This window comes from Bufo gargarizans, chromosome 4, assembly GCF_014858855.1.
Source record: "Bufo gargarizans isolate SCDJY-AF-19 chromosome 4, ASM1485885v1, whole genome shotgun sequence".
Taxonomy (NCBI): Eukaryota; Metazoa; Chordata; class Amphibia; order Anura; family Bufonidae; genus Bufo; species Bufo gargarizans.
The window spans coordinates 432,860,952-433,149,309 of record NC_058083.1 but is presented as its reverse complement, the minus strand read 5'-3'; the positions used below and the strand labels follow the sequence as shown (position 1 = coordinate 433,149,309).

The 288,358-nt window shown below is 43.8% G+C and overlaps 2 protein-coding genes across 2 annotated transcripts; both read left to right on the top strand.

Annotated features, from left to right (window-relative positions):
* The first annotated feature begins 60,903 nt into the window (after nt 1–60,903).
* LOC122936209 (visual system homeobox 1-like) lies at nt 60,904–63,694 on the top strand. The gene is made up of 5 exons (XM_044292300.1): nt 60,904–61,285; nt 61,932–62,010; nt 62,453–62,576; nt 62,807–62,987; nt 63,426–63,694. Exons 1-5 carry the CDS (start codon nt 60,904–60,906, stop codon nt 63,692–63,694), a joined length of 1,035 nt encoding a protein of 344 aa, XP_044148235.1.
* Nucleotides 63,695–132,798: 69,104 nt separating this feature from the next.
* On the top strand, nt 132,799–242,843 carry LOC122934184 (acetyl-coenzyme A synthetase 2-like, mitochondrial). Its single transcript, XM_044289458.1, has 14 exons — nt 132,799–133,422; nt 148,351–148,447; nt 173,614–173,813; nt 178,865–179,040; nt 181,726–181,878; nt 181,979–182,126; nt 183,585–183,722; nt 189,842–189,934; nt 209,316–209,428; nt 209,891–210,017; nt 216,118–216,245; nt 219,739–219,802; nt 239,692–239,813; nt 240,310–242,843. Exons 1-14 carry the CDS (start codon nt 133,047–133,049, stop codon nt 240,484–240,486), a joined length of 2,112 nt encoding a protein of 703 aa, XP_044145393.1. The 5' UTR covers nt 132,799–133,046; the 3' UTR covers nt 240,487–242,843.
* The last annotated feature ends 45,515 nt before the right edge of the window (nt 242,844–288,358 follow it).

Genomic DNA, 288,358 nt, shown 5'->3' with positions numbered 1-288,358 from the left:
CTTGACATAGCATGGGAGGATCTGCAAAGGACAATGGCAAAAAAATCTCCAAATCCAGGTGTGAAAATCTTGTGGCATCATACCCAAGAAGACTGGAGGCTGTAATCACAGTCAAAGGTGCTTCAACTAAGTACTGAGTTCAGGCTACTGCAGTGCTGGCAACTATACAGTGTACGATGCTGGAGGCAGACAGCGCTATACTCTGTGTTTTGGTGGTGCTGGGGTGCTGCAGCTCAGCTCCCATTCAAGTAAATGGGAACTGAGCTGCACCCGCACCAGAGACCACATAGTGTATGAAGTCTTCTGCTCGGTACACTGTTAGCTTCTGGGACTATGGCACCCTGAAACAGCTGATCGGTGCCAGATGTTGGACCCCAACCAATCTGGGAGTAAACTCTGATCCTAGACCTTTAACCCTTTCCCACTTTGTGTCTTTCCTGTTAGCTGTGGATGTTTGACTGGAAAACATGGGGGGTGCAGCCAATAGCAGTCCACGAAGGTGACCAGCCTCCCTAGCTTCACCCACGATGCAGGTTGGGGAGATGCAGCGGCGGCCATGCAGGGATCCAGAGAGACGCGTGTTCTGGGGAGCAGGTAAGTATGCTCTAGAGGAGGGGCCCGGGCATTCTGGGAGTTATTATAGGGATTCGATGACCCCTTTAATTTTATACCACTTGATGATAGTTTAAAGTAAAAGTATGTAATGGGAGTGAAAAAAAATTGGGATTATAAAAATATGCACAAAATAAAAAAAAACATATACAAATAAGTAAATGGATTAACAAAACAACAATCTTTTTTCATGCACTTATCCATTAACCACTTCCAGACCGGGCCATTTTCTCCCTTCCTGACCAGGACTATTTTTGCAAATCCACCATTTGTGGTAATATCTTTGGAACACTTTTACTTATTCGAGTTATTCAGGGATTGTTTTCTCGTGATACATTGTACATCATGTTAATGGTAAATTTGAGTCAATATGTTTTACCTTTATTTATAAAGAAAATCCGCATATGCTGTGAAGATACAAGATGTGCAGCACCTGAAACTACGGATACTGGAAGCCTGTGCTAGCATTTCTCCTGCGGTGTTGCTATCAGTGTGTGGAGTGGGAGAAGAGGGTTGCATTGACAATCCACACAATGGGCAGCACATTGAACACATTTTATAAGTGGTCAGAAACGTGTAAATAACTCATGAAAGAATAAAGTTACATTAAAACCAAGCACACCATTGTTTTTCTTGTGAAATTCCCAATAAGTTTGATGTGTCACATGACCCTCTTCCTATTTCTGTTTTCCTTTTTTTATTTTTAGACATTTATTGCTGTATCTAAAAAAGTTTTTTTTTGTTTCCAAAATGTGGTTCTTTTTTATTTTTAGACATTTAAAAACTTGCTGTACTTCAAACTTTAGAAATTTAGCAAAAAATAAAATAAAAATAATGTCTAATGTTGGTAAATTAACATCTGCATTAACTGCAATCAGGTCTTTTATCATTATAAAAAGATTCAACTTTTTATTGGTGGCATTGTTTTAAAACTTATACAAAAGAAATGTAACTTGTAGCATAGTAGTAATTGTAATCTCCCCCGGTCAGACCATAGCAGTTGGCTGCAGCTTTCACATGGAGATATTTCACTTATTTGAGTTTTTATTTAGTTTTAATGAAAGCTTCTCTCTAATTGACTTGATGATTTCTGTTTAATTAGCACATTTTGGAGGGTAGATCAAAACATAATAAGCTAAGGTAATCAGACAAGCATTCTGCAATAAAATATTAGAGCTTTTGTGGGGGATAATCAGAGTGGACAGTCTTTCTGCTAGTTTATGGCTGGTCACAGTTGGAGTTCTTCTACCCAACTCTGTCTAGTGCCCAAACTTTTCCAGGCAGGCAGTTCCACAGACATAGCTGATGCAGTCATATCAATTAGCCTTAATGAGCTTTAAGCCAGCCTAACTAATAAACCGCGACGCTCAAGCCAATTTGTCTTTCTTTTACAAGATTCCAGCATAGTGTATGTTCCCCTGGGTGTTTAGTAGCCTACATAAGGAGTGTAATCGTCTTTCTACAAATGTTAGTTTTGGGGATAAAGTAGACAATGTAGTCTGCTAAAGTTTAGGATTGTCACTTGTGTTTTAATTGGAACCCTGGGAAATAGAGTTTTGAACTGTTAGTTGATTGTTGATGATATAGACTATATTTTAATAACTAATTATATACTGCATTTTGTTACCTTTCTTCTTGTTTTATGATACACTTACACACGTTGACAAAATTGTTAGTACCCTTCCATTAAAGAAAGAAAGAAAAATCCACAATGGTCGCTGAAATAACTAATATTAATGTCTGAAAATCAGACATTGATTATGAATTGTGTTTCAACAGGAGAGTCTTCTTAACTTACCGTAATATTTTGTTGCACAATCTTTTGAGGCAATCACTGCAATCAAGCGATTTCTGTAACCCTCAATGAGACTTCTTCACCTGTTCACAGGTATTTTGGCCCACTCCTCATGAGCAAACTGCTCCAGCTGTCTTAGGTTTGAAGGGTGCCTTCTCCAGACTGTACGTTTTAGCTCCTTCCACAGATGTTCAATAGGATTTAGATCACAGGGCTCATAGAAGGCCACTTCAAAATAGTCCAATGCGTCCTCCATCTTTCACAGTAGGTACAATGTTCTTTTCTTTGTATGCTTCATTTTTGCATCTGTGAATATAGAGTTGATGTGACTTGTCAAAAAGCTTCAGTTTTGTCTCATCTGTCGAAAGGACATTCTCCCAGAATACTTGTGGCTTGTCTATATACATTTTGGCAGATTCTAGTTTAGATTTTTTTATGATTTGCTTTCAACAGCGGTCTCCTCTTCGATCGTCTTCCATTAAATCCACTTTGGCTAAGATAGTGAAGGATGGTGCAATCTGACACTGATGTAGAACCTACAAAAAAGCTGCCAGACCGCATGAAAATACAATAACAATGTATTGAGAATGATTCAAAGGACAGTACATCGTAAAACAAACAAAACAAGTGCAGGGACAAGGCGATATCACAAGAGGAGAGCACACTGGCAACAATAAATACTGTTCCACATGATGATAAAAAGATTAAGTGCAAGTGCATATGTATCAATATAATAACTCATCAAGGCAGAATATATTACCCATGCTGTGCCTCCGGGTCGGCGCATTTCGGCGAACCTTCGTTTGGAGGTGGCGTCTTCACCGCGAGACTTACAATAAATACCCCCACCAACCAATCCTAGCACTGGTTACATTAACGTGCACACCTGGACCAAATATGCAAATGACATTGCGGGCCTCCACTTTGTGACATGAAGCATCACGTGACAAACAAGTCACGCAGTGGCGCACCTACAGGGGGAGTCCAGCGGGTCTGGACCCCCCCCCCCCCCTAGAACAACCAGGCAAATTTTTTTTTTTTTTAATCCTTCAGGGCCGCACCGCCGATCCCCACAGGCGGCGCGGCCCTGGATGTAATTGCAGTAGGAGATCAGCGCTTCCATTGTGGAACCGCTCATCTCCATATCTGTGCTGCGGCAGGGGAGGGAGAGGTGTGTCCCTCCCCTGTTCTTCTGATAGGCCGCAGGCACTAATGCCTGCAGCCTATCAGAGGCCGGCTCTGGCGGCGCAATGATGTCATCATCGCACCGCCTGAGCCGGGCAGCACACAGCAGGGACACGGGCCGGAAGAGGCTGCATCGCATCGCTGCTGGTAAATATCGGTGTATTTATTTATTTATTTATTTTTGAGGGGGGAGCTGGCACTATGGGGGCACTAAAGGGGAGAACTGCACTATGGGGGCACTAAAGGGGAGAACTGCACTATGGGGGCACTAAAGGGAAGAACTGCACTATGGGGGCACTAAAGGGGAGAACTGCACTATGGGGGCACTAAAGGGGAGAACTGCACTATGGGGGCACTAAAGGGGAGAACTGCACTATGGGGGCACTAAAGGGGAGAACTGTACGATGGGGGCACTAAAGGGGAGAACTGCACGATGGGGGCACTAAAGGGGAGAACGGCACTATGGGGGGCAGTAAAGGGGAGAACGGCACTATGGGGGGCTGTAAAGGGGAGAACGGCACTATGGGGGGCAGTAAAGGGGAGAACGGCACTATGGGGGGCAGTAAAGAGGAGAACGGCACTATGGGGGGCAGTAAAGGGGAGAACGGCACTATGGGGGGCAGTAAAGGGAAGAACGGCACTATAGGGGCACTAAAGGGGAGAACGGCACTATGGGGGGCAGTAAAGGGGAGAACGGCACTATGGGGGGCAGTAAAGGGGAGAACGGCACTATGGGGGGCAGTAAAGGGGAGAACGGCACTATGGGGGCACTAAAGGGGAGAACGGCACTATGGGGGCATTATTTGGGGGGCACCATGGGGGAGAGGAGCACTATGGGGGCTCTAAAGGGGCTTTTTTTTTTACACATTATGGGGGGCACTATAGGGGAGAATGGCACTATGGGGCATCTGGTGGCACTATAGGGGCATTATTTGGGGGCACTAAGGGGAAGTGGGGGCTCTAAAGGGGCCTTTATTCCTTTTGGCACATTATGGGGGCATTATTGCATCTGGTGGCACTAAGGGGGCATTTTTTTACTGGCACATTATGGTAGGCACTATGGGGGAAAGGAGCACTATTTGGGCATATGGTGGCACTTAGAAGGGGCATTTTTTACTGGCATATTATGGGCGACACTATGGGGAAGGGGAGAGGAGCACTATGAGGGCATTTACTGGGGCACTATATAGGGGTATTTTATACTGGCATACATTATGGGGACATTAGCTCAACAGCCGGTACTAAGCGGGGGTACAATAATTTTTGGATGACATTATCTTTATACTATTAGTGTCTGGGCGCAGTTATTTTTTTAGAGCACTGTGTGCCAATAATTGTTGAAGGGGGCACTATCTGTGTGGTAGCAGTATTTCCAGGGGGACTGTTTCTGAAGTATAGTATTGGGGGCACAGCGGGCACAGTATTGGGGCACTATCTGTGTGGTAGTAGTATTTCCAGGGGGACTTTTTCTGCAGTATAGTATTGGGGGCACAGCGGGCACAGTATTGGGGCACTATCTGTGCGGTAGTAGTATTTCCAGGGGGACTGTTTCAGCAGTATTGTATTGGGGGCACAGCGGGCACAGTATTGGGGGTGGCAGGAAAGGGGGTCCAGAAGATGTGAAGATGATGGAAATGTGAGAAACTAATGTCTGTTTGGTAATCTCTGCAGAGATGGGAGATGGCTGAAAAATCAGAAGATGAGGAAAGAGAACGTCTACAACAAAGGTGACATCACTGGATGTAAGAGGTATGGGGCGCTATGTAGGAGAGGAGATGCTCCGGCTCCTCCCCTGCCATTTGCAGAAGGAGGATTTAGAGCTGGGTGAGGACAGCCAAAGGGGGCAGCAGGCAGATGGTGGGGGGGGGGGGGGGAACCACAGGCCTTGAGCAGGATTTGGGGAGGGAGGAGAGCGGAGGAGCTTCCTGGCTGCAGCCTGCTGTCTATTGTATGATGTGAAGCAGGCAGTGCAGCCAGGACAGACCTCCCCCTCTCTCCGTATGATGTGTAGAGACAGGCCGCAACTATAGAATGTCAGCTGTACAGTGTTTGTTGGGAGTGGCCTATTATATGTAGGAGGGGCTTTTAATAATGGGCGGGGCCCAAAAAAAATATTTTCCTGCATAGCTTTTAGAATCGCCAAGTAAAAGAATCAGCGCAACACGCTACACCCCCGTCCCTGCAGTTTTAAATATAAAGGGGGCTTTGAAAAATTGAATTAGTACAGCGCACTACACATGCCACATTTTTTTTGCCTTTCGGACCCCCCCTAGACAAAATTTCTGGGTGCTCCCCTGAAGTCACGTGATCTACATCGGGTCACATGATGGCGCCGACACATCCCTCGAGATTATGGAGAAAGTGTCAATGTCACCACAAAAAATAAATAAAAAATGGCGCATGCGCCAGCCTGAGCAAATAAGAAAAGAAAACAATTGAAAAAGGGGGACAAGAGTGAACATAATATACACATCACATCACAGACAAAGCAATTAGTGAAACTTAATGAATGTGTTGACAAAAGTTGTTCTGGCCTATTTGGTTACCATTGTCTCTTACCATTATCAGTCTCTTCAATTTGTCAGTTTTTCTCTTACAGCCACATCCAGGGAGGTTGGCTACAGTCCTATACACCTTAATTCTTTCAGGACCCTGCCATTTTTCACCTTAACCCCTTAAGGACTCAGCCCTATTTCACCTTAAGGACTTGGCCATTTTTTGCAAATCTGACCAGTGTCACTTTAAGTGCTCATAACTTTAAAACGCTTTGACCTACCCAGGCCGTTCTGAGATTGTTTTTTTTGTCACATATTGTACTTCATGACACTGCTAAAAAAGGGTCAAAAAAGTTAATTTTTTTGCATAAAAAAAAAAAATTTTACCGAAAATTTCGAAAAATTAGCAAATTTCTAAGTTTCAGTTTCTCTACCTATGTAATACATAGTAATACCCCCAAAAATTGTGATGACTTTACATTCCCCATATGTCTACTTCATGTTTGTAGTATTTTGGGAATGATATTTTATTTTTTGGGGATGTTACAAGGCTTAGAAGTTTAGAAGCAAATTTGGAAATTTTTCAGAAATCTTCAAAATCCCACTTTTTATGGACCACTTCAGGTTTGAAGTCATATTGTGAGGCTTAGATAATAGAAACCTCCCAAAAATGACCCCATTCTAGAAACTACACCCCTCAAGGTATTCAAAACAGTTTTTTCAAACTTTATTAACCCTTTAGGTCTTCCACAAGAGTTAATGGCAGATTGAGAAACAATTTTGAAATTTCTATTTTCTGGAAAATTTTCCAATATAATAAATTTTTTCCAGGAATAAAACAAGGGTTAACTGCCAAACAAAACTCAAATTGGGTTGCCCCGATTCTGTAGTTTGTAGAAACACCCCATATGTGGTCGTAAACTACTGTTTGGCCAAACGGGAGCACATAGAAGGAGGGGAGCACCATATGGGTTTTGGAAGGCAGATTTTGCAGGACTGGTTTTGTTTATACCATGTCCCATTTGAAGCCCCCTGTTGCACCCCTAGAATAGAAATTTCAAAAAAGTGACTCCATCTAAGAAAGTACACCCCTCAAGGTATTCAAAACTGGGTTTACAAACTTTGTTAACCCTTTAGGTGTTCCACAAGAGTTAATGGCAGATAGAGAAACAATTTTGAAATTTCAATTTATTGGAACATTTTCCATTTTAACCCTTACTTTATTACTGGAAAAAATGGGTTAACAGCCAAACAAAACTCAAAATGGGTTGCCCTGATTCTGTAGTTTGCAGAAACACCCCATATGTGGTTGTAAACTACTATTTGGCTAAATGGCAGGACATAGAAGAAGGGGAACGTCATATGGTTTTTGGAAGGCAGATTTTGCTGGACAGGTTTATTTACACCATGTACCCTTTCAAGCCCCCTGATGCACACCTAGAGTAGAAACTCCATAAAAGTGACCCCATCTAGGAAACTACGGGATAAGGTGGTTGTTGTTTTGGGACTATTTTAGGGGTAAATATGATTTTTGGTTGCTCTTATATTGCTATTTAGTTTTGTGGAACACCTAAAGGGTTAACATAGTTTGTAAAGTAACTTTTGAATACCTTGAGGGGTGTAGTTTCTTAGATGGGGTCACTTTTTTGGAGTTTCTAGTCTAGGCTACATCAGGGGGGGGCTTCTAATGGGACATGGTGTCAAAAATAAAACTGTCCATCAAAATCTGCCTTCCAGAAACCGCATGGAGTTCCCTTCATTCTATGCCCTGCCATGCGGCTATATAGCCATTTACGACCACATATGGGGTGTTTCTGCAAAAACTACAGAATGGGGGCAATAAATATTTAGTTTTGTTTGGCTGTTAACCCTTGCTTTATTACCGGCAAAAAGGATTCAAATGGAAATTTTGCCCAAAAATGGGTGTTTTGGCACCGTTTTTATTTAATATTTTTAACACTGTTCATCCGAGGTGTTTGGTCAAAAGTTATTTTTATAGGGACGACTTTTACGCACGCGACGATGCCCAATATGTATGGTTCTCAGACTTTGGAGACACTAAGCAGGCATCCTAAAACTGCGGCCCTCCAGATGTTGTAAAACTACAATTCCCACCATGCCCTGCTAATGGCTGTAGGTTTTCTGGGCATGCTGGGAGTTATAGTTTTACAACATCTGGAGGGCCGCAGTTTGAGGATGCCTGCACTAAAACTAATATTTTTTTGGGAAAAAAAATTTGTTTCCGTGTCTCCAAAGTCTGAGAGCCATAGTTTTTTATGTTCTCTAGTGGACTGTTGGGGATTATAAAAATTTAGTACTCCATGGAAGTGTGATACTCCCTGAAGCAATCGATAACACAGAGGCCCGGATGATCGGGGCACGTGTCGCACTGAGTGGTGGTGTCCTTCCGTATCCCCCTCCTGCGACACACTCTGCACTTTTTTTGGGTTCGTCCCTTCTTTCCAGTATGGGGGACCACACCTGGAAAGTGTTGGCCAGGGACGATCCGGGTGCCTCCAGTTCCCAAGGTACTCTGGCCTGCTCTTTCCCGGTCCGAAAAGATCAGGTCCTTGAGGACTGCCTCATAGAATTGGAGGAATGTCCCTGTGCTGCCAGCGCTTCGGGATAGTACAAAATAGTTGTACATGGCAACCTGCACCAAGTAGACCGCAACTTTTTTGTACCATGCCCAGGTTTTGCGCATGACGTTATATGGCGTGAGGACTTGATCAGAGAGATCAACTCCTCCCATATACCGATTGTAGTCGACGATACAATCGGGCTTGAGGACGGTTGCCGCGGTACCTCGCACAGGGACAGGGGTGGTGCTGTTACCGTGGATTGTGGACAGCATAAGGACATCGCTCTTGTCCTTATACCTGACCAGCAACAGGTTTCCACTGGTAAGGGCACGGGTCTCACCCCTGGGGATAGGTACCTGGAGGGGGTAGGCAGGGAGGCTGCATTGATTTTTCCGCACGGTCCCACAAGCGAACGTGGATCTGGCGGCAAGGGACCTGAACAAGGGAATGCTGGTATAAAAGTTGTCCACGTACAAGTGGTAACCGTTATCCAGCAGTGGGTACATAAGGTCCCACACGAGTTTCCCGGTAACACCCAGAGTGGGGGGACATTCTGGGGGTTGAATCCGGGAATCTCGCCCCTCGTACACACAAAATTTGTAAGTGTACCCTGAGGTACTCTCACAAATTTTGTATAGCTTCACGCCATACCTCGCCCGCTTTGTGGGAATATATTGGCGGAAACTGAGTCTCCCCTTAAACGCAACGAGAGACTCATCAACCGCGACCTCCCTTCCAGGTACGTAGGCCTGCTGAAATGTGGCCCCAAAGTGATCGATGACCGTCCGTATCTTATACAGACGGTCATAGGCAGGATCACCTTGGGGTGGACATGCTGCATTATCGGAATAATGCAGACATTTCCGGATGGCCTCAAACCGGGGACGTGTCATGACCATACTGTACAGTGGGGTCTGGTATAGGACGTCCACTCCAGTATTGCCTGACACTGGGTTTTTGGACTAGACCCATATGCAGCACGAGGCCTCAAAATGTCCTCATCTCGGCTGCACTGACCAGCGTCCAGCCACCGGGTCTAGCCAAAAATGAGTGGTGGGGGGCAAGTGGCAGGGGTCTGAGGTCTGATAGATGGATCAAAGAAAGTTTTGAATAAAAGTGTTGTTTTTTTTTTTTCCTAACTAACTTTTCCCTTCTTTCCCTGCCTAACGGTGCCTCTCCCTCACTGACCCTAACCTACCTGGGTGGCGATGGGTGCAGGAGGGTGATGGATGGCGATTAGGGGGGACTCAGGAGCTGGTGCTGGACGATGCTGCCGGGTGCTCGTGCAGAACAGGAAGAGGAGGGGAGAGAGGAGCGCAGGAAGTTTGAATCTCGCGCCTCTCTCCCCTGCACCAATCAGCACCCTGGACAGCAGTGTTCAGCACCAGGGCTAGCACCGCCTCTCCAAATCCTCGGATTGCGATTGGTGGTGTATAATTACGCCACCGATCTCAGTCTTTTTCCGGTTCATCGGATCACAGGACACCCGAATGGACCGGAAATGCAGAAAACCGCAGGTCTGAATTGACCTGCGGTTTTCTGCGATCGTCGATGCGGGGGGGTCAAATGACCCCCCCCCTGCATTGTTACGGGATGCCGGCTGAATGATTTCAGCCGAAATCCCGTTCCGATTAACCCCTGGGGCCCCGGAATACCGATTTCAAGTTAGGACGTACCGGTATGCCCTGAGTCCTTAACCCCTTAAGGACACAGCCTTTTTACACCTTAGGACCAGGCCATTTTTTGCAAATCTGATCAGTGTCACTATAAGTGCTGATAACTTTAAAACGCTTTGACTTATCCAGGCCGTTCTGAGATTGTTATTTCGTCACATATTGTACTTCATGACACTGGTAAAATGAAGTTAAAAAAAATATTTTTTTCTGCACCAAAAAATACCTAATTTAACAAAAATTTGGAAAAATTTGCAAATTTCAAAGTTTCAGTTTCTCTACTTCTGTAATACATAGTAATACCCCTAAAAATTGTGATGCCTTTACATTCCCCATATGTCTACTTCATGTTTGAATTCTTTTGGGAATGATATTTTATTTTTTGGGGATGTTACAAGGCTTAGAAGTTTAGAAGCAAATCTTGAAATTTTTCTGAAATTTACAAAAACCCAATTTTTAGGGACCACTACAGCTCTGAAGTCACTTTGCGAGGCTTACATAATAGAAACCACCCAAAAATGACCCCATTCTATAAACTACACCCCTCAAGGTATTCAAAACTGATTTTACAAACTTCGTTAACCCTTTAGGTGTTGCACAAGAGTTATTGGCAAATGGGGATGAAATTTGAGAATTTCATTTTTTGGGCTAATTTTCCATTTTAACCCATTTTTTCCACTAACAAAGCAAGGGTTAACAGCCAAACAAGACTGTATCTTTATTGCCCTGACTCTGCCATTTACAGAAACACCCCATATGTGGCCGTAAACTACTGTACGGCCACACAGCGGGGCGTAGAGTGAAAGGTACGCCGTATGGTTTTTGGAAGGCAGGTTTTGCTGGACTGTTTTTTTGACACCATGTCCCATTTGAAGCCCCCTGATGCACCCCTAGAGTAGTAACTCCATAAAAGTGACCCCATCTAAGAAACTACACCCCTCAAGGTATTCAAAACAGATTTTACTAACTTAATTAACCCTTTAGGTGTTGCACAAGAGTTATTGGCAAATGGGGATGAAATTTGAGAATTTCATTTTTTTGCCTAATTTTCCATTTTAACCCATTTTTTCCACTAACAAAGCAAGGGTTAACAGCCAAACAAGACTGTATCTTTATTGCCCTGACTCTGCCGTTTACAGAAACACCCCATATGTGGCCGTAAACTACTGTACGGCCACACAGCGGGGCGTAGAGTGAAAGGTGCGCCGTATGGTTTTTGGAAGGCAGGTTTTGCTGGACAGTTTTTTTGACACCATGTCCCATTTGAAGCCCCCCTGATGCACCCCTAGAGTAGAAACTCCAAAAAAGTGACCCCATCTAAGAAACTACACCCCTCAAGGTATTCAAAACTGATTTTACAAAGTTTGTTAACCCTTTAGGTGTTGCACAAGATTTAATGGAAAATAGAGATACAATTTCAAAATTTCACTTTTTTGGCAGATTTTCCATTTTAATATTTTTTTTCCAGTTACAAAGCAAGGGTTAACAGCCAAACAAAACTCATTATTTATGGCCCTGATTCTGTAGTTTACAGAAACACCCCATATGTGGTCGTAAACTGCTGTACGGGCACACGGCAGGGCGCAGAAGGAAAGGAATGCCATACGGTTTTTGAAAGGCAGATTTTGCTGGACTGGTTTTATTGACACTATGTCCCATTTGAAACCCCCTGATGCACCCCTAGAGTAGAAACTCCAAAAAAGTGACCCCATCTAAGAAACTACACCCCTCAAGGTATTCAAAACTGATTTTACAAAGTTTGTTAACCCTTTAGGTGTTGCACAAGATTTAATGGAAAATAGAGATACAATTTCAAAATTTCACTTTTTTGGCAGATTTTCCATTTTAATATTTTTTTTCCAGTTACAAAGCAAGGATTAACAGCCAAACAAAACTCATTATTTATGGCCCTGATTCTGTAGTTTACAGAAACACCCCATATGTGGTCGTAAACTGCTGTACGGGCACACGACAGGGCGCAGAAGGAAAGGAATGCCATACGGTTTTTGAAAGGCAGATTTTGCTGGACTGGTTTTATTGACACCATGTCCCATTTGAAGCCCCCCTGATGCACCCCTAGAGTATAAACTCCATAAAAGGGACCCCATCTAAGAAACTACACCCCTCAAGGTATTCAAAACTGATTTTACAAAGTTTGTTAACCCTTTAGGTGTTGCACAAGATTTAATGGAAAATAGAGATACAATTTCAAAATTTCACTTTTTTGGCAGATTTTCCATTTTAATATTTTTTTTCCAGTTACAAAGCAAGGATTAACAGACAAACAAAACTCATTATTTATGGCCCTGATTCTGTAGTTTACAGAAACACCCCATATGTGGTCGTAAACTGCTGTACGGGCACACGACAGGACGCAGAAGGAAAGGAATGCCATACGGTTTTTGGAAGGCAGATTTTGCTGGACTGGTTTTATTGACACCATGTCCCATTTGAAGCCCCCCTGATGCACCCCTAGAGTAGAAACTCCAAAAAAGTGACCCCATTTTAGAAACTACGGGATAAGGTGGCAGTTTTGTTAGTACTAGTTTAGGGTACATATGATTTTTGGTTGCTCTATATTACACTTTTTGTGCGGCAAGGTAACAAGAAATAGCTTTTTTGGCACCGTTTTTTTTGTTATTTACAACATTCATCTGACAGGTTAGATCATGTGGTAATTTTATAGAGCAGGTTGTCACGGACGCGGCGATACCTAATATGTATACAATTATTTTATTTATGTAAGTTTTACACAATGAATTAATTTTTAAAACAAAAAAAGGTTTTAGTGTCTCCATAGTCTAAGAGCCATAGTTTTTTTAGTTTTTGGGCGATTATCTCAAGTAGGGTCTCATTTTTTGCGGGATGAGATTACGGTTTTATTGGCACTATTTTGGGGTGCATATGACTTTTTGATCGCTTGCTGTTACACTTTTTGTGAAGTAAGATGACAAAAAATTGCTTTTTTTTACACCGTTTTTTTTTTTTTACGGTGGTCACCTGAGGGGTTAGGTCATGTGATATTTTTATAGAGCCGGTCGATACGGACACGGCGATACCCAATATGTATACTTTTTTTATTTATGTAAGTTTTACACAATGATTTCATTTTTGAAACAAAAAAAATCATGTTTTAGTGTTTCCATAGTCTAAGAGCCATAGTTTTTTCAGTTTTGGGGCGATTATCTTGGGTAGGGTATGATTTTTGCGGGATGAGATGACGGTTTGATTGTTACAATTTTGGAGTACATACAACTTTTTTGATCACTTTTATTAACTTTTTGGGGAAGTAAGGTGGGCAAAATTTCAATTTCATCATAGTTTTTAATTTTTTATTTTTATGGCGTTCACCGTTTGGGTAAAGTAACATGACCGTTTTATAGATCAGGTCGTTACGGACGCAGCGATACCAAACATGTGTAGGGAATTTCATTTTTTTTTTTAATCAGTGATAAATGTGTTTTTTGATTTTTACTTTATTTTCACTTTTTTTCACTTTCTTTTTGACCCAGACCCACTTGGTTCTTGAAGATCCAGTGGGTCTGATGTCTGTATAATACAGTACAGTACAATATATAGTACTGTACTGTATTTTACACTTTGTCTGAACAGATCTATGCCTTTCAGCACAGACCTGTTCAGCACCATGGACAGCAGGACGCCTGAGAAGGCGTCCTGTTGCCATGGGAACCTTCCCCGTCTGCTCAGTTATGGTCAGAACTGCGCAGACGGGGAAGGGTAAGGACGGGGCTTGGGGGGCTGCCTGGGAGCTCTCTCCCTCTCCATTCGGAGGGGCTGCAAAGGCACAGCAGCCCCCCGATGGGAGAGGGAGGGAGCTCCCTGCACTGTTAATCTTTTCCATACAGCGGTCCGTACGGACCGCTGTATGGAAAGGGTTAAACGGCTGACATCGCATCACCGATGTCAGCCGTTTATACCAGGGTGCCAGCAATGTGCTGGCACCCTGGTATACCCACTAGACGCCAACGATTAGGCAATGGGAGGCGGGCGGGGGATCGCGATCCCGCCTGCCGCACCGCCCGCCTCCCACACCGCCCGCACCGCCCGCAACCCTCCCCCTGCACCTCCCAACCGGCAAAAATCACTAAGGGGTGCAGGGGGGGGGATACAGATGCATTTTAGGAATACTAAAGTTTCTGATCCCCACGGTCAGGGACCGCGGGGATCAGAAACTGCAGAAATCGCAGCAAACCGCAGGTCTGAATTGACCTGCGGTTTGCCGCGATCGCCGACATGGGGGGGTCACGGGACCCCCCGGCGCATTTAGCCTAGGTGCCTGCTCAATGATTTGAGCAGGCACCGGGTTCCGATCACTGCCAGCCGCACGGCAGTGATCAGAAATACACAGGGCGTACATGTACGCCCTGTGTCCTTAAGTACCAGGGCACAAGGGCGTACCTGTACGCCCTATGTCCTTAAGAGGTTAAGGACTCGGGAAATAGGGCGTACCGATACGCCCTGCGTCCTTAAGGGGTTAAGGACCAGGCCATTTTTTGGAAATTTGACAAATGTCAATTTATGTGGTAATAACTTTGTAACGATTTTACTTATCCAAGCCATTCTGGGATTGTTTTCTTGTGACACATTGTACTTCATGATAGTGGTAAATTTCACTCCATATTTTTCATTTTTATTGTTTTTTAAAGTAGCAAATTTACAAATTTCAAAACAGATTTTTGAAATTTAAAACACATAGTGATACATCATCTAACAGTTATTACTTTACATTTCTCATATGTCTACTTTATGTTTGGATAATTTTGTGAATGCCATTTTATTTTTTGGGGACGTTAGAAGGCTTAGAAGTTTAGAAGCAAATCTTAATTTTTCAGAAAATTTCCAAAACCCACTTTTTAAGGACCAGTTCAGGTCCTAAGTCACTTTGTGGGGCTTACATAATAGAAACCACCCAAAAGTGACCCTTTTTTTTAGAAACTACACCACTTAAGGTATTCAAAACTGATTTTACAAACTTTGTTAACCCTTTAGGTGTTCCTCAAGAATTAAAGGAAAATGTAGATGAAATTTCAGAATTTCACTTTTTTGTTAGATTTTTTTCTGGTAACAAAGCAAGGGTTAAAAGCCAAACAAAACTCAATATTTCTTAGGCCTCATGCACATGACTGTTCTGTTTTTTGCGGTCTGCAAACTACAGATCTGCAAAAAATGGAAGCGCCTGTGTGCCTTTCGCAATTTGCGGAACATGTGGCCCATTGTAGAAATGCCTACTCTTGTCCGCAAAACGGACAAGAATAGAACATGCTATATTTTTTTTGCGGGGCCACGGAACGGAGCAACGGATCTTTTGCAGCCCCATTAAAGTGAATGGGTCCGCACCCGAGCTGCAAAAAATGTGGTTCGGATGCGAACCACAACAACGGTCATGTGTAAGGGGCCTTACCCTGATTCTGTAGTTTACAGACATTTGTGATGGTAAACTGCTGTACGGGCACACGGCAGGGCGCAGAAGGAAAGGAATGCCATATTGTTTTTGGAGGGCAAATTTCACTGGGATAATTTTAAGTTGCCATGTCTCATTTAAAGACCCCCTAATGCACCCCTAGAGTAACTCCAAAAAGTGACCCCATTTTGGAAACTACACTCCTCTAGGTATTCAAAACATATTTTACAAACTTTTTTTAACCCTTTAGGTGTTCCAATCGAAAATAGAGATGAAATTTCCGAATTTCACTTTTTTGGCAGATTTAGTATTTTAATCCATTTTTTTCAGTAACAAAGCAAGGGTTAACAGCCAAACAAAACTCAATGTTTATTACCTTGATTCTGTAGTTTACAGAAACACCCCATTTGTGATCATAAACTGCTGTATGGGCACATGGCAGGACGCAGAAGAAAAGGAGCGCTATGTGGTTTTTGGAGGGCAGATTTCACTGGGATAATTTTAAGTTGCTATGTCCCATTTGAAGCCCCCCTGATGCATCCCTAGAGTAGAAACTCCAGAAAAGTCACCCCATTTTGGAAACTACGGGATAAGATGGCAGTTTTATTGGTACTATTTTAGGGTACATAGGATTTTTGGTTGCTCTATATTACACTTTTTGTAAGGCTAGGTAACAAAAAATGACTGTTTTGACACCGTTATTTATTGTTATTTACAATGTTTATCTGACAGGTTAGATCATGTGCTATTTTTATAAGGTAGGTTGTTACTAGTGATGAGCGGGAGGTGCCATATTAGATTTCGCGATATTTTGCGAATATTCGATTGAATATTCGTATTATATTTGTCGAAATCGAATATTCGTCATTATTTTATTTATCTCGAATAATATGCGATTTCAGTTTTCGCATATTGCGATTTTCTTTAAACTGTATAAGGCAACTTTCATATTGGTTGGCTAATATGTGTATTTTACGTATATTCGCTGTATTGCTATAACTTTGTTTTTTAGAATATTACGAATATTCTAAAATACAAAGTTATAGCAATATATTGAATGTTCATAGACTACACATAATTTAGCTAATATAGTGCTACAATTTTTTTTATAGTCTAATATTTTTGTCTCTTCTGAACTTACACAAAAAAAAAATACTACTACACTATATTAGCTAAATTGCAGTCTATGTGTGTATATTACGAATATTCGCTATATTGCTATAACTTAGATTTTTTTAAACAAAGTTATAGCAATATAGCAAATATTCGTAATATACACATATAGACTGCAATTTAGCTAATATAGTGCTGTACATAAAGAGGATAATTATAAATCAGTAATGAGAATCGTTACTGATTTATAATTTCCCTCTTTATGTAGGATAGTTTATGTTATGCGACAAATAGGCAATTACATATGTATGGGAGAATTGCAAAGGCTCTACTGTCTTGTAAAACACGGCTAGGTGCTCTCTCCAAATAAGGCAGTACCAATTGCCAAATGTTTGATAGGATATAGTATATAAAAGATGGAGGGCACTCAGATGTCTGTATATATAGAGAAAGAAAACAATTGTAGTAAGGTATATCTCTTTTATTTATTGCTTCTAAAGTTATACCTTTCTGTAAAAATATCAATATATCAATGGATAAATATTTTTCAAGGATAGTAGGACATAGAGGAGTAAAATCTTAATTCACAACGATACAGATTTCTCAGCTTGTGTTAGGAACAATATGGTCCTTCCTTTTATGACAGAGTAATATCAAATATAATATTTAAAATGCTTGGGATAAATAAAATAGATATAAGTCCTTATATGACTAAAAACTAACTCCTGCAGATGATCAGTCTGCGTGTGGGAGTCATATATCCTATATAACAAATCCTGGGGTAATAGGTCCGCTTAAATCCTGGGAATGTATTTACTTTTGGTAAAGCGCCGGAACAGTCTTACCCCATATGAGTGTATTCCAAGGTGCAGCTGCAGGGAGATCTCCTTACTGTGTTGTCCGGTCCTCTGTGGTGTGTAGCGGTGGTGCGCACGTGTTCTTCGGCGTCTTCTGCGTCTTCTTCTCTGATCGCTCTGTTCCTCTCCGCTGGGCCGGAAGTGATGTCAGGAGAGGAACAGAGCGATCAGAGAAGAAGACGCAGAAGACGCCGAAGAACACGTGCGCACCACCGCTACACACCACAGAGGACCGGACAACACAGTAAGGAGATCTCCCTGCAGCTGCACCTTGGAATACACTCATATGGGGTAAGACTGTTCCGGCGCTTTACCAAAAGTAAATACATTCCCAGGATTTAAGCGGACCTATTACCCCAGGATTTGTTATATAGGATATATGACTCCCACACGCAGACTGATCATCTGCAGGAGTTAGTTTTTAGTCATATAAGGACTTATATCTATTTTATTTATCCCAAGCATTTTAAATATTATATTTGATATTACTCTGTCATAAAAGGAAGGGCCATATTGTTCCTAACACAAGCTGAGAAATCTGTATCGTTGTGAATTAAGATTTTACTCCTCTATGTCCTACTATCCTTGAAAAATATTTATCCATTGATATATTGATATTTTTACAGAAAGGTATAACTTTAGAAGCAATAAATAAAAGAGATATACCTTACTACAATTGTTTTCTTTCTCTATATATACAGACATCTGAGTGCCCTCCATCTTTTATATACTATAGGCAATTACATATGTCAGTATATCGGGTCGCATAAGGGCTGTGTGCTATTGGGTTGGCTTGGTCGAATAGACGAAGATAGAGAATATAGAGCTATATTCGCTATATTCGACAATTCTACCAAGCCAACCGTAAGTAACTGTTGGCTTGGTAGAATTGTTGAATGTCGAATATAGCAAATATAGCGCTATATTCTCTATCTTCGTCTATTCGACAAAGCCAACCCAACAGCATTCAGCCCTTATGCGACGCGATTCACTCGCATATTTAATTGCCGATTTATTGCATAACATTTACATGAAGAGGAAAATTATAAATCTGTAATGAGAATTGTTACTGATTTATAATTTTCCTCTTCATGTAAGATAGTTTATGTTATGCGATAAATCGGCAATTAAATATGCGAGTGAATCGGGTCGCATAAGGGCTGAATGCTGTTGGGTTGGCTTGGTCGAATAGACGAAGATAGAGAATATAGTGCTATATTCGACAATTCTACCAAGCCAACCCATTAGTGATAGTAGTAATTTTTACTATCACAAAATTTGTGATCCTAAATTACTAGCACTAATTTGGTGATATTAAAGTAAATTACTAATATGACTAATGGGTTCAGATCGAAAAAAACGAATATTCGTTATAACGAATATATTTTAATATATTCAAAATATTCGCAAATTTACGAAGTTGTAATATTCGTATGAATATTTCGCTATTCGAATATTCGCGCTCATCCCTAGTTGTTACGGACGTGACAATACCAAATATGACTTTTGGTTGTTTATTTTAGTTTTACATAATAAAGCATTTTTGAAAAAACAAAATTTCTGTATCTTCATATTCTGAAAGCCATATTTATTTTTTTTGTCTTATGTAGGGGCTAATTTTTCTTGGGATGAGATGACGGCTAGATTGGTATTATTTTAGGGTGCATATGACTTTTTGATCGCTTGGTATTACAGTTTTTGTGATGTAAGGCTTTTTTGACACAGTTTTTTTTTTTTTTTATGTTCTTCACCTGAGGGGTTATCTCATGTGATATTTTTATACAGCAGGTTGTTTTTCGGATGCAGTAATACCTAATGTATTATTTTTTCTTTTATTTCAGTTTTACACAATAAAAGCATTTAAAAAATAAATAAATCATGTTTTAGTGTCTCCATATTCTGAGAGCCATAGTTTTTTAATTTTTTTTGGGAGATTGTCTTAGGTAGGGTCTCATTTTTTGCGGGATGAGATGACGGTTTGATTGGTACTATTTTGGAGTGCATGACTTTTTTATCGCTTAGTATTACACCTTTTGTGATGGAAGGTGACCCAAAAAGTCTTTTTTTTCCCTGCAGTTTTCACCTGAGGTCATGTGATATTTTAATATACCTGGTTGTTACGGACACGGAGATACCTAATATGTCTTCTTTTTTTCACTTTTACCACAATAAATAAATAATGTTTTAGTGTCTTCAGTATGTAATGTTGGCGTGCAGTTGCACGAACAGGTAGGCGCATCTACCTGTTCGTGCAACTGCACGCCAACATTACCCACTGAGCGCAGCCTTTTCTACTACACATCTCCATCTTCTACATAGCGGCAGCAGTTTGATAAAGGCCATACCCGGCCGAAACGTTACTGTATGCTAAAGCCGCACTTCAAATAAACGATTCATCTATTTTGCAACACAACTGCTGGAGTTCTCTTCTTTATTATACGAGGGGTGGGAACCTGACTCCAAGCGTGTACTGGCAGAGTGCCACAAAGTTCTACACCATAATTGATCCTTCCATATTTTGAGAGCCATATTTCTAGTATTTTTTGCCTGGGATGAGGTGACGGTTTTATTGGTACTATTTTGGGGGGTATACGCCTTTTTGATCGCTTGGTGTTGAACTTTTTGTGATGTAAGGTGACCAAAAAATTATTGTTTTAGCAGTTTTTATTTTATTTTTTCTACGGCCTTCAGTTGAGGGGTGAATCATGTGATATTTTTGTAGAGCCAGTCGTTACCGATGCGGAAATACCCAGAGAAGAATTATTAGGAACACCTGTTCTATTTCTCATTAATGCGATTAACTAGTCAACCAATCACATGGCAGTTGCTTCAATGCATGTAGGGTTGTGGTCCTGGTCAAGACAATCTCCTGAACTCCAAACTGAATGTCAGAATAAGACAGAAAGGTGGGCTACAACAGCAGAAGACCCCACCGGGTACCACTCATCTCCACTACAAATAGGAAAAAGAGGCTACAATTTGCACGAGCTCACCAAAATTGGACTGTTGAAGACTGGAAAAATGTTGCCTGGTCTAAAGAGACTCGATTTCTGTTGAGACATTCAAATGGTAGAGTCCGAATTTGGCGTAAACAGAATGAGAACTTGTATCCATCATGCCTTGTTACCACTGTGCAGGCTGGTGGTGGTGGTGTAATGGTGTGGGGGATGTTTTCTGGGCACACTTTAGGCCCCCTAGTGGCAATTGGCCATCGTTTAAATGCCACGGGCTACCTGAGCATTGTTTCTGACCATGTCCATCCCTTCATGACCACCATGTACCCATCCTCTGATGGCTACTTCCAGCAGGATAATGCACCATGTCACAAAGCTCGAATCATTTCAAATTGGTTTCTTGAACATGACAATGAGTTCACTGTACTAAAATGGCCCCCACAGTCACCAGATCTCAACCCAATAGAGCATCTTTGGGACATGGTGGAACGGGAGCTTCGTGCCCTGGATGTGCATCCCTCAAATCTCCATCAACTGCAAGATGCTATCCTATCAATATAGGCCAACATTTCTAAAGAATGCTATCAGCACCTTGTTGAATCAATGCCACGTAGAATTAAGGCAGTTCTGAAGGCAAAAGGGGGTCCAACACTGTATTAGTATGGTGTTCCTAATAATTCTTTAGGCGAGTGTACACGATAACTGCATATAGATTAAAGGTCAAGCCCTGTAAGTACTACACAACTCCTCAAAATAGACCTTGGCTTATTATGTTAAAACATAACTTTTACTAATTATAGTTAAAAAATATCCCATAAAGTGCTCAAAACAACGGTGAAAAAAGATTAAAAGACAATTAGAAACGCTACACGGTAGAGAATAACCGGTAATAAATGAAATGGTCTTACCAGTTCTCTGATGATATATTCAGGTGGATATCTACCTTTCAATCGACCTTAGTGGTTAGGCGATTGCCAAACAAGGGAGCGGGGTCTGTATCAATGCTGTAATTCTTCAGGGGACAAAAAGCTAAATAGCCCTCAAATATAGTACCTTAAAAAGATTGGTTGAGATAGGGGCTATGACGTCCCTGCCTAGCAGAAATACGAAGCACCCGCCCGATAGAGGCGATCCTGTCTGGAACCTGTCCCTTATAGGTGCCTAATCCTTAGCCATGTCCCTCTCATGTCCCGACATGACATGTTTCATCCCTTCTGGGGATTCATCAGGGGATAAATATGCAGATAAATAAAGAACAAACCAAAAGAAAACTATACTAATACAATACAGTGCCGAGGCTCACATCAGAGCCTTTTGTTAGCACGCCGGCTCTCACACTAGAGGAGTGCGGCTTAGGCAGGCGCTTTAGTATTAATCTTTGGTGCTAAATACATGTGCTCCTGAGGAAGTGCACAAACAGAACGCACAGAAACACGTTGAGCACTTTGAAGTTGTACACTCTCGCCTGTTAGTGCTGGTGTTTGGCTGTATATGAGCCATATCAGCTTTTCATCATACAAGCTTGAGTGAATGCACTAATGAATAGGGGTCCTCAGCTATTGGCAAAGTGCACGGCCATAGTCTGACTGACTCTAATTGTATCTATCTGCAACATTGTTGCTCTGACTGAGCCTGTTTGTGGATACTAGTGTTGCTGGAAGATTGATTGTATTTGACTGACAATCCTCAATAGATGCGCAGTACAAGCTTATACAATGCGCAGTACAAGCTTATACGACATCAATGCAGTCTAGTGTGGGCTCACACTATCAATCATTACCTCCAGCAATGTATTGCGTATCTATTTGCACTATCGTTTTGACAGAGTTTGCAAATAGACACCTAAAGGATTAGTTCACTTTACTGATACATTTAGAAGTAGTATGCAGCACGAAGCTGTTCGACATCTACGCAGTCACACGTGAATAAGTGTATATTAGTTATCTTTTAATCTTTTTCACCGTTGTTTTGAACACTTTGTGGGATATTTTTTTTAACCATAAGTAGTAAAAGTTATGTTTTAACATAATAAGCCAAGGTCTATTTTGAGGAGTTGTGTAGTACTTTTTTTTTTTTACTTTTTTTTTTTGTCCCACTCTGGGACTTCAACTTCTGGGGTCTGATCCCCTCTGCAATACATTACAATACAATCTGTATTATAATGCATTGGCTGTGAGCTTTTATGCTTGCCATAGAAGGCAAGCCCTGATGTCTATAGAAGGCATCGGGCTTGCCTTCTCTGCTATCGGGTCTCCGTCACTGCAGTGAGGGGATTCGATGGGGAAGCAGAGGGCACCCATACACTCCGCAAAGCCTCTGCATGCCACGCTCAGCTTTGACCGTGGCATAGAAGGGGTTAATACGCTGGCATCTGTGTTTTCACCCATGCCAGCTCATGCAGCAGGTGCCCGGCTGTCAGTGAATGCCGGGTCCGTACTGCTGATCGGGCGGGCGCAGCTCCTGCACCAGCCTGATCAGCTCGCCAAACATGTACGGCGCTGATCCATAAGTCACGTCCACCAGCGCAATACATGTATGGCGAGGGTCCTCTACGGGTTAAAGGGGATTTCCAAGATTTTATTACTGATCACCTATCCTCAGGATAGGTCATCAGTATCTGATCAGTGGGGTTCCGACACCAAGGACCCCCACCGATCAGCTGTTTGAGAAGTCACCGACACTTCTATAAGTTGTGGGTTACATTTGGTGAGGTGGTTGTCCCTTCTTAGTGTTCCAAAATTCTCCCCCAAAATATGCAAGCTTGCAACTTGCATGAAAGGTCCACATTTTCTTGCGAGTCCCTACACTAAAGGTTCCCATACACATTAGTCTATAGTTGATCAAAACGGATGATTTCAAACAAATTGATCGTTCAACAACAACAAAACATAGATTTTAGCAAATCAATGGCAGACGATCTTCATCTGAAAAGAAGTCAGCTGCATCTGAAATTTTTGTTCAATAGTCAGAAGAAAGAACATATCCAGAAAAATGGTTTGTCCGTCGCCCTGTTTTATTGAACATGTATGGCCAGTTTGTATGACTAGAACAGCCAACATGAACTACAATGTGCATGGTGGTGTCTGTGAAATGTCCTTCAATAGATGATTGTTTGTTCAGCTGCTGTTCAACCATCATGGTATGGCCGCCTTACCATTACTTTTTTTAGAGGAGTAAGGATCTGAGCGACGTTGGTATGAGCTAAATTGTGATAGGTATACCAATACCACAATAGAAGCGCAACTGTTTCACCCATGGAAATTAGAAGCCCTACTAAATACCAAATTCGGAGCTCTACCACACATAATCAAAACCAGCCTCCTAGTAAAAGACACAATTGTGGCTTGGAAAGGAACACGTAAATTGTTTTAAATTACCTTTCACACTCTCAAATATATGGCCATTTGGGGACACCCGGAATTTCCAGCGGGTATAGAAGCCAAACATTTTAAGAAATGAAGGGAGGGAGGAATCCAAAGGGTAATAGATCTATAGAATATTCAGAACAAATGATACTATTCGTTCACAGAAATTAAACAACAGTATTAACCACTAAACCACCAGCATTTATTGGCTTACCTCCAGCTCATAGATTTTCTCAAAAATAGAGTACTAAATTTAGATATGGAATTCAGTCCCCATGCCTTTGATCATATCATAGGCAAAGGACTTAGGAAAAAGGACAGCCGCATACTGGATGTTTTTCCCTTTTCACACCATTCTTTGTAAACCCTAGAAATGGTTGTGCGTGAAAATCCCAGTAACTGAGCGGATTGTGAAATACAAACCGGATTCCAAAAAAGTTTGGACACTAAGCAAATTGTGAATAAAAACTGAATGCAATGATGTGGAGATGGCAAATGTCAATATTTTATTTGTAATAGAACGTAGATGACAGATCAAATGTTTAATCTGAGTAAATGTATCATTTTAAAGGAAAAATAAGTTGATTCAAATTTTCACGGTGTCAACAAATCCCCCAAAAGTTGGGACAAGTAGCAAAAAGAGGCTGGAAAAAGTAAATTTGAGCATAACGAAGAGCTGGAAGACCAATTAACATTAATTAGGTCAATTGGCAACATGATTGGGTATAAAAAGAGCTTCTCAGAGTGGCAGTGTCTCTCAGAAGCCAAGATGGGTAGAGGATCACCAATTCCCACAATGTTGCGCAGAAAGATAGTGGAGCAATATCAGAAAGGTGTTACCCAGCGAAAAATTGCAAAGACTTTGCATCTATCATCATCAACTGTGCATAACATCATCCGAAGATTCAGAGACTCCGGAACAATCTCTGTGCGCAAGGGTCAAGGCCGTAAAACCATACTGGATGCCCGTGATCTCTGGGCCCTTAAACGACACTGCGCCACAAACAGGAATGCTACTGTAAAGGAAATCACAGAATGGGCTCAGGAATACTTCCAGAAACCATTGTCAGTGAACACAATCCACCGTGCCATCTGCCGTTGCCAGCTGAAACTCTACAGTGCAAAGAAGAAGCCATTTCTAAGCAAGATCCACAAGCTCAGGCGTTTTCACTGGGCCAGGGATCATTTAAAATGGAGTGTGGCAAAATGGAAGACTGTTCTGTGGTCAGACGAGTCACCATTCGAAGTTCTTTTTGGAAATCTGGGACGCCATGTCATCCGCACCAAAGAGGACAAGGACAACCCAAGTTGTTATCAACGCTCAGTTCAGAAGCCTGCATCTCTGATGGTATGGGGTTGCATGAGTGCGTGTGGCATGGGCAGCTTGCATGTCTTGAAAGGCACTATCAATGCAGAAAAATATATTCAGGTTCTAGAACAACATATGCTCCCATCCAGACGTCATCTCTTTCAGGGAAGACCCTGCATTTTTCAACAAGATAATGCCAGACCACATTCTGCATCAATCACAACATCATGGCTGCGTAGGAGAAGGATCCGGGTACTGAAATGGCCAGTCTGCAGTCCAGATCTTTCACCTATAGAGAACATTTGGCGCATCATAAAGAGGAAGGTGCAAGAAAGAAGGCCCAAGACGATTGAACAGTTAGAGGCCTGTATTAGACAAGAATGGGAGAGCATTCCTATTTCTAAACTTGAGAAACTGGTCTCCTCGGTCCCCAGACGTCTGTTGAGTGTTATAAGAAGAATCACCTTTCTTAAATCACCTTTCTTTCCCATTCTGACATTCAGTTTGGAGTTCAGGAGATTGTCTTGACCAGGACCACAACCCTACATGCATTGAAGCAACTGCCATGTGATTGGTTGACTAGATAATCGCGTTAATGAGAAATAGAACAGGTGTTCCTAATAATTCTTTAGGTGAGTGTATATGAAAACTGTAATGTTTGAAATGTACTGAATTTGATAATGTAGGACTTCAATAAAAATTATATTACAAAAAAAAATAATAGCATGTCTTATGGGCTGTTCCTGGTATGCAGTAGTTAGTACCTACCATAAGTGGACCAAGGATGGACAACTGGAGAACTGGAAACTGGTGCCCAAAGGCTCAATGATGTGCGTGGGAAGTGAAGGCTAGCCCATTTGGTCTTATCCCACAAAAGAGATACTGTAGTACAAACTGCTGAAAAACACACCTAGTGGCTTCTGTTCCCAATGGAAGTTACAATACTGTGATGGACCTGCTGGCCAACAGATCCCAACAGCACCTATTGGACCCCATCGGCTTAGTATGGGTCATTTTAGTTCTTCATGCTGCACCTTTCTCGTCATCAAAACTGATGGACCTGTTGATAACGGCCCGGAAAGGAACTTCAAAGTAGAGGTAAAGGTGCTGCCAATTACCCGATGAACGAGCGATGGTTGTTTGTGCAGATACCTAAATCATTGTTTGCTGGCAGCAGATTGTGCCGTGTAATCACTCTCTGCTGCCGGCAAACAAAGAGTCTGTATGGGGAATAGCGATGGCATTAACGATCACTCCTCCCCATACTGGGGAGGAGATCGTTGCATGACGAGCAGGTGATTACCAGGAAGGAAAGCTTTCTTCCCGACAATCGCCTCCTGTATTGTCCCATCTGAAGGGACCTTTAGAAAAGTGCCAGTATTCTCTTTAAAAGCATTACTCTTTGCTGGTTAAACCTGCATTCCTTTGAACCTCCATTTCCAGACTGAATAATTTATTGCTATCACTCCATTCCTAAAGTAAGTCCATTCACAAGTAATTTTACACATAATTCGAAAATAACAGACTGTGTGCATTCAAATTCTATAAAATGTAATGTAGTTTAGCAATAATGCAATGTATACGGACACTATGACATCAAATGCACGGTCAGCACTATCAATTATTAGTCACATCAAAATGTTTTTTAAATAGAATATTCACTTTAATCCACGAGAAACAGTGTCCATTCACTTTTCCATGAAAATTTTAGCAACAGAATTGACTCGGTGTATTTGTTGACAGTAAATCATTGCCATGATTATTTTCCCTTGCTTAGGAGTGCCAACATTCATCATCTGTTAAAGATTATCACTCAAATCCCGACATCAACAAATTATCTACATATTATCAAAGAACAATAACTATACGGCTTGCTAATTTATTTCATGGTAAATATCAGTGTAAATTTTATTCCTATTAGTAACTATTTTTGTATTTCCCATACCATAAGATAGGAAAATATACTGAATAAAACAAAAATAGGGCATTTACATTTACAGCAAAAATTAATTTGCATAAGCCTCTCCATTTGCAGGGCCCAGATCAGCTTATGCAAATTAAGCTGTTTTAAGATGTCTCGTTTTGCCCCAATTTGCTTAATGAGCAATAGACATGCAAGTATTTATATGAGCAAATTAGGGAGTACAAATACTTAGCATAAAAAACAGGTTTACAATTAAGCACCAGCGTGCCTGGCGACGGACGTAATGCCGCTCTGGCCTAAAGTCTTATTTCATAAACTGGGTCAATTGGCAACCCAGACCTTATACAGAAAATTGCCTTTTTCAAATCAGGTTTTTAATTAGTGTCCTTAACTGTTTAATCATACGCGTCTTTTTATCTATTGTTTTTCTCCATCGGTTTTGATATTTATTTGTCCCCCTAACAGTCTGGTTTGGTCATGCATAGACTAATGCCACTTACAAGAATTTCTTTATCAAAAATCGTACACTTAAGGATCGCTAACCTACAAACATTGAAGTATGTGAAGTTTTTTTATATGTAGGTCTATTACTATTATATGACTGGGCATTCCAAAAAGTATTTAGTATTTAACATAAAGGTGGTTGAACAGTTAACATAAAATAACAATTAATATAGTATAATAATAAAGCATAGTATGATTGAAAACTCAATGAGTAGAGCAGATCCTTCTTTATATCTACATAGACAAGGTAAAACAGGGATGATCTTAGATATCTTAGACATCTATAAAATGTGAAACATAGCTCCATACTTAGTGATGAATGCATGAAAGCTATCATATTTAGAATGGGTTTTCTTTATAGTTAGATAAAGCTAAGCTTAAGACTAAGATCTCAAGGCAAAAAAAAGAAATATAGGGGGAAAAATATGGATTCTTTTCTATAAACTGCAAAAAAAAATATGTACACAGTAGTGTCATAAAAAACAAAATTAAATTATCTATAATAAAAAAAAAGACAAGTGGTAATAAGCCGCAAAATCTTTCCATCTTTTTGGTAATGAAACAATCAGATCATGATAATCACAGGATGAGGTCATTAGAAAGAAATCAATGTCTGCTTATAGATTCAATTGAGGTCTGTAGATAAAAAATTGGGATCAAAAGCTGGGGCACGTATCATTGATGGCTACTTGGCCACTGGAGATTACTTACCGACCTGAAGGAAAGCCACTAGGAGCTATTAAAAAGGTGTTGTAACAACTGCTCATATTTACAGAGCGTCTACATCATTTATGATCATGGACCATCTGGTGGGTCACCAAGCACAGCAAAAGTGTTATCCAACCCTCTAGGGAGGAGGTTTGCATGCGTGTGCCATTAATGAGGGTCATGGGTAGAAAATTAGAGCAAAAAGTGATTTTTTTTTTTTTATGTTTATGCTCTTTAGGAGATTAATAATCTTTCAGCTGGAGAATCGACTTAAAATCTTCCCTGGAAAATAATGAGCAGAGAAACATTTACTGATTAGTCTAATCCCAGATAATCTTATCTGATGAGCAGATATCAAGATATCCCTTAAATGATTTATGCTCCAAGCAAGACATGAACATAATTGTTTGATATTCAAAGAGCAAATGCAAGAAGTGTGCCAGAAGTGTGTTCTACTTTGATAATGACCTCAAATGGACAACTTGTAATAAAATATTCATTGCATGTCCCTGTGTGTACTTAAATATCATAAGCAGATAATGACACTGTAATTCTACATGTGACATGTAAAGTATACAAAAAAATAATGAATAGAAAACAACTTAATTGGCAAAACAGCGAGAGCTTCAAAAATTGGTGCATCCAGAAAGGATAATGTGTGCACCAGGAAAAAGATGGTGCTCTTTCTTGGGGAAAGCTTCAAAAGGTAGGATATTCAGATATAGAGAGCTATGGTTATGTTATGTAGGAAGGAAAGTAGATTTACTGGAGGAAAATGGAGGGTTGTTCACTTGATTTGGCTTTAAACCACTAAGGACATTTTTGTAATTTTTTTTTTTTGTTTGTTTCTGTCCCTCTGAATTTCTGCAGTCATTGCTTGTTTTATTCTCGTGTTTGCTTTTAGCAACTGAGGTGCCATTTGGTGGAACAAAATAAGTTCATTTTCTTATTTATACTAATAGTAATATAAGAGGAACAAGCCTGGTTATGGCTTTAAAGGTGCCCCATCTCCAAACCAGAAGAACCTCCTCTGGTCCATGAATCCATAATAGAGAATGTCGTAACAGCATTCTTTTTTCTTATATAAAAAAATATAGAATACAGCAGGCTCGAGTCTGCTGGATTTTGCCCCTCACCCTTCCACCACCACCATTAACTGACAGCCCTTATTAGTTTTGGGCTGGGGTCCTGAGGCCCACCAGAGTAAATTATTCTTGAGGCCCAACCTCCTATATGATCAATAAAGTTTAATAGGTTTTTAATCAAAGAGAGAGACCCTAATGGCAGGTGATTGGCTCCAAAAATGCTGCTCAATGGATTTTTTTCCTCCTGGATCTTTGGAGCCCATTTTGGTATTAGAGCTTGGTCCCACCTGAGGATGCCCTGGCACTCTGTTAGTCCAGTCAGACCCTAGCCCCCATAAATGCAGGGGGCTTAAAAGTACAGGGTGGGCCACTAAAAACAGCCTAGTGTGGTTTGTACAGGAAAATGGAAGAATATTATATTTACCAGTTAGAGAAAGATGCTATAAAATTATTGCTGTGCTCTGATTTATTCCTATAGGCAGGAGACAGGTTTAGTGTAAGCCAGTTTTGATGAATGAGGTTCAAAAAGCATTATACTGTACAAACCACACAAGGGAAACAGGGTTTATTTTTTGTTCCCACTTTGCATAACTCCACTGCATTCTGTTGTTACAGCTATTAACTAAATGGTGCAATATTTTTATTGTGCTGTAACATCTAATAGGGTAGGTGACCTGTTCCCAAATGATGCTGCATTAAAAGGGCAAAAAAATAGAGGACTATGGCACCTATGCTAAATACTGTATCTCCTAATTTATATGGGTTGTGTAACTAATGGTGGTGGACTACTCCAGAGGTACTTTATCCAATAAAGCGTTTCTTCAATTCCCTCTTCCTGGGATTTCTTGCCACTGACCTCTCCAGCAGCATGATTTCTATCATCTATTGTTAATTCTCATTGTTGGAATTTGTTACTACAGACAACCCCTTTTCACTACTCTAATTGCTGGATAATTCAAAAGATCCAGATTTAAAAACTTTTACTCACCCTGCAAAGTCACCCTGCAAAGGGTCCATGCAATGTCTGGTAATACCATCCTGAGGACTCCTAAGCTTTGTAATGTAAGGTAGAGGACTCCTAAGTGTTTCAGAGCACGGACCCTTTGGGGGCTTACTGACGGGAAATGTAAGGGAGCAGAAAGATAAAAATCACATATTCTGAATCAGTATTTTGAGAGCTATCCAGTCATTAAAGTAGTTCAGGGGGTGTTCTCTTTAAATATGGAAGCAGACTATGGTGACAGTACTGCTTTAGGGTCCATTCACACGTCCGTTGTTTCTTTCCTGATCTGTTCCGTTTTTTGCGGAACAGATCTGGACCAGATCTGGACCCATTCAATTTCAATGGGTCCTGAAAAAAAAATCAGACATTGTGCTGTCCGATTTTTTTCAGGACCCATTGAAAATGAATGGGTCCAGATCTGGTCCAGATCTGTTCTGCAAAAAACGGAACAGATCAGGAAAGAAACAACGGACGTGTGAATGGACCCTTAAAGAGGACATGTCAACTCTACTGACAAGTCTGTGGTATATACTACTTGCCTTCCTCATGTAATAACAATTCTGATCCATCTATTCTTATCATTCTATGTGGTGCCATTCCATTATTATTACTTCTAGAAGTTATGAATGAATTATGCGTCATGCACATGACTGTATCCGTTTTGTGGTCCACCAATCGCGGATCTGAAAAATACGGACGTAGTCCATGTGCCAGCTCCATTTTTTTTGAAGACCAATTAACTTAGTTCTGTGGTTTGCATTTTGCGGACATACTCTATTTTTTTGCGGAATACACATAGGGACGCAGAAAGCACACAGATGATCTTTCTGTTTTCCGTTTCCGTCTGTCCATTCTGCAAAAAGATAGAACATGTCCTATACTTTGCTGAAAAATACAGACAACGGACCTATTGAAGTCAGTGGTGTGAGGGTTAGCTCTCTTTCCTGGGTCACGCTTACAGACTTCTTCTCAGACTACGTATTTTTCATATCAAAACTGTGCTTTATTGCGACACAAGAACCAACAAAAACAGTACAAAATAAAAGCCTGCCTGTCTGGGCTCTACCTAAACACATTAACTAAAGCCCTGACTAAACCATAGGTTACAATTCATACCTGGCATCAGACCCGGCTTTCCCAGCCAAACAGTTCTCCAGCCCCCAGGCTGTACAAATACAAGTCCCTTTGGGGGATTGTGGCCCTGTAGTCCTCCAGACTCTGGCCTTGTGACCCTTGTACCGCAGACGTCACTGCGTCCCCCAAATTACAGGCTGTCACTAAGCCTCGTGGTCCCTCATCCTACCCTGTTGAGACCACTACAAACCTCTACCGGTCTTTGGTACCAGATAACAGACTTTCTCAGACTGATACCCTGGGAGGTGCTTTATCCCAGCCTGATTATCGCAGACCTCACCTGCGATCCTCTCTGGACCAAGGGAATACCCGTCCTGGAAGTGTGTGGATTGGAAGATCCCACTTCCAGTACTATCTGCCAATCCAACTAAAACCCAACCCAGAATATACAGAAGACAACCTTGTCTCAGCAACCTACATGCTGCTGAGACTATTGCATCCAAGATTTTAGCTATCCCACCCAGCTGAGGTATCTGAGTGGGATATACACCTTCCAGTACTGTCCACCTTATCACAGTGGGTACACAAAAAATGCGTATGCAACACGGACTGTATCTGTATTTTGCTGATCCATAATTCTGATACTGGCAGCACTGATTGGATAGTATCAGACTGTGCAGGGACACACCCTAAACTGGTTACACCCATCTGGACCTTGATTGCAAACTGCTAGCAATTCATTCATAACTTCTAGCAGGAATAATAAAGGAATGGTGTGTCATAGGGTCATAAGAATAGATGCTCCAGAATTGTTATTACAAGGTGGAATGCAAGTAGTTGCTAAACAGACATGTCGGGAGAGGTGACAGGTCCTCTTTTTAACAGCCTATGTCAGCTGTCTGATCTGCAGGGTAAGACAACAAAAAGTATTATTTTTAATAAAATAATATTAATATAATTGTATTATGGAATTGCTAATTATACTATATGTTTCAGTTACTCCTATGATGCATATATTTAAAGACCCTCAACGTGTTGATCCTAACAGTGATTTGTTCTGCGCAAATAATACAAGAACATATTCAGCCATGCAGTGAAGGTGATGATATGCAATCTGGAATTAATTTAATATACTGACCCTGTAGATATAATCATATTGAGTTGAGACCATTTTTATATATAGAAGGCCTTTGTGACACTTAGTTTAGTATAAAAACTGAAAGCTGTAGCTTTGTATATGGAGAATGTAGGCTATTAGCATAAGCCTAATACGTCCATGCCAGCGAGCTATAAAACAAATGCAAGCCTTATAAACTGATTGAAAGCAGATATAAAGTCTATGATTTATGACGACAAATGCCTTGCCCATATGCATATTTAAGGCTTCATCATCCCCTGTAGCTCAGCTTTAAATGTGAACTGCTGAAATTAAGCTGATTCTGCTGTAACATCAAAAATTAGGGTTTTATCCACTAATATCTGGTCAGACAGGAAATTTTCTGTGGGAGGGAGGCCGGATTACCACTTCTAATTACGACAGGAGATTTACTCTTAGTTGGGTAAGTGAAAGTCTTCTGGCCGACCTCGAGTTTTAACAAAAACAGCAAACTAAGTATGTGAGCACCCGTAAAGAAATTGACTGCCAGGAGTGAAGGGGTTGCTGACTGAATGCAGTTAACCCTGGCAGGCAGGGGTGCACCTAGCCTTTCTGCTGCCTGAGGCGAAAACTAAAACGGTGCCATCTCCCAATGCCAATTTCTTAACCTAACCCCTTTGCCACAATGAAAGTGCTCATGGCCCTTCCGCTGCCCCCCCTCTTACCCCCACTTGGTGCTGCCTGAGGAGATCTCCTCACCTGGCCTCATTGGTGGTGCACCCCTGCTGGCAGGTTGCTTTCTTACAACACATGGACAGAACGTAGATTGTAAGCCCTCAGGGACAGGGATCTCTCTCCTTCTTTACCAGTTTGTAACTTGTCTTGTTTATGCTGGGTGCAATTGTCTGAATTATGTATGCATACTTCTTATCATATGTACAGTGCTATGGAATGACTAGCGCTTTAATAATAAATAATAATAATATTGGGCAAGTTGTCCTATAACGACAACATGATGAAAAGTTTAAAGTTTATGTCCACTTTCTGGTTCCAGCTTTGACATGTGAATAAGTGGCATCTTAAAGAGGACTGACATGTCTGTTTTAGTAACTACATGCATCCTCTACGTAATACCTATTCTGGAGCATAGAGTCTTATCACTCTATAATGTGCCATTCCTTTATTATACCTGCTAGAAGTTATGAATGAATTTCAAACAGTCTGCAGTGAAGGTCCAGATGGGTGTTGCCAGTTGGGAGTGTGTCCCTGCACAGTTTGACAATATCCAATCAGTGCTGTCGGTATCAGACTGTTCAGGGACCCCCCAAACTGGTAACACCCATTTGGACCTTCGTTGCAAACTCCTAGCAAGAAATTCTCAACTTCTAGCAGTAACAGGTCCTTTTTAGACCTTCATTTATACATCGTGCATACAACCAAACTACCCTGCCAACAAGCCTATAGGAACCTGTGGATAACAAGGACCTTAAAGAAGTTGGAAAAGATGAACTGACATTGGCTTGTCCGGTATACCAGGAGGTGTGATGGCCCACTGGAAAATTGAGGCATTCAGTGCGCTTTCCATACAAAAGCATCAAGCACCATCTGGCAAAATATCGAAAGCTACATTCATAGAGCCAGAGCCAGACGAAGGTAACAGCCGAATTGTGTGTTGGGGTGGACGCTCTTTCCTCTCCACTTTATGGGTTGGTAAATAATGTTGTACCATTTTGGTTAACCACTGTTTGTTTCAGCTTTATTTTTGTTGCTTACTTTAGGGTGTTTTATTGTATACACATTCCTTTGTGTTTATTATCACCTAATATTCAGTTGTGTTAATTTTTGGTGAATCTGGAACTACACAGTATGAATTAACTGTTGTAATCACCTCATATGCCCTGTGCACTTTATGATATACCACCCATCTTCATGCATTAGTTCTATAACTTTTTTTGTATACAATTTATCCATTGGTTTCACTCTTTGGGTGAATGTGTTCCTTTTTTCCTGTAGTGCGACTCATTTTTATATTTTTTTTTTAAATTTATTTATTACTGTTTTTAATTCATTATTTTTTTTTTTATTAATATTTTGGGTGGTTGGGTTTATTATCTAGTAAGGGGGTGGACCTGGTCCACCCCCCTAGTAACTGAAACAGTCTGCTAATTTGTTAAATATTTGGTTGCCATGTTCTGAGGGAGCTTTGAGAAGTGCTGCATTCCCATTCTGACAGCTGAGACTTTGAGCCTCTGCACTGCTGAAGATTTACTGTTCTTCACCCTCCTAACCTTTTAAGGCTGAGTCTTCAACCTGTCTGCTCATTTGGAGGATTATGAGTCTGACTAAAATTAGTACATAAAGGAGTGAAAAGCCCCTGTCTTGGACCTACAAGAGTTAATCACTTACACCAGGGTGTATTATCCCGAAGTTTGACAGTGTTTCCTGCTCTCTGGGGACCAGACTGAGCTCCTGTCTCTTTTATTATGAGCTTTCCTGCCCTGTTGAAAGTGCAACTAGGAGTGGATATTAACCCTTTCATATCATAGGTTTTTAAGTCGCTACCTACTGTATGGGTAAAAAAAACATCACAGTTTGTAACTAACTCCTGCTAAAGTGTTTGTGGATAGGATGTGAGAAACACCAACTCTCTTGTTGCTGCAGAGGAGCCTGTTGCTTGTGGGTTTGGATTTGTGCAGTTATGTTCAATGGTGGCTCATGTTGCCACTGCTCTATGTATTCGAATCTTGGTTGCTTGTGGAGTGAATTGTGAATTGTAAGGGTTATTCGTTCCCTTGCCGTGTATGTGTCTCCATATGTTTACCTAATTGGTTTGTTTTGTCTGCTATATTGTCCTGTGTTCTGTGTCAGTTTTGTGGATGCCTCTTGAGTTCTATGACCTGCCCTGGTTATGCAATCTTGTCTTGCTTTCATGTCTTGCAACATGTCTTACTTTGGTCTGTTTCTTCAGGTAAAAAATCCATTGGCACAGCATTACCAATTCTAAAGATGGTGTAGTCTTAGACTGTCTAGACCTACACCAGATTTATTACAGTGGCTCAGGCTGGATGATAAATGTGGTCCTGGGACAGACACTTTTCTCTATGTGCCAACTATTGGTTGGCTTACTTTGAGACACTAGAACTATGGGGCAGTTTTGCAATTAGCCCCCTCTTTCCCAGGAATTCTTGCCCCTTTCTGCTAAGACACACTACCTGGTTGAGCATGTTGGAAAGAAGTGTAAAAACCCTAGATGTTCCAAATTAGGCGCAGACGCAATAGTAAATCTTGGCCATTGTTCTAGCTTCAATGTGCTTTGTCATCTGTAAAAGGAGGAACTTAAAGTGAACCGTCAACATGAAGGAGGAGCTTAGGAGATTGATATATATGTTTCGTGGAAAAGATTCAGTACAACTTGTATTTTATTCATTTAAAGAGGTATTGCAGTTTTTATTTATGTATTGTAGGAAGGAGCAAGGGACCATCGTTGACTGAAGGTATGTGTCACTGAGGTTCCTAAGAGCCAGTTTTCATGTGTCAGCAGCAGTAGCTGTTTGACACCTTGCTATTTAGTAGAGCTGTAATAGCTGATCCGGGACTGCTCTTACTGGGAGTAGTCAAAGTGATGGTTAGGTGACTACTCCCCACGTTCCAGGCCGGGTTTTGCCAGGCATAAAACCAGCCAGCATTGCCCGGTGGAGAGGATTACCTCCATCTGGCAGTGGAGCTCAGGAGGTCTGTGTGCTGGGATCTGAGGCCTGTGCTGGGCTGGAGAGCAGAGACCCGTGTGTCAGGGGAACAGGCCGCCTAAAGCCTGGATTTGGACTTTCTGAGGCAGAACTGCCACCAAGGTGATTTTTGCTATGTGGACTTTCCATTGTGTGTGAACTAACACCAAGACTGCAAAGTGACGTTTTGTTTTTGCTTTATGTGTGAATAAACACGGAAGTTTGATTTAGCAACTGGTAATTTGCCTCTGTGCTGCAACCGCACACCCTGTCTACCAGAGCGAATCCCCACAGTGTAGAGTAAATATTCTATATTTTTAATAAAATGCATGTATTTAAAGTTTTACTCACATACCTTTTTTTTTATCAGTACAATAAGTCGAGTCGACTGCACAGTAGAATGGTATAGTTCATGAACCAGTCTGTCATGTGTAATGCATTTATGGGTTGAATCCCCGTTTGTCAGTAATACATAGCCCTGTATAAAAAGGGATGTGCTGCCAACAGAGAAGGATACTGTATGGGAAAGAACAATCATAGTAATGATCATTCATCTCCATAAATCCCCATTCATTGCTGCATGAAAATAAAGATTACATTAATTCCCCATCATTGCCTGATCTATCAGCCTTAGATTAATATCAGTGGTCTGCCACTTGTGGCTCCTCAGCTTTTGGAAAGTCACAGCATGTCATGACATAAACAACAGAAAAATACAGAGGCCAAGATTCATGTCTTCCAAATCTCTCATCCCTTCGAATATAAGTATTACCAATTTTACAACTAAATAATCCTATTCCTTCAGGAATAACGTATTAAATTTAAAATGTCAAAATGACCAAACATCTATTAGGAAGCCATTTTCCGGCATATTTGAAAACATGTGGTCCCCTGAGCTCTCCATTTCTTATTCATTGTTAGCTTCATAAGTGGTTCTTGACCATTGGCTTCTGATTGCCTGTGCTGTCAACCATAGGCGTCCTTCAGATACTGTATATAACCCTCTGGTTTTCTGTGGAATTATTAGTGGTGGCTCATAGTTACTTTTGTGCCTCTCTCTTGTAGCTCAGGGTAGACTTTAGCGATACTGTTCTCTTTCCAGTATTAGCTTCTAGCCTTGTAGACTGTCTAAAATATGTGTTCCTATAAACATTTATCACCTATCCACATGATAGGTGATAAATGTATGATCTTTGGGGGTCCTACCACTGGGAAAACAAGCAATCACAAAAACAAGGGTTTCAGAGTCCCATGTGAATGAAACGGTAGTGTGCATGCATGACCAACATTGCCTCCAATTCTAATGGACCAGGGGCAGACTGGCCACAGAGCCTATAGGGAAATGTCCACTGGGCCGATGCCCAGACAGTCACCCAAGCCCTCCTCATGGTCGCCAGCTAGGTACATAAAGATGATTCTCACAGCATTAATTAATATAGGAGCATCAGGCACTTAGCTATAATGCACCTGGCTAGCGATCACAGGTGTCCTAGTGAGTACAACTGTATTGCCATCCTCAGAACGATGATATAGTTTCATACTGTGGTGTGGACGGCAGCATTTTGTGCTGCCCTGTGGTATTTGGTTCTTATGGGGCAGTATTTTGTACTGCACTACAGTATTTGGTTCTGCTGGGGCAGTACTGTATTCTGTACTACGATATTGCTGGCCCATCTACTTCTGTTCTCTCTGCCTATATGTGTTGCCCCTGCCTTCTGTCAATTTGCACTAGTCAACAACATGGAACCACTTTTAGTTTTTTTTTTCAAGGGCCACTTTAACTTCTCAGTCTGTCCCTGTAATGGACTGACAGAGATAGCCGAGAACTCTTTGCAGTCCCATGGATCTTGATTGGAGTGCTCGTCGCACATGTGCTGCTGCTTTATTCACACAGGGGACTCTGGGATCACCCTTCTCGTGATTAGTGGGGGTCCCAGTGATTGGAAACCCCTTTAATAACTATTAAAGTAGGTGTCCCCCTTATCACAATTTTGTGATGGACAGGCCTGGTAAACTGTCCTGCCAACAGCGGCTATGTTCAGGACGGAAGCGCCATATGGTTACTGAAGAGAATGTACTGAAACAATGGGGGTGGGACTTCACATATAAAGACTATGGTCAGTATATATCATCATTACTTGTAAGACAAAACCAGGACTGGGTCCAAAACACAGAAGAGGCACAAAGCTTTCTATAATGCTTTATATCTGTAGATTTCACTGTTGGTTTTGGCTCACAAATACTGATGCAAAATACTCACCATATACTGACCGCATGAAAGTGGCCTTTAGAGCAGATTCCCTTATAATTAGAGATGAGCGAATTTCAACGAAATTTTATTCGGCCAGTTCACCGAATCTTTTGAAAAAAGTTCAGTTAGATCCGAACTTATTAGTGGCAGATCGCATTAAAAAACAGCTATTTCCTGGCTGCTGAGAGCCTTTATAGGGGTGTAGAACACTGTGCCTTGCAGTAACACGCATAGGGAGTCTGCTGTAGTAGTGAAATAATACTGTGAGTCAGTATGACATGCAGATGACAGGCGTTGCTCTTAGAATCACTGCACACTTCACTTATTTGGGCAGTCACGGGGCCAAAACTGACCAAATAACTATGGTGTCAAGAAGAAGCGCACTCATTTTACACCGTTGTCAGCCGATTCCACATAGATGTCTACAGAACTTGTTCTATTAAACGCTTCTACAAATAGAGCTCCCTGACAGAGTGGAGAGGGTGTCAGCAGTAAGTTTGTGTTGACGTCACTGATTATTTTGCCCTTCCTCTGATCCATCAGAACAATATACCCAAAAAAAACGTATCCTGTCTGTGGAGCATCCGCCTTCACTCGGTCAGCATTTGGTCAGTGATCCATCAGTAGTGCTAATGCTAAAAAAAACAGGAATGGATCCAAAACAGAGATGTTCGAGTCAACCATTCAAGAACTTCTAGGTTGCTGGTCAAGACACGACCGTTAGATGACACCGGGAGCTCAGGCCTCTCGCTGCGACTCCTGCTGCCACGCCTCCTTACTCTGCTGCAACCTGTGCCTGCACAAGGAACATTTAGGCCTCTGCCACTCCCCTATGCAGGGCCTGGCACTTGTCTGTCTGACATACTGTTAGATCAGATAAATAAAAAGGAAATTAAAACACCCCAAAAAAGTCTGTAATTTTTTCACTTTACCACACAACGGCAAATACTTTTTTTTTGCCACTAATACATGCAAAAAAGCGCTTTAGAACATATAACTGCACCGCTGAACGGAAAATATATTTTTCTTTTGCCACTAATACACGACAAAAAGGGCTTCAGAACATATAACTGCACCGCTGAACGGCAAATAGGCCCTTATTTTTTCCACTTATACACTCCACAAAAGGCTTTAGAACATATAACTGCACCGCTGAACGGCAAATATATTTTTCTTTTGCCACTAATACACGACAAAAAGGGCTTTAGAACATATAACTGCATCGCTGAACGGCAAAAAAAAAAATCTTTTGTCACTAATACACGACAAAAAGGGCTTTAGAACATATAACTGCACTGCTGAACGGCAACAATTTTTTTTTTGTGCCACTAATACACTTCAAAAAGGGCTGTAATTTATGCACTTCACCACACAACAGCTAATAAGCCCTTTTTCCCACTAATACAAGCCCAAAAATGCTTTAGAACATATAACTGCACCGCACAAGGGAAAGACATAGAAATATTTCCTTGTAATAAACCCTGTTAATGGCTGTATCAAACAGCACTTTCACCCCAATAACAAGAACTGTTTGCTGGAATTACAGAGCTGTATAATGGCAATTTGGATCCCCAGTCAGTGCAGCAAGGTGTAATAGGATTGTTCCTATTACCCAGGCTGTAAACTCCCCTACTGAACCCTGTTCTACATAAATGCTGTGGAATGATTCCTCCCTAACAGCGCCTGCTGTTGTCTCTCTCTGCACTAAGTACACTGGAAAATTGCAGAATCCAAGACGGGTGAGGCTATTTATAGGGCTGTGACATCACAGGGCTGGCTGCTGATTGGCTGCATGCATGGCATTATGGGTGATCCCTCGTTCCTAGAGTTCTTTGCTCCATGTCCTCACATGTGCAGCAGCCATTTTAGGAAAACATTTGATTTGTTACCACGAAGCGTGAGGAAATTCGGATTTGGTGTGAATCGAATTTCTCCTGAAATTCGGATCGAATTCCACTTTGTCAACTTCGATTCGCTAATCTCTACTTATAATGTCATATTGGTAAGTGCCTTAAAATACTGTTTATCGCACTTTTGGGAAAATTCTGTAGCCAACCCCTTAACTTGATGAAGTCAAATCAATTCTTGCTTATGACTGTTTTATGACTTTGCGCATCAGACTACCTGATTGGTGATGCTACATGCAACCTAGCATTTAATTAGTGAATGAATTGATTACTGAACACTACATTTCTATTACTGATCATTTCTCACGTCAATAGTGAAACCAATTCCAAGAAAGGCTTGGGGAATTGAGATTAACTGATTAGGAATCAATGTATTTCCATTTGGGTAATCATGAGTAATTTAAAAAAAATAAACAGGGCAAAAGCCACTACCTTTTAAGACTGAGACCCCATTTATTTTAAAGACAATCTTACTAACTTTAACTTTAGACAGCTTAGAACTAGATATACCACATTTATCACACTAGCTCATGCACAGTCTTTCCTAATTGATGGCCTATCTTTCAGATAGGCCAACACCCAGCACTCTAGCTGTTCAGGTGTAGCTCCCTCTCAGAAGTCAGTGCTCATTACTCAATGGGGCGCTGCTCCCATTGAGTAATGAGATCCCTCCACTACAAGGTTGATGCAACTTTGTAGTTCCAGCACCAACTTCTGTTGAACATACACCCAAACAGCTTTTTGGTGGGGTGCAGGGTGTCAGGCCCTGGCTGATCAGCGAGTGATGGCCTATCTTGAGGATAGGACCTAATTTGAGGCTGGAGAACCTCTTTAAAGTGGGTTTCAATGCTCCTGATATTGATGGCTTATACAGGTGATTAATATCCAATTGGTGAGGATCCAACATCCCACATCTCTACCGATTAGCTGTTTCCTTTAGCCTTCTGTGTTGTAATTAGCATTTTGAAAGGAACAGGAAGCACAGAAGTGTAGTGGTTGTGCTGGGTTACTACAGCTTAGATCCCACTGAAGTGAAAGGGAGCTTAGCTGCAATAACAGGTATGGTCACTACACTTTGAATGGAGCTGTGCTTCCTTTTCTATTCCATGTGCTAGCTCCAGCATTCGAGGATGCAGAGAACCCCCGGAGCGGGTGCGGCATATTATACTGCCACCTATAGGAGATTAATGATAGGATCATTTATTAATATCAGAAGCCTGGAAACCCCTTTAAGCACTTTTGTCTATGCCAATTTATAACATTTTAAGCCATGACCCCTTTCCGCTAAGTCATGCACCTTTCCATATAAATCATACCCTCTTGTCAGACGAGGTGCAATGTGTCTAAAACACGTAGCGGCACATTTTTTAAGACCAGCATTTTAGACACCTGTCTTAATAAGTCCTATACTGGGCGGCACCAGCCTCTATATAACTTTGGCTCATCCAGCGCTGCTTGTAAATGTAAGACAGCTCCCGAGCTGTCTTACATTTAGATCTTTTTTCTATGCCTGAACCAGGAGTAGAAAATGGTAAATGAGACAAGCCTACTGGCCGATCTTCTTCCCTGGTGTGAAACTAACCGTTGTTTCGCAATCTGTGCCTGTAATACACATAATTTAGGCATATTTCAGCTTCATAAATGATCCCCATCATGCATACGGTTCAAAGCATGTTGCAGTTTTCTGTGCCAGAATATGGGTGAATTTAGATTGGTAAATGTGCCACACTGTATCAAGAACACACAGGCTGGTATTTTACTGCTACTGTCTACATAGAAAATGCCTTTCCCCTACTTAATAAACCACATGGCAGTGCTACAATCCTGTTCGTTCCCTTGAAATTGATATCACTTATTGATACCTGATAAAATACCTGATTAATTAGATTTCTTCTTCCTCCAGAGCCAAGAATAAATTGTAATTGTCAAAAGCAAACCATAAACCCAAGCAATTCAAATTACAATTATCCTAAATGAAAGTTATTATTTTGCTAATCCCAGGAACAGCTTGCAAAGGGAGATTTGGGTCTTTCTTTAATAATGTAAAGTTAATACGTAGTCCTCTTGTAATTATCTTTATCAGAAGGCCCTTGTTTAATCTGCATGTTTAGCAGAAAAGGACCAAATCAAAAAGAGATCTGCTTTAAAGCAGTTGATGTAAGCTGTTTGTAAGTCGTTTGCATAAACAGATGAAGCATGGAATTGCAATCCAGGTGCAGAAATGGAAATCACATAAACTGATGCGGTTAGGATATGTCTAAGGTCATGTAACAAATTCTTCCTATTTCTTTCCCGAGTGAGAACACATGGCACAAGACTGCTGCGCTCTGCCGCTGACCATAATGATTTCATCTGGGGTGATTTCAGTGCAAGTAGAATAAGCTTAAATCTGCATGTAAGGACTGAGATCAGTCGCTGCCTATAGAAAATACAACATGTCTATTTCAGACTACTGCTAATATTATCACTACATGAAGGAAGGAAAACATTTTCACACTAAAAAAGCAAAAGCTGGAAAAAAAAAACTTGTTTATGGAGCTGTAAAGCCCATCCCTCGAAGCCAGTCCACTAATAATATAATTATTCTATCTAAGTATACATCGAATATTCTGGTTGTTATTAAAAGTTTTAATTTTAAAATGTATTTACCGGTATATAATTTTTATTTTATTTTATGTTTTTTAACATCCATCTATCTATCTATCTATCTAATTATCTATCTATCTAGACACACACACAGCAAACCTCTTTGAGAAGGCTATCCTGTAAAAGACCATTTTCTAAAGCAAGTTTCGGCGGGCTGCTTAACAACCTAGTGACCACCTATACACCTTTTAAGTGGCATTAGGCTAGGCTGCTGCCTGGTCTAAGTACTGCACGGGTCTTAGACTGCCTAGTCTAAGCACTGTAGTGTAGAGCAGGAGCTCAGCTATCACATGAGGTCTGGGCCTGGGCTCTTACACCAATAGCGCCGGATCAGCCATTTTACCCCCTAGATGCCATGGCCGATAGCAATCAGGGCATCTAAATGGTTTAGAGGTATGGAGCACCCTCTGCCAGCCATCATTACCCCTAGAGGCACAGCCTGATACACTGCACTGCTTATACTGACAGGCACTATTATAGAAACAATCAGAAGTTTGCCTGTAAAAGTCACCTTGTGGGACTAATAAGTGGTGAAAAAAGGCAAATAAAGTTCTAGTTAAAAAAAATGCATTTGCTTTTCAATGAAAAGTTGTTGTTTTTTTAATCCCCAAACATATTTGGTATCGCCATTTCCATAACAACCCGCACTATACAAATATCATGTCATATGTCCTGCCTGGTGAACACTTAAAAAAAAAGGCTGAATTGCTGTTTTTTTGCTTATTCGCCACCAAATAAATGGAATAAAAAGTGATCAAAAAGTGTTATGTACCCAAAAATTATACCAATAAAAAGTACAAGTCGTCCTGCAAAAATCGAGCACTCACACAGTTCTGTCTAAAGGAAAATAAAAAAAGTTATGGGTCTTGGGATGCAGCGATGCAAAAACATTTTCTTTTTTGGAAAAAAAAAATTTCCGTAGTGACCCATAGAATAAAGTTATCATATTATTTATGCCGTAAAGTGATTGTTGCAAAATTTACAATGTAGAAACTTAAGGGTGGTATTGAGGTTTTTCTTTTTTTTTTTTACTTTTTTTTTTCGTAGTGACCTAAAAAATAAAGTTAGCATGTTATTTATGCCGTAAAGTGATTGTCGCAAAACTTACAACGTAGAAACTCAAGGGTGGTATTGATGTTTTTTTTTCCCATCTCCCCTCAAGAAAGACAATAAAAGTTATTCAATGAGTATTCCAAAATGGTGCCATAATAAACTACAACTTGTCCTGCAAAAAAAAAAAACTTATACGGCAACATCGAAGGAAAAATAAAAAAGTTATAGCTCTTGGAATGCAAAAATTTTAAAATGGGGAAAAAAATTGCTTGGTCACTTATGGGTTAAAGTGGTTTCACAATTAAAATGAACACATAATGCAAATAAAACCACAATGTAAAGTTTAAAAAGTTATATTTACCTAGTATTATAGGTTTTAATATTTATGATGACTACTGTATACAGTAGATACATGTTATATTAAGTAGGATAATTTATTAATCCATTCTGTTACAAACAGGTCTGAAAGTGACTTATTATGAACAGAATATTTGTATATTCCCTAAAAATGAGATACATTCATGGGCAGACCCTTATAGGTCATAAGGAAGATCCTTCACTCTTGCTCTATTCCCTTTCTAAAGTGAGTCGGGCAAAGTGATGTCTAGTAATCTTTTTCTGAATGACGTGCATCTCTGCCAACTTAGATTGCCCACTTTGTGCTTAAATGCCTGGCTCTGTGTTCACATTGGAAATGCAGCCCTAGTGAGCAGACCTTGCATCGCTTTGGTCAGATTTGCAGGCAGTGATGTGCTCCTTTTTTTAAAAACATTTCATATCCCTGGCAGTTCGATATATTTTTCTATAATTTTTATGTTTAGCTTACTTAAAGGGATTGTTCACGATTTAGAAATTAAACTAGCTGCAGGAAATGTTCTAAAATAAAATGCTCTAAAAAAAAAATGCTCACCAGTTAAATCCCCCTCTGCTCCAATGTTGGTAGTCCCCATTGCTGCCATATATCCATGTAATCACTACAATTAGTGGTCTATCTTTTTTTATTTTAGAAAGGGGTTGCCCCAGCATATCATGTCCCATATATATTCAGATATTGAAAATGCAGATTAAGGGCGCATAAGTGTTTTCCTTAAAGGGCTTGTCTCACTACAGCAAAGGATATTTATCATGTAGACAAACTTAATACAAGGCACTTACTAATGTATTGTGATTGTCCATTTTGCCTCCTTTGTTGGCTGGATTCATTTTTCCATCGCATTATACACTGCTCGTTTCCATGGTTATGAGCACCCTGCAATCCATCAGCACCTAGTACCATAGCATACAGTAATCATTAGTATTGTGGGACAAAGTGCAGTTTGAGTAATATGTCATCTTGCGACACCATATAGTTACAATACATCTCTGTTCTATGAGTCAGTACGATTGTGGCAGTACCAAATATGTATAAGATTTTTGATATTTTACTATGTATACTTTTTTATATGTTACTACTATTGCACAAAAATTAACTATTCCATGGAAAAAGTAGCCTTTATGTTGGCATAATGTTTTTATTTTCTATCAATACAGCCTTATGATGGATGTTTTTTTTTTTCCAGGAAAAGAAAAGTCAGTTTTAATAGAACCATTTTGGAGTACATATACTAAACATGAAAAATGAAAAAAATATATACTAAACATATACATTAAATTAATCATCAATTTTATTATTTGAGGGGGAATGGGAAAAAAGCTATATAGCCATTGCTTCCTAATGTTTAGTCTATTAGCTTACATGTAGAAAACTTCAAGCAGTGGGTACTCCTTTATACATATGAAAGGAGCCTATTTAGTTTTTATTACAGTGGCCGGACACGGTGGACAGTGGAGATGTCAGCATGTGTTGCTTTTTTTCCCGTAAGGGATGTGTAAATTGTCCTGAAGAAGAGGACCCTTTCGATCTTGAAACATGTTGACATAAATAAATATATCTTAACTATATCTACCAAAACTGATGTTCTCGCTGGCGGCGGCAGAATAGTGGTTCCTCTCCTTCGTTTTCTCTACTCTTCTAGTTGGAGGAGTAGAGTTGAGAAGCATAGCCTAAACAGATACAATGTTGCAATTTCTTTAATATATGTGTATAGAGCTTCAATGCATCTTTTCCAGACATAAATAAGTCTTCAGACATAAACAACAGAGCTAAACCAGACAGTCAAAAGTTCAGTGCAAGTATTTTTTCTTTTCCTCTAAACAGTTGAAAGTCATGTGCATTAACCTTTTCCATAGTGCAGTGCAGATATAGTGTAAATGAACAGGATATATTGCAATAAACAAATAAATGCAGTTTAACAGCATGAAACAGTGCACACAACAGCATAAATCACAGTGCAAGTTAACCCTTTAAAGTGCAATAAAGTAGGGAGTTGATGGATTTGCATAGTAGCAATAAGGGCAAATGTCCACAGTGCAAAGTACCTTTGCTCCGGAGCACTACACTAACCATGGGGTTTTGTGTGCACTATTTACATGTACAGTTCTGATTTTGCACTACACCATAACAACCAAATCTCATTTTACATTTAGGTATCAATTAATATTTAGGTAGAAAGTAAACAATAAAAGCATGTGTGGGTGTCATGAATTACAACAAACTGTACACTATGTACAATTATAGATCTAAAATTCTGAATTCATATGGTTACAACATGTGTCCTTAGCCTTTTAATATATATATATACTGTATATATATATTAGCAGAAGGACCCGGCTTCGCACGGTATGTTTCATCTATTTCATTTAATGTTTCTGTGTGTCGTTTAAAGATATCAACAGTATCCCCCATAACAGTGACCTCTACAGCACCCCGTCCCACTGTCTGCTGAGCTGTGTATCTATTCCTATCCTATGTGATACTGTCCGCTGAGCTGTATATCTAATCCTATGTTGTGTAATACTATCAGCTGAGCTGTGTATCTAATCCTATCCTGTGTGATACTGTCTGCTGAGCTGTGTATCTAATCCTTGCTGAGCTGTGTATATAATCCTATCCTGTGTAATACTGTCTGCTGGGCTGTGTATCTAATCCTATCCTGTGTGATACTGTCTGCTGAGCTGTGTATCTAATCCTTGCTGAGCTGTGTATCTAATCCTATCCTGTGTGATACTGTCTTCTGAGCTGTGTATTTAATCCTATCCTGTGAGATACTGTCTGCTGCGCCGTGTATCTAATCCTATCCTGTGTGATACTGTCCGCTGAGCTGTATATCTAATCCTATGTTGTGTAATACTATCAGCTGAGCTGTGTATCTAATCCTATCCTGTGTGATACTGTCTGCTGAGCTGTGTATCTAATCCTTGCTGAGCTGTGTATATAATCCTATCCTGTGTAATACTGTCTGCTGGGCTGTGTATCTAATCCTATCCTGTGTGATACTGTCTGCTGAGCTGTGTATCTAATCCTTGCTGAGCTGTGTATCTAATCCTATCCTGTGTGATACTGTCTTCTGAGCTGTGTATTTAATCCTATCCTGTGAGATACTGTCTGCTGCGCCGTGTATCTAATCCTATCCTGTGTGATACTGTCTGTTTAGCTGTGTATCTAATCCTATCCTGTGTGATACTGTCTGCTGAGCTGTGTATTTAATCCTATCCTGTGTGATACTGTCTGCTAAGCTGTGTATCTAATCTTATATTGTGTGATACTGTCTGCTGAGTTGTGTATCTAATCCTTTCTGAGCTGTGTATCTAATCCTATCCTGTGTGATACTGTCTGCTGAGCTGTGTATCTAATCCTATCCTGTGTGATACTGTCTGCTGAGCTGTGTATCTAATCCTATCATTTGTGATACTGTCTGTTGAGCTGTGTATCTAATCCTATCATGTGTGATACTGTCTGTTGAGCTTTGTATCTAATCCTATCATGTGTGATACTGTCTGTTGAGCTTTGTATCTAATCCTATCATGTGTGATACTGTCTGTTGAGCTTTGTATCTAATCCTATAATGTGTGATACTGTCTGCTGAGCTGTGTATCTAATCCTATCCTGCGTGATACTGTCTGCTGAGCTGTACATGTTGTCTGTGACATACCTTGTCATATTGGAGCCGTCCTTGGGTCTGCTGAGAGTTTTCATTAGCTCGAGCATCAGCCATAGTTTTTTCTGCAGGAGTCTTGCATCCAACTGCAGTTTTCCTTTTTGGAGGCATGAGTAGTTTAAAAGCGTTTCAATTTATAAGAATGCTGACATCCAGTATTGCAGTCCAGTATAGATACAGTCTAGTTATCGCTGTGTTGTTAGGAAAACCTGGTAAATTAAATATGAACTTATATTGGCTGATACACGTCATATGACTGAATATTTTAGGACCTACGAACAGCTAAAACCTGTGATCAGTTGTTATGGAAACCTGGAGCTTCTATTGGCTGATAAGGGACATGTGACTGTGTGTATGGCATTTGGCATATGAAGAGAAACACTTGCAGGCTTGTATTGGCTAATGCAGGTCATTTTTTTGGAATATCTCAGAAACGGTACATCCTAGAGAGCTGAGACCCGGTCTAAAACCTTCTCGGACACCTGATGTACCTGTGTGGCAAATTTCTTGAAGATTCGTCCAGTCGTTTGGTCGCGCATAAAGAACAGACAGACATCCAGACAGACATATAGACATCCAGACAGACAGAAACTCATTTTGATATTTATAAGAGACTAGCAGAAGGACCAGGCTTCGCACGGATATATTTCATCTATTTTATTTAATGTTTCTGTGTGTCGTTAAAAGATATCAACAGTATACCCCATAACAGTGACCAGAGGCGTACATAGGAATCACTGGGCCCCATAGCAAAAATCTGAATTGGGCCCATTAACCCCGCCTACTACCCACCATGGCCCCTCCCACTTCCTGACTTTGCTCCTCCCATGCCACACCCCCATTAAATAAATTTATACATGACCTACAGAAACTGTTAGGGGTTTCCTGGGGGTGACCTGTCACATGGGATATCTGCTGCAGCCTGCAGGTCTCCTTATCTGGGGTGCCATGTTAGGCTACTTTCACACTTGCGTTCGGGTCTCCGCTTGTGAGTTCCGTTTGAAGGCTCTTACAAGCGGCACCGAACGGATCCGTCCAGCCCTAATGCATTCTGAGTGGATGCGGATCCGCTCAGAATGCATCAGTCTGGCTCCGTCTGTCCTCCGCTCAGCAGGCGGACACTTGAACGCTGCTTGCAGCGTTCGGGTGTCCGCCTGGCCGTGCGGAGGCAAACGGATCCGTCCAGACTTACAATGTAAGTCAATGGGGACGGATCCGTTTGAAGTTGACACAGTATGGCTCAATTTTCAAACGGATCCGTCCCCCATTGACTTTCAATGTAAAGTCAAAACGGATCCGTTTGCACTATCATGAACAAAAAAAAAAATGTTTTTTTTTTTTGTTCATGTTAATGCAAACGGATCCGTTCTGAACGGATCTAAGCGTTTGCATTATAGGTGCGGATCCGTCTGTGCAGACACCAGACGGATCCGCTCTGAACGCAAGTGTGAAAGTAGCCTTAAAGGGAATCTGTCACTAGCAATTTACCACCAATTTTTTTTTCATGAATCCATGTTTAACAGAGTACCTGTTTTCCATCTGTCTTGTTCTTTTGATTGTGAGTCTTGTCATTTCTTCAAAAAATCGATTCTTATGATATGTAAATGAAGCTGTAAGGAGCCCAGAGGGGCGTTATTCTTTCTCCACGGTGCCCAGGAACGCCCTCTGAAGTGCCGTGCCCGGCTAAGTTTGAAAACTAATAACGCCTCCAAGTTCATCTAAATCGCCTCCCAGAGGCACGGCTAAGTGCTCAACACCCCCCTCCTCAGTGCCGCGCTCTGCGGCAAACACCCCGATCCTCCTCTCGCCGGCATCCCAAATCCCGCGCAGGCGCAGTGCCGTCAGTCATCTTATCATAGCGCAGGCAATCGCCGGCACTGCGCCTGCGCGGGATTTGGGATGCCGGCGAGAGGAGGATCGGATTTGGGAGGCGATTTAGATGAACTTGGAGGCGTTATTAGTTTTCAAATTTAGCCGGGCACGGCACTTCACAGGGGCGTTCCTGGGCACCGTGGAGAAAGAATAACGCCCCTCTGGGCTCCTTACAGCGTCATTTACATATCATAAGAATCGATTTTTTGAAGAAATGACAAGACTCACAATCAAAAGAACAAGACAGATGGAAAAAAGGTACTCATGGATCCATGTTTAATAAAGTACCTTTTTTTCCATCTGTGTTCTTCTTTTCCATGTCAGTCTTGTCCTTTCTTCTAAAAATCGATTCTTGCTGTAAGGACTGGAGCCCAGAGGGGCGTTTTTCTTTCTCCACGGTGCCCAGGAACGGTGCCCCTCTGATTAGTGCCGTGCCCGCCTAAATATGAAAACTACTAACGCCTCCATCCATCATTTAGCTGAATCGCCTCCCAGAGGCGCGGCTAAGTCCTCAACACCCGCCCCCCTCCTCAGCGCCGCGCTCTGCAAACACCCGATCCTCCTCTCGTCGGCGTCCCAAATCCCGCGCAGGCGCAGTGCCGGCGATTGCCTGCGCCTGCGCTCTGATAATACGGCTGAGGGCAACAGCTTCAACATCGTCACTGGGCTCGGCGCATGCCCAGTGACGATGTTGAAGCTGTTGCCCTCAGCCGTATTATCAGAGCGCAGGCGCAGGCAATCGCCGGCACTGCGCCTGCGCGGGATTTGGGACGCCGACGAGAGGAGGATCGGGTGTTTCAGAGCGCAGCGCTGAGGAGGGGGGCGGGTGTTGAGGACTTAGCCGCGCCTCTGGGAGGAGATTCAGCTAAACATGGGGGGGGGGCCCTGGGGAGAAAAGCAGCCGCATAGCCGGCTGCAGGTCATCAGTGGGCGGGGCCTTATCTGCGCTACGGGCCCCCCAGTGCCGCGGGCCCCATAGCAGTGGCGTGGTCTGCCTCTATGGGCGGTACGCCACTGACAGTGACCTCTACAGTACCACGCCCCCTTAACAGTGAACTCCACAGCCCCTCACCCCTTAACACTGACCCCCCACAGTGCCTCCTTAAAATTGGACCTTCACAGCAGCCCATCCACTTAACTTTGACCTTCATTCACAGCAGCCTTCCCCTTTAACAGTGAGTTTTACGGCACACCATCCTCTTGACAGTGACCTCCACAGGGGCCCACCCCCTTAACAGTGGCCTTTACTGCAATATGCATCCATACCGGACCATTCCCTTAATTGTGACCTCCACAGCAGCCTTCCCCTAGGGTGGCCAGAGGTCCAGTTTTAGGCCGGACAGTCCGGCTTTCAGACTCCCTGTCCTCCGTCTGGCATTGTGCTGTCTGAGTGTGAGCTGCAGGAAGAAAGTCACTATCCCTCCCACCCCCGCAGCTGACAGAAGTTGATTTTTAACTTCATTTTTTTAATCCCTGTTGGCTGAGGAGTGGGAGGGGGCGTGACCCAACTGGATCAGGGGCGTGGCTTAGCGGGACCTAGAAGTTGATTTTCAACTTCTTTTTTTCAATCCCTGTAGGCTGAGGAGTGGGTGGGGCGTGGTTTAACCGGATTGGGGGCATGTCCTTTTGAACAGTTCACTCTAAGACAGCATCACTGTGCTTTCTGAGTGTGAGCTGTAGGGAGAAAGTCACCATCCCTCTCACCACTGCAGCTGACAGAAGTTGATTTTTACCTTCATTTTTTCAATCCCTGTTGGCTGAGTGGGAGGGGCATGGCCTAACCAGATCTGGGGTGTGGCTTAGAGGGACCTAGAAGTTGATTTTTAACTTCATTTTTTCAATCCCTGTCGGCTGAGGAGTGGGAGTGGCCTAACATGATTGGGGGCGTGTCCTTTTGAACAGTTCACTCTAAGACAGCAGCACGGTGCTATCTGAGTGTGGGCTGCAGGGAGAAAGTCACTATCCCTCCCACCTCTGCAGCTGACAGAAGTTGATTTTTAACTTTACTTTTTCAATCCCTGTTGACTGAGGAGTGGGAGGGGCATGGCCTAACTGGGTTGGAGGTGTGGCTTATTTGGGCATGGGGCGGGGTTGAAGTTTGTCTCTTGAGGGTGGGGATTCCTACCTACCCCCTGAACTGTGACCTCCACAGCACTCTGCTCCCTTAACAATGTCCACCACAATGCCCTGCCCCTTTAAAGCTGACCTGCAGCAGTGAAGAAAATTGGCTGGGTTGTTATGGAAACCTGGTGTAAAACTGTGTCTATGTGCAGATGAAGGACCTGTGAGCTTCTATTGACTGATAAGGAACATGTGACCGTGTGTATGGCATTTGGGATATGGGTGGAAGTCTTGCAGGCTTCTATTGGCTAATGCAGGTCATTTTTTGGGAATATCTCAGGAACGGTACGTCCTAGAGAGCCGAGACCCGGTCTAAAACCTTCCCGGACACACCTGATGTACCTGTGTGAAGATCGGTCCAGTCGTTTGGTTGCGTATAAAGAACAGACAGACGCCCAAACAGACAGACAGATGTCCAGACAGAAACTCATTTTTATATTATAAGAGATATCTACATTGATCTGTCATAACATTATATATGTGTAAGTCCCCTTCAAGATGCTACAACAGCTCATATCCTAAAATTCCTGTAAATTGCGAAGTGGGCATCTATGGATTGTACTTGTTTTTTCAGCACATCGCATGGATGCCATATCCTGTAGTCTACCAGATTTACATGTCGAAGATGTGAACGTAGCTTAACTCACTCTGCAGATTTTTTTATAGCTGTGAAGGGGTGGAGGATGGAGCATGCGCTTTAGTGTGGCTACTGACCATTACTTGAAGTGCTCAGGCAGCTACATTAGATGTTAGCCGACAGACCACATATGTACAGGTCTGACGGATGATATGTGATGTAACTGCCTAGGAGTCCCACTCTGCAGCCAGTCAAGTAAACTATTGACCACTTCAGCTGCATCCCATGTCAGCAGCCAGACTTGTATTGATCTAGTTTGTCTGTTAATACTGCCTGCCTCCTGTACCCGATCACCTCCTCCTCTGTCTTTTCTCACCAAAAACCTCCTAGCAGAAAACTATACAGCTTGCTGAGCAATTGTCAGTCTGTATATGGGGTTTAGTTTGGGACCTGAATACGTTTTTGGATCTGGAGTCTGAAATATTTTTGAGGATCTCACTTCAGGTCTAAATTAGTTTTAGGTTCTTTTGGGGTCTTGAATTATTTTGGGGGCCTGGGCTGTGGTCTGCAATAATTTTGTGGTCTGGAGTCATAGTTTAGAGCTCTGGCCTGTGGTCTGAGGTTTAGAGTCTGGTCTGGGCTGTGAATTGCGTGTGATTTTGTTGTCTGGTCTGGATTAATTTTAGGGTCTCATATAGGGTCTGTGATAATTTGGGGGTCTGAATTGATTTAGCGGTCTGAATTGATTTATGGGGGCTACCTGGCATCGAAATTAATTTAAGTGTCTACTCTTAGGTCTGAAATAATGTTGGGTGTCTGGTATAGGGTCTGAATTAGATATAGGTTCTGTCTTGGGTCTGATTTGGTATGGTGGTCTGAGGTTGCAATTCATTTTAGAGGTCTGTGTGGGGTCTGAATTAATTTTCGGCAGCTATGTAGAGTCTAAATTAATTTTACAAGGTGGCATGTCTGAATGTGTTTGGGGTCTAGTCTAAGGCTACTTTCACACTTGCGGCAGGACGGATCCGACAGGCTGTTCACCCTGTCGGATCAGTCCTTCTGCTATTTTGCCGTGCCGCCGGACCGCCGCTCCGTCCCCCATTGACTTAAATGGGGACGGAGCGGCGGTCCGGCTGCACGGCGAAATAGCAGAAGAACGGATCCGACAGGGTGAACAGCCTGTCGGATCCGTCCTGCCGCAAGTGTGAAAGAAGCCTAAGAATCAATTTTCATAGTCTGTCTAGGGTCTAAATTTTCTCTTTCAGGATTAAAATTGTAATATCTTTTTTTTTTTTTTACTTTTTTTTTAAAACTTACATACTTGTCCATGTGATCTTCTGATTGTTTGTCCCTCAGACTGCAATAGAATACCAGCCTATGAGAGCCTGCAATTTCTCTGCAGGGACTCATAGGACAGAGGGAGCCCTCTCCCTCTGTCTAACCGCTCAGATGCCGTGGGCCATATTGACTGTGGCATCTGAGGGGTTATAGAAACATAGAAACATAGAATGTGTCGGCAGATAAGAACCATTTGGCCCATCTAGTCTGCCCAATATATCTGAATCCTATGAATAGCCCCGGCCCTATCTTATATGAAGGATGGCCTTATGCCTATCCCATGCATGCTTAAACTCCTTCACTGTATTTATCTCTGATACTGGTCATTGCAGCTGGTGCTGGCTGTACTACAAAGCAGGCAATTGTGTGCATTGGGATCATGCACACAAACGTATTTTCTTTCCGAGTCCATTCCGTTTTTTTGCAGACCGTATGCGGAACTATTCATTTAAATGGGTCAGAAAAAAAAAATGGAAGTTACTCCGTGTGCATTCCGTTTCCGTCTGTCCGTATTTTCGTTCCACAAAAAAATAGAACATGTCCAATTATTGTCCACATTATGGACAATGATAGTACTGTTCTATTAGGGGCCAGCTGTTCCATTATGCAAAAGATGGAATGCACATTAACATAACTATTTTTTGCGGATCAAATTTTTGCAAACTGCAAAATACATACGGTCGTGTGCATAAGCCCTTACACTCCACTAGTGTTGAGTGAGAATATTCAAATCACGAATTTTAATCACAAATATTGCCACTTCGAGAATTCGCGAATATTTAGAAGCACACAGAGCTATGGGGACTGGGTATTGCGGATGTGCTAGTGGCCATCTAGCAGCCCATGTCCCCAGCTCTATGCACAAAATCCTGGTGACAGGTTCCCTTTAATGTAAACTTCCACTTATGCTCTGTGCTCCTGTACAAAGTTTAAATGTGCCACCTGGAAACTGTAGGCGTTTATCAGGAAAGCCTTCTGGTGTTTTATGGTTGTCTGGCATGCAGAGACCACCGTTATCCATACTTCATCTGTTGGTAGATTCAACTTTAACTTCGCCTATGTATACAAATTGTATTTTAAAAAAATCTAATTTTGTACAGTCTCTTTGTTGTACAGTATAATACATGTATACATTTGCACAATCTTTCCTGATCAATGCTATTGTTGAAGAGGTTTTCCATGGATACTTTCTTTAAGAAACAGTATCACACCCGTCCATGGATTGTGTCTAGTATTGCAGCTCAGCTCTATTAAAGTGACCCTGCAGTTCAATTAAAAAAAAATTATATTAACTGGGGAACGAACAGAACACTTACCTGGTGGTCCCGCTGCTTCAGTAATCCAAGACACTTCCTGCTTCTCCAGCCCTGCTCTTGGATTGGCCAGCACTGCTCATGTGAGCAACACTGGCCAATCTGAGGGTGTCAGGAAGTGTCTTGGACTACCAACTACACAGTGTGCATCAGGTAGTCTAAGCAGTGGTGCAGCCATCTTGGATTGCATAACAGGAGCCTGGGAATTGCTAGATCTACAGCTGAAAGGATGAAAAGGAGGTCACTGCGTATGTGTTCTGTTCGCTCCACAGTTAATGTTTTTTTTTTTCTTGAATTGGATGGTCGTTTTAACCACCTCCCGACCGCCTAACGCACAGATGCGTCCGGAAGGTGGTTGATTCATTCCTCCTGGACGCATCCGTGCGTCATCTTGCGATAGCCGAGATTTCCTGTGAACGCGCGCACACAGGCGCGCGCGCTCACAGGAACGGAAGGTAAGCGAGTGGATCTCCAGCCTGCCAGCGGCGATCGCTCGCTGGCAGGCTGGAGATGTGATTTTTTTAACCCCTAACAGGTATATTAGACGCTGTTTTGATAACAGCATCTAAAATACCTGCTACCTGGTCCTCTGGTGGTCCCTTTTGTTTGGATCGACACCAGAGGACACAGGCAGCTCAGTAAAGTACCACAAAACACTACACTACACTGCACCCCCCCCTGTCACTTATTAACCCTTTATGAACCACTGATCACCCCATATAGACTCCCTGATCACCCCCTGTCATTGATCACCCCCCTGTCATTGATCACCCCCCTGTAAGGCTCCATTCAGAGGTCCGTATGATTTTTACGGATCCATGGATACATGGATCGGATCCGCAAAACGCATACGGATGTCTGAATGGAGCCTTACAGGGGGGTGATCAATGACAAGGGGGTTATCAATGACAGGGGGGCGATCACGCATATAGACTTCCTGATAACTTCCCTGTCATTGATCACCCCCCTGTAAGGCTCCATTCAGACGTCCGTATGATTTTTACGGATCCACTGATACATGGATCGGATCCGCAAAACACATACGGACGTCTGAATGGAGCCTTATAGGGGGGTGATCAATGACAAGGGGGTGATCACGCATATAGACTTCCCGATCACTTCCCTGTCATTGATCACCCCCCTGTCATTGATCACCCCCCTGTAAGGCTCCATTCAGAGGTCCGTATGATTTTTACGGATCCACGGATACATGGATCGGATCCGCAAAACACATACGGACGTCTGAATGGAGCCTTACAGGGGGGTGATCAATGACAGAGGGGTGATCACCCATATAGACTCCCTGATCACCTCCGTCATTAATCACCCCCCTGTAAGGCTCCATTCAGACGTCCGTATGATTTTACGGATCCACGGATACATGGATCGGATCCGCAAAATGCATATGGACGTCTGAATGGAGCTTTACAGGGGGGTGATCACCCATATAGACACTCTGATCACTCCCCCTGTCATTGATCACCCCCCTGTCATTGATCACCCCCCTGTAAGGCTCCATTCAGACGTCCATATGATTTTTACGGATCCACGGATCGGATCCGCAAAACACATACGGACGTCTGAATGGAGCCTTACAGGGGGGTGATCACCTCATATACACTCCCTGATCACCCCCTGTCATTGATCACCCCCCTGTAAGGCTCCATTCAGACGTCCGTATGTGTTTTGCAGGTCCGATCCGTAAAAATCATACAGACGTCTGAATGGAGCCTTACAGGGGGGTGATCAATGAAGGGGGTGATCAGGGAGTCTATATGGGTGATCACCCCTCTGTCATTGATCACCCCCCTGTAAGGATCCATTCAGACGTCCGTATGTGTTTTGCGGATCCGATCCATGTATCCGTGGATCCGTAAAAATCATACGGACGTCTGAATGGAGCCTTACAGGGGGTGATCAGGGAGTCTATATGGGTGATCACCCCCCTGTCATTGATCACCCCCCCCTGTAAGGCTCCATTCAGACATTTTCTTGGCCCAAGTTAGCGGAAATTGTTTTTTTTTTTTTTTCTTACAAAGTCTCATATTCCACTAACTTGTGTCAAAAAATAAAATCTCACATGAACTCACCATACCCCTCACGGAATCTAAATGCGTAACATTTTTTAGACATTTATATTCCAGACTTCTTCTCACGCTTTAGGGCCCCTAAAATGCCAGGGCAGTATAAATACCCCACATGTGACCCCATTTCGGAAAGAAGACACCCCAAGGTATTCCGTGAGGGGCATATTGAGTCCATGAAAGATTTAAATTTTTGTCCCAAGTTAACGGAAAGGGAGACTTTGTGAGAAAAAAAAAAAAATATCAATCTTCGCTAACTTGTGCCCAAAAAAAAAATAATTTCTATGAACTCGCCATGCCCCTCATTGAATACCTTGGGGTGTCTTCTTTCCAAAATGGGGTCACATGTGGGGTATTTATACTGCCCTGGCTTTTTAGGGGCCCTAAAGCGTGAGAAGAAGTCTGGGATCCAAATGTCTAAAAATGCCCTCCTAAAAGGAATTTGGGCCCCTTTGCGCATCTAGGCTGCAAAAAAGTGTCACACATGTGGTATTGCCGTACTCAGGAGAAGTTGGGGAATGTGTTTTGGGGTGTCATTTTACATATACCCATGCTGGGTGAGATAAATATCTTGGTCAAATGCCAACTTTGTATAAAAAAATTGGAAAAGTTGTCTTTTGCCAAGATATTTCTCTCACCCAGCATGGGTATATGTAAAATGACACCCCAAAACACATTCCCCAACTTCTCCTGAGTACGGCGATACCAGATGTGTGACACTTTTATGCAGCCTAGGTGGGCAAAGGGGCACACATTCCAAAGAGCACCTTTCGGATTTCACCGGTCATTTTTTACAGATTTTGATTGCAAACTACTTCTCACATATATGGGCCCCTAAATTGCCAGGGCAGTATAACTACGCCACAAGTGACCCCATTTTGGAAAGAAGACACCCCAAGGTATTCCGTGAGGGGCATGGCGAGTTCCTAGAATTTTTTATTTTTTGTCGCAAGTTAGTGGAATATGAGACTTTGTAAGAAAAAAAAAAAACAAACATCATTTTCCGCTAACTCGTGACAAAAAATAAAAAGTTCTATGAACTCACTATTCCCATCAGCGAATACCTTAGGGTTTCTACTTTCCGAAATGGGGTCATTTGTGGGGGTTTTCTACTGTCTGGGCATTGTAGAACCTCAGGAAACGTGACAGGTGCTCAGAAAGTCAGAGCTGCTTCAAAAAGCGGAAATTCAAATTTTTGTACCATAGTTTAACTATGGTATAACTTTTACCCAAACCATTTTTTTTTTTGCCCAAACATTTTTTTTTATCAAAGACATGTAGAACAATAAATTTAGCGAAAAATGTATATATGGATGTCGTTTTTTTTGCAAAATTTTACAGCTGAAAGTGAAAAATGTCATTTTTTTGCAAAAAAATCGTTACATTTCGATTAATAACAAAAAAAGTAAAAATGTCAGCAGCAATGAAATACCACCAAATGAAAGCTCTATTAGTGAGAAGAAAAGGAGGTAAAATTCATTTGGGTGGTAAGTTGCATGACCGAGCAATAAACGGTGAAAGTAGTGTAGTGCAGAAGTGTAAAAAGTGGCCTGGTCATTAAGGGGGTTTCAGCTAGCGGGGTTAAAGTGGTTAAAGTGTATGTTGCTGAACTACAATACCACATACAACCAGTGGACAGATGTAGTGCTGTTTTTCTCATCTTGGACAACTCATCAGGATAGGTCATCAGTATCTGATTGGTGGGGGTCTGTGAGCACCTCGGCCTTCTCACAGCTTCTGCTAGCCTAGTGAAGACATGTTTATCTGTCACTTGGCCTAGGAACTGCCCAGCAATATTGAAGTGAATGGGACTGAGTGCGATACCAAGCACAGCCGCTTTACAATGTACAGCACTTTGCTTGATAAGCGCTGATTAGGCCGCAGCGCTCACAGGAGAGCCGGTGCCTTCTCACACAGCTGATCAGCAGGGGTTCCAGGTATCTGACCCACACTGATCGGTATAAAAATCTCTGAAAACCCTTTTAAATACATCAGAAGTGAAGCTTGATGTTCCTAGGTTCTAAAGCAAAATGTGTAACACTCCCTTCCCCCATCTGGCATGTGCCAATTATTGTACTTTTACTGTGACAGAGGACCTCTCAGGCCCATTGAGACACCAAAGCATGGATCAAACCTGTGAAGCTATGAAAGTGACTGAAATAAAGAAATCAATAACCAAAGGCATCTACATGATGAAGAAATTTCCACAACAAGAGATCCATGCCCTTGTCAGAAGCTATAGGTTAATTGAAAAATTGGAATTTCAGCTTTGCTTTAAGAATCAAAATCAAAATTTCATAGTCAGGAGATTGCACATTGCACATTTTATCAGTTCTATCTATACCTTCTATACAGAAGTATGGAGACGTTTTACTGAACAAAGTACCTATCCCTTATCCATTAAATGGAATATATGAATATATAGGCCAGTTAGTTAATTATTATATAACCCGTCCAGAACGTCATCAGCTGAATGGGGCTTCAAGTATCTATGAGGTTTAAACACATTCAAGACCAAATTAAACCCCAGTATATTACTAAAGAGTATACACATAAAATATATCAGAATAATTGTCAGTATAACATACCATCAATATAATAGTACCAAGATATAAGATGTGCAAGTAGTACAGGCAATACCTACTAATAGTTGGTTAATAGTTTTTTTTCTTTGCTAGGATTAACCCCAGATATACTGGTCACTTGAATGTCAGGAGGTTTAGCCTTGTCCTTCTACCCCTGTTTTCTCCTGGTGTTGGTAATATCAGTACCCCCTGTTGTGGTCTGGTAGTTATGTGTCAGAATCAATCAGGGGGCAATGAAAGGGAGGGGTTTTAACTCAATGTGTTAGGTCGCTATGTCCCATTCACTAATAGACAAAGGGTCTCCTCAACAGATGTAAAGTTAAGTGAAATCTGTCATCCTGCACAGAAAAAAAATGACCACGAGGAGGAGGGAGAAGGAAACAGGAGGTTAGAGCCAGGGAATTTATCGGATTGAGAAGGCAAGAGGGGGAGTTGGGGGTGAATTGGTGCCAATTAATCCTGTGGGATTGAGAGGGAGGTGGAAACCTTTCTAAACACGGCGAGGGGCATGTCCAGGAGCTTATTGGAGCTGGGGAGCAACATAAAAACCCCCTGCCTGGCACTGACCTCTTATATCCTTCAGATCAGCCTGGCAGTAGGAAAAAGAGAAAGTAAACTTATCCCATATTCATACAGTCATGACTGGGCGAGATGACATCTCAGAGGGCAAATCAAAAGTGAAGATCCTGGCCCCGAGTGCGGGAAATGAGAAATCGGGGCGTTTTCATGGACCTGCAATGAGATCCAAAGGCTTTGCCATCACTGACCTACTCGGTCTAGAAGCGGAACTACAGCCCCCATCAGTCTCTCTTCCCAGCTGTGAAGGTCCAGGAGGAGGTCTTGGTGGGGTCTCCTTGGCTAATGGTTCGCTGCCCCTTGGGTTGGGGTTTCTGTGTGGTTTTGCCTCTCAACAACCCACTGGGACTACTTGCCTTCTCCCAACTCACATACCATTTCTTCAGCCTAGAACAGATCATCAGTATCTCCACAGCTCAGACAAGCACAAGGAAAATATCTCTGGTAACTAAAAATATATCTTTGTATCAAAAATATATAATTATTTCATGGTAAAGTTATCACTTGAAGGCTGTAAAACATGTTACATGTAATCTGTGATAATAGTAATATTTTTAATGGTGGTAAAGTGGAAATACGCATTTTTGGGGATAGAAAAGTTACTATTTTATCCCTCAGAAAGAAGCTCTAGGGAGAACAATGTTTTTGCATTTGTGTTTTTAAGGTTTTATGTTGTATCTATTCTGTATTGTGACTTTTAGTGTAGCAGACATATTGTTGCTGGTGGTGTGCTCTGTGTGACAGCAGCTTGAGAAAGTGATTGCTGTAGAAAACAAGTCCTGGATCAGAGAGCTGTCCAGCTTGTATGACCTTTCTGTGGTGCTGAATGATTGCTTGTAAATACACACAACTTTCCCCTTTAGCCTGAACGGAGCTTATGTTACGAGCTAATGAATTGCTATGTCTTTATGTTAAATGCCTTACACATACACTGTCTACCTCAATTCTTACAGGAAACCTGTTGCATTTCCCCTGAATTTTTTAGAACATTCAAATCTAATGTTATTTGATTGTGTTCTCTTTGTATTTTATAATGCATAGTAAGCAATAGTAAAGTCCATGTAATAATTTGCTATGTTTGCATTTCCAGATGATGACAGTCTCCTTGGAGATAAGAATGATTTAAAGGCATCTGGATCACAAACAAAAAGAAAGAAAAGAAGACACAGGTAATTATTTTTATTTTTGCCAGCCATGGTTTCTTTTATACTTAGTAGCTTGTAGGCCTGTAGATCCAGAGAGCAAAGAAAACTCCATGGTTATTATTTGGTGTACTAATGCTCAATCACAACCTTTCTGACCAGGCCAGTTTGGTGTTTTTTCCTGCATAAACTATAATATTAAGACAATAACATAATTTCCGATTAAAGTGAATGGTTCTAGCTTCAAATTCACTACAAAATGCTTACAAATTTGACCCACCTTAAAAACCAATGTCAACTGTGTGTATGTTGACCAGAATACTTTAAGACAAACAAGCCCCTGGCCCTTACACTAAACTTCGTTTTGCACGATGATTATGGTTTATGTTGTCATCAGAGGGATTCTGGGAAGGTTATATATGTTGGCTCTTGATGGCAATAGTCCATAATCATATGTCTGTTTCTGCAGGACTGTATTTACTGCTCATCAGCTGGAGGAATTAGAGAAAGCCTTCAATGAAGCTCATTATCCTGATGTGTATGCCAGAGAAATGTTGGCTCTCAAGACAGAATTGCCTGAGGACAGAATACAGGTAACATATGAGAAATATGTTTCTACTGCTACAACTCCAACAACCTAAATATAAGGTCCAGATATTAGTGGAACAACCAAAGTTGGGGAGAAGGTGGCACAACATTTTGCAGATCTTTTTGATTTTAATATATTTTAAGGGACTTGATAATTCAGAGTTTGTACTAACAAAGTACCTACTTTGACCTTCATGCTTTGTAATATTGATGACATTTCCTATTTTGAATATAGGTCTGGTTCCAGAATAGGAGGGCTAAGTGGAGAAAGCGTGAGAAGTGTTGGGGCAGGAGCAGTGTTATGGCAGAATATGGGCTCTATGGTGCCATGGTGAGGCATTCCATCCCACTACCTGAGTCCATCATCAATTCGGCAAAGAATGGGCTAGTTGGTTCCTGTGCTCCTTGGCTACTGGGTGAGGATGCTTTTCACATTGATATCTTAAAATCTTGTGCACATTTTCAAAAAAAAAAAAGCTTTTAACATACAAACAGTTATAGAGTATTCAGTCCTGGGAACAGTTTACAAGCCTCCTTACTACAGTTTTTATAAAGTTCCTTATTGATAAAAAAAAAAAAGGATTGGATTTAACTTTACAGGTGGAGCAGAGATTATGGCAGCTAGCATTATGGCATATTATATATTATTTTAATATTCTAAGATTTAATATTCCAAGATTTTACATGCTTTTTTTACCTAAAGCTGGGAGTCTCAATAAAGTTTTGAAAAATGGAAACCCTTGTAATTGTTAATTAAATACAAAAATATATTTTAGCACTTAGTCAGGTGTAATGTTTTTCAATTTATACACTAAATTTTATATTTATATATATATATTATTTTTACTTTTTAGGCATGCACAAAAAGTCTGTAGACGTTACCAGGAAGACAGATGTGGATGAACAAGCAACAGATACTTACAGGGGGGAACACTATATCGAAAACCTGTTATCCAGGCCATCAGAGTCTCATAGGAACACACAGGACAAAGACCACTGTATGGACACTTCAGAAGAAAGAGCCATTGACCTCTCAAGCACAGCAAAACAAGAGACACCATGCAATATGAGGCATGGATCCAACAGAGACAGTCAAAATGACACCACAGACAGTGAGCACTGAGCCGACTGTTTTAAGATCATAGGCAGGTGGGGTGGGGGGCAAGGGAAAGAATGGTAGGGTCAAATACAATCATGGACATCAACTATTGCACATGTATTTCAATCGATGATTCCTGAAAATTAGATTTCAGGTTTTTCTAATTTTGAGGCGATTTCCTCATCAGAGCATAAACTAACTGTATACTTGTGTAAATTATTGAATCATTTTGTAGGTTTTGTATGGATACAAAAATAGTCAATAGGTCATTTGGAATTCTCATGTACAAACCAACATTTGTAAGCAGGTAATATGGTGACTACAACAGATGCTATATGCAATGTCACAGAAACAGTCCTAGAAATTATATCACCAAAAATCATAGTTATTTTGGTTAAAAAATATTAGGCTCATATATAAAATATTTCAATTTTTTTTTTAAGATCTAATGTGTACATATCTCTATCTACCCCCTCCTTTTTGTTCTTGATAAACAACATTTTACCTTTTTAATGCAAAATGCTTCATTGGTACTTACATTTTTAACTGAAAAATATTCAGCACTACTGTATATTTCTAAACACATTTTTCGGGATTTTTTTTATTTCTGTGTACAGTAATAAAAACCAAATTTAATTGTTAAAACAAATCCGTGAATAAAGTTATTTCCATTAGGTAAAATGAAATTCAAATAACATAGAATTTATAAAATCCATTTATGAACATAATACATCCATACCTCACTTCATTCAAATGAACCTCTCTCTGTGTGAAACATAAATGTAAACGTATACTGGTTAAATAAAATTTTATAATAAAAACAAAAGGCATTTAACAAAAATTTAACACAGATTGTATTTGTAGAATGTAAATTTTGATAAAATGTACTTTTTTATTATAATAAAAAAATCAGCATTCATGTAAAATAATTTTGATTCCCAATATATTTAAAAAATAACAGATTGGAATATAAAAAAAAAAAAAAAAAGATAAATATATTGTAACCTAAATCCATTAAGGAGATGTTTCCTCCAATGTGAGTTTAACAAGTAAAAAAAAAAACTACTAGCTGGTATCATATTACTTTCTTTTGAAGTACAAAAATGGGAACTGTTTTTATATATCTTTTTTAACTCTAAAAAATCCTTTTTGGTTGCCAATTAAGTCATTAGAATCAGGGGTTTACATAACTATTACTATAGCCACCTTTAGACATGGTGGTCATTTTTGTATCTAAAACTTTAATTATGGAAATCTAAAATCTTCAACAGCCTTATAGATTATCACTGTACATTTTGTATATAAATATAAACTTTTATAAGCTCAGATAGATGAAATGAGCGTGCTATTTACTTATCTATGCATAGAACTTGAGAAAAGATGTTGAAATTATGAATATGCTTCTTACAAGAAAATGCTCTATATTTTGTGATGAGAGAATAGAATATGTTTTGTAATTATTTGAATGGTCTGTAAATCTGTGTTCTTGATGTCCGGCTTGTGTCACGGCCATTTTATATTTATGTATTGAAGCACTTTGGTAGCCAGGGAGTTTTAAATTTGTTTGTTATATTTTATCATATATTTATTATATATAAACCAATAAAGCTTTCTCAATCTTTTATATGCAGAAATTGGTTGTGTTTAGGATGGAGAGGGGATCAAAAGGACAAAACTAGTTTGTGGATGCGAGATGACACCTCAAATCAGAATTTCACCATCGATAAACCATAGACTAACTAGCCATACAATGTTTGGATACTGTACTTTGGTTGCAAGCAAAGCAATGATAATGACAAAGGCATAACAAATGTCATATACAAGGATAGGGCATTTCACCATGTAATGTGAATGCATTGTACAGCAGTTGGAAGAATAGTTCACATCTTTTTATATGGAGGCCATTTATTTTCAATTATACTTGAGTATAATTTTCAGTTTCAAAACCACTTAAAACATTTTAAATGCCTTTAAATGCCTTCAAATGACTTTAAAGGTCTTAAAGAGCAGAATTCTAGATTTAAGATTAAGAATAAATTCTTACGTCCGTTTCATAAAACTCGTGTCAAAGAAAATCAATCTTAATAAATAGTAATGATTACTTTGATATTTAGTATGTATCTTTGTATATTTTTTTATGTAACTGTAATGTACCATAATTATTACAAATACACGCATATTAAGTAGTGTATGCAAGGCTGCTACCTAATGTATATATATATATATATATATATATATATATATATTTATTCAGAACAACATCTGAAGAGTTGATTAGCCGTATAAGTCAAAACATTAAGGCCCTGATTTATCAAGATCGGTGTGTACTATGCCAGTCTTGATAGGGCCTGTGCTATCAGAGGAGGCATGTAATTTATGATGAGGCGCAGACTTTGCCATAAATTACATGCCTCCTTCGGCTGGTGTAGATTTCAGTCATTATTTATGGCAGTCTCTGGCGTAAATAATGATGAGTGTGCCAAGGCTGATGGCCCACCATAAACCATCCTCACCACACCCCTTTTTTCAAAACTGGCAAGGGCAGTGTAAAAATGGCAGTTGCGACTAAAAAAGTTGCAGCAACATTTATAAAGTCACAAAATATTGTGACTTTTGTGACTTTTTAATGCCAAAAAGACATAGGGGTATGATAACAGTTTTCTTATCAGAAAAATCCACTGTGGTGAATAATAATATGAATGATATTTTATAAAAAATTTGTATAGAGAGCGCTATCAGCAGAAGAAATAGTTGAAGTAAGAGGTTGGAATGGAGCTTAGCTGCAATATCACAGTCATCCTCTGGACAGGTGTGGTGCTGTGTTTTGGGGAAACCAGACATGTTTTTCTAATCTTACATAACCCCTTTGAAAACAAATTCCAGTAGAATGACAACAGGTCCACTTGGAACTTGGCTTGCTGTCTCACATGCCACTAAATAAAAACTAACTTATTAAAGGGGTTGGCAACTTTAGGTATAATCTTTTCAAATGTGTTGCAAACATGAATATTGACAACTTACTAATGTCTATAAGTTCTGCACCTATTTTAATCTCTGTGAAGCTACATCTTCCAACCTGAAAATAGCCCAAAATTGAGAGGCATGTGACCAGACACAACCATTAGCATCTTTCATTGTAACACACAGAACATGGGCTAGTTTCCTGAACATCCAGAACCAGATGAATGTATGCTGATGGAGATGTCTGGTCACAGGCTCCTCCATCACTGGCAGATTTCATGATGGGAGTAGCAGCGCAGTAAGAGGAAAAAAACTGTACTAGCAAGGAGATGTAGCTTCACTTCAAATAGGTATACATTAGTAAGTTGCTGATATTCATGTTCAGAGTATACAAAAAGAGGCCAACACATATTGACAACTTATATGTGAAATTAATATTACAAACCGGATTCCAAAAAAGTTGGGACACTAAACAAATTGTGAATAAAAACTGAATGCAATGATGTGGAGATGGCAAATGTCAATATTTTATTTGTAATAGATGACAGATCAAACGTTTAATCTGAGTAAATATATCATTTTAAAGGAAAAATACGTTGATTCAAATTTTCACGGTGTCAACAAATTCCCCAAAAGTTGGGACAAGTAGCAATAAGAGGCTGGAAAAAGTAAATTTGAGCATAACGAAGAGCTGGAAGACCAATTAACACTAAAAAAACGGATAGATGTTTTTTGGGATATCATTTTTTAAATCATGTAGTCTACCACCTGTCTTAGCTCTAACTTATACTTTGGACTTTTAGCATGGCAAGCAGCCTTGCATAGCTTTCTTAGTTTAGACCGTTTACTGTCCCCAGAGACAGCTACCTGTAGTGGATTAGTCATGGAATCACGCATTACACTAATCAATGCAATGATCTTGTGTGGGCATCTTTATCTAGGCCTAGCACTCTCATGCTGTTGTCCCAATTTGACGCCTACTATTATCACGAAGATTACCTTTCAAATTAAATGCTTACTCCTGAAGAAGAATATTTTATATTAAATTTTCATTGGCATAGAACTGCTAACAATTAAAAAGAAAAATAACTAAATATCCCCAAAACTTTAATTCAAGTTTTTTGATCAAAGTGTCCCTTTAAGTTAGTCTGAATTACTAGTACTCCAGCTGAAGATGCTGTTCTTTATCTGTCATTATTTTAAGGGAATTTTGCTACAATAACTATCACCTTTCCATCAGATAGGTGATACATGTTTAAATTGTATGGGCAGCTTGGGCCTCTTCGCCCACATGCCCTGCATTGAAAGGTTTGTATGGAATGGGGTTATGCAAGCATGCTATTGCACTATAAGGTTCACCTTCAAACAAGACAACAAACCTAAACGAACAGCCAAGACAACACAGGAATGGCTTAGGGACAACTGTATGAATGTCGTTGAGTGGTTCAGCCAGAGCCCTGACTTGAACCCAATCGAACATCTCTGGAGAGACCTGAAAAAGGCTGTCCACCAACAGTTCCCATCCAACTGACAGAGCTTGAGGGGATCTGCAAAGAAGGATGGCAGAAAATCCCCAATATCCAGGTGTGCAAACCTTGTGGCATCATACCCAAGAAGACTGAAGCCTGTAATCACTGCCAAAGGTGCTTCAACTAAGTCGTGAGTAAAGGGTCTGACTATGTCAATGCAATATTTACGTTTTTCCTTTTCAATAAATTAGCAAAGATTTTCTAACATTCTGTTTTCACTCTGCCATTATGGAGTATTGAGTGCAGAATGATAGGGAAAAACATGACTATTTTTTTAATTTTAGCAATAGGCTGCAACATAACAAAATTAGAAAAAAGTGAAAGGGTCTGAAGACTTCCTGAATGCACTGTATGTTAATTAAATCAGTCAAAATTATATTAACAATCCCTTATGCATGCCACATAAAGGATTGGTTCATATATATCCAACTAGACAATAAAGTTTGAATTTGAAAAATGTATAAAAAAGTTTTTATGTATTTGTTTTATTATTGTTTTCTAAAAATCTATATGACACATTACCATTATAAACCAGCAGCACAGTAATATGCTTTCTAATATACACAACACATTGGTTGTGTTACCTGCTCTCTTACATCATATCCAGCAGGCAGAATTATCAGAGGGGGGTTGGTTAGAGGGCAAGGATATGTCAGGGAGGAAGCATATACCAGAGCTTCTGTTAGAAGCACCACTGCCACTGATCGGAGGCAGAATCAGAACACAGTGTATATTAGAAAGTTTCATCCAACCCTAATTTTCACCTCTCCAAGGGGCATTGCATATTAGTTAAAAACAAGTTCCATTAAAAAAAAAACATCCACAAAGTGCCTTGTTATCCTGGGGAAAGCAATGTGTAATTGGACTGACAGTACAATACAGGAGCCCTGAAACATTTCCAACAGAATCCGCTGGCCAACTTGTAAATGAATAAAGGACAAAAGAGTTATTAATTGAAATCAGGGTAATTCCCATTTGGAATGAATCCCAAAACAGTTCCACACACATGACCTGCATGTTAATAAGCTGACCCATCTGCCTTCAGCTTTCCTCACTTACATAGGACACAAACAGGCATAATTCATGGCTGCTAATTGTGTTTAGATTGTGCTGCAGGAGCTACACTTGTGGCCCATAAATTACCCATCAGCGGACTGATTAAGTATTGATTATTTCATCATTTTATGCTAATACTGACAGTAACTATATATATTTACTGTGTGTGTGTGTGTGTGTGTATATATATATATATGTATATATATATATATATATATATATATATTATAAGGTATCAATATATTAATTTGTGAACATAATACTAGGTAAGTGGGAGCTGGACATTGGTCACATCTACAACAAGAATATATACAAGAAAGAATTTACAGATTATAATAACATAGCCTATAATATTTCTTTCCTGAAAAACATTGGTAAAAAAAAGTCTGAAAAATGTTTGAAATGCGTTGTCACGAAGGCCAGTTGGCTTCACATAACTTGACGGTGTCCAATATTATTTAAATTTGGAAGAATATTCTTAGCTTTATTGTGTTAAGTTCTGATGTTTCAAGTGCCTTTGAATCCCAGTATCTGTCTACTCAGTTACCAATATCTCGTCTCCATGTAGAGGGTTGGAGTAGCAAAAAAGTCCAAATGGATTCAGCGAGTAAAATCAATGATTCTTTATTTCTTCATTTAAAAAAATGTATAAACAAGTAATCCTCCTGCATAAAATCAATGTGTTTTAACCATAAGACAGGTCAGAGCACCTTTACTACTTGAGAGCTGGACTTTGTTCTATCTACAGAGGGTTGGAGTACCTGTTTGGAAAGGCATTGGATGGTATTGCTATGTGGGTACTTTATAGCACAGTTCTCTTTGACATTCCTGCGTCGACAGGGCTGTTTTCCGTCCTGCATAACGGAAACTGGACGGATCCGATATGCTGCTCATAGACTTCTATTATGACGGATTAAAACGCAATGCCTCTTAAAGGCTTCCGTTTTGATTTCCATCTTATGGATTCTGTTATTTTCCGTTATAACCATGTTATAAGAGAAAACAAGTTTTTGTAATTACCATTTCTCAAAGGGGTTGTCTCACATCAGCAAATAACATTTATTATGTAGAGAAAGTTAATACAAGGCACTTACTAATGTATTGTGATTGTCCATATTGCTTTCTTTGCTGGCTGGATTAATTTCTTCATCACATTATACACTGCTTGTTTCCATGGTTATGACCATCCTGTAATCCATAAGCAGTGGTCTATAGAAAAAAGCACCAGCCTATGTCCTGACCACCTGAACGGGGAGAGCTTTTTTGTATAGTGTTAAAGTATATCCACCACTGATGGATTGCAGGGTGGTTGTAACCATGGAAACGAGCAGTGTATAATGTAATGGAAAAATGAATCCAGCCAGTAAAGGAGGTAATATGGACAATCACAATACATTACTAAGTGCCTTGTAGTAACTTTCCCTACATAATAAATGCTATTTGCTGAAGTGAGACAACCCCTTTAAACCGTTGGTATCAGTGCTATTTATTTTCACATTTATACACGATCCCCTTAACCTGATGAAGGTGGCAGCTAACAATAAACAATAATGTGACAGTATAGGAATAATAAACAGTGGTGTCACAGTATAGGAATAATAAACAGTGATGTCACAGTACAGGAAAAAACAGTGATGACAGTACAGGAACAATAAACAGTGATGTCACAGTATAGGAATAATAAACAGTGATATCACAGTACAGGAAAAAACAGTGATGCCACAGTACAGGAACAATAAACAGTGATGTCACAGTATAGGAATAATAAACAGTGATGTCACTACAGAAATAATAAACAGTGATGTCACAGTATAGGAATAATAAACAGTGATGCCACAATATAGGAACAATAAACAGTGGTGTCACAGTATAGGAATTGTAACGGACCGCTTCAGCAGACAAGGGGTTAAAATCCATTTAGGCGATATGCCCCTTTCCGAGAGACAGGCACAGCTACTGCAGAACACCAACCTCCCGAACTGGATACAAAATAGCACTCCAAACTGGAACCTCGCGGATAGCTGTCAGCAGACGAACAGGAAAAGCATCCAATCGGCTTACACTCCTGGCAATCAGTCTCCAACAGCATACAGGGAATCCCCCCAATAACGAGACAAGGCTCCGTCTTGAGGGTCAAACAGTGGTCTGACTGTACTTCAAGTACAGCCTCTTTTATTGATAAAAACCAAACATAGTACTGCCCACAGGGTTTTGAAATCCAACCAATCAGTAATTCACAACACACACAATGTAAATACAGCAACCAATCGTTCCCGCCCCCTAGAGGACCAGAAGGGAGACTGCGACACAGGACAGATACAACATATCCCCACAATGCATCATGGTTTCCTCCTCTCTACCTGGGAGACGACCGAAGACAATCCAATTATCTCTCAGGACAAAGGGGAGATCACCAATACACATGTGGAGACAACAGGACAGACATCACCATTTAAACACACAATGGGACAATGGGACAATAGAACCACACCCAGCATATTCCTCCCAAGCTGACAAGTTACACTTATTATAAGTTGTTACAACTTTGTGAGGTTACATTGTCCATACATATAACTTACATCAATTTAAACAGTATAACTTGGGGGACAAACCTATCCAAAATTCCCTGGAATAGGTTCAGGGGTTTAAAAGTTACTATGGGCCATAATCCTGAGGCAAGAGGCTTTTAAACAGCCCCCTCCAAAACCCAGTGGCGAGGTTGGTTTCGCCACAGGAATAATAAACAGTAATGTCACAGTACAGGAATAAACAGTGATGCCACAGTATAGGAACAATAAACAGTGATGTCACAGTATAGGAATAATAAACAGTGGTGTCACAGTATAAGAATAATAAACAGTGATGCCACAGTACAGGAATAATAAACAGTGATGTCACAGTATAGAAATAATAAACAGTGATGACACAGTACAGAAAAACAAGAGAGTGATGTCATAGTACAAGAATTATAAACAGAGGCATCAAAGTACAAGAATATAGTGATGTCACAGTATAAGAATAATAAACAGTGATATCACAGTATAGGAATTATAAACAGTGATGACACAGTGCAGGTATACAAAACAGTGATATCACAGTAGAGAAATGATAAACAGTGATGTCACAATACAGGGATAATGTACACAGTGCTGTTACAGTATAGCGATAATAAAACGCAGTGATATCACAGTACAGGGATAATAAACACAGTGATGTCAAAATACAGTAATAACTAACAGTGATGTCACAATACAGGGATACTAAACAGTTATTACACAGTACATACATGAATAATAAACAGTGGTGTCTCAGTATAGGAACAATAAACAGTGATTTCACAGTACAGGAATAAACAGTGATGTCACAGTACAGGAACAATAAACAGTGATGTCACAGTATAGAAATAATAAACATTTGGTGTCCCAGTATAGGAATAATAAACAGTGATGCCACAGTACAGGAACAATAAATAGTGATGTCACAGTATAGGAATAATAAACAGTGATATCACAGTATAGGAATAATAAACAGTGGTGTCACAGTATAGGAAAAATAAACAGTGATGTCACAGTATAGGAATAATAAACAGTGGTGTCACAGTATAGAAATAATAAACAGTGATGATGTCACAGTACAGAAATAATAAACAGTGATGTCACAGTATAGGAATAATAAACAGTGATGACACAGTACAGAAAAAAAGACAGCAATGTCATAGAACAAGAATTATAAAAAGAGGTGTCAAAGTACAGTAATATAGTGATGTTATAGTATAAGAATAATAAACAGTGATGTCATAGTATAAGAATAATAAACAGTGATGACACAGTACAGGAATAATAAACAGTGACATCACAGTATAGGAATAATAAACAGTCATGACTAGGGCTGCAACGATTAATCGATGTAATCGATAATAATCGATAACTGGATTCGTTGCCGACGAATCCAGTTATCGAATAATCGTCCGATTCGTTGCTATGCGGGCGGGCGGTTTACTTTAAGTCACTGCATCTTTATTTTACCTTACAATGACGCTCCAGTAACAGGCAGAGTGGACGGCGGTGTAACGTCACTCACTCATGTGACGTGCCTGCTCCGCCTCGTTCATTCATAAAGTGGGCGGAGCAGGTGCGTCACATGAGTGCGTGACGTTACGCCGCCGTCCGCTCTGCCTGTTACTGGAGGGTCATTGTAAGGTAATAAAGATGCAGTGATTAGTCTGCTGTGAGCAGCGGGGCCGGGGCTGTTATGGGGAGGGGGATCTGTCTATGGCACTGCTATGGGGAGGGGGATCTGTCTATGGCACTGCTATGGGGAGGGGGATCTGTCTATGGCACTGCTATGGGGAGGGGGATCCGTCTATGGCACTGCTATGGGGAGGGGGATCCGTCTATGGCACTGCTATGGGGAGGGGGATCCGTCTATGGCACTGCTATGGGGAGGGATCTGTGATGTCACAGTATAGGAATAATAAACAGTGGTGTCACAGTATAGGAATAATAAACAGTGATGTCACAGTACAGGAACAATAAACAGTGATGTCACAGTATAGGAATAATAAACAGTGATGTCACAGTATAGGAATCATAAATAGTGACATCACAGTATAGGAATATTAAACAGTCATGACACAGTACATGTATACAAAACAGTGATATCACAGTAGAGAAATGATAAACAGTGATGTCAGAAATAATAGACTGGCCTCTACAGTGCTTCCCCAATAGAAAGGCCCCCTTGCTGCCCCCCATACAGTAGTGTCCCCCACACAGTAATTTCCCCCACACTGCCCCCACACAGTAGTGTCCCCCACACTGCCCCCCACACTGTAGTGTCCCCCACACTGCCCCATACAGTAGTGTCCCCCACACAGTAATTTTGTCACAACCAGACAGCTGAGAAGCTCTGACAGAAGCCTTTTTTAGAACCTCCTCCTTGAGTTTTCTTTGTTGTGGTGTTCAGTTCCTCATCTCGTTAGCCTCTCTCAGCTGTCATGTAGTTGGACTGATTGCTTCCCTTTAAATTCCTCCCTATAATGCATTACTGGGCGGCTTATACTTCTTCCTGGAGTGTGTGTGCATGCTGATCCTATTTCCCAGTCTGCTACTAAGTTAAGTGCTGTACATTTATCTGTTATTTTCTGTTTGCTGGATCCCAGGTGACCCTGATTCCCTCCGTGTCTGGTGTAGGGAGCCGGTGGTCGTGTCCCCTCACTATTGTAGGGTGTTCAGGTGTTATATAGTCGAGGTACGTGGATATGCAACCATCCACCTCTGGGATTTTTGCATAGGCTGAGCAGCCAGGGAAAGTGCCAGGTCTTGTGCAGGGGTCTCCCTTTTGGTTCCTTAGCTTTGGATCCAGTGAGTCATATATGCATGTTGCATTGTCTTGTTTCCTGTACACCATCCGTGACAAATTTCCCCCACACTGCCCCCACACAGTAGTGCCCCCCACACTGCCCCCACACGGTAGTGTCCCCCACGCTGCCCCCCCACACAGTAGTGTCCGCCACATTGCCATCCCTCCCATAATAAATTGCCCCCCCACTGTGCCACACAGTATCCCACCATATTCCCCCCCACGTCTTCCTGTGTGCAACCCCCTCATGTCCCCCAAAGTTGCCACATTATAAAATAAAATAAAAGTTTGCCCCCACACGTCCTCTGTCCTGTGTGCACCCCGACCCCCTCATGTCCCCCAAAGTTGCCACATTATAATATAAAATAAAAGTTTGCCCCCACGCGTCCTCTGTCCTGTGTGCAACCCGGCCCCCTCATGTCCCCCAAAGTTGGCACATAAAAGAAAAGAAAGAAAGAAACCCTAAAAGCTAAATACTTACATGCGCTTGCTTGCAGAGTCCCTGCGCCGGGATTTCACTACCGCATAGGCTTCAGGCCTACTAGTATTTGGGACTGGGTCAAGGGTGTCAGCGCTTCAGCAATTAGCGTTTCCATCTGTATTGATGGAAGCGCTCATTGCTTCTGGGCCTGCTGGCGCCCCCGTCAGAGCCAGCACCTGGGGTGCACCGCCCCCCTGCCCCCCCTAGGCACGCCACTGATGCCACCTTACATGCATTTCACCACTAACTCCACCTTTTGAGTGGATATGGACCCCATTAGTTGTTGGACCTCAGAGCAGTTGCTATGGCTGCTACTTCAGTAATTACGCCCATGATATGGGAACACTGACGCTGGGTTCACACCTGAGCGTTCTGAAAGGAGCGCTCTGTATGTGTGATTTTACCGGCGTTTGCAGTCGCGCATACAGAGACAAGCGAACGCCCATTGTCGCGCGTTCCCGAAAGTCTATGTACGGGAACGTGTGACAAGACGCCCCAAAGAAGCTCATGAATGAGAACCATTCCCATAGGGAAGCATTGGTTTCTCCTTGTTGAGCGTTTTACAGCGTGTAGGAACGCGCTGTAAAACGCTCAGATGTGAACCCAGCCTTACTGTCCTTAGCTCTGTCTCTCCAAAGTCCTAACATGCTGAAGACTTCAGGACAGACTGCTACAGATGTAGAAGAAGGAAAGTCATAATCTAGAAGGAACTCTCAGATGTGGCTCCACCAGTGAGGGAGTATGACAATAAACGGTCTGCAGGGAAAATAGGAGCCTCTGGATAGACCTGACATTTCTTACAGGTGCAACATGCTAAATAAACCTTTTAGTTGTAAGAATCATGTGGACTATTACAGCATAAAAAAACCTTTAACCTGAGTGGGGTCACAGGTAAAGACCCGGAAAGCCCTCAGACTCTGCACCTCAGCTGAGTTATCATCAATCTGTTTGTGACTTGTAACACAGAGGGGGTCACTATGTCCACCCTGGTCCTGGTCATTAGATGAGTCACAGCCGCCAGGTGATCAGTCATATGACTAGTGATAGCCAGTTCGCAGTGTTCGCCGACGAACACATGCAATCTGCCATCTTTATTCCCAAGTCCGGCGATGCAGAGGTAAATCCTTACCTGTGCCTGCGCCTGCGCCGCTCTGAAACACATGCGGTCACCGGGAGCAGGCAGTTCCGAGAACAGCCTTCATCGGGGTGTTCTCGGAACTGCCTGTTCCCGGACCGCATGTGTTTCAGAGCGGCTCGCGGCGCAGCCACAGGTAAGGACTTACCTCTGCATCGCCGGACTTGGGAATAAAGATGGCAGATCGCATGTGTTTGTTGGCGAACACTGCGAACTGGCTATCACTGCATATGACTTTTCTGACATGTCTGATTGATCTTGATCTTATCAACCAGTTTTCCTGCTATAATGGACAGTTTACGGTCACCTCTGCTTCTCCTACAATCTACACTGCTTGGCCACAGCTGGTTATAAATTTGAAGCCACACATCATGCTTCCCTATATAGCCATATTTTGATAGTGTTTGATATGGAGGAAGCTTTCATCTCATACAAATAAAAAACTGAGATTTCAACACCTAAAGTAACTTTCATAACTTCTCTAATAATCAAACTTTCTAATGATGTATGATATATTACCATTACAATAAATAAGGCTTTAGAGAAGTCCCTAGGTAGGAGATGTTATTTTAAGGGATCATGCAAGGTTTTGGTCAGCCCACCGGATTTACTATAACTTTCGCCAGAAAGTGGCCTAAGATATAGCTGAAGTTTCTGGTGCACAGCAGGACAGAGATGCACCTGATTTATTAAGAGGCATCTGCCTCCTAATAAATTTTGCCCATCTCACGCCAGTGCAGGGAGAGATGAGTACGTCAGTCTTGATAAATGTCCCTCCATTACTTGCTTTATTATTGTTGTTCTGCTTCTATAATGGAGCAAAACGGAAATAATTAGTGCTGATGTAAACTGAGCCTTATTTGCATTCCTCTTTATCGAATGGCTCTGTACTAATAATTTTCAAGCATTTTATCTAATCTTGTTAAGCTGCTTTAGATGGTAAGATTACTATGACATACTTGCATACATTTACAACATTTGGCTCCATGCGCCCTCTAGAGGTAGACTTTTTGTTGTCACCTGAAAATATGCACCACTTTACTGTGATTTATGTCAGAAATGTATGTAAGTAGGTAAATATATTTAAGTTCTGAAATGTATAGAGATGTTACACACAACTCATAGAGGTCTGTCATATGCATGAAACGTGTATGGCACACGGCGCTGGAATAGGTGAGCAGTGTTGTCTGTAAGCTCCGGAAACAGCATTTTAATGCTGCTGTACCTGTTTCAGCAAATTTTTGCATTGTTGTATTAAAGCTTTTTCTGCACAAAAACATTACAATTATGAGTAGTTTATAATCTCCAGTGACTACTACTGCCTCTTATAATGCATGCTAACAATGTTTGATACTCCTGTAAACCTGCAGCCTGATGTGTTACTGCTGAGCACAAACAGGGATTTTTTGCCCAACGGGTCTACAGAAATGCTGTGCAGCTGAACAGAATATCTTTATAGTTAGGGCCTATTGACATGACCGTATGTACGGATCCGTAGACGTTCTGCAATTTTGAGGAAGGTCTGCGGATCCATTCATTTCAATGGGCCCTCAAAAGATACGGACAGCACACTGTGTGCCGTCCGCAGCCGTTATTCCGTACCGCGGCTCCGCAGCAATCGCGGACAAGAATAGGCATTGTTTATTATGGTTGCACCATGTGCGGTCTGCAAATTGCGAAACACACATGGCCGGTGTCCGTGTTTTGCGGATCCGCAAAGCCATACTGTCGTGTGAATGGGCCCTTAGGCAGATGTTCTTCAGAGTTTTACAAACAGACCTGGATGACCACACAGAGTAAACAGGAATAACAACAGTCCGTCTAGAGCAGGAGAGCACAGTACTATGTAGAGTCCAGACCTCTGGTAGACCTAGGGTTGCCACCCGTACGAGAATGACGCCGACAGTCCGGGTTTGTAATCCTGTGCCCGGGTACAAGCCTTTCTCAGACCCGAGCAGAGGATTCATTTGCTCATGGTCCTGACAGCTGGCGGTGAGTGATCGGCAGCGAGCTGTGAGCGGCCGGCACTCCGGGACCGGCTCGAACCTGTAGAGGATGAGGCCGCCGGTCAGGATGGATTGGAAGCCGGAGAGCTGGGCGACTTCAGGTGGTCAGGAGCAAGAGCACGAAGACGCTGCTAAATGGAGAGTAGAAAACCATCGCCCCACAGCATGGCGGCCGCCCCGGGACTGAGCCTCTCTCACTCCCAGATCAGGCCGGATAACAATGAGACTAGCCACGGGCCTGTTCTCCTTCCGTCCCTGGCTCTGCTGCTGCGCTCCTTTCCTATCACCTCCCCTTTCCCCCGGTCTCTGTTACCGGGCCCAGGAAAGCTGCTGGACTCTCACATAACACGCTACAGTCAGTGTCCCGGCCCCGAGTGACGGTTCCCGGGGGATGAGGGTCACATTACTCTAACTGGGGGTCACTAATGGGAGCATTATTCTTACTGGGGGGCACTAATAGATGGCATTATTCATTCTGGGGCGCACTTAGGGCCATTACTGTTACTGGGGCACACTAATGGGGCATTACTATTACTGATGGGGCACTAATGGGGCATTACTATTACTGGGGGCGCTAATGAGGGCTTTAATATTCCTGGGGAGCCACCGTATGAAAGCGACTTCACACCCCATGTTAAGCCACGCCTCAAAACCACACACTCTTTGGGTGTGGCTTAACTTGCCCAATATTTTTTGTTGGGAAAGGTGGCAACCCTAGGTGGACCACCATCTCCTGTGGTCTCCTGGCCTATCTCATTCTTATACATATCTCCTCACAATAGCCTACAGCCACACTAACAATATCTGGGGCCTATCTAGGCCTTAGGTCTGCTGCAAGGACTCTTTTCATCAGAAACTAAAGGCTAAATGTCTGGATGAGTTCCATTTTATCACATTGACATTGCTCAGTGGACCACCCCTGACACACTTATCACATGTACCCACCACTGCTGTGACCAACACTGACACCTTGAATACAAATGTCTCCACTGCCGGATGAGAGATGGGCAGGCCACTGATATGTTGCGTATCACATGACAATATGGTCACTATAAAACAGCATAGTATATGTACATTACATTCATGACAAAGATGGACTCCAGTGGCAGGACCACTCACCACTAAACATCATACATGGTAACTTATCTGGGAAAATTCCAGGAGAATCCCAGTAAATGATGAAGAGCCAACAAATCTCCCAGGAGTGGGGAAGACTCCCTGAATTCAGCCCCAACCCGTGTGTAGTGCCAGGGTTGTGTCATCAGATATAGCTCTGGTGTCCAATCCTACAGTGTGGAGCAGCATGACGGGGATTGTAACCTGCTTGAAAAAAGACGCATGCCTAGCCCAAAAGGACTTCTGCACCTGACACAAACACCTACCATCTGGACACTGATGCCACGAAGTTGGCAAGTATACTCTACTCTCCCACCCCTTATACATTTGTGGTTGAATTCCATAAATGCTGGACCATCTGAGAATCTGGCACTTGATTATAGTGTTAATTTAGTAGTAGTTTTAGAATATTTTGTTCCAGATCAAATTTCTCTAAAGATTCCAAAAATATTTGGTGAAGCCCAGCTATATTTTATGGCGTATGGGAGGCATGCAATATTTGCCTTTCTCCATAATAATGCATGTCTATGGTAGAGTCAGAAGAAACAGTTGTCAGCCGAGTGAGCATTTGGGTGGCAGTAATCTCATGTGTATAGCCTGTTTAAGAATAAATAGAACCTCTCAAAAGGGTTTAGGATGCCCAAACTGATTGACAAGTTTCTCCCTGTCAATCATGCTGAGCGGGGAGGAGAGAAGCCGCACAGCAGACTCATCTCCCCGTTTTAAAACTAAGCGGCGGTGTTACAGAGTGAAACATACCTCTCTGTCTTGAGGGATCTTGTCAGGATTTCATGCTGGCTGTGATTTGGTCCCTTTAAATATACAGCTAGAGCAGAGCTACTTTAGGCCTGCATTAAGATAACTCTCTGAGAGAATGCAGTAGGTGTATCTGCAATCCTATGTAAACTACAGATACCATATGCAACCAGTTGTGCAAAATTCAGGAAAATTTCAGGGCTTATGAATATGGCAGAGCTGCATTGACATATTCTCCCCTAGGAGTAATGTAAGTGGTGTGTAATTTAATTCACTAGGGGGCGATGAAGCTGTAGGAGTTATGACACCTGTAAAGTGCCTGGTGCCAAACTTAGTGTGCTTGTAACGGATACTGCACCTGTTAATTGCTAACATTTTATATCCTTCCCTCTGTACCCAGTTTACTATATTTGAGGGGTCTAGTACTGTTAGCAGTATTAATTTCACATTGTTGGTAGTAATAATATGTAATTAAAGAAGAGCTACCTCCACTACAATGTTGATGGAGCTGCGTAGTTCCAGCGCCGACTTCCGGTGATGGAGCTACTCCAGAACAACTAATTGTGGGAGTGCAGAGCATTCGACCCCGGACGATCAGCTAGTGATGCCACCACTTAGTAAAGTCTGGACAACCTCCTAATTCTTCTTGGTCTGAAAAAGCTTTCAGGTGTCTTACATGGAATAATTCTCTAATGACAAGCTCGATGAAGTCCTCATAACAGTGGCCAGAGTAGTTGGCCTGTTTTAGCTTGCCAGACAGACCAATACCCCAGAGGTAAGATCCATATGGCATGGCATTATGTTTATTTAATTCATTGATTACATATTCTGCAGCACTAACATCAGTCCCTCTCCCCATCCCCAATCTAAATTTTAAGTTTACCATTCAATATGTTTACCATTCAATATGTTTTTATGATGTTTTGGAAGAAACCTGAGCACCTGTAAACCCATGGAGAACATCCAAACAGATAATGTCGTTGGTTGGATTTGAACTCCAGCTATACAGAGCTACATTATAGAAGTGCTCACTAGGATGCAAAATGTTCGGAGAGCGAGGAGTGAAGCACTGCTGGTACTCTCCCTCCATGGTCGTCCTTCCTGGGGCCGCGCTGCACTGTCTTCACTACGCACAGCATCAGGAGGTAGTGAGCGCACTATGACCTAATGCTGCATCCAGTCAGGTGACAGTGCAGTGTGGGATGGAGAAGACAAGAGAGCGCGACTGCAGGGGAGACCGTCAGACCTGGAGAGGAGTGGCGGAGCAGGAGAAGTAAGTGAAGTTATTTATTTTAAGGTCTGATCTGAGGTCTGAATCTGATGGGGTCTGGCATGGAGTTCTGCCATGGATATCTGATGGGGTCTGCTCTGAGGTCTGATGGGGATCTGATATGGAAGTCTGAAGGGGGGTCTGATCTGAGTTCCTGATATGGGGGTCTGATTTGAGGATCTGATATGAGGGTCTGATCTGAGGATCTGATATGGGAATCTGATCTGAAGATCTGATATGAGGTCTGATACGATATATGATATATGAAGAATATTCATCAGGTGTGTCTTATAAAACAAAAAGTATGGTATATATTTGAAATGACTGCACTACAAATAGCAATGTCTGAAAAAAAATCAATGCAATAGGGAATCTAATATATCCTCTAGTATTGTTTTACATACCACAAATAATAGGTGTATCAATATATCACGTGAAGGATCCGTGTGTTGTCTGAGAGTCTGTTTTTTGCTGTCTGTGTGTCATCCATGTTTCATGGACACTATGCCGCTGAAAAATAATTTTCAAAGCATCTCTTCCTAATGATCAGTGAAACACTGATGGCGTCCGTGTTGTATTCCTGGTTTTCACAGGGCCCATAGACATACCTCTCAACTGTCCCAGATCCGGTGGGACAGTACCAGATTTCAGTGGCTGTCCCGCGGTCCTGGAACGGCTGAGGTATGTCCCACTCTCAGCTGATTGTAATGGTGAAACAGGGAGCCGTCCGCTCCTACACAGCAAGCGCGATGTATGACAGCATCCTGACAGCTTCTGAGCTGTGATTGTTGGAGGAACCTGTGATGGAGGCACATGTGGGCATATCATCTCTGAGAAGGCACAACTTGGCATATCTAGTATCAAGGGGGCACATAGGACATAACTACTCTGAGGGGGCACATTTGGCATATCTACTGTGAAGGGGGCACATAACTCGTCATAACTACTGTGAAGGGGCAAATATCTGGGCATACCTATTGTGAGGGGGCATATATCTGGGCATAGCTACTGTGAGGGGGAACTTCTGGCATAACTGCTGTTAGGGGGCACATATCTGGCCATAACTACTGTGAAGGGGCACATGTGAGCATTATTACTGTGAAGGGGGCACATGCGAGCATTATTACTGTTAAGGAATCACAATGTGGTCATAACTACTCTGAGGGGGCACATATGGGCATAACTACTGTGGGAGGCACAATGTGGGCATTACTACTGTGAAGGGAGCACAGTGTGGGCATTACTACTATGTGCTGGCACAGAGGAGTAATAATTACTATGTGGGGACATTAAGGGGATCGGTTGTGGATAGTTATGTTTTGGGCGCAGTTAGAGGTGTGACCCAGTATGAAAAAAATTGGCGCACATATTGTCCCTCATTGCAATTTTCTAAAGTTGGGAGGTATGCCATAGACTATATTGGGCGTGAAGGATCCATGAACACGGGCAAAAACCACAGGCCCACGGACCGTGGTAAAATACGGATGTGTTAATACACACCATAAAATGAATAGGTACTGTGGCAAGGCGTACAGTGAAGGAGGGCGTGTATATCTCACCCAGATACTTCAGCTGGGTGAGATAACTAAAATCCAAGTGTGCAGTGGTCTCAGCAAAGGATAGTTTGCTGAGACAGTTTTGTTTATGTTGTATTCTGGGCTGGATTTTAATTGGACTGGCAGTTAGGTTTGGTAGTGGGAGCTGCCAGTTCACACCCTTCCAGCACGGGTATTCCCTCATGCCTGAGGTGAGTGCAGATTAAGCCTACCCTAATCAGTCTGGCATAACGCGCCTCCCAGTGTGTCAGTCTGGGGAGGGAGAACGAGACTCTTTTGTGAAGAAGAGGCTCTGTGTGTGGTCTCAGTCAGGAGGACTGAGGGGCCACAAGGCTTTCAATAGCCTGAAGTTTGGGGTACCTAGCGACGCCTGGAGAATGAGGGTTGCACGGCCAGAGTCGGAAGGACTACTGGGCCACACTCCCCCAAAAAGGTACTGGAATTGCCACAGCCTAGAGGCTGCTGTATTGATGTTGGCTGAGGAAAGCCACATATGATGTCCATGTGTGAACTGTGCTCTACGAGTGAGGTAGGGACTAGTGTTGAGCAAACTTGTGTTTTAAGTTCGGCGTCTAAAGTTCGGGTTATGGAAGAATTGCGTTATGGATTCTAAATTCCGTTATGGTCCGTGGTTGCGGAATCCATAATGCGATTCTTCGATAACCCGAACCCAAACTTTAGACGCCAAACTTAAAACACAAGTTCGCTTAACACTAGTAGGGACGTATTTTGTTTAGGTAGTGCCTAGACGGGCAGGAGTTTATTTGTGTTTTAAGTGTTGGCGGTGCAGGAACCTCACCCCACCCAGTGATGTATAACTGGACTATCCTTTATGAGAAGAGTGTCAAAATAAATTCACGGTTTGGACATGAAAATCCGTTGTCTGGTGAGATATCTGTGAGTGTGACCCCCTGAAAAGCGACTATCCCTTACAGTACACATGCTGTCTGTGAAGAACACGTACAGCACACATACGTGGAACACTGACTTGTGAATGAGGCGTAAGACGAGGTGTTCCTGTCCAATCAGCTGCTCATGCAGGTCCCTGGCAGACTATGGCTGCTGATATACGAGCAGGGCTCTCTCTGATAACTGATATAGTACAATGTATCCAATGCAATGACTATTTCATCCAATATTGAATAGTAGATAGCTTTTTTCGCTTTTTCTCTTACTGTGGAATAACACCTACACATATTAACAATTGCAGTTCATTTTGTACACATTGTAAATCTGTTCACAATCCACACATGGGCACACAGTATGAATTCAATGCCGATGACAGAATATCTCCACAGTAGATATTAGTGGATGTTAATAATTAAGGACTAATCATAGTCACCATCCGTATTTTTACTCCATAATCCTCTTATGCAAATAGATTTCCAATTCATGGTGCGAGTGAACTAATAAAGTTATGCCCACAATAAATACTGATAATTGAGGCCTAATTATAGCCACAATATCACCCAGCCATCCTATCAAAAACTTAAAGGGATTCTCTCACTTTAGCAAATAGCATTTATTATGTAGAGAAAATTAATACAAGGCACTCACTAATGTTTTGTGATTGTCCATATTGCTTCCTTTGCTGGCTGGATTTATTTTTCCATTGCATTATACTCTGCTTGTTTCCATGATTACGACCGCCCTGTAATTCAGTAGCAGTGGTCGTGCTTGCACACTATCGGAAAAAAGCACTGGCCTTTCTGGTGGCCAGGACCGTGGAAATGAGCATAGACTGGCTTTTTTTTCTAGTGTGCAAGCACGACCACTACTGCGGGATTACAGGGCGGTCGTAACCATGGAAACGAGCAGTGTATAATGTGATGGAAAAATGAATCAAGCCAGCAAAGGAAGCAAAATGCACAATAACAATACATTAGAAAGTGGCTTTGTCTACATGATACATGCCATTTGCTGAAATGACACAACCCCTTTAATATCTGATGGTCAGACAGGGCTGGGACTTCTGCCCTGACAAATTTACCAATGTTTACTCTTGGAAACAGGGGCTTGGTAGAAAAGGTGACCAAGAACCCAATGATCACTATGCTCTAGCGTTGCTGTGTGTAAATAGGAGAAACTTCCAGAAAGGCAACCATCACTGCAGCACTCCACCAATCTCAGCTTTATGGCCGGGTGGCCAGAAAGAAGCCTCTCCTCAGTAAAGACACATAAAAGTCTTTGTATTTGGCGCAGCATGCGTTCTGGTGCAAATCAAGACACTTTCCAGGTGCAGTTATGTTGATATCTCTCCCCCATTATTCCCATATTGAAAAATCGCTGTGTGAAATACCCCTTTCCTATAACATCACGCTACTGTATTTATCCATGTTCTGTGATATCAATGTGTTGGTTATTTCTCTTTTGTGACATCACTTATGACATCATGATGCCTGCATTATGACATCACTTGGAATATGTTCTTTTACCTCATAAATGGTCATCAGTACCCATATGCTGAGACATTATTATAATTACCATACATGTCCACTGTTTGTTATCTCTATATTGTGACATTTCATTTATTTATTTTACACACTTACCACGTATATTCCGCAGCGATTTATAGACATCAGCATCTAGCTGTCCCTAGTGCGGCTCACAGTCTAAGTTCCCTATCAGTTTCCCTTTCTGTACTCCGACAGCACATCACGGGTTAATCCCATTCCCTTCAGATTGTAGGACCGCCCACCCAGATAAATCAGAATAATTAATTAATTAATTAGCTCCCTAATATAAGGTGGCAACCAGAATGCATCATTGTGTTTTTTTATTGTCCTTCAGTAAGCCCACCTAGCGGCTGGTTACCTGGGATCAGGTAGCCTGATTGTCTTTGTTTCTTTTTCTTTTATATTTTCTGGCCATGTATGTTTCCCTGGCCCCAAGCGTTCACTCCAGCGCTCTTCCAGGACACGCTTTCTGGCATTGGAGGCAGCGTTTACCGCACCGGCAACCGGGGGGGGGGGGGGGGGGGGGGTGTATCCTGACTTCCGGTTTTCGGTGGCATGGTGGAGCGCAAGGAAGCGCTTGGTGGAACGCAGGCGCTGGGCGTCTGACATCACCCTGCATGCCTCCTCCTTTCGGCTGCAGAACTTCCGGTTTCCTCCGGATTTCCGGTTTCGCGGAGCGCAAGGAAGCGGTTGGTGGAACTCAGGCGCTGGGTGTCTGACGTCACCCTGCATGCCGCCGCCTATCTGCTGCAGCTATAAGTATTTAAAGTGGCTGTTTTTATTGCTCGCTGCCGCATGTGCCTGGCAGCCGAGCTCTGGTATTATTAAGGTAAACTCTGCCTGTCCTGTGTCAGGCAAATCCTGCAATAGTTTTCTCTATGTTAACTGGTCCCTGTATAATGTGTTACAGATGTCCAGCTCTTCCAGCAGACCAGGGAAGAGGGCCAGAAAGAGCAGGCACAGGTTGTGCATTTCATGTGATCAGCCCCTGCCTGATGAGTGTTCAGAGGATTTTTGTGAGCAGTGTAGTGGGAATCCTCCTAAGGTCTCCCCGTCTAGATCTGCTAAGAAACACAAGTCTAAACAAGCCTTGTGCATCTCTTGCATTCAGCCGCTGCCTATTGATTGCTCCTCCAATATATTGATTGCTCCTCCAATATATGTAAAAATTGCTCTCATTCAGATGAGGTCTCTGACTCAGAGACCAGGAAGATGATGTCTCTGTTTAAAAAATTTCTTGCTAAGACGAGGAAGAAGAGTAACAAGAGGGAGCATTTGTCTTCCGTGTCGTCTTCTGAGCAGTCTTCACGCTCTGAAGGTGAAGTCTTTTCAGACTCTGAGTCCGAGTCCACAATTCTGGAAGATAACTTTCTGTTTAACAAGAATAACGCTAACCAGCTGATTAAAGAAGTTAAAAGGAGCATGGAGTCTAAAAAAGAAAAGACATCAGAGCAGGAAGGAGAAAATCTTTTTTATTTTCCTAAAAAGAAAGCCTCTGTGCTTCCTAGTCACCCTGTATTGAATTCCATTATGTGTAAAGAATGGGAACAGCCAGTGGGAAAGATAAATCTGGGATCCAGATTTAGAGCAGCGTACAAGACAGATCCTGCTGAATCCACTAGCTGGGAGGCCCCAGCAAGAGTAGACCCGGCGGTTACCCGTTTAGCTAAAAAGTCTCTTTTTCCTAGTCACGACTCCTCCTTGCTCAAGGAGCCTATAGAGAAGAAAGCGGATGGGCTCCTAAAGAGGCTGCACACCTACCTGGCCTCCCTAAGCAAGGCTGCTATGGCAAAAGTCCCTGTAGCTCGGGCTCTCAGGGTATGGCTAAGCCAGCTTGGTAGGGATATAGGGGATGGAGTGTCGAGAGAGGAATTGCTGCACCAACTACCAACGTTGAAAATGGCGGCGGAGTTCCTTTGTGACTTCCCTGTGGATACGATAAGGTTGACGGCAAAGAATATGGCCCTGTCAAACTCAGTTAGAAGAGCCTTCTAGTTGAAGCTATGGTCCGGAGATCCTTCGTCTAAGAGTAATCTCTGCTCCTTACCATTTGAGCCTGGAAGACTTTTTGGCTCCCATCTGGATAAGCTTCTGGAGACTTTCCTCAAACTAGACGTAGAGACAAACTGAAGTTTTTTCGTCCCTATAGAGGACAGGATTATAGGAGGTCAAGTTTTAGGGGACGCTCAACCAGAGGAAGATCTGACCGTAGATTCAGACCAGCTTCTGAGAAGCCAGGAAAGAAGCCAGATGATTCCAAACAACCAAATACGGAGTTCTGATGCCACAGGTCAGGAAGTGGGAGGCCGCCTTTCAAACTACTACGCAGAGTGGCTGTGGATTACCTCAGACAATTGGGGTCTCCAGATCATCAGAGAAGGTTACGAACTGGAGTTCGACCACTTCCCAAGAGACAGATTTCTAACAAACAAAGGAGAAGATCTTCTACTAGTTCGATTACTGGAAGAATTTTTAGAAAAGGGTGCACTAGAACCCGTTCCTTACCACCACACCAAAGGGGAAAAGGAGTATACTCCAGAGTATTCCACGTACCCAAGTCAGACGGAAAAAAAGTCTCATCATACATCTGCGTTACTTAAATCAGTACCTGAAGAAAGTACATTTCAAGATGGAAACTATAAGATCGATAACAGCGGTACTCAGAAGAGATCAGTACATGGTATTCTTAGACTTAAAGGATGCGTATCTACACATCCCGATAAGAGTGTCACCCAGAAGATTTCTAAGACTGGCTATTCAGAAGGAGGAGAGCATTTCTCACTTCCAGTTCAAGGCTCTTCCTTTTGGCCTCTGCTCTTCACCGAGAATTTTTACCAAAATTGAGGTCACAGTAGCGGTCACTCTTCGCCTCCAGGATATTCAATTCTTCCCCTACCTGGACGACTGGCTTCTGGTAGCCCAATCTGAACACCTTCTGCAAGTTCACCTCGAGAAAGCGGTGAAACTACTTCAATCCCTAGGATTTCTAATAAATTGGAAAAAGTCAGAAATCATTCCTACTACCTCCAAGTCCTTCCTAGGGTTCAAGATAGACACACGCAGCATGACGCTTCTCCTGCAACCTGTAAAGATTGGGTCGTTAAAGAAGGAAATACGAACCCTGTTATCCTTACATTGTCCTACAGTTTGCAGAGTCATGAAGACATTGGGACATATGACAGCAACAGCATATGCTGTCCCCTGGGCCATGATTCATACCAGGGACTTACAACAGGACATGCTACAGACGTGGCATCACAGCCACCACAGTCTGAAAGCAAGAGTGAAACTGAAGCCTTCAACAATTCAAAGTCTAAACTGGTGGCTTCAGACCAAGAATCTTTCCTCTGGGAAGAGTTTCCAGTTCATGTCTCCGGTCATAATCACCACAGACGCATCTGGCCAAGGCTGGGGAGCACACCTCCAAGACAGATGGATTCAAGGCCTCTGGTCCCCACAAATGAAGAAGCAATCTTCAAACTTCAGGGAACTGAAAGCGGTCCACTTGGCTCTCCACCAGTTTGCAGCAGAGATAGTAGGAAAGCCAGTGCTTGTTCGTTCAGACAATCTCCCGGCGGTCTTTTATCTGAACAAGCAAGGGGGGACGAGGAATGCGGTTCTCCTGGGCTTGTGCAAGCAGATCTTTACCTGGTCGGAGTCCCACCTTTTAGAATTAAGAGCCATGCATATCAAAGGTTGCTGCAATACTCAAGCGGATCAGCTGAGTCGGAGGATGATCAAACCGGCAGAATGGGAGCTGAATCAAGGCGTATTCCAGCAAATAGTGGCCAAATGGGGTCTTCCAGCGTGGGACCTGATGGCGTCCAGAAGGAACAAGAAGCTGTCAATGTTCTGCTCTCTGAACAGTTGGGAGAACCCCACAGTGGTGGATGCTTTTTCCTTCAGTTGGAGACACCTATTCGTGTACATCTTTCCTCCCGTCCACCTCATTGTGAGAGTCCTTCGGAAGATCCTTGAAGAGAGACCTCAGGCGATACTAATAGCGCCATTCTGGCCGAGAAGGTCGTGGTTTCCCCTTCTTCTCCAGGTTTCCAAGGGGGAATTCTGGAAGCTCCCTCTAGTTCCGTATCTTTTACTTCAAGAGGGTCTGTGTCATCAGCATCTGGACAGACTACACCTCACAGCCCGGAGGGTGAAAGATCTGCACTAGAAGAAAGAGGACTCTCAGACTCAGTAATTAGTACACTTCTCTTCTCTCGTAAGCAATCAACGAATATGAAGTATGCCAAGATCTGGAATAAGTTCTCAGAATGGCTCTGTGAGTCGAATTGTTCAGTCATTAACATCTCTTCTATACTACAGTTCCTTTAAGACGGTTTTTCAAAAGGGTCTCAAACCCAACACACTAAGGGCACATATGACGGCGATCAATGCCATGACCGAAAATAAATTCATTCATCTCCCCCTCATCGTCAGGTTCTTTAAAGCAGTAAAAAAGTTAAGACCTACTTTCCGAGAACTCATACCGGTCTGGGACTTGTCCTTGGTACTCAGAAGATTAACGGCCTCTCCATTCGAGCCTCTCCAGCAAGCTGATTTCAAATGGCTTACCTATAAGGTGTCTTTTCTGATTGCAATTACATCTGCAAAGTGGTTGGGAGAGCTACGAGCCCTTTTCTCTAAACATCCGTACCTAAGAATTCTTCCAGATGGAGTGCTACTTCGTACCATGCCATTCTTCCAACCAAAGGTCTCATCTTCATCTAACATTAACAGAGAGTCTTTCTTTCCAGCGTTCTTTCATGACCCTTCTGATGAACAACAGAGTGCGCTACACACACTAGATGTTAAGAGGGCAATTTAAATTTATCTTCTCAGAACCAAGGAGTTCAGAAAGACAGAGAACCTCCTCCTGTTGTATGCCGGTTCAAGAAGAGGGCAGTGTCCATCCAAAGATACCATTGCGAGATGGATTGAGTCTACAATTATGGAAGCATATGCACTTGAGGGGACTACTCCTCCGTTTCCAATCAAGGCACACTCTACAAGACCCACTGCAGTATCCTGAGCAGAACAGGCGCAAGTATCTCTAGAAGACATCTGCAACGCAGCATCTTGGTCTTCAACAATGACTTTCGCCATTCACTACCGCCTGGACATCTATACCAAGAGCTCAGCCTTCGGCACTGGGGTATTGAGATGCGGAAGCCCCCTCTTTGGGATCTATGCAACTCCTGTGATGTGCTGCCGGAGTACCAAAAGGGAAAGGAAAAATACGTACCTGGGATTTTACTTTCCTTGAGTACGGAGGCAGCACATCGATACCCTCCCTAATAAATATTTGTTATGGAATTTTTGTGTCTGGATCTATTTTTTTTTTTAACACAATGATGCATTCTGGTTGCCACCTTATATTAGGGAGCTAATTAATTAATTATTCTGATTTATCTAGGTGTGCGGTCCTACAATCTGAAGGGAATGGGATTAACCCAGGATGTGCTGCCTCCATACTCAAGGAAAGTAAAATCCCAGGTATGTATTTTTCCTATGTCTTTGGAGTGTGGGAGGAAACCGGAGAACCTGGAGGAAACCCACGCAAACATGGGGGGAAACATACAAACTCCATGCAGATGTTGTCCTTGGTTGGAATCTAACCTAGGACCCCAGTGCTGCAAGGCACCAGTGCTAATCACTGAACCACCGCGCTGCCCCTATCTACATCCGTGGCGTTGCTAGGGTCTCAAAAGATCTGGGGCTCAAGACCCAATGAATATGGCCCAGTTCTCTAAGTCGCCCCCCTTCCCCCACACACACCGCATTTTGATGTACTTGCTATACAGCAGAACATACCTCTCACATCCAGGGCCTCTAAGGTGATGTCTCCTCTGATGTAGATCTTCTCTGCCATCATCTTCTCCATTTGGTCCGTATAACTTCTCTTAGCCGCCTCGTCTCTGCAGAGTGTGACACACAGACATCGAGTCCCCACAGTGTTATCCTACTGCTTCGGTGTGCTCCCCAATACCCGCAAATACTATCCTGAAGAGATATGAGTGCCCCCATAGTAATAGTGCTCCTTATAGTCCCACCAATAGTGATTCCCTTCTAGAATGCCCTCATTAGTAATCCTGCCCCCTACAGTACCTCCAACAATGATAATGCTCCGCAAGAATGCCCCCATTAGTAATACTGCCCGATACAGTGCCCCCAACTGTGATAACGCTCCCCAAGAGTGCCCCCATTCATAGAAGAGCCCTCCAGTATTAATAATACCCTCACAGTTCCCCAAGTAGAAATAAGGCCCCCTACTGTTCCCTCACTAGTAATAAACACTATCTACAGACCCCTCAATAGAAAGAAGGCCCCCCATAGTGCTCTTAGTATAAATAAGGCGGATCTATAAGTCCCTCCTATAGAGCCCCCAGTAGTAATAAGAATGCCTATAATGTCCCCATGATTTATAATATGTCCCCTAGATTCATAATACCCCTGCAGTGCCCCCAGTATTTATACTGCCCCGTACTGTTATAATGCTCACCCTGAAGTGCCCCCAGTATTTATAATGCCCCCTGCAGTGCCCCCTGTAGTTATATTCCTCCCTCCACCATACAGTCCCATGTAAATAACATCACACCATCTTTCCTGCCCCCTCCAAAATACAGTCTCATGTAAATAACATCACTTCCCTTCCTCCAGCCCCTCCAATATATAGTCCCATGTAAATAACACTATTTCCCCCCTCCGCCATAGAATCTAATGTAAATAACATCACACCATATCTAAAGCCCCCCTCCAATATACAGTCACATGTAAATAGCATCCCTCTCTATCTACAGCCCCCTCCAAAATACAGTCCCATGTAATTAACATCATCTCCTTCAACATACAGTCCCAAGTAAATAATATCACCCCCTCCCCAGCTGCCTCCAACATACAATCCCATGTAAACATCCCCCCTCAACATTCAGTCCCATGTAAATAACATAATTCCCCCCACCAGCCACCTTCAACATATAGTCCCATGCAAATAACATTGCCAGGCTGAACTGCTAACAGGGTATGAATTAACACCCAGGAGAAAAGGTGACTTTTATTGTTTATGGACTGCGTTTTGTGATACACCTTATCTGCATTTTGTAATACACCAATGTGTGAATAAACACAGCTGTTTAATTCAAGAACTGTGTACTTTGCCTCTATACTGCATCCGCTAGTCCTAACTACCAGAGCGAATCCCCACACCGGGTACATAATGAGCTATCGACAGTAATAAATGCTGTGAGAATCAGGTACTTGTGTACCCAGCCAGTGACTGCACATGCCCTCCTGAATTCAACTGCTGTGGCCCGCACCTCACCTACTAAGCCCCCCTGCTCCATAGACAACTGGTGGAGGAGGACAGAGGATGGTAGCTATTGATGGTCACCACAGAGGGCTAGCTTTTGGGGCAGTATATTGTGCTACACTGTGTTATTTGGTTCTGCTAGGATGGTATTTTGCACCATGGTATTGCTGACCCTGCCTACTTGTGTTGTCCCACTTTCTGTTAATTTCAACTTCGCTACTATAAAGTACATGTCTACTTGGGGGCCGGTTACAGATTTTGCATCAGAGTTTAGGAACTTCCAATTCATCTCTGATAACACCTATCATGTTGTGTAATAAAAAGGGTTAACTCCCAGATTTGAGGATCTCCTTATACAGAGTATTGCATTTATTTCATTTGAACCTAATGGATAACAAGAAATACCATACATACCATACCAATATCATACATGAAGATATTTAGACAATGTCAATACAATGTATTGTAATCTCAATACAACAGCATATTAAATGCTGACCGTTAGCTTCGCAGGTCATATCAACTGTCTAATGTATTTCACATTATGGATCTATTCCACCAGATCTGAACTTCATAGGCAAGTTTAAAGGCATCCATGTTCCTTTCACAACACCTAGATATTGTTCAGTGGCATAGCCAGCCAGCATCCAGGGCAAGTCATGTATTGCGCGCCCTAACCTATGGATATGCCCTTTTTATAGAACTATGTAGTTCAAGGAAGAAAAAAGAATACCGAGATAGGAGCCGCACATCTAAAATAGTATCAAATTTATTTAAAGCAACAAGCACAACAAAAAATTGGTTAAAAACATTGTATACAATGAATCCCGACCATGTGAACCAATCATGTGCACATGCCCCCCTAACTCACCACAGAAGCATGAACATACCCCCACATGTATAAATAAATGACTGATTAAAGTGCATGAAATCCATCAACAATAAAATAATGGAGAAATACAATACTTATCATTTAGAATGCATGGTGGGAGTATGCATGGTGGTCAGGAAACAAGCCCAACGCATGTCGCCAGGCTCTGCTGGCTTCCTCAGGGGTGCCTTCAGAGGCACCCCTGACCACCACGCATACTCCCACCATGCCATTCTAAATGATAAGTATTGTATTTCTCCATTATTTTATTGTCTTTTTTCTCAGTCTTGCACAGATCATGATGATGACTTCTCCTGACCACAACTTGTTCCAGCATAATTTGACACAAACACACCTGAGGTTATAATGCCACCTGTTGTTGCCCAGTAGTTATAAAGACCCCTATAGTGCTCCCAGTAGATAAAATTCCGGCTGTAGTGCCCTCTGACATACTGTATAATGCTCTAGTAGTACCCTCTGTACAGATAATGCCCCCAGTACAGGCTTCTGTACATATGTTTGCCCCAGTAGTGCCCTCTGTACATATAATGCCCCCAGTAGAACCTTCTGTACATGCAATGCTTCCCAGTAGTGCCCTCTCTACATATAATGCCCCCCCTACTGTCATCTGTACATATAATGCCCCAGTAGTGCCCTCTATACATAGAGTGCATTCATAAATTTCTTCAGACCCTTCCGCTTTTTTCACATTTTATTATGCTTCAGATTTGTGCTTAAATAAGTTTTTCTCCATAATTCTGCTCTCAATATCCCATAATAAGAAAGTAAAAACAGAATGTTAGAAAATATTTGCTAATTTATTGAAAAGGAAAAAATAAAATCTTGCATTGATAAAAGTGTTCAGACCCAGGGCCGATCCTAGGGTCACAGGCGCCTGGGTGCAGAAATATTTCTGGCGCCCCCACATGGGCGTGGTTATCTTACTAACTCCTCCCCTTTACAATGTTTCTATGGCAACAACTTCAGCCCCCAACTTCAGCCCCACCCCCTTGCAGTCTAGGGGCGGAGCCAAACCCGGAAGCACAATTGAGGGGCAGGGCCAGCCACCAGTAAGATAGGAAGGCTTCAGCCAACACACAAGCTTTGCAACAATATAGGAAGCTACAGAAAAGTCTTATAATATCCTCAGTGGATCTCAACCTCCCAATCCTCCACACCCTGTACAGGTCAGTGCCCCCGAAATTGCACTCACAGTTCTCCAGCAACTCTGGCAAATACCACCTATTCCGTACAGGGTGGGTTTACATCTGCGTTATGCCATTCCGTTATAGGTTCCGTTTCAAACGGAATATAACGGAATGGCCAGATGGAATGCAAAACGGAAACCTTTAAGGGTCCATTCACACGTCCGTTGTTTCTTTCCTGATCTGTTCCGTTTTTTGCGGAACAGATCTGGACCAGTTCTGTACCCATTCATTTTCAATGGGTCCTGAAAAAAAATCTGAAATTGAGCTGTCCGATTTTTTTCAGGACCCATTGAAAATAAATGGGTCCAGATCTGTTCCGCAAAAAACGTAACAGATCAGGAAAGAAACAACGGACGTGTGAATGGACCCTAAGAGGCATTCCGTTTTGCTCTGTCCTAATAGAAGTTTATGAGAAAGCATAACGGATCAGTCTGGGTCCCCTTATGCAAGACGGACTTTGTTTTCAGTCTTGCATAACAGGAACCAGATGGATCAGTTTTGATTCCCATAGACTTTTAAGAGGACGGAGAGCAAACGGAAAGCCTCTTGCGGAGTCTGCACTGTACGAGAGAGAGAGAGCAGTGGCTGTGAAGGGAAAAGTACCAGAGCACAATGACAGCCCCAGAGCCTCTCTGCTGCCTGACCAACCGTATGCTGCCACAGCGCCAGCCCAGCCTGCAGGACATCAGAGAGGCCTGGGGTCCACATTATAGCACCACTACATTTACTTATTATCAAAAAGCATCATACATAACCAAGCAAAAGCCAGAATATAATAAAAGACAAAAACATTAAACTACATTTATAATAAAACAATTTACTTACAAAAGAAGCGATTCAGTCGTCTGCTGTACCGTCCTCTGCTTGCTTCCACTGATTATGTGCCCTCCTTTCTGTCTCTCCTCAGTGCGCAGGCGCACTGTTATGGGGGATCTGTGGATGACAGTATGACACACTGTTATGGGGGATCTGTGGATGACAGTATGACGCACTGTTATGGGGGATCTGTGGATGACAGTATGACGCACTGTTATGGGGGATCTGTGGATGACACACTGTTATGGGGGATCTGTGGATGACGCACTGTTATGGGGGATCTGTGGATGACACACTGTTATGGGCATCAGTGGATGACGCACTGTTATGGGGATCTGTGTATGACGCACTGTTAGGGGGCATCTGTGGATGACGCACTGTTATGGGGGATCTGTGGATGACACACTGTTATGGGCATCAGTGGATTACACACGGTTATGGGGGCATCTGTGGATGACACTGTTATGGAACTTATGGGGACATCTGTGGGTGACACACTGTTATGGGGCATCTGTGGATGACACTGTTATAGGTGGCCGGGGGGATCTGTGGATGACACACATATATGGCAGGCAGCGCAAGCATCTTGTGCTATATAAATGTGTCATCATCCACATATCACTTCTCCTCCCCCCCCCCCATAACAGTGTCCCACCCTATTGTAAGACGTCCGTTCCTTTATGTAAGTGAGCTATTGAGCTTGTAAATAAACTTGTGCAAAGTATATGAGTAGTTAGTAACTACTCATATAGTTTGCAGTTTGCACAAGTTTATTTACAAGCTCAATAGCTCACTTAGGGCTCTTTCACACCTGCGTTATAGTCTTCCGGCATAGAGTTCCGTCGTCGGGGCTCTATGCCGGAAGAATACTGATCAGGATTTTCCTAATGCATTCTGAATGGACAGTCCGTCCTTCAGGATGCATCAGGATGTCTTCCGTTCCGGAACGGAACGTTTTTTGGCCGCAGCAAATAGCGCAGCATGCTGCGCTTTTTGCTCCGGCCAAAAATCCGGAACACTTGCCGCAAGGCCGGATCCGGAATGAATGCCCATTGAAAGGCATTGATCCGGATCCGGCCTTAAGCTAAACGTCGTTTCGGCGCATTGCCGGATGCGACGTTTAGCTTTTTCTCAATGGTTACCATGGCTGCCGGGACGCTAAAGTCCTGGCAGCCATGGTAAAGTGTAGTGGGGAGCGGGGAGCAGCATACTTACCGTCCGTGCGGCTCCCGGGGCGCTCCAGAGTGACGTCAGGGCGCCCCAAGCGCATGGATCACGTGATCGCATGTACACGTCATCCGTGCTCCTGGGGCGCTCTGACGTCATTCTGGAGCGCCCCGGGAGCCGCACGGATGGTAAGTATGCCGCTCCCCCGCTCCCCACTACTACTATGGCAACCAGGACTTTAATAGCGTCCTGGGTGCCATAGTAACACTGAAAGCATTTTGAAGACGGATCCGTCTTCAAATGCTTTCAGTACACTTGCGTTTTTCCGGATCCGGCGTGTAATTCCGGCAAGTGGAGTACACGCCGGATCCGGACAACGCAAGTGTGAAACAGGCCTTACATAAGTTACTATCTTATCTAATATAATCTATCACTAATCATCACTATTCAGTATTCACTCTAACTTACTGCCTGGGACAGTCAGGAGTCAGGACTCAGTCAGGAGGACTCCAAATGTATTCTCACAGCACAACTTAGTACAAGCCAGTTGGCACTACTAGGGCGCAGGGGCGGGCACTGGCAGGCAGAAGCTGGTGGCGTGACTGGCGTGGCACTGGCAGTGCTCCAGTCCCGCTCTTCAATATTCAAAATTGGCGGCCGGCGGCAGCGTAACTGTAACGTGACATGACGTCACTCACTACGTTACGTCGCAGTGAGCGACGTTACGCTGCCGGCCGCCGGAAGATGGGAGGCAGTCAGGCAGAGCACGGAGGCGGAGCACAGGAGGCGGAGCACGGAGGCGGAGCACAGGAGGCAGAGCACAGGAGGCGGACTACAGGAGGCGGACTACAGGAGGCGGTCTACAGGAGGCGGTCTACAGGAGGCGGTCTACAGGAGGCGGTCTCAGTCTCACACGTGAGTCACGTCAGTATATGTGTGTGTCTGTGTCTGTTCTTTGTGTCACAGTGGGCTGGCAGGAGGCGGAGCGGAGCAGTCACAGACAGTGACAGGGGTGTGAATTGATAGGCCATACCCGGCCGGCCGGCGGCCGGCAGTCACGGACTCGTCACTGTCACGGCACACCCCCGGCCCCACTCAAACCCTGAGGCTGAGGCGGCCCGGCCCACCGGGCGGTCCGGAGGTGGTTAAAAAAAAAAAAAAAGTAAAAAAAAAAAAAGTCCCGGCGGCTCGCTCGGCGCCTTTCGGGTGACAGCGCTGGGGTGCGGGGCACCCACTGCACCCCGTGTAGGATCGGCCCTGTTCAGACCCTTTGCTCAGGACTTAGTTGAAGCCCCTTTGGCAGTAATTACAGCATCCATTATTTTTTAATACCTATTTGATCACATTTCACTAGCACAATTGAGATTAGATAAACTTATTTTATTTATTATGCCCATATTATGAATTAATAAAAGGTCTTTTCCTCTTGATAGGTCATCAGTATCTGAAAGGTGGAGGTCCGACACCCGGGATTCCTGCTGATCAGCTGTTTGAGAATGTCACCGTGCTCCTATGAGTGCTGCGGCCTTCTCTCAGCAGTGATGTCATGTGTATCGTTCACGTGGCCTAGGTGCAGCTCATTCAAGGGATTGGGTCTGAGCTGCAGTACCAAACCCAGCCGCTATACTATGTAACAGCACTGTGCTTGGTAAGCTGTGGGAAGGCCGCGGTTCTGGGTTTCGGACCCCCACCGATCAGATACTGAAGACCTATCCAGAGTATAGTCAAAAAGTCTTGGAAAACCACTTTAAACACTATCAAATGTGAAGCCCAAAATAGTGACCTTTCAAAGTATAGCTTGTCGTGAACACACAAGGCCTCATACTATTTTGTCAGAGTAAAAAAATTATAAAGTTAGTATGGTCACAATGTGGCCCTAAGGGGTTAATAATTAGACTGCTGATTATAAAAATACATATTATTTTAGATTACATTTCATTTTTTGTAAAAAGTCTCAGTTCTTCTGCCGCACCGAGGTTTTGTTCACATGAAAATTGTACCAATGACTAAAACAAGGTAATATCACAAGTACAGGATTTAAGTTTTCTGCGAGTTATCTAAAGACCCAAATATCCTAATGGAACCCCATAATCGCTCCATAAGAGAAGGATAAGCAAAAGTAAGTTTTTTAATCACTGGAGTGAGAAAATAAACAAATGCCTGTAGTTAATCCTGTGATCATCAAGGCTTTTAGTGGTCTAAAGTCTTTAACCCAGATAGACTTGAAGAAGGGTTCACTTTAATGGACGTGATCTCTCCGTATATCCCCTGATCTTAATAATGCCTTGAACTATTTTCAGTTCTTTTCAGCTGTTCCTGACCAATATCCTACAGACACACTCGGCCTAGGGGATTTCAATTAAGCTTACATGTGTTGATTCAATCAGGAAAACTTAAGCTGTCCGATTGCAGCCGAGACAAGTCTTGAGTAAATGCAACAACATGTATGCAAAAATACTATTAAAAGTAATAAAAAGTTAGGTAGGAAAGGTCATCAATATCTGATCTGTGGGGGTCCACTGAGCCACCATGCTGCCCACCTATTGCACCTTTTGGCTATTTGTGTTACAAAACAAGAAAACTGCCAGAGCGCTTTACATAATACACAGAAAAAGGTTGAAATATAAACTGCCACATTGATGCACTGACCCAAGAACGTAACTGCCAGAGTGGCACATGCTATGGGAGTCATTTCCACGTTCAGAGGCACCTGAAAGACAAGGAATAGTTAGACATTAATGGAGATAAAGTGGGGCTCAAACTCAAGTTTGGCTAGCAGCCTCTCCCAAGACCAGTGATGTCACATATCTCTGAGAATGTTCTCATGGATTTTCTATTAGTAAACCTGTACCTATTCCAACCAAAGGTATTGATCTACATTACATTGCTACTCACCTGACTGCCTGTGTTGATATGTAATGGTAGTTGGACCAATGTCTCTTTGAATAAGGACTGTCTTGCGATAATAAATTATGTTAGAACTCACAAATGAGTTATCATAGTCTTACTTAGTTATTATTATCATTTATAACTTTCTGCTTAGGCTACTTTCACACTTGCGGATCACACTTGAGGATCCTGATCAGTCTGAAAAATGCTTGATCCGTCTTACAAATGCATGGAAATTCCGGATCCGTCTTTCCGATGTCATTCGGAAAAAAAAAGGATCCGGCATTTATTTTTTTTGCCTTTTTTTGGTCTGCGCACAGGTAGAGCAGGAAACAACAAAGTTGTGTGTGTCTTTAGATAATGTAGGCCAAACGTAATACTGAGTTATCAGACTTGCAGTCTTGCGGAGAACAGTATGGCCAGCAATTTTGGAGCAATGATCCCAAGTCAGGACCTGTTTTCTCTTGGACAAAGGAACAAATAGTTCGCCAGGTGGGATGCTCTTCAACTGGACAGGAGCAACAGAAACAATGCGAGCAGGAATGATAATGTGCAGAGGCTCCTCTTAACAATCAGCAGGATCAAAAGAACGGGAAAGAGCATCCACTTTGATATTTTTGTCAGCTGTATGGAAATGCAGGATACAACTGAAGTGTGCTAAGAACAAAGATGGCAAAGATTGAGGCACTGGGCTGTTTGTAAGTAAATTAAATTGTTGTGGTCAGTGTAAATGATGACAGGATGACAAGCCCCTTCCAGCAGATGGCACTATTCTTCCAGAGCTAACTGTATTGCAAGCAACTCCCTGTTGCCAATGGAGTATTTCCTCTCTGCCGCGGAGAAGGTCTTAGAAATGAAACCACAAGAATGCATCTTGCCAGAGGAACTCTTTTGAGTAAGAACAGCTCCAGCTTCCACAGAGCAGCTTCCAGAAAGAATTGTTTGGTCACATCTGGATGATGAAGAATAGACACAGCAAAGAAGGCTTGTTTAAGGGATTGGAATGCTAATTCAGTATTAAGAGGCCATTTCTTGGCATTCCCATTCTTCCTTGCAAGGAAAGCAATAGGGGCAGTCAAATAGAAAAAATAGGGAATAAGCTGTCTGTAGTAATTAGTGAACCCCAGGAATAACTGGATATCATGCCGGCCTGTACGGCGAGGCCAAATCTATACAGCAGATAACTTCTTAGGATCTATCTTTAAGCCACGATATCAGATAATGTATCCTAGAAAAGGTAGAGAGTTTCTTTTTCAAATTTAGCATACAGTCTATTCTATCTCAGGTACTGAAAACCATGCTTATGTGTCTGCGCTGTGCAGTCAGGTCAGGTGAGGAAAATAGGATATCGTCCAGACGCCGCAGGAGCGTTACAGAGACCAAAGAGCGTGACAAAATATCCATAGTAGCCATCTCAGGTATTAAATGCAGTCTACCACTCATCGTCCTCTCCTATGCAAATCAAGTTGTATTCTTCTGAGGTCCAGCTTAGTGAAAATTCTGGCTCCAAGGAGCCTATCAAAAACATCTGGACATAGAGAGCCAGAGCAAACTGTTATGGCAGTGGGTGTGGAACCACTGTGTCAACCAATTGGTTTGACTTTGGGCTAAACCTAAGGGTGTTATCCTGACAGCTACCTGGTATTCACCCGTTATCACTTGTAGAAGGATCTGAACTTTGTTGCAGGGAGCCACAAGACAGCAACTGTGCCTCCTGGAGTGTTTGACAGCTGACTCACTGGGGTCAGAGCAGGGAACAGGCAAAATACAGGCCAGGGCTGGTAGCAGAGGGTCACAACAGCAAACAGGCACAGGTCAGGAGAGGCAGCTGGGAAGCACAATCTGGTAAGCAGGCACGGTTTGATATACAACAGACTACAGAAAGCAAAAGCCTTATCATTTACTAGCAACCCAGGAACCTAATTGTTCTGGCAAGGAAATTAGGTCATCACTACAGTCTTTTGGGACCAAGCTGATTAGCAATTAGAAGCAGCCATGCAACTTGACACAGCAAATAGATGAGGGTAGTGGTGGTAGCAGAAATTGGAGTAGTAAGGTGCCTTCACATGCTGTGAATTTTGTTGCCAAAGATTTTGTGACTGAAAATCAGTTCCATTCATCTGAATGTGGCTGAAAGAACATGGATTACTGCAAGCCTCATTCAGTTGAATGGGACTGATTTTCAGTCGCAGAATTTTCAGGAACAAAATCCGCAGATTGTGAAGGCACCCATAGTGTTTACTGAGTAATGTTTCTAATAGAAGAAGCAGAGCTGCAACGGACCCAGACTGCCAATATAACAGAATTTCAGCCCTGTAATTCCTTACTCTTTTCGGTCAGGTTTTCATTGAACTTTGATGGCCAGATTATGGGTATGATGAACAGACCTGCTGAACCCATTACAAGTCAATATGGTCTATCAGGACCCTCTAGGATATAGACAGGAGCCACTGTGAACAGAGCCTTACACTGGTGTCCATTGCCAGGGATACACATTTCACTCTAATGGCACAGCAAGCACAGTATTGGGATAGCAATAGGATAATACTCTTGGGTCTCAAGGAGGGGGAGGATGATGGAAACGTAAGGAACCTAAGATGTCTGTGTAGTGTCCCACTAGGTAAAGGTGGGCACTACACAAGGGTTAATGTGTTTATTGCATTTACTGTCATGTGTTGTATTTCCCTGTATTATCTGGGTGTCAGGCCTGTCAGGGTGCAGTTTAGCCTCCCAGACGTTAGAGGGAGCTAGAGAGCCCTAGATATATATAGGAAGGCCCAGACAGGAGTGAGTTAGTGTATTCCAGGGGACTAAAAGTACCACCTAGTCAGCCTGAAGCTCCTGAGGCTAAGCTTAGCTCAGTAGAGACACCGCAGTAGTAGGAGAGGACCTCCTGGGAGCAACTTGCAGCCACCTTTCCCATTCAGCAGAGAATCCAGCTAAGAAGCAGAGGTACTGTAATATTTAAAGCAAGTGCCAATACTGGAGGCAGAATTATATATACCAAGGATTCAAGCCAGCAATTAGGCATCCGGGCCTTAGGATCCAGCCAGCTAGAATAGCTGTGGGGATAAAGCAGCATTGTACTGCAAAGCATTAACTGTATACCCTCCAAGTATCTTGCAAGATTGAAACCTGCTGTGTTGTGAAGTAAACCTGCTGTGCATTTGTACTGTAAAGGACTGCATCATTATCCACTACTGCAATTGCTTGTATAAAGTTGGACTGTTTCCTAAAGTAAAGCAACGTTTGGTTTTCCAACTGTGTACTCCATTAATCCTCCTGCAAACCGGTGTGCCACCGTTACAGGCACTGGCGTCACGATTTCTTAAAGGGACCTTACCTAAGGCACTCAAAATACCTGCAACATCCAGGGCACCTCACACACCATCAGGCCTGGTCCCTATTTACAGAGTGTGCCCCAGAGGAACTAGTGTCTACCTCTCCTTCACTGTCGCATGCCTGCCCAGGGTTCTTCCTCAGAAAAGTGAGTAACCCTCGATTGCCCATAACCTCACAATCGCAATACCCTGTAGGTCTGGCGTGCTGCATCTGTGTGGCAAACTCTTCAGGGAAGACAACCTAAAATCAGCTTTACCGGCAGATCTGTGAGAAATAGTAAAATAGTAGATGATAAATTCATAAATGATTGATTGCTTTGTTAGGCCAATGTCTGACCGCAAGGGGCACTGATCAACAATCTAACAAGTCAATCAGCGATCATTTAAAGTGTCTTTACAATGGCGAATGCAAACTGAAGGGGGAATAAGTGATCATTAACCCCTCCCCAACATGTGATGTACTAGTATGTCACATGTTGGGTCTTTAAAGATGTTGCCTGCTCCCGGTGCCTGCTGTTTGACACTAAGGCTACATGCACACGACCATGCTGTTTTTTGCGGCCCGCAAACCGCAGATCCGCAAAAAACGGAAGCTGCCCGTATGCCTTCCACAATTTGCAGAACAGAACGGGCGGCCCATTGTAGACATGCCTATTCTTGTCCGCAAAACGAACAAGAATAGGACATGCTATATGGGGCCGCATCTTTTGCTCGGATGCCGACCAAAACAACGGTCGTGTGCATGAGGCCTAACACGTAAACCATCTAGAAGTGCAAAATGCAAAAACCCTCTTTTCTTGCTGGAGGATATGGATTTAGTGTTCGGCAGCTTCTGTCCTCTTGAATGAACAGAAGCTGCAGCACATTCATTTCTATGGAGCCCCTGCCTGTGGCTAATGCATTGGAGTCTATGAGAATACCAATCTAATGATTGCTTGTTATAGTTCCCTATGGGAACTGTAAGAAAAAGTGTAAAAAAACTAAAGAAAATAATGGTTTTCAAAAATATTGTTTCACTGCCTGAGGAGACGCTAAAAACAAAATAATAAACTTTATTTAGAAATAGCTTCTTAAAAGTGGAGTAACACCCAATTCAGGCATGTACTCGTGACCAACCTCACAGAATATGTCCACTGTGGCAGGCACAGTACTATGAAGTGCCTTTTGCGCTGTGGCATTAGAAGAATTTAGGTATCTCTGACTTTAAGTCTAACCAGACTGTCTATTACTCTGTAATTCCTCTAGCGCCGTTCTATGGAAACAGTAGGTTTAAACAGTGGCGTAGCGTGTGGGGGGGAGGGGCTGGGGGGCCGTTGCCCCGGGCACCAAATTGTAGGGTGCGCCAGGCAGCAGGCTGTATAATAAGGGTGAAGAAAGCCTATGGCTCTCATCCACTCCGTTCTGCCTCATAAGCTTATTAAGCCTATGAAGCAGTAGAATAGCGCAGGAGATCGCAATTACATCACAGTTACCTCCTGCGTCGGGTCTCGTGAGATGACGTGATGGCGCAGGAGGGCCCGGTGATGTGTTCCTGACCGCCTGTGTCGGGACACCCGAGCAAAGGCTACAAGAGGCGGTGAAGAGAGGTGAGTATTTATTATTATTATTTTTTTTTTTTTATGTAAGTACTAGGGGCCATACTGGGGGCACTATGGAGGTGGGGGAAAGAATTGGGCCATTATATATCATACAGAGGGGTCAATATATATTATAAACAGGGGCCATTATATATTATACAGAGGGGCCATTATGTATTATAAAGAAGGGCCATTATATATTATAATTATACAGGGGGACCATTATATATTATACAGAGGGGCCATTATATATAATAATTATACAGGGGGGCATTATATATTATACAGAGGGGCCATTATATATTATAATTATACAGTGGGCCCATTAATAATGGCCCCTCTGTATAATTATAATATATAGTGGCCCCTCTGTATAATATATAATGCCCCCCCTGTATAATATATAATGACCCCCTGTATAATTATTATGTATAATGGCCCCTATGTATAATATATAATGCCTCTCCTGTATAATTATTATATATAATGGCCCCAGTATAATTATTATATATAATGGCCCCTCTGTATAATATATATTGGCCCTCTGTATAATTATTATATATAATGGCCCCTCTGTATACTATATAATGGCCCCTCTGTATAATATATAATGGTCCCCCTGTATAATTATTATATATAATGGCCCATCTGTATAATATATAATGGCCCCTCTGTATAATATATAATGGTCCCCCTGTATAATTATTATATATAATGGCCCCTCTGTATAATATATAATGGCCCCCCTGTATAATTATTATATATAATGGCCCCTCTGTATAATATATAATGGTCCCCCTGTATAATTATAATATATAATGGCCCCTCTGTATAATATATAATGTCCCCCCTGTATAATTATTATATATAATTGCCCCTCTTTATATTATATAATGCCCCTCTGTATAATTATTATATATAATGGCACCTCTGTATAATTATTATATATAATGACCCCCCTGTATAATTATTATATATATTGGCCCCCCTGTATAATTATAATATATAATGACCCCTCTGTATAATTATTATATATATAATGACCCTCTGTATTATTATTATTATTATTATTATTACATATATATAATGGCCCCTCTTTATAGTTATTATATATAATGACCCCCAGCATTATCATAATATGTAATGGCTCCCTCCTTATTATTAGGATATATAATGGCCCATTTTATATCCTAATATTACAGAGGGCCATTATATATTATACAGAGGGGGCCATTATATATAAATATTAAGGCTGTTCACAGCCTGTAATTGTGGGAGGGGCGGAGGCTTATAAATACTCCGAGCCTCCCCCCTCTCATTGCGGGCACTTGCGGTGCACATTGTTCTTCCGCCCGTCCTGCGTCGTCACTTCCGGTTCCGGGTAAGTCTCCGTGCCACCACCTCCCTACCTGATCGCAGGTCCACACGCTCCCTGGCATCACAGCCACCGTCGCCGTTGCGCGCTCCTCACCCTCCGGGACTCCCGCCCACCACCCATCGCCAGGACAGGTACCCGCCGGCTCCACTTCGGCCGGCCACTTTCTGCATCCCGCGGGATCCGTCCTGCTCACTGCGCTCTGCCCCCCCCATACCCATCCCGACGCGGCTGCTGCACTCCGGGAACACTCGCAGGGTTACTCCACCTCCGGTTCCCTTCCTCCTCCTACCCCAGGCCCCACGTACGGCGATTCGTCTGGGCCAGAGGTTCCTTCTCCGGCAGAAGGAAGAGAGGCCAGAGGAGCATGGTTCTTCACTTTCATTATCCTCTTCACTCATATGTTATTGTTCTTCCACTCCAGTCATTGGTCGCAAGTCCTCCAAACCGCCACCGGATTTCAGCCTTTCAAAAAAAAACAAAAAACATCTGTTTGAAGCCTGAAAATCGCTACTCCAGGTCCGTATTTGAGTCAGTCAGCATTTATCTCACATCACGGACAGAATTCTGAGGAGGGGGAGGGCAAGAGATGGAAAGAAAGAGAAAAAAATGGGGGAAAGTTTTTTATTTTATTTTTTTATTGTTTATTTCATCTTCTTGGTTGTCTTTCATAACTGTCCAGGTAATCAGGTTATTCAGCGCCTCCGGTACCCAGCGGCGGTACCCACACTATCATCTTCTCCGTCCATTTCTCCATCAGCCACGGTAAGTCGCTCATCTCCGATTCACAGCATCATCATACGTGTGTCATTTTCGTACAGCGTTTGTCCTACGTAGGCCTTCGGTCCGCGTTCCGTTTACGTCACCTTTCAGTCCTTGTCATACGTCATCCTGTCTTCATCTCAGCTACTATATCATTCTCATCTCACCCATGTCCAGCTGGTACTTTCGCGTTCCATCTCGTCTCCCTGCCTTCTAGTCCACTTCCATGTCTTTCCCCATCTTCACGCTCTCTTTCTTACGTTCCACGCAGACTTACTCCCCTTTGTCCCCTTCCTCCTCCTCATTCCTTTCACTCATTTTCACGCCTGTTCACGTCCCTTAGGCCTCCCTCTTACACAGGTTCCTACACCTGTTCATGCCTGACCACGTTCCCAGGTGCCTCTTTTATACATGTTCCACGCCTGTTCACGCTACTCAGGCCTCCAGTCCATACATGTCTCACGCCATTCACGCTACCAGGTCTCCTTCTTGCACACGCTTTCATGCCTGTTACGTCACTCTGCCCTGTTCGCGCACGTCTCACGCCGTTTTCGTCTCTCAGGTTTCCTTTTCGTACATGTTTAGGCCTGTTTACGTTACTCAGGCCTCCCTTCATTCACGTCTTTCGCGCCTGTTTACTCTACTCATGCTTCCTTTTCCATGTTTTCACGCCTGTTTACATTACTCAGGCCTCCTTTCATACATGTTTTCACGCCTGTTTACGTTATTCAGGCCTCCTTTCGTACATGTTTTCACGCCTGTTTACGTTACTCAGGCCTCCTTTTCGTACATGTTTCACGCCTGTTCACGTTACTGAGGCCTCCATTTCGTACATGTTTCACGCCTGTTTATGTTACTCAGGCCTCCATTTCGTACTTGTTTCACACCTGTCTACGTTACCCAGGCCTCCTTTTCGCACATGTTTCACGCCTGTTTACGTTACTCAGGCCTCCACCTCGTATATGTCTTACACCTGTTTATGTTACTCAGGCCTCCTTCTCCTTCATGTTTCACGCCTGTTTATGTTACTCAGGCCTCCATTACGGGTATGTCTCACGCCTGTTTACGTCACTCAGGCCTCCTTTTCGTACATGTCTCACGCCTGTTCACGTCACTCAGGCCTCCTCCACGTCCAAGTTTCATTCCTCCACTCCACCAGGCGCCACGTCTTTCACGTACCTCGCCAGTCACGTCATCAGCCTTGCCGTCATGCTCCACGCCGTTCCGTCATCCAGGCCCTCCATTTCTCAACCCGTCCACGTCTCCCTGTCTAAATTCGTCCTTTCAATCCACGATCCAGGCCTCGCCCAGTCACGTCCCGAAGGCTCACGTACCTTCTTTCTGTCATAGGTTGCAGGTTCGTCCTGTTCACACCGTCAGGGGAAGCCTCTCCAACAGGGCACGGCCCTCCCACCCCTTTCACTCTAGTTCTACCTTCGGCCAGCCATTTACTTGTCATGATTTTTTCAAGCTTGATCGCGGTCCATTCCTACGGAACAGAATTTCCCCAAGACGGGTTTCAAATCCAGGAGCTCCAAACCATCAGGTACGTCAATCTCTTAAACCCCGGGCACATGCGGTGACATAGCTCATCTCACCTCCCTTTTCCGGGTCTTTTCTTCCACAATCACCGACTCCACAACACTCGCACGGTTCCCGGGTCAATCCTTCAGCAGTAACTGTAATCCTTCCAAATTCCAGCATGTCTTATCTGGACAACATGGGGGAGACTTTGTCAATTCCAGAGACCCTTGCCTCAGAGTACGCCAGCGTTACTTCTCTCAGAAACTGGACCATCCCTAAACTAATTGCCGAGCTCAATAGAAGAGGGATAACTTACCCGGCCTCCGCCAGAAAGGCGGAATTATTCAGACTTTTGATGTCCGGTTCATCATCCCCACCAAGGGAGAATGTGTCAATGTCTACCATACAACTGTCATTGACTCAGTTACATGCCACTATCAACAGCCTGTTCTCTTCGGTCCTGGACGTCCAAAATAGACTGTCAGCAGTGGAATCCAGGCACTTGGCAGTCGACCCCCCAGAGCGTCCTTCCGTTCCTGCTCCCCCACCTCAGTCTACCTCCCCAGGTAGGGTTTCCAACCTCTCCGAGATAGCTCCAGCTCACTTCATCACAGACAGCATCAAAAAAGACATTCTGGAGGGCAAAGATGTTAACTTAGCCGCCATCTTGATAGCCACCTACGATACCGTAGAAAACAAGACAATTGCTTGCGAAAACATTTGAATTGTCCTACAATCCAGGGACGCTCGGCTGAACAAAAAACTCACCGTTCCCGAGTTTGTCCTGGCTTTTAGCCTCTTCAGGGACATAGTTTGCACCCCGAAAGAAGAGAGGAGTTGGACTTGTACATGTATAGAGTCACCGACCTGGGGTATAAATATGGCGGATTCGCATTTTACGACTACCACCGCTCCTTCTCAGCCAAAGCCACTGCAGCGCTGGCTCAGTTCCAGCGGGTCACCAACTGGGTGTGTCTGGACATGGAGCTTTTCTGCTGGCACTTCGCCGGTTTGAGAGCTCCAGCCTGCAGCTCCTGCCAGTCTATCCTCCACACCGCCGATTGGTGTCCCTCCGTCGGCCAACCAATGGCTCGCAGCAGACCCACGCCCGGCCCCTCCGGCACCCAAGTGAGACACAGCAACACCGACAAATTGGGCCGCCCCATCATTTTCTTAGGCAATAGCCAAATCTGCAATAACTACAACCTAGCCTCCTGCAACTATAACCAGTGCAGGGCTCTACATGTCTGCTCCTCCTGCTTCCGGGCTCACCCCATCTCAGTATGCCCACAAAGAACGGCCAAGCACAAATGACTAAGCGGGGTCAATGTGGAGCTTCTGGGCAGGCTGCTCCAGGATCACCACAGCCCTGACCTGGTCGAATTCTTGCTTTCAGGTTTCAGCAAGGGTTTCCACACGGGTCTCATCGCCCTTCCTCAGTCCACCTGGGAGGGTCCCAATTTACTGTCCGCAGTTCAGGATGCCGACGCGGAGGATTCCCTCATCCAGTCGGAAGTAGAGAAGGGTTTCCTTATCGGCCCCTTCCCTCACGTTCCTTTCGACTCCTGGAGGATTAACCCCGTCGGCATTGTCACCAAGAAGTTCACCAATAAAAAACTACTGATTTACGACCTGTCCGCGCCTCATGGTTCATACATCCCCAGCCTAAACTCCCTGATTCCATCGGAATAATTCTCTATGAAATATTCCTCACTCCAGGAAACCATTTCTCTCATTCTGTTAGCAGGCAAAGGAGCTTGGTTGTCTAAAGTAGACATAGCCGACGCGTTCAAACTGTTGCCCATTGATCCCCAGCTCTGGAAATTCCACGGCATCAAATGGCAGGACATTTACTATTTTGCTACCCGTTTAACTTTTGGTTCAAAAAGCAGTCCCTGGCTATTTGACCGGTTTGCCCAAGCCCTCCACTGGATCTTGGTCAATCGCTGCAAATGTCCAATGGCACTACACTACCTCGACGATTTCCTTCTGATCGAACCTCCCAGTGTTAAACCATGCAAACTTAATAACTTCCTGTGCATTCTGAAAGATCTCCAGGTTCCGGTAGCCCCGTGCAAAATCGAGGGACCCGCCACGGTAGTCACCTTTCTCGGTGTCGTGCTCGACACAGAGAAAATGGAAGCTAGACTACCAGCCAACAAGCTTCTCAAAATCAGGTCAATCATCACACAGTTCACGGGCTCCCACGTCCTCACCAAACGAGAGCTGCAGTCACTCCTCGGCATATTAAACTTCGCCACAAGGATCATGCCCCAAGGGAAAGCTTTCATGTCCGGGCTTCTAGATCTATTACCATCAGCTCCTGAGCAGGACTCCACAGTGTTCTTGGATGCCCAGGCAATGGCTGATTTGACCATGTGGAATTCCTTCATTACCCACTGGAATGGGGTTTCTCTGTTTATCCCCCAATGGAGTCCCGATTTCCCCATGGTCTTTTCAGATGCCGCAGCATCCAGAGGTTTCGCGGCCATTTACAACACGCAGTGGTTCGCCGCACCGTGGCCCGCCGCAATTTCCTCCTTACCCGAGTTCCTTAGATCTTCTCCTCTGCTGGAGATCTATCCTATCGTGGCGGCTGCTCAGGTATGGGGCAACCAATGGGCAGATTCCCCAGTTGCTTTCATCACAGATAACCAATCAGTGGTGGATATCCTCAGTAAAGGGTGCTCCAAATGTCCTCACATCATGTCCTTTGTTCGCAGGCTAGTATGGCTATCCTTACGTCACAATTTCCACATTTCAGCCAGGCACATCCCGGGCATTCGTAATACCGCCGCTGATGCATTGTCCCGTTTTAACCTTGATCATTTCTTCCAGATCATGCCAGAGGCGGAACCAATGAGTCTTTCGCCTCCGGATTACCACACCCTTCGCATGGATTAGGACATTTCATTTCCACTGCCAAGTCCCTCATGCTCAGCTCTCTTTCCGCCAACACGGCCAGGAACTACAGGACCGGTTGGAACATCTACAAACAATTTTCCCGTCTCCATCCTAGAACCAACACAGATAAGTCCACATATTTAATAGCCTTTCTTGCATATTGTCACACGCACCTCAAGCTATCCTACAACTCCATTAAGCTGTATTTGTCAGGGGTTCAGCACCACTCCATGCTGAGGGACCCAGGTAGCAAATCAGCCTTCACTTCCCCAGTAGTCAAAGCCACCCTCAGGGGCATCCTCAAGAACAGCCGGAGCAGCACGCCCAGCAGGCAACCAGTGTCAGGGGAGCTGTTCAGAAAGCTCTCAGATTCACTAGACGGTAGTCCTTTTGGCCTTCTTCCTTCCATGGTCATTAAAGCCGCCATGTATCTGAGCCTTTATGGCTTCTTGCGCCCAGGAGAATTCACCGTAGTGTCATCCAAAACCAAAGATTTAACCAAAAGCCAGTTAATCTGTCACCCAGATCACCACATACTAAACCTGCCATCCACCAAAACATCGCAATCCGGGCCGCCTGTCCAAATCAAATACTTCCGAACCTTCAACAAGTGGTGCCCGGTCCAGGTTCTCAACAAGCTATTGGCCCTGCTGGCTCATTCCTCCAAGAACGAACCACTTCTACTGTTCAAAGGAACATTTCTCACCACAGCCCGGTTCATCCACCACATTCGCATCCTGGCCAAGGGGTTGGGCCACGATCCCAAAACCATATCTGGTCACTCCTTCCGCATAGGTGCCGCTTCAGCAGCTTCAAAACACAACGTCCCGTGACACATCATCCGCAAAATGGGTCGCTGGCAGTCCTCCTGCTTCACCCGTTACATTCCCAATCCGCACAAGGAAATCTCTGACGCTTTCTGTAACCTCGTGTTGTAACCTCAAATAACACAATAAAATACAAATCCAACCTAACCGTCTCTTTTGCCCCCTTATAGGCCTACCCTCGGACATGGCTTCGGGCACACCTCAGGCCAGTTATGTCAGGTCACCCTTGGCCACGCAGCCACCACTCGTTCTCTCAATATCTGTAGCCTCGACCACAAATATTAATGCTGTTCACAGCCTGTAATTGTGGGAGGGGCGGAGGCTTATAAATCCTCCGAGCCTCCCCCCTCTCATTGCGGGCACTTGCGGTGCCCCACCCTCTTCCCTCCCTTCTCCTTTCAGTTTCACCTGGGTAGGCCCCCTTATAGGCCTACACTCGGACATGGCTTCGGGCACACCTCAGGCCAGTTATGTCAGGTCACCCGTGGCCACGCAGCCACCACTCGTTCTCTCAATATCCATAGCCTCGACCACAATAATAATGATAATAACAACTAATAATAATAAAACTCTGCAGAGATGAGATGCAGCTGAAATAAGGTGTCATGGCGGTCTTATCTCCAAATGAAGACGCTGGGGAAAGTCTACATCACAGGAGATGTGACTGGATGGATGAGCTATGTGGTGCTGTATTATACCATATATTTTGTAGTGATGTATATAATGTCCATCCACATATTTGTTTCACGTTAGGGTTGGGGGGTGAATTGAGAATATGGCCCACCCTGCCACATCCTGGCCCCAGACTTCAAGTCACACTGTGTGTGTTCTGAATTCTGGGGCCTCACACCCATCTGCTACATTATCTGTACTGAGAGAATTATCACTGTATTATCTGTGGTGTTACATAGGACTGCTACATTATCTGTAAAAATTGGAGTGTCCACAAGTTGGGGGGGGGCTTGCCCCGGGTGCTGGCAACCCAAGCTACGCCACTGGGTTTAAAGAGCACACCAAATGCTTGAAATAATATGATTGAAATAATATCTGTTCAGCTTCTCTCTCTGGTGAATAGTAATTTCTAGCAGCTTCTGCTGGGGAATGTCCCACACAGGCTGTGTGTGAGCCTGGCTGTTATTGCCAAGACTCCTGCTGTGTGTGAAGCTGGCTATGATTGGTCCAGACTCCTGCCCAGCAACAACAGTCTAACTCTATGCTTCCTTTTGTTTCTGCTGTGTCATTGAGCTTACCTCACATCCATATAATGAATCTTAAAGGCATATTATCTTTTCTGCTTCTGTGAAAATCCTGATGAGGCCCTGAACATCAGCATATGTTTAGCTGACAGGGGTGAAACCTGGTGACATAATCCCTTTAACACACAAACATAGGAACTGTATTAAGGTTATTGGCAGGTCTAGCTGTATAAACATATAAGCTATATTAGCAACCTAGAATAGGCCAGCTACATACCCCCGGAGCTGTATCTGGGTGCCGCTGGAGAAACTAATCACAGACAATCTCAATGCCCAGAAGGAGGTTTGGATAAGCCTACAATATGCTCCTAGAGGTACTGGAGTTGTTGCCAGTACCCCACTGTATGTGTCCTTAGCAAATACCCTGGTATAAGGGTTGGACAGTCAAGAAGGGGCACTCACAGAGTGGTATTCAATGTGCACTGTATGTATACATGTTTTATGATACAGATCATTCCAGGGGCTAGGAGGTGCCCCCTCAGCTCCTATGTATAGACGGAATGCATAGGTGTTGGACAGGGGGCATGCCACCCAAACACCCAAGGGGAAGTACTGTAGCCAAAGGTGGTATCTACATATATGGTCCATGACCCAAGGTCAGAGGTAGGTATGGCTGATAAGTCCCCTCATTTTTGAGGGCCAAATCCACAGGATTTACTTTATGCTGTTAAAAACAAAAACGCACCATAGGGTAATACCGTTTGTAAACAGGCAAAACAGATGGTTCCAGTGTAAGGCTCACCTTTAGCGGTTGTGCTACCTGTAGGCACAACTCTTGTATAAGCTTGTCAGGAAGTGTACTGGAGTCACGGTTTGATAGTGGATCTGCAGCCGTGGAGGGAGGTCTTCTTATTGGAGATACCTGCGGTCTCCAAGAAGTGGTAAGGTTCCAGAGGTAAAAAAATAATAAAATATCCCAGGGCGCAAGAAAGCCAACCACAATCCAGTTCAGATGGTAATAGTAAAGATGATGCTTTATTGCAGAAGTACAATGCGTTTCGGGGAGTGGCTCCCCTTAATCAGGTACAAAACACTGCATACAAACTCCCACAGGACGTTCCGGGTTCTGTCTCTGGTTCTGGGTTCGGTCTCTGGTTCCGGGTTCTGTATCTGGTTCCGGGTTCAGAGACAGAACCCGGAACCAGAGATAGAACCCGGAACGTCCTGTGGGAGTTTGTATGCAGTGTTTTGTACCTGATGAAGGGGAGCCACTCCCCAAAATGTGTTGTACTTCTGCAATAAAGCATCATCTTTACTATTACCATCTGGACTGGATTGTGGTTGGCTTTCTTGCGCCCTGGGATATTTTATTATTTTTTTACCTCTGGAATCATTTTTGAGGGTGTCTGATCAATGCCCTAAAACCTTAGGACCTATGGGTCCCCATTGTGACAAGGTTTGATATGATGTGCAACGGGGGCATCCGTATTATTATGGATATCCCCTAGGTGTTCACAATGGTCTTTCCGACATATTTGGTCCTGCATGCACACATGATGAGGTAAACTAGATGGGTGCTATTGCAGTAAATTATGAGCAAATGTGATAGGTTTTACCTATCACTGTCCCGGTGAATGTTTTACACATCCCAATGAAATCACATGCTATGCAATCTCCATATTGAAATGTGCCCACAAGATTGTTGGACAACCATGTATGTGGAATGGCGGACTGGGAAAAAACTGTCCTGAAGATTGCGTCCTCGTCTGAACGTGATGGCTGGAGCATGCCCAACCAAATGACCAATGTCTGGGTCCGCTTATAAAATGCCTCAATATCTGTTGAGGATATCCCTCACCTCTTTGTGAGCCACAACAATGGTCGCAATTGTTGGAACTGATAAAATTGACATCTATGATACAGCTTTGATGCAAAGATGTTCCTTGATATCTTGAACTGAATCAGCCCGGGTCTGCTTGATATGCAAATGAGGACCATCAAAGGGTTATTGGGGCAGGACACTGATGAAAGGAAGATCTGCCAGGACTGTCACATCCTGGGGAAAGCCCAACCCCCTGCTGGTATTTACTGCCCACATCTGTGTCAGCAAGGACATACATGCTGGGATGGGGGCAGGGGTATATAATATAACTTTCTTCCTGAGTAATTATCTGCACTAACCTAGCTCACAAGTAGGAGCAATGGTGACCTTGGTGACCTCTGGGACAAGACAAGTCTTCCTGGACTCTACAAACAAGAATGTGATTCGCTGAGACCTGCTGGAGAGGAGTGTTCTGAGTACAAAGAAAAGCCCATGGCATGTGTGACTGAGAGAGAGAATGGTGTAGCTAGCTCAAGGATCCTGACCCCCTCCAATCCCCTCTCCTATTCCCTTAATTGTATTTAGAATGTAGGTATAATCCCTATTTGTAAATAAATCCAACACTGAGTTAAGATACAGTTGTTCTTCAGTAATTTAAGGCACCCACAAAGCAGAGCACATTCTACACAATGATGCAGACAGGGCCTGAGACTTCAAGTCTGGGCTTCGGTTTAGGAGCTGTTTCCTATTGCAAGATAGCAAGTGTTCAGATCTGTCTAGGATAGCCCCATATTTCAAGTCTATTTCTTAGATCCCCTGTTGCTCTCTGGAAGTCAGGTAACATGGAGTAATTATGCTGGATCTGCAAAAACAGTTTTTTGGGATACCCCTCTTAAGAGGTTGTGCGGGCCAGCTATCCTACCGAAGTAGACTGTTGGTTGAAGACAATTTGCAAAACAGATCCTTCACAATTCTCCTGTCCCCCTATTTGATGATCCGTAAGTCAAAGAAAGAGATGCCTTTGTCATGGAATTCTTTGGTGAAGAACAGCTCCAAGTTAATACTATTGAGAGCATTAACAAAGTCGGAGCATTGCCTCTGATCTCCCCTCCATAAAATCAGAATATTGTCAATGTAATGAAGCCAGAGGTCAGTGGGTGCTGCCACCGTGCCCATGCTGTTCACGAAAACTATTTCTTTCATCCAGCAGCCCAGGTATAAGTTGAAAAAGGGGGGGGGGGGGGGGGCACAGAGGAATCATTCTCTATTAAACCCTACCTTTCAGCCACCGTTAAATTGCTCTGTCCCCCTCTGATTCCCTCCAAAAGGCTGATATGGTCAGTGACCACCTTAAGGAAGGAATCCACAGGTGTATTATCACCTATGGGGGCAAGCTTGGTGAAGGCTGCTCTAAGAGTGGTGAATGGACCAAATCTCTTTTCTGTTCGTCAAGAAGTTCAACCAAGGATCTCACATCCTGTAGTTCCCCCATCTCAATCTCCAGCTCCCCACATTGACATAGATATTGTGAGGAGTACTTCTTCCATTTAATTTCCACCTGAATAACTGTAGGTTTTTGACTTATTCAAATAAATTGAACCCATGAATAGGTACAAATGAAAGTCCTTTACTGAGCAAGCTAGCTTCTGTAGCCGTGAGCTATGAGACAGATTGATGATCTGTAACTCACTACTGCTGCCGCTATTAGGAGCCATTGTTGTTATTGGTCCTATTTGTTCCACAGGAGGTATTCTGAAACTGTGGGGGACCTAAAAAATTGCCCCTAGGATCTTCCCCTTTGGCCCCTATAGGGGCACTCAATGAGCGCTATGTGTACAGATCAGGAAGCGCTATGCACTTCCTGTCCTGGCGGTCATGTGACCGCCGGGGCTGGGAGAGTGCAGGAGCTGTCCGGTCGTCTACAGACCTTGATCAGCCCTGCTCTGAGGCTGTACAGCGTTGTATAGTGCTGTACAGCCTCTCTGGGAGGTGTATTTCCCCTGTAACTGGAGCTACTATGTCAGCTCCAAGTTACTGGAGAAATCAATAGTGGAAACAAAAAGTGAAGTTAGATGTCCCCCAGAGGTCTTGTATGACCTTATGGGGGGATGCAAAGTGTAAAATAAAATATAAATATTTGGTATTGCCCCGTCCATGACGGTCGGCTCTATAAATATATCACACTGTCACTAGTGGGGTACCTCAGGGGTCAGTATTAGGCCCTATTCTCTTCAATATATTTAGTAATGATCTTGTAGAAGGCTTGCACAGTAAAATAAAAAAAAATTGCAGATGACACTAAACTGTGGAAAGTAATTAATATGGAAGAGGACAGTGTAACTGTGTAAAGTTATTTCCACTGATGAGGACAGTATACTACTACAGAGGGATCTGGATAGATTGGAGGCTTGGGCAGATAAGTGGCAGATGAGGTTTAACACTGATAAATGTAAAGTTATGCACATGGGAAGGAAAAATGCAAGTCACCCGTACATACTAAATGGTTAAACACTCGGTAACACTGACATGGAAAAGGATGTAGTAATTTTAATAAACAGCAAACTAAGCTGCAAAAACCAGTGTCAGGCAGCTGCTGCCAAGGCCAATAAGATAATGGGTTGCATCAGAAGGGGCATAGATTCCCATGATGAGAACATAGTCCTACCACTTTACAAATCGCTAGTCAGACCACACATGGAGTACTGTGTACAGTTCTGGGCTCCTGTAAAAAAGGCAGACATAGCAGAGCTGGAGAAGGTTCAGAGGAGGGCAACTAAAGTAATAACTGGAATGGGGCAACTACAGTACCCTGAAAGATTATTAAAATTAGGGCTATTCACTTTAGAAAAAAGACGACTGAGAGGAGATCTAATTAAGGCCTCATGCACACGACATTTTTTTTCACGGTACGCAAAAACGGGGTCCGTAGGTCTGTGATCCGTGACAGTATTTTCGTCCGTGGGTCTTCCTTGATTTTTGGAGGATCCACGGACATGAAAAAAAGTCGTTTTGGTGTCCGCCTGGCCGTGCGGAGCCAAACGGATCCGTCCTGAATTACAATGCAAGTCAATGGGGACGGATCCGTTTGACGTTGACACAATATGGTGCAATTGCAAACGGATCCGTCCCCCATTGACTTTTAATGTAAAGTCAGGAGTCCCTTTTATACCATCGGATCGGAGTTTTCTCCAATCAGATGGTATATTTTAACTTGAAGCGTCCCCATCACCATGGGAACGCCTCTATATTAGAATATACTGTCGGATATGAGTTACATCGTGAAACTCAGATCCGACAGTATATTCTAACACAGAGGCGTTCCCATGGTGATGGGGACGCTTCAGGTTAGAATATACTAAAAAACTGTGTACATGACTGCCCCCTGCTGCCTGGCAGGTGCTGCCAGGCAGCAGGGGGCAGACCCCCCCCCCCTGTTTTTAACTCATTGGTGGCCAGTGCGGCCGCCGCCCCTCCCCCCTGTAGTTAACTCATTGGTGGCCAGTGCGTCCGGCCCCCCCTCCCTCCCCTGTAGTTAACTCGTTGGTGGCCAGTGGGCCCTCTCCCCTCCCTCCCTCTCCTAATTAAAATCCCCCCCCTATCATTGGTGGCAGTGGAGAGTACCGATCGGAGTCCCAGTTTAATCGCTGGGGCTCCGATCGGTAACCATGGCAACCGGGACGCTACTGCAGTCCCAGTTGCCATGGTTACTTAGCAATTTATAGAAGCATCATACTTACCTGCGTGCTGCGATGTCTGTGTCCGGCCGGGAGCTCCTCGTACTGGTAAGTGACAGGTCTGTGCGGTGCATTGCCTAATGATCTGTCACTTACTAGTGATAGGGGGGGGGGAGATTTTAATTAGGAGGGGGAGGGAGGGGAGAGGGCCCACTGGCCACCAACGAGTTAACTACAGGAGAGGGAGGGGGGGCCCACTGGCCACCAATGAGTTAACTACAGGGGAGGGAGGGGGGGCTGGCCACCAACGAGTTAACTACAGGGGAGGGAGTGGGGGGGACCCACTGGCTACCAATGAGTTAACTACAGGGGAGGGAGGGGGGGGCTGGCCACCAATGAGTTAACTACAGGGGAGGGAGGGGGGGGGCCCACTGGCTACCAATGAGTTAACTACAGGGGAGGGAGGGGGGGGCCGGCCGCACTGGCCACCAATGTGTTAACTACAGCGTGGGGGAGGGGGGGTCTGCCCCCTGCTGCCTGGCAGCACCTGCCAGGCAGCAGGGGGCAGTCATGTACACAGTTCTTTTAGTATATTCTAACCTGAAGCGTCCCCATCACTATGGGAACGCCTCTGTGTTAGAATATACTGTCGGATCTGAGTTTTCACGAAGTGAAAACTCAGCTTTGAAAAAGCTTTTATGCAGACGGATCTTCGGATCCGTCTGTATGAAAGTAACCTACGGCCACGGATCACGGACACGGATGCCAATCTTGTGTGCATCCATGTTCTTTCACCCATTGACTTAAATGGGTCCGTGAACCGTTGTCTGTCCAAAAAATAGGATTTTGACGGACAGGAAACACAGATCACAGTCTCGGCTGCAAAACGGTGCATTTTCCGATTTTTCCACGGACCCATTAAAAGTCAATGGGTCCGCGAAATAAAAAAGGAAAATGGCACAACAGCCACGGATGCACACAACGGTCGTGTGCATGAGGCCTAATATGTATAAATATATCAGGGGTCAGTACAGAGATCTATCCCATTAGCTATTTATCCCCAGGACTGTGACGAGGGGACATCCTCTGCAGGGCCGATCCTAGGGTCACAGGCGCCTGGGTGCAGAAATATTTCTGGCGCCCCCACATGGGCGTGGTTATCTTACTAACTCCTCCCCTTTACAATGTTTCTATGGCAACAACTTCAGCCCCCAACTTCAGCCCCACCCCCTTGCAGTCTAGGGGCGGAGCCAAACCCGGAAGCACAATTGAGGGGCAGGGCCAGCCACCAGTAAGATAGGAAGGCTTCAGCCAACACACAAGCTTTGCAACAATATAGGAAGCTACAGAAAAGTCTTATAATATCCTCAGTGGATCTCAACCTCCCAATCCTCCACACCCTGTACAGGTCAGTGCCCCCGAAATTGCACTCACAGTTCTCCAGCAACTCTGGCAAATACCACCTATTCCGTACAGGGTGGGTTTACATCTGCGTTATGCCATTCCGTTATAGGTTCCGTTTCAAACGGAATATAACGGAATGGCCAGATGGAATGCAAAACGGAAACCTTTAAGGGTCCATTCACACGTCCGTTGTTTCTTTCCTGATCTGTTCCGTTTTTTGCGGAACAGATCTGGACCAGTTCTGTACCCATTCATTTTCAATGGGTCCTGAAAAAAAATCTGAAATTGAGCTGTCCGATTTTTTTCAGGACCCATTGAAAATAAATGGGTCCAGATCTGTTCCGCAAAAAACGTAACAGATCAGGAAAGAAACAACGGACGTGTGAATGGACCCTAAGAGGCATTCCGTTTTGCTCTGTCCTAATAGAAGTTTATGAGAAAGCATAACGGATCAGTCTGGGTCCCCTTATGCAAGACGGACTTTGTTTTCAGTCTTGCATAACAGGAACCAGATGGATCAGTTTTGATTCCCATAGACTTTTAAGAGGACGGAGAGCAAACGGAAAGCCTCTTGCGGAGTCTGCACTGTACGAGAGAGAGAGCAGTGGCTGTGAAGGGAAAAGTACCAGAGCACAATGACAGCCCCAGAGCCTCTCTGCTGCCTGACCAACCGTATGCTGCCACAGCGCCAGCCCAGCCTGCAGGACATCAGAGAGGCCTGGGGTCCACATTATAGCACCACTACATTTACTTATTATCAAAAAGCATCATACATAACCAAGCAAAAGCCAGAATATAATAAAAGACAAAAACATTAAACTACATTTATAATAAAACAATTTACTTACAAAAGAAGCGATTCAGTCGTCTGCTGTACCGTCCTCTGCTTGCTTCCACTGATTATGTGCCCTCCTTTCTGTCTCTCCTCAGTGCGCAGGCGCACTGTTATGGGGGATCTGTGGATGACAGTATGACACACTGTTATGGGGGATCTGTGGATGACAGTATGACGCACTGTTATGGGGGATCTGTGGATGACAGTATGACGCACTGTTATGGGGGATCTGTGGATGACACACTGTTATGGGGGATCTGTGGATGACGCACTGTTATGGGGGATCTGTGGATGACACACTGTTATGGGCATCAGTGGATGACGCACTGTTATGGGGATCTGTGTATGACGCACTGTTAGGGGGCATCTGTGGATGACGCACTGTTATGGGGGATCTGTGGATGACACACTGTTATGGGCATCAGTGGATTACACACGGTTATGGGGGCATCTGTGGATGACACTGTTATGGAACTTATGGGGACATCTGTGGGTGACACACTGTTATGGGGCATCTGTGGATGACACTGTTATAGGTGGCCGGGGGGATCTGTGGATGACACACATATATGGCAGGCAGCGCAAGCATCTTGTGCTATATAAATGTGTCATCATCCACATATCACTTCTCCTCCCCCCCCCATAACAGTGTCCCACCCTATTGTAAGACGTCCGTTCCTTTATGTAAGTGAGCTATTGAGCTTGTAAATAAACTTGTGCAAAGTATATGAGTAGTTAGTAACTACTCATATAGTTTGCAGTTTGCACAAGTTTATTTACAAGCTCAATAGCTCACTTAGGGCTCTTTCACACCTGCGTTATAGTCTTCCGGCATAGAGTTCCGTCGTCGGGGCTCTATGCCGGAAGAATACTGATCAGGATTTTCCTAATGCATTCTGAATGGACAGTCCGTCCTTCAGGATGCATCAGGATGTCTTCCGTTCCGGAACGGAACGTTTTTTGGCCGCAGCAAATAGCGCAGCATGCTGCGCTTTTTGCTCCGGCCAAAAATCCGGAACACTTGCCGCAAGGCCGGATCCGGAATGAATGCCCATTGAAAGGCATTGATCCGGATCCGGCCTTAAGCTAAACGTCGTTTCGGCGCATTGCCGGATGCGACGTTTAGCTTTTTCTCAATGGTTACCATGGCTGCCGGGACGCTAAAGTCCTGGCAGCCATGGTAAAGTGTAGTGGGGAGCGGGGAGCAGCATACTTACCGTCCGTGCGGCTCCCGGGGCGCTCCAGAGTGACGTCAGGGCGCCCCAAGCGCATGGATCACGTGATCGCATGTACACGTCATCCGTGCTCCTGGGGCGCTCTGACGTCATTCTGGAGCGCCCCGGGAGCCGCACGGATGGTAAGTATGCCGCTCCCCACTACTACTATGGCAACCAGGACTTTAATAGCGTCCTGGGTGCCATAGTAACACTGAAAGCATTTTGAAGACGGATCCGTCTTCAAATGCTTTCAGTACACTTGCGTTTTTCCGGATCCGGCGTGTAATTCCGGCAAGTGGAGTACACGCCGGATCCGGACAACGCAAGTGTGAAACAGGCCTTACATAAGTTACTATCTTATCTAATATAATCTATCACTAATCATCACTATTCAGTATTCACTCTAACTTACTGCCTGGGACAGTCAGGAGTCAGGACTCAGTCAGGAGGACTCCAAATGTATTCTCACAGCACAACTTAGTACAAGCCAGTTGGCACTACTAGGGCGCAGGGGCGGGCACTGGCAGGCAGAAGCTGGTGGCGTGACTGGCGTGGCACTGGCAGTGCTCCAGTCCCGCTCTTCAATATTCAAAATTGGCGGCCGGCGGCAGCGTAACTGTAACGTGACATGACGTCACTCACTACGTTACGTCGCAGTGAGCGACGTTACGCTGCCGGCCGCCGGAAGATGGGAGGCAGTCAGGCAGAGCACGGAGGCGGAGCACAGGAGGCGGAGCACGGAGGCGGAGCACAGGAGGCAGAGCACAGGAGGTGGACTACAGGAGGCGGACTACAGGAGGCGGTCTACAGGAGGCGGTCTACAGGAGGCGGTCTACAGGAGGCAGTCTCAGTCTCACACGTGAGTCACGTCAGTATATGTGTGTGTCTGTGTCTGTTCTTTGTGTCACAGTGGGCTGGCAGGAGGCGGAGCGGAGCAGTCACAGACAGTGACAGGGGTGTGAATTGATAGGCCATACCCGGCCGGCCGGCGGCCGGCAGTCACGGACTCGTCACTGTCACGGCACACCCCCGGCCCCACTCAAACCCTGAGGCTGAGGCGGCCCGGCCCACCGGGCGGTCCGGAGGTGGTTAAAAAAAAAAAAGTAAAAAAAAAAAAAGTCCCGGCGGCTCGCTCGGCGCCTTTCGGGTGACAGCGCTGGGGTGCGGGGCACCCACTGCACCCCGTGTAGGATCGGCCCTGATCCTCTGCGTCTGGAGGAAAGAAGGTTTGTACACAAACATAGAAGAGGATTCTTTACGGTAAGAGCAGTGAGACTATGGAACTCTCTGCCTGAGGAGGCGGTGATGGTGAGTACAATAAAGGAATTCAAGAGGGGCCTGGATGTATTTCTGGAGCGCAATAATATTACAGGTTATAGCTACTAGAGAGGGGTCGTTGATCCGGGGAGTATTCTGATTGCCTGATTGGAGTCGGGAAGGAATTTTTTATTCCCCTAAAGTGGGGAAAAATGGCTTCTACCTGACAGACTGGTAATGTATCTGGAACGAGCCATCCACCATGCACGGTCGCATCTGGCGCTCCCAGGACGCCGGCACATGGCTCCGCAGTGTGGGCTTTTTTTTTACATGTCCGCTGCTGACAATAGTGTTGTCATCTGCAGCCTGTGCTGTCAACGCATAAGTCGCGGTAAGCCCAACTCTCACCTAGGGATGACCGCCTTAAGAAGGCACCTGGCACCAGTGGGAGCAACACTGTCAGAACCCACAAAGCCACGCTTCCGTGGCCCAAATGTTCAAGCGTACAAAGATGATGATGCCGGATAACCCTCTTGCCCAACGGCTGACTGCTGGCTTGTCGGAACTGCTAGCCCGCCAACTACTGCCATATAAACTGTTGGACTTGGGGGCCTTTAGAAAATGTGTGGCCATTGGCACACCGCAATGGAAGGTCCCCGGTAGGAAATATTTCTTCCAGAAGGGCATCCCGGAGCTATATTTCCACATTCAGTGGCAAGTGAATGTATCTCTGGCACACAGTGTCAGTGCCAAGATACATCTGACCACAAACACGTGGTCTAGCATACACAGGCAGGGAAGCTACATAACTTTTACTGCCCACTGGGTGAACCTTCTGACAGCTGCCAAGCATGCAACCCGTGGCCCCCATGTGGATTTGGTGTTACCACCACGGATTGCATGCAGGCTTGCCTCTTCTTCTCCTCCTCCTAATCCATCCTCCTCGGCTAACTCCTCCTTTTCCACTTCTACCGCCTCTTCGCTGTGCCCCCCAAGCTCCCCAGAACCTATTTGACATGCCAGGTGAGACGTTGCCATGCTGTGCTGCAGCTGTTGTGCCTGGAAGCCAAGAGCCACAACGGACCTGCACTCCTTTCAGCTTTGCAATCAGTGGCTAACCCCGCTCAATTTGACAGTTGGTAAAGTGGTGTGCGACAATGGTGCCAATCTGCTGAACGCGCTGAAACAGGGTAAAATGACACACGTGCCGTGCATGGCACACGTCCTGAACTTAGTCGCGCAGCGAATCGTTGCCAAATACCCCGTTGTCCAGGACGTCTTGCGGCAGGCCAGGAAAATCTCTGGCTATTTTAGAAGATCTTATACGGCCATGGCTTGCCTTGCTGACGTTCATCGGTGACAACACCTGCCCATCAGACATCTGATTTGTGACTGCGCAGGAACTCCACCTTGTATATGCTTGATAGGCTGTTCCAGCAGAAACGTGCAGTTAACGACTACCTGTATGAACTCTGCTGCAGGACAGGTTCTGGGGAGTTTGTTTTTTTTCACCACGCCAGTGGCTGCTCATGTGTGACGCATGCAGACTTCTGCGGCCATGTGATGATATCACCAAACTGGTCAGTCGCAGCCAGGGCACCATCAGTGACAGCATACCTTACGCCTTCTTTCTGGAGTGTGCATTGCGTCGTGTCATTGATCAAACCGCCGAGGAGCAGGAGCAGGAAGATGAGGAAGTCGCAATGCAGGAGAAATTTCCAGGGGGGCTACTCCATCTGAGACAAGTCAACAGGAGTCTGAAGAGGAGTCAGAGGAAGATAGTGCCGAGGAGGAGGAGGAGGAACAAGAAAGCATGCTTTAAACTTTTCTGGGATCCCTGGTGTTGTCCGTGGCTGGGGGGAGGAGACAGAGGACAACATTATCCTGGACGATGAGCAGGAGCCAGGCCACTCCACTGCTTCCAGTTTTGTGCAAATGGGGGCCTTCATGCTCCAGTGTTTGAAGAGGGACCCCCGTATAAAAAGCATAAAGGGCAAGGAGCAGTACTGGGTGGCAACGTGCTTAGACCCCGGTACAAAAACAAAATGGCGGACATGTTACCAGCATCACAGACGGCTGTCAGACTGCAGCACTTCCAGGCCTTGCTTTGAGAAATGCTGCATTCTGCTTTTGCAGGTGCTGGCAGAGGAATTTCCACTCACAGCGAAAGAGTTGCGGGTACAAATCCAACAGCGCATGCAAAAAAAGGGCAGTTTGAAGATGTGTTGGTCACTTCGGATATGAGATCATTCTTGCAGCCAACCCATCGACAGCCGCCCTCCGGATCCAGCCACAGGGAACGCTTAGACCGACAGGTGTCTGACTACATCGGGTTAACGGCCGATGTGGACGTTCTGAGAAGCGAGGAACCCCTGGACTACTGGGTGTGCAGGCTTGACCTGTGGCCAGAGTTGGCACAATTTTCCATGGAACTCTTGACTTGCCCCTAGTCCAGTATCCTGCCCGAAAGGACGTTCTGCGCCGCAGGGGGGATCGTGACCGATAAGCGCACTCACCTAGCTTACGACAGTGTGGACTACCTCACATTTCTAAAAATAAATGAGGCATGGATCGTTAGTCATGTTTTTAATCCAATTTAATATTTTAGTTATTTTAAACATATGTATTTGACCTGTATTTGTACTGGCCTTCAGGAAAATTGATATCCATTGACCGTCTAATAGACCTCCAGCCACATACTTACTTGTTCTTTTCTGTACGCTGAATGCATAATTTTGGGGCCTGTAGTCCACTGGCCTTCTGTTAAATTGATATCCAATGACTGTGTAATCTACCTCCATCCACATACTTACTTGTTCTTTTCTGTACGGTGAATGAATAAATGTTGTGGTCTTCAACACCAGTGAAGACCACATGTTATCGAATTTCAACTATTATCATTAGGTTTTTTTTCAAGAGAAGGGATTTTGTTAGCCATGTTTTTAATCCAATTTTATATTTTTAGTTCTTTTAAACATATGTATTTGACCTGTATTTGTACTGGCCTGCAGTAAAATTGATATCCATTGACGGTGTAATATGCCTCCCGCCACGAATTCGCAGTTCGCGAACATTTGATCGCGTTCGCGCGATCGCATTTGTGAACTGTCCCGGCTGCTGTTCGTCCATCACTAAAGGTGGGTTCCTTCTGTGTGAAAACTGGATTGCCACTGAATTTGCATGCAGCCTCTAAGTTCATTTAATTCCCTTTTGCTGTTCTCTATCTCCTACCTATGTGTTCCTTCTATACATAGAGCTAAGGGGGCATATCCTAATAGATTTTCCTTGCCAACTGTAGAGGGAAGTGGTATATTTATGCATATATATATGTATATATGTCTAAGATTTGCATATTGTGACACAGTAAAGCCTCTTTCACACAGGCGTGTTCGGATTAGGTCCGGATGCGTCCCGGTGCAATGTGGCAAACCCGCGTGAGTAGCTACGCAATTGCAGTCAGTTTTGACTGCAATTGCGTTCCATGCACCCGCGTGATAAAAAACTGAATGTGGTACCCAGACCCGAACTTCTTCACAGAAGTTCAGGTTTGGGTTCAAGGTTGTGTAGATTGTATTAGTTTCCCTTATAACATGTTATAAGGGAAAATAATAGCATTCTGAATACAGAATGCTTGGGAAAATAGGGCTGGAGTGGTTACAAAAAAAAATATTATTTTTTAACTCACCTTAATCTCTTCTGTCTTCATCTGTGAGGAAAAGGACCTTTGATGACGTCACTACGCTCATCACATGGTCATTCACATGATCCATCACCATGGTGATGGATTATGTGATGAGCGTAGTGACGTCACTACAGGTCCTTTACCCAGGTCCTGAAGAAAGAAAACACAAGAGATGCCGGCTGTGCGAACAAGTGGATTAAGGTGAGTTAAAATATATATATATTTTTTTTTAAACCCTCTAGCCCTATTTTACTATGCATTCTGTATTCAGAATGCTATTATTTTCCCTTATAACCATGTTATAAGGGAAAATAATAATGATCGGGTCCCCATCCCGATCGTCACCTAGCAACCGTGCGTGAAAATAGCACCGCATCCGCACTTGCTTGCGGATGCTTGCTATTTTCACGCAACCCCATTCATTTCTATGGGGCCTGCGTTACGTGAAAAACGCACAAAGAGGAGCATTCTGCGATTTTCACGCAACGCACAAGTGATGCGTGAAAATCACCGCTCATATGCACAGCCCCCTAGAAATGAATGGCTCCGGATTCAGTGCGGGTGCAATGCGTTAACCTCACGCATTGCACCCGCGCAGAAATCTTGCCCGTGTGAAAGGGGCCTAAAGGGAGTTGCATGGGGAGGCAGGTATTTCCCTCCCAGTGTGCTGATGGACTGATTAGCGGCCAGGTGGGGTCAAACGCCGGACTGGATCTCATGTGCCGGTCAGGGCTTTGGCAACACCTAGCTGCTTTTAACAGACAGCTGGGTTCAGCAGAAAAGATCTCTGTATTGGGATCTGAGGCTTGTGCCGGACTTGGAGGGATGAGACCAGTGTGAGGGGAAACAGGCTACCTAATGCCTTTTCATGGACTCTTTGAGGCAGAACTGCCAGCAGAGTGTGAACTAACACCAAAACCACAAGGTGACTTTTTGTGTTGAATGTGGCTTTTTGTTTATGAACTTGCCAAGAGTAAACTGTTTGATTTAAGAACTGGTTGCCTCTATGCTGCGTCTACTTATCCTGTCTACCAGAACGATATACACTCACCTGAAGAATTATTAGGAACACCATACTAATACGGTGTTGGACCCCCTTTTGCCTTCAGAACTGCCTTAATTCTACATGGCATTGATTCAAGAAGGTGCTGATAGCATTCTTTAGAAATGTTGGCCCATATTGATAGGATAGCATCTTGCAGTTGATGGAGATTTGAGGGATTCACATCCAGGGCACGAAGCTTCCGTTCCACCACATCCCAAAGATGCTCTATTGGGTTGAGATCTGGTGACTGTGGGGACCATTTTAGTACAGTGAACTCATTGTCATGTTCAAGAAACCAATTTGAAATGATTAGAGCTTTGTGACATGGTGCATTATCCTACTGGAAGTAGCCATCAGAGGATGGGTACATGGTGGTCATGAAGGGATGGACATGGTCAGAAACAATGCTCAGGTAGCCCGTGGCATTTAAACGATGGCCAATTGGCACTCAGGGGCCTAAAGTGTGCCCAGAAAATATCCCCCACACCATTACACCACCACCAGCCTGCACAGTGGTAACAAGGCATGATGGAAACATGTTCTCATTCTGTTTATGCCAAATTCAGACTCTACCATTTGAATTTCTCAACAGAAATCGAGACTCATCAGACCAGGCAACATTTTTCCAGTCTTCAACAGTCCAATTTTGGTGAGCTCGTGCAAGGTGAAGTCAAATACCGGACCAGATTTTAAATGCCGGTCCGGGTTTTGGCAGCACCTGGCTGTCCTTAAATAGGCAGCTGGGCTCAGAAGCCATGTCTCTGTGTTGGGATCTGAAAACAGGTTGGTGCTGCTATCAGCAAGGACTCTTTAAGGCAGAATTGATGCATGGTGTGAATTACCACCAACATCGCAAGGTGACTTTTTGCTTGAATATGACTGCTTGTTTTGTCACTTGCCTAAAGTGTGAATGAAATTGTTAGATCCAAAGAACTTGTTGTTGCCTCTATACTGCTTCCGCTAATCCTGTCTACCAGAGCGAGTCCCCACAATTGGTGGAGGATGTGGGCAAGAGCAGTGAGGCTGGCATGAACGCCAGTATTTTTGGTTTCTGCATTTTTCAGTCAAGGTTGTGTGTCGTACATTAAGCCAGCTGTATTACAACCCACGACAAAATGGAGGCTGTTGTGAAGGCCCTCATGGATGCTAATCTGTAGCAGCAAGAGACAAACCTGCACCAACGCGAGGCTAATAAGCAGCAGCAGGAGACTAACCAGTTGCTGCTACAACACGTGATGGCTTTGCAGACTGCAGGAGCAACCCCGAGCGTCCACGATGCCCGGGAAAGCAGTCCGTGCCGCGATTCCTAAGATGACCCCTGCAGACGACATAGAAACCTACCTGGGGATTTACGAGAAAGTGGCCATCAGGGAAAAGCTACCCTGTGGCCAGTGGGCTGAGGTCGTTGCTCCATTCCTGGCATCCGATTCCCAGCGGGTGTATTTCGACTTGCCGGACGATTAAGCGGCCGACTACCAAAAAGTAAAGGGTGAGATTTTGGCAAGACTGGGGGTGAATGTGTTGGTCCAGGCCCAGCAGGTACATCAGCCGGTGTAAGCCGGCTGAGCCTGCGAGGACCCAGTATTATGACTTACTCGACCTGTTGCAAAAGTGGCTACAGCCTGATGTGCTGAGTCCCCCGGATATGCTGGATAGACTATTAGCCAATATGTTCTGGAGGGCTTTGCCATACCCTCTCCAGCACTGGATCGGTCAGGTGTCTCCTGGCAATGCCCTTGAGATGGTGGACCTGGTGGAACACTATGAAGCTACCAGAATTCTAAAGAAGGGTTCCATCAGGAGGTGGGTCGGCAAACCCTGGAAATCTCCACCCCAGGCCCGGAAATTTGAGGCGATAAAACCCACCCGGGATGTGGCCACAACAGATCTGGCTCCGATAGTCTGCTGGCGGTGTCAGGAGCCTGCCCATGTAAGGGCTGACTGTCCCAATCAGGTTGAGCCCATAGACACTAACTATGGTTACGGTCAGTCGCTACATGCCAGGAGGCTGTGTGCAACAGGTACCCCAGAGTCTCTAGATCACTTGTGCCAGGTGGAAGTGGGAGACACTCCGGCGGAGGCTCTGCTGGACTCAGGGAGTTTGGTAACCCTAGTAAGGACTACCCTGGTCCGGTCCACTGAGTATGCTGGCCGGAAAGTTGGGGGAATGTGCATCCACGAAGACTTTAAAGACTTTAAAGCCTACCCCACAACGCTGGTGTCTCTAACCAGGGTGGCCGGTAGATGGACCCATAATTATATAATTATATAAATGTTAAAAAGTATAAATCTGAAGGTGTCGGCCCTTTAAAGAGTAATGAGGGGGAAGTCGCAGAGAGCGACGAGGAGAAAGCAAAGCTGTTAAATCTTTTTTTTCTCCAATGTATTCACTGAGGAAAATAAACTGTCAGGTGACATGCAGAATGCAAAAATAAATTCCCCATTAAAAGTGTCCTGTCTGACCCAGGAAGAAGTGCAACAGCGACTTAAAAAGATTAAAATAGACAAATCGCCAGGACCGGATGACATACACCCCCGTATCCTAAAGGAATTAAGTAATGTCATAGCCAGACCCTTATTTCTGATATTTGCAGACTCTATACTAACAGGGAATGTCTAACAGGATTGGCGGATGGCAAATGTGGTGCCAATATTCAAAAAGGGGCCAAAAACAGAGCCTGGAAACTATAGGCCAGTAAGTTTAACATCTGTCGTGGGTAAACTGTTTGAAGGTTTTCTAAGAGATGCTATATTAGAGCATCTCAATGGAAATAAGCAAATAACACAGTATCAGCATGGCTTTATGAGGGATCGGTCATATCAAACTAATTTAGATTTAAGATTTAGATTAGTTTCTATGAGGAGGTAAGTTCTAGACTTGAATCAATGGATGTCGTATATCTGGACGTCTCCAAAGCATTTGACCCCATAAAAGGTTAGTATATAAAATGAGAATGCTTGGACTAGGGGAAAATGTATGTATGTATGTAGGTAAGTAACTGGCTCAGTGATAGAAAACAGAGGATGGTTATTATCGGTACACACTCAGATTGGGTCAGTGTCACTAGTGGGGTACCTCAGGGGTCAGTATTGGGCCCTATTCTCTTCAATATATGTATTAATGATCTTGTAGAAGGCTTGCACAGTAAAATAAAAAAAATTGCAGATGACACTAAACTGTGGAAAGTAATTAATATGGAAGAGGACAGTATACTGCTACAGAGCGATCTGGATAGATTGGAGGGTTGGGCAGATAAGTGGCAGATGAGGTTTAACACTGACAAATGTAACATTATGCACATGGGAAAGAATAATGCAAGTCACCAGTACATACTAAATGGTAAAACACTGGTAACACTGTCATGGAAAAGGACTTAGGAATTTTAGTGAACAGCAAATTAAGCTGTAGAAACCAGTGTCAGGCAGCTGCTACCAAGGGTTACATCAAAAGGGGCATAGATGCCCATGATGAGAACATAGTCCTGCTACTTTACAAATCACATAGTCAGACCACACATGGAATACTGTGTACAGTCCTGGGCTCCTGTGAACAAGGCAGACATAGCAGAGCTGGAGAGGGTTCAGAGGAGGGCAACTAAAGTAATAACTGGAATGGGTGGACTACAGTACCCAGAAAGATTATCAAAATTAGGGTTATTCACTTTAGAAAAAAGATGCCTCAGGGGAGATCTAATAACTATGTATAAATATATCAGGCGTCAGTACAGAGATCTCTCCCATCATCTATTTATCCCTAGGACTGTGAATGTGACGAGGGGACATCCTCTGAGTCTGGAGGAAAGAAGGTTTGTACACAAACAGAGAAGAGGATTCTTTACGGTAAGAGCAGTGAGACTATGGAACTCTCTGCCTGAGGAGGTGGTGATGGTGAATTCACGAAAGGAGTTCAAGAGGGGCCTGGATGCATTTCTGGAGTGTAATAATATTACAGGTTATAGTTACTAAAGATGGGTTGTTGATCCAGGGAGTTATTTTTTTCCCCTAAAGTGGGGAAAATTGGCTTCTACCTCACAGTTTTTTTTTTGCCTTCCTCTGGATCGTATTGCAGGATAACAGGCCGAACTGGATGGACAAATGTCTTTTTTCAGCCTTATAAACTATATTACTATGTTACTATGTTACTAATATCAAAATCTCATACAACCCCTTTAAAGGAAACCTGTCACATTGTACATGCTTGTCCTACCCTTGGGCAGCATTGTATACAGCAGGATGAACAGATTATTATATGTTTTGGTGGGAAAAGATTCAGTATTTGCATTTTATTCATTAAAGGGGTTGTCTGGGTTCAGTTCTTTCTTTGCTTAGTAGTCCAGTAGGAGGTCTACTCAAGTCACTATGTAGAACCACATACTGGACTCCTAAGCATAGAAAGATCAGGGATTGAATTAATAAAATGCAAGTTATACAGAATCTTTTCCTCCAAAATTATATATCAATCTGCTCACCCCCTTCTGCTCTTTACCATGCCGCCTGCAGATTAGATACCATATTTAATGTGACGGGTTTCCTTCAAAGGCACTTAAATCAGTTGATCATAAATAGTTTTTTCACAGAGCCACATTTTGGCACAGTTCTTAGAATATGTAGATCTTTACCCCGAAGCAAGAAGTTGTGACTACTATTGAGGCATCTGTCATGAGATAAGAAAAACCCACTACAAGGGCGGGAATCTGGAGACGAGCCTGCCAGAAAAACACGGAACATGTGTCATTTGCACATGGATTAGACAAGGGGCAATGAACTGCAGTAGAGGTGCAGAAGAAGTTTCATTTACATTTCCTGGATATGAAATGAGGAGGAGCTGTGGACTAGTGTAATTCTATCAGCACAGCTCCAGCAGATGGTTTTGCAGTTGTAGTTCTCATCAGCACAGGAACTTTTCCATCTGGGAACCCGTTGCAACTTTTTAATCTTTCTTCTAAAGCTATGCTCCTCTTGTAATACATCTTTATAACTCGTATGTAATCACCATGGCAGCCAATCTAACAAGCAGACTACTTTTGCACCATCTGCTCACCAAGCAACAGGGACCTGCAAGAATCTGCCCCTGGAGAAGCCTTGGGGTACGATACTGTGCTTCATACCAGAAACAGAAGATACAACCATCTTATCACAATCCAGGACCTCAATGGGATGTCAATTCATATATGCCAGAATCAACTGCCCTACCCAGTGTACAGACCTTTCAGGATCTCCTACAAGTCTCACATGAAGACCCTGAGACATTTTGGGGTGTTCTTGCCAGGGAGAGGCTGACTTGGGTAAAGCCATACCAGAAAGTTAAAGACTGCGATTTCACTCAAGGCCGGGTAAAATGGTTTCTTGGTGGACAACTGAATGTATCTGGTGAGTGTTATGTCTGGGGGTAATAATTGGTATACCATATAAGATCAAGCCTGGGCCATACTGTGTTGGAGAAGCATCAGGAGGCATGATGTTTCGTAATGTAGCAGTGTTGGATAGGAATGAAAAATTACTGTTACAGGCATTTTCAGAACAGTGACATTTTTAGGGTCTATTCACTCGCTATTTCTTTAACGGACCATGAATACCGTCCGTTAAAAAAAAGGACATGTCCTATTTTGTCTATTATCCTGTAAAATTTAAAGGGGACGTTTTTAAAGTATGTTGTTCAGTTTCAGTTTTGCCATTTTTAACAGACTATTTTTTTCTTATAATAACATGGTTATGGAGTGTTTGGGGCATATTATGTAACTTTTATTACTTTCAGAACTCTAATGGTCATATTAGAACCTATACAGTTAGAATATGATATTTGCAATCTCTTTAAACCTAGAGATGTCATGCCCGAGCTGCAACCATATGGAATATACAGGTGAAACTCGAAAAATTAGAATATCGTGCAAAAGTTCATTTATTTCAGTAATGCAACTTAAAATTAGAATATTGTGAAAAGGTTCACTATTCTAGGCTCAGAGTGTCACGTTCTAGTCAGCTAATTAATCCATACCCCCTGAGCAAAGGGTTCCTGAGATTGTGAATTTGGGGTTTCATAAGCTGTAAGCCATAATCATCCAAATTATAACAAATAAAGGCTTGAAATATCTCGCTTTGCATGTAATGAGTCTGTCTCTTATGTTAGTTTCACCTTTTAAGTTGCATTACTGAAATAAATGAACTTTGCACGATATTCAAATTTTTCGAGCTTCTCCTGTATTAACAATGTTACCGCGTGAAACAGTTTGGTTCCTGCTTTGTGCCTGCAGCTGCTTCAAACCACAACGTACTTGCTAACAGTTCTGTTCCATATTCTGCATGGCAATGCATTAACCATATGGGGCAGGTATGCATCCCGGTATCAGCATAATAAGAGGAGCAGCTCCATTATCTCACTTTTATATTTTGCTAAATAGCACTAGGAGGGTCGTTTTCTTGCATTCACTGTGCGTGCAGCAGCTGAAGGGTTAATAGTGACTTGTGTATGTCTTGGCGTGACAGTGCTTGTGCTGTCCTCAGAAGAGAGGGATGGGCTCAGATCAGGCAGCTGATTGGTTAAGACTATACAAGAGTGGGCGTGTCCGTTTCAAGAAGAAAAAAAAAAACCTCATTGCTGAGAAACTTCTCCTGGGTCACAAGTCACGCCCAAAACAAAGTTATATGAATGACGGGCAGCTAGAAACGGGTATTTCTGGGCACCGGTGCCAGGGACAAAATAATAACTGCATTTGTATCATGTCCTTTTATGAACATAAACTTATGTGTGTGGTGCTGATTGGTGCACATGAATCAAAGTGACAGTGGTGTGGGCAGTGTGCCAGGTTACGGCTGCTGGCATGGTGTGTGGGTAGTTCCCTCTCTGTTTTGCACTTTTTTTTGTGCTCTGCGAGGAGCGGTGAACACGCTGCTTTGCCTGCTGTGCCCTTGTAAATTGGGCATCTGCAGCTTTTTTTTAAAGCCTAAAAACAGCCTGTGCCAATGTGCTGTACACAAATTGGGTGCGGCTGTACCCAGGGCTACACAGCAACATGTGCCGCACAACATGAAACTTGCACAGCGTTGCATCTACTGATTGGCAATTGTGTCACAGGACGACATACAACGTGCCGCGACTGCAGTGCGACAATGGCAGAAAAATTCTACTGCTGGATGATTGGTCGCACGGGACTTTGCGATCATAGACAGCAATGCGAGGTGCATGTGACTGCAACTCACCTGCGACTTTTCTGCGATTTGGTTGTGTTTTTACAGACAAATCACAGCCCTAAAGTAGTTGTGCGACAGCAAGTAACAGACAAGTGTCACCTTGTAACCCTAATCTTATGATCATACTGCCTGTACATTGTCTGCTGTATGTACCAGATAAGCTTCTGTGCATAAAGGCCCTATTACACCAATCGAGAATCGCTAAGATGATCACTAACGAGCGTTAGTCGTAACGATTGTTAACGATCATCTGGCAGTGTAATACTGACGCTGATTACCTGATGAACGAGCAATCCTCAGGTAATCGCGTTCATCGGGTAATCGGGATCTTTTAACATGTTTAAAAGTCCTGGCTTTCCGGTGGCAGATCGCGCCATGTAATAGGCGTTCTGCTGCAGGCAAACAATGATAAGTATAGGGAACAGCGATGGCATTAACAATCACTTGACCCTATATTGAGTAGGAGATCTCTGCATGTAATAGCAGCGGCATCCTTCGCTAGTGTGCAGGCGATTGTCGGGAGGGAAGGTGTAAGGGTCCATTCACACGTCTGCAATTTTTCGTTCCGCAAAATAATTGTGGACCCATTCATTTCTATAAGGAACTGCGGACAAGAATAGGCATATTATATAAGTGCGGGCAATGTGCGGTCCGCAAAATGCGGAACACACATTACCGCTGTCCGTGTTTTGCGGATCCGTGGATCCGCAAAACACACACAGACGTGTGAATTAACCCTTATAGGACCTTAAGTTTAAAGGGTTTTTTACAGGTGTTTAATATTGATGACCTATCCTTAGGATACACTACATCACCAATATCTGATCAGTGGGGGTCTGTCTCCCAGTACCCCCGCTGATCAGCTGTTTGAAAAGGCCATGGTGCTGACCGATTATTAAATACCTGGAAAACCCTTTTTACATATCCATAGGCCATCATTTACTCAATAAAGGTCAAAAGAGTGTCCTTTTGGCACCTGTCAGGGTGGTATGCATGTGTACCTTTTTTTAATGCTGTATGGAATAGCGCAGTCTGCTGTGGTATACCATAGCGAAGCATCCCACACCAAAACCCATATATGTTTTCTAACATGGAATCCTATAGTCCAGCGTGAATGCACCCTTATTCCTATGGACATCCAATGCTCGGCTATCTATACTGCACACCAGTATGTTTTTCATGATTTCACTGGCTGTAGTTCAGTGAGGAGAGATCACAGATAAACAATATGTTATATGCTTATTTATAAAATGTTTGGCACGCTGGTTAGTATTCACAATAAGTGAGGTTAGTCCTACCCAAGTTAGGTTAGTCCAACCCATTTTCAGCCTGGGGCAGCCCAAATTTGTCAGTACTGTCTCTGAAAATGATGCACAGTTATAGAAAATTCAGCACAGTTGGAGACTATGAACCCATACCATCCAACTTTTTCAATGGTCAAAGAGACACTTACACCTGATTGAGTGAGCTTCAGACACTGGCTGAGGCGGCTCATGGCTGCAGTCAGTGATTGGCTGAGCAACATTCACAGCCATTGTCAGGGGTGGTGTTGCAGAAAACAAGAAGTAACAAATAAAGATCCGACTGACTTGATCCCAAACTAAGGAACAAAAAGGGTGAGCCCTATTAAAGCCCTATAGATCTCCCTGACTGCTCAGCCCATGCAAAGATCTCTGTGATAGAAAGTTGCATGTCCACGTACCTAGACTGAGTGACACCTGAAAACCCTATAATAGTGAGGGGACATGACCACCGGCTCCCTGCACTTAATACGGAGGGAGTCAGGGTCACCTAGAATCAAGCCAACAGGAAAACACAAATGAAGGGATAGACTTATCTGAGAAACCAGCAGTAGCAAACTTCTAGCAGTGAGCACAATCCAGGAAGTAGTATAAACCGCAAAGTGAGGCAGTATGGGAGGGGATATAAAGGGAGGCAATCACTGCTAATAGATGACAGCTGGGAGAGGGATAGGAGATGTCAAAGTGAAACCAAAACAAAAGAACATCATGCAGGAGGTACTGAAGAACGTCTGTCAGAACTTCTCAGAAATCTGGCGGTGACAGTACCCCTCCCTCTACGAGTGGACTCCGGACACTCAGAGCCCACCTTCTCAGGATGGGACCTATGGAACGCCCTGATAAGACGAGTGGCCTTAATGTCCACCACTGGAACCCACATCCTCTCCTCAGGACCATAACCCTCCCAATGAACGAGGTACTGAAGAGAACAGCGGATAATACGAGAGAGTCCACAATCCTAGAGACCTGAAATTCAAGATTACCATCAACCACAATCAGAGGTGGGGGTAAAGAAGAGGGTACAGTGGGTTGGACATAAGGTTTTAATAGGGACTTGTGAAAAACATTATGGATCTTCCAAGTCTGAGGAAGATCAAGACGGTAGGCAACAGGATTGATGACGGACAAGATTTTGTAAAGCCCAATAAACTTAGGACCCAACTACCAGATCACCAACATTCAGGTCCGGACTAGGCACACGTCTCTTATCCGCCACACGCTTATATCTCTCACTCATACTCTTTAGATTATCCTGAATCTTTTGCCAAATAGATGACAAAGACGAGGAGAATCTCTCCTCATCAGGTAAACCAGAAGACCCCTCTCCAGAGAATGTCCCAAACTGCGGATGAAACCCATATGCACCAAAAAATGGTGACTTATCAGAGGACTCCTGACGACGGTTATTTAAAGCAAACTCAGCAAGGGACAAAAAAGAACACCAATCCTCCTGATTCTCCGCCACAAAACAGCGCAGATATGTCTCCAGATTCTGATTGACGCGCTCTGTCTGGCCATTCGACTGCGGGTGGAAAGCAGAAGAGAATGACAACCGAACCCCCGAGAACAGAAAGCCTTCCAGAATCTGGAAACAAACTGCATGCCCCTATCAGAGACTATATCTGAAGGAATACCATGCAATTTGACAATGTGATCAATAAATGCCTGCGCCAGCGTTTTAGCATTGGGCGACCCAGGAAAAGTAATGAAATGCGCCATTTTGCTAAAACGGTCCACCACCACCAGAATCACAGTCTTCCCCGATGAACGAGGCAGGTCCGTAATGAAGTCCATGGACAGATGTGTCCAAGGACGGGAAGGAATGGGTAACGGGAGGAGAGGACCTGATGGCCGTGAATGAGGGACTTTGGCACGAGCGCAGGTCTCGCAGGCTGCCACAAAACCCTCAACCGACTTACGAAGAGCCGGCCACCAGAATCTCCGAGCAATGAGATCCACTGGGGCTCTACCCCCCGGGTGCCCAGCAAGGACAGTATCGTGAAAGAGCCCGCATGCGGTCCGTCAAGGCTAAAAGCGGATCCATGCTTAAGACGGTTTTGGCGGTTTATAATGTCACGGATGGTGTTGCAGAAAACAAGAAGTAACAAATAAAGATCCGACTGACTTGATCCCAAACTAAGGAACAAAAAGGGTGAGCCCTATTAAAGCCCTATAGCTCTCCCTGACTGCTTAGCCCATACAATGATCTCTGTGATAGAAAGTTGCATGTCCACGTACCTAGACTGAGTGACACCTGAAAACCCTATAATAGTGAGGGGACACGACCACCGGCTCCCTGCACTTAATACGGAGGGAGTCAGGGTCACCTAGAATCAAGCCAACAGGAAAACACAAATAAAAGGATAGACTTATCTGAGAAACCAGCAGTAGCAAACTTCTAGCAGTGAGCACAATCCAGGAAGTAGTATAAACCGCAAAGTGAGGCAGTATGGGAGGGGATATAAAGGGAGGCAATCACTGCTAATAGATGACAGCTGGGAGAGGGAGAAGAGATGTCAAAGCGAAACCAAAACAAAAGAAAATCATGCAGGAGGTACTGAAGAACGTCTGTCTGAACTTCTCAGAGATCTGGCGGTGACAGCCATTTCCTGCCATGTCGAGAGAGTAGCAGGAAGTTGAGAGGCGCAGGGACCCTTGCACAGTTGGAATGGAGCAACAAGAGATCTTTGAGGGGAGAATGAGCTCAGGAACCAGACAGTTTTTGGAGATGCTTATGGCAAGTTTATTAATGCACATTTATTTCCTAGGTCAAAAAGAGGGACATTTAGGGTTCAGCTTCGTGGCAATTTTGGCCGCAAAACATATTGCGTGCCCTATTGCATGCCCAAGTATTGCAATGTAGCCGGGCAGCCATAGAAATGAATCTTGGATTTTTGCGATCCTGGAGTAGAGGTTGTAGAAAATGTGGGACTTGTGAAGTGACCTAATTTATGTAATACTTGGACGCGTGATATGTGTCACGCCCAAAATCGCCATGTAGACAACCCTTAGGGCCGCTTCACACGAGCGGATGCCGTGCGTGGCATCCGCTCCGTGAAAGAGTGCCAAGACCCGCTGCAGACTGCAGAGGCACGGAGCGGTAACATGACTGTTAATGCTCCGTGCCTCTCTGTGATCTCTTTACTACGAAATCACAGTGACAACTGTGATTTCGTAGTAAAGAGATCACAGAGAGGCACGGAGCATTAACAGTCATGTTACCGCTCCGTGCCTCTGCAGTCTGCAGCGGGTCTTGGCACTCTTTCACGGAGCGGATGCCACGCACGGCATCCGCTCGTGTGAAGCGGCCCTTAAGGAGCAAAGAGAGACAGAGGGACTTGGGTCAAAAAACGGGACTATGTCTTCAAAAGAGGGACATTTGGAAGGCATGATAACCTATAAGATATACAACCAGAGTTGGAGGCCTTTGGTATACTAATATCAGAAGAAATGGAAAGTGAAGCAGCATAATAATGGTTATGGCAATGGCGCCACTGTACAGTGGAGAGTTAAAGCAACTCTGCCACCACAATTCTGGACTATTATCCACAGTAACACAGAAGTAGTACTGCACAAAAGGAGTCTAGATTGACATTTTTCTTTTTTCCTACTGCCTCGCATTCCTTTCTGTCAGTCTTCAAAGTTACACTGAAAAACACAGTCTGGACTGCTGCACTGTGCCGACATAATGGAGAGGACTCCGTTACGCATGCACAGCTGTCCTGACAATGTGTTAAAGCTCAGCTTTAAATCCTGACAGTGGGAGTACGAGGGGCAGTAGGAAAATAAAAAAATAGCCACGTGGACTTCATATCTGTAGGGCTACTCGTGTTACAGACGATAATAGTCCAAGATTGTTGTGACAGATTCCCTTTAGAGAGCGTAATATGTTTCCTATTATGTGAATTCTTTCATTACGTGTCTTGCATGTGGTTCTAATTATTTTCCAGGAAGGAATATTTGCAGTCATGTTTTGTATATTGGTAAGCTGAGGATTATTTTTGTCTACTTGCTCACAGTAAGGCCTCATGCACACGACAGTATTGCTTTTTCAGTGTTTTGCGGTCCATTTTTTACGGATCCGTTGTTCTGTTTTTTGTTACCGTTGTGTTTACGTTTCCTTTCCGTTTTTTCCTTCCGTTTTTCCGTATGCCATATACAGTATACAGTAATTACATAGAAAAAATTGGGCTGGGCATAACATTTTCAATAGATGGTTCAGCATAAATGGAACGGATACGGAAGACATACGGATGCATTTCCGTATGTGTTCCGTATTTTTTTTGCGGACCCATTGACTTGAATAGAGCCCATACACCGTGATTTGCGGACAAGAATAGGAATAGAATGTTCTATCTTTTCACGGCACGGAAATACTGAAATACTGAAACGGAATGCACACTGAGACACTTCAGTATTTTTTGCTGAACCATTGAAATGAATGGTTCAGTATATGTTCCGCATACTGAACTCCAAAAACGTCCAGTATACTGAATGCACTACTTTGTAACAAATAGCATCACCGTCCACATGGTATTCTCCTCTAGGTAAAGGTTTGCTGCGTTACATCAGTAAAAGCTACATGAGAAATCACTACAGTACATAGGTACAATCGCATGGAGAAGTTGCTGTAGAATTACATGCTGGCCATTCAAAAGCGTGGATTCTGTCTAGATCCACCAGTATAAAGGTGACCATACTCCTTTAATATCTGTTCGGCAGACAGTTATTCTTCCTGACACCATACACGTGCATGCTCAGATTCTTCAAGAATGTATGTGCTCAGGATGGGAAGAGGGAATAAGCTGTTTCCAGACACCTCTAACATTTGCTTATCTCCCCTGTAAACAAAGCAAGGTGGTGACATTCAGCATGTGTGATCCTTCTTGACTACAACATCATCTACTGTGGGGGAGTTGGGAAGACCACATAGACATAAGATATCCACCTGGTCCAACTGAAATCGATGTGCTTGGCCAACTTTACTCTTATGTCGATAAGTGCCTTAAAGTGAGTCTATCACCTCCAAAATCAGGTTCATAGTCAACATACCGCTATGTAGGGCAGGTGCTCTAAAACACAACCATTGAAAATATGATCCTCTAGTCCTGAGAAAGTATTCGGTGCACTGTTGGCTGGGCCACTGTGTATGGTGCATCCTCACTTTGTCAGTAACACCATCCAGCCACCTTCCTCTAGATTTCAGAGCTGGTAGCGATGACAGAGGAGATGCAAGGTACACCGAATGGAGTGGCCTTGCCCAAAGTGCTATAAAAACCTGGTTTGCCTAAAAATAAGCATTTCTCAAGATTTAAGGACCAGGTTTTCACAGGAAAGGCATAGTTATGTTTCTGAGCTTTTACCCTAAATGGCAGTGTTGTTACTTTGAAACTTTTTTTTTGGAGGTGACAGACTCCCCTTAAGAGTTGCTTATTGTTACCAGCTGCTCATTCTGCTGGTCCTAATGCATGAGATTCTTATGCCCGAAGAGGGCATATGGAAAAGGGTTGAAACAGTCCCTTTAAGTATAAACTGGCACGATAGTGGCAGTACTGGACTTGCATCTATTAGCTTCTAGACACAAATTGCTCTCTGACTTTGATCAATCTGTGTGTTACATATATTGGGCAATCATAGCATGGATACCCAAGCTTTTTCCTAAAGTGGATATCTAAGCTCCTGATATTGATGATCTAATTTCAGGACACCCCACATTCTACCAATCAGCTATTCTCCACATCCTCTGATGGAGGAGTTAGCACTTTGCATGGAGCAGGAAGCACAGCTCTGTTCAAAGTGTAGTGGCCTACAGGGTCATCAAAGTGAATCGGTGCTGAATTGCAGTAACCCAGCACGACCACTACACTTTAAAACAGAGTTGTGCTTCCTGTTCCATTTAAAGTGCTAATTCCAGCGTTGGAGGCTGCAGGAAACAGCTGATCGGTGGGGGTGGGGGTTGTCTGACCCCCACTGATCAGCTATTGAACACCTATCATGAGGAAGCACCTTTAAGAAAAGATAATCTAGTGCATTACAACTAAGGGTACGACCACATGGCACGGTCGTGATCCGGTCGAACTGAAAGTTCCGTGCGGCCATTAAAAAATTCAGACCGCCTACACAGTGAGGCCTTCATTAGTTAAATATCAGGCAGCTGTGGCCTAACTGGTTCTACAAGTCTAAGTAATTGATATGATTAGATACAACAAAGTAGACATAACTTATATGGTGGCAGTCTCCTTTCAGAAGGTTAACGCTTCAGGCAAATTTATTTTTGGCTGGAGTCTGACCCCAAATTCTTCATAGTAATGTTTGAAGACAATCTTAATGAAGTAATGTGAACACTCCATATTCTGTATGTATAACCAAGTTTTCCCTCCTACAGACCCATATAAGGCAATAATGTTACAAATGAGTATAAAGTATGCAATCAATAAAACTGTGTTCGGTGAATAAAAGTAACTTTATGCATTGGAAGAGGAGTGCTGCGGTTTCTCTAACATTAAAGATGACCTTTACTGGTTTTGACTTTACAAAATCAGTAGCTGGCGCGGTAGGCCATGTTTGCTAGATGTGATAGGGCAAATAGTTTCTTCAGATACACTCCTCCATTGCGGCAATGTGCCCCTGTTCTGTTTTGGTGCCCTGTATACTAATCAACAGCATCGGTACAGGGAGGAGGAGACGGCCATGTTTCTCACTGGGCATCTCCTTCTCCCTGGCTGTGAGCTGCCCAATCACAGTGGACCGTGTCACAGCCAGGGAGAAGGTGAGCTGTGTTTTCTCAATGGCTGTGACGCGGTCTACTGTGATTGGGCAGCTCACAGCCAGGGAGAAGGAGACGCCCACTGAGAAACACGGTCGTCTCCTCCTCCCTGTACCAATGTTATTGATTAGCATACAGGGCGCCGAAACAGAACAGGGGGCACAGCGCCTCAACAGAGGAGCGTATCTTTAAAAAAAAAATTGCCATATCACATCTAGTCAACATGCCCTACAGTGCCAGGTACTAATTTAGAAAAGTCAAAACCAGTAAAGGTCATCTTTAAGTGTAACTTAACTGTCAGCATATTTGTACCTATTAACTGGCTGACCTGTTACATGTGCACCTGGCAGCTGAAGGCATCTGTGTTGGTCCCATGTTCATATGTGCCCACATTGCTGTGAAAAATGAAGTTTTATACAGTGCCTTGCAAAAGTATTCACCCCCTTGACTTTTTTTTGTATATTGGTGCCTCACAACCTGGAATTAACATGGATTGTTTGAGGATTTGCATCATTTAATTTACAGAACATGCCCACAACTTTAAAGATTTTTATTTATTTTTTATTGTGAAGCAAACAACAAAATAATAGAAAAAGTCAATGTGCATAACTATTCAACCCCCCTAAAGTCACCAAACCCCCAAATCGCTTTGGATAAGTCTCTATGAGCTTGCCACATCTTATCACTGGGATTTTTGCCCATTCCTCCTTGCAAAACTGCTCCAGCTCCTTCAAGTTTGATGGTTTGCGCTTGTGAACAGCAATCTTTAAGTCTGACCACAGATTTTCTATTGGATTGAGAGCTGGGCTTTGACTCAGCCATTCCAACACATTTATATGTTTCCCCTTAAACCACTCAAGTGTTGCTTTAGCAGTGTGTTTGGAGTCATTGTCCTGCTGGAAGGTGAACCTCTGTCCTAGCCTCAAATCACGCACAGACTGGTGCAGGTTTTGCTCAAGAATATCCCTGTATTTAGCACCATCCATTTTTCCCTCAACTCTGATCAGTTTCCCAGTCCCGGCTTCGGAAAAACATCCCCACAGCATGATGCTGCCACCACCATGTTTCACTGCGGGGATGGGGTTCTTTGGGTGATGTGATGTGTTGGCTTTGCGCCAGACATAGCGTTTTCTTTGATAGCCGAAAAGTTAAATTTTAGTCTCATCAGACCAGAACACCTTCCTCCATACATTTTGGGAGTCTCCCACATGCCTTTTTGCAAACTCACAACATGCCTTTTTGTTTTTTGCTGAAAGTAATGGCTTTCTTCTGGCCATTCTCCCATAAAGCCCAACTCTATGGAGCTTACGGCTTATTGTCGTCCTATGTATGGATACTCCAGTCTCTGCTGTGTAACTCTGCAGCTCATCCAGGGTTACCTTAGGTCTCTGTTCTGCCTCTCTGATTAATGCCCTCTTTGCCCGGTCCGTGAGTTTTGGTGGGCGGCCGTCTCTTGGCAGGTTTGCTGTTGTGCCATGTTTTTTCCATTTGGTTATGATAGATTTGATGGTGCTCCTGGGGATCATCAAAGATTTGGATATTTTTTTATAACCCAACCCTGACTTGTACTTCTCAACAACATTGTCCCTTACTTGTTTGGAGAGTGTTTGGTTAGTGATGCCTCTTGCTTAGGTGTTTCACCTTTTTTGAAAGGCCTCTGGGGCCTTTCAAAAAAGGTGTGTATATGTAATGACAGATCATGTGACACTTAGATTGCACACAGGTGGACATCATTTCACTAATTATATGACTTCTGAAGGTGGGCGCTGGCCCTGTGCACTCTGTATCACGGATGCGGACTCATTGACTCATGGTTTGCAATCTGCAAGATATGGAGCAGTGTGGAGCGCAGTCATGGAAGCCGATTGTGGGATTTTGGTCCGTGCCCTGTCACTGCAAAAAAATATATCCACCGTCTCTTGCGGATCACGGACCCATTCAAGTGGGTCCGCATGCACAAGTGGTGTGCACACAGACAGTGCCCGTGCATTGCGGACTGCAATATGTGGTCCACAGACACAGGGCACACACGTTTGTGAGCATGAGCCCTTAATGTGATCAGGAAAATCTCTTTAAGGGCTTGTTCACACTGCCGCTGTGGTTCCATGGCCGTATTGCGGCACGCATATGGCGGGTCTGCAATAGATGGGCACCAGCCCATGTGCACTCTGCATCACGGATGCGGACCTATTCTCTTGTGTGTGTCTGTGAGTAATTCATGCTCCATGCTCAACTAGACAGTATCATATTAACCTGCTAGTGACTACTAAGCACAGTGCCATTCATATGATGATCATGATATTATCCATTGGAAAATTCATATCAAGTCGAGATAAAGGACAGGAAAAAACTATACTCACTTGTATAGCAAACATTTGAGTTAGGCCTCCTGCAAGGGGTGCACCACCAATGAGGCCAGGTGAGGCAATCGCCTCAGGCAGCACCAGGTAGAGACAAGAGAGGGGCAGCGGAAGGGCCATGGGAAATAAGCGCTTTCATTGTGGCAAAGAAGGTTAAGAAATTGGCATTGGAGGAGCATTGTTTCAGTTTTCGCAGCAGAAAGGCTAGGTGCACCACTGCACGCGACCATATCCATTTTGCAGTCTGCAAACCGCAGATCCGCAAAATATGGATAGTGCATCCTGCACTATACTCGGCCCCCATTGTTGGAATGCCTACTTGTCAGGATGGTGTAACAGAAAACAAGAAGTTACAAATAAGGATCCGACTGACTTGATCCAAAACTAAGGAACAAAAGGGTGACCCCTATTTAAGCCCTGAAACTCTCCCTGTCTTCTCAGCCCATGCAAAGATCTCTATGATAGAAAATTGCATGCCCTCGTGCCTCGACTGTATGACACCTGAAAACCCTATAATAGTGAGGGGACACTGTGACAACCACTCGCCAATCCCGTCGTACTAAGCCACAGTTGCCATACAGGTCTCTACTAGAGACTTCTGGAGGCGAATCCACTGTGAGCACAGAAGACGTTTAAGATTGGTTGGTGGGCCCAGACAGGATGCAATCACGATTGTATGTACAATCGGTAAAAATAAAATTACTGATTTCACGCTGGAAATCAAATTAATTTGCTGCCACCACTCTTCGTATTGAATCGGGGCGAAGAGACCCCGGCTAGCTAATCCTAAAGGGACGAAACGGTTATTTGCAACCGAGCTAGTAAATTAACAATTTATAAAAATAACACAATTTGGTAGTATGTCTTCTGAGGACAGAGTTCTTAGCATAGATCAGGTCATCAAGTAACAAGGGCAAAACTGGAACGATGAAATTGTTAGTTTTTATTCTAAAACTACACACAAAAATATATATATTAAAGCTGATAGATAAATCTACCTGCCAGTTGAACAGATTGGTTTGGATAGAAATAGGTAGAGGTGGAAGGGAATAGAATGTCTGTAAGTTCAGAATTACCGCGGTAAAGTCCAGTAATAGGCAAAGTCTTTGTAGAATAATCCAAGATGGCGGGGTGCCCGTGTCCCGCGGGCGGTCGTGATGTTAGTCGACGTCAGATGGTAGAATAAGGACGCAGGACCTGAGTGTGTCACTGTTTTTACCTACTCTGAAGCGGGGAGTGGTTATGACACGTTCAGGTCCAGCCTTGTGTAATTGGAACAGGGGCAGTCCTTTGCCCCATAGGGAGAAAATCTGGCAGAATCTTTGCTTTGCCCATTTCTCCATATCCCCTAAGTCCAATCAAGAAATGTAGTTGATATTGATAATCAGTACAATTTTACGCATCATCTGATAACAAATACGACTAAAAGATAATACAGGGTGCCTGAGAACCTTTATATCTCAGAGCGGGAATCTCTGATTTGCCCGCGGGTTTCCTAGAAGGTGGCATAGAAGAACCAAAACCATCTCTGAAAAGATGGTTCCTTTCACATTTCTATAACCCATGAAATATTAGGAAAATATGGGAAAAATATGAAGCTTATGGATTGAAGGGGACTTTCAGGTCATCTTCCTTCCTGTACCAACCAGCTGTGTGATAAGGATCTGTCCTTTTCTTCTGAAGCTCTCTGCCCAGGCTAAAGGTGTGAGACCCCTGCTGGTATTGGAGACACTATGGCTGCAGAAAGACCAGGTTTATGAGGTTCTGTCATAAGAGAACTAGATGGATGGGTACTCAACTTGGCATGGGCAGGAAAGGTTTGTCACAAGGTGGTGATAATGGCACCTCTGCTCTGTGAATTACTTTTTTAGTCAAAAGAGAAGATTCTTAGTGAAGGCTCTTTTGTCTTTGTGATTGTGAAATAAGATAGGGCCAGGGGCTATCCATAGTATTCAGTATATTGTGCAGACTATATAGGCCAAATGGTTCTTATCTGCTGACACATTCTATGTTTCTATATTTCTATGTTGATATGGCGCATTTGCGATTTCCTAGTATCGCAAAGCGTCACAGACACGACCACTGGCTCCCTACACTTAATACGGAGGGAGTCAGGGTCACCTAGGATCAAGCAAACAGGAAAACACAAATAAATGAACAGACTTATCTGTAGAAGCATCAGTTGAAGCATCCAGCATGTACATACTCCAGGAAGTTGTATAAACCGCAAAGTGATGCAGTATGGGAGGGGATTTAAAGGGATGCAATCAGTGCAACTAGATGACAGGTGAGAGAGGGAAACGAGATGACAAAATGAAAGCAAAACAAAAGAACCTCAAGCAGGAGGTTCTGAAGAACGTCTGTCAGAGCTTCTCAGATGTCTGGCGGTGACACTATTCTTGTCTACAAAACAGACAAGAATCGGACATGTTCTTGGCTGCATGGATGCAGATGGCACACAAAAGACATCCGTATTTTTTGTGACCCCATAGAAATGAATGGGTCTGCATTCGATCTGTAAAAAAGTCAGATTGGATGCGGACTGAAAATATATGTGCAAGAGGCTGATGCATTATGAAAATCCTTGAATATATTACAAGTTTGGATTTTTGATGCAAACAAGTAAACTTTATTTTTGCATGATTTGTAAATTTCTAATGTTAAACCCTTTCTCCCTGTGTAGTGAACTGTTTGGACAAGCATGTACACCAGTGTCCAGAAAGAGTTGCATTAATCTGGGAAAAGGATGAGCCGGGGACTCATGTCAAGATCACGTACAGGTAGGACACATTTTTACATATCTTGTGTTTCATTTTTTTCTCATTGACCTACCATTGCCACCTGGTTCCATTCGTGTTCTCCTCTGCATATGATCTGTCACCCAGATCTCCATAGCTTGATATGTATACAAAACATGTGCATGTTTACTTTTACTTATGTCCTAAATTCTAACATTATTGTAAATATGTCATAGTATAAACTTATTATAATTTTACATGTTGATTTAAAAATATGATTTTTTTTGTGAATCAAGTAAAAAAAAAATTGACCCTAGCATTAAAGCTACTCATACTCTATATTATAGATCATTCTATAGCGCTCTCTCGCTCTTCCTACTCTCTTTCAAAAATAATTAAAGAGATTCTCTGGGCTTTTACTATTGATGACCTATTCTCAGGATAGGTCATCAATATCAGATCGGCGGGGGTCCGACACCTAGCACCCCTACCGATCTGATATTGATGACCTACCTGAGGATAGGTCATTAGTAGTAAAAGCCCGGACAACCCCTTTAAGCCCACTTGGTGTGTTTCCTGTTTTATTGCCTTACAGCCTTGATTCAAAATAGATTTAGGGGAATTGTATCATATGATTTACACAACATGTCTACCACTTTCCCAAAAATGTTAAATATCTTTTTACTGTGACAAAACCAATAATAAAGACAAAAAAAGGAGAAATGTCATTTGCATAAATATTCACACCCTTAAAGTCAATACTTTGTGGAGTCATATGTACCCCAAAATGGTACCAATAAAAACTACAGTCCGTCCCACAAAAAAACAAGCCATCATACTAGTACATTGGCGGAAAAATAAAAATGTTACGGATGTTAGTATATTATGCCAATGCAAAACACAATTTATTTTTAATAAAAAAATGATTTTATGATGCAGAAGTAGCAAAACAAAAAAAAAGTTTGGCATTGTTATAATCGTATCAACCCACAGAATTAAGTTATTGCATCATATATCCCGCATGGAGAACCCCATAAAAAATAAAAATAAAAAACACTGACACCTCCCACAAAATTAAATAAAAAATGATCAAAAGGTCATATGTATTCAAAAATGGTACCAATATAAACTACATCTTGTATCAGAAAAAAATAAGCCCTCACACAGCTCAGTTAGCAAAAAATAAAAAAGCTATGGCCCTTAAAAAAAATGATAAAATCAAATTTCATGTTAGAAAATCCAGGTGCTGTTCCTTCCTGCTGTGTCCCCAAGCAGCAGTTTACGACCACATATTGGGTGTTGCCATATTAAGGAAAAAATGCATAAGAAATTTTGGGGTGCATTTTTCCTGTTACCCCTTGTGAAAATGAAAAAGTTTGGGCTAAAGCAAGCAAAGTGTTTTTTTTTTTATTCCTTGAAACACTAGTTTAGTCATAGCAGTCACTGCAGGTGTACTTTCCAAAATGGGGTCATTTTTGGGGAGTTTCCATTGTAGGGTTATTTCAGGGTCTCTTCAAATGCAATATGGTGCCTGAAAATCATTCCAGCAAAATCTGTCCTCCAAAAACCATATGGCGCGCCTTGCCTTCTGAGCCTCGCCGTGTGCCCATACGGCAGTTTTATGGGGTGTTTCTGTAAACTCCAGAATTAGGGTAAAGTTTGTTTTGCTTTTAACACTTGCTGTGCTATAGGTAAAATGGAAAACCTGCACAAAAACTATTAAATTTTTTAATTTCCCTCCATTTTGCTTTAATTCCTGTGGAACACCTAAAGGGTTAACAAAGTTTCAAAAATCTGTTTTAAATAATTTGATGGATGCAGTTTCTAAAACTGGGTCATTTTTCTTGAAAATTGTAAAAATTTCTTCTGAAATTCTAAGCTTTCTAATATCCTAAAAAAATAAAATGACATTTACAAAATGATGCCGACATAGAGTGGACTTATGGGGAATGTTAATAACTATTTTATGAAGTATTACTCTTCTTTTTGAAAGCAGAGAAATTCAAATTTTGGAAATTGCTCATTTTTCCAAATTTTCTGTAAATTGTGAATTATTGTTTGTTTATAAATAAAGGTAAAACATACAGTCTCAAATTCACCACTAACATGAAGTACGATGTGTCATGAGAAAACAATCACAGAATGGCTTGTGGAGGCAAAGGGTTAAACAGAACATTATGCTATTGCTCTTATCAGTGGTATGATATGATTCAGTATGTGTCAAGAGAGTGTCTTTCTTTCCGCTCTATAACTTCAGACTTTAGTATAGAAATTGGTCTACAGTAGATGTGGGGTTTTGCCTAGACTACTGCTTATGCAACAAGAATGCCCATAAAACTGGTCTAATAGAATTCAATTGAAAATGCAGTTTAGTTGTAATGAAATAACCAGCATGACTGTTATCAATAGAAAGCAGATCCATATTAGTGTGAATTGAGCAGACGTGGCAGTGGGTGGAGGTTCACACTGCATAAAGCCTGGTCAGCAAAGAGAGGTAATGGAGCTCAATGGAGGACTTGAAACCAGCATAAATCTACACAGATCGCAAACATGTTTCACAGACAAGACTAGCGTAAAAAGAGCAGAAATCCCTTTCATTAACCCCTTAAGGACCCGGGCCGTACTTGGACGACGCAGCTGGACATGACTTAAGGACCAGGTGGTGGGGCAGGATCGTGGGGAAATCGGGGCACCATAGCTGCTTTTACCGGCAGGCATCCTTTCTGGGTAAGGGCAGCATGGTGTCTTTCCGCCCCCCTGCAGCTCCAAGCACTGCAATTGGCCGGTCAATGAAGCACCGTAAGCAGGGTGGGTTGTCGGGTGGGGGTCATGGGGAGGTGACCAGTGCTGAACTAGTCATCACTGGTCTCCTCCGAGGTCAGGCAGGGGACTCCAGTGTTTGGCATCCCTTGCCAGCGCTGCGATTGGCTGGAACAACTCTCCAGCCAATGGCAGTGCTATAGCAGCACAGGAAAGGGCTGAACCTCTCTGCAGGCAGCCATTCTAGCTGGTGGCTGAATGCAGAGAGGTTCTGTGCTTCTCTGTGCTGCTTGTTGGCTTGCTGGGACATGTGGTGCACCACCACTGAGATTTGAGCTTTTAGTGCTGAAAGAAGAAAAGAAGAAGAACATCTGGAATTGCTGCATTGATTTTTTTTTTTTCATTTGATGCTGTTTCAGATCCCTAAACCGCCCTCCATTCCTGTCCCTGTTCAGATTTTTTTTTTCGCAACACCGAGGCAAGACCACAGTTGAAAAACAAAAATTCAGTGTTTATTCACACCAAAACAAGCAGAAAAGGAAAAACACTTTACAGGGTCTTGGTGTTAATTCACACAGCAAGATTCCACAAATCACCTGGCAGTCTACAGCAGGCGGCTCTCAGCCTGGCAGCGTGGCGGGTCTCCCCAGCTCCCAAAACACAGAGATTCCACTGCTCCACTATCACTTGTAGAATCACACCACCCCCAGCTGAGTTGCTGGCTGGGTTTTTAAACCCCAGCCCAAAACCTGGCCTGGACATGGGGAACAGCCACCCACCCTGCTCTTTGGCTGCTCCCAATAAGAACCGGCCCGGATTGACTTTACAGCCATACTAAGTACAACAGTGTCAGCGAGCACTAGCTGCCGCTGACACACAAAATTACCTGTTCTTATCTCACCGAGGCCAGGAACCTCGGTGACACGTACCTTCCGTCAATGACGGACCCCTGCGCCTTTCTACACTATCTATATGTATTAATCTCCAAATACATATATATAGAATTCAATTTAAGTTAGGTAGTGTTAGGGTAGATTTTTGCACGCGCGCAGAATCTTTGTGCGTGCGTGCATCCTGCCATTTTTTTGGAAACTTTTTTTTCTCAACTCCTTTTGTCTATATTTCAACTTTATTACAAGCCCCTTCACGTGTGAAAACACAACATACACACCCCTCAAATAAAAAAAAAGGTTTAAACATTTCACACGTCACACCCCAATAAAGTCTGCAAGTGAGGGAGAAGAGGATGACACTTTCCTCTACTCCTCTACCCCTTCATCATCATCATCATCCGCTGATGAGGGACCCTCTAGAAGGCGCCCCAAAACAACAGCTGAGGCAGTCCCCCAGAGTGAGCCCATATGGAACCCTCCCCCTGATGATTATCAGCCCCAAATTCCGGATTTTGAGGGCAGCTCCGGAATACAGATAGACTGTGCGGGCTTCACTGAACTAGATTTTTTCCAAATCTTATTCTCTGAAGATTTTGTAAATTTAATGGTGACCCAAACCAATTTATGCCTTCATCTGCATTCCTGCTACCTCCTGTTCAGGACTCCGGTGCCTCCTGTGCAGTGGCGTAGCTAGAAATGACTGGGCCCCACAGCAAATTTTTGAATGGGGCCCCAATCCCCCAGTAATTTTTTAGCGACCCCTTCCTTTCATGCCGCCCCCATTCTTGTGGCTAGTAACGATCGCTCTCTCAGACCAGGCCGGCATCTGTTCCATCCGTTTTCTACACTGTCTATACTGTCACTCTATATAATTTAATTGTGTAATGTTGAGGGGGCCCTGACAAAGTCTTTTAGTCCTCCTCCTGCATGGGCCCCTTCTGGGTCAGGGCCCCAAAGCAGCCGCTTCCCCTGCTTCTCCTATATTTACACCCCTGCTCCCTTGTTTAGGCCTTGTCCCTGTCATTGGATTCCAGCAGTATTCCACTAGTATCGTGACAAGTTTACAGATCCACTTTTCACCAACCACTACATATTCATTTCTGTGAAACACCTGTTAGGTCAAAAGTGCAGACCCCTTAAAATGTTCGTATGGGGGTGCTCTTTCCAAAATGGGGTCACTTCTTGGGGTTTTTAATTTCTGGGGACCTCAGGAATTTTTTAACACGGCACCAAAAATCCATGTCTGTCTATTCAAACCTACAAAAAAACATATTTTGCACTTTGCCTCTAGAGCCCTGCTGTGCGCCCATACATCATTTTTTGAGCACATATCTGGTGTTGCCATATTTGGGGGGAAATGGGGAACAATGGGGAACAAAATGTGGGGTTCAACCTTTCATTTTCACTGTCAAGTGTTTCCTAATTCTAGGAAACACCTTTGAGGTCAAAGTACTAACTACACACCTTGAAAAGATTTCTTGAGGGGTGTAGTTTCCTGGGGTCACTTTTAGGGTGTTTCCACTGTAGGGCCACCTCAGGGTGTCTTCATATGCGACATAGCTCCCAATTACCATTCCAGCTAAATCCGCTCTTCAAAAGCCATATGGTGTTCCTTCCACTGTGAAGCCCGCTGTGCGCCCATACATCAGGTTTTGAGCACATATGGTGTGTTTCTGTAAACTCCAGATTCAGGGTAATAGATTTTGAGTTTTGTTTGACTGTTAACTCTTGATGTGTGGCAGAAAAAAATGATTGAAATGCAAAATCTGCTAAAAAAAATGTGAAATTTCATTCCCATTTCCTCTAATATTTGTAAGCGAGACACCTTTGTCATCTACTACAGGTCATGTTGTTCCACAATTTTCTGGACATAACGTCCTCCTTTTCATAATCTGGTTTGGCAACAACCAACTGTTAGAAATGTCAGCAAACGAATAAGGCAATTAAAGGGGTTATCCCATGTCTCATGTGAAAATTTAAAATCAGACATCCTATAGTACATGACAGTCTCTTTGTAACAAAACTAGAACCAGCCCTGTACCTCACATGGATCCAGAGATCTCCACATTCATTGCTCCAATTGCTCTGCATGATATATTTAGAACTGAAGGGTCAGGGAGAGTGTCCTTTCTGCTGCAGCTCTCTCCCTATAACTGTCACATCTTCTAATAGTGGATGTGGTTGGTGGCAGTTGAAGGATGGCACTGAGCATGTGCAAACATTACAGATAAATACAAAAATATTCAGACCCAGGTGCTGATTTCAAAATTGTAGAATATCTTCTGTAGGATAGCTCCTTTAATGGAAGTGAAGTTCTCTTTGTTAGACTACGTGATGTTTCCGATGTCTTTAGAGAATAGTGTTTTGAACTCTTGTGACTTTGCATGCACTTAATGAAGGCCTCCACTTACATAGGTCACATCACTCTTGTATAGTAGAATCCTTAAGGGCTAATGTACACATTTCACCTTCTCAGGGCAAAACTATCAGTGTCCATCTGACCTGTTGCCTACAGCCAAATGTCTTTACTTTCTTTACAGATAAGTTTTATGGTTTTGACCTGGTATGACCTAAAATTCAGGTCGGAAACGGTCCATCATCTTCTGACAGTAATAGTGCCATGCCCGATCTCCCACTAAAATCACTGAAGTACCTTACTGTGGCCCAGATAGAGCTGTTTGCACAAATTTGGCTCTATGGGTTTTACAGTGATCATGTTACTAGCAGTTTGAAATGCTAGTCATTATTATTCATAAAACAATTTTAACATTAAGCAGAACTTTTTCTCTTTATTCCTGTGGCATTGCTGTCCGAGTGGGCAATAACCCATCCTAGCGTATAGGCTATCAATATCTGATCGTCAGGGATCCAACACAGCTCACCCCTGCTAACCAGTTGTTCTGCAGGATCTTTGGCCATCAATGTAAAAATACAGAAAAAATTCCTTTGAGGGCTATGATTGGGAAAGTTTACAGGTGCCTCCTTTGCTTTTTACACTAACTGAAGTCACTACTGTTTGTGAAACAATAGGCAACACAGTTTAATGGACATTCGAACATCAGAGCAGTGTTGATATACAACTATACAAAGGTTAAAGAAAAAATGCTCCTTGAGTGCAGTTTTAAAAAAATGAAAACTAGTGGCAACTGTCCATCATGGACAGCAAGTAGTGGACCTGCTGACTATTCCTCTCTGTTTCTAATCATAGATGACTGTAGACCATCGATGAGGGAGGTTTGCAGCGCATCGAAAAAATGCCAGTTGGTAGCCCTGCCATTACAGACAACACATGTGCCCACAAGATGTCCTGCACATATTGCTGAGCTGTTAGTGTCCCTGATATCACTACTAGGGGTCACAGACAGTCATATACAATGGCTCCCAGATCATCACACTAGCAGTTGGGGCAGTGTGTCTTTCCAAATCAAAGGCAAGATTGAAGTGCTCACCACAAGGCCTCCATACTCAAACTTGACAGTTGTCAGATCCCAAACAGAACTTGGATTTGTTGGTAAAGACGTTATGGTTCCAGTCCATAGTAGTCCAGGTTATACATTCTCAACACCACTGCAAACAAAGAGGACAGTGGCTGGCTGTCAATGGCAGAACACACCATGGGAGCTGTGATACCAAGTTTCCTTTTACTATGTGCCTGGAAATAGTCCGGGAAGAGACAGGGGTGTGTGATGAAGGTGCCACCTGTGTGTCTGGACGGTGGACAATGAAACTGTGGGAGCTGCTCCTGCTTGTGATCGGATCAAACAATCCTCTCCTACTGGTGGTCTGTCTGGGCCGTCTGAAGCGTGTTCTTATTGATGTATACAAAAAATTGTACATATAAATGTACTTCACCTCCTGTTCTCCTGAGTGACCCCTATAGGGAGGGTTAGATACCACCATCACAATATAGAATACATAGGTTGACTTTGGCAAACTGCTCGTTCCCAATAACTACTTACTCATCACAGGAGGTGAAAGCTGCATTTACCTGCAGCAATCATCTCCTCTGTCCCCATACAGAGTCATTGTTTCTGGGCAGCAGATCCTTGTTCACACAGGATGATCTTTTGCCCAGAAATGATGATTTTGGTCTCCTCATCAATGATGCTTTCACCTGATGAATGTTCATTCCTGACGATTGTCCCGTGTAAAGTGGCCTTTATACACTAGACGGAAGAAAATATGGCATACAATAGAGATCCTGAGTTTAGGGAAGTGATCCAGAGGGCCCTAACTATTTCTATAAAACCCAACATTTTTATTGTGGTCCTGAACCTGTATAATTGCTATTTGAGACAAAAAAAAAGTTGGAGGCCATGTGTGGGCTTGTGAGATTTGTAGATTGCTAATTGTTTGGAATTGGTAGATAACATGAACATAAACTGAGACTGTCAAGTTAGTTTTTTTGAATGCTAATGCTTTGCGTAAAATAAATTATGGTTGTGTAGACACTGCAAATATAGTTCCATGCCTTAAGTTATGATGTGTTACTCTAGCTAGTCATCTCATACATCAAAAATAGGAACAAGCCCGAAGAGTTTGGCATGAACAGACTTAATGGGATCACACACTGGGATGTTTGCTTTACAGTTGACTTGACACAATACCTGATTTCAGATTTCAAAGGAAATCCTGACTATTCTGAGACCAGTTTATTTACTGTAAATGCTGAAAACCAGTTCTATAATCTTGATTCCAAAATGTTACCCTTTTTTTTTTTGTCTGCCGCTGTATGGAGAGCAAGGTCTGCTATCAATCTATACAACTTCAAAAGCAGATTTTCAGCTGAAGTGGAATGAGAAACTGAGGATCTCCACACTAGATTGTGGGATACCAGTGACAGAGCCTCCAGTGATCAAACACCTAGCAATGTTGATAGCCCTGGAGGGTAATGGTGGCCATACACACTAAAGGCTGTATTACACTGGCCAATGGTGGGCCAGTTCACTGTTCGCAGGAACACTCGTTAGTGATGATCTGGAAGTACAATACTGCAGTTGATTACCTGATGAATGAGCAAACGCTCGATCATCAGGCACTTGGAATCTTTCAACAGATTTAAAAATCATTATTTTCTGGCAGCAGATCATCCTATCTAATCGTGATCTGCTGCCGGCAAACAATGATTGAGTATGGGGAGGAGCGATGGCATTAGCTATCGCTCGTCCCCATACTGAGGAGGAGATTGCTGCGTGTAATAGCAGCACTCTCCTCCACTAGTGAGCAGGTAATTGCCGGGAAGGAATGTTTCCCTCTGGACAATCATCTTCTGTATAGTTTAATCTAATACAGCCTTTAGGCAGAATGACACAGCAGAATCGTCAGGAAGATTACTGGGAACGAACATTACTATAAACACTCGTTCCTGATAATATGCCCATATGAATGTGCTGCCGATCACCAGATGAATCAGGTGAAATGATCTTTTATACAGGACATAAAATCATTGTTTCTGGGTAACATGTTTAGCATTGTAAACAATACTCTGTTTTCCAGGAACAATGAACCTGTATGAAGATGAGCGTGGAAGTAGCCATCACTTGTCCCCATACTGTGGTGGAGATTGCTGCATTTAAATGCAGCTCTTTCCTCCACTGATTCCTTTCCAATATTTACCTGCTCCATCAGCACATGTAAATGCACCTTAAGGCTCCATTCACACGTCCGCAAAATGGGTCCGCATCCTTTCCGCAATTTTGCTGAAAGGGTGCAGACCCATTCATTCTCTATGGGGACGATATGTGCTGTCCGCATCCACATTTGCGGATCCGCACTTCCGCATCCGTGCTTCCATTTCCGCCAAAAAATAGAACATGTCCTATTCTTGTCCGCAATTGCGGACAAGAACAGGCATATTCTATTATGTCGGCAATGTGCGGTCCGCAAAATGCGGAAAGCACATTGCCGCTTTCCGTGTTTTGCGGATCCGTGTCTCCGTGTATCCGCAAAACACATTGCGGATGTGTGAATACAGCCTTAGCCTAAACCGATTAGAACGTATGTTTCCAACCAAAAACAAACGTTTGTCAGTTGAAATTAAAAGTGTAAGGCCGCATGCACACGACCGTGGTGTGTTTTGCGGTCCGCAAAACACGGATGGCATCTGTGCGCGTTCCGCAATTTGCGGAACGGCATGGACAGCCTTTAATATAAATGCCTATTCTTTTCCGCAAAGCACGGACAATAATAGGACATGTTATATTTTTTTAGCGGGGCCTCGGAACGGAGCAACGGATGCAAACAACATCTTTTGCGGCCCCATCGAAGTAAAAACAACGGCCGTGTGCACGAGGCCTAACTGTCATTTATTTATTTTTTGTAATGTGTAGAGGCAGTGATAATGACCATTTTTGTAATATACTTTAATTACTGAAATCATACATTTCTATTAGAAAAATAGCTCTCAAGTGGCCCATTTTGAACCTTAGCAACGCTCCTCTGTCTTCTGTTTAAATAACACAGTCAATGTTGAGTGAGTCTCACAGTTAGGCCTCTTTCACACTACAGTATGTTGAATTCAGTGTTTTGCGTTCCGTTTTTCACGGATCCGTTGTTCCGTTTTTTGCTTCCGTTGTGGTTCCGTTTCCGTTCCGTTGTTCCGTTCCGTTTTTCCGTATGGCAAATACAGTATACAGTAATTTCATATAAAAAATTGGGCTGGGCATAACATTTTCAATAGATGGTTCCGCAAAAAACGGAACGGAAACGGAAGACATACGGATGCATTTCCGTATGTGTTCCGTTTTTTTTGCGGACCCATTGACTTGAATGGAGCCACGGACTGTGATTTGCGGCCAAATATAGGACATGTTCTATCTTTTCAACGGAACGGAAAAACGGAAATACGGAAACGGAATGCATACGGAACACATTCCGTTTTTTTGCGGAACCATTGAAATGAATGGTTCCGTATACGGACAGTATACGGAACGCAAAAAACGGACCGTATACGGAACGCAAAAAACTGTAGTGTGAAAGAGGCCTTAGGCCTCATGCACACGACCGTTGTTGTGTCCCGTGTCTGTTGTTCCGTTTTCTGTGATTCCGTGACTTTCAATGGGTCCGTGGAAAACTCGGCTAATACACCGTTTGTCATCCGTGTCCGTGATCCGTGTTTCCAGTCCATGAAAAAAATAGGACCTGTCCTATTTTTTTCATGGAAAACGGTTCGCAGACCCATTCAAGTCAATGGGTCCGTGAAAAAACACAGATGCACACAAGATTGTCATCCGCGTCCGCGTCTGTTTTTTTCCTATCATTTGCATGGCAAACTAAACTAAAGATTTTTTTCAACTTTCCTTCATGTTTGGAGATCCTCCAAAAATAAAGGAAGACACATGGAAACAAAAACGGACACGGATCACGGAACCCCTTTTTGCGGACCGCAAAAAAATACTGTCGTGTGCATGAGGCCTTAAAGAAACAGAAGGCAGGAGCGCTGCTTTAGAGCTATTTTTGAAATAGAAATGCATGATTTCAGTAATTAAAGTATATTACAAAAATGGTCAGTATCACCGTCCCTACACATTACAAAAAAAAAGAATGAGCGTTACACTTAAAGATAGCCGACAGATGACAGACCATTATCACTTGAAAAGAAGTTGGCTGTGTTTAATATTTTTGTCCAATAGACAAAAGATCTTTTGTTCTAAGTGAGATAGATTGTTCTTTGAAAGAACATTCCCAGAAAGATCTTTCATCCACCACCTGGTTTCATTGAACAGTATGGACAGTTTAAACTATGGCCAAAATGGACTAGAATGTGTATGGCATTGTCTGTGAAAGAAACGTTCACCAAATGTTTGTTAAACCGCTGTTCAACCATCAACCAAATTCTGTCTAAGGGTATGGCCCCCTTTAGTTTTGGAGTCAGGGCTAGAATAAGGTTTCTGAAGACCCACCAGATTCCCTATTGCAACCACAAATAGGAAAGATGGCTATGCAAAGTGTGCATGTACATCGGCTCCTCACTGAAATGTATAGGTATTATAGAGACAGTTGAGTCAGTGACTTTCTTAGACCAAAACAGAGAAACGTATGTGCAAGTGTGGAAACCTCTTTTTGCCTGGACAGTCACAGGATCAATGAAATACTATCAGTAATGGTAAAGGTTGGAAACCTCTAGGTCTCCAAATTGGTGAAAACCACAGGGCATGTGCTCAATTTGCTCTCCATATTATCTATAACCCTGGTTGGAGTGTCTGGTTTAATTCCTCTGTCTAAAAATCTTCCAATGTATTTACAAGGGAATATGTGCTATTAGAAGCATTTGTACATGCTTGGAAATCTGTTAAATTAATTTCAGTAGGTGGGTGGCCAACGTGACCACTTATTTTACTTTGAAAGTAATCTATAAGAGTCTATCAATGTATTTTTCTTCAATGACTCCAGTGATGATCCTGCTTGACCCTGGATCTGTCTGGATGGCATCTGACTTGACAATGATGTCCACCTTTCTCTCTTAAATGTAATTTCTAGCCTAGAAGCCATAACTTGGGCATTGGTAATCCTTTGAAACTTTCACACGGGGTTATGTAGAGGACTAAGCAATGAAAGTTCATAAACTCTGGTAAATTGCTCGGCTTGTGTTTAATGACTGATTCGGATTTTGCCTGCTGAGAAGGAGAACAAAGATGTGAAGCTATTTTGAAAAGCAGAACTTGGTGCCAAGTTTCCAGTGTCAGAGGGGTATGTGTCCCTCTAAGCAACAACAGGTTGTGTAGGAAAGAATGTCTGCCACTCGAATGCAAATGAACAGAGTTTAAGACACAAGTGTGTTTAGAAAGTCTGTAGGACTAAAGAAGGTGGCACTTATGTAGTTTTATATATTTTATAGTGTGTTTATTTCATTCAGATGTCCATGGCTCCTATTTTATACAGTAGATACATGCGCCAAATGAAGCCCATTTTTGCTGCCTCTGATTTATGCCACATTTCCTTATCTTAGAACAGGAAACAGGCCTTGCTCACCCCTACCCCTTGTTAGATATTACTATCACTTAAAAGGAATGTGTCATCAGAAAATGACATACAGTTACTGATTATTTATACACAGAGGTGATATCATTACAGGCATGATTACAATGACAGATAAGACAGGATCCACCATTCACAATAGATGATTGTCGGAGCTTATCTATTCTTTCCTTGTACAATGATCTCTGCACAGGTCACAGAGCATGCCTACAAAACTCTCCATAGAAGTCAATGAGGTCTCCTCTTGTACATTGTGTCCATGGCCCATGTGGCTCTTTGTGAAGCAATTTTCTTAACGCTTTCTAAATGCCTATAAGAAAAGCTCAGGTCAGATGACCGCCCCCATAATAATGTTCAGGAAATAGAATATAAAACATGCAATCAGAAAATAAAAAGATATTAGGAAAAAAATGTGCCACTGTCTAGTTTTAACTGGCAGAAGAATCTTTGGTGACATCTTTCCTTTAAACCTCTGGATTTTTTTCCCTCCACTTGTTTGCTAATATCAATGTTAGTAAGGTGACCCCAGAGGTGTACTTAGGGGTTCAGCAAGGGGGAAAGATGGGCAAAACATATCTGAGGTCTGACTAGGCCCCCAACCCAGGAAATGCCACACCATGAACATTACCAATACCACTATAGTGACTGAAGCCATACTATTACTGTACAGACCACTGTGCTATGACCAGTACTGCCACCATACAGTCACCATACTGTGGTAGATACCGTATCAGTGTGACACAGGTGCTCTGCAGAACATATTCAGGAAGTGATTATAGTGCAGTAAAACAAATGGCTTACAGTTGATACACGTGTTCTCCGACTGGAGTTGTTAACTTTGCTAATTTTTCCCATCTGGCCTGGACCCCCCATGAGTACATCTTATGCTGAGTTTGCTGACATATATCTTTGGCTTATTTAGCATCTGTCCTAATTTTCCAACTGCTGATAACCACACTTCTGTACCCGTTGCCGCTCCATCTGTCCCTAATACTGAACCTACTGTGCAGCAAAAAGTCCCCAAATACTGTACTTCATAAACAGCACCATAAATGTAATGACTCCATCTGTCAGCCACAATCGCTCCCAAAAGTAATATGCCAGCTTCATAGCCCCCAAAATAATATACCACCAGCCATAGAGGTCACTGAAATTATATGCCAGCCACAAATATCTCTAAAATGATGCCACAGATGCCTAAAAACAATAAAAGTTGTACTCACCTGCTCATGATCCCACAATGAGCGCTGCTTGCTACTATTCTCTGCTTGGTCCCACCATACTGTACACCGCAGGCCTAAAGCAGCCTGTGACCTACAAGACAACCAGTGGTAGGGCAATGAGTTTATGGCTCTCAACCATATTGATGTCCTGTAGACGTCAATATAGTTTAGAGTAGATCACCAATCCTCCCATAGTGGGTCCCACCATCTCAGTGTGCTAAGGACTGCTCCTCCCAGCACCCCCCACTAGCTACCACCCTGTCCATCTTTCCTACCCAGTACTATATAGTAAAGTGAACGGCGTCAGACCTCTTCCAAATGCCCCCTTATACTGAATGGGCTGCTTCCATGAAAGTCAGGAAATGGTTAGTATCTACCTATCTGTCTCTTTTGAATGTTGAGAGCACACACGCTCTATTGCATGCCGGAGGCTGAAACCAATGGTATCTGTCTCCATACAGCTCAAGGCCGGATCAGACTAGTCCTGCCAACTTTATCTTCCATTTCCCTCTAGCAAATCTCTAAACAGAGGCGGCTTTGCACGGTTCTTATTCAATGTCAGTACAAGGTGCACCGGAGGCTTCAAATAGATGTCGAGCAGTACGACACACAGCAACTTAGCTGTGTATCTGATTATGGACCTGGATGATACATTGTCTTTATATACAATATCAACTTTTTTTTTTTTTTTTTTTTTTAAAGAGGTGGCCTTTTGGAAAGGTTTTGTTGTATAAGCGAATTTGCCAAGAATACCCAATCCTCAGTGTATAGGGTATGTCTAGGCCCTGCCTTGTATGTGCTGTATCTGGTGTTGAAGCACAACCCCTTTTTTAAGTGAATTAGGCATCATGCATATCGGTATAATGGTTCTGTTTTGTCTGGAGCCATAACAGGGCACCCATAATGCATAGTGCATACAGATTCCATACTAATCCCATAGAAAAATAAATGTATTGTGACATGGTCCATCAGATGCCATATGTACAGAGCTATTCTCACAGGCTTAGCTTTGTGCATGAAGCCTAAAGCTGAGCTGCTATACCAAACAGAACCTGTGGACAAAGAGGCGTTTTTTTCTGGAAGAAGGAGGCAACGTTTTTCTAATCTCATACAACCTCTTTACAACCACTTTTAAATAGGGCCATGTGATAATCCTAACTGCCCTAGGCATCAGTTTTTCAATGTGGCTTAATTGCAAAGTAGTTAATAGCTAAGATACAGTAACTGGAAAAAATATAACACATCGTAATGGGATAAAGACTTGTGCCAAATGACACCGAACCCAAAGTTTATAGAATAATAGATTTTCTTTAAGTGTTAATTTAGTTTTACTCAGTGAGAACATAAAGAAGCTCAGCTGGTATATGACATTTTGACATTCTGCATTACTATACCTCACTTGGGCCTATCATTCTAATCTTGCATACTTATCTAGTAGGAAAAATATTACAGTGTGTGTAAATGTAGCAAGGTCATATTTTTACAGTATGTGTCACATGTATGTGCTGTGTAAACAACGTACATTTACATAATAGGTCACAAGAAGTGCAGCAAGTGCAATTCGGCTCCTTCATGGTTGGTCTGCCAAGCACCGTGTAAGGGTGCATTCACACGACCGTATGTGTTTTGTGGTCCGCATGTTGCGGAACACACACGGGCAGCCCTTGATAGAAATGCCTATTCTTGTCCACAATTGCAGACAAGAATAGGACAAGTTTCATCTTTTTTTGTGGGGCTGCAAAACAGAAGTACAGTGTGCCGTTCGCATTTTTTGCGGCCCCATTAAAATAAAGTGGACCCATAAATACTGTCGTGTGAATGTACCCTTAAACATAACTTTAAGGCTAACTTAACACCACAGAAAGGCATCAATGAAAAGAAAGTCGTTAAAAACAGATCGTTTTGCTATTTTTAACGGGCATTTTTTTGCACCGTTGAATGTAGTCTTAATTTAGGACAATTGAAAATTCTATTTCAGCCATAACAATTTCCCAGGGGTTAAGACAATGGGGTCGATTGGGCTACATTCACGCATCCATTTAGCATTTCAGAAACTTTTTTTTTTAACATCTCAACCCCTGCAGTGCCCTCAGAGTACACATAATGCCCCCTCCCATAGTGCCCCCCTAGTGCCCCCCAGTATGAATAATGGCCCCCGTAGTTCCCCCCAATATAGAGAATGCCCCTGTTAGTGCGCCCTAGGACTTATAATGCCCCCATCAATAAATGACTCACCTCATCCACTTGCACACACATGGACAGTCGTTCCTCACTTAATACAGAAGGAACTGCGGTCCCAGCGTGATGATGACCATGTGCTGGGACGTCATTGGTCAGCAATTGCAAATGGATCTGCCAACAGCGAATCTTGATGATTTGCGTGCCCAAGTACATTCAAGACAACCATTAACAACCTCATTGATAAGTGTGTAAGTGTGTGTATTTCTGTGTATGGAGCTCATATTCAATACCTGAATAAATCAAGATAATAACATAATTGCACAACTTTTCCTTCTTGGTGTTACATTTTTAATGTTTAGGAGTGAAGGCTGTGTTGAATTATGGTGGTTCATGATTTTAAAAAAAGTAGCCTATACTTGACAAACGTTTGGTACACCACTTGGCACCTCAGGGTAAGGGTTTTGGTTCTCTCCCTGGTATGAAGATGGAGTCCATGTGGTTTCATATTATCAAGCCATAGGCACTTTGAGTCAGGCGTATGGAATCTCAGTGGCTTCTCATATTCTTCTATAGAATACATAATGCTTGAAGAGTAGTATATACGCATAATGGAACATGCCACAATTTCTGTTCTCATGGAGTTTATATGAACCAGTGAGAAAAGGCTCCTTGTGCCTTAATATTGAATTAGAGGAACGTAGACATAAATTTTAGGTCCTTTGCAGTCAATGTGGCTATCCATACAAGACCCATAATACTGCAGCCAGCTGTAGCCATGGAAGAGATAAGAAGCGTGGAGAAGGAAGGAGCTTCTATAGCAACTGTTATCAGCATTTTACGCTGCCCGCTATCAGTTTTATACGCCCGAGAAACCCCTTTAACATACAACACAGAGAAGAATGAGGAATTATCATGGCACTGATAGCATGAAGCCAAATGCTTTGTGATGATTCTGGACCATATGGAGGGGTAACAAAGCTTATGTTTGCATATTGAATTATAGTCAAATATTACCTGATAGGCTACGTTCACACTGGCGTTTTGGCTTTCCGTTTGTGAGATCCGTCCAGGGCTCTCACAAGAAGTCCAAAATGGATCTGTTTTGCCCTAATGCATTCTGAATGGAAAATGATCCGCTCAGAATGCATCAGTTTACCTTTCGATCAGTCTCCATTCCTCTTTGGAAGCGGACACCAAAACCGACCGCCTGACGAAACTGAGCCAAGCGGATACAATCTGACACACAATGTAAGTCAATGGGGACGGATCTGTTTTCTATGACAGAATAGAAAACGGATCCGTCCTCCATTTACTTTCAATGGTGTTCAAGACGGATCCGTCTTGGCTATGTTAAAGATAATACAAACGGATCCGTTCTGAACAGATGCAGACGGTTGTATTATCTGAATGGATCCGTCTGTGCAGATCCCTGACGGATCCGCACCAAACGCGAGTGTGAAAGTTGCCATAACATTGAAATCAATGGACAATTATCCATGGTTCTGGAAAGCTGAGCGTGGGTCATTACTGTCAGTCTGCCAAATTCTGCATATAAATTATTACATTTTGGGATTCATTTCTTTTTTTTTTTCTAAACATAATTTTAGATAATGTTAAAGGAAATGTGTCACCAAAAATCAGATCGCAGCACATATACTTTTTTCTAATCTCTTTTTGTTTTCTCCTTGCGGATTTCTTTATTCTATTTCCTGAACATGATTATGGGGCGGCCATCTTGCCTGAGCTATTCTTAACAGCGTTTAGAAAGCATTAGGAAAATTGCTTTACGGCAGCCACATGGTCCATAGACACAACGGCCAGGAGGGGACCTCAGTATGGGAGAGTTTTCTTGGCATGTTCTATAACGTGTGAGGAGATCATTGTACAAGGAAACAATAGATAAGCATTCACAATCACCTATTGTGATCGGTGGATCCTGTCTTATCTACACACAGAGGTGATATCATTACAGGTAGGATTAGAATGGCAGATAAGCAGCTAACTGCGGTAAAGTGATCTGTGCAGACCATGAAGTGGAGGCTATTATTAGGCTTATTAGGCTTAGTTGCCAGTGTGAAAACTGTAGTATTTTATGGTTTTTGTCTAAATATAGATATTAAAAAGGTAAATAAAAAATAACATCATCAAAAATTCTTAGAAAATATTTTAAACATAAAAACGTGATTTAAACAACAGTTAATTTTCTGATGACACATTCCCCTTAAGCATCATTATGTAGTATCAAGTGCTTTCCCCAATACTGGAATCAGTACAGTACCATGTAGACAAGGCACTGCTGTACTGTACTTCTATATGCAAGTAGTCTTTAGGCCAAGAATAGAACGTCTGTTCCTAGAAACGTCGGAAGGAGAAGAAGCTCATAACTACAGTCTTCCTCGGATGACAGGGCATGTGTCTACTATAGTTATATTCCTTGGAAGAGAATTGTCTGATGAATGAAGTTTGGTCCCTGTGCCCTCTAATGATGGTGTCCATGAGTAAGAACAAAGAAGGGTTTATAAATCCACACCAAGTAACATTTTTGGCACTGACCATGTTAGTCAGGTGGCTGATTTTATTTTACAACCTGCCTTGAAAAAACAGCAGATGTGATGTGGTTGGTACTGGTATGCATTAAGCCCCGTTCTCAAACCCGTGAGCAGGTGGTCAGTGATGCATCCGTGAAGTTGTCCGTGAAGGATCCGTGTGTCCGTTTTTTGCTGTCCGTGTTGCATCCGTGTTTCACTGACACTGAACAGCTGAAAAATAATTTTCAAAGCATCTCTTCTTAATGATCCGTGAAACACGAATGCCACACGGATGGCATCCGTGTTGCATCTGTAGTTTTCACGGACCCATAGACTATAATGGACATGATGGATCCGTGAAGACGGACAAAATACAGCGTGCATCTGTGCTAAAAACACAGACCCACGGACCGTGGTAAAACACTGATGTGTGAATACACGCATTAAAATGGATTGGGACGTGTGCTGTGGTGCAGAGGTACCAGTCACACCGAGGGCCTGGTGCCTGAGGAGGGTCAAAGGCTCGTCTGCCGCGTAAGAAAACATCAGCATAAATGGCACATATTAGGCGGTGGCTCCATTGGGACTACCATGATGTCAACAAATGGAGGAAGTTGACAGTAGCAGTAAACAAACAGATGAGGTAGGGGGTGGCACAGCCACACAGACAATTCAGCGCCGGCAGTCAACGCGGTTCACATGGCTGGCGAGGACACACACGACCGGTGGTGCGCAGCTGGACGTAGCTGGTAAAGTGCATATAGTACCGGTGTAGAAGAAGAAATAAACAGCGGCACTGTGTGAGTGCCTGAGGACGCACAGCCTGAGGAAGCGCATGTAGTGCGAAACGGCCACCGCTGTTTGATGCGCGCTTCAGAATTGTCCGCCCCCTGCCACACTTGATTTTGGAATAAAGCTGCTGCCATTTTCACACACTGGTGAGTGCTGCTGTTTATTTCTTCTTCTACACCGCTACAGTAGCAGTAAGGCCTCTCTCACATGGGTGAGATTTCCGCGCGGGTGCGATGCGTGAGGTGAACGCATTGCACCCGCACTGAATCCGGACCAATTCATTTCTATGGGGCTGTGCACATGAGCGGTGATTTTCACGCATCACTTGTGCGTTGCATGAGAATTGCAGCATGCTCAATTTTGTGTGCTTTTTCACGCAACGTAGGCCCCATAGAAGTGAATGGGAGCTGCGTGAAAATCGCAAGCATCCGCAAGCAAGTGTGGATGCGGTACGATTTTCACGCATGGTTGCTAGGAGATGATCGGGATGGGCCCCCGATCATTATTATTTTCCCTTTTAATATGGTTATGAGGGAAAATAATAGCATTCTTAATACAGAATGCATAGTAAAATAGGGCTGGAGGGGTTAAAAAAATAAAATAAAAATTTAACTCATCTCATCCACTTGTTCGCGCAGCCCGGCTTCTCTTTTTTCTTCAGGAGCTGGGTAAAGGACCTGTGGTGACGTCACTGCGCTCATCACATGGTCCGTCACATGATCCATCACCATGGTGATGGATCATGTGATGGACCATGTGATGAGCGCAGTGATGTCATCAAAGGTCCTTTACCCAAGTCCTGAAGAAAGAAGAAAGAAGAGAAGCCGGGCTGCGCGAACAAATGGATTAAGGTGAGTTACATTATTTAATTTTTTTAACCCCTCCAGCCCTATTGTACTATGCATTCTGTATTAAGAATGCTATTATTTTCCCATATAACCACGTTATAAGGGAAAATAATTACATCTACACAACCTTGAACCCAAACTTGAACTTCAGTGAAGAAGTCCGGGTCTGGGTACCACGCATTGCACCCGTGCGATAAATACTGAACAACGGAACACAATCGCAGTCAAAACTGACTGAAATTGCGTACCTACTCGCGCGGGTTTGCCGCAATGCACCCAGGACGCATCCTGAGCCAAAACATGACGTCTGTGTGAAAGAGGCCTAAGCAGGTTAGAATCCCTTGAAAATCTCTTAAAAATCATGCCAATAGTTTGAGTATGTGTTAAAAATAACAAATTGGGACAGACAGTAAGACACGGTTCATTTAGCATTCTATAGGTGTTACTTAATTTGGTCAGACGTTTCAGTTGGTGCTTTGCATCATCTGGTTTTCCATATGGTCCACTCTCATTTACACTTTTTGTTGGGAATTCTGAAGTACACATACAGACATATGGGGGGGATCTCAAAAGGAACCATGTTCTTATAAGATGGTCTACAGTATCTCCTTCTGGCAACAGTACATTTCTTCCAGCTATGATGGCATTAGGAGGCAGAGGCTCGGTTTTACTTGATAAGGTCTGGAATCGGATATTCTAAATTCCAAGGGTGATTTGATATTTTAGCGCATTATTCAGTACTGACATATAATGATTTTCCTTTTAATTGCACAAAGTGGATTACCTTCAATGGTGGAAGACCAGGAGGGGCCTGGATCTGGACATCCTCTTTTTCTGAAATAAAAAGCACTGGATTTTTATGCAGCTGCCATTGGGGGGAAGGGGGCGGGGAGTCAGTGCAAAGAGATTATTACTTTAATTGCATAAATTCCTAAGCAGTGAGCTCCTCCTAGTGGTGGCTGCAGGTAGAAAGTTTTGTAATACAGTACACACATACTTAACTAGATACTAAATAAACTAGATACTAGATCAGGGATCAGCAACCTTCGGCACCCCAGTTGCTGTGAAACTACAACTCCCAGCATGCACACTTTCTTGGCTGTTCTTGTAACTCCCAGAGAAGTGAAAGGAGGATTCTGGGAGTTGTAGTTTCAGAACAGCTAGAGTGCCAGAGGTTGCTGATCCCTGTGCTAGATACTAGTTGTGTTAAGCCAACACCTCCTATTGCTTTTAAATAGCTTTTGTTACAGAATATCACTATTAGGCCTCTTGCACACAAACATTTTTTTTTCAGTTTCCATTCTGTTTTTTGCGTTCCGTATATGGACCGTATACGGAACCATTCATTTCAATGGACCCCAAAAAAACTGAAGGTACTCTGTATGCCTTCCGTTTCCGTATTTTCGTTCCGTTCAAAGATAGAACATGTCCTATAATTGTCCGCATAACGGACAAGGATAGTACTGTTCTATCAGGGGCCAGCTGTTCCGTTCCGTAAAAAAATGAATTTACACGGACGTCATCCGTATTTTTTGCGGAATGCAAAATGCTGAAAAAGCCATACGGTCATGTTCAATTGGCCTTAATTTAAGAAATTTGAGTTAAGAGTTTGAGTGCTAACTCTGCTCCATCTGTCTATTATGTGAAGAGAAACAGTGATTTAGAACTTTATAGGCTGGAGGAGATTTGTTAATGTATTTATGCCAGGTCCTTGGTGTAAATACCTTGAGAAATATGCTGTTCAGAAAGAGTGCCATCAATTTGCAGCACTTGTTCCACTTTTTCTAATTCAGAAGTTGGATACAGTGGGTGAGGATGAGACACATTTTTTAAAATTTCTTCTGCTCAATAAAAACAAAACAAAAAACAAAGCGTACATTCTTCAGAAATCTGGGGCATTGCGCTTTGCGTGCTGGCAAATTTTGCTATGGGAGCCCTATGAGATTTGTGTGCACCCTGTTGCCACAATATTACTGGTCGTATTAGGGCTCATGCACACGACATAATTTGCGGAACGGAACAGCTGGCCCCTAATAGAACAGTGCTATCCTTGTCCGTAATGCAGACAATAATAGGACATGTTCTATTTGTTGCGGAACGGAAATACGGACATACAGAAATAGTTCCGCATACGGTCCGCAAAAAAAAACTGAACAGACACGGAAAGAAAATACGTTTGTGTGCATGAGCCCTTTATACGGAGCCTTCTTATTATTCATCTGGCTTGTAGCTGTAATGTTTGGACTATGTAGATGTTTGCAGCCATAGAGTTGAACATACAGTAACAGACTTTCCCATGGCAATCAAACGTTACATAATGAGAAGCCTGCTCTTGGTTACGGGTTGCTCTATACACACTTACCCATAGTATTGTATTGGTGAAACGTCAGTGCACTCAAATGCAGTACCAAACGGATATGTTTAAAGGCCCTTTTTCATGGACTGATGATCGGTTGAACAAATGTTTATTTCTGATGATTTCCCCATGTAAACTTGCTCAGCGATCAGCAAACATTTGTCTGTTGTGAATCACATCTTTTATACAGGTAGAAAATTGCTTGCTGTGCAAACAGGAGGTGATGTGCTGCTGACAAAGAATGGGGACAGTTCACATCACCGTTTCATTTTCCATTATTCTGATCCGTTAGAAGAACAGAAAAAAATCAGGATCCTGTAAAAATAAATAAATAAATAAAAAACGGAGTCTGCGCATCAGTTATGCACATTTGGCATCTGTTTGAGTCATTTCCGTCTAAGATGCCTTTTTTACGGAAAAAAATAAAACGGCATGCAGAACTTTTTTTCTTCTAAAAAACGGATCTCAGATGGAAATGGCTCAGATGCCAAATGTGCGTAACTGATGCATAGGATCTGTTTTTTTTAGAGGATTTAAAAAAATATATATTTCTGTTATCCTGAAGGATCAGAAGAACGGAAAATGAAACGATGATGTGAACTCCTCCCTTACTCTGTGAGAGAAGGGATTTAAACAAATGACTTCAAGAAGGATTGGTTAAAGGGGTTGTCCAATCTCATGATTGGTGACTTATCCTGAGATTGGCAGGGTCTAACTCCCGGTACCCCCGCTGACTAGTTATGCAAAGGGGACACTACACTTGTGCGAGTGCTGTGTCCTCATCAATGCTCACCCGCATGCTGAATTCCTTCCAGCGGCAGTGCAGTGTAATTACAGCCTCCGCTCTCGCTCACTTGAATGGGACAGACCAGATAGCTGTAATTACTCTGGCGTGCAGGTCAACATTGATGAGAACACCAGGATTCCTGGGAATTGGACCACCGCTGATCTGATATTGATGACCTATCCTGAGGATGACCCACCCAAAGTAGTGAACGGAGGGTGGACTTGGATGCATGGCTGCATTATGCTCACTTTCAGGGTCCCATCATGGAGATACGAGTGGGTCCCAGATGTGGGACCTGACCTATCGGACATGAATGGTATATCCTAGTGATGGATATTGAGAGTCTGAGATGGAAAAACCCCTTTAACTTGAGGTCCTGTTTATCAAAGGTCAGCAAAAGGAGCAGAATTTGTGTGCAAAAACAGCAATTGTGACAAAGCCTGCCGCCAGCCTGCACGTTCTAACAATGAGGCAGTGGCAGGATGTCCTTCTCCTCTCTGCTGCCTGGAGCTGGAGGTGTTGATTCGTGGTGAGCGCGTCCTGCTCCCTCCCCCGCCTCCACCAGCATCCTGTCATCTCTAGCGTTTTTGTTCAAGCATAAATGTGTGATTGTTGTTTATGGAGCCAAAATAAGCCTGATAATAGCCCTACCCCAATAATAAGCCCTAACCCTTTTTTCGGAGAAAAAAATAATATAAGACCCTGTCTTATTTTTGGAGAAACACGGTATTGAGGGTAGCGCCTCTTTTAGCCTGAGCAACACCCATCTGCCTGGGGCTTCTGAGCAGAGTACGTATGTAGCTGGTTCCTACACTGCCCTGAATATTGTAGGCTTAGGAAAGTCCAAAAGAGGTGGTATATTAGTGTTAGGTACCCATCTGCGGAAGCCACCTGGTAGATGGGCCTGACACATGTTTGATCAAAAATGTGCGCAAAGAGCTTCTATTTTTCCATTTATAGTAGGTATAATACCACTTTAATTTAGAATGATCCCCATTTCTCATCTCTGTTGTTTGTATGTGAAATGTTGTACTGCCATTTTGTTCAAATTAGACATACATGTTCAATGAAACTGGGCGTTGAGTGAAAGATCTTTCTGGGAATGTTCTTTCAAAGAAAGATCTTTTCTCCTTTAAATGAAAGAACTTTCATCCAACTATAAGATGACAAACACGGCCAACGTTTTTTCAGACAATAATGAACTATCATTGGGAGGCTAAAAAGACTGTTCCTTGTTAAATTTCATCTGACGAACATCCATTTTGGTTAAAATCATCCATCTGATCAACTTTAGACTAATGCATATGGCCACCTTTAGGCCTCCTGCACACGACCGTTGTGTGCACCCGTGGCCGTTGTGCCGTTTTCCGTTTTTTTTGCGGACCCATTGACTTTCAATGGGTCCGTGGAAAAATCGGAAACTGCACCGTTTGGCAGCCGCATCCGTGAGCCGTGTTTCCTGGCCGTGAAAAAAATATGACCTGTCCTATTTTTTTCACGGCCAACGGTTCACGGGCCCATTCAAGTCAATGGGTCCGTGAAAATCACGGATGCACACAAGATTGTCATCCGTGTCCGTGATCCGTGTCCGTGATCCGTGTCCGTTTTTTCCTATCATTTCAATGGCAAACTTGACTTAGATTTTTTTTTCATTTTTCATGTCCGTGGATCCTCCAAAAATCACGGAAGACCCACGGAAGAAAAAACGGGCACGGATCACGGACCTACGGACCCCGTTTTTGCGGACCGTGTAAAAAAACGTTCGTGTGCAGGAGGCCTTAGTCATAGCTGTCTAATTTTCATATAGGATTTTCAATAACAGCGATATTTAGGGTTACTATAGCCTGTCTTTTTTCCTCAACAGGGAGCTTCTTGACACCACATGCCGTATTGCCAACACACTGAAAAAGTATGGAGTAAAAAAAGGTGACAGAGTGGCCATCTACATGCCTGTTTCACCCTTGGCTGTGTCATCCATGTTGGCTTGTGCAAGGATTGGAGCTGTTCACACCGTTGTCTTTGCTGGTTTCAGTGCGGAATCCTTGGGTGGACGAATTAATGATGGTAAGTAGTATTTTACTTTCAAGTTGTACCACATTATCCTACAATATTTTACAGAAATACAAGGTTACCCTTAGATACTCCGACTTTGGGGAAATCCACTAAATCCTGCCTGAGGGTCCATTCTTTTCTCATCTGTTCTTCACAAAATCGACTACAAGATTCCTCACGTGCCTCTCCCCTACTCTGGAACTCTCTACCCCAACACACCAGACTCTCCCCCAACACCCAAACCTTCAAAGTGTAACTAAACTTTATTAATACTGTTCGAAATGCCTTATAATGACTTTTTTGAAATATGCTTTTTTTTTTTTTTACATTTTTACTGACAAAATAGGCAAGCCAAAGTTCACAGTGTTTATAGTGCTTTTGAATCCGTATACCAGTACACTGCTGACATATATGCGTTGTACAGGTGTTTGGATTCCACTGTAGTGCAGGCATAGGAGTTGTAGTGAGCACTGTTCTGGCAGGAGCACACTCCACTTATTCTGCCTGTGCCCCCACTGAAAGCTCTGCATAGCACATCAGTGCAGGAGACCCTATGCCAGGCCTCAGCTGAAGGTACAGGCAGAAGCAGGTATGTGTGCCACTACAACCCCTATGCCTGCACGCCCTTATGTCTCTATAACGATCAGCTGGTAATGGTGAGCAATGAAATGTATTAGTTTAGTCCCCAAAAGTGGACTGGGAACTTAAAGTGGTCCTGAAAAAATAAATTAAAAAAGGTCTCAAGTTGTAGGCAAGCCTTAAAGGGGTTGTCCAAGTTACATTTATTGATGACCTATCCTCAGGATAGGTCATCAATATCAGATCGCCTGGGTCCGACACCCTAGCTGATCAGCTGTTTGAAGAGAAGGAGCTCGCTGTGCCAGCGCCGCCTCCTATTCACTGTTTACCGTCTCGCCATTGCATCTGCAGAGGTGAGCAGGCGTAATTACACCCAAGCCGTCCTATTCATTTCAATGGTATGGATCGCTCCTATACAAGTGTATGGGAACGATCCGTCCCATTGAAATGAATAGGACGGTTAGGTGTAATTACACCTGCTCACCTCTGCAGATGCAATGGCGAGACGGTAAACAGTGAATAGGAGGCGGCGCTGGCACAGAGCGCGCCTTCTCTTCAAACAGCTGATCGGTGGGGGGCCGGGTGTCGGACCCCAGCCGATCTGATATTGATGACCTATCCTGAGGATAGGTCATCAATAAATATAACTTGGACAACCCCTTTAATTGACAGAATACAGGGCATCTCTTGTAGGCAGGGACAACAGAAGTAGGCATGGACAATACCAGAAACAAGTAGGCAGGGACAACAGAAATGGTGGGGCCAGTAATACCGTTGTGCAACACAAAATATCATCCGAGAAAAACAAAAAATCAAAATACCACAGTGCAGCATAAAATACTGCCCTATGACCATACAGAGGATGGTGATACAGTTCGAGTCGGGAGAGCAACCGGTGGCTGCTGGTCAGGTGCATAAATACTTGATGCTCCTAGCATTCATTTATGCTGAGATCATCAGGTCGTTATATACCTGGTGGATGTGACGAGGTTCGGGTGGCCCCTGTTAGCATCAGCCCATTGGGCAATTTCATGGTAGGGTATATGGCCATTTCACCCTTGTTAGTCGCCCAAATGCAATGTAATGGACAGTAGCAAGGTGTTTTTAAGGTGACAGAGAGCCATTTATCTACCGGGCTCTTGTGCAGTTGCACAAATTGTACAGATGCTAGTATATTTGGCCCTGGTCACATCTCCAAAACTAGACCTGTCTAAAAGCACTTTGCACAGCCCAGATAAACATCACCAAACAGTGCCCCAAGAAATTGTTCTATATGTGCTGATAGGAATAACAGCTAGATTGATGGAAGTGGGCTTGTGGTTAGATCACACAAATTAGATGTTTACTCTCCAGTTCTATTGTCTTTCTGATCACAAACACCAGATGTGTCTAGCATCTGCTCTCCCCCCTGCTCCACAGAATTAACGTGCTCGTTAATGAGGAATATGTAATTGTTTTCCTAAATCACCATTTGGCTGACAATTATTTTATGTTCATGGCCAGCTTAATACTTAGTGACTGCTGATGATCATGCTTGTGGTAGGGCATACAAGTTGAGTTCAAGATAACATGAAGGTTACTTTTGAGGTAGGTTGTAGTAGGACACAGGTAGGTTGTTGATGAACTGTTGAGACAAGTGCTTTATGTTGCTCTGTTTCTGAGAGAAATGTGAATGAATATGATTAGTAGATTCTACCCTGTGAATATCAGTGTGAGGGGCCCAGGCTATGCTTTAGTTTCTCAAGTTCATACCCCATTAGTCATGGTTCTATTTAGGTTCATGAATTTGTTCTGTCATCATATCAGCCAATGCAGTAATTCAAGTCAATGAGACAGTGCCAGCTACTGTATACTGTCTATCTATCTATCTATCTATCTATCTATCTATCTATCTATCTATCTATCTATCTATCTTCTGTCTATCTATCTGTCTGTCTGTCTGTCTGTCTATCTATCTATCTACCTACCTACCTACCTATCTATCTACCTACCTATCTATCTACCTACCTACCTATCTATCTGTCTGTCTGTCTATCTATCTATCTACCTATCTATCTATCTATCTATCTATCTATCTTTAATTTTTGCAGGATGTTTTTGTACCATTTCCTAGATACCTCACTGTAATGTCTATACATAATAGAAAAATTGTTATAGCACTATATAGCACTATAGCACCAACATACAGATGTAGCAGGGGTAACACGCACTCCTAACTGAAATTTCTTAACTCATTGCGTTATCTTGAAACAAAAGCCATTGAAAAGCAATTGCTTAACGCATTTAGTTGCATTTAGTTTAGATAACACGTCTCAAAAAGCATTTGTGTTAACCCTGCTACATCCGTATGTATCGCTGTACTGTGCATATAGAAAATATTTAATCACCTATCCAAAGTCCCGGAAACCCCCTTTAAGACTGCCATTTCAAATGCCAAAGTTTGAAAACCTATTTTGGAGTGGTTTGCACTAAATGTATTAAAAGTTGCCTCTTAATTAGGGATGAGCGAACTTGATGTTTTCAAGTTCGGGTTCTAGGGAAATTCAGTTATGGATTCTGTTTTCAAGGAATATAGAGGAATTCTATCATGGAATGCACCACAGAAGCCTTTAAGAGGCATTCCGTCATAATAGAAGCCTATGGGCAGCATAACGGATATGGACGGTTTCCGGTATACAGGACAGGACTTAACGGAAACCATCCCGGATCCGTTATGCTGCCCATAGACTTCTATTAAGACAGAATGCAACACGAAATGCCTCTTAAAAGCTTCCGTGGTGCATGCCGTCATAGAATTCCGTTATATTCCGTGCTGACGGATTCCATCATGGAAATGCCCCAGAACCCAAACGCTGAACCTGAACTTGAAAACATCAAGTTCGCTCGCCCCTACTCTTACTAAATGTGGTGTATTTTGAAGTGCCTAAAAGCCCAAAAAATGAAATCTAAATCTGCACTAAAAATGGGCCACACATTTTTAGTTGATGCCAAGCCGGGCAATTACATTAATAAATTTAGTTCATTGTACTAATTTTGTCATTTGAACGGCCCCTTGTGCTGGTATAGTGAGAACAAAAAAAAAGTTGCAAATACCAGTGACCCAGCCGGTATCTCAGTTAACATGAATATAAAATGCAACAAAGGTAGCTAGGTGAAGACAGGATGGAAAGGCGATATATGTGACCCAAGTCTGGTTGTGTATGGCTCAGTGGTGTAGCTATCAGGGAAGAAGGGGAAGCAGCTGCTACGGAGCCCAAGCTCAGAAGGGGCCCGGAAGCAGTACTTATGATTTCATTGTCAGCAGATGAACTGGGCTCCTGACCAAGTCCTGCAGTTTTTATTACATGTACACCCTGCTGCTAGTTACAGCTATGTTGTACTTTATAGGAGCAGACACTAGAGGAGCAGCGCTGGAGCTTCTCCCACTGAAGGTCCTTGCTAAGTGGGGAGCGGAGTACAATTCCTCCATGCTTTCTCCTCTTACTCCTATGGCCGTTTTCACACTGGGATCCATGTGTGTGGAATGTGTATGCATATATATATATATATATATATATATATGTGTATATATATATATATATATATATATATAGTGAGTGTGTGTATGAGTGTGTCCATGTATATGGTGAGTGGGTGAATAAGTGTAAGTCCAAGTATGTGGTGGGTGTGTCCATTTACACGGTGAATGAGTGTGTCCATATATGTGGGAAGTGCGTGCATGAGTACATCCTTGTATGTGGTGAGTGCATGCATGAGTGTGTCCATGTATGTGGTGAGTCCATGTGTCCATGAAATTGGCTGTGGGGCCCAGTCACTTCTAGCTATGCCCCTGGACATGTCTGATAGGTGTGGGTCCCACATTTAGGACCCACTCCTATATCGAGAGCAGGACCCAACTGTGAATGGAAAGGATGCTGTGCATGCGCAGTGTTCTCCTTTTGCTGTTATGGGACCTATATGAACACAGCTTTAAACTGTAAATTCAGAATAAGTTTTCCAGAATAAGCTGCCATGTGGGTGTACATGAGGAATAACATTATATTTGGTCATTATATGACCTGTTTTTGCCATTTTAGCAGTTTTTCCTTCTTTAATCTGTAATTTAGTCTGTAATTCTCAGGTTTGTTTGCAGGTAGGTGGAGACTAGCTGGTTTCATGTCTACCCAAAGACTACACATGGAGAAACAGGGGAATCTGCTCCCTACCTCTCTGTAGCATACCCTCAGAAGATCTGAACAGTGGATTGAGAGTTAAAAAGGAGGGGAGAGCAGGAGTGGGGCCTGATAAGAGGAAAAGGAAGCAACTTTCTTTGCTAAGATAGATTACAAAGTTTCTTACATTTGCATGTGCAGTCAAGTCTGGAAGGTTATAAGTGAGATGATATTAGTCTCATAATATTTTGGTACACTTGTGTCTACGAGACTGAGCAAATGCTTTTCAAGAATTAAATGAAATCATTAATTATCTTCATATTATTTCAATAGCTAAATGCAAAGCTGTCATCACTGTCAACCAAGGACTGAGGGGTGGACGAGTGACAGAGCTCAAGAAGACTGTGGATGAAGCTGTCAAGAGCTGTCCATCGATTAAACATGTCTTTGTTGCTCAGAGGACGGACAACAAAGTCCACATGGGTAATCTTGACATTCTTCTGGAAGAAGTACGTCTTATACATGTGTACCTGTACTATGTAACATGGTGCACATAAGAAATATTCTGAATAGAAGAATCCATATTTTATGATATGTATTGTAGGGATACTGCTGACAATACAAAGCGAGAATTATACATAACTCTGAACAAAGACTCTTAAGAGATATTAGTCTCAAAATGGGTTTACAAAATTCAACATATAGTATTGCAGCAAGCCCGGGAGAGGACAGGAGTGGTGGTAGAGGCAACGATGGTGATAGTAGTACTCACAAAGGCAGTCCTCACTCTGGCACATGCAGTGAAGGGAGAGATGCACCCTTTCTTCCCCTCGGGCACATGCTACTGGTATGTGGGGTGCCCTTGGTGTCAGAAGGATTTGCAGATTCAAGGCAGGGTCCCCTGGAGGTGGCACAGTACAGTGTCAGTGTAGGTGATGATGCTGTGAAAAGAAAAGGACTCTTTTGCTAAACAAGTCTACAGTACTTTACTGAGGCAAGTCGGGAGATGGCACTCGCAGACACTTGCAGAAGCAGGCACAATCTTTGCAGGTTGCAAAGGCAGTTTTCCCAAGTCTACATATAGGGAGCAATGGGGAATAAGGTGGTTCTTTCTGAATGACTTTCCAGTTAATCTAAGCAAGCTTCCCAATTCAACCAAGGGGTGCAAATTCTCTCTTTCCCTCTCTCTCTCTCTCTATATATCCACTTGTTCAGTCTGTATTTCTACAATACCCAGCTGTGGGTGTAGTCATTTACCATATGGCCACTCTCTCTCTTTTGTAGGGAGGGTGTCTGAAACTTCTATCCCCAACCAAAATGCACTGAAGTCTACAGCCAATACACACGCTTTCCTCAATATACATGCATTAAATCTTCTGTTTGGCTCACTTCTTCTCTACTTCAGAGGCTGGCACTTGTTAAGGTCACTGTTCTGGCCACTCTTGGCTCACAGGGCTGGTATATCCCAGTCTGCTGTTTCTCCTTGCAACATTCACTCTAGCTTCTCACACTGGCTCCTGACAAAGATGTCTGCCTGTACACTCCCTAGCAGCTCCTTACTAGAGTGGTTGGACCAGCCCACACCCAGCAACTGTCTCTATGGGGGCAAGAAAATTAAGTCCTTCTCCCCATGCACAGCCTTTGGGAAACAAACTGCATAGAAGAGACACAGTAACCCTCTTTAACAATAAACCACTGGGTCACTGCAGTATAATGACAAAACTCCTATCTTTGAAGTAAAGCAAACAAAGAAAAGTGATGTGGACCAATATACAGTAGTTTTATGTAAATAAAATAATATATTAAACAAAGCTTACTATAAATATGAGACATATCTCACCAAAAGTAACACATTTCTATTAGTTATTTGATGTATTATGTCCTATGTATTTTCTAATAAATATGTACTTTATTTTTGTAAAAATACAAAAATAATAATAAATATTTAACTGAGACCTCTGATTCAGTCTGTAGCAATTAATGGCTTGCAGTACAGTATATATAAATGGAAATTTTATTTTGATATGTCTGTAGTAATTAGTAATCAAGGTACATAAAAATAAGGCTGCTGGAGACCTTCATGAACAGGATAAGGACCTATCATATCAATCAAGAAATGATGGACAGTAAGCTCCTTTCCTTTTCCAAAGAAGGTTCTGCAGCAGCTGCGGTATATTATACAGAATAACGTACTGGATACTCCAAGTCAACTTGGAGAAAACCGGCAGCTTTAGGCATGTATATAGTGACAGCACGCCGTGGTGACTGCTAATAACGGTACAGTAGGGAGTACATTAGCATATATTGATTATCTTTAATGTTGCTAATATTACAGTAGGTTTCATAATTTTTTATTATTAAGCACATCTTGGTTGTAATCTTTAAAGACGCTTTAAATAGGATAATGGTATAGCCCAGGAAGCACGTAGTAGAAGCAGCTCTTCTGACATGTATGTTTTAGTGTAGTCCCCATAAAATAACAATTCTGGAGCATCTTTTCTGTGTTGTGCTTTTCTGCTGTTATTCCTCCTGGAAGTCTATGATAAAATGACAACTGATTGTTACCATTACACTTGACAATGGAGTAGGGCTCTACACATGCTGGCACTGTCAGCAGTGTTTGGACACTATGTAGGGACACAACCTGTTAACAAGAGGAATAATAACACCCAGTTGTCAGTTTATCCATAAACTTCCAGGAGAAGTAATGGAGGAATGGTACAAGGGAGAGTTCAAAGCAAGCATGATTATGCTACGTCCTTTGAAAAGATCTGTCGCAGAATCCACAGTAGAAGCCCATTTTCCGTGTTTTGCATTTTGAATGGGAGAGCTCCACCCGCAGTTTTAGACCCAGCCAAAGGGGGATAATCTGTGAGCAGACACCCACTATGGTTTCCAATGGTTCCTTTCTTGACACAGTCTGGAAATGGCACCAAATTAAACCACAGCCACATAAATGGCAGTGCAGATTTCCCTTGAAAACAATAGGAGACAATTTCCTTGTGACGGCCACACGTTTAGTGCTGTGGAATCCGCACCCAAAATGCACATAAAAATCCCTATATTGATGAGGCCTTATATGAAACATAAAAGATATACACATGAACCCATTCACAGTTACGCTACTATACTATAGCACCAAGTTTGCAGCTTCTCCTGGGATCACATATCTCAGTTTGTACATGTTTTGGCAGGAAATGGCCAGAGCGGAACCAGTGTGCCCTCCAGAAACTATGGACAGTGAGGACATGTTATTTATGCTGTATACATCTGGCAGCACTGGACAGCCTAAGGGAATTGTGCACACACAGGCTGGGTATTTGCTGTATGCTTCCCTCACGCATAAGGTAAGTGTATTTTGTGGTTGTGGCCCAATGATGATATCCTCTTCTGCTATGCTGGCATACAACCTATGATTAATATCATAATGTCTATTTTTTCTGTCAGTACGTATTTGACTACAAACAAGGAGATGTGTTTGGATGTGTTGCTGACATTGGCTGGATTACTGGGCATAGCTATGTCGTCTATGGACCTCTGTGCAATGGAGCCACCACTGTCCTTTTTGAGAGTACTCCAACATATCCAGATCCAGGTGAAGAGACCAGATTTATGGAAAATATTTCCTTCTGTTATTCCAAAGTCTTTGCATTACTTAAGATAAGTGGGAAAGAGGTGTAAAGTTAGTTCATGCTGAACCCTACATCCATCATGTTAGCCTTTTAGAGTAATGAATCACAAAAAAGCTGGCCTTGGGTTAATATTGGCCAAATCTGTTGATTTCAGGTGGACTAGTCAACCATCTAATATGTTTGGGGCCTCCCTGACTCTTCCCCAAAAGCAGATGTTGGGGGACAGAAGGATCGGACAGTATGATTGGACATGTCTGATCCTTTAATGCAGTGTTTCCCAACCAGTGTGCCTCCAGCTGTTGCAAAACTACAACTCCCAGCATGCCCGGACAGCCTTTGGCTGTGTCCGGGCATTCTGGGAGTTAAGGTTTTGCAACAGCTGGAGGCACACTGGTTGGGAAACACTGCTTTAATGCATCCATTGAAATGAATAAGCAGCCATGTAGTACAAGGCCAGGTAGAGTCCTTTAGAGTGGAAGCTTGAGTTGGTTCTAGAGTGACTATGGTAGCTCTTTATAGTAGCTCTGGCTAATAGAGGAGGTTCCTGAGTGGGCATATAGTAGGGCATATGGAAAGAGGTTGTCATATATACTGTACATATTGCTATACTGCTATTGTGTTAAAAGTTTTCATGTCACCTGGCCATACTTGCATGTAACAGGAAATTAAGGTTGAGGTGACATAGAGCCTGACCACAAATGAAAGGTTGGCCATACACATTAGGAGGAGAGGGAAGAAAGCTACTTCCAGACTCCCCTGACAGCGGCTTATCTTTCCAAAGAGAAAAAGAAAGGGCAGTTGAAATCCAACTATTCGATCCTTATCTCCCCTAATATGATGTTAGGTGAGAGTCGGATGACACGTTAGATGGTTGTGAAGTCCCACTGAAAATGGAGGGTTCGGCTAACATTTATCTAATGTGTATAGTCAGTTTTAGAATTTGTAAAGCACTTGAATAAAGCCTGTGTAAAGTCAACTGTGGTCACATCATTAGTGTCCATTCATCAGGCACTGAAGTTGAGGGATAAGGTCTGGTCTTTCACTCAGTATTCCAGTTTATTCCCAAGGTGGAGGTTAGACCTTTGCCAACACAGAACTCAGTAAACCATTTTTTTCTAAACATATTTACTTAGCAAAATTCATGAGATTGGATAGTTGCCATTTTAGCAGTGTAGTTCAGAGACTACATTTTTAAGAGAACATTTTTGGGATTCCAATGAGTTATTCGTTACAGAATTTACTGTATGTTTTATAATTACGTAGGCGACATTCTGACAAAAGCACCTGACTTTTATTACTTTATTGTGCATTAACATAAAAGAATCACATTTACAAGGGACTTGAAATGTTTTGGCATGAATTGTAGCATGTGGATGATTTTAACAACGTTTTCTACAAAGAATATTGTTGATGTTGCTTAGGTCGCTATTGGGAGATGGTGGAACGGTTGAGGATTAATCAGTTTTATGGTGCGCCAACTGCAATACGCCTGCTGCTCAAGTATGGAGACGACTGGGTGAAGAAATACGATAGGTCATCTTTAAAAATGTTGGGCTCAGGTGGGTAAAGAGGACTTGTCTAATACCTACATTTGTATGTTGTAAGATTATTTTAACCCCATCATTTAAAGCACAGGAAACACAGTAAATTCACAAATACTATATATATTCTAGCACCTGCTTCCTTTAATCCCCTCATTTACCTCGGTCCTATGTTGTCTCATATTGCAAGTTATATTATAAGTTAATGGGATCTGGGAAGAACAATTACAAAACAAATCCATCATGGACCATAAGGATCCAATGGGAATAAAGCCTAAAGCTTCCCACTCATTTGTCTGATGGCTATTCCTCCCAGCTCCATTGGCCAATTGCCCATGTGTTTTTAAAGCGACGAGGGGAATAAGCAGCTGCCAGACACCTCTGGCAACCGTTTATCTCCTGCGAGAACATCGTTGAAATGCATGCCTGTTCTTCTTCTTCTCTAGATTTTCCATAAGATTTTGACTTGATGTCTTCTTGTAGAGTAAAAATAATACAAAAGGATTGAAATGCATGCACAACCAAATTTTACCTTCATATGATATAATCTAATTTTTGAATACCTTCAATGAACATTAGCTCAGAAATATCACACCGTTTTAAAGCAATAAAAAAAAAAAGTCTAGACTATCAGAAGGGCAAATGGGCCAATTTTTCAAAGGTCTCCATCACCTGGGACCTTCACCTCCACCAACCTTACCCTTCAGCATTTCTTAGCCACTCTTAAGGCTCCATTCACACGTCCGTAATGTGTTTTGCGGATCCATGGATCCGCAGATCTGCAAAACACGGACACTGGCAATGTGCATTCGGCATTTTGCAGACTGCACATCGCCGTCACTAATAGAATAAGCCTATTCTTGTCCGCAATTGCGGACAAGAATAGGACATGTTCTATTTTTTGGGGGGAACGGAATCGCGGACATGGACGTGCGGGTCCGCAATTCTGTATCTGGGCAGCACATTGTGCTTCCCCATAGAAATGAATGGGTCTGCAAAATGCGGAATGAAATTGCGGACATGTGAATGGAGCCTAACAGAAAGACATGATATGTATGTTATATATTTTAGTGTATTTTAATAAAATAATACTGTGTATGTGAATTAGGGTTGGAGCTTCATTCTCTTTGAGCTCTGATGCCCCATCTGCCTGCACTGCTAGCTAGAAGTAATCCAGTGGTTTTTCACTGCCATATGGAGAAACCTCTGGTGATGCTTATTCCAAGGAAAGGGGTCCTGTAAAAAAAAAAACGATCCTGCGCATGTAGTACTTTTTTTCCGTCTAAAAAACGCATCTCAGATGAAAATGGCTCAAATGGATGCCAAATGTGCAACAGGATCTGTTTTTTTTTGTTTTTGTTTACAGGATCCTGTTTTCTTCTTCTTTCTGTTCTTGTGACTGCTCAGAGGTACGGAAAATGAAACAGAGATGTGAACTTTTCCTTCGACTTGCAAATAGTCAACCAGATCATCACTAACAAGTGTTCGTAGGAATGCTCGTTAGCGATTATCTGCCTGTGTAAAAGTGCTGCCGATCACCCGATGACTGAGCTCATTTATCGGGCAATCGCATTTTTATGCATTCTAAAATGTCATTGTCAGCGCCAGTGCCATCTAATAATGGTCTGCGGCCATCAAACAATGATTCTGCATGGGGAAGAACAATGGCATTACGCTTCCTTCCCGACAATCGAAATGCTGATCTGCAGGTCTAATACAGCCCTTAGATGGCGATGCATGATATGACACCCTTAGGCTGGTATTACACCAGCAGATGAGGCTGATGATTGTCGGACAGGAAGTGTTCCTTCCCAACAATCGCCTGCTCGTCAGTGGAGGAGACTGCTGCATTTACATGCTGCTATCTCCACCACCGTATGGGGAGGAGCCATCGCTAATGCAATTGTTCGTCCCCATACAAAATCATAATTTTTTTAGTGTGCGTAAAAAATGCGATTGCCCTATGAATGAGTTGTTGATCAGGTAATTGACGGCACGTTTACACAGGCATCATCATCACTAATAAGCATTGCTTCAAATGCGTGTCAGCCATGATCTGGCCGACCCTCTGCACGTCTAATACAGCCCTTACTCATAAGGCGGGATCCTTAAAAGTGTTTGCCTATGTGATTCTACCATTTTTAATCCAGCCCTGGGCATATAGAACTGCCTTCTACTATTACGATGGAATAAGTCCAAGTTGACTATTTGATTTAATTTTCAAATGAAACAGAAATAGATCTGGTACTGCTCTGACTTGAAGAGGAAACCCGTCCATGTGTTATCAGGAAAGCTGGAGACTATGGTGATATATCGCCCTGTCTTCAGGTTGTGCTCAGTGAAAATATATTCAGTAATAAATCCACCGCTGTCGGCCTCATGCACACGACCGTTGTGTGCATCCGCGGGCGTTCTTCCATTTTCCGTTTTTTTCCGCGGACCCATTGACTTTCAATGGGTCCGTGGAAAAATCTGAAAATGCACCGTTTGGCATCCGCGTCCGTGATCCGTGTTTCCAGTCCGTGAAAAAAATATGACCTGTCCTATTTTTTTCACGGACAACGGTTCACGAACCCATTCAAGTCAACGGGTCCGTGAAAAATCACGGATGCACACAAGATTGTCATCCGCGTCCGTGATCCGGCAACCTTGACTTAAATTATTTTTTCATTTTTCATGTCCGTGGATCCTCCAAAAATCAAGGAAGACCCACGGAAGAAAAAACGGACACGGATCACAGAACAACGGAAACCGTTTTTGCGGACCGCAAAAGAAAACGTCGGTGTGCATGAGGCCGAATGAGAAGAAAATCATGGCACTCACCCTCAAAAGCAAATATTTGATTGATTGTAGTAGGTCAGATATGGAAACTGAGTAGGCAACGTCTGTTTTGTAGAAGCCAGACGAAGTGCGTGTCTGCACAAAACGGCCATCGCCTACTCTGTTCCACATCCCATGTGAACTGCTACAATAAATGGAATGTCTGCTCTGGAGAGTGAGTACTGTGATTTTCTTCTCATTCAGGTGACTATTCGGTTTATGTTGATAGTGCCATAGTGTCATCTACTTTGCGTCTTCCTAATCAACAAAGTTCTGGCCCACAGTTTCAGCTTCTGATCTCCCACGACACAGAAATGTTATTTTCCATCAATGGTGCCGATCTAAAGACCCACATATCTCAATGTATTTGATCCAATTTTGGGCATACAGTGTGGCAAAAATTGCTGCAAATAATTGTGTGCTCCAGAATTGCTCAAAAATGTTTGCACTATATTCACCAGAAGTAGAAAAATGGGTGTTATCTGCATGTTTCTAACAAACGTATTATCTGGAACGACAGGTAATGGTGCATTTTTTGCTGCAACTCTACATATAGATTTCATTTTCTTCCTTAGGACAACCCAGAAGCACCACATTAAATTAAGAGGTGGGAGCATGGTTTAAGACTTGAAATATGAAACTTCACGCCAGTCTTAATAAACCTCCCTCAATGTGTCTGGTCCTTTTGTTTGTGTATTAGTTTGTCTATGTATCTGTGTGCTGCTAAAACTAGATGAACAGATGGTTTTTTTTTTGCATATTTTTATCTGTTGATGAACACTTATGACCCCATGAGATGTAAGGACGGACTAATGACTAAAGCTTCATGGACACAACCATATTTTTCATCCTTGTGCTATCTGCATTTTTGATATCACAGATATATCACAATGATCTATTTACTTCTATGGTGCCATGCACACTTGTATTTTTTGCGGATTCGTGTGGCAAATTATAGAACTTGTCCTATTCTGGTCTGCACTGTGGATGAGAATAGTCATTTCTTTTAATGGTTTTAAGGCTTAAAATTTGTCCCACATTATGTGCCAAGTTTATCACAGCACTCCACTATCTCTGGCAGTCTTATTGTTGACTGTTGGCAGCAAGCATGTATGTCCACCACTCCATTCAAACACGGGAAACAGACCATGTTCCAGTGATTGGCAGAGGCCCCGGCAGTCAGACCCCCGTCAATCGGGCATTTATTTCTGTGGATAGGGGATAAGTTGTAATTGGACAACCCCTGTAATAAATGTGATGCAAGGAATGTGCTCCACAATTGTGGCACATCTTCATTATTAAATCTTCATAGAACAAAGTATTACTTTACGGGTCACAGTAATGTGTGATATACAGGTCCTTCTCAAAAAATTAGCATATTGTGATAAAGTACATTATTTTCTGTAATGTACTGATAAACATTAGACTTTCATATATTTTAGATTCATTACACACCAACTGAAGTAGTTCAAGACTTTTATTGTTTTAATATTGATGATTTTGGCATACAGCTCATCGAAACCCAAAATTCCTATCTCAAAAAATTAGCATATCATGAAAAGTTTCTCTAAACGAGCTATTAACCTAATCATCTGAATCAACTAATTAACTCTAAACACCTGTAAAAGATTCCTGAGGGTTTTAAAAACTCCCAGCCAACCCCAGCCTGGTTCATTACTCAAAACCGCAATCATGGGTAAGACTGCCGACCTGACTGCTGTCCAGAAGGCCATCATTGACACCCTCAAGCAAGAGGGTAAGACACAGAAAGAAATTTCTGAACGAATAGGCTGTTCCCAGAGTGCTGTATCAAGGCACCTCAGTGGGAAGTCTGTGGGAAGGAAAAAGTGTGGCAGAAAACGCTGCACAACGAGAAGAGGTGACCGGACCCTGAGGAAGATTGTGGAGAAGGACCGATTCCAGACCTTGGGGGACCTGCGGAAGCAGTGGACTGAGTCTGGAGTAGAAACATCCAGAGCCACCGTGTACAGGCGTGTGCAGGAAATGGGCTACAGGTGCCGCATTCCCCAGGTCAAGCCACTTTTGAACCAGAAACAGCGGCAGAAGCGCCTGACCTGGGCTACATAGAAGCAGCACCGGACCGTTGCATGTCATTCGGAAATCAAGGTGCCAGAGTCTGGAGGAAGACTGGGGAGAGGGAAATGCCAAAATGCCCGAAGTCCAGTGTCAAGTACCCACAGTCAGTGATGGTCTGGGGTGCCATGTCAGCTGCTGGTGTTGGTCCGATGTGTTTTATCAAGGGCAGGGTCAATGCAGCTAGCTATCAGGAGATTTTGGAGCACTTCATGCTTCCATCTGCTGAAAAGCTTTATGGAGATGAAGATTTCATTTTTCAGCACGACCTGGCACCTGCTCACAGTGCCAAAACCACTGGTAAATGGTTTACTGACCATGGTATTACTGTGCTCAATTGGCCTGCCAACTCTCCTGACCTGAACCCCATAGAGAATCTGTGGGATATTGGGAAGAGAAAGTTGAGAGACGCAAGACCCAACACTCTGGATGAGCTTAAGGCCGCTATCGAAGCATCCTGGGCCTCCATAACACCTCAGCAGTGCCACAGGCTGATTGCCTCCATGCCACGCCGCATTGAAGCAGTCATTTCTGCAAAAGGATTCCCGACCAAGTATTGAGTGCATAACTGAACATAATTTTTTGAAGGTTGAATTTTTTTGTATTAAAAACACTTTTCTTTTATTGGTCGGATGAAATATGCTAATTTTTTGAGATAGGAAATTTGGGTTTTCATGAGCTGTATGCCAAAATCATCAATATTAAAACAATAAAAGGCTTGAACTACTTCAGTTGGTGTGTAATGAATCTAAAATATATGAAAGTCTAATGTTTATCAGTACATTACAGAAAATAATGAACTTTATCACAATATGCTAATTTTTTGAGAAGGACCTGTATATATACATTGTATTTTAAATTCTGTAGGTTGTACAGAGAAATGAATTTTTATTGAGCGAAAAAGAAAATGTTTCAAGCCATTGGTTAAATATTACCTTATTCACAAGACATTATATCAGGAATTCACTTGCGTGCTGTTAACCGAGTCTAGCAGTCTTTAGCATTATATATAACACTTAACAAGGAGCAGAAATTCCTGTTGTCATCCAAGCACAAGAGAAACAAACACATTACTGAGGCCCTAGTTCAGACGTGTGATTTTGTCACATGCTTTGGAAAAATTTGCCCTCTCTGAACTTGCTTCTCCTTGTCCTGCTCTGCTAGGTCGTTGCCATTAACCAAACAATAGCTGCGGCTTCATCAATCTTTTTCAATCATTTTAGTGGGTGAACCGATAAACCATGAAGCTTGGGAATGGTTTTACAACGTGGTCGGTGAAGGAAGGTGTGATCTTGTGGACACGTGGTGGCAAACAGGTAAGTCATTCTTATAAGTAGTCATTTATTTGTCTACAGAACATGCACAAAGACTGTGAAAACACATATTGAACACCTCTGTAATGCTGGTCCTATTACTGCTTCCCTTATTCCTAATTGCAGTTGCACTTGCACTTGACTTCTTCAGTGACATGTTTGCTCTTTGGCCCATATTCTGGTCGTCAATCCATATTTTCTTTACATAGTATTAAGTGTTCAGTCTTCTGCTGCATACAACTCTAAGGCCCCTTGCAAACGAGCGATACGGATTAGGTCTGGATGCGTTCAGTTAAAAATGCGCGATTTCGCAAGCAAGTTCATTCAGTTTTGCCTGCGATTGTGTTCAGTTGTTTCGTTTTTATCTTGCTGGTGAAATGTTCATTGATGTGTTTTTTCACACGCGTGATAAAAAACTGAAGGTTTACAAACAACATTTCTTAGCAACCATCCGTGAAAAACACATTGCATCCTCACTTGCTTGCGGATGCAATGCGATTTTCACGCAGCTGCATTCACTTCTATGGGGCCAGCATTGCATAAAAAATGCAGAATATAGAACATGCTGCGACGCATAAGTGATGCGTGAAAAACAACGCTCATGTACATAGACCTATTGAAATGAATGGGTCCAGATTCAGTGCGGGCACAATGCTTTAATCTGAAAGGGGCCTAAGTCCTCTATCACAGGTCAGTGAATCATGGACGTGTGCTGTCCGTGATCTCTATGGTCTCCGTATATATATATTTTCATAGTCACACATTAGAGGTTCTCCATTAACCAAGGATCCATGGTGACACCATGGAAGCATGCTCTACTTTTGTTCGTGATTATGAATCCCTCACACATATTATAGTCTATGGGTCCATGAAAGCCATGGACACAACACAGACGCCACCTGTGTTTGGTCCATGATTTTCACAGATCTTTGCTAGGAGATGCTCTGGAACTTTTCAGCCTAGTAGTGTGCGTGGAATGCGGATGACACATGGAAGGCAAAAAACAGACACATGGACCAAACACAGATTCTTCATTGAAATCTCCATGAATTAACCACTGACCATCTTGACACGGATCTTATCATAAACTTGGACATGTAAAAGACGCCTAATTCTCCAACATACCGAATAATGTAGTATATAGCTCATAGTTCTCCAATATATAGACACTAGTTTAGATATACATAGTACATTTACAGTCTGTAGAAAGCAGAATTCATGTATAACTTGCTTACAAGCCACCAGTGATGGCCAGTTCGCAGTGTTCGCCAGCGAACACATGCGGGCTGCCGTCTTGACTTACCCGTCCGGCGATGCACAGGTAAGCCCTTACCTGTGCCTGTGCCCCGAGCCAGTCTGAAACAAATGCGGTCACCGGGAGCAGGCAGTTCCGAGAACATCCCGATAAAGGCCCCCGGCGGCTGTTCTCGGAACTGCCTGCTCCCGGTGACCGCATTTGATTTCAGACCGGCTCGCGGCACAGGCACAGGTAAGGGCTTACCTGTGCATCGCCGGACTTGTGAGTCAAGATGGCAGCGCGCATGTGTTCGCTGGCGAACAGTGCAAACTGGCCATCACTGCAAGCCACAACTGCCATTTTGTTACAGGCCTCAGTTGTAAGAACTGTAAAGTATACATCGTAGCTGACAGCAAACTTGGTGTTCCTTGGACAAATTTTTTTTGTCACAAACATTAAATTGTGTTGTATGAGAGACTTTTCTGCTCCACAATGTAACTTCTGCTCCTCAGATACTGATAGCAACTGATAGCTATCTCCCACATAATTGTCCTAAGTTGAAGTATGCTATGCATCCTGTAGCTCCACATGTCAGCAGATCCAGGCCTGTCGTCAACTTTTTTTTTTTTTTTTACTGTAAAGTCCTTTTACCAAGAAAAAGTAAGATGGCTTCAATTAAAGGGGTTGTCCAGTTTATATTACTAGCTGCACATGTGCTGGTAACAGCTCATGCACTCAGCTAGTGATAAGCATTATAAAACTATTGGCACTGATGTAGTTTAATTTGCATAATTCATGTTTACCTGACTTGCATGCAGGCGTTGCACTGGGAACGTGGCAGCTGATGGAGGATTCTATCTATCAAAAGCCTCCATTCACCTACACTGGGGATGGACAGCGCATGCGCTAGTGTCCCTGTCAGTCCGCAGTGTAAATGAATGGAGGCAGCTGATGGACAGGATCCTCCATCAGCAGCCATGTTCCCAGCGCAGTGCTGGCTTGAAGGTGAGGAGACCTGCCTGTTAAAATGAATTAAACAATTGGAAATCAGTGGCGATAGTTCAATAATACTTATTACTAGCTGCATGTATGTTCTGTCCCCAGCACATGTGCAGCTAGTAATATAAATTGGTCAACCCTTTTAAAGCTCCGTATGTAATACCTGTACTGTATCTTAATAAATACATTCCTACAGCAATTACAATAAACACCCACAAAAATGTAAAAGTGTAATTACAAAATAAAATTGTGCAAAATTTCAGTGAGCCTCACCATGTAAATAACACCCCTTTGGGCAGTCCTCGGTAGGCAGGGTGTATGGTGGTTCTCACCTCACTATGACACAGTGCCTCCACCCAAATCTTGCTTGGGGCTCTATAGGACTGACTTGGGAAATCCCTGCCCAGCTAAGTACACACTCACCCCAGGAAGGAGTTAACTGATCAGCAGATTTATTTGGGAAAGGGTTAAAAAAGGTGAAGAACATAAAGATAATCCAATAAAAGGAACAAAGCACAGACTGCAATTCTGTCTATGGAAAACACCTGGTGAAGGGGGTGGCTATCTGGAACAGTAAACAGTGATGGTGGTCACACACACTCTCTGTTGGCAGATAAAGACAGTATACACTTCCAAGTGATCTACTCCTAGCACTCAACTTGCTATACCCTACTGTCTAGAAATAAATCCAGTCTGAACTTTGGAGCCTGGTTGCAGAAAACGTTGGCACGCTAATGTTGGTGCACTTACGATTGTCCTGCCCGGGAACCAGCTGGATGCTGCAGCATTCAGAAACTTGGATGGCAGTGGAGTCAGGGGCAAGATCCTCCTAGGATGCAGGCTTAGCTGTAGTGGTAATGCAGCAGCTGAACTTTCCCTTACACTGGAAACACAGGAGCTGTCTGTGCTGTGCTGTAGGGTTAATGCAGCAGCTGAACTTTCCCTTACACTGGAAACACAGGAGCTGCCTGTGCTGTGCTGTAGGGTTAATGGAGCAGCTGAGCTTTCCCTTACATGGGAAACACAGGAGCTGTCTGTGCTGTGCTGTAGGGTTAATGCAACAGCTGAACTTTCTCTTCTTGCACTGGAAACACAGGGTCTGTCTGTGCTGTGCTGTAGGGTTAATGCAGCAGCTGAGCTTTCCCTTACACGGGAAACACAGGAGCTGTCTGTGCTGTGCTGTAGGGTTAATGCAGCAGCTGAGCTTTCCCTTACACGGGAAACACAGGAGCTGTCTGTGCTGTGCTGTAGGGTTAATGGAGCAGCTGAGCTTTCCCTTCTTACACTGGAAACATAGGGTATGTCTGTGCTGTGCGGTTAATGGAGCAGCTGAGCTTTCCCTTCTTACACTGGAAACACAGGAGCTGTCTGTGCTGTGCTATAGGGTTAATGCAGCAGCTGAGCTTTTCCTTCTTACACTGAAAACACAGGAGCTGTCTGTGCTGTGCTGTAGGGTTACTGGAGCAGCTGAGTTTTCCCTTACACTGGAAACACAGGAGCTGTCTGTGCTGTGCTGTAGGGTTAATGCAGCAGCTGAGCTTTCCCTTACACTGGAAACACAGGAGCTGTCTGTGCTGTGCTGTAGGGTTAATGGAGCAGCTGAGCTTTCCCTTACACTGGAAACACAGGAGCTGTCGGTGCTGTGCTGTAGGGTTAATGCAGCAGCTGAGCTTTTCCTTCTTACACTGAAAACACAGGAGCTGTCTGTGCTGTGCTGTAGGGTTAATGCAGCAGCTGAGCTTTCCCTTACACTGGAAACACAGGAACTGTCTGTGCTGTGCTGTAGGGTTAATGGAGCAGCTGAGCTTTCCCTTCTTGCACTGGAAACACATGAGCTGTCTGTGCTGTGCTGTAGGGTTAATGCAGCAGCTGAGCTTTCCCTTCTTGCACTGGAAACACATCAGCTGTCTGTGCTGTGCTGTAGGGTTAATGAAGCAGCTGAACTTTCCCTTACACTGGAAACACAGGAGCTGTCTGTGCTGTGCTGTAGGGTAAATGCAGCCGCTGAGCTTTCTCTTCTCATACAGGAGCTGTCAGGGCTGTGCTGTAGGGTAAATGCAGCCGCTGAGCTTTCTTTTCTCATACAGGAGCTGTCAGGGCTGTGCTGTAGGGTAAATGCAGCCGCTGAGCTTTCTCTTCTCATACAGGAGCTGTCAGGGCTGTGCTGTAGGGTTAATGGAGCCGCTGAGCTTTCTTTTCTCATACAGGAGCTGTCAGGGCTGTGCTGTAGGGTAAATGCAGCCGCTGAGCTTTCTCTTCTCATACGGGAGCTGTCAGGGCTGTGCTGTAGGGTAAATGCAGCCGCTGAGCTTTCTCTTCTCATACAGGAGCTGTCAGGGCTGTGCTGTAGGGTAAATGCAGCCGCTGAGCTTTCTCTTCTCATACGGGAGCTGTCAGGGCTGTGCTCTAATGTCTGCACAGAAACAGGGCACACTTTCTCTGTGGAGATCTCTGTTTCTCCTACTCCTGCCCATGCTGCTGTCTCAAAGATGGCTGCTGTTCCTTCCTAAGCCTTTCCCCCTCATTGGGTTTGTAGTCCACCTCTCCTCAGAAGAATCAGCACTAATGCCTGCTGCTGTGAGTCCCTGCCTGTAGCTGGCAGCAGCATCCACCACATCCACCACTTTCTCTGCAGGGGTTACATGTAAATTCAGGGATATGGGCACCCTAAACAAATGGACCCATTACCATCTTGAAAAGTACATAAATTGTGCCTCCTACTGTCTAATAGATTACATTCAGAATTATTTGGTTTTACAATTTACAAAAAAAGTTGAACCCTGGTGAAAAGTTGGCTAGAGAAGAGCTCTGTGGCCATCATTTAACTCTTGAAAAACAAGTGGCCCTTATACTTTTGTAGCACAGGGGCCCCAAGGTCTGTCCTTGGTCTAGTGCTATAGCACCACAATGTAGATAATATTTAACATGGACAAGCCTTTTGTAGAATAATCTTGTTACTTTATCACTAGTCTGTAAAGTTCACAAGCCTATTCAAATACCTCTACCAGTACTGGAAATTTCCACTACAGAGTATTTAGTCCATATGACTGTAGCTGCTAATTGTAATGTATATAATATTAGGCAGACCTAAACCTCCATTACGATTTTACATAAAGTGCATATTGCTTACCCTGTGTAGCTATAGTACATGACGTTTATAAATGATTGCCACCCGAGCATCTCATGTACAAGGCTGGTATAGTCCAGACATTGATAGAGAACCCAATTGTTGTGCCAAAGGCTCTTGTACGGATGTTCTACTCGTAATCCTCAGAACAACCTCTTTAATACCATTTGTCTTTGCATCTTTGCAGAACTTGCATTCTGATGCTGTGCTCCCACAAACCAACAGTAATATGCACTGGGAGGACTCCTCTTTGAGTCCTCTCCATTATGTATATGAGCTCAGGAGTCCTCCCAATGCATTTAACTGCTGGTTTGTTGGAGCACCTTGTCAAAATGCAAGTAAGTATGAAGATACAAAGAACTTAGGTGTAGATAATCACATATGTCGGTCGTGCAAAAATCTAAGTATTAGCATAGAAAGTAAAAACCAATTAAAACATAACTTTTAATATATATTATATAAAAAGAGCCCAATTAGGGCTATCAATGTACAGTATATCCCAACGTAGCACTGCTATACTGATAATCAGTGATAAACTTGGCATCAGGGGCAAATAAGTGCTACATAGCGGGAAATCTGACCCTGTTGGGACCCTATATAATGGCTCAGCCCAGAGGCACACCCTGATGGTGGATGCCCTCTGTCCTCAAACCTAAGCCTAATATGCCCCTAGAGGCCCTACCAAAATTGTGAAAGAAATAATACACTAAATCCCGACGCGTTTCCCCCAAGTAGATTGATAAAGGTTCATCAGGGGACAAAGAGGGCAATACAACAAAAACAATAGATAAGGTAATCATCTGTTATTGGAGACCTTACAGAGCAATACCTGAGCATAAAAAATATGGAGCAACGACCTGATGCAAAAAGATACATGTAGGCTCCAAAAATTACCAATGTAGGCTATTTATAGTCAGTGCCGTGGAGAATTAATAACAAGGCAATACAATGTAGCAAGGTTCATGAGGACCACTCACGTGCGCCAACTTCCTCAGGATGTAAGCATCTCCATTGAGCAGGATTATAACTTCCTTATAATCTCTTAATGCTCTTCAAGGGTTTGTCCTTCAGTTAACACTTATCACCTATAGACCAGCTAATGCTCCAAGAGTAATGTAGAAAAAGGAAGTGTGTGGTTTCACCTAGACCCTGGTACAAAAAGGAGGCCAGTGTACTAAAAACGGCAAGTGACAGTTGGGGGTCAAACAGGCCCTGGAGCTGTACCAATACCTCCACTTGCCCTTCTTTCTACAAGTGATTGTCATTTCCAGCAACAGTTTCTATACGGCCGCTTTCACACAGTTAGGGCTCAAGCACAAGACCGTATGTATTTTACGGTCTGCAAAACATGGATCCGCAAAAAATATGGATGACATCCGTGTGCATTCTGTATTTTGCAGAACAGTCCTATCCTTGTCCGTAATGCGGACAATAATGGGACATGTTCTATTTTTTTGCAGAACGGACATACGGACATAAAGAAACGGAATGCACACAGAGTAACTTCTGTTTTTTGTTTTTTTGCGGACCCATTGAAATGAATAGTTCTGCAAACGGTCTGCAAAAAAGAATAGAATGGACACAGAAAGAAAATACGTTCGTGTGAATGAGCCCTTAGTGTTTGGTCAAGATTTGATCAATGATTTCCATCAGTGATTGTGAACCAAAACCAGGGCTGAAGCCTACAGAGATAAGGTATAGGGCCCCATTCAGATGACCGTGTGACCGCCCTGCCTGTGTTGCGGGCCGCAATGGGCAGGTCTGCAATACACGGGCACCACCATGTGAACTCTGTGCTGTGGACCCATTGACTTGAATGGGTCCGCAATTCACAACATACAGTAAAAGATAGAACATGTCCTATCTTTTGTGGAGCGGAGGCACGGATCGGAAGTCCACGGAAACACTCAGAAGCCCTTATGTGGGCTTCAGGGTCTGTGCCTCCGCACTGCAAAAGATAGAACTTTGCTGTATGTTGCGGATCGTGGACCCATTCATGTCAATGGGTCCGCACTGCAGCACAGAGTTCATATGGCGGAGCTTGTGTTTTGCGGACTCGCAGTTTGTGGTCCTCAACGTGAGCACAGCGGTCATATGGTTGTCTGAATGGTGCCTAATAGACAGATCGGCACCTGTTTTGTGCTTTGGAAGCAAACCAGTTTTTTTGCTCACAAGAACTGATGAAAATCACTGATCAAACACTGACTGTATAACAAACAATAGCAATAAAGTGACCATTATTTCACCAGTATTATGCTACTAGTGACATTACAATAAGATGTGTACATTGTGAATGCTATTATCTTTTAGCTCCCATAATGCAATGTCACCCTCATTTCTCCAGAAGGGGTTAATTGTCATTGCGGAGGGATAAGCATTATCCGTATTAAGCATTGCTGCCTTCCAAGGGACCTACTGTACCAATTACAGTTGAGCTTCATTTAAGGAGATTTGAAGCGATTAAGTTACGGTAATTAGTGGGGTCTCATTTGCATGTACTTAGTCAAATTAATTTGCAGAGATTTGTGTAATATCTTTTTAATTTGTTAAGTGGTTTTCGTGGATCCCAGAGGAAATTTAATTTTGAACATAACATTCCTCCCAGTAACTTTTTTGTTATTTTATATTTTTGATAATCATATTGGCTAGTTGGCCAAGTGTAAGTTTTTAAGGGTCCAATTAAGTGAGATCCTGCAGACAGGAATCTCTGAATGTATCTTATTCGGATCTATCCAGAATGAGAATGATTAAGATTTGTGGTGGCGCAGAAGAGTAATCTCCGGACGCAGATAATAGGCAGCATAGCCTAATACTGAGTAATAAAAGTAATTTGGTGACCTAAAGCTCTTTATATATTCACTTTACTTCTTTACTGATAAGGCAGAGGATAATTCGTTCTCTGGATAAATGAGTTCACTTTGCCGAGGCTTAGTTAATTGTAAAAAATGGCTGCTTACAATGTGACAGTGCTTTTTTTTTTTTTTTTACTTTTGTCTTAATGAAAGGGATCAGAGATTTGTGGTTTTATTTGTTACTAAGACAAAGCCTTGAATTTATCACTTAAAGCCTCAAATCATTGAATATATACGAGAAAAGAGAATAAACTATTTAGTAATATAATTATCTATCTATCTTTCTATTATCTAATTATTTTATATAATTACATTGCATACCATATGTATAATAATTAGTATAATAGTAGCATTTTGTTATATTTTATCACATTTTTAATACCATTTATGCCTCGATGTCCAGAGCAAGGTTACACCATCCAGAGAAACAACTTTATTTTCATGGTACATGGCTGTTTTAAGGTTCCTTAAAGGGGTTGTGCAAGAATGATGGGGGTGGGGAGCAGGGGCAGACTGGGAACTTAAAGTGGCCCTGGCAAATATGAAAAGTGGCCCCATTTTGTAGTTGAGTCCAAATTGATGGAGGGCAGCAATACTATATTTTGGCACATTATACCACCCAACAGTGCCAAATACCACAGTCCAATTGAAAATAACAAACAAAGAAGTCCCTCAGAGGGGTCGCTACGCAACTATTTACCATAAATTTTAATTTTTAACGGTCACTCGGACCAGGCGTATTTTTGCAGCTCCTCCGACTAGTAGTGTTAAAACTCAATTTTATTACAATTCTTTTAAAACCACCATATTACTTGGGAACATATTCCCAAGTAATATGTTGGTTTTAAAAGAATTGTAATAAAATTGAGTTTTAACACTACTAGTCGGAGGAGCTGCAAAAATACGCCTGGTCCGAGTGACCGTTAAAAATTAAAATTTATGGTAAATACCACAGTCCATCACAAAATACTGCCAGCAGCACAAAATGCATCCACAAAAACTTCCACTGGCTGGCCCCCTGAGCATCGGCCCACTGGGAAATCTCCCTGTATTGGCCAATTTGCCCCTTGTGATGTTCCACTAGGCTCCAGCAATGTCAACACCCGGTTTCACAGCACCACAGCCAATCACAGGCTGGAGGGGTGTCAGGGTCCCCTTGCATCATGAAAAATGGTCACATGGTCGCAAGGGTTGATATTGATATTACTGGAGGCCAGTGGAGCATCGCAGGTCGGGAGAAGGAGCAAGGAGGTGGTGCCAGGAAGAAGGTAAGTTATTTTACCTTTGCAGATCCCACAGATTGGGGGGGGGGGGGGGGGTGTTGCAAAAAAAACATTCTTGCACAGCCCCTACACATTCAATAGCGGTCTGCCAAATGATCATTAGGTGTCTTTCCCATACGCATACATGTTCAATTTGGCCGAATGTGTATGTGCAGTTATGGGGAGAGAGGAGAAAGCTACTGTCAGACATTTCTGGTGGTGGCTTATCTTCTAAGAGAAAAAAAGGATCAGGCGAAAATATTCACTTCCCCGATCCTGGGAAGCTCCTGACCTTCCCCCGACAGATGTCCACCTATGAGTATCGGGCCTTTACAGCCTTTAACGTGCATGGAACCCATAAACTTTTATGGGGTTCAGCATTACTTTCATGTGCCTAAGATTTTATACTGACGCATAAAAGAATGTTGACATGCTCCATCTGATGCCATATTTTGTACATATTCTCCCCAGGGGAGAATCTCTCCGACATCCCTCCACCCACCACAGGGTGTCACAAGGAATGCACGTGGCTCTGTAGTACAGAGCTGCAAGGAGCTCCATGTGCCTAAATATATTTGGGTGTGTTGGGTATATTGAACCACTATAAACATTTTTATAGTAGTTATCTACTATTTTTCAGTTAGAAAAAAACACCCACAGAATATGCAGAGCTAGTCAGGTAAAGAGACCCTGTGGTCAGGGGTAACATTGAATACATAATCTATATTCTATGCATTTCCCCCCATCTACTAACCCACCTAAACTTGATATTTCAATTTAGTTCTGCAGCACTAACTCCTGGGCAACACACCCACTGTCTTGGGGTCATGTTTGACTCAGATCTTTCCTTTGTACCCCATATCCAATCACTTGCTCGCTCTTGTCATCTGCAACTCAAGAATATCTCCATAATCCACCCTTTTCTTAGTTTGGAAATGGCCAAAACTCTTTTTGTTGATCTTGATTCTTTCTCGTCTTGACTACTGTAATTCATTACTAATTGGTCTCCCCCTAACTAAACTCTTCCCATTCAGTCTGTCCTAAATGCTGCAGCCAGGCACATCTATCTATCCACCGCTATACTGATGCTTCTAGCCTGTCACTTCACTGGTTGCCCATCTACCACAGAATACAGTACAAACTTCTCACCCACAAAGCAATCCACAGTGCTGCACCTCCATACATATCCTCCCTCATTTCTGTCTACCACCCTACTCATGCTCTCCGCTCTGTTAGAGATCTAAGATTAAAATCCTCCATAATTCGTACCTCTCACTCCCATCTTCAAGACTTTAATCGAGCTGCACCTACTCTCTGGAATGCTCTGCCCCGAAATATCAGGTTAATTCCCACCTTCCCTACCTTCAAATGTGCCTTAAAAAAACACCTTTTCAGGCACGCTTATGATGCTTCCTAAACTAACTCTCCCCCAGGAACCTCTCCCCCACCCCCATGCTCACCCCCCAACTCCTCAGACTTGAACTCGATCTTCTAACAGTCCACACACTCAAAGCAGATCGGCCTACACCACTGCTTTTAGTACAAAAATGAACCTCAATCAACTACTTTTTGTATCACCCTCATTTCCTCATAGATTGTAAGCTCTTGCGAACAGGGACCTCACTGTTAGGCCTCATGCACACGACCGTGCCGTTTTTTTTGCGGAACGGAACGGGCGCCGGCAATATAAATGCCTATTCTTGTCCGCAAAGAGCGGACAAGAATAGGACATGTTATATTTTTTTAGCGGGGCCGCGGAACGGAGCCATTGAAGTGAATAGGTCCGCATCCGAGCCGCCAAAACGGCGGCTCGGAGGCGGACCCAAACAACGGTCATGTGCATAGAAACATAGAATGTGTCGGCAGATAAGAACCATTTGGCCCATCTAGTCTGCCCAATATACTAAGTACTATGGATAGCCCCTGGCCCTATCTTATATGAAGGATGGCCTTATGCCTATCCCATGCATGCTTAAACTCCTTCACTGTATTTGCAGCTAGCACTTCTGCAGGAAGGCTATGCCATGCATTCACTACTCTCTCAGTAAAGTAATACTTCCTGATATTACTTTTAAACCTTTGCCCCCGCTAATTTAAAACTATGTCCTCTTGTAGCAGTTTTTCTTCTTTTAAATATTCTCTCCTCTTTTACCTTGTTGATTCCCTTTATGTATTTAAAAGTTTCTATCATATCTCCTCTGTCTCGTCTTTCTTCCAAGCTATACATGTTAAGGTCCTTTAATCTTTCCTGGTAAGTTTTATCCTGCAATCCATGTACCAGTTTAGTAGCTCTTCTCTGAACTCTCTCCAAAGTATCAATATCCTTCTGGAGATATGGTCTCCAGTACTGAGCACAATACTCCAAATGAGGTCTCACTAGTGCTCTGTAGAGCGGCATGAGCACCTCCCTCTTTCTACTAGTAATGCCTCTCCCTATACACCCAAGCATTCTGCTAGCATTTCCTGCTGCTCTATGACATTGTCTGCCTACCTTTAAGTCTTCTGAAATAATGACCCCTAAATCCCTTTCCTCAGATACTGAGGTTAGGACTGTATCACAGATTTTATATTCTGCTCTTGGGTTTTTACGCCCCAGGTGCATTATTTTGCACTTAACCACATTAAATTTTAGTTGCCAGATTTTTGACCATTCCTCTAGTTTTCCTAAATCCTTTTCCATTTGGTGTATCCCTCCAGGAACATCAACCCTGTTACAAGCTGTGTCATCAGCAAAAAGACACACATTACCATCGAGGCCTTCTGCAATTTCGCTGATAAAGATATTAAACAATATGGGTCCCAGAACATATCCCTGAGGTATCCCACTGGTAACAAGACCTTGGTCTGAATATACTCCATTGACCACAACCCTCTGTTGCCTGTCCCTCAGCCACTGCCTTATCCATTCAACAATATGGGAGTCCAAGCCCAAAGACTGCAATTTGTTGATAAGCCTTCTGTGTGGGACAGTATCGAAAGCCTTACTGAAGTCTAGATAAGCGATGTCTACTGCACCTCCGCCATCTATTGTTTTAGTCACCCAATCAAAAAAATCTATAAGATTAGTTTGACATGATCTCCCTGAAGTAAACCCATGCTGTTTTTCATCTTTCAATCCATGGGATTTTAGATGTTCCACAATCCTCTCCTTAAGGATGGTTTCCATTAATTTCCCCACTATTGATGTCAGGCTTACTGGCCTATAGTTGCCCGATTCCTCCCTACTACCTTTCTTGTGAATGGGCACAACATTTGCTAATTTCCAATCTTCTGGGACGACTCCTGTTGCCAGTGATTGGTTAAATAAATCTGTTAATGGTTTTGCTAGTTCACCGCTGAGCTCTTTTAATAGCTTTGGGTGTATCCCATCAGGCCCCTGTGACTTATTTGTATTGATTTTAGACAGCTGACTTAGAACCTCTTCCTCTGTAAAGACACATGCATCAAAAGATTCATTAGTCTTCTTTCCTAACGGAGGTCCTTTTCCTTCATTTTCCTTTGTAAAGACTGAACAGAAGTATTCATTGAGGCAGTCAGCTAGTTCTTTATCTTCTTCCATATACCTTCCTTCTTTTGTTTTTAATTTTGTAATTCCTTGTTTTAGTTTCCTTTTTTCATTTATGTATCTGAAGAATGCCTTATCGCCTTTTTTCCCTGACTGAGCTCATTTCTCTTCTGCCTGTGCTTTAGAAGCTCTTATAACTTGTTTGGCCTCTCTCTGCCTAATCTTGTAAATTAGCTTGTCATCCTCGATTTTTTTTTTTTTTATAATTCCTAAATGCTATCTTTTTGTTTTTAATGATTTTGGCCACTTCTGCTGAGTACCACATTGGTCTTTTCCTTTTTTTGCTTTTACTGACAAGCCTAATAGTGCCTTCAATAGTGCCTCTTTTAAGTAGTCCCATTTCTCCTGGACTCCAATGAAACTGTTCCAATCTGATAGGGACTTGTATACCACTAATCTAATTTTAGAAAAGTCAGTTTTTCTAAAATCTAACACTTTTGTTTTTGTGTGGTGTGACTCAGTCACTGTACTTATAGTAAACCACACTGACTGGTGATCACTAGATCCCAAGCTTTCCCCTACAGTAATATCATATACTAAATTCCCATTTGTGAATACTAAATCTAAAATGGCCTCCTTCCGGGTTGGCTCCTCAACTACTTGTTGTAGAGATAATCCCAGTAGGGAATTTAGAATATCTGTACTCCTGGCAGAACTAGCTATTTTGGTTTTCCAGTTTACATCAGGAAGATTGAAGTCTCCCATAATGATAACTCCCCCCTTCAATGTCATTTTAGATATTTCATCAACTAGTAGATCATCTAATTCTTTGACTTGGCTAGGTGGTCTATATATCACACCTACATGAGTTACCTTATGATTATCAAGCTGCAAGGTAACCCAAACTGACTCTAAATTGTTCTCTCTAACTTGTATCAAATTAGATTTTATGCTGTCTTTTACATACAGGGCCACCCCTCCCCCCTTCTTGCCTTCTCTGTCTTTCCTGTATAGAGAGAACCCTGGTATTGATATATCCCAGTCATTACTCCCCTTGAACCACGTCTCAGTAACAGCCACTACATCTATATTCTCAGATGCCATTATAGCCTCAAGTTCATTGATCTTATTCCCTAAACTGCGAGCATTTGTAGATAAGAATCTGAGCTTGTCATTTCTTAACCTTTGTGCTACTGGCATCTTCTGGCATTGTTCTGGGGGGCAGTCGGACTGCTGGATTATCACTCTTTTGCCCCCCTTTCCGAGTTTAAATGCTCCTTAGCAAATACTTGGAACTGTTCACCGAGGACATTCGTTCCTTTGAGAGAAAGATGCAAACCATCTTTCTTGTACAGTTCTTTTCCATTCCAACAAGAGCTAACATGAGACACAAAGCCAAACCCTTGGTTCCGACACCATTCACCAAGCCATACATTGAATCCCTTAATGCGCATCTTCCTGTCATGCTGAAGGTTATGCACAGGCAAAACTGCAGAGAATGAAACTGTTGATGCAACCTCCCGTATATCCTTTCCAAGTGTGTGAAAAGCTTCTTTCACCTTTGAAACCTCATTGCAAGCCAGATCGTTTGTCCCCAGATGGACAATAACATCCACTTCCCTTTCCTGTTTTGCTTGCCTAACAATATTAAGGATCCGTCGTCTATCCCTGCTAGCGGTAGCACCAGGGAGACATCTTGAGGCCTTAGTGTTTTAGTTGTATATTAGACAGTTATGTTGTGATGTCTTTTGTTTTGTACATGAACCCTCTGAATTGTAAAGTGCTGCTAAATATGGTGGTGCTATATAAATAAATATTATTATTATCTAAAAATAGATCACTGATAACAGTGATCTAATCACGGTCGGTAGAGATGAGCAAAGTTTAGAAAAAATCAATTTGGCAAAATTTTCTTATGAGATACTTTGTCACAAATCGCTTTCTATTGTATGGAGAAGGCAGAATGATGAAGAACAGTGATCGCGCCGCCCCTCGCCATTTAACCCCTCAGATGGACTTGGGTTCCTTGGGCCAACCAGAAAAATGATTTCCAGGGTTCAGGGCTCAACCTCTATATCATCAATAATGTCTAATTGTTTTTAATTCAAAGAAATAGATCCTAGTGGCAGTTTGTTGTCTCCAAAAGCAGCTCCACATGTTTTTTTTTCTCTGGACTTTTGGGGTCTACTATGGTGTAACGGAACGCCTGGCACCCCGACCGGGTACCTCCGTCGATAGATGCTCCTAGTGCTTTCCAAGGACTCCAAGCACTCCACTTGACACCGTACGCACTGCAGACCCCACAAACCGCCATAGCTTGGTTGAGGTCTCACCGTCTACTACCCACCCTGGACCTACGACAAGGCTCCAGGCTCCAGTGGGTGAACCTCTCCTAAAACCAGAGAGCAGAAACAGCTCTTACAAGAGCTAGTAGTTATGCCAGGGGAGTATAGCAAATCTTCAGCGTATAGCAATCCCCCAGTTTTGATCAGTTATCCAAACACCAGTCTCAACATGATGAAGGATAAAACAGGAACGCTTTATTGAGGGCTACCCGCCCGTATTTATGCAGGTCCCCATCTGGTGGACACGCCCCCAGGGGACCAGAATGGAGACTGTGACACAGAACAGATACAACACATCCCCACAATGCATCATGGTTTCCTCCTCTCTGCCCCAGAGACAACCGAGGGCAATCCAATTATCTCTCAGGACAAAGGGGAGATCGCCAATACACATGTGGAGACAACAGGACAGACATCACCATTTAAACACACAATGTCACACCCTCCCAGCAACCAGACATTTAACATATTCCCAGATAGCTCAAGTCTGAGTGCATATTATTAGGCGAATGGCACTCAGACCACACAAATACAATTAAACTAGCCATCTGGGTACCCTCACATAACAAAATACAATTCCAAAGACAGATTTAAGCTGTGCGGCAGGCCTGTCTTCTTTAAAGTTAGTATGGGCCATAATCCTGGGGCAGGAGGCTGGCAACCAGCCTCCTCCAAAACACTGTGGCGAGGTTGGTTTCGTCACACATCTCCCCCTTCCAGGGAAGACTAACCAGATACCTGACCTCACGGTCAGTACCTGAGTTAGTCTGGCAGTCCAACCACAACCCAATACTGGACCTGTTGAATTTTGGGGCCTGGCTCTGTTCTGTATGTCCCCAGCTGTTGAGTGGGCATCTGCGACTCCTTGCTGCCTTGTGGTTCTCCAGCTTGGAGCTGTAGGTACTTGGTGGGCAGAGGCCGACTGCGCTCTGCCCAGATGCCAGCTCTTCCGCGGGGGTAGCCTGTGGAAAGTCCGGCTCTGAAGAAGAGGGTAGGGGAGGGCAGAGGCCGACTGCGCTCTGCCCAGATGCCAGCTCTTCCGCTGGGGTAGCCGGTGGGGAGTCCGGCTCTGGAGAAGAGGATAGGGGAGGGCAGAGGCCGACTGCACTCTGCCCAAATGCCAGCACTTCCGCTGGGGTAGCCTGTGGGATGTCCGGCTCTGGAGAAGAGGATAGAGGAGGGCAGAGGCCGACTGCGCTCTGCCCTGATGCCAGCTCTTCCGCTGGGAAGAAATCAGTGGGTAGCGCAGGCTCATCCCCTGCCCCCAGAACTCTGTTGGGAAGTAGCTGGGAAGGGGAGGGCTCGCTTACCTCCTCCTCCTGGTATCCCTGCGGAGATGGATGGGGATCTGGACCGACTGTCCAGCATCCCTGTAGGACTGGCACCGAGCCCGCGGTCTCATCTGCGCCCATGCAGAGGGGCTTGTGTTCCCCTTTTCCCGGTATCTCCGGCTGCTGGTGGAAGGTGAGGCCGGTTGCCTCTCCTCCCCAGGACTCTGGTTGCTGTAAGGCAGAGGGACCCCGCATCTCCTCCCCCTGGAACTCAGGTTGCCGCTGGGGAGAGAGACCGGTTGTCTCCTCTCCCTGTGATATGCACTGCCGCTGGAGATCTGGGCAGGCGGCCCAGCATCCCTGTAGGGCCGGTAGAGAGACCTCGGTCCCATCTCCACCTGCCATCTGTGGGTCCTCCCAGGACCAGTCTGTGAGGTCCCTTAACATTTGCGAGTAAGGATCACCTGCGTCCACACCTGGCAACTCCGGCTGCTGCTGAGGGTCTGGGCCAGCATGCCAGCATCCCGGTGGAGAGCCCTCGGTCCTGTTTCCACCTGCCTGTTGTGGTTCCTCACAGGACCAGTCTATGAGGACCCCTACCTCTGTAGCTGGTACTGAAGCAGGGGATACTTCAGTCGGGTCTTCCCAGCTGTAGGGTTGTAGGTCTGGGGCTGCCACCCAGCTCTCTGGCAGTGTATATTGGGACCGAATTGAGCTGAAGAGGTATTAGTAATCCTGCTCCAGCTCCCACTCCTTTGTCACTAGAGATGCCAGGTCTTGTCTCACCTCTCTCGCTGTAGCCCAATCATGCATAGCCTCCCTGTAGTCATAGATATCCCAGAACCGGGACCCTCCAGCATCTCTGAACTCCGGTTCTGCGAAGGCCTCAAACAACAGGCCAGGGCCATCATAATCCTCACCCTCGGGTCTGTCGTGCTCAGCCATCCCGGGGGAGTGCCGAATCACATACCACCAGAGTGCCTGGTAGGCATCATCTAGCCAAAGCTCCTTCCATACCAGGCTCTCCAGTTCTGTCACCCACTCATTCAGGGGCTTCTCTCCCAGAAGGGGCATTTGCAGGGCCACTCGCATCCGCAACTGCTGCTCCTCACTGGGGAGACCCTCGCCCCGCCGACGCTGTACATCTTCCAGGGCCTCGTGCCAGACGCCTTTTCCGGATTGCATCCCTCCAGTCCGGGTCATCATCCTCCTCGTAGTGGAACGCTGTTCGAAGACTAGCCGATTCCATCCTGCTGTAGCCAGGGGCGCTGTACAGGTACTAGCGTTGCCCTCAATATACTCCACGAACGGTGTCTCCGAGCTGCTTCTCCTCACACTAGGACGCCATCCCACCGCTGCCACCAATGTAACGGAACGCCTGGCACCCCGACCGGGTACCTCCGTCGATAGATGCTCCTAGTACTTTCCAAGGACTCCAAGCACTCCACTTGACACCGTACGCACTGCAGACCCCACAAACCGCCGTAGCTTGGTTGAGGTCTCACCGTCTACTACCCACCCTGGACCTACGACAAGGCTCCAGGCTCCAGTGGGTGAACCTCTCCTAAAACCAGAGAGCAGGAACAGCTCTTACAAGAGCTAGTAGTTATGCCAGGGGAGTATAGCAAATCTTCAGCGTATAGCAATCTCCAGTTTTGATCAGTTATCCAAACACCAGTCTCAACATGATGAAGGATAAAACAGGAACGCTTTATTGAGGGCTACCCGCCCATATTTATGCAGGTCCCCATCTGGTGGACACGCCCCCAGGGGACCAGAATGGAGACTGCGACACAGAACAGATATAACACATCCCCACAATGCATCATGGTTTCCTCCTCTCTGCCCCAGAGACAACCGAGGGCAATCCAATTATCTCTCAGGACAAAGGGGAGATCGCCAATACACATGTGGAGACAACAGGACAGACATCACCATTTAAACACACAATGTCACACCCTCCCAGCAACCACAGACATTTAACATATTCCCAGATAGCTCAAGTCTGAGTGCATATCATTAGGCGAATGGCACTCAGACCACACGAATACAATTAAACTAGCCATCTGGGTACCCTCACATAACAAAATACAATTCCAAAGACAGATTTAAGCTGTGCGGCCGGCCTGTCTTCTTTAAAGTTAGTATGGGCCATAATCCTGGGGCAGGAGGCTGGCAACCAGCCCCCTCCAAAACACCGTGGCGAGGTTGGTTTCGTCACATACGGTATCATAGCTTGGGCCTACTGGAGGATCCTCTGGCCATAGGAAATCATAATGAAGACAAGGGGAGACACTTTACAAAGCAGTACTTTGCAAAATTGTGTAAAAAAGCTTTTTTCACATAAAACTGGAAAAGCTCTTAAAATCTGTGTTCTACATATCAGGAAGGATGACAGAGATCAGCAAGCTATGAAATTTAAATACCCTGGTTATACAGCCGATATGTCATTCACTTGTGGCATAGATATACAGTGGGTATAGTAATCTAAATGCATAAAGAATTTCAGCACATATATTCTAGAGTAGTTCACCACAGACTGGTATGTCAGGTTAGGAACATGTTAGAATATATACAAGTAGAAAAGAAACAGAAGCAACCAGTCATGTTGCTAATTCTGAGCATATCTAAAAAATAAAGGGTAAATAAGAATTATCAACTTCAGAGTTGGTGTACTGAGCTACTCTATTGCTCTTTGGATCTCTGCTGTCCTTGGTTAGAATAGATTTCATGTACCGTATCATATCTCCAGATTATGATATTAATGGGTTTATCATGTTCTACAGAAACTGGAGGAATCTGCATTTCACCTCGTCCTTCAGAGCAAGATGCCGAGATAGTTCCAGCAATGGCTATGAGACCTTTCTTTGGGATAAGACCTACACTCCTAAATGAGAATGTAAGTCATTGGCTTTAAGATAGCACATTGACAAGTACATCTTTGTTAAGTTGTTCTATTATGTTTCTATCTATTTCTTACAGCCATGTTCCTATTCCCTAATACTGCAGAATGGCCTTTACAAAGATGTCTATGGGCTGCCATTCTCAGCCATCCCCATCCAGAGCATAAGTGCATGGTATATTGGAGTGTGGACTAGGCCACATCTTTATTGTTAATTTGGAGTCCATATTTAGGATACGGCCAAGCGCTCAGGTTTCTTGATGCGGTTTTAGAAGCCAAAAGCAGGAGTGAACTCAAAAAAGACAAGACTTTGTCTCTTTTTATGATCCACTCCTGGTTTTGGCTTCCAAAACTTACATCACTTACAATAGATTGTGGTCATAACTGAACATTTTTAGGTAGAGGAGATGCAACCATTGAGGATGGTCTCCTGATTTAACAATGTATTTCTGTTACCAGGGCAAAGTTATTGAAGGTGGTGATGTTTCTGGTGCACTCTGTATTGCCCAGCCCTGGCCTGGTATGGCCAGAACCATATACGGAGATCATCAGAGGTTTATTGATGCTTATTTCAAGACATATCCAGGTAATAGCTGTTGTATGTCATATATATTTTAGTGTCCATTATTGTTTTCTAATTCCTGACAAAATTTCTGAATTCTGGTGTGAAAACATAGACAGATCTGAGCAACTTTGCTAAAGGCCAAAATGTGATGGCTAGATGACTGGGTCAGAGGATCTCCCAAATGGCAGGTCTTGTGGGTTGTTCCCAGTATGGTTTGGTTAGTACCTACCAAAAGTAGTCCAAAGAAGAGCAATCAGTGAATTGGCCACAGGGTCATGAGTTCCCATAGCTCATTGATGCACATGAGCGGCAAAGGTTAGCCGGTCTGGCCCAATCCCCAAGAACTAATGTGGCACAAATGACTGAAAATGATAAAAAAAAATTCAGAACAACCAGTCAATTGATCCCGCAATGGGGTTGGTAGCCACAGGCCAGTAAAGTGCAGGATCTGCCCCCCCGGTATAGATGCACCACTGCATATGGGGTTGAGCACTTCCTGCTTTTTAATACCACGCCAATTTGTAGTTTGTATTTTGGTAGCCACAGGCTAGTCAGAGTCAGAAAGCCCATGCTGACCCCTGTTAAGTTCCTATAATATGCATATAAGCATTAAAACTGCTGGACCATGGAGCAATGGTAGGAAGTGCCCTGGTCTAATAAAGCACATTTTCTTTTACATCACGTGGACAGCTGGGTGCATGTACACAAATATTAGTTTTCACAAAGTTTGCTGCTAAACTGCTTTTAGATCTTTGTTTCAGTTGTTTCTGTGATGCAGTGAAATATAATTACACACACTTCATACGTTTCAAAGGCTTTTATTACATGATATTTCAATATTGGAAATTGGAAAAGTTGCTGCTTAAGTTTTTATAATATCAATTTGCATATACTCCAGAATGTTATGAAGAGTGATCAGATTAATTGCATAGTCCTTCTTTGCCATGAAAATTAACTTAATCCCCAAAAAAACTTTCCACTGCATTTCATTGCTGTCATTAAAGGACCTGCTGAGATCATTTCCGTAATTGTCTTGTTAACTCAGGTGAGAATGTTGATAAGCACAAGGCTGGAGATCATTATGTCAGGCTGATTGGGTTAAAATGGCAGACTTGACCTGTTAAAAGGAGGGTGATGCTTGAAATTATTGTTCTTCCATTGTTAACCATGGTGACCTGCAAAGAAACGTGTGCAGCCATCATTGCGTTGCATAAAAATGGCTTCACAGGCAAGGATATTGTGGCTACTAAGATTGCACCTCAATCAACAATTTATAGGATCATCAAGAACTTCAAGGAAAGAGGTTCAATTCTTGTTAAGAAGGCTTCAGGGCGTCCAAGAAAGTCCAGCAAGCGCCAGGATCGTCTCCTAAAGAGGATTCAGTTGCGGGATCGGAGTGCCACCAGTGCAGAGCTTGCTCAGGAATGGCAGCAGGCAGGTGTGAGTGAATCTGCACGCACAGTGAGGCGAAGACGTTTGGAAGATGGCCTGGTGTCAAGAAGGGCAGCAAAGAAGCCACTTCTCTCCAAAAAAAATATCAGGGACAGATTGATCTTCTGCAGAAAATATGGTGAATGGACTGCTGAGGACTGGGGCAAAGTCTTATTCTCCGATGAAACCTCTTTCCGATTGTTTGGGGCATCAGGAAAAAGGCTTGTCCGGAGAAGAAAAGGTGAGCGCTACAATCAGTCCTGTGTTATGCCAACAGTAAAGCATCCTGAGAACATTCATGTGTGGGGTTGCTTCTCATCCAAGAGAGTGGGCTCACTCACAATTTTGCCCCAAAACACAGCCATGAATAAAGAATGGTACCAAAACACCCTCCAACAGCAACTTCTTCCAACAATCCAACAACAGTTTGGTGAAGAACAATGCATTTTCCAGCACGATGGAGCACCGTGCCATAAGGCAAAAGTGATAACTAAGTGGCTCGGGGACCAAAACGTTGACATTTTGGGTCCATGGCCTGGAAACTCCTCAGATCTTAATCCCATTGATAACTTGTGGTCAATCCTCAAGAGGCGGGTGGACAAACAAAAACCCACTAATTCTGACAAACTCCAAGAAGTGATTATGAAAGAATGGGTTGCTATCAGTCAGGAATTGGCCCAGAAGTTGATTGAGAGCATGCCCAGTCGAATTGCAGAGGTCCTGAAAAAGAAGGGCCAACACTGCAAATACTGACTCTTTGCATAAATTTCATGTAATTGTCGATAAAAGCCTTTGAAATGTATGAAGTGCGTGTAATTATATTTGACTACATCACAGAAACAACTGAAACAAAGATCTAAAAGCAGTTTAGCAGCAAACTTTGTGAAAACTAATATTTGTGTCATTCTCAAAACTTTTGGCCACGACTGTATATATATACAGTACAGACCAAAAGTTTGGACACACCTTCTCATTCAAAGCGTTTTCTTTATTTTCATGACTATGAAAATTGTAGATTCACACTGAAGGCATCAAAACTATGAATTATACACATGTGGATCTATATACATAACAAAAAAATGTGAAACAACTGAAAATATGTCATATTCTAGGTTCTTCAAAGTAGCCACTTTTTGCTTTGATTACTGCTTTGCACACTCTTGACATTCTCTTGATGAGCTTCAAGAGGTAGTCACCTGAAATGGTCTTCCAACAGTCTTGAAGGAGTTCCCAGAGATGCTTAGCACTTGTTGGCCCTTTTGCCTTCACTCTGCGGTCCAGCTCACCCCAAACCATCTCGATTGGGTTCAGGTCCGGTGACTGTGGAGGCCAGGTCATCTGGCGCAGCATCCCATCACTCTCCTTCATGGTCAAATAGCCCTTACACAGCCTGGAGGTGTGTTTGGGGTCATTGTCCTGTTGAAAAATAAATGATGGTCCAACTAAATGCAAACAGGATGGAATAGCATGCTGCTGCAAGATGCTGTGGTAGCCATGCTGGTTCAGTATGCCTTCAATTTTGAATAAATCCCCAACAGTGTCACCAGCAAAGCACCCCCACACCATTACACCTCCTCCTCCATGCTTCACGGTGGGAACCAGGCATGTAGAGTCCATCCGTTCACCTTTTCTGCGTCGCACAAAGACACAGTGGTTGGAACCAAAGATCTCAAAGCACATATTTCCACTGGTCTAATGTCCATTCCTTGTGTTCTTTAGCCCAAACAAGTCTCTTCTGCTTGTTGCCTGTCCTTAGCAGTGGTTTCCTAGCAGATATTCTACCATGAAGGCCTGATTCACACAGTCTCCTCTAAACAGTTGTTCTAGAGATGTGTCTGCTGCTAGAACTCTATGTGGCATTGACCTGGTCTCTAATCTGAGCTGCTGTTAAACTGCGATTTTTGAGGCTGGTGACTCGGATGAACTTATCCTCCACAGCAGAGGTGACTCTTGGTCTTCCTTTCCTGGGGCGGTCCGCATGTGAGCCAGTTTCTTTGTAGCGCTTGATGGTTTTTGTGACTGCACTTGGGGACACTTTCAAAGTTTTCCCAATTTTTCGGACTGACTGACCTTCATTTCTTAAAGTAATGATGGCCACTCGTTTTTCTTTACTTAGCTGCTTTTTTCTTGCCATAATACAAATTCTAACAGTCTATTCAGTAGGACTATCAGCTGTGTATCCACCTGACTTCTCCACAACGCAATTGATGGTCCCAAACCCATTTATAAGGAAAGAAATCCCACTTATTAAACCTGACAGGGCACACCTGTGAAGTGAAAACCATTTCAGGTGACAGAATGCCAAGAGTGTGCAAAGCAGTAATCAAAGCAAAAGGTAGCTACTTTGAAGAACCTAGAATATGACATATTTTCAGTTGTTTCACACTTTTTTGTTATGTATATAATTCCACATGTGTTAATTCATAGTTTTGATGCCTTCAGTGTGAATCTACAATTTTCATAGTCATGAAAATAAAGAAAACTCTTTGAATGAGAAGGTGTGTCCAAACTTTTGGTCTGTACTGTGTATATATATATATATATATATATATATATCATAATTAGACAGGTGTTTCATTTACTGCAGCAACATCTTAGGGTCTATCCTCAGGATAGGTCATCACTTGCTGATGGGCGGGGGTTAGGCACCCTACACTCCCACTGATCAGTGTGTAGTTCCATCTCCAGAAGTTGGCATTGGAACTATTGGAACTACACAGAACCGCACAATTGTGTATTGGAAGAAACTCATTAATATAGAGCTGCTCTCAGTGACTTCAAGCGGGGCATTTACTACAGCACTGCTATCATTGAAGTGAGTAGGAGCCACTCTGCAGACACAAGCTCCCTCCATTACACAGTTGATGGTGCTGTGGAGTTGCAGCGCCAACCTCTGACGGTGGAGTTACACCTGAACTGCAGATCGGCAGGGGAGAGAGGTGTCACAGCACCAGTTAGTGACCTGAGTTAGTAGCCTGAGTATAGGCCATGAGTAAATATTGGACAACCCCTGTCAAGAGGTTGACCTGTTTCATGATATTAATGACCTATTCTCAGAAAAGGTCATCAATATGACTTTACTGGGAGTCCAACTCCTGGTACCTGGGAATTGCTCGTCCTATTCAAGTGAATGGGACAAAAAGCTATAATTACCTTGCACCGCCACTGCAATGTAGACGGCGGGCAGGTAAACACTTAAGAGGATGAATCACTCACACAAGTGTTGCACCTCCTTCAAACAGTTGGACCCTCACCGGTCTTATAATGATGATCTATCCTGAGGATAGGTCATTAATATAATGAAACTGGACAACCCCTTCAAATTGTTCATTCAAAGCATGGACATTATATTACTGTACTGGTTAACGATCAATAAGCTGAGTTTATATCGTACTGTACTTTAGATTTAGCTGCTAAGTTATGAGAATTGCACAGTCATCAGTGCATTGATAAGAATGTGTGTCAGAAATCGCTGATTAAGCCAGAGACAGCCATTCATAAAATAAGGCCTCCACCCTGGAAGAAAATGTCTGCATTTATCAAACATCACTATCTGAATTTCTTTTGCCCATAATATTTGTGGATATGAAGTTGTCAGTTCTATGCATACACAACTGTTGCAGCATTTCAGTATATAGCACATTCAGATATAATGGGGATCATTGTCAGTGTACAATCTGGCAGTCACCCACATGTTCAGTAACTGGGACCCAACCACCTGCACCATTATTGTCATTTGTGACATGATGAGTAGTATATTCTTTTCTCTTGTCAATGCAACATAGCAGTTGCAAAATAAGGGGGTCATTTACTATGAGAAATACACCTAAATTAGGTATTTCTGCCACAGATTGCAGCCAAAGGTTAATTGCGCAGTGATCTGAGACTTTTCCCCACTCACACCAGGTCTCAAAAAGTGGGGGTGGAATGGGCAGGGAAGGGGACAGTCCGGCAGGCCCGTCTCATTCATCATTTTCTGTAACTGGAGAGTGTTTCCCACAGCAAGTCCACATTTAGGGTCCATTCACACGTCTGTGTTTTGCGAATCTGGACCGCACATCGCCAGCACTATAATAGAAAATGCCTTTTCTTGTCCGCAGTTGCGGACAAGAATAGGACATGTTCTATTTTTTTTTGGGAGCGGAATTGCAGATCCGGAAGTGCGGATAGCACATAGTATGATGTCCGCATCCGTTCCGGCTCCATTGAAAATGAATGGGTCCGCACCCGTTGCGCAAAATTGCGGAACGGATCCGGACCCAAGTTGCGGATGTGTGAATGGACCCTAATACAGCATCGCGCTGGGGACTCCAAGATGGCGCTCGGTCTGGATGTCTAGAAGCTCAAGTTCTCGCGAATCTCACGAGAACTTGAGCTCCTTCTTCCTGGCTAAGAGCGGGGCGCCGCGATTGGATGCGCTCGCTGCCAGGGAGAGCATAACCAGAACTTAGAGAACAACGCCTACTATAACTTCGTCGCCTCATTTGCATATGACACAACAAAACTAACGGGGAGCGTAGCGGCTGAACGGGGGGTCCATTTGAAAAAAAAAAAAGTGTCCGGACATCAGTGAGAGCAGCCCCATAAGGTCGTATAAGAATTTAACACACTATTTTCTGATGAAAGGTCCTCTTTAACTTGAATAATTCATACTGTACATTTTACATGACATTTAACCTACCTGTTCCAGGCTATTATTTTACTGGTGATGGAGCTCATAGGTCCAATGAAGGGCACTACCAGATAACAGGCCGAATGGATGATGTCATAAACATCAGCGGGCACAGACTTGGCACTGCAGAGATTGAAGATGCATTGGTAGGTATGATTTTCTTACTGCAAAGAGATTTAGTTTTCTTTTATAAATACTTATTGTATTTACAATAGAAAACTATAGTGTAAAACTGAAGATCAGGATTACTAGAGATAACCGTGACCCAGGGTGATGGTTCTGATGTGTCGGACCTGTCCATGCTCAGTGATTATACGCTCTTCTAGCGTAGACTCAGTCAAGTACAGTGAGGGGCATCAGGGTTTTTTCATGGTGACCACCTGGAAGATTCATGGAGGGGACCCTTGGATGACTTCTGGGTGTATCTTATGTTATAAGAGTCTCTGACATGATGAGATAATTACTGTAGCTAATAGTGCTTAGTGTTTGGTGTTACAAGATAAATGATACTTTTATTGCTAGCATAACTTCATTATACTGCACTGAAGATAGTATAAACTATTAGTATATCACGCCAGGGCTGGCTTATCACGCTAGGACGCCGCTATCTGCACACTTAATGTAGAACTACAACTCCTAGCGTGCTCCATTCATTTCTATGGCGTTCTGAGAAGCAGCAAGTGTGCATCTTGGGAGTAGTAGTTTCACCGCAGCTGGAGTGTCGGAGGTTAGCCATCACAGGCTTCAGTGTATTTAGTGACTTTGAGCATGCTCTAGGTCAGGGGTCAGCAATCTCGAGCACTCCAGCTGTTTTGAAACTATAACTCCCAGCATGTATATTTGCTCAGTTCTTCTCAGGACTCCCATAGAAGTGAATGAAGCATGCTAGGAGTTGTAGTTCACAACTGGAGTGCGGCGGTTGCTGACCCCTGCTCTAGATTCTCTAGATTTCGACAAGGCAGGCTCCCACCTTTTGTGTGACTTAGGCCACATGCACACGACCATGTTTTTTTCCGATCCTCAATTTTTGTGGATTGAATGTGGACCCATTCATTTTAATGGGGTGGCAAAAATTACAGATAGCACGCCATGTGCTGGCTGCATCTATAGGGCTGTGCTGCCGTTCTACAAAAAAGATAGAAAATGTCCTATTTTTGTTCGTTTTGTGGACAACAATAGCCAGTTCTACAATCTGGGCCCCGGAAAGTGTGGGATGCACGCGGCTGGTATCCGAGCTTTTCGCACCGCAAAGGATACGGGCATGTGCATGAGGCCTTAGGCCTAAGTCAACATCTGCAGGGGAGGTTTCGGCAGGAAAAATAGGCTGCATCAGCAGTATTTTGTCTGGCAAAATGCTAGAATTGATGCTGGAAACCCAACAAACCCTATTATATTCAATAGGATTCAGGTGTCTGGCATATACTGGATCTGGCAATTCCAGTTTTCTGTTCCTGTGCCAAAACAGAAAACCAGAATTTTGCCACAGATGCAAACCTAGCCTTGGCATACAGTTCAGATAAATTAGCACAGGATCTACACTTGACGCACAATTATAATGGACAAGATCCATAATTTCAAGAAGTAGTACACATTATTAGACTCCAATACCAACGCGTTTTCGGGCATATAGCCCGTTTATTAGGTGTAATGAGGCATGCCCCAATAAAGTCTACTATTTCTTGACATCCCTGATCTTGTCCATTACGATAGCTTGTGAAGAGTTGCTCTGTGTGTCCTGTTTTCTGTGAATTGTTTTCATATTTGAAGGCCACTTGGATAATAGTGAACATGGACGCCACAGGTGGGTAGGCTTCCACCAAACCTCTTTTATCTGTATTCTGCATCATTGCTGCTACGTACTGTCTCTGTTTTTTCCAATATGTGTAATTTAGAGCTAAGAGGACATGGCAACCAAATTGCAACCATACAAGAGTAGTATAACACGGCAGCCATGGTGTAATACAAGTGAAACTCGAATAATTAGAATATCGTGCAAAGTTCCTTTATTTCAGTAATGCAACTGAAAAGGTGAAACTAACATATGAGACAGACTCATTACATGCAAAGCGAGATATTTCAAGCCTTTATTTGTTATAATTTGGATGATTATGGCTTACAGCTTATGAAACCCAAAGTCACAATTTTGAGGTAGCTTTTGCTCAGGGGGTATGGATTAATTAGCTGGCTGAGTGTGACACTCTGACCCTAGAATATTGAACCTTTTCACAAAATTCAAATTTTAAGCTGCATTAATGCAATTCCTTTTAATTTGCATTACTGAAATAAATGGACTTTTGCACGATATTCTAATTTTTTGAGTTTCACCTGTAGTGTGACTGGCCAAACATTCATACAAAGCAGCTGCTCTGGCTCATACTGTGTGGGCTTAAGTGTGGTGTCACCTCTACAACATCAATATGGACAAGCATAAAGCATATGGAAAGTGGCTGTGTTACTTAGAAAACACAGACAATATCAGGGAAAGCTTTTGGTAGCTGGAGTTCGGTGAGGCTTACAGTAATACAATAATCCAACCTAGGACATATCCAAGATATCGCAACAAAAAATAACACTAATGTGCACATTGTTCAAGACATTAAAGGGAACCTGTCACCAGGATTTTGTGCATAGAGCTGGGGACATGGGTTGCTAGATGGCCGCTAGCACATCCGCAATACCCAGTCCCCATAGCTCTGTGTGCTTTTATTGTGTATAAAAAAACGATTTGCTACATATGCAAATGACCTGAGGTGAGTCAGAGCTTGAAAATATGACTCTTTGGTCACACAAGTAAGATATGACTCTTTTGTGTTAATTTGCATATGTATCAAATCGTTGTTTTTTTTTACACAATAAAAGCACACAGAGCTATGGGGACTTGGTATTGCGGATGTGCTAGCAGCGATCTAGCAACCCATGTCCTCAGCTCTATACACAAAATCCTGGTGACAGGTTCCCTTTAATATCACCAAATGTTTGTGATAGGAAGATATAGATACTGTAATATGTCTGGAGTAGCCTCAATTCCTTATCATAAACCTATTTTCCAAATACTCCATGGGAAATGACACCTGTTTCCTGACCTGTATAACTATGAATACGTTACATTATGAACAATGGAATGCTACCCCAGGATAATCTGCAATATTGCTCTTTGCTATACAGTATAGGTGAAGACAGATGTAGGTTGGTGGTGCCTATAGACACCTTCCTGCATAGGACATTTTATAGCTAAAGAACAAACTTAAATGTTGCCCATATTCAGAAACTAGTAGATAAAGGGCAGTTATTTTTGCCTTCTGCAGTATGAGGCGCCATTTTTAAACTTGTAATGAGGCCCTACTCAACCAGAATCATTGTCATCAGCAAGCATGTGAGGCTTTTGAGTGACTATTTTTGTCTCCACTTTGTCTTCTATGACTTTGCTTTGTTTCTTTACTGTCTCCTAATTTTCGACCTCTACTGCTCATTGAGTTTACTAACCTCCACAATTCACTGTGAAGGTGATCCCTAAGCTGCTATTGCTGTATGTCTTCAACGTCGCCTTGATATTTCTATAAAGGGATAGTGAAGGAGCGCATAGTCTGCTAACAACTTATGGGTAGAATCTCAGTACTAAATATCTGTTCAACTTTGTAGGATGAACATCCAGATGTTCCAGAAACCGCTGTAATTGGTTTTCCTCATGACATCAAAGGAGAAGGTAAAATTTTCTAACTCATATTGTCACTTTTTTGCAGTACCAGCACCAATGCATTAGTCAGATTGCCTTTATAAAACACAGACTGATTTAGTGGGTATGTAACTCACTAGAGGATGTGTAGTAGAAGTGGAATTTCTGGTGCTCTTTAAATGCAGTTAGCAGACTTAATTTAGTTTTTGGAAAGTCCATACTTGGTTAATTATAAATGTTAGATGTAGTTTAAAGGGAACCTGTCATCAACTTTATGCTGGCAGCATAAAATAATGACAGAAATGCTGATTTCAGAGGTGTGTCACTCATGAGCTAAAAGTAAGTGGTTGCCGAGAACCAGCATCATAATCATTGCAGCCCAGGCCTGAAAAAGAGTCAGATCTACCTGAGAAGAGTCCTGGTTATTCATAATCTTCTGCTCTTCCACCCATCTGCTGATGATTGGCAGTTCTCTCCTAGAAAGAAAGGAAGACAACTAGGTAGAAGACTGTCAGCCATCAGCCGGTGGACAGGAGAGCAGGAATTCATGAATAACCATGACTCTTCTCAGGTGGCCGGGACTCTTTTCCAGACCCAGTCTGCAATGATTGTGATGTTGGTTCTCGGCAACCACTTACTTTTAACATTTAAATGACAGACCGCTGAAATGAACTCACCTGTCTCTACTGTATTCTCCCATTAGTATGGGCAGCATAAAGTTGAAGACAGGTCCCTTTAATAGGTGACTAAGAAGGATTTATACAAAAGAACCATGAAAGCAGTAGGAGCATGAGACCAAGAATTAGGTTAGGAGCTAAATCACTTTTTAATAGTCATCCCATCATGGGTTGAATATTAAAGAGTAGTCATCTCTCCTGACATGTCTATTTTAGTAAATGCTCTTATTTCCAATAAAGCAACTATTCTGGATCATCATTTTGTAGAGCTCTAGATTGTACCATTGCTCCATTATTTCTCACGGAAATGTATGAATACATTAATAACTGGGTGCTTGCATAAGTGCCTTATCCACAGATGATCATCATAGGTGCTCCAGCCACGCCTAAAGGGAAAGTAAAGGTCCTATTACACTGCATGATATTTGGGCAGTGCAAGGGCCGATGGAATAAACAGACAGATGCAAACTTTGAATGTTGGAGGAACTATTGCTACCGCAGTCATTCCTCCCTTATTCTCTTCTATACATTATCAGCTACACATCTCTGATAACACAGGAGGATGTGCTGCCGATAATAGGCGATCATCCTGATGGCTGTTCATAAGCCAACAAGAAAGTGTTTTCTTGTTCATCGGCTGCTTGATTATATGGGCCAATTATCACTTGTTCCTGATAATTGGCCCGAAAACCATTCTGCCTAAAAGAGCCTTAAGTTCCTGCTCCGCCATCTTCAGAACAGACAGTGACGTTTTTACAAAAATGTGCCCATAGTTAAGAGAGAGAGTTTATACACTAAATGGTGTATTTAATTCTGATGGGTGGTTTTCCTCTGTTTACACTGGATAGATAAATAGTACACATGCACAAATCTGCCGAACACAAGGAGTAGACCTTGTTGGATATACAGGGTGGGCCACGAAAAACAGAACTGTCTCCCTTGTGAAGTTTTATATGATAATGGATACTGGAGAAATTAAGTACTTATTCATTACTGGAGACGCGGGAAGTGGTTTCTGCCAATGGCTATGCAAAAGTTGTGCCCATCTTATCATGTTTAGGAACAACTTCTGTAACACCACACGTTCCATCATCTGGACATGAATTTCAGTTTGCTGTTTCAGCTTGGGCACTGTCTGAGTATTCATAAACGCGACCCTTGAGGTAACCCCACAGATAAGCTACACACTGTGAGGTCTGGTGACCACAACCCTTTGCTCAGCATACTTTCTTCTGTGAATGCTGCTTGAACTTGGAACTTGAACTTGGCACTTGGAACTTGAACTTGGCACTTGAACTTGGATGTAAGGCAAGTTGCTCAGTCCTACTGAAACAATACTTTCATCATCAGTTAACTTGAATACAATTGCTGGAAGAAGTCTGTGTACACAGCTGTGTTAACTTTTCTCCAAAGAATATTTGGACCCCTATCTGTGTACTGATAGCCATGCCCCAAATGCTGATTTTTGGACCTTGAAATGTCTGTTGATGCAGATATTTTCTGTGGGCCAGTACTTATTATTCTGCGAATTAACACACCCGGTTAGATGGAACTACGGTTCATTGGACATAGAGGCAGATGTACTAAACCCATAGATGGCATAACGTTAGACTGTGTAGACCTGCACCAGATTTATCACAGGGGCTCAGGCTGGATTATAAATCTGGTGCAGGGATAGACACTTTTCTTTGACTCTATACCAACTATTGGTTGGCTTACTCTGAGACAGAATTTTAGTCCAGAATTGTGGCAGAATTTTGGCACAAAATTGTGATTTTTAGGCCCATTGACTTCCCTCAAAGCATCACCCCCTTTTTGGATGAGTTAGAAAACTTGGAGAAAGCATAGTTGCTCCAAATTGTCCCACTTTTTAGAAACATTCTAGGTGCACACACATTAGTAAATCTGGGCCATGATGTATTGAAAGTAGAGATGAGCGAATGAGTTCTAACAAATAGATTTGCCTTATCAGCAAAGCTTCTTCACTTGTGTGGGCCTGTGCCCCACGGGTGTAGAAGCCCTGCTGATGAGACAAATGAAATGGAGTCATCCGAATTAGTTTGCTCATCTGTAATTGCAGAGATGAGCAGGACATTGCATTGTATCCAGTACCCATTATTCCCCTTCTTTAACTTTTGCATACCTGACACTCAGTATGGCTTTAGATGAAGAAATTTCGGTACACATCAACATTGTCAATTTCCTTGGGCTTGTCATAATCATCTCCTGGATTTATGCAATAATGATGCATGTCCGAACACTGGGTTGTCTATTTTCTATATTTTTTTTGCATTAGCCAGGGATCCTGTGTTATGCCACATCCACACCAAACCATGTATACTGCTTTTTGCTGGAATGGGAAAGTCCTGAAATAGACCACAAAAACAGATCGGTGTTTACCTTTGCATACATAGTCTTTCTGTATCACAACTCTTTTTTTGAATTGCAAATGACCTATTAGACACATGCACAACACTACTGGACTACACACACAGCACCACTGTATTGGCAGGGAAGGATACATTCATTTTCCCCAAATACCACCATTTGTCAAAACACTCTTATTCTAAAGTCAATGGCATACCATTGCACCCTGTGGCAAGTCTGTTTTGATATTTAGTTGCTGTAGGTTTTGTCCTGCATTGGGGCCTTGTAATATAGGACACACAAATGTCATTGGTAAGAACAAGGGTCGTAGTTAGTGTCATGTCAGGACACATCCTACTGCCCTCGGCAGCCGGAAGTAGTATTCAAGCATGGGGGATAAGAGTAAACTGCTCTGTTATAATGAAATCTCTCCCATTCAAGTGAATGGAATGAACAGCTGTAATTACCCTGCCGCTCCACTACAATACTAACGCCAAGGCCTCTTCAGACAGCTGATTGACAGGGATACTGGGAGTTGGACCCCCACCAATTTGATAAAGTCATCAATATCATGAAACAGGACAATCCGTTTAATATTAAATTAGTATAAAGTATTTACTTTACTTATTTACTGGCATGCAGTTTTGCAGATGAAAGCAGTAAGTAAATGGAATATAAGACAAAACCTTTGGCACCAATATTATATTATCCTTTGTTACAAAGTGGTATGCCAGACATAAAAAAGGTGATGACGAACAAGTACTCATGAGTGTGCCATGTTCTAGTTAGTTTAACACTCCACTTATCAACATAGCAGTCAAAACATGTAAGATATGTGAGAGGCTGCCCTCTGAAACCACCTCAAGGACAGTTCAGTAAGTTTTAAATATTGAGTCATTAGGGTACTAATACATGGAAACTCCTCTTTGAAGACTATCTAAGGTAATGAGTAACCTTCATGTAAGTACCTATGTTATACTGTATAATCCAAGGCTCTTGTGCAGAATGACTGTCATAAATAATTATCACAACCACTTGATTGGAAACTTTTCTTCACATCTTTCTATCTGGCACAAGGAATGTTGCAGCATTGACAGTAATGGTGTGGAATATAATAATGCTTACATAACAACCTTACCAATGACTCTCTTACTTAAGATGTCACAGGATTAAGGGTTGCCCAGGATTAGAAAATGGTTTGCCCCACTGTCTTGTATTACAATTCAGCCCATGTACCTCAATGGAGATGAGCTGTAATACCAGACAGTCCATTGACATGAATGGAGCTTGAAGAAAACCCTTCTTTACAACCTTGGACAAACTCTTAAAATATAAAATGCATCAAATTTCAATGTTAAAAGGGATTTTTTAGGTGTTTGATATATTGATGACTTATATTGATGACATTATCTGATTGGTGGTGATCTGACTCCCGGCACCCCCACTGATCAGCTGTTTGAAGAGGCCATGGCTCTCCGGGGAGCACCAAGGCCTCTTCCTAGGCCACTGACGTCACGTTCATCAATCCCATGGGCTGAGTGCAGCCTAGTCCCATTTAAGTTAATGGGGCTGAGCTGCAATAGCAAGCACGGCCGCTATACAATAGATAGCTGAACGTATATGGGGAAGCCGGGAGGGAGTCGGGATAGCTTTCGGCCCAATAATGGTTCATCATAAGTATAGGAACTGAGTATGTGACAAAAAACAACTTCGGTTGAGGTGAAAAGTTAATGTTTCAACTAAATCATGCAAGTGTTTGAGAATTCATCTCACGTTTATTGTGCAGGCCGTTTACTTTACACCGCTCATAGTTTTCTGTCATTAACCCAGAGTGTATTGCACTAAGGACTTGTATAGGATCATTTACTCAGCTAAGAATAGTACCAAGCTGTATTTGAGAATAGGTACCTTTACAAGCCTGGAATGTATCCTGCCTCTGGAGGACTTTTTTGGAGTTTGCCCTTGAAGCGGTATCTGAACTGAGGTAGCACAACAGGCAAGGACTTGGGATCCTGGTAGGAATTATAACAAGCATCCGTGTATGAGAAGACTACATAACAGAAATATGAGAGAACAGTGTAAGAGAAGTACAGTTAGACCTTATTCACACATCTGTGTCCCTGATGATGTCCGTGTTTCATCTGTGAAGATGTCTGTGAAGGGTTCGTTGTTGGTCTGTATGTCCATTTTTTGCCCTCTGTGTGTTCTCCTTTTCCCAAGTGCACTGCTAGGCCAAAAATTAATTTACAAACCATCTGAACAGTGAAAGCCACTGACAGAACACAGATGCCATCCGTGTTCTTAATGGGCATGTTTGGTCGCATCACAGACCAAAGTAGTGCATGTCTCCGTAATTTTTTCACTGACTCACATAAACACACCATAAACACACCAAAATCAATGGATCCATGATCTACTGATGTCTGAAAGAAGCCTTAGGCTTGAGGTGAACGCATTGCACCCGCACTGAATCTGGACTCATTCATTTCTATGGGGCTGTGCACATGAGCGGTGATTTTCACGCATCCCTTGTGCATTGTGTGAAAATTGCAGCATGCTCTATTTTGTGCGTTTTTCACACAACGCAGGCCCCATAGAAGTGAATGGGGCTGCGTGAAAATCGCAACCATTTGCAAGCAAGTGCGGATGCGGTGCGATTTTTACGCATGGTTGCTAGGAGATGATCATTATATGATTTTTCCTTCTAACATGGTTATAAGGGAAAATAATAGCATTCGTAATACAGAATGCTTAGTAAAATAGGGTTGGAGGGGTTAAAAAAAATAAAAATAATTTAACTCACCTTAATCCACTTGTTCACGCAGCCCGGATTCTCTTTTTTCTTCTTCTTTACTGTGCAGGAGGAAAAGGACCTATGGTGACGTCACTGCGCTCATCACATGGTCCGTCACATGATCCATCACCGTGGTGATGAATCATGTGATGAGCGCAGTGGCGTTACCACAGGTCCTTTTCCGCTTTCCTCCTGATGGTTGCAGTTCTCTCCTAGACAGAAAGAGAGAAAACTAGGTAGAAGACTGTCAATCATCAGCAGGTGGGCAGGGAGAGCAGGAATATATGAATAACCAGGACTCTTCTCAGGTGGCCGTGACTCCTTTCCAGACCCAGTCTGCAATGATTGTGATGTTGGTTCTCGGAAACCACTTACTTTTAACTTTTAAATGACAGACCGCTGAAATCAACTCTCCTGTCTGTACTTCATGCTGCCATTAGTATGGGCAGCATAAAGTTGATGACAGGTTACCTTTAAGTCTATACTTGGATCCATTGTTTTTTCCATGATTTAGTAGTATTTTTTATTTTTTTGCAGATTTTTTTGACCATGGCAAAATCAAACTTTTGCTCTGTTCAAAATTGTGGCATAAATGGTGCACTATTTTCATGGAAAAATGATTCATGTAAATTGTGAACTCAGCCTTACAGGTCAATGTAAGCTCCAAGCACCTTTTACAGCATCGGCGACTGATTCCACATACTGTAGATGTCTACAGAACCTGTTCTATTAAACGCTTATACAAGTAGAGCCCCCCCCCCCAACAGAGTAGAGAGGGTGTCAGCAGTAAGTTTGTGTTGACGTCACTGTTTATTTTGCCCTTCCTCTGATCCGTCAGAACAATAATCCACAAAAACGTATCCTGTCTGTGGAGCATCCGCCTTCACTCGGTCTGTATTTGGACTGAGAAGTCCACAGAGTGGCCCTATGACATAGTGGTGAGGTGGAAGCAGCATGAGAAGACCACAGAGTGGCCCAATGACAGAGTCTGGAGGTGGCAGCAGCATCAGGAGGAGGCCACAGGGTGGTACAATGATAGTGTGGAGGTGGCAGCGGCAGCATGAGGAGATCGCGGAGTGGCACAATGACAGAGTGTGGAGGTGGCAGCAGCATCATGAGGCCACAGAGTGGCAAGGTGACATAGTGTTGAGGTAGCAGCAGTATCAGGAGACCACAGAGTGGCAAGGTGACATAGTGTGGAGGTTGCAGCAGCATTAGGAGGACACAGAGTGGCAAGGTGACACAGTGTGGAGGTGGCAACAGCATCAGGAGACCACAGAATGGCAAAGGTGACATAGAGTGGAGGTGGCAGTAGCATCAGGAGATCACAGAGTGGCAAGGTGACATAGTGTGGAGGTGACAGCAGCAGCATCAGGAGATCACAGAGTGGCAAAGTGACATAGTGTGGAGGTGGCAGCAACATCAGGAGACCACAGAGTTACCTGGTGACAGAGTGGGGAGGTGGGTGGAAATACCAGTAGCAGCTGAAGATAGTGGGTGAAAGAAGGAGCAGTTGGCATCATATGTGTGGCATCAGGCAGATGGCAGCATCAGAATAGTAGCTGAGGCAGGTAACCAGAAGAAACTGGTCTCTTTTGTCAAAGTGTTGGTGTGGCACCTGATCTAGTCTGATGCATCAGGCATTGGTGGTTGGAAATCCTGGCTGATCCATGCCTGATTCATCTTGACAAAGGTCAGTCTCTCCACATTTTGGGTGAACAGGCAAGTTCTTCTTGGGGTAACTATGGCCCCCGCCGCACTAAACACCGCTCTGATGCCACACTACTGGCTGAGCAGGACAGCTTTTCCAGGGCAAACTCTGCCATTTGCGGCCACAAATCCAGTTTGGCTGCCCAGTAGTCCAGCAGATCTTCAATGTGGGGTGGCAGGGTGCTGTCAAAGTATGCCACCACCTGCTGGTTCAGGTCCTGCTCCAGGTCTAGCGGCTGCTGGTGAGTAGTTTCTTCACTAGGTGGGTGAAGAAAACTGCTCATCAGCGACTCTAGATTCAAGTTGCTGCTGATGGGGCTAGAACTGCTCCTACCCCCCCCCCCCCACCCTGCCACAGCAGCCATGGCAGAGGAACATGAGCACAGAGGGCCCCCCCAGGTCAGACCTGCGAGAGGATGGATGATGACGCAGATAGGTAGCGGCCAACTGACTACATAGGATGTCTCCTCCCTCTCAGCGGGGTCCGTCATTGACGGAAGGTATGTGTCACCGAGATTCCTGGCCTCGGTGAGGTAACAGCCGGTAATTTCATGTGTCAGCGGCAGCTAGTGCTGGCTGACATGGTTTTGCTATTTAGTATGGCTGTAAAGCCGATCTGGGCCGTCTCTTACTGGGAGCAGCCAAAGTGCAGGATGGGTGGCTGCTCCCCACGTTGCAGGCCGGGTCTTGGTTTGGGCTATAAAACACAGGCAGCACTGGCAGGTGGTAGAAATGTACTCCTCTCTGACAGTGAAGCTCTGTCAGTCTCTGTGTTGGGACCTGGGAGTTTGGGCCTGGGTAAAGGCCTGCTACCTTGTTGGCGTGAGAGCAGGTGGTTTCTGATATGTCCAAGGACTTCTGCATTACTGCATGGTGTGAACAAACACCAGACTTCAGACTGTTTTCCTTGAAACTGACTCTTTGTTTTGCTTATCCTTATGTGTGAATAAACACTGAACTGTTTAAGTTAAAGACGTTGTCGTTGCTTCCATACTGCGTCCGCAAGCCTGTCTAACAGAGCAAATCCCCACACTACGTAAGCAAGTGAGCATGCATCGAGCCATTTGTGCAAGTGACTTGGAGGGACTCCCTGCCTCCATCTCCACTGCATACTGCCACGGTGTGTCTGGGTCCTCTGCCTCGTCTTCCTCATCGCCCTGTAGCTCCTCTGGCTGCTCCTGCTCCTCTTCTCCTGTCACCTGTGTAGAAAAACCACCCATTTCACTACACATTGCTTGTGCTCCAATGTCCTCCTCCTCCTCCAGTTCAACACCCACAGTGCTCATGTGGCCGTGAGATCTAGGCACCACATCTCCAGTCTCCTGACCAGCCAGATTTACCAGCATCTGTTCCAGGACATAAAGCAGTGGAATGACGTTGTTCATCCCGTAGTCCTGGCGACTGACAAATAACCTGGCCTCCTCAAAGGGCCTGAGCAAACGGCAGGTGTCACGCATGAGCTGCCACTGGCTGACATCGAAGTAACATAGGGGAGTACTCCTGTCCGCTTGGATCATCAAGAAATCGTTTATGGCCTTTCTCTGTTCGAATAGTCGGTCCAACATATGGAGGGTGGAATTTCAACGGGTGGAAAGGTTGCATATCAGCCTATAATGGAGGATGCCGTTCTGCCGCTGCAGCTCAAGGAGGGTGTTCTTTGCGGTGTACGAGTGGCTGAAGTGCATGCAAAGTTTCCTGGCCATTTTTAGGATGCCTTGCAGATGGGTGAAAGACTTCCGGAACCACTTTACAACCAGATTAAACACGTGCACCATGCAGGGCGCATGGCTCAGCCCTCCTTGATGCAGCGCCGACACCATGTTCTTCCTATTGTCAGTAATCCATGGTTCCGATTTTGAGTTGTCGCGGAGAAAGCCAGGATTCGATTTCTTGATGAAGGACACAGAGCAGTCCCTCCCCTGTGTGACTCAGTTCGCCCAGGCAAACGAGATGCAGAACAGCATGACACCTCCATGCCCTGCACATGTGGTATGCTGGAGGGGCACTGTGAATTGTCCCTTCAGTGGAGGCTGAGGACACGGTGGAGGATGAGGAGGCAGAGGCGGACATTGCTGTGGCGTGAGAACGTGGAGGTGGGAGCAGCGTCACCTGGCCAAGTTGCTGGTGTGGCTGTGCAGGAACCACACTCATTCAGTGGGCCGTAAAGGACATGTATTGTCTCTGACCATAGTTACAGCCCCACGCGTCGGCGCTGTTTTCTGAAAGGTGCAGTGTCCACCAATTGGAAAGGGAGGGACTGTAGCACCAGCAACTTGGCCAGGAGCACATTTAGCTTCTGCATCGTTGGATGAGTGCACTCATACTGTTGTCTCTTGGCAATCGCTTCAGTGATCAATTGCTGGCGGAATGACTGACTAGGAGCAGGAGCAACAGGACCAGCAGATTATGGGAAGGACAGACAGCTCCCTTTGGCTGAGGTGGTGGAGCCTTGGCTGCCTGAAATCGGGTGCGTGCCACTGGGTGATGTAGAGGTTGCTGCGGCAGGCTGAACCACGACATCGGAGCCACGGATCTCCCAGCTAACTTTATGGTGATGCTGCCTTCTGCCCACAGATTCTACAAATGTTGATGTTCACCTCCTCCGGCGGCTTAACAAAAAACTGCCACACCCTAATTCACCTGGCTCCCAAGTGCGATCAGCTACATCATCATCATCGAGTACTGTTTGTACGTTACTGATGTCCTCCTCAATGGTCTCTTGGCTCGCAACACCAGCTCCCATGCCACTCTCCTCATCACTTGCCCACCTACTGAAGGAAGCGCGGATGTCTCCTTCACATCTTGGCTGCCCAGTAGCTGCTGATTGTCCTCTAGTAGCTCGTCCTCGCTGTATAGTGGAGCTGAGCCCACAGCATATAATACTTCTCTGGCTGAGGGAACAGAAAAGGACAGAGGCAGGTTGAGGACAGGTGAGGGCACAGGGCCTGCTCCCGGGCCTTGCCAACTAACGGTTGTGTCTGCCCAACCCACCGACTCTTGGGAATGTCTGTCCTCACTTGGGACGAAGTGGATGACCGAGTCAACCATTGAAGAACCACTAGGCTGCTGGTCAAGACACGACCGCTAGATGACACTGGGAGCTCAGGCCTCTCGCTGCGACTCCTGCTGCCACGCCCCTTACTCTGCTGCGATCTGTGCCTGCGCCAGAGACATTTAAGCCTCTGCCACTCCCCTGTGCAGGGCCTGGCACTTTTCTGTCTGACATGCTGTTAGATCAAATAAAGAAATAAAAAGGAAATTCAAACACCGCAAAAAAAGTCTGTAATTTTCTCACTTCACCACACAACAGCTAATAAGCTCTTTTTTTCCCCACTAACAAACGCCAAAAAGGGCTTTAGAACTTATAACTGCACCGTTGAACTGCAAATATATATATTTTTTCGCCACTAATACACGCCAAAAAGGGCTTTAGAACATATAACTGCACCACCGTTGCCAAATCGTTGCCAAATCGAAACCGAATCTAAATTTTGGTATGGTGACAACGCTACGCCGATCAGATCGGCGTAGGCTTGTTTCGATACCAAAATTTTGATTCGCTTTCGTCACCAGAAAAAAGTATTGCGATACTCAATACCACACAAAAAAAACCACAAAAAAAAGCCACGTGCATTTCGCATTTTATGATAGAACAGTCATATCCTATTTTTTGGGGTGACAAGGTGACAAAAAAATGTCGAATCACACGGTTTTTATTTATTTATTTCTGTTACGGCGCTCTCCGCATAGGAGATATTTTTTAATAATTTAATAGTTTGGACTTTTTGGACGCAGTGCTATGTAATATGTTTATTTATTTATTGTTTATATATTTGATATGTCAAATTGGGAAAGGGGGGATTTAAACTTAATTTTTTAGGGTACTTTCACACTAGCGTTTTTCTTTTCCGGCATAGAGTTCTGTCCTAGGGGCTCTATACCGGAAAAGAACTGATCAGTTTTATCCCCATGCATTCTGAATGGAGAGTAATCCGTTCAGGATGCATCAGGATGTCTTCAATTCAGTCTTTTTGACTGATCAGGCAAAAGATAAAACTGTAGCATGCTACGGTTTTATCTCCGGCGAAAAAAACTTTAGACTTGCCTGAATGCCGGCATTTTTCCCCATAGGAATGTATTAGTGCCAGATCCAGAATTTAAAATACCGGAATGCCGGATCCGTCCATGCGCAGACCGGTAAAAATGTGTAAAAAGATACAAGACCGATCCGTCTGTCCGCATGACAAGCGGAGAGATGGATTCGTTCTCGCAATGCATTTATGAGATGCATCCGGATGCGTCTCACAAATGCTTTCAGTCACATCCAGATCGGCGGATCCGGCAGGCAGTTCCGACGATGGAACTGCTTGCCGGATCACACTGCCGCAAGTGTGAAAGTAGCCTTAGTGTTTTTTTTGTTTTTTTTACTTACTATTAGCCCCCTTAGGGGCTGGAACCCTTGTCCTATTCACCCTTAGGCTCCTTTCACATGGGCGAGATTTCGGTGCAGGTGCAATCCGTGAGGTGAACGCATTGCACCCGCACTGAATCCGGACCCATTCACTTCTATGGAGCTGTGCACATGAGCGGTGATTTTCACGCATCACTTGTGCGTTGAGTGAAAAACGCAGCATGTTCTATGTTGTGCGTTTTTCACGCAACGCAGGCCCCATAGAAATTAATGGGGCTGCGTGAAAATCGCAGGCATCCGCAAGCAAGTGCGGATGCGGTGCGATTTTCACACATGGTTGCTAAGATGAAAGTCTATTCACTGTGTTATTTTCCCTTATAACATGGTTATAAGGGAAAATAATAGCATTCTTCAATACAGAATGCTTAGTAGAAGGTCAATTGAGGGTTAAAATAATAATAAATAAATGAACTCACCTCCTCCAATTGATCGCATAGATGCCAGTCTCCTGTTCTTTCTTCAGGACCTGTCAAAGGACCTGTGGTGACATCACTATGCTCATCACATGGTACATCACATGATCCATCACCATGGTAATGGACCATGTGATGAGCTCAGTGACGTCACCACAGGTCCTTTGACAAGTCCTGAAGAAAGAACAGGAGACCAGCAGCTACGCGATCAATTGGAGGAAGTGAGTTAATTTTATTTATTTTTTTAACCCTCATTGGCACTGCGCCACCAATGTTTATTATACTGGTGTGTTGGGGGGGCGCACTGCGGCACCAATGTTTATTATACTAGTGTGTTGGGGGGGCGCACTGCACCACCAATGTTTATTATACTGGGGTGTTGGGGGGCACACTGCGCCACCAATGTTTATTATACTGGGGTGTTGGGGGGGGCGCACTGCGTCACCAATGTTTATTATACTGGGGTGTTGGGGGGGCGCACTGCGCAACCAATGAAGATGACTGACCTGTTGATACAAATACAGGAGGCGGGTGCCGGAATCAAATAGCCGGCACGTGACCTCTATGACAGGGAGCTGCGATCCGCTGCAGTTAACCCCTCAGGTACCGCATCGCAGCTCCCTGTCATAGATGTCGGGTGCCGGCTATTGGATTCCGGCACCCGCCTCCTGTATTTGTATCAACAGGTCAGTTATCTTCATTGGTGGCGCAGTGGCCACAGCCCCTCCCCTCCCCCTCCTGTCTCTCTTCTTACTGGCGGCGGCGGCAGCACAGGGGGCTCCTTCTCCACTGCGCTGCTGAGAAGAACATCAGCGGTGGGGCAGAGAACTATCAGCTCCTGTGCCCCGCCGCTGTATTCAACGGCAGAGCTGCGGCGGCAGGTCTAGTCGCAAATTGCGACAAGACTAAAAAGTCTTGTCGCCATTTGCAAATTCTAAGTTGCATTGGTGACCATTTTGGTCGCCATCTGGAGCCCTGACTAATACATGACAAAAAAGGCTTTAGGACATATAACTGCACCACTGAACAGCAAATAATATATATTTTTTTGCCACTAATACACGCCAAAAAGGGCTTTAGAACATATAACTGCACCGCTGAACCGCAAATAATATATATTTTTTGCCACTAATACACGCCAAAAAGGGCTTTAGAACATATAACTGCACCACTTAATGGCAAATAGGCCCTTATTTTTTTCCACTTATACATGCCAAAAAAAGCTTTAGAACATATAACTGCACCACTGAACAGCAAATAATATATATTTTTTTGCCACTAATACACGCCAAAAAGGGCTTTAGAACATATAACTACACTGCTGAACGGCAAATAATATATTTTTTGCCACTAATACGCGCCAAACATGACTTTAGAACATATAACTGCACCGCTGAGCAGCATATAGACCCTTATTTTTTTCCACGTATACACACCACAAAAGGCTTTAGAACCTATAACAGCATCACTGAACGGCAAATAATATATTTTTTTTGCCACTAATACAATCCAAAAAGGGCTTTAGAACATATAACTGGACCGCTGAACGACAAATAATATATATTTTTGTGCCAATAATACATGCCAAAAAGGGCTATAATTTTCTCACTTCACCACACAACTGCAAATAAGCCCTTTTTTCCCACTAATACAAGCTAAAAAGGGCTTAAAAACATATAACTACACGGCTGAACGGCAAATAGGCCCTTATTATTTCCCACTTATACACTCCACAAAAGGCTTTAGAACATATATCTGCACCGCTAAACGGCAAATAATATATATATTTTTTGCCACTAATACACACCAAAAAGGGCTTTGGAACATTTAACTGCATCACTGAACGGCATCAAATATATATTTTTGTGTCACTAATACACGCCAAAAAGGGCTGTAATTTTCTCACTTCACCACACATCGGCAAATAAGCCCTTTCTTTTCCCACTAATATAAGCCAAAAATGCTTTAGAACATATAACTGCACCGCACAAGGGCAAATAAGACATAGAAATATTTCCTTGTAATAAACCCTGTTAATGGCTGTATGAAACAGCACTTGCACCCCAATAACAAGATCGGTTTTCTGGAATTACAGAGCTGTGTAATGGCAATTTGGATCCGCGGTCAGTGCAGCAAGGTGTAAAAGGATTGTTTCTATTACCCAGGCTATAACCTCCCCTACTGAACCCTGTTCGGCTTCAATACTGTGGAATGATTCCTCCCTATCCTTTCCCTGAACTTCTATACAGCAAAATAAAAGTTTTAAAGTCTTTTCTACCACAGTCCCTAGCACCTGCTGAAGTCTGTCCCTGCACTAAGTACACTGGAAAATGGCTGAATCCAAGATGGCTGAGGCCTAGGGCTGTGACATGACGGGGCTGGCTGCTGATTGGCTGCATGTATGGCATTGTGGGTGATCCCTCGTTCTCAGAGTTCCTTGCTCCATGTCCTAACACGTGCAGGTAAAATGCAATTAGTTACCACGGAGCGTGAGGAAATTCTAATTCGATGCAAATCAAATTTTTCCTGAAATTCGGATCGAATTCCACTTCATCAACTTCGATTCGCTCATCTCTAATCACTACGTTGCTAGTTGCCGACTCAGGACTTTCCTCTCTGCACCCTAGATTTGACCCGAAGTAGATACCTTGTCTGGTGATCTGACCTCATCCTTCTATTTGTCATGTTTAGAATAAGATAACGCAGGAGGTGCTGGCTGTGGGAGCAAGATAACAGCAAACTTTTGTTACATGCGGTCTTACTGCAGATCAGTGTGGTTTTGTAATAGATTATGAATGGCTGCCCAGTTTTGCAAGTTTATTATTTATTGTATTCACTTACTGTATACATACCTCCCAACTTTGTAAACAAACAAATAGGGACACATTGTGCAGTGCGCTAAGCTTAGCGCGCCGCAGCAAGTTTTTTCCGCACTAGGCCATGCCTCTAACTCCGTCTAAAACATAACTATACACCTAATCCCACCCAGTCCCCTAATGCCCCACATAGTAATTATTCCCCCTTTATGCCACCGCACAGTATCTATGCCCACATTGTGCCTCCTTCACAGAATTATGCCAGCTGTGCCCCCAGTAATATGCCCACATTATGCCCCCAGTAATATGCCCACATTGTGCCACCCAGTAATATGCCCACATTGTGCCCCCCAGTTATATGCCCACATTGTGCCCCCAGTAATATGCTCACATTGTGCTCCCCAGTAATATACCCACATTGTGCCACGGTTGGGAGGTATGCTTATATAGCACTAACATATTCCACAGCACTGTACAGACATTATCATTACAATCTAAATTACCCATCATTATGTCTTCGGAGTGTAGAAAGAAACCGGAGAACACCCACACACGAATAGGGAGAACGTACAAACTCCACGCAGTTGTTTTCTGGGGTCAGATTTAAACCTAGGACCCCAGCACTGCAAGGCACCAGTGCTAACCACTGAGCCACCGTGCTGCCTATAGTAAAATGCAGTTACCCACAAAGCCGTTAATTAATATACCGGTAATCATTTTGAAACCTCACCTATTTGCAGGTCACTACCTAAATCCTACCTAAAACTAATAATGATTATTTGCTTATGTTAAAAAAAAAAAAACTGGTACAAATGGATCATTCAGCTGTACCATCCAAGTGAGTATATTTCAGTAGTAGTATAGCTGTGGACATGTTAACCATTATCCTGTAGATTTATATATGACACACTGTTTTCTATAACATTAAGGCATACACAGCATTATGCACATCTTCCCTGTACTGGGAATTGTTTCTTTATCTACAAGTTAGCCAGTTATAACGTTAACATCTCCTTATTTTTGTGGCTGGTTTCAGAACAGCCATTTTGTACTGCTATAAATGTATATTTTGGTCACAGAATCACTGAAGCTTCACATAACTGTCTAGTTCCTGCTCTGTCCTTCCTTGGTTTTGTTCCTCACTAGTCCCTCTTTTTACATTTAAAGGGGTTTTCTGAGACTTAAATACTGATGACCTACAGTATCCTTTGGATAGGTCATCAGTATCTGATCGGTGGGGGTCTGATACCCGGGACCCCCACCGATCAGTTGTTTGAGAAGGCAGTGGCACTAAGAGTAGTGCTGCAGCCTTCTCACAACTTTTCCTAGGCCATGTGATAACACATTCATCAATCACATGGCCTAGGTGCAGCTCATGCCCATGGAAGTGAATGGGGCTGAGCTGCTGCTAGGCCACGTGATCGATGAAGATGACGTCACTGGCCTAGGAAAGGCAGAGAGAAGGCTGTGGCACTCACAGGAGTACCGATGCCTTCTCAAACAGCTGATTGGTGGGGGTCCTGGGTGTTAAACCCCCATCGATCAGATACCGATGACCTATCCTGAGGATTGGTCATCAGTATTTAACTCTCAGAAAACCCTTTTAAATGCAATGCCCAATATGCCATCTGAGAAGTGGAAGAATGGGATTTTTTTTCTATCACAATATCATTTTACAATAAAGCTTTCTAGATACATCTGGAGATCGACTTTATGGATTTCAATAATAAGAAGGGGCATATCCCTTTGCATTGTTAAGCTCTGCCCTATTAGCCCACTAAGCCCCGCTCTCAGCTTAGCAATGCTACTTGGGCACTTCTGCTACCGCTCTACAGGTAGTAAGGGCTCCCCTGGGCCCCTGGGCAGCTGCACTGGAGGTGTGTCTGCCCTTTTAGTCTTTTTTTCCTCCAGATAATTGCTTGTAGCCAGCAGGGGGCCGCTGATCTTTGAGGTCCAAAGCTTTGGCTTGGATCTGTGGTGGTAAAGTTTGCCACTAATAAGGTTTATACTGTATTTCCATTTTTACAAATGGAAACTTTTATAAACTTTCAAAGAGTCATATAAAAAAATCCAAGGTGTGGATGACTGGCTGGATGCCCTGTTGACCTATAAAAGCAAATTAATGTGTCCAGTTCTATTGAATAGTGACATTTTTAATTTCCTAAGTAAATAAGTGAGATCATAAGTTAAAGCAGAAATGATGTGTCATCTCTGACTAAAGTCTTTTACAGGTTATTCATTTGATAAAGAATGACGGCACATTATCAATAAAATGGATATCAGTTTGATCATCTTCCAGTTTCAGTTGGATTACATTTTTTCAGCCTGTCTTATCCTTCCCTTGGAGGCTAGCCACATAGTAATGAGAACTGTAGACTCAACCCAACTTGGCAGTCTACCAGTAGTGGTCATAACAATGAAATGCTGATAACACAGGGCGCTTAAAGGGGTATTCTGGCTTTAGTTATTACATTTATTTATTATAATTCATTTGAAAGGGCCATTAATTTTATGTGCTGTACATCAAGAGGGGGTTACACATATACAATATAAAAATACAATAAACAAGAAACTATTAACAAACTGGTACAGAGGGGGAGAGGGCCCTGTCCACAAGAGCGTACAATAGCATAGGATGTTAAACAATTTTCTAATATACATCTATTTAAAATTTTGCTCTCATACCTTTATTATATCCACTCACTATTAACATATACTGTAACATGACATCAGTCAAGTGACCCTCACATGTATTAATGTGACCTCTGGCTTTCACTTAACTTCCCAGGTATCTAATAGGTGAATGGTAGTGTATTGAGAAGCAGAACATATATAGTATATACAGTATTACTATCTGCAGCAGCATCTCTTCATCATGTCTTTCAGTGTCTGTGTAGAAGCAGATATGAGTGTGAGTTGTGTTTGTTTTATCTTACACTATACTTTATTAACAACATGACAACATCACCTAGAGACAGGTGGGCATTTTTACAAATCACGTAGAGACAGGCAGCCATATAAATACACAGAGAGATGTAGTTACTGTAATAACCACAATAAAATCATTAGTGCACCATTTGCCCTGTTTAATTATCACATGGATGTGTCCTGTGTGCTGACCCAACACAAATACACTGCCTGTCCAAAACAAAAGTCGCCACCTGGATTTAACTAAGCAAATAGGTATGAGCCTCCTATTGGATAACTACTGCATGGGCGATTATCTATCAGATGGCAACAAGTTATTTAACCCCAACTGGTGCAATGAGTTGCTTCTCATTTCTTAAACAACCATGTCGAAAGACACATCTCGTGGTCCTGGAAAAGATGTTAGTCTGTTTGAGAAGGGTCAAATCATTGGCATGCATCAAGCAGAGAAAACATCTAAGGAGATTGCAGAAACTACTAAAATTGGGTTAAGAACTGTCCAACACATTATTAAAAACTGGAAGGATAGTGGGGAACCATTGTATTCGAGGAAGAAATGTGGCGGGGAAAAAATCCTGAATGATTGTGATCGGCGATTACTTAAACGTTTGGTGAAATCAAATCGAAGAAAAACAGTAGAACTCAGGGCTATGTGGAAGTAAGAGCATTTCCACACGCACAATGCGAAGGGAACTCATGAGATTGGGACTGAACAGTTGTGTAGACGTAAGAAAACCACTAATCAGTTAGGCAAACCAGAAAAAAAGGCTTCAATTTACTAGCGAGCATAAAGATTGGACTCTGGAGCAATGGAACAAGGTCATGTGGTCTGATGAGTCAAGATTTACGCTGTTCCAAAGTGATGGGCACATTAGGGTAAGAAGAGAGGCAGATGAAGTGATGCACCCATCATGCCTAGTGCCTACTGTACAAGCCTGTGGGGGCAGTGCTATGATCTGGGGTTGCTGCAGTTGGTCAGGTCTAGGTTCAGCAACAGTATGTGCTCCAAGAATGAGGTCAGCTGACTACCTGAACATACTGAATGACCAGGTTATTCCATCAATTAATTTTTTCTTCCCTGATGGCACAGGCATATTCCAAAATGACAATGCCAGGATTTATCGGGCTCAAATTGCAAAAGAGTGGTTCAGGGAGCATGAGACATCATTTTGGATTGGCCACCACAGAGTCTAGACCTTAACCCCATTGAGAATCTTTGGGATGTGCTGGAGAAGGCTTTGCGCAGCGGTCAGACTCTACCATCATCAATGTAAGATCTTGGTGAAAAATTAATGCAACACTGGATGGAAATAAATCTTGTGACATTGCAGAAGCTTATCGAAACAATCCCACAGCGAATGCGTGCCGTAATCAAAGGCGGTCCAACAGAATATTATAGTGTGTGACCTTTTTTTTTTTTGGTGGCGACTTTTTTTTTGGACAGGAAGTGTATGTCATGTAACACTGTTGCTTACTTAATGTCAGGAAGTATATGATGTAAAGAGTGTCATATGACTCGGCATGTTTCAGTTGGGCCATGGATACATTACATAGGACTGATCCATGGGCTATACCATTCTACTAAAAATAAAGGTTAGCTGACTGAAATAAGAAAGGCATGTATGCAGATTATACTGCATACTGCAGAGGTGCTATAATTATAAATAATACAAGATATGCCAAATTGTGTAAATTTTTGTTACAATCAACCTTTAATGAATTTATTGTGTCTTCCTCTTTCAGCCGCATTTGCTTTTGTTGTGTTAAAAGAAGGTATAACAGACACTGAAAAAACTATAAAAGAAGATCTAAAAACTATAGTAGCCACAAAGATAGCAAAGTATGCTGTCCCCGATCATATCCTGGTAAGTTACATTTTACAAAGGAAGTTCTAATGTAATCTTTATGTATTGTGTGATCATGTGTGGTATTGTAGCTCAGCCACATTCAATTGAACATCTCCTGGATAGGTGTGCCACTGTTTTGGGGGAGAAAGCAGCAGCCATACTTATTTAACCTCATTTAACCATTTTTAACCAACTGCAAAAAATAAATACTATACAAAATGTCCATACTGTAGTCTCTGATGTCTTGTGTAACTTTTTCTCCTGCCCCTGTACATCTCAAACTACTCTTTTCTTTCTGGTCTGATTTTACAATTTGTCATCTACTGTAAGAAGATCTCAACCATTCACAGGTATAATTTGAAGCTCCTCGGCCCAGTATCCAGTTAGATTAAGTATCTAACTGGATAGCGTAAGTATCCAGTTAGATTTAAAGTCCGAGAGGGGTGACGGTCAGTCCAAAAAAGAATCACCCCATTATTTAATATATAACATGCACTCTTTTTCTGTCCTTCAGATGGTGAAACGACTTCCAAAAACACGTTCGGGAAAAATAATGAGGCGTGTGCTGAGGAAAATTGCCACCGGCTACACAGAAGATCTTGGAGACATAACCACACTGGAGGATCCAAGTATCATAACAGAAATCCTGGAGGCATATCAGAAGTACAAGACAGATGAGGCTGCCAAATAACGACCTGATAACTGGGAACACTGGATGTAAACTATAGGGATATAGATTAAACCTCCTTCCAGGCAACAAATAGATGAAATCTCCTTCTGTCATTGTGCAGACATTCTGTAAAGTACATAATCGAAAACCTAAAGGACCAGTTTACGAGGTTCTTATTCATTAAGAAAAATGTGAAGTGCCAAATGCATATCTCTATTCATGTATCTCTGCCCAGTCAATTTGGGGTTGGTATGGTTATGTTGTCACTGATAACAAGTGCATCATTTATTCTAATATACTGTTATTACCTTATTTATTGGCGCAGTCGAGGATTTCAAGACCTCAAATGTTCTTCAGGTAAGATCAGCCAGAGACAGGTTGGTGATAAAGGTGTACATACAATACTGTAGAGCAGACAAAGCACTGGCTATAGAGGTCATGAAGTTAGAGGGCTGTATCATGTTGCCCTACACTTCTCCATGGAATATAAATCCGCAGAGGTTGACCTCTCAGAATTGCAAATAGAGGTGCAAACTGCAACAATTTTAAGACATGTGCACACGCCTTGTGTTTTATTTTTATTTTTTTATTTGGATTTGCAAGTGGGAAATAAGCAATTTGAATGAGATTTTAACACATTGCAGAAATTGACATGCGGTGTAGATTTCACATACCGTATTTTTCGCCCTAAAAGACGCACCGGCCCATAAGACTCCCCTGGGTTTTATAGAAACACAATAAGAAAAATATATATTTTTTATTAGACCTCTGCTCAGACTACCATTTAGACCCCCAATGTTAATCAGACCTCAGCTGACAGCCCCAATTAGACCGCCAATGTTATAAGACCCCAATAAGACCTCAGATCAGACCCCCAATTAGATCTCAGTTCAGACTCAAATGTGAATGACCCCCAATCAGCCCCATGCCTCTTATCAGCCCCCATGCCTTTCATCCGCCACCCCATATATTATAACCGATATACTTCTCAAAACAAGTGAGAGAATCATGTGTGAGCACCAACTCATAGATCCGATAAACAACAACACACATGTACGTACATAACAAAATATTTTATTAGTTCATCACATAAAAGACAAAACCTTAGACATAGATAAATATGTATGAATAGCAGCAGTAAAGTGGCAGCACTGCGAATCAGCGCCCCACCAAGGTACCAATATGGAACTATCCCCCAAGCGCACCTCACCTATTAGCCTGAGTAAGCCAAATGGCTAAAGTGAGAAAATTTCTCATACACAGGCCAGGTGAAAGTGTGGGCTTTCAATGATGATACAATTGTTGCCATGCTAGCTATATTGTAAATGTGAATGGATGCAGTGTGTGGATATTCCACCCCAGCAGCAGCTAAATAGCATGCAATATACATCCAACGCATAAGAAGTCATAACCAGCATGGAAAACACATATAGGAATAAGTAAAGGGGAACCAACCTTGGGACCCTGGTGAGCGCACCCCTGACGCGCGTTTCGCTCAGCTTCTTCAGAAGGGGCGTGCCTATTCAGCCAAACTCTTCCACTTATAAATCTTGCCGCAGCTGAGTGATTGTCCCAAACACCTATCACACCATCACTAACGCACCTCCGCCCATCCGCGACTCAGGCTATCGGAGCCGTGCCATTACCACCACGTCATATCCGCTTTGTCACATCCGCCCCAAACTACGGGCAGGAAGCCCATCAAGCACGTCACTTCTGCCCATCCTGTCAGTTTAAAGGTCCGTACAAGTGTGTTGGAACTGTCACTCATCACATCGTCACGGCCCATCCTAATCAATACTGGGTCATCAGTCGTCACCTTGGTGGTGGGCATAGCGGGATGCACTACCGCTACTATCCACCAAAGTGTTATAAACTGTGGCGCCCATCACCAGACTCACCGGCCCATAAGACTCCCCTGGGTTTTATAGGAACACAATAAGAAAAATATATATTTTTTATTAGACCTCTGCTCAGACTACCAATCAGACCCCCAATGTTAATCAGACCTCAGCTGACAGCCCCAATTAGACCGCCAATGTTAATAAGACCCCAATAAGACCTCAGATCAGACCCCCAATTAGATCTCAGTTCAGACTAAAATGTGAATGACCCCCAATCAGCCCCATGTCGTTCATCCGCCACCCCATATATCTCTGACCAGCCCCCATTGCCTCTAATCATCCCCCAACAGCCTCCTATCAGCCCTCAGAAGCGTTATATCAGCCCCCATTGTCTCTCACCAGCCTCCAGCAGCATTATATCAGCCCCATTGCCTCTCACCAGCCCCCAGCAGCGTTATTTCAGCCCCCATTGCCTCTCACCAGCCCCAGCCATGTTATATCAGCCCCCATTGCCTCTCACCAGCCCCCAGCCAAGTTATATCAGCCACCAGAAGCCTCATATGGAATAAAATAAAAACACTTGCCTTTCCTGCTCCGGACGCCGCCGCTCCTCTCCTCCAGCGCCACCCTCTTCCACCATCCTGCCGCGGGCTGTGAACTGGCACGCACTGCACAGCCGACAGCCGAGGACCAGGAAGCGCTAAGTACAGAGCTTCCATAATGGAAGCGCTCATTAGTATTCGCCCCATAAGACGCAGGGGGGAAAAATGCATCTTATGGGGCGAAAAACACGGTATTTAGCACATCAATTCTTTCTGTGGATATCACCTCTTTTAATGTAGCATTGCAAAATCCATGGTGAATCTACAGTAAAGTCCACATGTAATACATGAAGATTTTCCCCAGGAATCTGCAGCAGGTATTTTTCAGGTAAGTGTCGATGTACCCTTATAGGAAAGGATGGTCAGGAGGGGATCTCATTGACTTTTATGGGAGAGTATTGTAGGCATGCTCTGTGACCTGTGGAGAGGTCATTGTACAAGAAAAGAATACATAAGTTTTGACAATCACCTATTGTGAATGGTGGATCCTGTCTTATCTATACACAGAGGTGATATCATTACAGGCAGAATTAGAATGACAGATAGGCAGGTAACTGCAGTAAAGTGATCTGTATAGACCAAGTGGGGCCAATTATTAGTGGCCAGAGTAAAAACTGCAGGATTTTATGGTTTTTGATTAAATATATAGATATTGGAAAATTAAAAATAACAAATAAATTATTTAAACATATGTTAAACATAAACAATGTGATTTAAAAAGGTCATTTTTTTGATAACACATTCCCTTTAAAGTGAGTCTTTCACCTATACTGACCTTTATAGAACACTAACACCATTATCAGCATTATAGTCCCCATATGTGAATGCTACGTACTGTTTAGCTGTCCGTCGCTTATTTTCTTCAAAGAACACTTTTATTCAATATGCAAATTAGGTCTGAAGGTGCCCAGGGGCGGCGTTCAAGCGGCCAGTGCCCAGGCCCCTCGTCACTATTCATCTGAAACCCCTCCCCTTTCACCACTCTGGCCCGCCCTAGGTTCTTCTGATTACCTTCTCCCTTCAGTGTGAAATCCTGTGCCTGCGCCGGGCACAGGGGTGTTTTTTTTAAGAAAATAAGCGATGGACAGCCAAACAGTAAGTAGCATTCACATATGGGGACTATAATGCTGATAATGGTGTTAGTGTTCTATAATGGTCAGTATAGGTGAAAGACTCCCTTTAAGTTTAAAACATGTAATGATCATTTTATTTTCTCTTTTTTCTGTATAATATGACAAAAGAGGTGTTTATTTAGCTGTTTTAGCACAACACTTGTGGGTTTATATTTGTTGAACAGGTCAAAAAGTCCAGCTAAAATAAAGGTTTCAAAAAACTACATGTAACTGTTCTCATGTGATATCTGTAGCCACCTTAGTACTTTTTTTTGAAATGATGAAATTAGATAATAACATATTGGGGGAGATTTATCATAACAAAGAGAAAAATTGAGGAGTTGCTCATGGTTATCAATCCGATCCCAGTTCTTCTTAGAAAAAAGAAGCCATTAGCCATTAAAGGGGTTTTTCGACACTTTTAAATTGATGAACTATCCTCTGGATAGGTCATCAATACCTGATTGGTGGGGGTGCGACACCTGGGACACAGTGCTGGTGGCTGGCCAAAACAACTGATTGGTGGGGATGTATCAGAGGATCCTGAGCAGTGATGGTCAGTTCGCAGTGTTCGCCAGCTTTAGTAAGGTAGACTCACCCGTCCGGCGATGCACAGGTAATCCCTTACCTGTGCCGGGAACCGGTCTGAAATCAAATGCAGTCACCGGGAGCAGGTAGTTCCCAGAATAGCCCGATGAAGGCCCCCGGCGGCTGTTCTCGGAACTGCCTGCTCCCGGTGACTGCATTTGATTTCAGACCGGCTCCCGGCACAGGTAAGGGCTTACCTGTGCATCGCCGGACGGGTGAGTCTACCTTACTAAAGATGGCAGCCCTACAAGCTGTAAAAACTATTTAGGTAAAAACTATTTAGGTTTTGAGCCTCTGCTTCTGGATCTTTCTATTCATTGACAGTAAATTATGATCCTAAAACGTTTCAAGAAATTGGAGCAAGTACACTAGGTTTCATAACTTTTTTTTATATACCTTAATTATGTAATGCATTTTATTCTGCTATGAGAGTCACACGTTTTTGACTACAACTCAGGTGACTTCAACTTTTAGCAAAGCAAGACTTGCAATTGTTTTCACTCTCCCACCGAGTTCATGAAGTGCACTGCGTCCCTATTAATAGACTATAACATGGAATGGGAGTCAGACGGACGTCACATGGAAAGATTGAATCAGCAGAGAAGGAATGGAGATACTGTCATCCAGGGATTGTTTCACAGAATAGCTATGCCGCTTTACAATGTATGGAATGCAAGTGTATATATTGTAGAGATATATATATATATATATATATATATATATATATATTACATACGATGTACATATACAGAGACCCCCTGAGGAGCCGGTATAGAGCACAGGAGTGGTAGTGGCCCTGATGAAGTGTTGTGTCACAGTGTACTCTCTCAGGCTGTTGCTCCCTGGGGATCAGTGCAGTCCAAATATAGTACCGAAGAATGGGGCCAGTTAAACCTAACAAAGTCCTTTTTGCTAAGTGCAATGTAGAGCTTACATACAGTAAGTTCTGGAGTACTACACATACATTGATCTAACATTGGAAGATATTTAATCAGGGTTTTATCATAATACAATCAAGTAGGCCTTGTGTTGTTCGTTTCCTTCGAACAATGAAGAGTTCTACAGTATATGACGCCTATTTGATGTGTAGATGTGAGCAGGAAGAGTAAGATATTTCTGCATAAGGGCTCGTTCACATCTGTGTTGAGCATTTTTCAGATCCCTCAGAAGAACAGAAACATGAAAAATAACTGATCCGTCTTAGGCTACATTTAAAACAGAGGAACAGACTACCAGAGTGCCGCACATTGCCGGATCCTCATAGAATTTCAATGGAATCCACTGGGTGTCTGGCTACTTTCCAGCATAAATGCAGGCTTTCTGGAGAACATAAAATCCTGCTTTCAGTGGTATTTCCCTGGCAGAAAGCCATTATTTATGCCGGAACGCCGCTGGATCGCTGTCAGATCCCATTATAGTGAATGGGGATCTGACAGTGCCCAGCTATGCTGGATAAGATAACTCCAGTAGTCTGTTCCTCTGCCGGAACAGAATACTGGATTTACCTAACTGAGTCGCAAACCTAGCCTCATGGGTTGCATGTGACAAAATATCTAAACATGAGGGACTTTCCCTCTGCATCATAAAAACAATACTATACAATCAACCAATGAATATGCAATGGAGGAAGCATCATTCTGGGTATTAGGTATATTCATCCATATTTAATTGTTTGTATGTACTGCATTTCATATTTACCATGGACATTTAGCTAACTTCTGAAGCTGCCGTTTTTGCAACAAACAGTGCACCAAAAAAGGGCAAAAGTGCTGAAAACCCAACAAAGTAATCACCCTCCAATTGGCTATCACGCTTGACTTTCACACAACATCCCTTGCCCCCCTCTTCCCAGAAATAAAGACTCGGAAACCAGGTTGGATTGAATCGGCCACAGCAGCCCTTTTATTATTAAATATTTACTTTCTAAAACATATATTCAACCAACCCATATGCAACGGCATAGGAAAATACACCCACCAAAACAATATGTATGACATATATTAACGACAAGGGAGGTCCTTAGAGCCCCAAATGTTTCTGTTAACCCATCCTCCACGGCGTACTCCATCTTGCCCCCAGCCAATGAGCGCCAGCTCGGAGGCGCCACTGACCTAAAACCTGCCACGATAATACCAACCATGGGAGTCCAGCCCAACCATGGAGCCCTCCCATCCTCCAGAACCTGTTATTCCACCAACTCCCAGGACCTCCCGCCACCATGAACGCATTGGCTTGACTACTTAAGCCTGTGCGTCCCTCCACACAAAGACACAACATACCCTTTTCCCCCTTACAGGCGAGCCGGACGCACATAAGACCTGAAACGGAGGGACTCCCAGCGCTCGATTCGCTTGACAACCGTGACTGCCCCAATGCGGAAGAAATGGCACATATAACCCGATTAACTCAGACCCAGCCAAGATAAGCACTGGCGGAAAACCATAAGAAACTGAAAATGAGACAAAAATGAACCGTCCTCATGAACCAATAGAGGGGCTAACGTCCCCTTTCTAACCGCCCAATAATTTCCCAAACACTGCACCGTGAACATTGCACACCCTGGAATCACATAGAGGAATCCCATTCATGTCAGTCTTGGACCGTCGAATCCTAAATTCCAACCTATCCTGATAAAGATCCACATCTGTCACGGCGGGCGTGCACTCCGAATAACAGATAACACACCAACCAGGCTCTGGACGAGAGACAGGGGAAGGGTCACCTCCTAGCTAATCCCTGACCTCTTTCCCTGCACTGCTCAGTCCACATACAGACCTTGAAGGTAGGTGTGATGTGTCCTCCAGCCTGGGCTGACAAAACTCTGAATTCCCTGAGATGGTGAAGTGGGGAAAAAGGAGCAGCCTGCTCGCACAGAACCTGGATGGGATAGATGACACAAAACAACCAAACTAGAAATGACACTTATCTTCCAGAGCAGGAACAGACAGCCAACCTTCTCTCCTAGCTTCCCAGACCACAATGAATAGTATAATCCGCTCAGATCACTTGGCTGGAGTGCCATTTAAACTAATGACTCCACCCAGTGCACCTGATGAGAGGCGGATCCAGCACGGCACCAAAACAGACACTAACTTCGTGCTGCTATCCTGGCCGACCTCCGCACATCGTCAGAGTGGGGCATGACAACATCCTCTTACAGAAAAGCTCTCGATCGCCGAACACTGCCGCTAACTAATTCCCCCAAACGAAGAGCCCCAAAAAATGTCATAAGAAACTCAAATGCTGTCTGGCAAACAGTCTCTAACTGCATTCCCAAATACAATAGCAGGGTGAACGATACAGGTTACCCGCTATCCTCAATCTCTTTTAGACATCTCCAACCCTTCAACGCCTGGGCCACCAAAAATGATTTAGTGATGTCTGGCAAACTATGCAAACGAAAACCAAAAGCCACACCTGCCACAACTCTGTTCATCTTAGCAACCAACCAGTCACCCGTCCTTTGCATGGCCTAAAACAACAGCACAGAGGGACCTCCATATCACCCTCCGGGTTGCCATCACCTAAACCTAGCGTGCTACACCAGTTCTCCCAACAGAGCCAAGCCCTAGCATAAGCTTCCCATGTACCTGGGGCCAATGACGACCGGATCAGCCCTGCTACTGTTCCTCCAGCAGATCTCAAAGGAAAGTCGGACAGGACAGGGCGACCTTTTCCACATTCGGCGGCCGAAATCACTCCCACTGAAAACAACAAAGCACGTCAGCTGTGCAATTTTGGACGCCCTGCACGTGAACTCCTACCACCCAAGCATTTAGTGCCAAACACTCTATTACCAATTGTTGCAACAACAAAATTTCTACATACTCCCCCTTTCAAATACGATCCTTGACGTCCTGTTTTAAGTGCGCTCCCAGTGGGCCCTCAAAACACACATACACCTCCCCTACTCTGCATCATCCATCCTAACTGGCTCGTCCTCCAATGAACCCCCAGCCTGCATCTGGACTGATACAGAACTCAACCCCGCCAAAGATGTGGCGTTCCTCTCCGTAATGCCCTCAGCCTGTGCTTGGACTGATATTGCACCTGTCCCAATGCTAGATGCAGCGATGGCCCCGGCCCCCGTTATTCCCCATGCAGGAAGAGGAGACCCCCCAAGAGGCCCTCACCCAAACGCTAAACTAGCCAAAACCCCCAATACATTAAGTCCCCTACCCAACTACCCAAGTCCACAGAAGGGCCCCCGACCCCTCCACCCCCAGGGTTCTAATAAGAGAAAGGAAAGGTCCCCATTGTAACTCACCAGGCTGACTGGGCACTGTGATCGTGACTTTTTTTTTTAAAACATGGGATTTTTTCCCTACAGAAATAGAGAATCAAAAATACATGATAAAACGCCATACCTTCATGCTGCATTTTTTTTTAAAAATAAACACCACCACCAAATAAAAAAAAGCCACTAGGCAAAAAAAGATTTGTATGTACTGCATTTCATATTTCCCATAGACATTCATCTAACTTCTGAAGCTGCCGTTTTTGCAACAAACAGTGCACCAAAAAAGGGCAGAACTGCGGAAAACCCCATAAAATAATTAGCCTCCAGGATCTGCACACATAATTTTCCTCTGGCATTTTTTTTTAACCGCTAAAAATATCATAGAAACATCAGATGCAGGAGCAATGTTTAATTATTTCATTGGTAGTACAAAGGGCTGGACTGGGAGCTTATAGTGGCCTTTAAAAAAACTAAAAATGGCCCCATACTGCAAGCACTGCTAAAGTGAAAGAAGGTAGTCGGGGACAGCAATACCATAGTACAGCACAAAAAAACACCCCAGCAGCACCAAATACCACAGTGTAGCACAAAACACTGCCCAAGCTGCACCAAATAAATCCACAGAAGCTGCTGCTCTATGGTGGCTAGCACCAGCTGCCACATTCTGTCTTTCTCCTCCAGTTGTCTAATAGTAAGGCTGTTAACAGCCTGCATTTGTGGGAGGGGCGTCTGGCTATTTATCCCCCTACCTGCCGCTCAGCCAGGCGCCCGAGCCTCACGCACCATTTGCGGTTTCGAGCTCCCTCCTCTTCCGACCCGAATCCTGCTTCCGGTATCCTGCGCTCATGCGCCGCCGACATCCGGATCGCAGCACGCCAGCCTGCCAAGTAATCGAGGCTCAGCTGGCTCCGTTCTAGCTGTGTCTCGCACCCGACCTGGTTTCCTGCCCCCTGCTGGTGCAGGCTTGGTTGCCGCTTTCCCCAGCATGATGCGCTCGCACGAGTGCGGGCGACAGGGTTGGGGGAGCGACATCTTAGTCAGTGAACTGCCGGTCACATGCCGGCTCAGTATGAGAGCCTATTGAATTAAAGTGGTGTCATAGGTAGATTCACATGTAGCTATTTGGCATATCCGTTAGAAGCCTATTTGTTTTTTTTTAAGGGCTTTTTAGCTCAGGAGGCATGGTCAAATTCTGGTTTTGGGATGCAGGTCGCTCTCCCGCTTTCAGGGGGGGCGCAGTTTTATTTGGGTCCCCTGCCAGATTGTTTGGGGCGCCGTACGTTTAATTTTAACTTCATCTGCCTTGCATCACAATACCAGAATTAGCGATTTACGTGATTTCACTTTACTGTCTCAGAAAACAGTGGTTTCTCGTTTTCTGGTTCAAATCTGCTTCTGTCTCCTGGTCTTTACGTATGGCCGGGGTCCCCTGGCCCTCCCGGGATCTCAGTGCCTCCCGGATCGCCCAGGTTGTCGATCTTCCTGGATCGCCAGGTTGTCAATGTTCCTGGATCGCCCAGGTTGTCAGTGTTCCTGGATCGCCCAGGTTGTCAATGTCCCTGGATCGCCCAGATTGTCAGTGTCCCTGGATCGCCCAGGTTGTCAGCGTCCCTGGATCGCCCAGGTGGTCAGCGTCCCTGGATCGCCCAGGTTGTCAGCGTCCCTGGATCGCCCAGGCTGTCAGCGTCCCTGGATCGCCCAGGTTGTCAGGGTCCCTGGATCGCCCAGGTTGTCAGGGTCCCTGGATCGCCCAGGTTGTCAGCGTCCCTGGATCGCCCAGGTGGTCAGCGTCCCTGGATCGCCCAGGTGGTCAGCGTCCCTGGATCGCCCAGGTTGTCAGTGTCCCTGGATCGCCCAGGTTGTCAGTGTCCCTGGATCGCCCAGGTTGTCAGGGTCCCTGGATCGCCCAGGTTGTCAGGGTCCCTGGATCGCCCAGGTTGTCAGGGTCCCTGGATCGCCCAGGTTGTCAGGGTCCCTGGATCGCCCAGGTTGTCAGAGTCCCTGGATCGCCCAGGTTGTCAGGGTCCCTGGATCGCCCAGGTTGTCAGGGTCCCTGGATCGCCCAGGTTGTCAGGGTCCCTGGATCGCCCAGGTTGTCAGGGTCCCTGGATCGCCCAGGTTGTCAGGGTCCCTGGATCGCCCAGGTTGTCAGGGTCCCTGAATCGCCCAGGTTGTCAGTGTCCCTGGATCGTCCAGGTTGTCAGTGTCCCTGGATCGCCCAGGTTGTCAGTGTCCCTGGATCGCCCAGGTTGTCAGTGTCCCTGGATCGCCCAGGTTGTCAGTGTCCCTGGATCGCCCAGGTTGTCAGTGTCCCTGGATCGCCCAGGTTGTCAGTGTCCCTGGATCGCCCAGGTTGTCAGTGTCCCTGGATCGCCCAGGTTGTCAGGGTCCCTGGATCGCCCAGGTTGTCAGTGTCCCTGGATCGCCCAGGTTGTCAGTGTCCCTGGATCGCCCAGGTTGTCAGGGTCCCTGGATCGCCCAGGTTGTCAGCGTCCCTGGATCGCCCAGGTGGTCAGCGTCCCTGGTTCGCCCAGGTGGTCAGCGTCCCTGGATCGCCCAGGTGGTCAGCGTCCCTGGATCGCCCAGGTGGTCAGCGTCTCTGGATCGCCCAGGTGGTCAGCGTCCCTGGATCGCCCAGGTGGTCAGCGTCCCTGGATCGCCCAGGTGGTCAGCGTCCCTGGATCGCCCAGGTTCTGTCTTCATTTTCTAAAGCCACCCTTCGGGGTATTCAAAAGGAGGGGAAGGGATCCGTGAGCCATAGGCAACCTGTGTCCGGTAAATTGTTCAGGGATCTTTCTTCGTCATTGGATGGTAATCCTTTTGGGCCCTTCACTAGCCTGATTTTGAAAGCGGCCATGTATCTCACCTTTTATGGATTCCTCCGGCCAGGTGAGGTTCTGGCGGGTCCAAATCGCCATAACCATCCTCTGAAGCAGCATCAGTTATGGGGCCAGGGCCATTACACTCCCCTGCTACCTTCCACCAAAACCATTCAGACGGGACCCCCTTCCGAGGTTAAATTCTATCCCACGTTGAACGATTGGTGCCCAGTTCAGGTGCTGCATCAACTGCTAGCCCTCATCCAAGGTTCATCACCAAATAGCCCGCTCCTGCCACACGCAGGCAAGCCTCAGCACCCTCAGTTTATATCTTTCATCCGTGCCCTCGCCCAGGGTCTAGGCTATGACCCCAAGGTAATTTCGGGCCACTCATGTCGCTAGGGGCAGCCTCCGCTGCTTCTCGGCATCAGGTGCCAGCTCATGTCATCCGGTCCATGGGGCGGTGGCGGTCCTCCTGCTTTACTAGGGATATACCCAATCCTCAAGTAGAGATATCTCGTGCCTTTCGATCACTGGCTTTGTAGTTTGCAATAAAGTGTTGTACCTAACTGATGTTTTTTGCCCCCTTTTTTCACTGGTGTACCTGCGCCCGTGGCTCCCGGCATAATTCAGCCACTATGTTCAGGGCGGGTTTCTCTGCGTGCGCCGGCGTTGTCCTAGCCCTGACCATAAATAGTAAGGCTGTTAACAGCCTGCATTTGTGGGAGGGGCGTCTGGCTATTTATCCCCCTACCTGCCGCTCAGCCAGGCGCCCGAGCCTCACGCCCCTCCCTCCCGCCCTTTTTCTCAAAGCTCCCTTCAGGTATGCCCCCTTTTTTCACTGGTGTACCCGCGCCCGTGGCTCCCGGCACAATTCAGCCACTATGTTCAGGGCGGGTTTCTCTGCGTGCGCTGGCGTTGTCCTAGCCCTGACCATAAATTAAAATATGGAGGGGGGGCTGAGATGCTGGCCACAGCACTACTTTAGCATAATGACTGGTCTTTCAGCACTACCAAACATACAGGAGAATACAGCGCTACATACCTATTAGGCTACTTTCACACTCATCCGTTCAGATAATACAACCTCATGCATCCATTCAGAACGGATCCGTTTGTGTTGTCTTTAACATAGCCAAAATGGATCCATCTTGAACACCACTGAAAGTCAATGGGGGACGGATCCGTTTTCTATTGTGCCATATTGTGTCAGTAAAAACTGATCCGTCCCCATTGACTTACATTGTGTGTGAGGACGGATCCGTTTGGCTCAGTTTCGTCAGACGGACACCAAAATGCTGCAAGCTGTGTTTTGGTGTCCGCCTCCAAAGCGGAATGGATACGGAACTGAGGCAAACTGATGCATTCTGAGCGGATCCTTTTCCATTCAGAGTGCATTAGAATGCAGACTGATCCGTTTTGGACCGCCTGTGAGAGCCCTGAACAGATCTCACAAACGGAAAACAAAAAGCCAGTGTGAAATAGCCTTACAGTGATGTCTTTTATGATGTAGACGTTTGCATTCTTCATTTACTCTATTCATCTATTTGGCCTAAACTGCTATGAAGACTTCTTTAAGCCATGTCTCATCTCTTCAGAGTTTCTTCAAAGATATCTTAGATTCCTTACTTTTCCGTCATGCCCCCCACCTTCTCAACCATATCTCCCCATCCTGGTGCCCCGACTGTATCATCCTGCTGCCAGGCCAAATACTGTGCCCAACGTGCCCCTCACCATACTGCACATATTCTGCTGCAGAAAAATAGTGTCAAATAGATAGTCCCCCTGAAAATACTATGCCATATAGCTAGCACCCCTGAAAATACTAGTGCCATATGGATAGTCTCCCTGAAGATACCAGTGCAATACAGATAGTCCCCCTGAAAATACTAGTGTCATACAAACATAATTGTGCCAATCAGAACATCATCAACAGTGCTTCCTTATAGACAGTAGTAATAATGGCCCCTAAATATCTTCCCCTGGAGTGATTCCAGTAAAAATAAAGCCCCTAAACCTATCCCTAGGAGTAACAAGGCTCTCTATAGTGCCCCCTATAGTAATAATGCCCCTTATAGTACTCTAGTAGTATTAATGCTATAGTATAGTGCCCTAAGTAATTATATTCTCTATCATACCCCTACTAATAATAATTCCCCAATAGTGCTCCCAGTAATATCTCCATAGTGCTCTAGTATTAAAAATGCTCCTGTAGTATCCACAGTAAGTGCCTTCACTAATACCACCATAGTGCTAAAATTATAAAAAATGCCCCCGGTAGTATCTTCAATAAGTGGACAAATTAATGCTTCTAAACAGTGCCCCAGTAATGCCCCATAGTACCCCCAGTAAATGACCTTAGTAAGTCTTCATAGTGCCCTCAGTAATTCCCCTTTAGTATGGTCAACAACAAATATCTAATACTCATCTGAGTCCTATCCCCATGAGGCCTTGTCGTCCTATACATGGGGCATCTGTCAGCAGATCTGTACCTATGAAGCTGGCTAACCTGTTACATGTGCGCTTGTAGCTGAAGGCATCTGTGTTGGTCCCATTTTCATATGTGCCCGCATTTCTGACAAGTTTTAATATATGCAAATGAGTTTCTAGGAGCAACGGGGGTGTTGCCATTACACCTAAACACTCAGCTTTCTCTGAACCTTCCACACCCTCTCCACAGGACCAGGCAGTGAAAATGTCATCATGCCTGCCTGGCTCTGTCAATCAAAGTGCAGAGGGTGCACTAGTTGTAGAGATATTTGATCCTCTAGATGTAAGGGTGCAGTACGCAGCCCTGCAGGGTGAGCGATGGTGAGGTCACAGGGATAGTTACTAACCGAGGGTGTTTTTGGTACTCACAGTTTTTATATACCTTGGGCAGGCGTACAGCAGTAAAGGAGAGGCTGGCACATGGATCCTCTGGGGCACTCTCTATGTATAGGGACCAGGCCAGGTGGTAGGTGATGTGCCCTGGGTGTTGCAGGTTTAATGTGAAGGTGGCAAGATCCCTTTAAAGGGAACCTGTCACCGGGATTTTGGGTATAGAGCTGAGGACATGGGTTGCTAGATGGCCGCTAGTACATCCACAATACCCAGTCCCCATAGCTCTCTGCGCTTTTATTGTGTCAAAAAACGGATTTGATACATATGCAAATTAACCTGAGATGAGTCCTGTACGTGAGATGAGTCTGGGACAGGACTCATCTCAGGTTAATTTGCATATGTATCAAATCATTTTTTTTTCCACAATAAAAGCACACAGAGCTATGGGGACTGGGTATTGCGGATGAGTTAGCGGCCATCTAGCAACCAATGTCCTCAGCACTATACACAAAAACCCGGTGACAGGTTCCCTTTAAGTTCGTGACGCCAGTGCCGGTAACGGTGGCACACCGATTTATTGTAGTAATAATTGAGGAACACAAGTTGCAGTGAACCAGAACTTCCTTTTACTGAACAGTTCAACTATTTACAGTTCTTTAGTCAGTTCCACATGTAAAACGTTGTAACAGGCAGGCTTTATCTAAAACGTCAGGCAAAGATTGCAAGATACTCAGAGGGAATAACACTTACAGATCAGGCTGTATTTCTCGTCAGTTCCTGTTTGGCTTTCTCCAAGGCCCGTATGCCCTATTGCTGGCTTTATCCTTGGGTAGGGAAACCTTCCTCTGGTATATGTCTCCTTGCTGTGAAATATCCTTCTGCCCTTCAGCTCTCTGTTTGGCTGGAATAAACTTGGCTCTGCACTGTACTTTTATAGGAACTTGGTTTCTTTAGGAGGCAAACTCTTCCCCTGGATGCAAGCTAGAACCCTGGACTATCTAGCTGCATGTTAGAAGCTGCACTTCCTTCTGGACTGACTGACTCCCCTTTCCTGTCCTGAACCTGACAATATATACTAGGGGGTTCCCTAGCTCCCTCTACTGTCTAGGAGGAGGAACTACCCCTAACAGGCCTGGTACAGGAGATAACAGGAAAATACACACAAAAACATCATATAAAATACAATGACCCTGTCCCACAAAAAATGGGGAACAACGTGGCCCAATTGACCCTTGTGTAGTGCCCTCATTTACAGAGTGGGACACTACATACCCCGCTGCTTTGAGGTTGCCCGTCTTCGGTGCAACACAGGGGGCCCGCCCAGCTGGAGACTGCAACCTGAAAGACAAAAAAAGCAAAACAGGCATATACAATAATCACTACATTTGCATTACAAATATATCAGGCAGCTCCGCTGGCAAAGGAATAAGTGCGGTAAAAAGGGGCGTCGTTCTCTTCATGCAGGATAGAACAGGGAACATGGGCGCTGATCTGGTGCAGCGTATCAGGAATAACCAGGATAGTCCATAATAATGAAAATTGTAACAATGACATAAGTTCCTGGAGGCTCAAAGGAACAAAATGAGTCCGTACCTGGGTCTTGTAGACAGTTAAACAGGGGTTTCCCGGGAGGAGCTACTCTGGTCCACAATGTAGTCTCCGAATCTCACAGGTGGGTGCCCCTTAGTAGGCCGCGTGGACCTTCTTACTGGCAGAGGCTCTTCCTACCTTGGTTCAGGGGGGCCAGAGGAATCCACAGGCTCTGGAGCCCTTTCAAGTACACCCTGGGACCGGTCATCCTGGGGTTGAGGACTAGCAGGAACTGGAGCCGGTACCACCAAGTTCAAACAGGGTGTGAGGAACCAATGAAGTGGCTCCTTGTCATGTAACAGGTTTTCAACAGCCTGCATAGGATCAACAGGTTGGGCTGACAACTCGGGCTCAGGAGACTCTGGCTCAATGTCCCCTGCTGCAGTTTCTTCTTCTATGCAGGGTTTTAAATGATTCCTGTGTACAATTTGGGAGCCTTTACCTTCCCTGGAAATTTGATAAATGTGGGCCTCAGCATTAGGAATAGCAGTTATGACGTAGGGAGTCTTTTCCCACTTACTGTCCAGTTTACTGGTTCGGTGGTCATTCTTCAGCCACACCATGTCTCCCAAAGCTAGAGGTTCTGCATGAGCAGCCAGGTAATAATCTCTCTGCTGTCGCTCTCGGGCACTTTCCATGCGCTCCCGAACAATCTCCTTGGCATTAAGGAGACGTCTTTGATGCTCCACCACCCAATCAGTCTTTGGTAGTGGGTTGATGACATCAGACACTTGTACATCCAGGGAGTGGTCGGCAGGCAGCCTCCCTTGACGGCCGAACATCAAATAGAAGGGCATGTACCCGGTGGAACAGTGAATTGTATTGTTATATGTATACATAAGTTGTGGCAGCAGAGTAGGTCAATTACCCCTTGTCTCAGGGGGTACTGCTCTCAGCATTTCAATGAGAGTTTGATTAATCTTTTCACAGAGTCCATTACCTTGCGGATGATAGGCTGTGGTCCGGACCTTCTGGCAATTATGTAGCAGGCACATCTCCTGAAACAACTGTGATTCAAACGCAGACCCCTGGTCGGTAAGGATTTTCTCTGGGCAGCCATAGGGCAGGAGGAAATGCTTCCAGAATGCTTCTGCCGCAGTCTTGGCTGTCAGGTCCTTCACAGGCACTGCTACAACAAACTTAGTGAAGTGATCAATAATGGTCATGGCATAAGTATAACCTGAGCAACTTGGCTCCAACTTCACATGATCAATGGCATCAAGCTCCAAGGGAGTTTTACTCACTATAGGCTGGAGAGGCGCTCTCTGGTCATGGCGTACACTTCTCCCGACGGCACAGGCAGTACATTCCCGGCACCATTTTTCAATGTCTTTTCTCATCCCAATCCAATAGAACCTTCTGCGAATGGTGGCCTCAGTTTTCTGCACGCCGAAATGTCCGGATCGGTTGTGGTACATCTCCAATACAAGACTGGCGTCTCGACGTGGTATGAGGATCTGGTACACCCTATCGCAGGACACTGGATCCAGGCTCCTTCTTAGCAACAGGCCTTTTTGAAGGAAGAGTTGGTGGCGATGTCTGCACAGTTTCAATAGTTCTGGGTCTGCACTCTTCCTGCGGACTCTTTCAGGAGTTCTCCCACTAGTAAGGAAGTCAAGCAGTTCACTGAGGACTCTACTTTCTGACTGGAGCTTAATCAACCTTTCTTGTTCGCCTCTGGATTCAGGATTATTTGGTGGAGAGGGATCAGCAGCTAAGTTGTGTTCAGTGTGAACATTATCTTGCTGAGCAAACTTGTTGTAAAACGCTGGCATCTCTACTTCTTCCCAGGCATCCTTTGGTTCATCTGGGGCCTCTGTATTGGGAAGCCGAGACAGGGCATCAGCATTTTCATTTGAACGGCCTGCCCGGTATTTCACAGTGAAGTCATAGTTGGCATAGAGCCCCTAACTTGGCCGTATTCAGATGTGCCAGGGGATTGTTGTCAGTGAAGGCGATAAATGGAGTGGCAGCAAGGTAGTCCTTGAATTTTTCAGTCACAGCCCACACTAAAGCAAGGAACTCCAGCTTAAAAGAACTATAGTTCTGATCGTTTTTCTCAGCTCCTCTCAGGGATCTGCTGGTGTAGGCAATCACCCTCTCTTTGTTGTCTTGCACTTGAGCCAACATGGCTCCCAGGCCTCTCTTGCTGGCATCCGTATAGAGGTGGAACGGCTTCTGATAATCCGGGTAACACAGGACAGGGGGTTTGGTCAGCTTCTTCTTTAGGAGCTGGAAGGCAATATCCCGTTCTTCATTCCATTCAACAGGGATAGGAGTCTTTGGACTCTTTTTGGGATGCCCCTTCAGGAGTTCCTGGATCGGATCCGCAATCTGCGCTAAATGCGGGAGGAAGCATCTATAATATCCTGCAAAACTGAGGAAACTTCTCACCTCCTTCACGGTGGTAGGAGTAGGCCAATTGCGGACAGCAGCAAGTTTATCAGGATCAGGCTGGACTCCTTCTGCGCTAACAACATGTCCCAGGTACTTTACCGCTGGTTTCAGCAGATGGCACTTTGACGGCTTGACTTTAAGGCCATATTTAGTGAGGACTTGAAACACTTCAGCCAAATGCTTTAAATGATCCTCATATGTCTTGGAGTAAATAATAACGTCATCCAAGTTTAGCAATACAGTTTCAAAGTTCTTATGGCCTAAACAACGCTCCATCAACCGCTGGAACATTCCTGGGGCATTGCACAGTCCGAAAGGCATGCAGTTGAATTCGAACAGGCCCATTGGCGTGGTGAAAGCGGTCTTTTCCCGGTCTTCCGGGGCCATAGGCACCTGCCAGTACCCACTGGTCAAGTCAAGAGTTGAGAAACAGGCTGATGACCCTAGAGCAGTCAGAGACTCTTCAATGCGTGGCAACGGAAAAGCATCTTTGTGGGTGATTTGATTGATTTTTCTATAGTCCACACAGAACCTAATTCTGCCATCTTTTTTACGAACAATAACTAGGGGTTCAGCCCAGGGACTGTGACTGTCCCGGATTATGTTAGAGTCCTTCATTTCTTGTATCATCTCTTTTAGGTAGTAGGCGGTATGGGTCTGTATCTCTCCTTGATAGGAGAATGAGAGCCAGTAGGTATGGTGTGCTTGATTACACTGACCTCTCCATAGTCCGTGGAGTGCTTGCTAAAGGCCTGGTGGTGCTCCTTCACCAGATTCAGGACTCCCTCTATTTGATCCTTCGGGGTGGATTTGTTCCCCACATGAAGTTCCTCCCACCAGGCTACTGAAGGGGTGCTGGCAGGGGCGCTGCTGCTCTGTGCAGTTTGAGACGTCTCCATGGCAGGCAGACGGATAACATCCTGGAAGTACACCTGGAAAAGCTGAGCAACAGGGCAGTGCTTAGAGAGAGTAACAGGGTGATCACTGAAATTAATCAAACGGACAGGCACTTTACCTTGAGATACAGTCACCAGGCTCTTGGCTGCTCGCACGAAAGGATGATTCTCAATTTGGATAGGCTCCACCGGGCTTAATAGTCTTGGCCCTGGATCCCCAATACAGCACGGCACCACAGAATGATCTGGGAATTCAATGGCAGGATTACCGGCCGGCTATCCCGGATCCGGGCAGTGCAGATTTCTCCCTTTCCATTCGCAAGTCGTTGCTGAGCACGCAGCACACTGATAGTTTTCTGAATGATTCTTTTAGAAGCAGGTGAAGCTGAGGATAAGGATTGGTTCAGGGCCTCGAGTACCTCGGAGTAACAGTTTTTAAAGACATTAGTCCTAAGATCACAGGGTGTCCCCCTTTATCTCCGGCTTGCACTACAATTACACCTTGCTGTGGTAGGTTGGCTTCTCCAACCTGGAAGGTTAGGTTCCCAGTATCCATGCCGTTGCTAGCAACGATATCCATCAAGGATTCTAGTGGCTGGGTGAGGAGACTTGGATCCCAGAATTTGTCAAAGGTGGGTCGTTGGATGGTGGTGACCTGAGACCCAGTATCCAGCAGGGCCTCAAAAGGTATCCCATTAATGCGTCTGTTAATTTGTGGGCGAGATCCCACGTATCTGGGCCTCCAACTCGGATCTTTCAGACCTACTGTTCTACCTCCAGCGGGGCGGTCCTCGGCCTCGGGGTGGCCCGTTTAACTGCCAACACGTGGACTCAGTGTGGCCATATTTCCTACAATAGGTGCAGACAGGCTACTTACGATTCTTAGACCGGTAGCTCGGTCGTCCATCGGGTTCTTTGGGGTAGACCTCTTTATATGCAGGCGGGAGGAGCCTTTATGGTAGGGGGCTTTCGTCTTCCAATAACAATGGTCTTTCCCATTCCTCTATCTTCCTGCACATCTTTTCCGGGCTCTTAGTGAGATGGTTAACTTGCTCCATTAACGCCGCCACCACATCTGCTACTGGAGCCTGGGTGGCTTGACTAGCTCCGGACGTTTTCACATCAATAATTGCTGCCGCAGCGGGCAGGTGCCCTGTTATCAGCTGCATGCATTACAGAGGGCTCGTTGGGGGCCACCTGCTCCGCTTCTTCAGGTGCGGCCATGGCGTGGTCTCCAGAGGCAAGTTCTGTAGGCAGACACACTCTGGACTTCGCTTGCTCAAGCGTTGCTAGGGATGACCACGGAGTGGGTATGGCCCTTTAAGGAGCGGCGGAGCCTGCCAAATCTGAATTGGATGTACTTCCCCCCGGATTAAGTCCTATGTTACTAACGAGGGACCTCCCCCAGTCTCCCAGGAAGGATCGGAATCTTCCCGGTACTTGTATACAAAGGGGCCGGTGAATACAAAAGTTTTTACTCACTCCGGTGATGCGCAGTCCAAGTCTTGCGAGGTACGTGGTCACGTCGTGCGGAGGTCCCACGCGCAGCGTCAGGAGGTGGGCGCGGCTTCCCGGAGCTTCCAGATTCGTGGTAGGCGGTATCTTTTTCCTTTTGCAGGCTGGGCGGTACCTTCTCTTCTTTTTTGCACCAAACAGACACAACGAGGCACACCGATAATCCAGTCAGCTTAGGCGGCCATCTTTAAGCATAAGGTTGTCTATTCACTGACAGCAAGCGGTGGCTTAGGACACAGCAAACAGTCCACAATATACAGTTTTCACACCGCAATTTTTCACAGTTCTTTGGCCCAACAATTTTCAAATAAACAGATAGGGCATTTATCACAAGACAATAATGGCACACAGTACAGATTCCCCTATGGCGTAGGAATATTCGCATCCTGTTCGTGACGCCAAAATATGCAGTACGCAGCCCTGCAGGGTGAGCGATGGTGAGGTCACAGGGATAGTTACTAACCAAGGGTGTTTTTGGTACTCACAGTTTTTATATACCCATGGCAAGCGTACAGCAGTGATGGAGAGGCTGGCACATGGATCCTCTGGGGGCACTCTCTATGTATAGGGACCAGGCCAGGTGGTAGGTGATGTGCCCTGGGTGTTGCAGGTTTAATGTGCCTGTGGCAAGATCCCTTTAAGTTTGTGACGCCAGTGCCGGTAACGGTGGCACACTGATTTATTGTAGTAATAATTGAGGAACACAAGTTGCCGTGAACCAGAACTTCCTTTTACTGAACAGTTCAACTATTTACAGTTCTTTAGTCAGTTCCACATGTAAAATGTTGTAACAGGCAGGCTTTATATAAAACGGCAGGCAAAGTCCTTGCAAGATACTCAGAGGGAATAACACTTACAGATCAGGCTGTATTTCTCCTCAGTTCCTGTCTGGCTTTCTCCAAGGCCCGTATGCCCTATTGCTGGCTTTATCCCTGGGTAGGGAAATCTTCCTCTGGTATATGTCTCCTTGCTGTGAAATATCTTTCTGCCCTTCAGCTCTCTGTTTGGCTGGAATAAACTTGGCTCTGCACTGTACTTTTATAGGAACTTGGTTTCTTTAGGAGGCAAACTCTTCCCCTGGATGCAAGCTAGAACCCTGGACTATCTAGCTGCATGTTAGAAGCTGCACTTCCTTCTGGACTGACTGACTCCCCTTTCCTGTCCTGAACCTGACAATATATACCAGGGGGTTCCCTAGCTCCCTCTACTGTCTAGGAGGAGGAACTACCCCTAACAGGCCTGGTACAGGAGATAACAGGAAAATACACACAAAAACATCATATAAAATACAATGACCCTATCCCACAAAAAGTGGGGAACAACGCGGCCCAATTAACCCTTGTGTAGTGCCCACATTTACGTAGTTGGAAACTACAAGGGTAACGCCCCCGTTGCTCCAAGAGGCTCATTTGCATGTATTAAAACATAATATTTCTCAGCAATGCAGACACATATGAACATGGGAGCAACACAGATGTCTTCAACTGCCAAGTGCACATGCAACAGGTCAGACAATTTCATAGGTGCAAATTGAATCTGTTTTAAATTTTAAACCTACCTACTTGAGAGATGGTCTATTCATAGTGCTATTATTATTATTATTATTATTGTAGCTCATGTGGATTTAGAGCTCACAGCACTCACGTGTTTTGTTCTATCAATATACATTTCGGCGAGCTTTCCTACTATTTTGTGTTTCCATAATACCAGAGGACAGGGGCGTAGCTAAAAGCTCATGGGCCCTGGTGCAAGCGTTCAGCTTGGGCCCCCATCTCTCAGTGCTTGTTGGCAAGGGGCAGGGGAGCACATATCCTTCCTGCTGCCTTAGGCAAACATTGAAAGGGCACCCCCTCATGCCAAATTCTTAACCTAACCTCTTCCCTCCAGCCAGAGGTGTAAATTGACCAGTATGCACTTTCTATAATGCCAGGGTCTTATGTGGCACAAGGGTCTTTGGGCCCCCTCAGGCTCCTGGGCCCAGTAGCGACTGCTACCTCTGCACCCCCTATAGCTACCCCTGCCAGAGGAGGTTTGGAGCAGTTATAGAGTCAGCAGAGCAGTGGCGACTTTTATGCACTCTGCACCTCAGCACTCTGCACCACCTCAGGACTCTGCGACCCCTCTTTGCCACTTTGCAGCTAAGGCTACTTTCACACTCGCATTTGGTGTGGATCCGTCATGGATCTGCACAGACGGATCTGTTCAGATAATACAACCGCATGCATCCGTTCAGAACGGATCCATTTGTATTATCTTTAACATCGCCAAGACAGATGCGTCTTGAACACCATTTAAAGTCAATGGAGGACGGATCCGTTTTCTATTGTGCCCGATTGTGTCAGTGAAAACGGATCCGCCCCATTGACTTACATTGTGTGTCAGAACGGATCAGTTTAGCTCAGTTTCGTCAGGCGGTAGGAGGCAAACGGAGGCATACTGATGCATTATGAGCGGATCCTTTTCCATTCAGAATGTATTAGGGTAAAACTGATCCGTTTTGGACCGCGTGTGAGAGCCCTGGATGGATCTCACTAACGGAAAGCCAAAACGCCAGTGTGAAAGTGAAAGTTATGTGGTTCCTAAATCTTTCCACTTTGCAATAATATACCTCACAGTTGATGGTGGAGTATCTCCGAGGGAAATTTCACAAAATGACTTGTTACAACTGTGGCATCATATTACAGGATGGTAAAAAAAAGATGTGTAAAAAAAAAACTATTAAAACTGCACGAAAAACGATGCAAAAAACACACAAAAAACAAAAAAAAAGAGTGCCATTTTGTCAGCGCATTTTTAAAATCCTATGCCTGAACATCCCCTAAGGGTTTAATCATACATTACAAAACCGTGACATGACCACGACGCGTAAATAAAATATGAGCCCTACATCGGTATCACCCTACAGCTGTGAGATGTGCAGCTTGTGGCTCATTTATTATAAGTCGTACATGTTCGCCACCTACTGTTCAATCTTAAAAGTGTCTCCACTTTATATCTACCAGTAGTAGAAGTCGTCTGATTTGCTTTATACTATCCTTGTGTTTAGTTTCAGATGTAATTTCTGCATGAAATATATATATTTTTTAATATTATGTAAGCGCTAAACCGTTTTCAGCAATATAGCCATACCTTTTATTTCACAGTGGGTAACAACAGCTTGACTACTTCAGCCAGTCCCATAGAGAATGAATGTGCGCATGTGTGACCAGTGCTACATTCAAACAGGGGCACAGGACCCCATTGTAATGATCAATTAAAGATGCAATTAAAGACTTATCCTGTGGATAGGTAACAAGTTGTTATAGTGGGAGAACCCCTTTAAAGGGGGGGATACAAGAGGTATTCCAATCTCATGAATGGCTTTGATTGGAATACCCTTCAACAACACGGCCTATGCGAGCAGTGTATAATGTGGTGAAAAATGAATCCAGCCAGCAAAGGAGGCAATATGGACAATCACAATACATTAGTAAGTGCCTTGTATTAATCTACATGATAAATGTCATTTGCTGAAGTGAGACAACCCCTTTAATGACCAACAAATCTTTTTTTCATCTCTGTATTTCAAAAGTCCTAACTTTAATCATAGCCAAGTTTTTTTTGCAGGATGAGCTGTAATGTACCTATAATGTATTGTTTAAGTCTTTTTGGGGAAAACAACAGCAACTTCACCATTGTTTTTGGAGTTATTACATCATTCTCCATACAGAGTAAATAATACATCTATATTCTGCATTCTGAATTGAAAGAATCACAACATTTCTACCTTTGTGTCCATGGAGCTGTATCACAGTTTTCAGTGGAACGATTTGCAGTTTTCATTTGTTCCATTTAGGCGTGTTTTTTTGTTCATTTTTTTTTTTTTTACGCAAACGGATGAACAATTTATTTTATCATAGGGATCATTATGGATGTAAATATATGTAGGGAGAGGACGCTAAAACAAAATAACAAAACCTTTATTATATTGTCTCAATAAAATATAGGGGCATATTTTATTGAGACAATATAATAAAGGTTTTGTTATTTTGCTTTAGCGTCCTCTCCCTACATATATTTATTGGTTGTTCCTGTACCGAGCCTCCTGGCCGGATTGGCTGTCATGCCGGGGGTGTGTCCAGCGGGGCGGGGTTTCACCCTTTGAATCTCGGCGTTCTGTGAGCCGCTTCGCGGCCATTACAGCGACAATGTGTTTGCACACCAGCACGCTGCCCCTCAACCTAAAGGTGGACGGCTTAGGCAGGACTGTAGGTTCCAGTGACGATACAGTGCCTCACACTAGAGGAAGTCGGTTATAGGCAGGTCACTCTACTTCTGCCTCCTGTTCATAGCCTCAAGTTAAACATCCATATTAGAGGCTTTGGGCTCCATTTATGGTGCATGTTGCTCCTGATGAAATGCACGTCTAGTGCATGGAAACGCGTTGAGCACTTACCATTTAGGACAGTGTCAGGGGAATCGGTGCTCTAGACATACCATTTGGAATCAGTGGGTTTTACCCTGTCATAGTCCTGCACCTGTATTGTGTTAGTGCAGTGGATGTCTGCGTGCTGATACCTGGTGTTATACTTGGTACCAGATATCCAGCTATACAGTACTTCACCCAGGTCTCACACCTAGGACTCTGTGGTGTGTTGCCCCCCAGTGTTGGTGGGTTTTAGTTTGTGGGATCCACCGTTCACTCCTTCCCATGTAGTTCCACCTTCACCAGTGTGGTTACTATGACGGTGGTCCCATAAATTAGTGAAGGTTCAAGTAGCTGCCCCGTGCAGTTTGGTTAAATACCCCTATATTTTATTGAGACAATATAATAAAGGTTTTGTTATCTTGTTTTAGCGTCCTCTCCCTACATATATTTATTTGATTGTTTAATAGGACGCATACCCATTACACCACTCTCCAGTTTTTGTATATGATTTAGTTTAATTACAGGGAATGGTAGGCTTTTTGTCCAGCAGTATCAATACCGCTTAGTGGATGGGAGATCCTAGTGAGGTTTTCTCTAAACGAGAAATATCTTTTTCTTCTCAGACCATCACTATTTCCTCCGCCTTTAAGCAGGTCACCAGGATTTCCAAAAATTTTGTGAGATCCTGGTGGGAGGTACAGTCTTTAGATACCTATATTGGAAATAAAATTGTCCCTCGGGGTCTACGTAACCTCATTACACCAGCAGCTCCGGGCCGCCCCGGGTGCCACTCACAAGGGGGGTGCCAGGCCACCTGTCTTTAAAAAAAAATAATTATATTTTTTATTCTTCAGGGCCGCACCGCCGATCGCCACAGGCGGCGCGGCCCTGGATGTAATTGCGGCCGCTGTGTGCTGTGGGGCAGGGGAGGGAGAGGCGTGTCCCTCCCCTGTTCTTCTGATAGGCCGCAGGCACTAATGCCTGCAGCCTATCAGAGGCCGGCTCAGGCAGCGCGATGATGTCATTATCATCGCGACGCCTGAGACCGGCAGCACACAGCAGGGACACAGGCCGGAAAAGGCTTGCATCGCTGCTGAGCTTATGGAGGTAAGTGTTCGTTTTTTAGTTTTTTTTCCCTCTTTGCAGGGGGGGGGGGGGGGGGCTGGCACTATGGGGGGGGGAGAGCTGGCACTATGGGGGAACTAGCACTATGGAGGGGCACTATGGGGGGTCACTATAGGGGGAGATCTGGCACTATAGGGGGGAGATCTGGCACGATAGGGGGGAGATCTGGCACGATAGGGGGGGAGATCTGGCACTATAGGGGGGAGATCTGGCACTATAGGGGGGAGATCTGGCACTATGGGGGAACTAGCACTATGGGGGAACTAGCACTATGGGGGGGGGGCACTATAGGGACAGCTGGCACTATAGGGGGAGCTGACACTATAGAGGGGGCTGGCACTATGGGGGGGGAGCTGGCACTATGGGGGGGAGCTGGCACTATAGGGGGGGAGCTGGCACTATGGGGGCATTTCTTACTGGCACATTATGGGGGGGCACCATGGGGGTATCTGTGGGCTTTTTTTTTAATTATTGGCACATTCTGGGGGGCACTATAGGGGAGAGCAGCACTATGGGGCATCTGGTGTTACTATAGGGGCATTATTTGGGGGCACTATGGGGAAGTGGGGGCTCTAAAGTGGTCTTTTGTATTGGAACATTATGGGGGGCACTGGCATTTGGTGGCACTAAGGGGGCATTTTTTTACTGGCACATTATGGGAGGCACTATAGGGGAGAGCGGCACTATGGGGGAGTGGAGCACTATTGAGGCATATGGTGGCACTAAGAAGGGGCATTTTTTTACTGACACATTGTGGGGGAGGAGCACTATAGGGGCATCTGCTGGGGGCACTAAGGGGCATTTTTTTACTGGCATATTATGGGGGACACTATGGGGAAGGGGGAGAGGAGCAGTATGAGGGCATTTACTGGGGCACTATATAGGGGTATTTTATACTGGCATACATTATGGGGACATTAGCTCAACTGCGGGCACTAAGCGGGGGTATTTCATGTACTGTCATATTATAGGGAAAATTAGTACTACTAGGGGGTATTATGGGGAGCTATACTACTACTGGGGGCTATGAGGAACATGATTACTAGGGCACTATAGTAGTATTTCCAGGGGGACTGTTTCTGCAGTATAGTATTGGGGGTGGCAGGAAACTAATGTCTGTTTCTCAATCTCTGCAGAGATGGGAGATGGCAGAAAAATCATCATGGCGGTCTGGTTTGAATGGAGAAGATGAGGAAAGAGAACGTCTACATCAAAGGTGACATCACTGGATGTAAGAGGTATGTGGCGCTATGTAGGAGAGGAGATGCCCCTTATGAACCTCTGATCACCCCTGATCACCCCATATAGACTCCCTGATCACCCCCCTGTAAGGCTCCATTCAGAGGTCCGTATGATTTTTACGGATCCACTGATACATGGATCGGATCCGCAAAACACATGCGGATGTCTGAATGGAGCCTTACAGGGGGGTGATCAATGACAGAGGGGTGATCACCCATATAGACTCCCTGATCACGTCCGTCATTGATCACCCCCCTGTAAGGCTCCATTCAGACGTCCGTATGATTTTTACGGATCCACTGATACATGGATCGGATCCGCAAAACACATGCGGATGTCTGAATGTTTTGTAATAAATATTATTGAAAACATTGAAAAAAGTTTGTGCATGTTTTCTTAACTTTCTTGGGGGGGGGGGGGGGGGGGAGTGCCAAACAAAGGGTTCGCCCCGGGTGCCAAATGCTCTAGGTGCGCCCCTGGAATATAGCACCAAACACTCAGATGCCCTTGAACTAGAGACAGAGATTTCATCCTCGGAGGGTGAACCTCAGCCTGAGAATGCTGGTGGGAAGAGAGTAGGTCTGCAGTCTAACAGAAGACCGTATGGTGGCAGAAATAGGGGTCAGGGCAGAAGGGGGCGAGGTGATAGAGGTTACAGTAGCAAGGTTACTAAAATGGCGCAAGTTCTTTGTCACCCATGACCGCAGAAAGTGAAGAACTAGGGATTGAGATATCGGATCTGCGTGATGTCCAACCCCTGGCTGACCTGTTTTCTGAGGGTCAACGTGCTCCAGGGGATGGTCCCTTCACTAATCTTAGACTGCCATCTACTAAAATGCCTCCCATCAGTGATTGTACCCCTATTGACACATTTGTTTCTGTGGTCTCCAGCAAGTTATGTCAGCTTGATTTCCATACACAGAGTATGGATAATCTAAACAAGCAGGAGAGAGATGCAAGCTGGTGCATAACAAGCTGGTGATCAAACCTTCAGACAAAGGTGGAAACATTGTGGTCCTTGGGCACGATCAATATCGTAACATGTGCATGAGAGTGCTCAAGGATAAGCTCACATATGAACAACTCCCGTCTGATCCTACATCAGCTTTTAGGATGGAACTGTCCTGTATTCTAAACAGAGCTCTAGAGCAGAAGCTAATCGATAAAACTGAATTAGCTTTTCTTCTGCCTGCACACCCAGTCACAGCCGCCTTTTACTGTCTTCCCAAAGTTCACAAGGGGTATGAGCCTCTAAAAGGTAGGCCCATAGTGTCTGGGAATAATTGCCTCACGGCTAACATTAGTACATATGTGGATACTGTTAAACGCCCATTTGTCACCAGTTTACCCTGACATGTCAGCGACACCATGGAGGTACTGGGACGTTTGAACAGTATCCATTGTGATAAGGACATACTGTTAGCTAGTTTGGACGTGGAGGCACTCTACAGTTCCATTCCTCACGATTTGGGCTGTAGAGCGGTCTTCATGTTCCTTCAGCAAAGAGGCGAGCATTGCAGGAGCCACAATGCTTTTGTGATTGAACTCTTGAATTTTATCCTCAAGCACAATGTGTTTTTGTTTGGTGGGCGGATCTTCCACCAGCTCAGGGGGTTCGCAATGTGCAGTCCCTTTTGGGGGTACATATGACTTTCTGATCACTTGGTATTACACCTTTTGTGAGACAAGGTTACCAAAAATGGCTTCTGGCACAGTTTTTATTTTTTACAGCATTCATCTGAGGGGGTAGATCCTGTGATATGGGAAAAGGGTGCTTTTTTATGTAAAACAATTTTATTTTTACTTTTTATTTTTGAGACTTTTGGGGGTCTGATCCTATCTGCAATACATTACAATACATGTGTATTGTACCAGGAGCTGGTTCTCACATACTTCTGTAGAAGGCTATCCCCGATGCCTATAGAAGGCATCGGGCTGCCTTCACAGCCACTGGCTCACCATCACTGCAGCGCAGGGACCTGTACCCCCTGCAAATACCTTCTATGCAACAGTCAGCGCTGACCACGGCATAGAAGGGGTTAATCCGCCGGCATTGCTGTAAAAGCAGATACAGCAGGGGTCCGGCTGTCAGTCACAGCCGGGCTTCTGCATTGATCTGGTGCACACAGCTCCTGTAATATTACGTCAAATTGCGGGTAGTCACTCCCTGCCATGACTAGTACATCATGTGTCGGGAAAGGGTTAATGTTGAGAGCATCAGATCATTATACTTATGTACCTGGCTGGCTGGTTTATGGCTAATTTGCCCCTAAGCCCAACCAACCCTGGGGTTGCCTGAGATTTTAATATTGATGACCTATATGTGATATCAATATCAGATTGATGTTGGTTTACACCAAACATCACTGCAGACCAGCTATTTCATTGGAGGATAGATTGCAAAATCTGAGATATACTCAACCAACACCACAATCTAGTATCCCGTATAGTAATCAACATAACTGAAAGACTCAAACTGGCCAATTCGCTGCTTTGTCTCCTCCCAAAAAAATGAATAAAAAGTGATTTAAAAAATGCAAATACTCGAATATTGATATCAAAATCGTATCAATGAGAACTACAGATCACCCTGCAAAAATGCAACCCTTACACAGCTCCGCAAATATGCATTTATAAAAGTTATGCATATTGGAATATGGTATCAAAATGTTAATTTTTTTAACTACTGAAACAAAAGAAACATTATAACATAAGAAAAAACATAAAAATGTGGTGTAGCTGGAAACGTACCAATTTAACTTACTGGAGTGTTTACCCCTCTTCCTAAGCCTACTTTCACACTTATTTTACGGTATTGAGATCTAGGCATAAACGAAAACGTTTGGACACTCCAGACTCCATACACAAGTGATATACTCAGGGGCATAGGTAGAACTGACTGGGCCCCACAGCAATTTTTTTAGGCCCCCCCCCCCCCCCCAATTCTTCGCAACTCCAACCTCCTGTGCAAATGTTGTGACTATTAAAAAAAACTTACTGTTATTTTTAGCATTGATTTTGACGTGGGAACGTGACCGCTGCAGCCAATGACTGGCCACAGTGGTGGCCTCTGTGGCACGTGACCCAGTGACAAGCTGCATGGGTGACACGTCATGGCTGCGGCTAGTCATTGGCTGCAGTGGTCACATGTCCCACTGTGTGGAGATCCAGGACCTGCAGAGATGTCACTGGAGTGACAATGCTGGAAATTAGCTGTAGGGATTAGGTAAGTATTATCAACACTGCAGGTCTGGCCACACTTGGGGGGGAGCAGCCATCCCAACATAGTTACATAGTTAATACGGTTGTAAAAAGACATAAGTCCATCAAGTTCAACCAAGGGATAGATTCACCCTTCAAATTGAATTGTTGATAATAGAGGATTGGCACGCGGAGGCCACACAGAATCTTCACAATTTATTACAACTATGTATCCTAATTAAAACAATAAAATGCACATACGATAAAAAATATCAGGTAAAATAATACAATGTACTCTACAGTATTTAAATAGATTCAACCTTGGTCGAATTTTGTGAATATGGGAGCGACCACTGGTGGATGTCCACAAACAATCTATGCAAATGTCCTAGGTATTTCTTTGGTGTATAACCTGCTCGACTGATATACAGGAGACTACTATTGCGCGTGGATTGCGGATCCTATCGTGATAGGTGCTATATTGTTCGTGTGGCTAATTACCACATATTACAGTGGTTTGAGTTAGATAGGAATTCACCCAGTTTGCAGGTATCACAAAATATAGGTAGTTACTGATATGTCTCAGCAGCAAGCAGATGGTAAATAAATGTGTTACTTCACTTCTCAAAATAGTCCACGTATTTTTCAACACTCTAGGGTCAATTTAAGAGGAATGGAGTGTTTCTAAAAAATTTTGCACAAATTTCCGTATAGACTTTCATACAAGAAAATTCACATCAAGAAAATCGTATAAAAAAATAATCGCATGACAGATCGAAAACTCAATGTCGATAGTATTCACAAGATAACCCACATTCGTGGGCTTACCTTCGCTTATACCCAGCTGGTCTCTCAGACATAAATAACCCCGCACGTCCGCACAAGATTCCGTGTGGAATCATATGTATTAGTGTGCCATTTATATATTTGTATGGGTTAATCATGTCCCCTCTTAGACGTCTCTTCTCAAGACTAAATAAATTCAATTATTTTAATCTGTCGTCATAACTAAGACCCTCCAGGCCCCTTATCAGTTTAGTCGCTCTCCTCTGTACTTTCTCCAGCTCCAGGGCATCCTTCCTATGGACTAGTGCCCAGAACTGAACTTCATATTCCAGATGAGGCCGCACCAACGCTTTGTAAAGTGGTAATATTACATCCCTGCCCCGCGAGTCCATGCCTCGTTTAATGCATGACAATATCCTGGTGGCCTTAGAAGCAGCTGATTGACATTGTATGCTGTTATTTAATCTACCATCTACAAGGACATCCAAATCCTTCTCTATAAATGACTCTCCCAGTGTTACATCACCTAGGACATATGAAGCACAGAGATTATTACTACCAAGATGCATAACTTTATATTGATCCACATTGAACCTCATTTGCCAAGTTGATGCCCAATCACTCAGAGTGTTCAAGTCAGCTTCTAGTTTATGGACATCTTCCATAGACTGCACAGTACTACATAGCTTACTATATCTGCCCACTCCTTCCTCTTTCAGCCTTCTGTACTATAGTATGCAGTACATAGCATCCTCCCCCCTCTGCCCCTGCTGCTCCGCCATGTACTAGGTCTTATTTTGGCACACTTACTTACGCATACACCTGATGCCAGGACCATCCTGGCATCGCATATGTGCAAATGTAAGTGTGCCAAAGTAAGCACTAGTACATGGCGGAGCAGTGGGGACAGAGGGTGGAGGCTGGCATGTACTGCATGCTATAGTACAGAAGGCAGACGGAGGAAGGAGTGGGTAAAGGTCAGGATGGCTGCCTGGCAGCTGCATACTGAAGCCTCCAGCGTGCAGCTGCCAGGTAGCCATCCCAACCTTTGCCCACTCCTATAGTATAGGAGGCTGGGATGGCTGCCAGGCAGCTGTGCCCTGGCACCACTAACACACACCTCTCCTCTCCCAGGAGCCCTGCCCTCATGCCTGGAACCTGCAATCATTTAGTACTGCTCCTGGGACCCTTCTGAGCTCAGGCCCCAAAGCAGCTGCTTCCCCGATAGCTACGCCACTGAATGTGCTGTATCCTCAAGAGGAGAAAAGCACAAATAGATTTTACCGCAGGGATATTTTGTTTTAAAAGTTTTTTATTTAAGAGAATCATAATCAAAATTACAAACTGTACATAACCTCACAGTAATGTTCATTATGCAGAAAGATATTTATGTAACATATACTTATGTGACAACACTAACTGGGGAGGGGGGGACAGTTATATTGGAGATTTATTGGGTTCCCATCTCACACAAGGGACTATCAGTCTATAAGGCTCGGACCTATTAACTAATCTATTCTGTTAAGGCCAGGTGTCTATCTTGTCTTCAGTCTTAATAGGTGAGGGGTGCCCACAAGCCAATGTGCTATTTGTTCTAATATGTAGACCTGATCGCATTTCATTTGCCACAGTGACAAGGGGGGAGTCAACTCAGATTTCCAATAAGAGGCTACTACTGTCCTCGCCACTGCACAGATGTGTTGACCCAGCCGCTCCTCATCCGCCATCAAAGTCACCCCCTTATATAACCCCCAATAAGGCTAGCTTTGGAGATAGCTGGAATCTTCTCCCAAAGATATCAGTCAAGGCATCCTCTATTTTCTCCCAGAAGGGCCCAATAGCAGGGCAAAGCCACCAGATATGGAAAAAGGTTCCCATCTGTTTCCCACATCGCCAACACAAATGGCTGGTTGCAGGGAAAATTTTGTGTAAGATCGCTAGTGAATAATACCATCGAGTCAAGATCTTATAGTAGCTTTCTAGTAGACGCACACAAGTGCTAGCATATATGTCCGCTCCCTGACTGAAGGATATTTAAAAACAAATGGTATTTATCCATACTCACAAACATATGTACTGCATAAAATAAGCATATAATCGCATATTATATTGCATATGTACTGTATAAAATTAGCATATAATCGCATATTATATCGCATATGTTCGGTTTTCACCTCTTTCTAGCTTCTTCCAGCGCATGAACAGCAATAGTAAAACTTCCTACTTATAGGGACAAACACAGTTCAATCAATATAAAATCATTCTATAAAACACATATAGCTACCAGCAGTGCATTAACCTATATGATATACAGAAAATAAAACACATTTTCATAATATTAACCAATACACACAGTGGCTGAGGGAATGTATTGAGCGGGCTGCTGCAGTGAGCCCGCTCCATCGTTCCGAACTCCATCATTTAACCCCTCAGATGCGGCGATCGCGGCACCTGTAAGGTAAGACAGTGAAATCGTGGGGCTCCGATCGGTTACCATGGTAGCCTGGGCTTTTCAGGCTTGTCAGGGTCGCTCTCACATCTGCAAAATGGGTCCGCATCCATTCCACAATTTTGCGGAACCGGTGGGGACCCATTCATTCTCAATGGTGCCGCAAAATACCGTGTGCTGTCCGCATCTGCACTTCCGTTCCGCTGCCTCGGAAAAAAAGTTTTCTGCTAAGCTGTGTACGAGACACAGCTGAGCAGGGAGCGTGTCAGTATCCCATTCACCCTAATAGATCTCTATAAGGGCTCATGCACACAACCTTATGTATTTTGTGGTCCGCAAAAAAACGGATCCGCAAAAAATACTGATTATGTCTGTGTGCATTCCATATTTTGCGGAACGGACCAGCTGGCCCCTAATAGAACAGTACTATCCTTGTCTGTAATGCGGACAATAATAGGACATGTTCTATTTCTATGGAAACGGAATGCACACGGAGTAACTTCATTTTTTTTTTGCAAACCCATTGAAATTAATGGAAAGAAAATACGTTTGTGTGCACGAGCCCTTAGGGTGAATGGGACAAGTTCTAGCACCCCAAGGGTTAATTGGCCATATTTGCATAATGGCGCCGCTTCTTCGTGCCCTTCAGAAGCAGGAAAACTCAAGAACGCACTCTCAAGAGTGCGAAAATGCCGAATAGCACCACACTCATTTTATTGCAAGTGAGCCAGGATCCAGGAGTCCAGCCGTACTCACGTAGGAGACACCGTTGAAACTATTACCACTACCATACAGAGACATTACACCTCTCTGGCATTTCTAACCTGGTACGTGAGTTACAACACCTTAACAGGCCCTGCGACAGTACCCTGCGCACGCTGCAATTGGGGTCACGAAAAAAACTATTGACTCATATACACATATCCTGACCCACTGCATAATTTGGCGTCCGTGTAACCGTACCATGGTCCTGCTCATTGCACATACAATGTGATTTCCTGATTATTATTTTTTTTAAATCTGTCTCTCAGAGTTGTAATGCACCAAAAATGTGAATTTCAGACCCCTCTATGATTTCTAAGTGGGAGAACTTGCAAAATCGCAGGGTGTTAAAATACTTCTGTTCCTCACTGTAATATTCCACTATTCCCAGGAACGACTTTACTTTCCTAGTAGTGACAGGTAGGCGCCAATTCCGTATCGCCTCTATTTTGTTCACTTGGGGTTTGATGACTCCACACCCAATGACATACCCCAGCTATTTTGTCTCCTTTAACCCTATCACACATTTTTTTGGGTTAGCTGTTAGTCCAGCCTTTTCGAACGTAGTCCACTACAGCCTGTACCTTGGGTAGGTGACTTTCCCAGTCGGTACTGTGGATGACAATATTGTCCAGTTAAGCCGAAGCTTACCGACGGTGTGGACACAGCACAATGTCCAAAAGCCGTTGAAAGGTGGCGGGGGCGCCATGCAGACCAAAGGGTAACAACTTATACTGATACAGCCCATCTGGTGTGATGAAGGCAGTTTTCTCTTTGGCAGTCTCCATTAAGGGTACCTGCCAGTACCCTTTGGTGAGGTCCAAAACAGAAAAATACAGGGCTTGGCCTAACCTCTCAATAAGCTCATCTACCCAAGGCATGGGATATGCATCAAATTTGGAAATCTCATTTAGTTTGCGGAAATCGTTACAGAACTGTAAAGTTTCTCTGGCTTGGGAATCAAGACTATTGGACTGGCCCATGCACTTTTGGACTCCTCAATTACGTCTAGTTGTAGCATTAGCTGCACTTCTTCCGAGATGGCTTGTCGCCGAGCCTCGGGTACCCGGTATGGTTTCAACAGGACTCTGGCCTGAGGCTGTCACGGTCCCTCCTGTGAGAAAAGTGAGAAGACTTGCTGCACGTGAGGCTATCTGACAAGTCTCTCTGTTTTCCTCTATGTATGTTGTTTGGCAGGCTCTCACCTCTCCCCAGGTGCCGCTCGTTATCAGTGATGAGGCTCTATTTAAATCTGCCTCACACTGCTGACCATGCGGTTGATTGTTTCTGCTTGGAGTTGTTAATGCTGGTTTGTCGTGGATCTCCTGCTTCTCCATACATCTCTAAGCTAAGTACTTATTGCCTTCGCTGTTTCTTCTTCTTATTATTTATTATTAAAGCGCCATTCATTCCATAGCACTGTACATATGATAAGGGGTGCACATACATAATACAGACAATTGCATTAATCATAAACAAGATGAGTAACAAACTGGTACAGAAGGAGAGAGGGCCCTGCCCGTGAGGGCTTACAATCTACATGGTATGGGAGAAGGACACGGTAGGTGCGGGTCAAGCTGGTCATGGCGGTATAGAGGCAGCAGGGTCACAGGTTGTAGGCTTGTCTGAAGAGGTGGGTTTTCAGGTTTCTTTTGAAGGATTCCACTGTAGGTGAGAGTCTGATATGTTGGGGAAGCGAGTTCCAGAGTATAGGGGATGCACGGGAGAAATCTTCAAGTCGATTGTGGGAAGAGGCAATAAGAGGAGAGGAGAGAAGGAGGTCTTGTGAGGATCGTAGAGTGTGTGTGGGGGTGTATCGGGAAAGTAGCTCAGAGATGTAGGGAGGGGACAGGTTATGGACAGCCTTGTATGTATTTGTTAGTACTTTGAAGTGAATTCATTGGGCAATGGGGAACCAGTGAAGGGATTGGCAGAGGGGAGAGGCAGAGGAGTAATAGGGTGAGAGGTGGATTAGTCGGGCAGCAGAGTTGAGGAAAGATTGGAGGGGTGCGAGAGTGCTAGATGGAAGGCCACAGAGGAGAATGTTGCAGTAGTCTAGGCGGGAGATAATGAGGGCATGTACAAGCATTTTCGCTGATTCAAAGTTAAGGAAAGCACGGATGCGGAAGATGTTTTTGAGTTGGAGGCGGCAGGTGGTGGAAAGGGCTTGGATGTGCGGTCAGAAGGAAAGGGCAGAATCCAAGATCACTCCAAGGCAGCGGGCTTTGTTGACTGGGGAGAGTGTGCAGCCATTGATCATGATAGATAGGTCTGTTGGGGGGGTTGAACAAGATGGGGGAAAGATTATGAATTCTGTCTTATCCATGTTAAGTTTAAGAAAGCGAGAGGCGAAGAAGGATGATATAGAAGATAGACATTGTGGGATTCTTGATAGTAAGGTGGTGATGTCTGGACCAGAGAGGTAGATTTGTGTGTCGTCAGCGTAGGAGTGATACTGAAAGCCATGGGACTCTATGAGCTGTCCCAGGCCAAAAGTGTAGATAGAGAAGAGCAGGGGTCCTAGGACAGAGCCTTGCGGGACACCAACAGAGAGGGAATGAGACGAGGAGGTGGTGCGGGAGTGGGAGACGCTAAACATTTGGTCTGTGAGGTATGTGATCCAGGAGAGGGCCAGGTCAGTGATGCCAAGAGATGAGAGAGTTTGCAGCAGAAGGGAGTGGTCAACAGTGTCGAAGGCAGAGGACAGGTCAAGGAGAAGGAGGACAGAGTATTGTTTCTTGTTTTTGGCTGTCAGTAGGTCATTTGTGACTTTGGTAAGGGCAGTCTCGGTCGAGTGGTGGGGTCGGAAGCCAGATTGTAGGCGGTCAAAGAGGGAGCAGGAGGAGAGGTGGGAGGACAGTTCTGAATGGACATGTTGTTCAAGTAGCTTTGAGGCATATGGAAGAAGTGATATGGGGCGATAACTGGACAAGGAAGATGGGTCAAGTGAAGGCTTTTTGAGGATGGGTGTAATGGTAGCATGTTTAAAAGCAGAGGGGAAGACACCAGAGTTTAGTGATAGGTTGAAGAGATGAGTTAGGGCTGGGATAAACACTGCAATGAGGTTAGGGATGAGGTGGGATGGGATTGGGTCAAGTGCACAGGTGGTCAGATGAGATTTGGAGAATACAGTGGAGAGTTTTTCTTCTGTAATGGTGGAGAAGCGGGTTTTGGGAGAAGAGGACCGAGCAGTTGTGTAGAGGGTCTGTGGGGACTGTGTAGTAAAGCTTTCTCTGATATGGACTATCTTTTGTTTGAAATATTTGGCAAAGTCCTCAGCTGAGACGAGAGGAGAGGGTGGGGGCGCTGGGGGATGGAGAAGGGAGTTAAAAGTGCTAAAAAGTTGTTTAGGGCTGTGTGACAGGGAAGATATGAGAGATGAGAAGTAGGCCTGTTTTGCATCAGCGAGTGAGGATTTGAGTATGAGAAGGGATTGCTTGTATGCAGTGAAGTGATATCTTTAGAATGGGATTTCTTCCATCGCTGCTCAGCAGCCCTGGAAGCTTGTCTGAGTTTTTTGGTCAGGTTGGTGTGCCAGGGTTGTCTGTTGATTTTCCGGATTTTGTTGTGTGTGAGGGGGGCAACAGTGTTGAGAGCTGTACTTATTGTGGTGTTATATAGGGTGGTAGCAGCTTCTGGGTCTTGGAGGCAACAGATGGTAGAGAGTGGGAGAAGAGAGTCAGAAAGCAAGTGAAAGTCGAGATGTTTGAGGTTCCTCCTGCGGGGGGGGGGGGGGGGGGTGCTAGTGTGTGGACCGGGGGAGACCAGTGAAGAGAAGGTGAGTAGGTTGTGGTCGGATAGGGGGAGAGGCGAATAAGAAAGGTTAGATAGGGAGCAGAGGCGGGTAAAGATCAGATCCAGAGTGTGACCATCTCTGTGGGTGGGAGCTGAAGACCACTGTGATAGGCCGAAGGAGGAAGAGAGTGACAGGAGCTTAGAGGCGGCCGAGTGGCATGTGTCAATAGGGATGTTGAAGTCACCCATGATGATGGTGAGGATATGGCGGCAGAAAGAAAGTGTAGTAGCCAGGTGTTAAAGTGGTCAAGAAAGATGGTGGCTGGGCCTCGAGGGCGGTAAATTACAGCTACTTGAAGGTTGGAGGGAGAGTAGATGTGAACAGAGTGTACTTCAAATGAGGTGAGCGTAATGGAGGGTGGCAGTGGAGTTGGGCTGTAGGAGCAGGTGTCTGATAGGAGAAGACCAACTCCTCCACCATGTTTGCAGCCGGGGCGGGGGGTGTGAGTGAATTAAAATCCACTATAAGAGAGTGCAGCAGGGGAGGAGGTGTCTGAGGGTGTCAGACATGTTTCTGTGAGACCCAGAAAGGAAAGGTTTTGAGAGATGAACAGTTCATGAATGTACGACAGTTTGTTACAGACGGAGCGCGCGTTCCATAAAGCTCCTGCAAGAGGAACCAAAGGAGCAGGGGTCAGAGGAATGGTAATTATGTTTAAGGGGTTGCAGAAATTTGTAGAAGGAGATTTGAAGTGGGACATGGAGGTGATAGTGGGGATTTGCTGAGGGGGTCCTGTATTTGGAGAGATATCACCAGCAGTAAGGAGAAGCAGAGAAAGTGTTAATAGATGAGAATAAGAGAGGGCATGAGGTGTCTGTGTGTGTTTGAGAAGGAAGTGTTTTATGTTTGCAAACAGGTTTGTGCAAGCGGTCAGATGAGAAGGTAAGATGGAGGAAGAGATGAATAGTTCCTTGCTGGGTGAATAAATGTGAGGGTATTTCAGGAGGTTGTGGAAAAATAGGAGGAGTAAGAGGAAAAATGTAAACATTGTTAGCATTGACTATGTCTCTAATTACCCGTGGTCCCCCTCTAGTCCCCTTCTGGTATAGTTCAGTCTGTGCACTTAAGAGTTGCACTTGAGAGATGTTGCATGTGGAAAGACCAAGGTCTGAAAAGACCTAGGATCTTAGATTTATACCACTCAGTGTTCAATCAGGTGTGACCAAGAGGGGAGGGGGCTAAATATGTCCTAATCAAGGAGGACCAGATACAGGGGTGAAATAGTCAATGTAAACAAATACTCAATAAATCCAGCAGGAAAAGAGACATTAATAGTTTAGACAAGACATACCAGGATTTAGAAGGAGAGATGAGAGGGATGGACAAGATCACACTGTGGAAAAACTTATTATCTTGTGTGTGTTGTTTCCAGGCCTCAGGGAGACACAGGTTCCTTTATTCTGTAAGGAACCCGCTGTCTCATCCCCTGCTACCTATCCTAGGGCTTGTCAGTTTTAGCAGGGCTTTAGGTATTCGGTGTATGAGTATTTACACCATCAGGATCTGCTCATACTGGCTGGAGTTAGGGAAAGGCTTGGGGATTACTAGGAGGTCACCATCCCTTATCCTTAGCTTTTGAGGCCTAGATTGTTGTCTATTCATTGTGGTGTGTATTTGGTGTTTTCCCTTCCCCTTAACCTGTGACAGAGGCTCAGTGACAATGTCATGTTGAATGATAGAAGTGCGCCCAGGGAGGTCCTAGAACACGTCCATGTTCCTGCTGATGCACTCCCTGGCATCTTGAGTCTGTTTAGAGGAAAGGCTGTCAGCAATCTTCACTGTGGCAACTGCTTCCCTTGTATCAGACCGTGGGGCTGGAACCTCTTCCCGTAGAAAACCTGGCCATGTGCTGTCGTCTGTACTGGTCTACCTATCTTTCCAAGGTTTGAGTAAATTCACATGGTACACCTGCTCCGGCTTTCGCCGCCTTGACTGGTGTACCTTGTAGTTTACTTCACAAACTTTTTCGAGTACTTCATAGGGTCCCTGCCACCTAGCCAGGAACTTACTGTCAATCATTGGTGCCAGAACCAAAACCCGATCTCCCGGGTTAAAGATCCAGACCCGAGCCTGCCGATTATAGACCCTCCTCTGGGCTCGCTAGGCTGCCTCCATATGTTCCCTAACAAGTGGTAACACTGTCAATATCCGCTCTTGCATCTGGGTGACATATTCAATTACACTTTTATATGGCGTGGGATGTTGTTTCCACGCCTCTTTGGCTATGTCCAACAGACCTAAAGGATGTCGGCCATATAGCAGTTCGAAGAACCCAGTAGAAGCCTGGGGCACCTCTCACACTGCGGACATGAGATAGGGCAGAAGAAGGTCCCAATCCCCCTCATCCTTAGACACCACTCTTTTTAACATGTTTTTTTTATGTTTGATTAAACCTTTCTTCCAGGCCGTCCGTTTGTAGATGATAAGCGGACGTCTGTAGCTGTTTTATGTGCAGTAATTTACAGAGTTCCCTCACGACCTTTGATATAAAAGGGGTCCCTTGGTCAGTCAGAACCTCTTTAGGTAGCCCCACTTGGGAAAACATCTCCATTAACTCCTTAGATTGGGCCGATGAATGTCGCAGGGGCACCACCTCCGGGTACCGAGTGGTATAGTCTAGGACGACCAAGATGTGTTGGTGCCCTCTAGCGGACTTCGGTACTGGGCCTATGAGATACATAGCGATTCGCTCGAATGGAATCTCGATAATCGGGAGAGGTACCAGGGGACTACGGAAATGTAGCTGGGGGCTAGTTATCTGGCAGGTTGGGCAAGACTTACAAAATTCTTCCACCTCTCTGAACACACTGGGCAAGAAAAGCTGCTGTAGTATTCGGTCCTGCATTTTCTGCCATCCCAGGTGTCCCCCAAGAACATGTTGGTGGGCTAGCTCCAACACGAGCTTGCGATATGCCTTGGGCACCACCAGCTGTTCAAAAGTGTTGAGCGGCAGGGGCAAAATTTGAATTCACAATATATCACAAATATTGTTTAGAATATTTGTGATATATTCGTAAATTTGAATATTCGTTATGTTTGACTTCCCGATTTTTACACGAAAATCGGGAACGTAATGATCAAGTGAGTGCGCGAGCGCATGACGTACTTTACGTCATTCGATACTGTAGAAAGTCTGCCCAATAAGAAAAAATGGTGCGCAACTACTTTAAGAAAGCTGAGGAAGAAATCGTGATAACTGTAAGTAATATTATTTTACAGCACTTTTACATATTGCATGCATGGCAGAACAATGTTTATATGTAGATCGAGTCTTGCAAAATATCCGTACATACTGTAGGAAGGCGCAAGGGTCCGTCATTGACGGAAGGTACGTGTCACCGAGGTTCCAGGCTTCGGTGAGATAGGAACCAGTAATTTTGTGTGTCAGTGGCAGCTAGAGCTCGCTGACACTGTTTTACTTAGTGTGGCTGTAAAGCTAATCCGGGCCGGTTCTAATTGGGAGCAGCCAAAGAGCAGGGTGGGTGGCTGTTCCGCATGTCCAGGCCAGGTTTTGGGCTGGGTTTAAAAACGCAGCCAGTAGCTCAGCTGGGTGTGGTATGATAGTGGAGCTGTGGAAGCTCTGTGGTTTTGGGAGCTGAGGAGATCCGCCATACTGCAAGGCTGAGAGCCGCACGAGAGCCGCCTGCTGGGGGTCAGGCGCCCTAAAGCCTGCTGTGGACTGCCAGGTGATTTATTTTGTTCTGGGACTCTTGATGTGTGAATTAACACCAGGACCCTGTAAAGCATTGTTTTTCTTTTCTGCTTTTTCTGTGTGAATAAACACGGGACTTTTGTTTTTTCAATTGTGGTCTTGCCTTTGTATTGCGTCCGCTACACTGCCTACCAGAGCAAATCTCTACAATACGAATATTAGCGCTATTGATATGAATTTTTATTTTTTGTAATACAAACAACACAGTTTATATGGTAAGAGTAGATATTACTGACCGCACTATGTGTGTAGCATGTATGTATGAACAACAGATAAATATCTCTCACATGCACATAGCACATCCATTTTCCTGCCACTCAATATATACCACACACTATATACCATACATACACACACACACACACACACACACACACTATACAGTGGATATAAAAAGTCTATACACCCCTGTTAAAATGTCAGCTTTCTGTGCTATAAAAAAAAAAGACTGTATATAGATTATATTTTATGTCCATGAGCTTTCTTTGTCTGACCATAAGTATTTGCTGGTTCTTTTAGCATTACCCAAGATGCACCATGGGGAGGCAAACCAGCAGTACACCCCATATCGTACCGTCACTTAACTAGACAGGCACATCTCCTCTTAGCTGGACAATATCTGATTGCTCAGACCCCACACACATACAATCGCAATACAATCCAATTTTATAATGGTGACATTAAATCTAATATCTCCCCTTCAAAGACGTAAAATACTTTTTGCAGTTTTGTTGAGGACTTTTTTGAAAACTTGTACTTAATCTTTATCCTGCAGTGAATGTTGGTGCGGGGCTATGACAGGACCCGGAAAAGAGAGGAGAAGCGGGCCATCATCCGGACTCTCCGGTTTGAATTGTCACAAAAATTTGGAATCTGGCACAGAAAGAACGCTGTCCGGAAAAAGTGGTGCGATCTGAAGCACTTCCACTATGATCGGATCAAAGAGAGGAGTGAAAGATTATGCCCAGGTACAATGCTTTTATGACTTTTGTATCTCTCTCTACAACACTCTGTAATGTATATATTCAGTTATGCTGCTAATCCATACAGATGTAGTAAGGTTAACACACAGCGTCTTAACTCAAATTCCTTAACTAATCGCGTTATCTTGAAACAAAAGCCATAAATAAAAAAATAGCTTAACACATTTAATTGCATTTAGTTTACATAACACGTCTCCTAAAGCATGTGTGTTAACTCTACCACATCCTTATTTCATCCATTTAAAAATGATTACTTAATACCCGGTATGACACGAACAAAATCATCCGGTTACATCATACATCTCTACCTCGCTGTGAGTGTGTGTATATATATATATATATATAAATATAAATAGATAGTTATACACACAGCGTGGTACAGATGTATGATGTCATCGGATGATTTCATACGTTTCACACACATAAATATATATACCGTATATACTCGAGTATAAGCCGACCCGAATATAAGCCGAGGCCCCTAATTTTACCCCAATATAATGGGAAAAATTATTGACTCGAGTATAAGACTAGGGTGGGAAATGCAGCAGCTACTGGTAAATTTGAAAAATAAAAATAGATACCGTACCAATAAAATTACATTAATTGAGGCATCAGTAGGAATATTATATAAATCACAGAAGAAATGCACCAAACGGATATGCCACTGACTATACTGGCTAGTCATAAATGCAGATATTAAAAGCTGAGACTTTTGCCAATATATTCCTGTCAGGAAGATATCGGAGCCCATCATGCACCACGTCACGGTTCTCAGCATGGCAAGGGGTCCTACCACTAAGCTACCTATGGTGTGAACAAGGTCTGAAGGTGATGTAATCCAGCTCACAGCCAGGCTTCCACACAACCGCCTAGCAGGACAACTAGTGCAATGTGAACAAAGCCAGACTGTAAGCCACACCCATATCAGATCATGTGATGGAGGCTACCAGGTGCAAAGGAGAGTGTTTGAATGCCAGGTAAAGGCACATACACTACATATAAAACAAGACAAAAACACAGAAATATAGTGGCAAATCTGGGGGAGCTGCTCAACCCCTAACACTGTAGCGTGTTTTTCATTGGGGGAGCAGCCCCCACCGCATGTGGACCGCAGCAAACGGCTATCCCCAGCAAAAAAAAAAAAAAATTGCATACGGTGGAGGATGTCGGCGCGGTCCACATGCACCACAAAGGCATCCTACACAAAACGGAGCATTGTGCGGATGAAAATATCAGTAGGAATATTAGATTTTTTTTTTTTATGCGAAAATTTGAATGCGATTTTTTTATTTATTTTTTGCGAATTATCGCAATCAAGAAAACCCTCCCTACTTCAAACTTGGCCAGGGAGGGGGGGCTGTCCAGGGGGAGGGGGGGATGTCCAGGGGGAGGGAGGGCTGTCCAGGGGGAGGGGAGGCTGTGCAGGGGCCGTTACTTACTGCCGGTGTAAATCTCGCGGTCTCTCCCAGTGTAAATCTCGCGGCCCGCGTTTCTCGCGAGATTTACACTGGGAGCTTAACAGAGGCGCCGTGCGGACGTGCTGGGAGCTGACCGGAACAGCTGTAAAGGTAAGTAACAGCTTCTCCGGCCCCCAACATGTCATGGTCTGTATTATGGCAATGTAAGTTGCCATAATACAGACCTAGACTCGAGTATAAGACGAGGGGGCTTTTTGAGCACAAAAATATGTGCCAAAAAACTCGTCTTATACTCGAGTATATACGGTAGGTCTTTTTGTTGATATATACATAAACTGCAAACATCATTCAGTATTCCGGTGAAAGGTCCCGTCCATTACATACACCCCCACTTAATTTGCATTGGATTATAGATTTTATATATATATATACAGTACAGACCAAAAGTTTGGACACACCTTCTTATTCAAAGAGTTTTCTTTATTTTCATGACTATGAAAATTGTAGATTCACACTGAAGGCATGAAAACCATGAATTAACACATGTGGAATTATATACATAACAAAAAAGTGTGAAACAACTGAAAATATGTCATATTCTAGGTTCTTCAAAGTAGCCACCTTTTGCTTTGATTACTGCTTTGCACACTCTTGGCATTCTCTTGATGAGCTCTTGAGGTAGTCATCTGAAATTGTTTTCACTTCACAGGTGTGCCCTGTCAGGTTTAATAAGTGGGATTGCTTGCCTTATAAATGGGGTTGGGACCATCAGTTGTGTTGTGGAGAAGTCAGGTGGATACACAGCTGATAGTCCTACTGAATAGACTGTTAGAATTTGTATTATGGCAAGAAAAAAGCAGCTAAGTAAAGAAAAACGAGTGGCCATCATTACTTTAAGAAATTAAGGTCAGTCAGTCTGAAAAATTGGGAAAACTTTGAAAGTGTCCCCAAGTGCAGTCACAAAAACCATCAAGCGCTACAAAGAAACTGTCTCACATGCGGACCGCCACAGGAAAGGAAGACCAAGAGTCACCTCTGCTGCGGAGGATGAGTTCATCCGAGTCACCAGCCTCAGAAATCGCAGGTTAACAGCAGCTCAGATTAGAGACTAAGTCAATGTCACACAGAGTTCTAGCAGCAGACACATCTCTAGAACAACTGTTAAGAGGAGACTGTGTGAATCAGGCCTTCATGGTAGAATATCTGCTAGGAAACCACTGCTAAGGACAGGCAACAAGCAGAAGAGACTTTTTTGGGCTAAAGAACACAAGGAATGGACATTAGGCCAGTGGAAATCTGTACTTTGGTCTAATGAGTCCAAATTTGAGATCTTTGGTTCCAACCACCGTGTCTTTGTGCAACGCAGAAAAGGTGAACGGATGGACTCTACATGCCTGGTTCCCACCGTCAAGCATTGAGGAGGAGGTGTGATGGTGTGGGGGTGCTTTGCTGGTGACACTGTTGGGGATTTATTTAAAATTGAAGGCATACTGAACCAGCATGGCTACCACAGCATCTTGCAGCGGCATGCTATTCCATCCGGTTTGCGTTTAGTTGGACCATCATTTATTTTTCAACAGGACAATGACCCCAAACACACCTCCAGGCTGTGTAAGGGCTATTTGACCATGAAGGAGAGTGATGGGGTGCTGCGCCAGATGACCTGGCCTCCACAGTCACCCGACCTGAACCCAATCGAGATGGTTTGGGGTGAGCTGGACCGCAAAGTGAAGGCAAAAAGGACAATAAGTGCTAAGCATCTCTGGGAACTCCTTCAAGACTGTTGGAAGACCATTTCAGGTGACTACCTCTTGAAGCTCATCAAGAGAATGCCAAGAGTGTGCAAAGGTGGCTACTTTGAAGAACCTAGAATATGACATATTTTCAGTTGTTTCACACTTTTTTGTTATGTATAGAATTCCACATGTGTTAATTCATAGTTTTGATGCCTTCAGTGTGAATCTATAATTTTCATAGTCATGAAAATAAAAAAAACTCTTTGAATGAGAAGGTGTGTCCAAACTTTTGGTCTGTACTGTATATATATATATATAGCAAACAAATAAAGTAGCAGCACACCACTAAATGCACTGAGACTGAGTATACAGGTGAATGTGTGAACAGGGTCAAATACATGACGCCAATATTTACTGCAAATGCAGTGAAGAAGCTCTTAGCGCATATTATTGATCAAAAATATGTTGGGCCCACCTACCAGACGACAAGGTAGCTTCTTATCAGGTGGGACCTACTCTAACATGGAGGGTCCAGCTCCATTTTCACTCTGATTTAAAAACACCAAGGGCTGGGGGATGGGCGGGGAGTGCTAAGTTCCAAAGAGGATGCCTGGTCCTCTATAATATACATATAAGCAAGAAACGGAACAGCACCTCCTGAGACAAATCGCAGGTGCAAGCTACCCGGCAATAATACAGAAAACAAATAAAGTAGCTGGACCCTCCATGTTAGAGTAGGTCCCACCTGATAAGAAGCTACCTTGTCGTCTGGTAGGTGGGCCCGACATATTTTTGATCAATAATATGCGCTAAGAGCTTCTTCACTGCATTTGCAGTAAATATTGGCGTCATGTATTTGACCCTGTTCACACATTCACCTGTATACTCAGTCTTAGTGCATTTAGTGGTGTGCTGCTACTTCATTTGTTTGCTGTATTATTGCCGGGTAGCTTGCACCTGCGATTTGTCTCAGGAGGTGCTGTTCCGTTTCTTGCTTATGTTTATTACCAGGCAACGTTTCAGCCCACACACTGGGGCCCAGTGTGTTGGCTGAAACGTTGCCTGGGAATAAATGGGTCATCACCTTTTCCACAATTGGAGTGCTGCCTTTTTTCCCCGATATAATATAAATATATATATATTATATCAGTACAGACCAAAAGTTTGGACACACCTTCTCATTCAAAGAGTTTTCTTTATTTTCATGACTATGAAAATTGTAGATTCACACTGAAGGCATCAAAACTATGAATTAACACATGTGGAATTATATACATAACAAAAAAGTGTGAAACAACTGAAAGTCATATTCTAGGTTCTTCAAAGTAGCCACCTTTTGCTTTGATTACTGCTTTGCACACTCTTGGCATTCTCTTGATGAGCTTCAAGAGGTAGTCACCTGAAATGGTCTTCCAACAGTCTTGAAGGAGTTCCCAGAGATGCTTAGCACTTGTTGGCCCTTTTGCCTTCACTCTGCAGTCCAGCTCACCCCAAACCATCTCGATTGGGTTCAGGTCCGGTGACTGTGGAGGCCAGGTCATCTGGCGCAGCACCCCATCACTCTCCTTCATGGTCAAATAGCCCTTACACAGCCTGGAGGTGTGTTTGGGGTCATTGTCCTGTTGAAAAATAAATGATGGTCCAACTAAACGCAAACCGGATGGAATAGCATGCCGCTGCAAGATGCTGTGGTAGCAATGCTGGTTCAGTATGCCTTCAATTTTGAATAAATCCCCAACAGTGTCACCAGCAAAGCACCCCCACACCATCACACCTCCTCCTCCATGCTTCACAGTGGGAACCAGGCATGTAGAGTCCATCCGTTCACCTTTTCTGTGTCGCACAA

Excerpts from the sequence above, each read along its gene's own strand:
- LOC122936209 (XM_044292300.1), top strand. The coding sequence starts at position 60,904 with ATGACTGGGCGAGATGACATCTCAGAGGGCAAATCAAAAGTGAAGATC. Across the intron at positions 61,286-61,931 it reads GCACAAGGAAAATATCTCTG|ATGATGACAGTCTCCTTGGA; the intron begins GTAACTAAAAAT and ends TTGCATTTCCAG. Across the intron at positions 62,577-62,806 it reads TGCCTGAGGACAGAATACAG|GTCTGGTTCCAGAATAGGAG; the intron begins GTAACATATGAG and ends TTTTGAATATAG.
- LOC122934184 (XM_044289458.1), top strand. The coding sequence starts at position 133,047 with ATGGCAGCCAATCTAACAAGCAGACTACTTTTGCACCATCTGCTCACC. Across the intron at positions 173,814-178,864 it reads GGGTGGACGAATTAATGATG|CTAAATGCAAAGCTGTCATC; the intron begins GTAAGTAGTATT and ends TTATTTCAATAG. Across the intron at positions 219,803-239,691 it reads TCATGACATCAAAGGAGAAG|CCGCATTTGCTTTTGTTGTG; the intron begins GTAAAATTTTCT and ends TTCCTCTTTCAG.